The sequence below is a fragment of the Salmo salar genome, chromosome ssa01 (genome assembly GCF_905237065.1).
Source record: "Salmo salar chromosome ssa01, Ssal_v3.1, whole genome shotgun sequence".
Lineage (NCBI taxonomy): Eukaryota > Metazoa > Chordata > Actinopteri > Salmoniformes > Salmonidae > Salmo > Salmo salar.
This window is the reverse complement of record NC_059442.1, coordinates 56,824,666-57,069,515: the sequence shown is the minus strand read 5'-3', so window position 1 is coordinate 57,069,515 and position 244,850 is coordinate 56,824,666. Positions and strand designations below refer to the sequence as shown.

Sequence of the window (244,850 nt, the reverse complement as noted above, 5' to 3'; positions counted from 1 at the left end):
TATCTTGGGATGAGAATGGGGCTGAATGGCGGGAGGAGCAAACCACAAACATTCCACACCAGCAGCAGCCTTGACCTGGGAGCAGCTGGGGCTTGGGAACAATATTGCAGGGCCAGCAGGCCGACATACATTCCGACTTTTTTTTTGAACATGGCATGTTTACGTGCCATGGCTGTAGAAACCCAGAATCTCTTGACTGTATGGATTCAACTCAGATATCCAAAAGCACTAAAGTCCTCTTAAGCTCTGTGTCCCAAGTGCCTCATGCATTATGTCTTTACAGTTTTCACCATTACCAGTTGGAGGGGTTTTGAAGAGCCTGCGTGTCTTTGGTCTGGGTGTCGGGATGCTTTGCGTGCATGCCTCTCTGTGTGGTACGTTGAGGTTAAAGGGATCGTTTGGTATCTACAAGTTCATCTGACTCTTGGGGCGTAGATAAACGGCTTCGTTGCCAACATACCAAACTATCTCTTTATGGGCAAGGTTGTGTTATGAGATCCGAGGCTGTGGGAATGCCATTTGAACAATAGGCTGTACGTGTGCAAAATATATAAGCAAGCTATTTGGATGGTATTTTAAGGCACCGTCTGAGGTAAACACAGTCATGTTGCTGGGCTGTTGAGTAAATCCTGGTATCGAAGATGAGGGTGAAGGTTTGCTTCTGTTCAGTGTGTGTGTACGAACATGCATAGTTGTATATAGTATGTGTGTGAAAATGAAGGAGGATAATTTGGGGCCCTGAGTGACGGGCCAGAGAGCAGTCGGCGTGGTAACTGGAGACACCGCTCCCCAAACAAGGAGACAAACGGTCTGATCATCGTGTGTTTGACCTCTTCACCTTGACATGCGCCATTCTACTCCTAGGACAAACAGTGCCTTGCATGATGGCCTCTTAAAACTGCAACAGTTGAGCCCACAAACCCTCCCTTGAGACAACAAGACTGAACAGCAGTATATCCAGTTAATTAAATTGAATCATTAGAACAAACTAGTCTTATCACTCAATAACCACTCATTCTGATGCTGTGTTTGAAATCAGAATGATCGATCTTGACTTCTCCCGTCTTTTGATTGTCAATGTTCTTTACATGCCGTAAACAGTACTACGCACACTTGGCTAAGAACTGTCTCACAAGTACCTCAAACCACAATAAACTATGGTATGTAAAACACAGATTGCCAGCCTTTTGTTTGGAAAACACTTCACTTTCACTGTTCTCTGATACTGCTGTTTCTCCCCTAGGGCTGTATAACGACTAAAGAGTGAATAACATCAGCCTTCAATGCAGTCTTCGGCCATGATCAAATACAGATCACTTGTGTACGTTGGACAGATAGTCACTAGGGCAGTGCACAGCGGGAGTAATGTATACACACACAGAAGAACAGCCTGCACCCTGTTGGCCTCTACTATAAGGGGTCTCGAGTCGACACCCGATCCACCCCCAACGCCACAATGAGCACCCTCCAAGCTGCATTATTAATACCAGCCCGAGAGGTGATAAGAAAAGTGCTTCATGGAATAAAACCAATAAGCCGGGTTTGTACGGTGCTGAGCGGGTGCGTGGGAGAGAACTCTGCGTTTTATCTGGATTAGAAAACGCCATGCTGGGTTACTGCTGGTGCAAACAGGAGGAGCAACAGGACCTCCTTGCTCCCCAGCGGGGCAGAGGTCTTTCAACATGCAATGTGTGCCTCAGTACCCTATTATGCGTAATTCAAATGAAGTGAGATGGGTGCTGAGACAACAGTGACAGGATTGCATCGTGCCAATATCAACTGTATTTAAATGGAGATCATATATACTGGTTTGCAAATTGAGCAGATTGTTAATGTTATTGTGCGTCCATAACATTATTGTGAGTCCAAAGTTGTATGTAGGCCTTCATTTCTTAGATACATTTCAAAATGATCTTAGCTATTATTATGAGGCATTGTTAAAGGATACACAGAACATGTATTTCAGACCTTTTCTCTAACTTGCTTATTAAGGGTGAAATGTCTGTGATGCTGCCACCAGGCTGATCACTCATGCAGGGCAGCAGTTTTGTCAACTGTGCTCTATGACCACTAGCGATTATTAACATAATTACAATGGTGTGCAATTACTGAGAATTGTTTCACTAAAGATGCACACAGCTCCTTCCAGATCATTCAGGCATCCCAGAGACCGGAGAGACTAAGAGAGAACACTGCAGGTTAGGGACCCATTTCCATTCATTAATAGTCCTACAGAGTGGCTAATTGTTCCTACAAAGGAAATTAATTGATAATAGACTGGCCTTGAGCATGATGCAGTGAGTGCATTGTTGAGCTTCTTGGAAATGCAGCCATTCTCCTGTTTGCTGGTCTAAGCAAATATCCTGGGTTGGCAATCAAAGTCCACATTAGATATTCCAAATGCAGAACATACATGGTCAGTTTGGTTCTTTTTCAAATACTCACTTCGATGTCTCTCAGTGGGATTCGCTCAGCGGATCACTGACTGCTCGAAGAACCAATCACACAACGTCTGTTGAAGACATACAGGTCGAGTGGCGAATGAGGTGAACCCCTTTCCTCTTTAAGGAAAGGGGAAAGGGGCCCACTGTGGAAGAGATTAAGCTCTCCTCAGCACGACTAGATCCCTTTCTTTCTACTGAATGTTCTCCATAGAGCTGTGAGGTTAACGCTGCAGAACATAGGACCTCAGCTTGATAGTGTTGAGTACTGACCGAAACTAAAGTTTTGCTTCAAGTACAATTCATTTTCTACTCCTCAGTCTCCGTTGGTAGCTCAGTGTTGCCAAATAATTTAATGTTTATTTCTCTACATTAAGCTGCCTCCAATGTCCTTTTAGAGAATTTGGCAGTATGTCCAACCAGCCTCACAACCGCCGACCACGTGTATGGCTTCGCGTGGGCGGGCAGTTTGCTGATGTCAACGTTGTGAACAGCGTGCACCATGATGGTGCTGGGGTTATTGTATGGGCAGGCATACACTACGGACAATGAACACAATTGCATTTTATCAATGGCAATTTGAATATACAGAGATACCGTGACGAGATCCTGAGGCCCATTCATCCACCACCATCACCTCATATTTCAGCATGATAATGCACAGGCCCATGTCGCAAGGATCTGTACACAATTCCTGGAAGCTTGAAAATGTCCCAGTTGTTCCATGGCCTGCATACTCACCAGACATGTCACCCACTGAGCATGTTTGTGATGCTCTGGATCGACGTGTGCGACAGCGTGTTCCATTTCCTGCCAATATCCAGCAACTTCGCACATCTATTGAAGAGGAGTGGGACATAATTCCACAGGCCACAATAAACAGCCTGATCAACTCTATGCGAAGGAGAGCTGTGTCGCGCTGCATGAGGCAAATGATGGTCACACCAGATACTGACTGGTTTTCTGATCCACGGCCCTGCCTTTTTCTTAAGGTATCTGTGACCAACAGATGAATACCTGTATTCCCAGTCATGTGAAATACATAGATTAGGGCCTAATGAATTTATTTAAATTGACTGACTTCCTTATATGAACTGTAACTCAGGTAAATCTTTGAAATTGTTCCATGTTTTCTTTATATTTTTGTTCAGTGTATATTGGCTCATAATAGCAAGGGTTTACAGACCCTGGTGGGCCTGAGGGCTCATTCCAACAGATGTATGGCTAAGAGATTTGCGAGGCGGCATGTTGGGTCACCCCTCATACAAATAATAATCAGGTTTTCCTGACTGGATGTCACTGCACCTTTGTTGGCGCATACTGTCCTCAATGTCAGGGCCTCTAAGGGGTGATGCTGTTAGGACCACCCTGGCTTCGGAAAGCATGTCTGCGATACGGGAGTTGGCCATATTCCATCATGAGACATCGGAACTAGTATTTGAAATAGGACTTAGGGTTACTTGCGTAACACCGGTTCTATGATAATATGAGTGCGATGTCTCCCCGCGTTTCCCTGCTCGCAAGAGCGCAAGGAAGAGAGGCATGCTTGAGAATGACCAGTGGGTGGGCAAGTGGCGCCTTATAAGGAGAAGAGGGGCTCACCTCATTCGCCGCTCGACCTGTCTGTCTCCAACAGACGTTGTGTGATTGGTTCTTCGAGCTGTCAGTGATCTGCTGAGCGAATCCCATTATGAGACATCTCACTCATATTATCATAGACCAGGGGTTACGCAAGTAACCCTACATTTCTTGTCATCAAAGGGTTATCCCCTCCTTATGTTCGTTCCATCTGGAAGGAAAACGTCCCATTTTACCTCACTATACGGAGCACTATCTGCAGTGTCATGGGAATTTCAGTTAGTGGCTCGATATCAATAAAGTGAGAAGTCTAATCCCTACATTTGATGGTAGACCCTTTCTCGCTTTAATAATCTCCAGGCCTAATCCGTCTACTCTCTTTTATTAATTCTGAGGGGCATTTAGCAGCGCTGCCTTACTCTTAGCTGGAGCCTGTGGTTTGTACAAAGAATTATGGACCCAGCTTGAATTTGTTAGGTGATATTAGAGTTACTTTACTTGTTGTTAGTTAAATCTCTATAGACTTGCTATATGTACATGTCATTATTTAATTACTGTTATTAACAGAGAAGTAGACTTTCTTTGTAGCTTACAGTTTAATCGCCGTTAGTCAGCACCTCCACACAAAATACATTTTTCTGGGTGTGCGCCAGCTCATGTTTATTTATTTTTATTTAGTATATATATATATTTTTTTTTTTGACTTTTTTAACCGTTTTCTCCCCAATTTCGTGATATCTATTGGTAGTTACAATCTTGTCTCATCGCTGCAACTCCCCTATGGACTCGGGAGAGGCAAAGGTCGAGAGACATGGGTCCCCCTTTTTTTAACAGAGAAGGAGACAACTGTGCAGAGAATAAGAAGATGGAGTAAAACTGCAGTGTCCATGAAATAAAGATTTCAAAACAACCTTGTCACGATCGTCAAAATGAGTAGACCAAGGCGCAGCGTGCGTAGAGTTCCACATGTTTTAATAAATGAAACTCGCCAAAACAAATACAGACGCAAACGAAACGTGAAGTAATGGTGTGCTCACAGGCACAACACAAAAACAAGATCCTACAACTAAAGGTGGAAAAAAGGGCTGCCTAAGTATGATTCCTAATCAGAGACAACGATAGACAGCTGCCTCTGATTAGGAACCATACTCGGCCCAACACAAAGAAATACAAAACATAGAATGCCCACCCCACACCCTGACCTAACAAAATAGAGAAATAAACCGTCTCTCTCAGGTCAGGGCGTGACAAGCGTTTACTTTCAGTCATGTGCAATTGTATATATGGGAGGTCTTCATTATATATAATTTGAGATATTGCACATCAATGTTACATGAGGCACTGTATATAGAGCTGAAAACCAATTACGAAGTGTTGCTTATTGACAGCTTTCCATACAACAATTCAATGCACTGCTTAGAAGTGAAAACAGGTTTCTCCTGAGGCCTAATGACTAATCCTTCATTACTCAGCCCTTGCCCTCCAAATCATATTAATTGATAGCGTAGATCAGGGATTAGCACTGTGTTGGTTAGGTTAGGAAGGTTATGAGGGGAAGGTTGTGACAACAGGTGGTCAATAATCTAATATACAGTACAATCCCATGACTGGGACATGACAATAGTTAGTCGTTACCCCTATCCCTGTCCTTAACTCACTGTTCCCATTATAGCAGGGAACAATAGCCTACTAAACTGATTGGACTGGAGAATGTGTTAGACCTGATATAGGCGAAGGAGCAGGAGAGCGACAGGATATACATCAAGTGTCTGGTTTCATACACTGCCGAGTGCTGGCCACTTCAAACAAGAGAGAGCTGAGGGCTTTAAATGTGACTGGGAAGAGGATCCAGGGACTGTCTGAAAGAGAGTGTGTGACATAGAACACCATAGTTTGACATGATAGTACAAGGCATGTACCTTCTAAAACCATACAAAATACCATTTTAGTAAGGGTCGTAGTGTGTTGTTTCTATATAACGGGTACTGTAACTCACCTCTTAGACATGGGTTTACTTTCATATGCTCCCTGGCCTGGAACAGATAGCATCAGCCTAATATTAATTTACGATCAGCTTATGAATTGATGGTCTACGGTATTGTAGTTACTGAGGTATTGATTTTGCATAGCACCAAAAGAGTATGTTTAAAGTGACATACAATATTGCTTGATTCTTTTACCTTCCTTCAGCCATGTGCAGTATAGGATGAGCCACTATCACCCTCCTGCCCAGCCACCATTACCTCAGACATTAAACCAAGGCCATTTTTCATGGAGATGCACTTGTCAGCCAGTTCACATGTCAGACCTCTGATGTTTCTCTTTATAAATACCCCTCCAGCTATTTAAAAGAGGTGCCAGATTTCAAGGTGGACAGGCTGGTGAGAGGTGCTGCTGTGCTTCTCATGCGTGTTTTCTCCCCATTGACACCGCAGCAAGAAGCCTGCGTCACCATCAGACGATGAGTTCCTTTAATAACTGGACACCTGATACACGACTTCTGAAGGAGGGGGCAAAGATCGCCTGTAAGACGGTATCAGTCATGCAGATGGTAAAGGTTTGGAACAAGGGCAGGGTGACACTGTTGATACACAGAACATCAACCGAGTGAACTCTCCAGCTCCCTCAAAACCATATACAGTAGACAGCTTGATCATCTCTCACACCGATAATACTATGAGTTGAGGATATTGAATCCTAATAAATAAATTCAGCCAAGTTATTCCTCATAGCTGCTTAACCACACAAATACAAAATATCCCTTTTAACATAAACATGTCCAAAACAAAGACAGTTCTTGATTGATCTGATGATATCATAGTTTTGATGTTAGGGTCTGTTGTTGCCTCCAATGAACGATGAAGCAGGTGTGACTCAGTCAGTGTTCATCACACACTGAGCATTAACTGTCACTTCATCCTCTAGTGAGAAAACCAATTTCCGTCTCCACTCCTATAAACACCTGATGTGTGAAAAACAACACAACCCCAAAGCATACATGTACCACCAAATATCTCGGAAGTCATGAGGTTAAAAAAACATTAAACAGAGCTGGATAATGGGGTGTGTATTGAATAATATTCTCTCAGTGAAAAATGTGATTCGATCGTAAACACTTTTGAGACCTTTATATTTGTGCCGTAGACGTGGGACTGGAGTTGTGTTTTCTTGACATAGAGTTCTCTGGCTCTTTTGCTCCTGACGCTGTCTCATGGGTCGGCTGCACTCTACAGCAGGGGAGGCACCCGCTCAGTCAGTGGTAGCAGGAGGTGCTGAAATGTGTCGCTATTTCAAGTCAGATGTGGGACACTGCCTTTGAAGTCTGAACTTCCCTGAGATTACACTTCTACCCGCGCTGTCATCTTCCACCACTACACACGCTGTGACACATGCAGCACCCTGGCCTGTACTACACCAATACTCCGTGTAGTCTACTCCCTAGAGTGCTATTCCATCAATAACATGAGCATTAGACAGAAAACAGCACTGCAGACAATCTAAAATAACGGTGTCGTAGAAACCATAATGACAAGAGCAGCTGCTAAAATCAGGAGTGATTCACTAAACTAATGCACATACTTGCCATTGCTCCCATTGCTCCAGAGAGTGGAGATGGGCTTCACATTGTTTCTAAAGCAGCTGGGGTGAGGCTGGGGCTGGGCATTGTCTTTCTTCCCATACCAGGATAGTGGACATAATCTACAGCCCACCAGGTCAGGGGTGGGGTGGTAGGGTACTGTAAGGTCCTTGTCATCTTCATTTATAAAAATAGAGCATCACACCCAATCCAGGGGTCCTCACAAACCAGCTGCCTCACAGCAGCAGAACCTTAATCAGATGGGACAATATGGGGCAAATTAGGAGCAGATTGCTGATTAGCAGTGGGTTCTGATAACAGGCAAACAGTTGTGTAATGATTACTAATTACTCCCCCCCACCATTGCAGTGTGGGTAATTGAGGCAAGGATAATGAGTTATTAAGGGGGATTGTGTCCTCAGGGCAATCAAAGATGTGATTGCACTGTCTGTAGGGTTTAGGGGTGACCTCTTTTTGGCTTTTTATGGTTTGGTTTGGCGCTCTGAGGGTATGGCACTTTGGCACACTCAAGATAATGGTGTTAAGATGAAGAATCGTCAAGATCACTAAACAGAAACTTCATGCAAATCTAATGATGGTCATCAAGAAATGGTATCAAAGTGAGTATGTGATGTGTCAATGGTGGACATATGCACCCCCACACAAATGTGAACAGTTTCTGAGAGAACTGGGGGATACATTTTCCCTTGATGGTAGAGCTGTCCACACATGTGGAGAATCAGGTACAGGGAGTCAGACATTTATTCGGAAACAGACATAGAACAAGACAGGAACAGCGTCAGCACACGGGTAACACGGACATATGACAAACAATGAAGCAGCGGGGAACAGAGCTGGGGAACTGACAAATATTGGGGATGTAAGAAACAGGTGATTAAGTGAGTCCAGGTGAGTCCAATATCGCTGAAGCGTGTGACGAGGGAAGGCAGTCGTGCGTAAATGATGGTGGCTGGAGTGCGTAATGCAGTGCAGCCTGGCACCCTCGAGCACCAGGGGGAAAAGCGGGAGCAGGTGTGACACACCCTTTGCCTTGATGACATCTTTGCACACTCTTGGCATTCTCTCAACCAGCTTCATGAGGAATGCTTTTACAAGGAGTTCCCACATATGCTGAGCACTTGTTGACTGCTTTTCTATCACTCTGCACTCCAACTCATCCCAAACCATCTCAATTGGGTTGAGGTCGGGTGATTGCGGAGACCAGGTCATCTGATGCAGCACTCCATCACTCTCCTTGGTCAAATAGCCCTTACACAGCCTGGAGGTGTGTTTTGGGTCATTGTCCTGTTGAAAAACAAATTATAGTCCCACTAAGCTCAAACCAAATGGGATGCCGTATAGTTGCAGAATGCTGTGGTAGCCATGCTGGTTAAGTGTACCTTGAATTCTAAATAAATCACTGACAGTGTCACAGAAAAGCATCCCCACACCATCACACCTCCTCCTCCATGCTTCACCGTGAAAACCACACATGTGGAGATCATCCCCTCACTTACTCTGCGTCTCACAAAGACATGGTGGCTGGAACCATAAATCACAAATTTGGACTGGGTTGTTGCCCTCCTAGGGCCTCCTCCACGTCTACCAAAGGACAGATTTCCACCAGTCTAATGTCCGTTGCTCGTGTTTCTTAGCCCAAGCAAGTCTCTTATTCTTATTGGTGTTCTGTAGTGGTTTCTTTGCAGCAATTCGACAATGAAGGCTTGTTTCACACAGTCTCATCTGAACAGTTGATGTTGAGATGTGTCTGTTACTTGAACTCCGTGAAGCATTTATTTGACCTGCAATCTGAGGCTGGTAACTCTAATGAATTTATCCTCTGCAGCAGAGGTCACTCTTGGTCTTCCTTTCCTGTGGCGGTCCTCGTGAGAGCCAGTTTCATCATACCGCTTGATGGTTTTTGCGACTGCACTTGAAGAAACTCTCAAAGTTCTGTATTGACATTTTCTGTATTGACTGACCTTCATGTCTTAAACTAATGATGGACTGTCATTTCTCTTTGCTTATTTGAGCTGTTCTTGCCATAATATGGACTTGGTCTTTTACCAAATAGGGCTATCTTCTGTATACCACCCCTACCTTGTCGAAAAGCAACTGTAACGCTTGGACGTCGTGGGTGTGGAGTCAGGCGCAGGAGGCAGAAAAATGTTTGGTACAATATAGATATACACTGCTCAAAAAAATAAAGGGAACACTAAAATAACACATCCTAGATCTGAATGAATGAAATAATCTTATTAAATACTCTTTTCTTTACATAGTTGAATGTGTTGACAACAAAATCACACAAAAAAATCAATGGAAATCCAATTTATCAACCCATGGAGGTCTGGATTTGGAGTCACACTCAAAAGTAAAGTGGAAAACCACACTACAGGCTGATCCAACTTTGATGTAATGTCCTTAAAACAAGTCAAAATGAGGCTCGGTAGTGTGTGTGGCCTCCACGTGCCTGTATGACCTCTCTACAACGCCTGGGCATGCTCCTGATGAGGTGGCGGGTGGTCTCCTGAGGGATCTCCTCCCAGACTTGGACTAAAGTATCCGCCAACTCCTGGATAGTCTGTGGTGCAACGTGGCGTTGGTGGATGGAGTGAGACATGATATCCCAGATGTGCTCAATTGGATTCAGGTCGGGGGAACGGGCGGGCCAGTCCATAGCATCAATGCCTTCCTCTTGCAGGAACTGCTGACACACTCCAGCCACATGAGGTCTAGCATTGTCTTGCATTAGGAGGAACCCAGGGCCAACCGCACCAGCATATGGTCTCACAAGGGGTCTGAGGATCTCATCTCGGTACCTAATGGCAGTCAGGCTACCTCTGGCGAGCACATGGAGGGCTGTGCGGCCCCCCAAAGAAATGCCACCCCACACCATGACTGACCCACCGCCAAACCGGTCATGCTGGAGGATGTTGCAGGCAGCAGAACGTTCTCCACGGTGTCTCCAGACTCTGTCACGTCTGTCACATGTGCTCAATGTGAACCTGCTTTCATCTGTGAAGACCACAGGGCGCCAGTGGCGAATTTGCCAATCTTGGTGTTCTCTGGCAAATGCCAAACGTCCTGCACGGTGTTGGGCTGTAAGCACAACCCCCACCTGTGGACGTCGGGCCCTCATACCACCCTCATGGAGTCTGTTTCTGACCGTTTGAGCAGACACATGTACATTTGTGGCCTGCTGGAGGTCATTTTGCAGGGCTCTGGCAGTGCTCCTCCTGCTCCTCCTTGCACAAAGGCGGAGGTAGCGGTCCTGCTGCTGGGTTGTTGCCCTCCTAGGGCCTCCTCCACGTCTCCTGATGTACTGGCCTGTCTCCTGGTAGCGCCTCCATGCTCTGGACACTACGCTGACAGACACAGCAAACCTTCTTGCCACAGCTCGCATTGATGTGCCATCCTGGATGAGCTGCACTACCTGAGCCACTTGTGTGGGTTGTAGACTCCGTCTCATGCTACCACTAGAGTGAAAGCACCGCCAGCATTCAAAAGTGACCAAAACATCAGCCAGGAAGCATAGGAACTGAGAAGTGGTCTGTGGTCTCCACCTGCAGAACCACTCCTTTATTGGGGGTGTCTTGCTAATTGCCTATAATTTCCAACCTGTTGTCTATTCCATTTGCACAACAGCATGTGAAATTTATTGTCAATCAGTGTTCCTTCCTAAGTGGACAGTTTGATTTCACAGAAGTGTGATTGACTTGGATTTACATTGTGTTGTTTAAGTGTTCCCTTTATTTTTTTGAGCAGTATATTTAATAAGTACCACAAAAGAGGAAAAAAATGCCCAAACACAACAGGGCGTAACAAATCCAAAGTCCAACACGATACACAACACGAACACAGTGAAAACACGTAACAAGCCCGCACACAGAACAGGTGGAGAGGCGGGCTTAAATAATACCACTAATTACCTAACACAACACAGGTGCAACTAATAAAGACATGACTAACAGAAAAACGAAAAGGGGATCGATGGCAGCTAGTAGGCCGGTGACGACGACCGCCGAGCTCCACCCGAACAGGGAGAGGAACTACCCTCGGCAGTAGTCGTGACAGCAACTGATTGGCTCAAACGCATTAAGAAGGAAAGAAATTCCACTTTTAACAAGGCACACCTCATGAAGCTGGTTGAGTGAATGCCAAGAGTGTGCAAAACTGTCATCAAGGCAAAGGGTGGCAACTTTGAAGAATTCACTGTTATTGTACAATATACTGTAGAAAATAGTAAAAATAAAGAAAAACCCTTAAATGAGTAGGTGTGTCCAAACTTTTGACTGGTACTGTATATATATATATATATAAATTCATTTTTTTTGTTGTTGCCTGTTTTACATGTTATTTTGACATTAATACGTAAGCCACGAACAAACATGGTCTCTTTTTTGTTTTCTTGAGTAAGGCAGCTCCAAAATGCAGGTGTTTCAGCCTAGCTCAGTGCTTTCTGTGGTGTTGGGGGAGCCAGCGGAAAATACAAAGCATACGGGTTGGTAATGTTCTCTAGTTGCGCCCGTGATTGGCTCAGTGTTCTGTCACTCAAGGGGGACACTACGTCACCGCAAAATCTACAGGGAGAGCTCGAAAATTCAAGCTGCTTGGGTGCTGCCATAGAGTTAAATTAGAAGTGCCCATCCAAGAAGGCTCAAGGTTATTGGCCACAGATAAATTGACGTCAAATCACGTTATATCTACAGTAGCTTTGATTGGACTGATCATACTTTCAAAATCTTAGCTAGCAGGCTAGCAGTCATTATCATGCATCAAGTCAACAATCTACTGGCAAATCCTTTTCACTCCTTATCATATGAAGAGAAATTATAGATAGAACGTTTCGATGCTCATCGTCCATTGGACATCAACATTACACAAGAAGTAATCACTAGCCTGCTATTCAGTGGAGTGGATATGTGGTCCCAGTCTGGGTTTAAGGATCTCTTTTCCAAGCTTAAAAGGATAAACATTCAACATTGGCCATGCTGTCAATCCCGCATGACTTTGGCCGCTAACAAAACAACTGGAAACTCGGAACTGGGAAATCTCAGACTTCAGTGAGTTCAAGACACCTGGGAACATGGAAAAAAAACGAGCTCTGACTGGAAAATACGCTTTGAACGGTCATCAAACTCGAAATTCCAAGTTTGGGAACTCAAGCCTTTTTCTAGAGCTCTGACCTGAAGATCACTAACGTCATGATTCCTAGTTGTCTTGAAAGTACCATAAATCCAGAGAATGCCAGACTTTGATGACAAAATTTGCCCATGAGGGATCACCGCGCCACATTCCTGTTCAAGTGAGCACAGCACAACAAGATGAGTCCAAAAAAGTATTGTATGCTGTTGCCTAAATTATGTAATATGCCATGGATACTGTAGTTCAGAAAGTAATACTCAGTGTATGTTGTGTAGTAAACTGTTAGTAGACCATGTGCCTCACCCTAATAATTAGGTCTCTTTTCCCCTCATAATTTAGCCTACTGTTCTGACTTGGTGGTGCATATTTAGCCTATACCCTGTTTTAGAGAAATGTCATCATCGAATATTGTAAGCGCTTTCATTGTCTGCTTATGTGCCCCTTTTATTTATTCTACGGTTCTGACTTGGTGTACAGGGAGAATACTGTAACAACGGCCCATGTTCTGAATTCTATCGCTGTCCATTTCTAAAGTGCTGAACAAATAGTTATATTGACTACGTCCGTCCTAGCTCGCTTATTGTCTTAATCGAAAATTAGACAAACTAACAAGGCTGAGTTCGCTGTATGCAGAGCTGCATCGTTTAGGCCTTTGCGTATGTAATTAAAAATATACTCATACAGTATGTTATCGCTAATGTGTTGATTGATTAATTCCAGTCAATAACTCTGGATTAAAATGGCCATGGTAACCTAGCCACCCAAAGTTCCAATATAAACCAGATTTGATCAGATTCACATTTTCTCAGAACACAAATAAATGGGCCTGTTTTAGGTTATAAATACATAGCTTAGGCTATAAAAACACGATTTTACGTTTCCCCTGGCGAAGCCTAGATGGGATTAGAGCGCATAGGCTTCTCTAGGCTACCTGCAGCTGTGGTTGGCTACAGTAGGCTACAGTTGATCAGACTTAAGCACAGACTAATTGTGCATGTTGACAAATCACAAGGAATTTTATTTTTTTTAAATGGTGGCGGTTATGAGCTTCCATATAAAACAGCTGGTTCAGTCACAATTTGCTTTTACCATATGTAATGATTGGCATGATATTGATACAAATGTAGCCTGGTTTGTTGGAAGGTAGGCCTATTGTACTTTTATATTCGTATGAGAGGGTTAATTGTACATTTTTTATAGGATAACGTGCTTTTAGCAACTGTGCTTTTGTCTTGAAGCTAAAATGTAATGAGTGCATACTATAGACGAGAAAATAAGCCCTTTAATTGTCTGCACATGCTTTGTGAATTGTTGCATTATTGAAGAGTGTAATATGGTTTGGTTGCATTATTCAATAGTGTAATATGGTTTAGAGGAAATGTTTCTGTCATTATTGAATAGTTTGTGCTTACTGGCTAGTGGCTACTATGATATTTACTATCAATTTGAGCTGTGGACCAAGAATAATGTGATGCCAGCCACAACGAAAGGTAAGGCAATTATTTAACGTGAATTAAAACGTAGAACTCTCTTTCGCCCCGCCTCAGACTCTGTCATATCTCATAGTGGGAATAAGGGCCTAGTGTAGGCTTCATATTAGAGCTGGGATGATAAACTGAAAATTAGCAATACCGATCACTTATGGCAGGCATTTTCCTGATATCGTTCATTATGATAAGTAGCCTATACTAGAGAAATGTGACGTTTGAAAGGAAATGGATTTGCTATTTTGGGTGATTGTTAATGGGAGAATTGATGGCTACAACCATCAAACCTGTAGTTTATGTTTTTTCATTTAACTAGGCAAGTCAGTTAAGAACAAATTCTTATTTTACAATGACGGCCTACCACGGCCAAACCCTCCCCTAACCCAGACGACACTGAGCCAGTTGTGCGCTGCCCTATAGGACTCCCGATCATGGCTGGTTGTGATACAGCCTGGGATCGAACCAGGGTCTGTAGTGACGCCTCTAGTACTGAGATACAGTGCCTTAGACCGCTGTGCTATTCGGGAGATAATTTTTTTAACTATGGTGCACATTAATGTTAGAAACGTATCGTTCTCGTTCTATTTCTTGTTATCGCATCAATTCAGGCAATCTCCCAGCTCTGCTTCACATAACAGTTATAGCCATAATGACTAAGGTCTACATTTTTTTAATACAATGCCAAGTCATGCTCTCTTTTAAATGGCCTCCAATGGTGTATTCGGGACTGGTACAGAATCCAATAGTTTATCAGTGTACAAAACACAAGTTGTCTAATATACTATCCCATAAATAATTAGACTTTATTTTTTTCATCTGACATTCCATGTTTCCAGCGCTAAGGTGGAAAGCGGATCTTTTTGAAATCCTTTAAATCAGAAGGGCCAGTGGCGGTTTGCATGTCTGTATGTCTGCATGTCTATGCTTGTTATTTTCACATTGAGATTTACAACCATGTTTTTCAAGGGCTGAGCAATTAAAGCAGAGAAGTGTTATTTAGGAGTTCAGCTGATAACCTCTAGCTGGTGGTTGTGTCTGACAGAAAATCTGACTTGAAAGATAGGCATGAAGGAACATAATGAGACAGGTCTCGTCAATAAACATTTCCTCTTACTGCGTTTTCATTAACTGTTCACATCTGAAGTGCAACATGAAGCCCTTCCATGTCTGCATAATGCTTAAAGACTCCTCAGTTTTTGTCAAGCGAAAATGTCAGCTGTTGTTTTCATATTAATCGCTGTATTTACAGTGGTGGAAAAAATATCCAATTGTCATACCTGATTAAAAGTAAAGATACCTTCATAGAAAATGACACATGTAAAAGTGAGTCACCCAGTAAAATACTACTTGAGTAAAAATGTAAAAGTATTTGGTTTTAAATATACTTAAGTATCATAAGTAAATGTAATTGCTATAATATACTTAAGTGTCAAAAGTAAAAGTATAAATCATTTCACATTCCTTATATTAAGCAAACCATAAGGCACTATTTTATTGTTTTTTAAATTTACAGATAGCCAGGGGTACACTCCAACACTCAGACATAATTTACAAAACAAGCATTTGTGTTTAGTGAGCTAGATCAGGGATGAACAGGGATGTTCTCTTGATAAATGTGTGAATTGGACCATTTTCCTGTCCTGCTAAGCATTCGAAATGTAATAAGTACTTTTGGGTGTCAGGGTAAATGTATGGAGTAAAAACTGCATTATTTTCTTCAGCAATGTAGTGGAGTAGAAGTGAAAGTTGTCAAAAAATATAAATAGTCAAGTAAAGTACAAATACCCCCCAAAACGATTTCAGTAGTACTTTAAAGTATTATTACTTAAGTACTTTACACCACTGAGTATTTAAATGTCACTAGATCCAAATACTGATTTCTCCAATAAAAATGTCCTAGATACTGTAGATTTTTGAATTGGTATCATCTTCTGTAGAACCAAACTCTTCCCACTAAATGTCTACCATCCATCCAATGTGTACATTATTATAAATACTGCCTCAATCAGTAGACTGCCTAGATTGGTGTGTCAGATGAGCATATTGATCTGTTGGAGAGGAATCTCTGTCACCTATCCTCCCCTTGTGGTTCTGTCTGGTAATGCTAGATATAAAGACAAGATAGTGACTTTATTTATTTGAAGGCTGCATACAACTGTTGTCTCATTTAATCCTATTAGAGATGTCCAGGAGTTACTTTCATTTATTCATTCATTTATTCATTTATTTATTTCCGCTCCTCCGCTCTCTCCACTGGCTTCCAGTTGAAGCTCGCATCCGCTACAAGACCATGGTGATTGCCTACGGAGCTGTGAAGGGAACGGCACCTCCATACCTTCAGGCTCTGATCAGGCCCTACACCCAAACAAGGGCACTGCGTTCATCCACCACTGGCCTGCTGGCCCCCCTACCTCTGAGGAAGCACAGTTCCCGCTCAGCCCAGTCAAAACTGTTCGCTGCTCTGGCACCCCAATGGTGGAACAAGCTCCCTCACGACGCCAGGACAGCGGAGTCAATCACCACCTTCCGGAGACACCTGAAACCCCACCTCTTTAAGGAATACCTAGGATAGGATAAAGTAATCCTTCTAACCCCCCCCCTTAAAAGATGTAGATGCACTATTGTAAAGTGGTTGTTCCACTGGATATCATAAGGTGAATGCACCATTTTGTAAGTCGCTCTGGATAAGAGCGTCTGCTAAATGACTTAAATGTAAATGTAAATTTACATTTACATTTTAGTCATTTACAGTAGTTACTGCATACATTTTCATACTTGTCCCCCTTGGGAATCAAACCCACTACCCTGGCATTGCAAGCACCGTGCTCTACAAACAGATACTCGGGACAACTTTCAATCACTCTTCAGTGAAATGTAATGTCTGAGAGCTCTGAAACTGCAACTCAACAATCTCTCTTAGTTTACATTGGTGAATAACACTTCAAATAGTGAGGGTTGTAAGTAGTTGTTTAGTGAGTGGCCTTGCCACCACTTAAGCGAAACAGGCATGTTGGTTTTGTGAGCAATATGACGCTCCATCAGAAGCCAACGGGGGAGAAGATCTGGCAGGCTCTATCACTCTGCCCACATTAGTGACATGAAGCTCTGCCACGCTACACTACGCCCCAGCGGAAGAGGAGCAGATTTTCCCGCTGTGGCACGAATGGGTTTTCCAGCAGCCCAGAACACTCGCCAACCAAGGAAAACAAACATAGCCTGGGGCTGAACCTGCCGGTGTGAACAGGGGAAATGGTAGCTCGCTCTCGAGGTTCAAGCTGCCTCTTCAAAAAAACATTGTACATTTTTCATCATGAGAGTATTGGAATACAAATGTTTGTACTTTTATGTGTGGCACACTAATGGAACCCTTCCTATCCAGTTAACACAAATAACCATCATTGCCTACTGCAGAATGGCTCCTAGTTTAAGATTGGGTATTATAAGTTTGATTAGAATTTGTATTCTCTTTTAAACATAAAGATAAATATATTGAAAGTGGATGTAAGAACTAAACCACCATTTTAGCAGCTTAGTGCAGGGTTTCCTTAACTCGGGCCTGTGGCCCTCCCTGGGTGCACGTTTTGGTTTTAGAAGTATGCACTACACAGCTGATTCAAATCATCAAAGCTTGATGATGAGTTAGTTGGTTATTTGAATCAGCTTGTGTTGTGCTAGGGCAAAAACCAAAACGTGCACGGGGGGACCGAATTTGCGAAACCCTGGCTTAGTATATTAAGACACAATATGCTTTTACCGTTGATGTATTCAAAAAGTTGTTGGAGTAAAAACATAAAGCCTGGATGATGGTTGCATTATACCAACACAATGGTTTCCTCTGATGTTTGTAACTCAAACGATCGAATGACCAAAATTACAGGCTGCACTGTCACCAACAGTGTGCTAAATGTGTGCAGAGCTTTGTTTTCAGTAATACTTTTACAGAGCTTTGTGAAAGGTTTTTGGGCAAGTTCTACCATCAAATTGCATATTGTATTTTGAGAAAGGATTGACCTTTTCATGCAATTCTTTTAAATATTCCTACATAAACAATAGAGCAACTACAGTCAATGAAATGTCTAATCCGCTTCTCTCTGCTGCTCAGGCCTAGGATAGATAGGGCACCCCTCCCCCACCTGTGCAGATTTGAGAGGATTAAGTTCGACAAGGAGACGCACTGGCTACAACGCTCTGGTTTGCTGGTTTTTGCATGTGTAGGGGGGAAATTATTCATGCTGACTGTGCTTTTAATTCATTAGATTTTTTTGTAGCTCCTCCACCTAAAATGCAAATAACTCTCTCCCCAGCCAGCTCCCCGTCATGATGTGAGGCTTGCTGGAGTGCTGTGCCAGTGGACTCTGACCCTTCTGGCGTGAAATGTGTTCTCTACCTTCTGTTCTCAGGTCAGCTGTCTGCTCTTCTGACAGGCAGGTAGAGCATTAGTATGCAACCTCCTGCTGGTGAACAACTTCAACCACAGCTAGCGCATTAGAATATAGAGAGATATGTAACTGCAGGAGCATTGTTTTGTTCTGTTGAGAGATGAATGCAGATTAATACATTTTCTTATTGGATATGAGAAGGATGAGAAGGTGTGGTTGACAACATTGTTTGAAACATTTCTCAACAATTACTTCTGAAAAAAGCATAAGTGGGGGGGCCTTATATAATTTACCTCCTTTAATCCTATATAATCATAATGTGATTCATAACTCAAAAACGATTTGTATTTGCCCAAATATAGCCTACGCCATTTCCAATTCCTGTGTAACAATTGAGTCAGTGTAAAAAGGTGGGGCGCCTGGAGTGAGCAATCATTGATTAAGTTAACTGAACCGTTTTTTTTGGCTCTGAGGAGTGCCCGGCTTTGCTCATGGAACCACAGATGTGTCAACTAGGATCTAAGACTGCCACCTGCTGCTCAGCCTCTCTCTGTAACACAGCCCAGAGGACCCGATGTACTCTTTTCTCCCAACGCTTTGTTCTGGCTTTCTGGCTCACTTTGTCCAAAAAACAAAGATGTCATTCATTCTGTATTACTTTAAATATTTTGGGTTTGCTCTGTGTACCCTATCTTTTTAACAAAGGATGAATTATAGTTTTGTCTTCCACTCTGGATGAATTGTTTTCGATGAATGAACACTAGTAGATCTGAACAGGTTTGTTTTCATTGACTGAGCATCCCTAATGCAAAAATAGCCTATGTTGGGCTTGCCAGAAGATACCGATCCTACCGTTATGCTTGTTTACACTGAGCTGCACTGGGGTCGGAATGCAATCATGGTTACATTAAGACACCGTGGAGCCGGTGCAAGACATGGGTCAGAAAATGTACCTTTATCCACACTGCTCCATCGAAAAGATTCAAATACTGCTAGTTTTTCCCGAAAACTGCCCTTTTCCTCCTCATGCTTGCTAGCAGTAGCCACAGCAGCCATTATAGAATGGCACATTGTGTTGAACAACAAAGAAGCTAATTGGCTGACACTGCCATTCCAAAATGGCCGCGGTGGCTACTGCTAGCTAGCATGAGGACAGGGCAGTGGTCTGGGAAAACTTGCAGTATTTCAATCTTCTCGATACATGTATCAGTGTGTGGCTAAAGGTCAAATTTGGAGTGCAGGTTTGTTATCCCATACCTGCATTGAGGTACGTTTTCCGATCCATTTCTGGCGCCGGCTCCACGGTGTCTTAATGTAACCATGATTGCATTCCGACCCCTGTGCAGCTCAGTGTAAACAACAATGACGGTAGGGTCAGTATCTTCTGGCAGATGTTGGGCAGGCCTCATTTATTTGACATCATGAAGTAGACTATTGGGCACTTTGCTGTAAACATTTAACATTTAAACATTTTAGCCTACTATTAAATGAATGCACTTCAATTGATATCAAAGATAGCACCTTTACTAATATTGTGTCTAGTACCATGACAACACGCCAGGGGAAATATATTGAGGAGCATCGAATGCATCACCAGCTTGATTTTGTTTCATTTGAGGGACCTAGGATGTTTTTGTTTGTTTTGAAGGTAATTTCCTGCAATTTTACATAGTTTAACAAAACTCTTGACATATTTTAGGTAGGCTATTTAATAATAATAATGGATAAGGAAACTGAATTCTATCCCCAAATGTTATTCCGCTACCAAAAATGTTTCATTATAATAATTTATATGAACTCCCAATTTAAATCTACATATTCTCTTTTACAAAAAGTGAATAGATCAAATTCTTTCACTCCTTGACTTTAGAAGGTTGTAGCACAGCTTTTGAATGTCATATATATCATACAGTATATATCCCCATGTGAATCAGAGTCGCTTCTTCCTCTGGCTTGACTAACCTAAAGCACCGCGGATGAATGCGTCGTTTTAGATCGGTAAAATATATGTTTTAGATCGGTAAAATATATATATAGAGTACCAGTCAAAAGTTTGGACACACTTACTTATTCAAGCGTTTTTCTTTATTTTTTGAATTTTCTACATTGTAGAATAATAGTGAAGACATCAACACTAGGAAATAACACATATGGAATCATGTAGTAACCATAGTTATATGTTATTTCATATTTCATGCCAAATGTTATTTCATAGTGTTGATGTCTTCACTATTATTCTACAATGAATAACAGTTTTTTTCCCGGCTATCAATGAGGCATCGGCCCAGAAGCGTCCCTCTTCCAGGGGGCCGGAACTGATTGAATCGGCCCGAAATCGGGTGTCGGACTTGGCCCGGAATCAAAATGAATGACTGCCCAGAATCAGCCCAGGTACATCGGGCTGTTTCCGTCTAGCGAAATTCAGCTTTGCCGGCATCTTACCAGAATCCCCCCAGAAGCAGCCCGATGCAAATTTAAATAAATGTATACAAAATTACCCGATTTAGTAATTTTAAATATTGCTATTATAAATGTTATACATACAAATTATACCAATCCACAAAAATACTACACAGGACTCTTAAAGAATGTCATTTAAATGTTAATTGTATTTTTGATCACAGAAACAATGAGAAAATATGGAAAAATAAATAATTAAATGTTAATTATATAAAGCAGCCAGTGTAATCATCTGCCAGAGTAGCCCCAATCGGCCCGAGCCCCAAGTAATACATTTGGGCCAGATAACTCTCAATGGAATTGGGCTGAGCCTCAACTAATACATTTGGGCCAGATACCTCACACCGGAATCGACCCAAGCTCAATCCCCACATCCTAGCCATAAGTAATACTGCTGAAGGCGGCCCAGACTCGGGCCACATGACGTTGGACGAGTCTGACTCTCAGCCGAGTCCCCCGACTCTCAGTCAGAATCGGCCCAGATCCACTGTGCTAGCTGGGTGGTTACCACATGATTCCATGTGTTATTTCATAGTGTTGTTGTCTTCACTATTATTCGACAACGTAGAAAATAGTACAAATAAAGAAAAACCCTTGAATGAGTAGGTGTCCAAACTTTTGACTGGTACTGTAATCATTTTTATTTGTTATTTTATCAAGGAAGGTCCCCCCCCCCCCACGAAACGTTGGCGCCCCCTAGGTTGGGAACCTCTACACTAGGCTATAAAGTGCTGCAGCTAGTGCAATTAAGTTGTAAAAAATCCACCTGCCAGTCCTTTTCCTTAATAGCCTGTTTTGAACGTCAGGACGCTCAGTACGTGGGGATTCCTAAGGATTACCCAGTGTACCCCGCGGGTAAAGATGGCGATAGAAGAGGGTAGGAGATCAACTTTATCCGGGATCAATCGTTGCTGAATGTCGGGTTGAGAGAGAATAAGCCGTTAGTTATCGATTGTGGTAGTTGCTTAATGGCTAGCCACCTATTTCACTGTCATTCGTGAGTCCAGACGACGCAACGTGAGCGAATAATCGAGTTGTGCCAGTGCACGAGCTTCCTTCCTTGCGACCGAACTGCCGAGTCCGTCCTGAGAAGAGCGGATAAAGTTTATTACGGATCTGACTCAACCCTCTGTTGACGCTGATTTTTTTTTGGTTGTTGTTGTTGATTATTTGGCGTAACAGTCGGACACTAACTAAACAGGTAAGATTGAAGTTTAACTGTCTGTTTCTAATAATGTAGACAAGCTAACGTTTTGTAGATATGATCTGTGAACAGAAGTCGATACAACCGATGAAGTGGGCCACACAGAATCGAACTCGACAATGGTTATTGACATTCGCTATCGCGTGACCGTCAATAAATCGACGATGGTATTTCTTAGCTAGCTAAATTGTTAACATTGATATCAGAGAACATATTTGACATTTTGTTTTAACTGGATATATCATTTGCAGCAGCTGTAAATCATTGAATGGGACATTGCCGCAGGTTATGTCGTGTGTAACCCAATGTCGAGAGGTGCCTGTTTGCATACCTATATAGCCTACTGTTTTTATGATTTGACCGGATCGATAAATGCACCGTTTAATGATATTGACGACTCTGAGCTTGGTGTCATGCCAGTATGTTGTCAATGCATCGCTATCTCATTTGGTAAAGTAATATGGCCTCAGATTTGCTGGCTCTGATTCGGTCAAATCGTTTGATCTAAGCACTTGTCGTTTTTCACTTTGAAGAAAACCTCATGAAATGCGAGGTCTGGAGACGATTAATTATTTTAATGTTGAAATCAGAACTTTCATGTTCATGAACGCATTTAAAAAAACAACAACATTTTATTCCGAAGAAGCAATAGAGGCACATTTGTAATAATTTTAAAGCTTCGGGATATAGGCTAATGGACAATCCTCGAAGGGCTTTAGTTTTTTTGATTCTCCTACCCGAGGTATAACAAAGCACAACCATGTTTTTCCATATAAGGTCTCCCACATATAAAACGGATGGTTGCATAAAAATATTTTGCAGTAAGTGGTTGAATTTATAAATATTAGATGTTTAGGCCCCTTACCTTTTTCAATCTTTACTAAATACATGTTTTGAGTAAAGCCAGTGTCTCTGTATGCAGATGACTCAACACTGTACACATCAGCTACAACTGAAATGACTGCAACACTTAACAAAGAGCTGCAGTTAGTTTTGGAATGGGTAGCAAGGAATACGTTAGTCCTAAATATTTCCAAAACTAAAAGCATTGTATTTGGGACAAATCATTCACTAAACCTCAACTTCATCTCGTAATGAATATTGTGGAAATTGAGCAAGTTGAGGTGACTAAACTGCTTGGAGTAACCCTGGATTGTAAACTGTCATAGTCAAAACATATTGATACAACAGTAGCTAAGATGGGGAAGATGTCCATAATAAAGCGCTGCTCTGCCTTAACATCACTATCAACAAGGCAGGTCCTACATGCCTGAGTTTTGACTACTGTTCAGTAGTGTGGTCAGGTGCCACAGAGGGACTTAAGACAATAGCAGTTGGATCAGAACAGGGTAGCACGGCTTGCCCTTAAAAGTACATGGAGAGCTAACGTTAATGACATGCATGTCAATTAGAGGTCGACCGATTATGATTTTTTCAACGCCGATACCGATTATTGGAGGGCCAAAAAAAGCCGATGCCGATGTTTTTTATGTAGATTTTTTTTTTTTACAATTTATTTATTTGTAATAATGACAATTACAACAATACTGAATGAACACTTATTTTAACTTAATATAATACATCAATAAAATCAATTTAGCCTCAAATAAATAATGAAACATGTTCAATTTGATTTAAATAATGCAAAAACAAAGTGTTGGAGAAGAAAGTAAAAGTGGTTCCTTTTAACATGAGTCTTCAATATTCCCAGGTAAGATGTTTTAGGTTGTAGTTATTATAGGAATTATTGGACTATTTCTCTCTATACGATTTGTATTTCATATACCTTTGACTATTGGATGTTCTTATAGGCACTTTAGTATTGCCAGTGTAACAGTATAGCTTCCGTCCCTCTCCTCGCTCCTACCTGGGCTCGAACCAGGAACACATCGACAACAGCCACCCTCGAAGGAGCGTTACCCATGTAGAGGAAGGGAAAAAACTACTTCAAGTCTCAGAGCGAGTGACGTTTGAAACGCTATTAGCGCGCACCTGGCTAACTAGCTAGCCATTTCACATGGGTTACACCAGCCTCATCTTGGGAGTTGATAGGCTTGAAGTCATAAACAGCGCAATGCATTGCGAAGGGCTGCTGGCAAAACTCACGAAAGTGCTGTTTGAATGAATGCTTACGAGCCTGCTGCTGCCTACCATCGCTCAGTCAGACTGCTCTATCAAACCATAGACTTAATTATAACATAATAACACACAGAAACACGAGCCTTAGGTCATTAATATGGTCGAATCCGGAAACTATCATCTCAAAAACAAAACGTTTTTCCTGTTACATTGCACAACCTTCAGTGTTATGTCATAATTACGTACAATTCTGACAAATTACCCAGAGTGTTGCATATACCCTGACTGCGTGCAATGAATGCAAAATGACACAATTTCACCTAATATTGCCTGCTAACCTGGATTTCATTTAGCTGAATATGCAGGTTTAAAAATATATACTTCTGTGTATTGATTTTAAGAAAGGCATTGATGTTTATGGTTGGAGCAACGTGTACCTAAGCGATTATATGCAACGAAGGACAGGCTAGATAAACTAGTAATATCATCAACCATGTGTAGTTAACTAGTGATTATGATTGATTGCTTTTTATAAGGTAAGTTTAATGCTAGCTAGCAACTTACCTTGGCTTCTTACTGCATTGGCGTAACCTCGTGGAGTGCAATGTAAAGCAGGTGGTTAGAGCGTTGGATTGAATCCCTGAGCTGACAAGGTAAAAATCTGTCGTTCTGCCCCAGAACAAGGCAGTTACCCACCGTTCCTAGGCCGTCATTGAAAATAAGAATGTGTTCTTAACTGACTTGCCAAGTTAAATAATGGTCAAAAAAAATAAATCACAAAAAAAAAAATACAAAAATTAGGCCAAATCGGCGTCCAAAAATACCAATCTCCGATTGTTATGAAAACTTGAAATCGGCCCTAATTAATCGGCATTCCGATTAATCGGTCGACCTCTAATGTCAATCTCTCATGGCTCAAAGTGGAAGAGGGATTGACTTCATCACTAGTTGTTTTTGTAAGTGGTATTGACACCTATGTATACCCCACAAGACATGCCACCAGAGGTCTCTTCAAGTCCAGAACAGACTAGGGGAGGTGCACAGTACTACATAGAACCATGACTACATGGAACTCTATTCCACATCAGGTAACTGATGCAAGCAGTAGAATCAGATTTAAAAAACAGGTAAAAATACACCTTATGGAACAACGGGTACTATGAAGGTACAGGCACACAAAGGTACAGGCACATTTAAATGGATACATTGTGATATTGTTGTATGGTCGTATTAAACATTTTGGAATTTTGCCTTGGCAGCAGCTAATGGGATTCCCTAATAAATACAAACTCAAACCATGAAGAAGAATGCCTGACAGGAGGGTCTCATGTAAACGAGAATCTGATATTTCTCAAATGTGGAATACGTGTACATTTTCTGCCCTACATAAACAAACAAACAACATTGGGGTATCTTAATGCTTTTTGGAAATATAGACCTGTAAACACACAGATACGATAGTCTGAAATATCAATTATTAATATTTATGATGAATGTAAACTTCACTTTTTGGTAGCTGTTCAATAGACAACTTTCCAAGTCAAATATGCTCTCATTCAGTGTTGTATGGTCCTGCCTGACAGAAATGCATAGTTACACATGTTTTTTTGATGTTGTGGCTATTGTAATCAGGTCTATGGCAAGTGGGCTCAGACTGTTATATGTTTAGCCTCTACTTGCATTTACGTTAGGGGGACCCCCTAGATTTGATTCCAAATCCAATATGGTGTCCAAAATCCAATATGGCTGCCATATTGCCATTAAATGGTGGTTTAACCTCTATGGGCTAGGTGGGACGCTAGCGTGCCACCCGTGGTGCACTCCATCAACAGCAGGTGCATTTCAAGAGCGGCAAATTTGAATCCAAATAAATGTCAAAATTCAAATTTTTCAAACATACAACTATTTTACACCCTTTGAAAGATAAACATCTCCTTAATCTAACCACGTTTTACGATTTCAAAAAGGTTTTACGGCGAAAGCATAAATTTAGAGTATGTTAGGACAGTACATTTACAAGAGTTGTGTGTAATGTTTTGTCAATTCAAAGACAGGGTCACCAAAACCATAAAACCAACTAAAATGATGCACTAACCTTTTACAATCTCCATCAGATGACACTCCTAGGACATTATGTTAGACAATGCATGCATTTTTAGTTCTATCAAGTTCATATTTATATCCAAAAACAGCGTTTTACTATGGCATTGATGTTGAGGAAATCGTTTCCCTCCAATAACCGGCAGTCAAGTCAGCACCACTAATTAAATAATTAAAATTAGAAAACATTGGTAAAATATTATATTGTCATTTAAAGAATTATAGATTTACATCTCTTGATCGCAATCAACTTGCCAGATTTAAAAATAACCTTACTGGGAAATCACACTTTGCAATAATCTGAGCACTGCGCCCAGAAAAATACGCGTTGCGATACAGACTAGACGTCATGTTGGGGAGATCTAAAATCGAAAATACTATGTAAATAATCCATTACCTTTGATTCTCTTCATCAGATGTCACTTCCAGGTACGTTGGTGATTAAATTTTTGCATCTGAGCTCTTAGAGTGTGCGGCTTTCCTTTATTTTCTAGTGTTCTACTCCGCTAGCCAGCACCTCGCTTTTAAAGGTGTGCGTTTCTTTTTTCTAGATTGTCACTTCCCGGTATCACAGGTCCATAACGAATGTAGTTTTGTTCAAAAAAGCTCATCATTTATGTCCAAAAATCTCCGTCTTGTTAGCACATGATCTAAGCCAGCCGGACTTCTCGTCATGAACGAGGGGAAAAAATATATTTACGTTTGTTCAAACATGTCAAACGTTGTATAGCATAAATCATTAGGGCCTTTTTTAACCAGAACATGAATAATATTCAAGGTGGACGAATGCATACTCTTTTATAACGTATTGGAACGAGGGTACCCAACATGAACTCGCGCCAGGTGTCTAATGGGCCATCATCGCTTCCATGGCTCTTGTTCGGTCAGATCTCCCTCCAGAAGACTCAAAACACTTTGTAAAGGCTGGTGACATCTAGTGGAAGCAATAGGAAGTGCCAAAATATTCCTCAGCCCCTGTGTTTTTCAATGGGATAGGTTTAAAGGTAATACAACACATCAGGTATCCACTTCCTGTCAGAAAATGTCTCAGGGTTTTGCCTGCCAAATGAGTTCTGTTATACTCACAGACACCATTCAAACAGTTTTAGAAACTTTAGAGTGTTTTCTATCCATATATAATAAGTATATGCATATTCTAGTTACTGGGTAGGATTAGTAACCAGATTAAATCGGGTACATTTTTTTTATCCAGCCGTGTCAATACTGCCCCCTAGCCCTAACAGGTTAATCACCGGTATATGTACACATTGTAAATGGGGTGGGGGGATTTGTGTACTGTACTTATGACCTGTACTCACGGCTATTATTGTGTACTTCAACTATGTCAGAAATCCAATATGTCCACCATATATACTCAAACACCTTTGTCTGGATATATGTATAAAAAGGCAGCAGACTGCTTGGCGTGGCAACACCAAGTATTCTAAGTCACAAGCCTCTTTAAGGATCAACAGTGTAAATGCAAAAATGATTTTATGGAGTTAGTTCATATAAGGAAATCAGTCAACTGAAATTAATTCATTATGCCCTAATCTATGGATTTCACATGATTAGGCATACAGGTACCTTAAAGGTAGAGGCGTGGATCAGAAAACCAGTCAGTATCTGGTGTGACCACCATTTGCTTCATGCAGCGCGACACAGCTCCTTCGCATAGAGTTGATCATGCTGTTGATTGTGGAATGTTGTCCCACTCCTCTTCAATGGCTGTGTGCGAAATTGCTGGAACTGGAACACACTGTCGTACACGTCGATCCAGAGGATCCCAAACATGCTCAATGGGTGACATGTCTGGTGAGTATGCAGGCCATTGAAGAACTGGGACATTTTCAGCTTCCAGGAATTGTGTACAGATCCTTGTGACATGGGGCCGTGCATTATCATGCTGAAACATGGTGATGGTGGCGGTTGACAATGGGCCTCAGGAGCTCAAATCAAATTTTATTGGTCACATACACATGGTTAGCAGATGTTAATTCGAGTGTAGTGAAATGCTTGTGCTTCTAGTTCCGACCATGCAGTAATATCTAACAAGTAATCTAACAATTTCACAACTACCTCATACACACAATTGTAAAGGAATGAATAAGAATATGTACAGTCTAGAGGTCGACCGATTATGATTTTTCAACGCCGATGCCGATTATTGGAGGACCAAAACCCGCCGATGCCGATTAATCGGCTGATTTGTACTACAGTCGTGGCCACAAGTTTTGAGAATTACAAATATTAATTTTCACAAAGTATGCTGCCTCAGTTTGTATGATGGCAATTTGCATATACCCCAGAATGTTATGAAGATTGATCAGATGAATTGCAATTAATTGCAAAGTCCCTCTTTGCCATGCAAATGAACTGAATCCCCCAAAAACATTTCCTCTGCATTTCAGCCCTGCCACAAAAGGACCAGCTGACGTCATGTCAGTGATTTTGTCAAATCAAATTTTATTTGTCACATACACATGGTTAGCAGATGTTAATGCGAGTGTAGCGAAATGCTTGTGCTTCTAGTTCCGACCATGCAGTAATATCGAACAAGTAATCTAACCTAACAATTTCACAACTACCTTATACACACAAATGTAAAGGAATGAATAAGAATATGCACATAAAAATATGAGTGAGCGATGGCCGAACGGCATAGGCAAGATGCAGTAGATGGTATAGAGTACAGTATATACATATGAGATGAGTAATGTTGGGTATCTAAACATTATATAAAGTGCCATTGTTTAAAGTGGCTAGTGATACATTTATTACATCCAATTGTTTCATTATTAAAGTGGCTAGAGATGAGTCAGTATGTTGGCAGCAGCAACTCAATGTTAGTGATGGCTGTTTAACAGTCTGATGGCCTTGAGATGGAAGCTGTTTTTCAGTGTCTCGGTCCCAGGTTTGATGCACCTGTACTGACCTCGCCTTCTGGATGATAGCGAGGTGAACAGGCAGTGGCTCGGGTGGTTGTTGTCCTTGATGATCTTTTTGGCCTTCCTGTGACCGGGTGGTGTAGGTGTCCTGGAGGGCAGGTAGTTTGCCCCTGGTGATGCGTTGTGCAGACCACACTACCCTCTGGAGAGCCTTACGTTTGTGGGCGGAGCAGTTGCAGTACCAGGCGGTGACACAGCCCGACAGGATGCTCTCGATTGTGCATCTGTAAAAGTTTGAGTGTTTTTGGTGACAAGCTGAATTTCTTCAGCCTCCTGAGGTTGAAGAGGCGCTGTTGCACCTTCTTCACCACGCTGTCTGTGTGGGGTGGACCATTTCAGTTTGTCTGTGATGTGTACGCCGAGGAACTTAAAAAAAAAAAATAATAATAAATAATAAATACTTTCCACCTCCACTACTGTCTTGTCGATGTGGATAGGGTGCTCCCTCAGCTGTTTCCTGAAGTCCACGATCATATTTGTTTTGTTGACGTTGAGTGTTGGGTTATTTTCCTGACACCACACTCCGAGGGCCCTCACCTCCTCCCAGTAGGCCGTCTCATCGTTGTTGGTAATCAAGCCTACCACTGTAGTGTCGTCTGCAAACTTGATGATTTGAGTTGGAGGCGTGCATAGCCACGCAGTCATGGGTGAACAGGGAGTACAGGAGAGGGCTGAGAATGCACCCTTGTGGGGCCCCTGTGTTGAGGATCAGCGGTGTGGAGATGTTGTTTCATATCCTCATCACCTGGGGGCGGCCCGTCAAAGTCCAGCACCCAGTTGCACAGAGCGGGGTCGAGACCCAGGGTCTCGAGCTTAATGACGAGTTTGAAGGGTTCTATGGCGTTAAATGCTGAGCTGTAATCGATGAACAGCATTCTTACATAGGTATTCCTCTTGTCCAGATGGGTTAGGGCAGTGTGATTGTGATTGCGTCGTCTGTGGACCTATTGGGGCGGTCAGCAAATTGGAGTGGGTCTAAGGTGTCAGGTAGGGTGGAGGTGATATGATCCTTGACTAGTCTCTCAAAGCACTTCATGATGACGGAAGTGAGTGCTACGGGGCGATAGTCGTTTAGCTCAGTTACCTTAGCTTTCTTGGGAACAGGAACAATGGTGGCCCTTTTGAAGCATGTGGGAACAGCAGACTGGGATAGGGATTGATTATGTCCGTAAACACACCAGCCAGCTGGTCTGCGCATGCTCTGAGGACATGGCTAGGGATGCCGTCTGGGCCGGCAGCCTTGCGAGGGTTAACACGTTTAAATGTTTTACTCACGTTGGCTGCGGTGAAGGAGAGCCTGCAGGTTTTGGTAGCGGGCCGTGTCGGTGGCACTGTATTGTCCTCAAAGCGTGCAAAGAAGTTGTTTAGTTTGTCTGGGAGCAAGACATCGGGGTCCGCAACGGGGCTGGTTTTCTTTTTGTTGTCCGTGATTGACTGTAGACCCTGCCACATACCTCTCGTGTCTGAGCCATTGAATTGCGACTCTACTTTGTCTCTATACTGATGCTTAGCTTGTTTGATTGCCTTGCGGGAATAGGGAGGGAATAGCTACACTGTGTGTATTCGGTCATGTTTCCGGTCGCCTTGCCCTGATTAAAAGCAGTGGTTTGCGCTTTCAGTTTTGTGCGAATGCTGCCATCAATCCACTGTTTCTGGTTGGGGAAGGTTTTAATAGTTGCCGTGGGTACAACATCACCGACGCACTTGCTAATAATCTCGCTCACCGAATCAGCGTATACATCAATGTTGTCCGACACTATCCGGAACATATCCCAGTCCACGTGATCGAAGCAATCTTGAAGCGTGGAATCAGATTGGTCGGACCAGCGTTGAACAGACCTGAGCACGGGTGTTTCATGTTTTAGTTTCTGTCTCGTCACGCTATCTCTGTGCATTCAAATTGCCATCGATAAAATGCAATGTGTTCATTGTCTGTAGCTTAAGCCTGCCCATACCATAAACCCACAGCTACCTTGGGGCTCTCTGTTCACAATGTTGACATCAGCAAACTGCTCGCCCACACAACTCCATACACGTGGTCTGCGGTTGTGAATACGGTTGGACGTACTACAAAATTATCTAAAATGATGTGGGAGGTGGCTAATTGTGTTGAATGTTAATTTCTTTATCTTGCAACAGCTTTGGCATTGTGTTGTGACACAGCTGCACATTTTGGAGTGGCCTTTTGTTGTCCCCAGTACAAGGTGCACCTGTGTAATCATGCTGTTAATACGTTTCTTGATATGCCACATCTGTCAGGTGGATGGATTATCTTGGAAAAGGAGAAATGTTTACAAACAGGGATGTGCACAAAATTTGAGAGAAAATCCTTTTGCTTATCGAACATTTCAGCGATCTTTTATTTCTGCTTATGAAACATGGGACCAACACTTGTTACGTTTTTATATTTTTGTTCAGTGAACATTGTTCGGCGCACTTATCCTGTTTGGGTTGAGCTGGCACATTTTCTTCCTCCAGACAATCATGTCCACCATCCTGGCTGCCTACCCTGGAGTTTCCGTATATGTTGGCTTGGTGACATTGTGGTGTATAGGGAAGATGCAAGCACACAAGGCAGGTGTTCACTACAATGAACCAATACAAGCACTCACTGACAAAAATGCCATCAACTTATTGGGCCTTCACATGGCATAGGAATTGCACATCTCCAATGCCAATTCCACTTTCCACTAGACATTTCTGGTGTGCATTGTACTCATGTACCTTTTTTGCTGCCAACCATGGCTAGGGCTGTGGCGGTCAAGGTATTGATAACATTTAAAATGGGGAGCTGGTCCTTAATCACTTCCTACTCTGAAGACGCTTTGTGAATACGGGCCCGGGAAGAAAGCTGTTGCCCAATACCTTGCACAGCAGTCTTTCACCACAGGACCCTAGAGTTATTACAGTCAATGCTTATAAAATGAGTATTTGTATGTGAATTTCCATATTTCAATGACATTAACAAAAGGGTTGAATTGTTAAAAAAAAATTAATCTCATGACCATAGCTTTATTTCTATTACAGCATATTGGATGACTCTCATTCATATTCCATTCACCCAGTTCAATATAACAGCGTTAGGTTTAGGCTACTACATGGTACTAAAATTTTCCCTATGAGGTTGTTACAACCTAGCCTATGAATGAACGTTTACAACGCAGGTGCACACAGCTCGAGAGACACATTTGAGGTAGCAGTGATACATTAAATATCGCTTTGCACACTCTTACCTGCATCTGATATAGGGTGTATATTGTATTTTTTTCAAGTCAAACATTTTGCGATAGTTTGACTATGATTTGGTGTTAAAACAGTTCAAATTAAATTATTAAATGAAATCATACTCTACCTTAACCATAATGTATTTAAAATGCATTGGTTTGTTATGAAAAAGAATGCTATTAAACATTTGCATTTAAAGTAGAACTTTTGAATGTATATATAAATAAAGTGCATATTTATCTAACCATTCAAAATGAATACAATCTAAACAGCATAATAGAATATTGCACCATATCAAAGAAAAACAAGTAACAATGTGCAAAACTGCAGCATCCCACTTAAAACATTAAACTGGTCCCTCTTTTCTCTCCTTTATTGCCATGTTATAACCAGCAGCACACAGCAATGCTGACCATATTTTGCTTTTGAGAGATTTGCATTCAGAAATGCAAGCTGCCTCACTTTTGAGGGGCTGATGCAATTTCTTCTCTCAGTAATTATTTGTCCTGTTTTCGAGAAGACCCTCTCAGAGGGAACGGATGTGGCCACTATGCAGAGTCTCCCTGTCATGACTTTAGTAAACCATGGTTAGACAGAGGCCTTGTTCTTCCACCAGCTCAGAGGATCTGTAGATCTTTGGAGGGGCTCCTCCAAATAGGATCGGACTTCCATTATGGCATCTCCTGAGGGATTCCTTTGTGCTGCGTCCTCAGTTGCTCTCTCGTCAAATAGCAGACTTTTGTGGCTCTACTGCTGGTGCTTCTGCTCCATCTGATCCCTCTTCTTCCTGTTGCACTGGTGCCTGAGCCAGCTGACTGCTGGGGCTGTACCTCTCTGCTGCTGAGGTTATTCTTTGAAGAGCCTCATCAATCGCTCTGGCATCACTGAAGGCTAAATTCTTAAACCTGGGGTCAAGTGCAGTGGTTTCTGAACACGTGATTATATTCAATTCTGTGGAACTTTCTGTCCATTGATGAACATAGGGTGTCCATCAACTCTGTCACATGTCCTGTGGTTACATTTGCTTCTCTGGCGGCTGGCTGTGATTCGCTGCAGACCCTTACACAGGAGTGTCATTTTTGAGGATGTCACATAGCTGGAAAGAGAGACCAGTAACTTATTAGTTTTTTGTCTACTGATTCTACATTCTCATCTACTGCTCATATACATATTTAATACTGGATTAAATAATGATGTAGTAATAACTGCTTACTGTACCTCTCTCCACTGATCTCCACAGTGACCTGCTCAAAGGGTTCCAGGACTCTGCACAACTCCTCCACCACCTCCCATTCCTCTTGGGTCAGAGCATCAACAGGTGCATTGAGAATGGCCAGGGTAGAGATGATGGCATCCTTTGACTCAAGAAACCGCTTCAACATATAAAATGTTGAATTCCACATTGTACTACAGTCTTGTTTAGGCCTCATCTCAGGCATCCCCATCTGGTGTTGTGTAGACTTGTTTTTCAGCACCTACTGTGCTCCTGTGGAAGTATTCCACAGCTGCTTTCACTTTGTCCACAGTGGGCTTCATCACCATCAGAGCATCTCTTACAATAAGGTTGATTGTGTGGGCAAGACATGGATGATGGGTCCATTGAAAAAAAAAATGGGTGTTATGTTAGCTGCATTGTCAGACCACTTTTCCATCTACTTGCCATTCTCTGGCCACTCTCAACAGTTCCTCTGCCAAGTTCTCTGCGGTGTGTCTGTCGCTGAACTCCAAGCAGTCCAGAAGACAGCTAGACATCGAAAAATCTTCAATGAAGTGACGTGTAAACAAAATGTAAGATGTGGTTACCCTTGATGTCCAGCAGTCAGTGGTAAGGCAAACTGCAGTAGCTTTTTGGACTCTTTCCTGCGCTGAAGCCTGTGTGCTCTCGTACAGTTGTGGAATAAGTGATTTTGAAATGGTTTTCCTGCTTGGAATTGTGTACATTGGATTTAGACTATTGCTATAATTTCTAAAACCTCTGTCCTCCACGATCGAAACTGGCTGGAAATTGGTGGCAATCATTTTAGCCAATGCAATATCCATTTGGCCATGTTTTGCTACAGACATAGACTTTAGCATAAACTAGTCCATAGAAGACTGCGTTGCTGTGCGTCGCGGAGTAGGCCTACTTGACCGAGTGGATACGGCTCTACCACTATCACTAGCAGGCCCGCTAGTTTCTTGAAGCTCTGCTACAGCTAGCTTCACAGTTGGGTGCACATTTTGCATATGCTGGTGTAGGTTGTGCGTTGTCTACATTTTATTAAAATGCATCCAAATGCTACTGTGCTTCCGACTCATTTTCCAGCTGTTGTATTCACAGCTGTCCTTCCTCTCTCTCCTCGGATGCTAAGTGTGTGACTGAGTGATTTGGCTCGGCCCTCCCGCACGCATCTTTGGTTCATTGGTTGACACTGCGTGATTGACAGGAACAACAGGTGAGGCTGTTAGTCTGAGCAGACAGTCAGAACGAATGTGTGCGCTTGAGCATTTTCGTTCTTTGAATTAATTTTATTCATTTAAATCTTTTGATTAGTCATATCTTTTTTTTTTTTAATATCGGCTCTTCTGATATGCGAGCCGGCTCCCAACATTCACCTACAAGAGCCGACTCGTTCGCGAACGACCATCACTAAATGGAACTAACACGTTAGTAAACCCACTACATTCATGCAGTAACGTTGGTGTACAATCAGTAAGCGGTTACACTGGCTGGCCCCGGTGGCAATAAATTAGTAAAACCAAAAGCTTACCTTGACTTGGAAGAGTTCCAGTGTTGTGTTGGATAGCCAGTTAGCTAACACAGCATCCCTCGGTTTGAGCAGGGTGTTTCAGTAGGCTAAAACTACCTAGTTGCATTTAAGTAACTGAAAGTGTAAAAAATGACACACACTCTTGCTTTTCTTTCATTTTGTTTGAAATTAATTTATTAAACTGTTCATCTTTTGTCTTTCTGAGTCAACTACTCACCACATTTGAAACACTGCAGTGGTAGCTAGCTGTAGTTTATACTTTCCGATTAATTCTCTGATCCTTTGATTGGGTGGACAAAAGGTCAGTTCATGCTGCAAGAGCGCTGATAGGTTGGAGGATGTTCTCCAGAAGTTTCATTGACGAACACAGTAATTATGACAAGGGGGTGAGAACCATGAGCCTCCTACAGTGGTTCCTCCTTTAAAAGTTGCGAGCTTACACCACGGGACTTAGAGGTACCCAGCGTCACAGCTTCGTTGCTCCAGACCACCACAAGGGGGAGTTAGACTTCTCATTATGAATTTGGGTCCCATGTTTTTTTTTTGACCAGTCATATCGAGTGGTTCCAATGACGAATTTTGACGCGAGCCACCCTTGCCTTGTGGCGTTCAACAAAGATGGCTGACAAAACATTACGGTGGAACCAGATGTAAGTTGTTTTGTCATAACGAGTTAAGCCTTGTTTTTTTTTTTTATTAGCACTGTCAGTCATCTTAAATCAGGAGGTGAAATGCAAAACTGACCTTGGGTCATTAACTCTGGGACTACTACATCTCTGTCTGTATTTCTATGTGAAGCATCTCTTTAATAATACTTTCTGTTGACCCGACCAAGCGACATCTCACCTATGATCATGCTGTGCCCTCTGTCAGCCAGTACAGATGCGGGAGGGGTTCACCAAAACTGCTGGGATAACCTTGAGAAGGAGGAGAGGGATGAAGTTAAGAAGAGAGACTGTTATTGTCTGTGTGGGGTCTCACCTGGTGTCCACACTAAGTGGCTACAAAGTACTTTATGCTGAAAAACAGACACATGAGGACAAACAATAGAAGATAATGTCAATAGGTGTCTGCGTCACATACAGTATCTTCTATCGGAGTGTACCTGAAACATTTAAATATAGAGGGCTATGTGTCTCACCACTTGGTTATTGCAAGGCTAACCCAAGGGAAATCATGACTTGGCAGCAACAGATAGTCCAGTGAACATGGTTGTGTTTATGTGGTGTAAATCTGAAAATTAGCAGCTGACATCTTAAGGGTTTTTAAATGAATGCATGTGACAGGTTCCATGTACAACAAGACAGGCAGAGATGGAGAAAAAGAAACAGAACAGTTTAATTACCTCTGGTTATGGACACTTTTGCCAGCAATAAAGCTTCCACGGCCTGTTCCTCGGACAGTGAACATCTGTCAATATCTACATTTTCGACCCCTTGGTCAGCTCGCTCTCTGAAAGTGAAGAAAAAAAGGTTTTGTATCGATCGGAAAACAATAACTGAGATATGACTGTTCAATCTAAAGCAGCAATGTCATTTTTAGGATACGTCAATACAGCCCAGTGCTGCTTACCTGAGATGCCATCTTTGTAGTTGTCCGCTTTGACTTCCTTTGTGTCGGAAAAAGTTATTTTTTTTTCAGAACAAGCTTTTAAAATTGAAAATAAAGGTTTTGCTCTCAACAAGAAGACCCAAATCTACCTCCATAGCATATAACAATTTGCCTGTGAATAACCACACCTTCATACAAACATGCTACTGTATGCAGAATTCTTGACGCACAACCGAAGATGCTGCCATATCCTGCCAGCACGCCCACAAGTGAGCCACTCAGGAGCAGAATGATGACGCGTGGAAGAGGGAAAGGAATGAGATGGGAACAGCAAGTTGGGGAGGAGGGCTAATAGCTGAGCAATAGACTATTCAACCTTTACTAAAGAATAGTCTAATACCCGAGCTAGGTGGGGGGGGGGGGAATAACTATCACAGACCAGATTTGCCCTAACAACCAAGAGGTAGCTTGCTACTCAATATAATAAAGTAACGACTTTTCAAATAAGTTACCTTACACTTTGTTGGCTGACAATTTGTCAGCTACGCTATCCTTACGAACCACATGGAATATCATTACAGCAGTATGTACCGGTATGTTAGCTAGCTACCGAACGTTTGTTGTTATACATCAAACATGCCAGTATATTAACTATAGGCTATTTTTAACTACCCAACATTTATAGACATGATTATTCTCCTCATTCTTAGCTTAGCTAAATGGTATAGTCGTTGTGTTTTCTCAATGGACATTCGGGTGCTTTCGTATATTCGCTCTGGCTATCTGTAGGCTGGACAATAGAACGAGCCAAAATTCACCCAAGGCTGAAAAACGGCTTAAGAACGTTGGCTAAACACTAGCACGAGCCCATAGCAAATTAATGAAATTGAACCTTCGCAGAGCCTGTTTTGACTGGAATGATGCTTAGAATTCCATAAAAAAATGTATCCCTTTTTTTTTACCACTACAATCTGTTCGTTGGACTTGCTTATGTCTGCGTAATGAAAAAGTAGGGAAAAAAATAAAAACTTCTGACTATTTCTGCTCTAGCGATCGATGACAAACGTGCTCGCTGCCCAAGCATCGTTACCCATCGCTCCACAAAAGCCGCGGCCCTTGCAGAGCAAGGGGGACAACTACTTCAAGGTCTCGGAGCGAGTGACGTCACCGATTGAAACGCTATTAGCGTGCACCCGCTAACTAGCACGCATTTCACACCGGTTACACCCAACTTGAAAATATACACATTGCGAGATATTTGACGAAATAGACAGACATGCCTATATTTCTCCCATAGGAAACAATGGGAAGACCGCAGAGTTCCAATATTGTTTTATAGTTAAAATGTAAACAACAAAAATAATGTGAGCAGGTCTCATTGCCAGTAATAGCGAAGCAGGCATTGTGACATTGAACAATAAGCTGGAAATCGAACGTTCGGAAGGCGAGTTGGTGCCACGGTGCTCAATAGAACTAATAGGAGCTGGTAGGGTGAAAAATGCACTAAAATAAGGCCTGCTTTTTCGCAATTACTTCAAAATGATGGCAAGCAGGTGGGAAATATGGTCATATTAGGAAACTGTGCTCCACGGCGGATGCAATGAACTAGTTTTTATCAGAAAAGAACATTGTGTCCAGCCTACTATCTACACGGATTTCAGAGCACACACGTCTGAGTGTACCAGAGCACAGAATAATTACTTTACGAGCGCTCAACACCCGTTGAATATGGCCGGTGTCAGTTATCGTCGGGAAAAAAGCGTAATTAAATTGTTTCCAGCAGCACATTTACAGTCACTGAGGTGGATCTCTTCCTCGTGAGGAGCCTCCACTGTTGCAGAAGAAAGGGCCTTACCTGGGAGTACAGGTAAAGTTTCTGTCTCTCAACCATTCTGTCAACATGTATTGTATGTAACCACTCTAATTCATACCAACTGCTACAGACACAAGCACCAACTTATATTCACTTTGTCCCCATTCTTTAATCTTGTCTGTGACATATATTTTAGTTGACACCTGTATGATATACATTAATACAAATGTATTCACTCTGAACATGAGACTTGCATTTATTCTAAGTGTATTTGTCTTGATATTTATCACAGAAGTTAGTAAAAATTAAGACAAATGTATTGTTTTGTAATCTTAAAATATGAAAATTAGTTGTTTTATAAAAAACTTAATTGCATTTGGTCATCCCCAAAATGTGGCCAATGAAAGTCTGCGGATAGCTGACAACAAGGTGGCAGTTTTTTTTTATGTGCTATTCTAGAGTTCCATAGCCCAGCAGACTCCTATAGGAAAGGGGGATAGACACATGTCAGGTTTGATATGTATGGGAGACTTACAGGGAGGAGAGGGCATGAGTTTTGGAGTGAGTACAGTCAATCCAACCATTGGCCTGGATAATATGCTGGCATCACACTAGCAGACTGCCATAGGGAATGAGGTTTACATGAAGTATACTATTATGAGTGGAGTTTGCTTCTCTGTGCTCTGGATACATCCTAGGTTGTTGGTCAGCAGGCTCTGGAGGGCCTTGGACTAGTCCGTCTCTGTAGCACCTGGAGAGAAGACTGATAAGCGGTAGTGAGTGTGCTTGAAAGAGAGCCCTCAACTCTGACCTACCACTGGCCAAGGGCCTCCTGCCTAACCTTTTATCGCAGTCTCTGACAGGGAGTGACTCCAGGAGTACAGTCGTGGCCAAAAGTTTTGAGAATGACACAAATATTAATTTCCACAAAGTTTACTGCTTCAGTGTCTTTAGATATTTTTGTCAGTTGTTACTATGGAATACTGAAGTATAATTACAAGCATTTCATAAGTGTCAAAGGCTTTTATTGACAATTACATGAAGTTGATGCAAAGAGTGAATATTTGCAGTTCTTTTTCAAGACCTCTGCAATCCGCCCTGGCATGCTGTCAATTTCTGAGCGACATCCTGACTGATGGCAGCCCATTCTTGCATAATCAATGCTTGGAGTTTGTCAGAATTTGTGGGGTTTTGTTTGTCCACCCGCCTCTTGAGGATTGACCACAAGTTCTCAATGGGATTAAGGTCTGGGGAGTTTCCTGGCCATGGACCCAAAATATCGATGTTTTGTTCCCCGAGCCACTTAGTTATCACTTTTGCCTTATGGCAAGGTTCTCCATCATGCTGGAAAAGGCATTGTTCATCACCAAACTGTTCCTGGATGGTTGGGAGAAGTTGCTCTCGGAGGATGTGTTGGTACCATTCTTTATTCATGGCTGTGTTCTTAGGCAAAATTGTGAGTGAGCCCACTCCCTTGGCTGAGAAGCAACCCCACACATGAATGGTCTCAGGATGCTTTACTGTTGGCATGACACAGGACTGATGGTTGCGCTCACTTTGTCTTCTCCGGACAAGCTTTTCCCCCCAAACAATCGGTAAGGAGATTCATCAGAGAAAATGACTTTACCCCAGTCCTCAGCAGTCTGAATTACATAATATATGTTTTTGAATAAAACCAACTACATATGCAATGGGCTTGTCTGATGCTTTAAGCAGACTTTGATTAAATAATTAAGACACACAAATGACTCAGAGCCCAGTAGTCACACTGTGTTAACATTTTATTGCGTTTTCCTGTGTGACTGGTGCACGTTGTCTCGCTCTTCTCCCTACTGCAGCGAAAAGGCAGCACAGCAAGTGTTTTTATTTCACTGTCCGTGCTGAAGCTGCAACAGACTTTCATCCCTTTAGTTTGTTTCTTACTGAAAGGTTCTGTTACCGAAATCCCTAATTTGTTTATAAAAAAACATTCCCTCAACCCTTGCTCTCTTTATGTGAAACATGTAAGCATTGTATTCATGTGACCAATAGGGCCTGACCTATAGCCTATCATAATCACATCAATAAATGGGTTATAACAAACTCTGAACACAGTAATGTTGACAGCAAAATAGATGCGGAGGAAGTGAAAACTTGAAACGGGCGATTGTTGACTGGTTGCTCAGGAGGGAAAGGGGAAGTCAGATCTGTGGAAGACATTTGACTTAGTAGTGGAAGCTACTGGAGATCAAGATAAAGGTGGATATAGGAGGAAGTGTTGTGTGAGTATTATGTGTGCCAAACAGTTGCTGTTAGATTACAATATCATTTTTTCGGACCATTTGGAGTATACCAGAGTCTTTTCTAACGTAAAAAAAACAACATGCAGTACCATTCAAAAGTTTGGACACACCTACTCATTCAAGGGTTTTTCTATTTGAATTTTTGTTACTATTTTCTACGTTGTAGAATAATAGTGAAGACATCAAAACTATGAAATAACACACACATGGAATCATTTAGTAACCAAAAAAGTGTTAAACAAATAAAAATGTTATATTTGAGATTCTTCAAATTGCCACTCTTTGCCTTGATGACAGCTTTACACACTCTTGGCATTCTCTCAACCTGCTTCAACTGGAATGCTTTTCCAACAGTCTTGAAGGAATTCCCACATGCTGAGCACTTGTTGGCTACTTTTCCTTCACTCTACGGTCCTACTCATCCAAAACCATCTCAATTAGGGTGTGATTGGGTGATTGTGGAGGACAGGTCATCTGATGCAGCACTCCATCACTCTCCTCCTTTGTCAAATAGCCCTTACACAGCCTGGAGGGGTGTTGGATCATTGTCCTGTTGAAAAACAAATGATAGTCTCATTAAGCGCAAACCAGATGGGATGGCGTATCGCTGCAGAATTCTGTGGTAGCCATGCTGGTTAAGTGCGCCTTGAATTCTAAATAAATCAGTGTCACCAGCAAAGCACCCCCACACCATAACACCTCCTCCTCCATGCTTTACGGTGGGAACCATACATGCGGAGATCATCCGTTCACCTACTCTGCGTCTCACAAAGACACGGCGGTTGGAACCCAAAATCTCAAATTTGGATGCATCAGACCAAAGGACAAGTTTCCTCCGGTCTATTGCTTGTCTTTCTTGGCCCAAGTAAGTCTCTTCTTCTTATTGGTGTCCTTTGGTAGTGGTTTCTTTGCTGCAATTTGACCATGAAGGCCTGATTTCACGCAGTCTCCTCTGAACAGTTGATGTTGAGATGTGTGTGTTACTTGAACTCTGAAGCATTTATTTGAGCTGGTAACTCTAATGACCTTAACCTCTGCAGCAGAGGTAACTAGTCCTTTTCTGTGGCGGTCATTGTGAGAGCCAGTTCCATCATAGCACTTGATGGTTTTTGCAACTGCACTTGAAGAAACTTTCAACGTTTTTGAAATTTTGCGGATTGATTGATTGACCATGTCTTAAAGTAATGATGGTCTGTCGTTTCTCTTTGTTTATTTGAGCTGTTCTTGCCATAATATGGACTTGGTCTTAGCCCTATTTGGTATATCTTCTGTATACCCACCCTACCTTGTCACAACAACTGATTGGCTCAAACGCATTTAAGAAGGAAAGAAATTCGTCAAATTAACTTTTAACTAGGCACACTTTTTAATTCTAATGCATTCCAGGTGACTACCGCATGAAGCTGGTTGAGAGAATGCTAAAAGTGTGCAATGCTGTCAAGGCAAAGGATGGCTACTTTGAACAATCTAAAATTACATCACACTATTTTTCTATCTGTTTTGTACAGTGTAAACACTAAATCAATTATAACTAATACCAGTCTGTTCTAACACATTTTTTTTGTATAACCATTATTACAGCATAGCAAAGATGGATTTAAAAACAGCCAAGTCTGTAATTGCTTCATCCAAGATTTGGCCGGTGCACACGGAATCAGTAGGATATAAAACAAACACTCAAACAAGGCAACAGAAGCAAGATCTGGATGATTTCTAAAGCCAGGCACATTTAAGTTAGGCTACTTATTATAGACCTAATTAAGTTGTTTTGCTCTCAATTTTTTTTTAAGCCATATTTGCACGGGACTAGTATTACTATAGAACGTCGGATTTGTAATTATTACCCCACCATGTCCGTTTTTCCAGTGGATGCTTCGACGGGATTGTTTTACCAAAACTGCTCCTGTAATTTTAGTTTTTTCTTCCCTTTTTCAAAAGTTGACCATTATGACAAGCCTGGAGGCTGTTGTAGGCGTGTAAATATTTCAAATGTCTAGGGATGGCCTAATATTGGCCTAATGGTCTTCAGTTCAGAGAAAGTCTAAATAATAATACATATCAATAAGAACCATGAACTGTAACCTATGGAGACATTTTAATTACCTGAGGTATTTGGCAATTTATCAATTTATTGGCACAATATCATCCACTTCATCTTTCACAAGAGATGTCACTAGGAATATTGATGTTTGATTAAACACTTAATTCATCTGTTTTAGGTATACATTTCTTCCCATGTTCTTACCCACACTGGGTGCAGCACCTGTTAGTCTGTAATATCCCTCAACACAGGGATGACGATTCACACGGGATACGTATTATCAGAGTAATGTTACCTGGGCGTTTGCAGAAAAGCAGTAGGTTTTTAGGGCTGGGATGATAACCTTCCTGCCAAGTAAAAATTACTGACGTGGCATATTTGGTTGGGAGAATAATTACGTATGTGGTGATTTGTGCTCGTGCACATAATTACGTTACTTGAGCTCCCCCAGTAAAACGTATCCCTTCCGAATAGGGCTTTAGACAATTAGGATAAATCGTATTCGCACAGGACTAGTATTACTAGAGGACGCTGGTTATGTCATTTGTACCCTAGAATGTCCATTATTCCAGAGGACGATTCAGGTGGGATTCGTTTTTTTCCAAACTGCCCCCTGTTATAAAAAACATGTCCCTATAAATTGACAGAAATGACGGAAGCCTGGAGTTTCTTTTTCTAGGTGTGAAGATATTTAAACAAGTCCAGGCGATAACAAAACATCTTTGGTATAGCGTCGCCATAATATTTGAATTGAGGAAGTGTGATCATTAGGCTATTTTAGCGATCCGCAGTAGATGTCCTAAATGGACGCGAAAGTGAATTGATCATTTCCAAACGTTTAGGTCAGTTGTATGCTGCTTTGCGATCTATTATTAACAGCAAGAGTTACATATAAATATGCGGCCTTTTTTTTTGTTACTGATGCATTTGGCAATATTAAATTAATACGCACAAAACCTATGAACAAAAGCATTCACTGTGGAAGTTGAGATATGAAGGGCCTAAATGTTTAGGCTACGCGCAGCACTAAGTTAAATTGATCGAATCTGTTTTCATGCTCAAACCGTGAGCAACACCTGTCAAACTCACATTTCTCTCAACACAGGGATGTCGATTCGCACGGGACTAGTGTTATCAGAGGACTTTGGAGTTTGCCAAAAAAACTGTTGGTTATTCTGGCTGGATTTGTTACTCTCCTGCCATGTACAAATTACTGACCTGGCAGATTTGGATGGCACTATAATTACAGATGTGGTGTTTTGTGCTTGTGCACATAATGACATTACCTGACCACCCCCAATAAAACTAAACTGTCTTGCGATTATGCACATAGCAACATATGGAAAGGTGCCAATTCTAAGGCGCACTGAATATTGTTTAAGAACTGCGGTCAGCGACCATATCCATCGCCGGAGAAAGTGCATTTGTTATAAAATTGTATTCGATTTATTAGTGTTGCACCATTATTTGTACATAATATAACCGTATACAGTTTTCTGTATCATATGTATTTGAGTGCTGGACTGTGCCATCCCCATGGCCTCGCAATGGATTAGTGCACTGAGACGGCACGAATCAGACGTGTCCAGTGCACCATGAACATTTTTTTTTTACAATTGCGACTGCCCAACTAAAGATCTTGGTTGACCAACAGCCTATCACCCAGTCGACTAAATGGGGTCTTTAACATGGATCGGATGCACACTTCATGTGGTGTGCTGAAGGATGTATCTGAGTGTGGTTTTGACTGGCTAGGCTAAGGCCATACACATTTTATTAAATGGTTAACGGATACAATTTTGTAAAAAGTGGACCTTGTTAAAATAGTTTAGTGAACTTAGTTCAACAACCTAGTGACATCAAGAGATTCTTGGGAAATTTGTATGGCCTAACTGACGTTAATGTGAATGCGAAGTGGGCAACACTTCTGTTATCCTATGTGTCTGCTCCAGGAAAGAGAGGGGGCTAAAGAGCTGTCAACACCGCTCGGTGTCTCCTGATCTCTCTCCCCTGAGAGGGAGCCTCTGCCACCAGTCCCAGAGAGCTGCAGCCGGGCTGAGTACTCCTCACTCTGGGGCCCACGTGGCAGGCACTCACTCATGATTTGTATGTAGTGGTGGAAGGATGAGCTTGGTAGTTCAGAGGGATAAATCCAGCTTTGAGAGAAAGCAGAATGGTTTTGATTCAGGATGAGTGTGGTATGGTAATATAGAACTCTGTTTGGGTTTTGGAGAGAGGGAGAGACTTTTTATTTAACTAGGCAAGTCAGTTAAGAACAAATTCTTATTTACAATGACGGCCTAGTGCGAGTGAAAAGACGTCGGCCTATAGGCCTAGCCAAACAGGATTGTTCTGCCTGTTCATTGTTAGACCTGAGCGATTCTTCAGATGAACATCAGAGTATAGCCTACACCTGGCAGCTGCTCGCTGACAACGCCACACTCGAGCTCATCTCCCGCCTTCTCATCATTTTATATTCAAAGACTTAATTGGAGCTTGTAAAATAAAATGGTTCAACACTCCGTGGAAATGAAATCTGTTGCACGTGTGTGTGTTAGAGGAGAGCTGTGTCGGGAGCCTGTGTTCATCACCATGCCGCCTCTCCTGTTTTATTGAAGAATATTTGTTGCAGAAAAACAAAAGTCTGTGGGGGCAGGCTTTGTCATAAACCAGATATTCAAAGGCGACGTCGTGAGTTGGAGACTGATTTATATCCGCGATAGTAATCATTTTCTGGAGACAGCGGAACTGGAATGTCTGGGGCAGTGGCTTTCAGCTGAATTGGAGCCACCCTGACTACTGCACGATGGTTCATCAACCCTGCCGCTGGGCGTTCAGAAAGCTGCTACAAGCGCATGGAGGTGACGTGGACACTGGACAATCCCTGCCGTTTACCAGAGAGCTTGGCAGACAATTGTTGATTTGTTGTGTGTGGAGGGGGAAGAGCCAGGGGGCTGGTGAAAGGGAGGCTGCTCTCTGGGAAACTCTTAGCCGTGTGGAGCGAGTTGCCCCTCAGTGCCCTCATTTTGGTAGAATGCACTTCAGAAAGCAGCACCAGGCGATTTTATTGTGCAAATTTACCCTTCAGCCACATGCTCCTATTCTCAGCCTGTCAGGACTCTCATTCTGTGTGTTTGCTTGAATCCAATTATCTGTGACCTGCCACATACTTTCAGGTTGGTCTCAGAGGTGAATATAAACAATCTGCGCTATAGTGTTTGCAGGGCAGTTAGACAAATCGGCTCTAAGTCAGTGGTTCCCAAACATTTATACAGTTGAAGTCGGAAGTTTACATACACTTAGGTTGGTGTCATTAAAACTTGTTTTTCAACCACTCCACTAATTTCTTGTTAACAATCTATAGTTTTAGCAAGTCGGTTAGGACATCTACTTTGTGCGTGACAAGTAATTCTTCCAACTATTGTTTAGACAGACAGAATATTTCACTTATAATTCACTGCATCACAATTCCAATCGATCAGAAGTTTGCTCTACCAAACTGCTGCATGTACCCTGACTCTGTTTGCAAGAGAAGTGACACATTTTCCCTAGTTAAAAGAAATTCATGTTAGCAGGCAATATTAACTAAATATGCAGGTTTAAAAATATACTGCTCAAAAAAATAAAGGGAATACTTAAACAACACAATGTAACTCCAAGTCAATCACACTTCTGTGAAATCAAACTGTCCACTTAGGAAGCAACACTGATTGACAATACATTTCACATGCTGTTGTGCAAATGGAATAGACAACAGGTGGAAATGATAGGCAATACGCAAGACACCCCCAATAAAGGAGTGGTTCTGCAGGTGGAGACCACAGACCACTTCTCAGTTCCTATGCTACCTGGCTGATGTTTTGGTCACTTTTGAATGCTGGCGGTGCTTTCACTCTAGTGGTAGCATGAGACGGAGTCTACAACCCACACAAGTGGCTCAGGTAGTGCAGCTCATCCAGGATGGCACATCAATGCGAGCTGTGGCAAGAAGGTTTGCTGTGTCTGTCAGCGTAGTGTCCAGAGCATGGAGGCGCTACCAGGAGACAGGCCAGAACATCAGGAGACGTGGAGGAGGCCCTAGGAGGGCAACAACCCAGCAGCAGGACCGCTACCTCCGCCTTTGTGCAAGGAGGAGCAGGAGGAGCACTGCCAGAGCCCTGCAAAATGACCTCCAGCAGGCCACAGATGTGCATGTGTCTGCTCAAACGGTCAGAAACAGACTCCATGAGGGTGGTATCAGGGCCCAACGTCCACAGGTGGGGGTTGTGCTTACAGCCCAACACCGTGCAGGACGTTTGGCATTTGCCAGAGAACACCAAGATTGGCAAATTCGCCACTGGCGCCCTGTGCTCTTCACAGATGAAAGCAGGTTCACACTGAGCACATGTGACAGAGTCTGGAGATGCCGTGGAGAACGTTCTGCTGCCTGCAACATCCTCCAGCATGACCGGTTTGGCGGTGGGTCAGTCATGGTGTGGGGTGGCATTTCTTTGGGGGGCCGCACAGCCCTCCATGTGCTCGCCAGAGGTAGCCTGACTGCCATTAGGTACCGAGATGAGATCCTCAGACCCCTTGTGAGACCATATGCTGGTGCGGTGCCCTGGGTTCCTCCTAATGCAAGACAATGCTAGACCTCATGTGGCTGGAGTGTGTCAGCAGTTCCTGCAAGAGGAAGGCATTGATGCTATGGACTGGCCCGCCCGTTCCCCAGACCTGAATCCAATTGAGCACATCTGGGACATCATGTCTCGCTCCATCCACCAACGCCACGTTGCACCACAGACTGTCCAGGAGTTGGCGGATGCTTTAGTCCAGGTCTGGGAGGAGATCCCTCAGGAGACCATCCGCCACCTCATCAGGAGCATGCCCAGGCGTTGTAGGGAGGTCATACAGGCACGTGGAGGCCACACACACTACCGAGCCTCATTTTGACTTGTTTTAAGGACATTACATCAAAGTTGGATCAGCCTGTAGTGTGGTTTTCCACTTTAATTTTGAGTGTGACTTAAAATCCAGACCTCCATGGGTTGATAAATTGGATTTCCATTGATTATTTTTGTGTGATTTTGTTGTCAGCACATTCAACTATGTAAAGAAAAAAGTATTTAATAAGATTATTTCATTCATTCAGATCTAGGATGTGTTTAAGTGTTCCCTTTATTTTTTTGAGCAATACTTGTGTATTGATTTTTAAGGAAGACATTGATGTTTATGGTTAGGTACACGTCGGAGCAAAGACGGTCCTTTTTCGCGAATGCGCACCACATCGATTATATGCAAAGCAGGACAGGCTAGATAAACTAGTAATATCATCAACCATGTGTAGTTAACTAGTGTTTATGATTGATTTTTTTTTTATAAGATAAGTTTAATGCTAGCTAGCAACTTACCTTGGCAACGTAAAGCAGGTGGTTAGTGTTGGGCTAGTTAAGTTGATATGGATAGGGGGCAGTATTTTCACGGCCGGATAAATAACGTACCCGATTTAATCTGGTTACTACTCCTGCCAGTAACTAGAATATGCATATAATTGTTTGATTTGGATAGAAAACACCCTAAAGTTTCTAAAACTGTTTGAATGGTGTCTGTGAGTATAACAGAACTCATTTGGCAGGCCAAACCTGAGAAGATTCCAAACAGGAAGCGCCCTCTCTGACCATTTCTTGGCCTTCTTGATCATCTCTATCCAAAACAGGGGATCTCTGCTGTAACGTGACATTTTCTAACGCTCCCATAGGCTCTCAGAAGGCGCCAGAACATTGAATCATGACTTTGCAGTCTCTGGCTGAAAAACAGTAGCGCATTTGGTAAGTGGTCGATCTGAGAACAATGAGACTTGCGCGTGCGTGCACGTGACAACTCCATGTTTACATTTTCAGTCTTTGAACGAAAACAACGACTCCCGGTCGGAATATTATTGCTTTTTTTATGAGAATGAGCTCATAAAAATTGATTTTAAACAGCGTTTGACATGCTTCAAAGTACGGTAATGGAATATTTTGCTTTTTTTTTTGTCACGAAACGCGCCGGGCGTGTCACCCTTCGTTACCCTTTGGATAATGTCTTGAACGCACAACATATGCCGCTATTTGGATATAACTATGGATTATTTGGAACCAAACCAACATTTTGTTATTGAAGTAGAAGTCCTGGGAGTGCATTCTGACGAAGAACAGCAAAGGTAATCCAATTTTTCTTATAGTAAATCTGAGTTTGGTGAGTACCAAACTTGGTGCGTGTCAAAATAGCTAGCCCGTGATGGCGAGCTATCTACTCAGAATATTGCAAAATGTGCTTTCACCGAAAAGCTATTTTAAAATCAGACACTGCGATTGCATAAAGGAGTTCTGCATCTATAATTTGTAAAATAATAGTTTTTTGTGAACGTTTATCGTGAGTAATTTAGTAAATTCACCGGAAGTGTTCGGTGGGAATGCTAGTTCTGAACGTCACATGCTAATGTAAAAAGCTTTTTTGATATAAATATGAACTTGATTGAACAAAACATGCATGTATTGTATAACATAATGTCCTAGGAGTGTCATCTGATGACGATCATCAAAGGTTAGTGCCGCATTTAGCTGTGGTTTTGTTTTTTGTGACATTATATGCTAGCTTGAAAAATGGGTGTCTGATTATTTCTGTCTGGGTACTCTGCTGACATAATCTAATGTTTTGCTTTCGCTGTAAAGCCTTTTTGAAATCGGACAGTGTGGTTAGATAAAGGAGAGTCTTGTCTTTAAAATGGTGTAAAATAGTCATATGTTTGAAAAATTGAAGTTTTCGGATTTTCGAGGAGTTTGTATTTCGCGCCACGCCCATCATTGGATATTGGAGCAGGTGTTCCGCTAGCGGAACGTCTAGATGTAAGAGGTTAACGTAAGGTTGCATCCCCAAGCTGACAAGTATAAAAAATCTGTCGTTCTGCCCCTGAACAAGGCAGTTAACCCACCGTTCCTAGGCCGTCATTGAAAATAAGAATGTGTTCTTTAACTGACTTGCCTAGTTAAAAAAAGGTTTAAAAAAATATTTTAAAAATCGCCAAATCGTTGGCCAAAAATACCGATTACCGATTGTTATGAAAACTTGAAATCGGCCCTAATTAATCAGCCATTCAGATTAATCGGTCAACCTCTAGCGGCAGCATCATGTGGTGTTTTTGCTTTGCTGCAGGAGGGACCTGTGCACTTCACAAAGTAGATGTCATTATGAGGAAGGAAAATGAGGTGGATATATTGAAGCAACATCTCAAGACATCAGTCAGGAAGTTAAAGCTTGGTCGCAAATGGGTCTTCCAAATGGACAATGACCCCAAACATACTTCCAAAGTTCTGGCAAAATGGCTTAAGGACAACAAAGTCAAGGTATTGGAGTGGCCATCACAAAGCACTGACCTCAATCCTATAGAAAATGTGTGGGCAGAACTGAAAAAGCGTGTGCGAGCAAGGAGGCCCACAAATCTGACTCAGTTACACCAGCTCTGTCAGGAAGAATGGGCCAAAATTTACCCAACTTATTGTGGTAAGCTTGCGGAAGACTACCCGAAACGTTTGACCCAAGTTAAACAATTTTAAAGCAATGCTACCAAATACTAATTGAGTGTATGTAAACTTCTGACCCACTGGGAATTTAACGAAAGAAATAAAAGCTGAAATCACTCTACTATTATTCTGACATTTCACATTCTTAAAATAAAGTGGTGATCCTAACTGACCTAAGACAGGGAATTTTTACGAGGATTAAATGTCAGGAATTGTGAAAAACTGAGTTTAAATGTGTTTGGCTAAGGTGCATGTAAACTTCCCACTTTAACTTTTGTCCCGTACCCCTTCAAACATTCAACCTCCAGCTGCATACCCCCTCTAGCACCAGGGTCAGCGCAATCTCAAATGTTGTTTTTTGCCATCGTTGTAGGCCTGCCACACACACACACACACACACACACACACACACACACACACACGCCACACACACACACAGAGACTATACAATACATTTATTAAACCTAAGAGTGAGTGCGTTTTTGTCACAACCCAGCTTGTGGGAAGTGACAAAGAGCTCTTTTAGAACCAGGGCACAAATAATAATAATAATTTTACTCTTTATTTAACCATCTTTCATATAAAACCTTAATCACAATTTTTGATGAACAAATAACTCACCACAGGTTAATGAGAAGGGTGTGCGTGAAAGGATGCACATAACTGAAATGTTGGGTTGTATTGGAGAGAGTCTGTTTTAAATCATTTTCCACACACAGTCTGTGCCTGTATTTAGTTTTCATGCTAGTGGGGGCCGAGAATCCACTCACGTTGGTACGTGGTTGCAAAGGGCATCAGTGTCTTAACAGCGCAATTTGCCAAAGCAGGATACTCTGAGTGCAGCCCAATCCAGAAATCTGGCAGTGGCTTCTGATTTTAAATGACATTTTCACAGGACCGCTTGTTGCAATTTCGATGAGGCGTTCTTGTTCAGATATCAGTAAGTGGGCTGGAGGCAGGGAATGAAAGGGATAACAAATTCAGTATTTTGTGTCATCCGTTTTGGGAAAGTAATTGCGCAACAACTCACTCAGGTACTTCGCTGACATTGACATTATCTGTAATCTTGTTCATTTGCACACAAAAAAATCATACAAAGATGGAAAGATCTGTGTGTTGTCCTTGTTAATGCAGACCGAGAAGAGCTCCAACTTCTTAGCCTCAATTTTGTCCCACACATTGAATATAGTTGCGGAGAGTCCCTGTAATCCTAGATTCCGGTCATTTAGGCGAGAAAAAATATCACCCAGATAGGCCAGTTGTGAGAAACTCGTCATCATGCAAGCGGTCAGACAAGTGAAAATTATGATCATTAAAGAGAACTTTAAGCTCATCTCTCAATTTAAAAAAAAACGTTTCAATACTTTGCCCCTTGATAACCAGCGCACTTCTGTATGTTGTTAAAGCGTTACATGGTCGCTGCCCATATCATTGCATAGTGCAGAAAATACACGAGAGTTCAGGGGCCTTGCTTTAACAAAGTTAACCGTTTTCACTATAGTGTCCAAAAGGTGTTTCAAGCTGTCAGGAATTCCTTTGGCAGCAAGAGCCTCTCGGTGGATGCTGCAGTGTACCCACGTGGCGTCAGGAGCAACTGCTTGCACGTGCGTTACCACTCTGTCTCCCTGTCATGGCTTTTGCACCATCAGTTCAGATACCAACATGAGCAGCAGCTACGTTTGGCTACATACAGACCGTTAGTGGAATTCCCGCGAGAGAGTAACGGTTAATGTGATTGGATGTTTAATTATTTGACTAGGCTACCTGTATTTGACATTGTGTTATTTCGCTGAACACTAGATGGTTTAATTTTATTTTTGGCAGTGAAACGAGGCCACTCAGGCGGAAAAAAACCTCCCCCAAATGTATAGCCCCGTTGGAAAATATAAATGGAAATGCCTGCTGTAAGTGATTTAAATCTGGAACTTAACATCACCAAAGAATCAGCGACTGCTTTTAGAAGTCTCGAGCCTAGTTGTTTGTCTATCCTCTTACTATCCAGTGATTTTGTTTTCTCCATGCTCATTATTGCTCTGTGATCACCTCTCACTCCCTCATTCACAACTTAAATGCTTCTCAGGCATTATTAAAAGTTGAAGTTACTTGTAACCTGTTAAAATGTCTCATTTCAGTTGGGTCTCCTGATGTGGTTTAAAGCATTGTTTTTCTATTAATGTGTAAACCTGGAATACCTTTTATTTTGGGGAAAAACTAAACAGAATAAGGCAAACACACACACTGTCTCTCTTAATCTGTTGATTACCTGGTAAATCCAGTATTTCAAACTGAATGATTTATCTAGATGTTTTACACATTTTGTGAGTATTTGAAATGGATTGTCGCCCTACTGCAGTATTTTTACAATGACCTACAACCACAGCCATTCAAAATGCTCCACTTCTCCATACCCCCTCCATCAAGCCTTCTCTCTCTTATTCCTGCCTCTCACCTTCCCTTGAGTTGGTCCTGGCTGGCTGTGTCTCAGTGAATCAGAGACTGGGAAGCCTTAATCCTCAGCACACAGTCACCTAAGCAGGCCTTAGCTAGCTAGGCTAACAGTGTACCTCTCTGTGCCTGCCACTGCTACCAGCTGCCGGCATCCTGAGAATCCTCCTTGAATGACTGCCTGTGTGGCCAGGCTGCTACTGCAGTATTGGTAGCTAGGACTGGTACAATTACTGTGTAACCGATTGGTTATGGATGAAGACCATCATGATAACCGACTGTATGAATTTTTATATATATATATATATATATATGTGTGTGTGGAACGAACAGCTGACTAAAGACTGGACTGCTGGGCATTCATGCGATTGAGTCCCTGAAGCCGTAACATGGACTCTTAATAAGGTGATTAAAATAGTTTTGCTCCTTGCTGAAACAAGCAAACGAGTCCTCGGTTGCCTAGGCAACACCCCCCACAATGCAGCAGGAGCACACTTAGAAATGTAATGAAAAGAATGGGCTTGGAACCTCTAACATGCTGACCAGACCGCATGCTATCGGCCGCCAACGTGCGCAAGTTGATTTTGTCCACCCACACCAGACGTGATCAGGACACGCAGGTTGAAATATCAAAACAAACTCTGAACTAATTATATTAATTTGGGGACAGGTCGAAAAGCATTACACATTTATGGCAATCTAGCTAGCTAGCTAAATATAAACATTGGGTTATTTTACCTGAAATGCACAAGGTCCTCTACTCTGACAATTAATCCACAGCTAAAACTGTAAACCAAATTCATTTCTAGTCATCTCTCCTCCTTCAGGCTTCTTATTTTTGACTTTTATATGGCGGTTGGCAACAAACTTTAGGTGCATTACCACAACCGATAGGAGTGTGGACCTTAGTTGATCTTTCAATCACCCACGTGGGTATATGCTCCTAAAAACCAATGAGGAGACGGGAGAGGCCGGACTTGCAGTGCATTGAGCGTCACAAATAGAACCAAGTAATATTTTAGCGCATGGCCACGCAGACAGTCGCGAGCAGTGTGGGTGCAATGATTGAATAACATGTATGTGTACATTTATTTTTTCAATGCTCGCGCACGTGACGTGAGCGGTGTAGTCAGCATGTAACCCTGGCAATTTGACTGGTGAACTCATGGGTACACTCGCAACAGACGTTCCGTTGACCAGATTGGCGCGCATTCAACAAATATGATCTAATAAAGTGGATATTCGTCCGGTCCGTCATGCATTGTAACATGTGCTTACTTAAGTCCGATTTTGATATATTTGGCTGTTTTTCGCTGCAAAGCATGTAGAAGTTGCTAAATGCTAACTCTCGTTTGCAAAAGCTGGTTAGCATAGCTAGCATACAGAAATGGTTGATGTTATTCAGTCGTTTTTAACTGTAATGCAGTGAATTGGTAACGATGACATGAACGTGTTAGGGTTGACATCCATACAAGCATTATAGTGTGAAAATCAGTGGCGGTCAGGGCCGTTTAAGATGAGGACGATTTTGTTTTCAGGAGCATGGCCTTATTTCTATTACAGCATATTGGATGTCTGTCATTCATATTCCATTCACCCAGTTCAATGTAACATCGATTGGTTTAGGCTACTACATGATACAAAAATGTTCACTATACCCATCATGAGGTTGCTACAACCTAGCCTATGAATGAAAGTTTCAAATTTGAGGTGACAGACAGTGATACATGGACAGACTGTGACATTGAATACCGCCTTGCACACTCTTGCCTGCATCTAGCTGATATAGAATGTAATCATTAGTCCAACAGTTGCGAACGAGGCTTTCTATTGGACAAATTCAGCTATGTTTATTCCTGTTTTGTTCCATTTTAAGAAAAGTTTTTCAACAATCGGCGCAATGAATACGCCCCTGATCACGCATAAACACACAGCCATGTTGTATTCCTTCTCGCATCTATGTGCTCTTCTCTCACGTCTTCCCTTTGCTTGTGGACTTCAATGCACAACACATCAGCTGTATGTGACCGGGCGAAAAAACCTTTCCAAGCCAAACCGTTACACACAGCCTACATCGTCACCATATTAGCTAAAGTAACGTCATAGTCAGCATAGCTAATAGAACTAATGCGTTAGTAAACCCACTACAGTGGACTAAGCTAGCTAGCTGCATTTGCTAGCTAAGTAAGTAAAACTTAAAGTAAAAAGACAATCTCTCTATATATACAGTACCAGTCAACAGTTTGGACACCTACTCATTCCAGGAATTTTATTTTATTTTTACTATTTTCTACATTGTAGAATAATAGTGAAGTCATCAAAACTATGACATAACACATAGAATCATGTAGTAACCAAAAAAGTGTTAAACAAATTAACTTTAACAAGGCACACCTGTTAATTGAAATGCATTCCAGGTGACTACAGTACCTCATGAAGCTGGTTGAGAGAATGCCAAGAGTGTGCAAAGCTGTCAAGGCAAAGGGTGGCTACTTTGAAGAATCTAAAATATATTTTGATTTAACACTTTTTGTTTGTTTACTACATTATTCCATATGTGTTATTTCATAGTGTTGATGTCTTCACTATTATTCTACAATGTAGAAAATCCCTTGAATGAGTAGGTGTGTCCAAAATTGACTTACTGTATATTAGGTTTTGAATATTAACGTTCTAAATTTACTTAATGAGTAGTGCATTTTAATGGTTCGTTCTCCGTTGATTGTGTTTCTTACATCTGTTGAAGTTGAACAGTATAAAACAAACTAATGGTGTAGTCTATAGAACGCTTGTGGATTCATGTTAAGAAGCAAAGTGGAAACAACGTTGTTGTCATCAACATTGTTGCATGTGCTGCATTGACCATGCAGACGCGAGTGTCTCGTGGTCAAGCAACAACAAATGCGCTCCTTGAGTGACAGGTGGCGGGGCTTGGTCTGTGTGGAAAGCGGCAGGGAGAGGGAGAGGAGAGCGTGTAAACTATAGAAATGGACGTTACACACGGCATATCACATTTTAATAAACCAAACATTCAAATACGGTTTTAGAAGGTAAAGTAAAAACCCAAACCATTCGTGTGTGGGTGGTCAAATACAGTATCCCGCCCAGCCCTGATCCTGTCTTGGAGCCCTCCTAGATGTCCAGATATTTTCAAGCATGTTTGATTTTATCAGCACACAATCTGTGATGCTTTTGTAGTGTGAGATGTGCAATGACAAGTTTTGAGAACGGTGATCAGCAATGAGAGAGAGCCAATGAGAGAGCGCCATAGAAAAAGCCAGTGAGATGATTTCGTTCACCCACAATGTGTAGACTCTGGTGCAGTTGTAATGCCCAGTGACTCACCAGGGCTGAAACAGCCACCTGACCTCTCATGGATCCAGTGCAGTAAGACTGAGGTCAGTCATTCTAAAATAAATGTAAAGTGATTACCACTCACCCTTACAAGTGTATAGCAATGGGTTTTGTACACTGACACGCACACACAGTATCACTCTCCAGGGAATCTTCGTTTCCATAGTGAATAGTCTATACTTCATTCTCCTCGCCTGCAGCAGTTGTTGGCCTTGCATAGAGAAAATGAAAAATAATTTACAGGCACTCCTCTCTCTCTCTCGTGCAGAGTACAGTCTTTTCTTCAGTCCATCTCTTCCTCTACTATGGTCCTGTGTCCTGCCAGGCACTGTAACCTCCACAAGCTTTATTCAGACATCTTCAACGCTGAACATTGCTGAGTCATTTATAGCTCAATGTTTTATGAATATTATTTGTTCTCCCTGCCACACACGTGGCTTTAACGATTTCCAGCTCCCTAGAGTGTTTGTGGGAGCACTTTGTCTGTGCAACCTGGTCTTTTCACTATGTACACAGCTAATTCTCCAGAGAATATAGAGGAAGAGATGGCCAACATTAACTTTTTAATGAGACTCGGCGTGTTTGTTTTTCTTGAGCCTGCCTTGAAATGAAAAAGAATCCCGCAATCAGAGAATGTTGTTTTTATCAGCCTTTTGTAGGCCAATTGGCAACTGTTTTACCCTTTATGATTTATCGAGAATTTTATACTGTTCTGTATTCACTCGCTTGGTTGGTATCGCCTAGGTGTGTGTGTGTGTGTGTGTGTGTGTGTGAGACTTGTTTTGTCAGTGCCTTGTGACGGGCAGAGGAGTGGGTCTGACTAGGGCTGGCACAATTTCCTCGCAACCGTCCGTTATGGATGAAATCCATTATAACCGTAAAATAATAGAAATAAATTGTGTGTGGAGCGAATCGCTGGGTATTTTTGTGTCTGTTTGTTTCTGTGGTAATATGGACTGTTAACAACGTTAAACTTTGTTGCTCCTTGCTGAAACAAGCAAGGTCTTGTAGCAAACTAGTTTTCGGGTTGCCTAGCCCCCCCTTCCCCCTCCCTGCAGCAGCATGCATAGAAATATAATTAATAGAACGTGCTTGGAACCTCTAACCCTGGCCCTTTTAACAGTCAAACTCATGGGTATGCTGCTCGCAATGTCTGACTGGTATTGTCATTCAGTCATTTTCAGGGTAATATAGAATGTTCATTTGAATGATGTTAACTGATGTGGCTGTTGCAATGGAATGTTTTTAACCGTCATCCAATGTTCCATGATCGTCACAGCCCTAGGTCTGACTCCAGGGTAGGAAAATAAAAGGAACTGCTTTAGCACTCTGCTCTGGATTAGAAGTGTCCATGTCCAATATTCTTGGTGGCCTCTAAGGGATTTTCAGACCCCTAGTTTTTATACGAAGTGGCGGTAAAGACTAGATGCCTCCTGGGGGTTTGCCTGTGATATTGGACTACTGATGAAAGGAGCTCAATCTTGTACTGCACAGGCGGCTTTGTATCAGGAGTGTGGACTGGCATGCCTCAACAGAGCACCATTTCGATGGTACCGTGGGAGAGTTTCAGCTAGAGAGGGAGAGAGTCAGAGAGAGGGAGCCTGTAGCTGTCTTTGTCTGCTCTCCCACCAGTTTGCCCCCTGCAGCGTCTGTGAGTCCAGGACGGAAGATTTAAGTTTCTGTCGGGTTTGTGGAATTCTGTGTTTATTTGGAAGAGCAGAGGCTTCATGTCGTTTGAGGCCTTCACCTAAATTCCTTAAATCCTCTCCTACTAAAATACACCAGGTCCAAGCTCTGTCCTCTTGGAAACCCAAAACAGAGTTAAACCCATTCAACATCAGTGATGAATGGAAGAAAAACATTGTAGCGGCTTTAGGGTGTTTTATTTCATTTTGAGGTGGATGAAAACAATCAAAGCAGAAACACATTTGCATTCCCTGATAATAATATGAATAACCTAATTTTGGAAGTGCTGTTTACAGGCCTACATGCATAACTAAATAACCAAACTAACATTTGTACCAGCAGGGGTTTGGCAGGCACAGCAAGCTGTCTGACAATGTTGTATTTTGCCTTCTATGTGGTCTCCACCCCCAGTATTCAAGCCCCTCCAATCTTCTAGGGCTGGGCGGTAAAATGTATTTTACTATATACTGGTATTGATGCACAGACCGGCTTGGATGTTTACTTGACCTCCTATAACAGTATTTTAATGTTTGCTTTAAGTGTAATAACAGAGATGAAACTCGAAAAATGATGACAATTGTCTGTTTTTTTATCGCCAGTAAGTAACCTCTAACAGCTGAGAATGGCTAACTTGCAAGCAAGAGCTTCAAGAGCACAGAGACAGATCCACAGAGGACGCAATCTCTATTGCACTCCTCACTGCCCTTTCCCACCTGTACAAAAGGAATGCCTACATGAGAATTCTGTTAATTGACTACAGCTCAGCATTGGGACACCATGGTGCCCTCCAAGCTCATCACTAAGCTAAGGACCCTGGAACTTAACACCTCCCTCTGCAACTGGATCCTGGACTTCCTGACGGGCCGCCCCCAGGTGATGAGGGTAGGCAACAACACGTCTGCCATGCCGATCCTCAACACGGCTCCTTAGGGGTGTGTGCTTAGTCCTCTCCTGTACTCCCTGAACACACACGACTGCGTAGGCCATGCACGACTCCAACACCATCATTAAGTTTGCTGAAGACATGACGGTGGTAGGTTTGATCACTGGCGACAATTAGACAGCCTATAGGGAGGAGGTCAGACACCTGGCAGTGTGGTGCCAGGACGACAACAACCTCTCCATCATTGGGAGCAAGACAAAGGAGCTGATCGTGGACTATTGGAAACGGGGGCCGAGCACGCCCACATTCTCATCGACGGGGCTGTAGTGGAGCGGGTCGAGTGCTTCAAGTTCCTTGGTGTCCACATCACTAAGGACCTATCATGGTCCAAACACACCAACGCAGTCATGAAGAGGGCACGACAACGACTTTTCTCTCTCAGGAGTCTGGAAAGATTTGGCATGGGACCTCAGATCCTCAAAATGTTCTACAGCTGCACCATCGAGAGCATCTTGACTGGTTGCATCACTTCTTGGTATGGCAACTGCTCGGCATCCGACCGCAAGGTGCTACAGAGGGTAGTGACTAACCGCAGATTCACACATTCTACACTGACACTCCAAAACACACACACATTCACATTTCTTCACACACTTCACATACACTGCTGTTACTCTCTTTATTATCTATGCATAGTCATTTCCCCCCTACCTATATGTACATATTACCTTGACTAACCCGTACCCATGCACGTTGACTCGGTGCCGGTACCCCTTGTGTATATAGCCTTGTTATTGTAACTTTGTTATTGTCTTTAGTTTATTTAGTAAATGTTTCTATTTTAAAACTCTGCATTGTTGGTTAAGGGCTCGTTAGCATTTACCGGTAATTTCACAAGCCCTGAATTCATTCGATTATTGCTGACTGTTTGAAGTGGATTGTACAACAAAGCTTATTTGGAGAGAAAAAATAATATACATTTTTATTTTTTTATTTTTTTAAGTAAGCTTTTAGCAGATGCTCATATCCAGAGCAACTAGGGTTAAGTGCTTTGCTCAAGGGAAAATCGACAGAGATTTCACCTAGTTGGCTTGGGGATTTGAACCAGCCACCCTTACTGGCCCAACGCCTAGTTGAAGTTTTATTGAGCAGTATAAAATAAACATTAAGATAAGTTAATGTAAAGAAAATGTAACATAAAACGTAGTATTTTTTAATGCGTCATTATCAGGTAAGTTTCACTTACCTACAGATGTGCAGAGCAGCAACACTGCATACAGAAACATCGTCTAGGTAACTGGAAGTTAAAATGATAACACACAGCCCAACTACACGTACCTCTGGAAAATACAGAAATAATGTGAGATCAATAAAAGTAGTGCCAATCCTGTTGGCAGTCAATTAAATAATCAAAACGTGTTTATGGTTTACATACCAAATGTTATCGATTCCATGTAGAGAAGCCACACTGCTGCTTTTATCACATGGAATGGCAGCAGCTTTCCACCAAAGTGTTTGTGTCCTGGGTGGCGTCCTGGTAATACTATTGCATTATCCTCTGCGTAGTTGTTGATGAAGTTCACCACTCGCTGCAAGTCCTCATGCATCAGGTGTAACCTGTGCTTGCTTGGGACAGATCTCTATTTGATGGGAGGCATAAAACCATTCTCCTTGTATGACGGATGGAGGAGAGTCAGTCGTGTTCTACTGATGCTGAAAGACAAATTCCAGATACACATTTTTTGGCATTATTATACAATAGTAATCGTAATCACCTTCAGACACACCTGACTAACTTGATGGGTCATGTAATCATCTGGCGAAGTGGAGTCTTGTTTAGACATGCTAGCTAAACAATTAACTATAATCCTAAACCATAGAGTACTAGTGATACAAACCGATTGGCATAGCTAGCTAAAGTCAACCAAATAGGTTCAATGTTAGCTAGCTAACATTAGGCTATAACTAGCAATACGAAATGGCATTCTGAGAACATTACTACACACCGATCATAAACGTAATGTTAGCTAGCGAGCCAGCCATCTAACGTCAGTTAGCTAGCTAACAGTAAGCTTTAACTTGCAATGAACACAACTTTCTGACAAAATTAGAAATGCATAATATCTGAAACTGTAGCTAGACTTTTACCCATAAACATGGATGAATGCTTCACATCAGACTGCAACCTCTTTCATTAAATAAGACGTCCTGTCGTTTCCGTTTTGTTTGATCCGTTGTTTGAAGTCACTCTGGTTCATACTGACCATGTGCAATTCCATAAGAATTATCTGAAGCTATAGCCCCCACCCAAACTCTGACCATTTTACTCACCCTAGCAGAGCTGGAAAGGCTGTTTTCATGTTATCCAGAGTGTTGGTGACTAACTGTGCTCCTGGCAACAATTTATTTACACTTTTATGCCGACGTTTACTGACACCGGCCATATTCAACCAGTGTTGAGCGTTTGTAAATTCATCAGTTACTCTGCGCTATGGTACACATTTAAAAAACAAAAGCTGTGTTAGACAGGATTACCCTACACATACTGACCAGTTCAAATAGACAGAAGCGTGCTATATGGCAGACCAATCCAAACTCCTCTCTCGGCATGTCTAGCCCACATCTCAGCCAAACATGGCCAGGGAGAAGGTTGCCCACTTTTTCTGTGGCTTAACCAACTAGGCTCGTAATTTAACAATTGTATTCATATTTACAGATGGCATACAAGTTTGTTATTAAGGCACATGAAAGTTCACATGTTCGAGGAGGCATTTCTGCCTGTGAAGTAGTGAATCGTGACATACACCTAGTTTCCTGAAACGGGTCACATATGACAGAGGTGTGGTCTGCTGCATTTTTTTTAATTTTTTTATATTTTTTTTTATGAAATAAGGAGGTGCTTCGTCTGGCTCTCTCTCTTCAAGCACTGAGCTATAGGCTACACTGCCTAATGTTACATTCTATTAATTAAACATTCAAAAAAATGTTTAATACAAAAAAAAACGTTTTTCACCTCTTCTGCTTCTCTTGTCCTGTGTCTTTCTCTCATTCTACTTTGTTCTCTCAATTTATGTTTTGCCCACTTTCCCTCTTAATCTAAATATATAATTTCCAAAATATGAGCATCTCTTTTAGACTGACATCACAAGCTGTTGTAACATCTGTTGAATGTCTTGATCAAAATACCATCCTTACTTAGCGCAGTCACTGAAGTTCCTCCTGTTTCCACTAAAGATTTCAGGAGAGGCACTAGGAAGGACAAGACGGTGGGAGAGGGAAAGAGTGGGAGAGAAGTAGAAAGAAAACATACTGTAAGCCTAATTGGGCTTAAGGCAGATGTGTGTAGTTATAAAATGCTGCTGTGTGCCTATTTTCACACAATTTTCTGATAAACGGCATGAGCCAGTGCAGGTAGGCAGTGTTTATTTGCTCTTTCAGTGTCGGTAATGAAAGAGAAACATGAGTTCACGCCTGGATGGGAGTCACTATCATGTCCTCGGGCTTTGGATGACATTGCTCAGGTAGATCAGCTTCCCTCCACTGCCTTTCTAAAAAGTGATACAGCCTCGTCTTCTCCTTTTCTTCCCTACTGCATTCAAGCAGAAGGGTTCCTCTGGGCTGGTTGCTGCTGCTGTAATTGCCCTGTAAATAAATATGTATTCTTCCATGGTATGACTAGCATGTTCATCAGGCTCTGAAAGCCTTTGTTTATTTTTTGTGTTTATTTCCAATTCATAGGATACTGCTCTTGTATAGTATGTTTAACATCTGGACAGACTGGTAATGTTGATACTGTGTTGAGCGATTGAGTGACAGACATGGTATTAGACTACACTCAAATGCCCATTTATAATGTGGTATTTATGTATTTTTTTAAATTATCCAACCTTTTATATCATGGTCTCACTGTTGGCCCTCACATGCAATGACAAGGAGGGAGGTTTTTTATTAATTATAGAAACCTTTTTACTTTGACATTTATATACTTTATATTATTTCCATCATAATGGCAGGGCACTTCGGGCTGGTGATGGATTGCACACCAGGCTGAAGCTGGTGTCTCGGATAGGGCTGTTGCGATGACCGTATTATCAATCACGTTTATTTATAAAGCCCTTTTTACATCAGCAGATGTCACAAAGTGCTATACAGAAGCCCAGCCTAAAACCCCAAACAGCAAGCAATGCACATGTAGAAGCATGGTGGCTAGGAAAAACTCCCTAGAAAGTCAGGAACCTAGGAAGAAACTTAGAGGAACCAGGCTCTGACGGGTGGCCAGTCCTCTTCTGGCTGTGCCGGGTGAAGATTATAAGAATACATGGCCGTTTAAAGCCAGATTGCTGTTGTTCAAACGTTCATAGATGACCAGCAGGGTCAAATAATAATAATAATAATCACAGTGGTTGTAGAGGGTGCAACATCTCAGTACCTCAGTTGGCTTTTCAGTTGGCTCTCTCCCTCCCCTCCCAGAGGTCGAGACAGCAGGTTCTGTAGAGAGAGTCGAAAACAGCAGATCCAGGACAAGATAACAGGTCAGGGTTTCCGAGCCGCAGGCAGAACAGTTGAAACTGGAGCAGCAGCACGATCAGGTGGCCTGGGGACAGCCAGGAGTCATCAGGCCCAGTGGTCCTGAGGCATGATCCTAGGGCTCAGGTCCTCCGGGAGGGGAGGGAGAGGGGGAATTAGAGGGAGCATACTTAAATTCACACAGGACACCAGATAAGACAGGAGAATTAAACCAGATATAATCGACTGACCCTAGCCCCTCGGCACATTTAGACTATTGCAGCATAGATACTGGAGGCTGAGACAGGAAGGGTCGGGAGACATTGTGGCCCCGTCCAACGAGACCCCCCGACAGGGCCAACCAGGCAGGATATAACCCCACCCACTTTGCCAAAGCACAGCCCCCACACCACTAGAGGGATATCAACAGAACACCAACTTAGCCTCGGCTTAGGGTAGTGAGTATAACCCACAAAGATCTCCTCCACCGCACGATCCTGAGGTGGTGCAAAACCGGACAGGAAAATCACGTCTGTGATGCAACCCACTCAAGTGATGCACCCCACCTAGGGACGGCATGGAAGAGCACTAGTAAGCCAGTGACTCAGCCCCCATAATAGGGTCAGAGGCAGGGAATTCCAGTGGAGAGGGGGGAGCCGGCCAGGCAGAGACAGCAAGGGCGGTTTGTCGCTCCAGTGCCTTGCCATTCATCTTCACAACACTGGGCCAGACGACACTCAATCATAGGACCTACTGAAGAGATAAGTCTTCAGTAAAGACTTAAAGGTTGAGACTGAGTCTGCGTCTCTCACATTGGTAGGCAGACCATTCCATAAAAATGGAGCTCTATAGGAGAAAGCCCTACCTCCAGCCGTTTGCTTAGAAATTCTAGTGACAATGAGGCCTGCATCTTGTGACCGTAGCGTACGTGTAGGTATGTATGGCAGTATGTACAAATCGGAGAGATGGGTAGGATTAAGCCAATGTAATGCTTTGTAGGTTAGCAGTAAAACCTTCATCAGCCCTAGCCTTACCAGGAAGCCAATGTTGAGAGGCTAGCACAGGAGTAATATGATGCATATTTGGGGTTCTAGTCAGGATTATAGCAGCCGTGTTTAGCACGAACTGAAGTTTATTTAGTATTTTATCCTGGTAGCCAGAGAGTAGAGCATTAAAAGTTGTTCTGCTTTTTGCAAAGTTACGATTATGGGGGAAAAAATGCTTTCCTTGAAACAGTCTTGATATGTTCGTCAAAAGAGAGATCAGGGTCCAGAGTAACGCCGAGGTTCTCAAGTTTTATTTGAGACGACTGTACAACCAATCAGATTGTCAGATTCAAAAAGAAAGAATATATAGTGAAAACAATAGTGGTCCTAAAATGGAACCTTGAGGAACGCCAAAACGTACAATTGATTTGTCAGAGGACAAACCATACTCCGAGATGAACTTGTATCTTTCCGAAAGATCATATCTAAACCAGGCAAGAACTTGTCCGTGTAGACCAATTAGGGTTTCTAATCTCTCCAAAAGAATGTGGTGATCGGTGGTGTCAAAAGCAGCACTAAGGTCTAGGCGTACGAGGACAGATGCAGAGCCTTGGTCTGATGTCATTAACCTGTCTGGGCAAGTCCCATCCTAGTCAACAGCCAGTGGAATTGCGTCGCGCGAAATACAAAACCTCGTAGATGCTGTAACTTAAATTTCTCAAACGTATGACTATTTTACACCATTTTATAGATACACCTCTCCTGAATCGAACCACGTTGTCAGATTTTCAAAAAGGTTTTACAGCAAAAGCAAAACATTAGATTATGTTAGAGTACCCTGCCAAAAAAAATCACACTGCCATTTTCAAAGCAACTAGATGCATCACAAATACCCAAAACACAGCTAAATGCAGCACTAACCTTTGACAATCTTCATCAGATGACACTCCTAGGACATCATGTTACACAATACATGCATTTTTTGTTCGATAAAGTTCATATTTATATATAAAAACAGAATTTTACATCGGCGCGTGTCGTTCAGAAAATATTTTCCCTCAAATGCTTCCGGTGAATCAGCGCTACAATTTACAAAATTACTATTCGAAAACATTGTTAAAATGTAATATTGTCATTCAAAGAATTATAGATTAACATCTCGTGAATGCAACCACATTGCCAGATTTAAAAAGAACTTTACTGGGAAATCACACTGCAATAAACGACGTGGTATGCTCAGAAAAATAGGCTAGGCGATACATGTTAGCGCCATCTTGGAACCATCTAAAATCAAAAATACTATTGTAAATATTCCCTTACCTTTGATTATCTTCATCAGAAGGCACTTCCAGGAATCCCAGGTCCACAACAAATGTAGTTTTGTTAGAAAAAGTGAATAATTTATGTCCCAATAGTTCCTTCTTGTTAGCGCGTTCCGAAGGCTACTCATAATGTACTGAAGCGCGCGGGACTTGTCGTCACGAATGTGCAAAAAAAATATACACTGCTCAAAAAAATAAAGGGAACACTAAAATAACACATCCTAGATCTGAATGAATGAAATAATCTTATTAAATACTTTTATCTTTACATAGTTGAATGTGCTGACAACAAAATCACACAAAAATAATCAATGGAAATCCAATTTATCAACCCATGGAGGTCGGGATTTGGAGTCACACTCAAAATTAAAGTGGAAAACCACACTACAGGCTGATCCAACTTTGATGTAATGTCCTTAAAACAAGTCAAAATGAGGCTCAGTAGTGCGTGTGGCCTCCACGTGCCTGTATGACCTCCGTACAATGCCTGGGCATGCTCCTGATGAGGTGGCGGCTGGTCTCCTGAGGGATCTCCTCCCAGACCTGGACTAAAGCATCCGCCAACTCCTGGACAGTCTGTGGTGCAACGTGGCGTTGGTGGATGGAGCGAGACATGATGTCCCAGATGTGCTCAATTGGATTCAGGTCTGGGGAACGGGCGGGCCAGTCCATAGCATCAATGCCTTCCTCTTGCAGGAACTGCTGACACACTCCAGCCACATGAGGTCTAGCATTGTCTTGCATTAGGAGGAACCCAGGGCCAACCTCACCAGCATATGGTCTCACAAGGGGTCTGAGGATCTCATCTCGGTACCTAATGGCAGTCAGGCTACCTCTGGCGAGCACATGGAGGGCTGTCCGGCCCCCCAAAGAAATGCCACCCCACACCATGACTGACCCACCGCCAAACCGGTCATGCTGGAGGATGTTGCAGGCAGCAGAACCTTCTCCACGGCATCTCCAGACTGTCACGTCTGTCACATGTGCTCAGTGTGAACCTGCTTTCATCTGTGAAGAGCACAGGGCGCCAGTGGCAAATTTGCCAATCTTGGTGTTCTCTGGCAAATGCCAAACGTCCTGCACGGGGTTGGGCTGTAAGCCAACCCCCACCTGTGGACGTCGGGCCCTGATACCACCCTCATGGAGTCTGTTTCTGACCGTTTGAGCAGACACATGCACATTTGTGGCCTGCTGGAGGTCATTTTGCAGGGCTCTGGCAGTGCTCCTCCTTGCACAAAGGCGGAGGTAGCGGTCCTGCTGCTGGGTTGTTGCCCTCCTACGGCCTACTCCACGTCTCCTAATGTACTGGCCTGTCTCCTGGTAGCGCCTCCATGGTCTGAACACTACGCTGACAGACACAGCAAACCTTCTTGCCACAGCTCGCATTGATGTGCCATCCTGGATGAGCTGCACTACCTGAGCCACTTGTATGGGTTGTAGACTCCATCTCATGTTACCACTAGAGTGAAAGCACCGCCAGCATTCAAAAGTGACCAAAACATCAGCCAGGAAGCATAGGAACTGAGAAGTGGTCTGTGGTTACCACCTGCAGAACCACTCCTTTATTGGGGGTGTCTTGCTAATTGCCTATAATTTCCACCTGTTGTCTATTCCATTTGCACAACAGCATGTGCAATTTATTGTCAATCAGTGTTGCTTCCTAAGTGGACAGTTTGATTTCACAGAAGTGTGATTGACTTGGAGTTACATTGTGTTGTTTAAGTGTTCCCTTTATTTTTTTGAGCAGTATATTTACGTTCGTTCAAACATGTCAAACGTTGTATAACAAATCTTTAGGGCCTTTTTCAACCAGAGCTTCAATAATATTCAAGGCGGACGATTGCATTGTCTTACTAAACGTTTCGGAACAAAAGGTTTCCCATGGGCGCCCGCGTCATAGTAGTAATAGCCCTCCCCCTGTGACCAACTTCCCAAGCCTCTATTTGGGTCAGTTTCTACCATAGAAGACTCAAACCACTTTGTAAAGTCTGCTGACATCTAGTGGAAGCCTTAGGAAGTGCTAAATGATTAATAAGTCCCTGTGTGTTTCAATGGCAAAGGTTTGAAGTGATTCCACACATCAGATTTCCATTTCCTGTTAGGATTTGTCTCAGGGTTTTGACTGCCATATGAGTTCTGTTATACTCACAGACACCATTCAAACAGTTTTAGAAACTTTAGTGTTTTCTATCCAAGTCTACTAATTATATGCATATTCTAGTTACTGGGCAGGAGGAGTAACCAGATTAAATCGGGTACGTTTTTTTTATCCAGCCGTGCAAATACTGCCCCCTATCCCCAACAGGTTAATCACCTTCAAGAGTGCTGTCTCAGTGCTATGATGAGGACTAAAAACAGACTAAAGCATTTCATATTGTTTGTCTTACTGCCACAACGGAGATCACGAGTCATGAAGGCAGTCAAATTTCACGTGACCGTTTAGTCACGGTAATTAGGCTTCTCCAAGCTATGATGCTTCTGATGGTCATTCATAGCCTACGAAACTTGCTAACTGCCTGGTATTCAGCACTCTATTGTCCCTCTAATCACTCTGACATCAATGTAATTGAAAATCTAATCAAACACTTCCTTAAAAGGAGGCCTACTATATTTATTTCTCTACTTTCCCAATATTAAGCAAATATAAAGCACATTGCTTCTCTGTACAACAGAAGTATAGCATACCTGGCTGACATGAAAATGAACCACAGGAAAAGCGTCCTCCATTCGCTATTTGGCCCTTTTTCGAGACACGTGCAGCATAATGGTCCATTCTAAATCAAAACGAATTTCACACACTACCAGTCAAATTTGGACCCACCTACTTATTCAAGGGTTTTTCTTTATTTTGACTATTTTCTGCATTGTACAATAATAGTGAAGACATCAAAACTATGAAATGACACACATGGAATCATGTAGTAACCAAAAAAGTGTTAAACAAATCAAAATATATTTAAGATTCTTCAAAGTTGCCACCCTTTGCCTTGATGACAGCTTTGCACACTCTTGGCATTCTCTCAACCAGCTTCATGGAGTAGTCACCTGGAATGCATTTCAATTAACAGGTGTGCCTTGTAAAAAGTTAATTTGTGGAATTTCTTTACTTAACCTCTATGGGCTATAACACGTCCCACCTACTCAACAGCCATTTGAATCCTGTGGCGCGTTATTCAAATCCTTAGATATGCTGTTACTTCAATTTTTCAAAAATATGACTATTTTACACCATTTTAAAGATAAGACTCTCGTTAATCTAACCACACTGTCCGATTTCAAAAAGGCTTTACAACGAAAGCAAAACATTAGATTATGTCAGCAGAATACCCAGCCAGAAATAATCAGACACCCATTTTTCAAGCTAGCATATAATGTCACATAAACCCAAACCACAGCTAAATGTAGCACTAACCTTTGATGATCTTCATCAGATGACAACCCTAGGACATTATGTTATACAATACATGCATGTTTTGTTCAATTAAGTTCATATTTATATCAAAAACCAGCTTTTTACATTAGCATGTGACTAGCATTCCCACCGAACACTGCCGGTGAATTTACTAAATTACTCACGATAAACGTTCACAAAAAACATAACAATTATTTTAAGAATTATAGATACAGAACTCCTCTATGCACTCGATATGTCCGATTTTTAAAATAGCTTTTCGGTGAAAGCACATTTTGCAATATTCTCAGTAGATAGCCCAGCCATCACGGCTAGCCATTTAGACACCGACCAAGTTTAGCCCTGACCAAAGTCAGATTTACTATTAGAAAAGTTTGATTACCTTTGGTGTTCTTCGTCAGAATGCACTCCCAGGACTTCTACTTCAATAACAAATGTTGGTTTGGTCCAAAATAATCCATCGTTATATCCAAACCGCGGCGTTTTGTTCGTGCGTTCTAGACACTATCCTAAAGGCTAAATAAGGGTGACGAGCATGGCGCAATTCGTGACAAAAGAATTCTAAATATTCCATTACCGTACTTCGAAGCATGTCAACCGCTGTTTAAAATCTATTTTTATGCCATTTTTCTCATAAAAAAGCGATAATATTCCGACCGGGAATCTGCGTTTAGATAAACAGACAAAGGAAAAGAAAGCATTCGGTCGAAGCGGGCACGCGCCTAAGCCCATAGTACTCTGAGTGGCCACTTACAAAGCGATAAAGTGTTTCAGCCAGAGCCTGCCTCGATATCGTTCAACTTTTTCCCGGGCTCTGAGACCCTATGGAAGACGTAGGAAGTGTCACGTTATTGCACAGATCCTGAGTCTTCAATAAAAAGAGCCAAGATGAAACACTACTTCTCAGACAGGCCACTTCCTGCTTGAAATCTTCTCAGGTTTTGGCCTGCCATAGGAGTTCTGTTATACTCACAGACACCATTCAAACAGTTTTAGAAACTTTAGGGTGTTTTCTATCCAAAGCCAATAATTATATGCATATTCTAGTTACTGGGCAGGAGTAGTAACCAGATTAAATCGGGTACGTTTTTTATCCAGCCGTGTCAATACTGCCCCCTAGCCCTAACAGGTTAATTTGTTTGAGCCAATCAGTTGTTGTGACAAGGTAGGGTGTGGTATACAGAAGATGGCCCTATTTGGTAAAAGACCAAGTCCATATTATGGCAAGAACGGCTCAAATAGGCAAAGAGAAACGACAGTCCGTTATTACTTTAAGATATTAAGGTCCGTCAATCTGTAAAATTTCAAGAACTTTGAAAGTTTCTTCAAGTGCAGTTGCAAAAGTCATCAAGCGCTATGATGAAACTGGCTCTCATGAAGACCACCACAGGAAAGGAAGACCCAGAGTTACCTCTGCTGCAGAGGATGTGTTTATAAGACTGTCCACATTTATAAGAACCTGTCCACATTTACTTTGTCAGCCAACAAGATGAGAAGGCCTAACGAACAGCAAAAGCACAAGCCTATGTCAAGCTACTATCCCCATACTACAAAAGTTGACCTATTCTATGCGAGAAATAAATATACCAAAGATAGTCTGGGACAGTTGTGGGACACGATAGATCCCAAATGAATACAACCACTAGCACCATTCAAACAGTTTTAGAAACTTTAGGGTGTTTTCTATCCAAAGCCAATAATTTATATGCATATTCTAGTTTCTGGGCAGTAGTAATAACCAGATTAAATCGGGTACGTTTTTTTATCCGGCCGTGTAAATACTGCCCCCTAGCCCTAACAGGTTAACTAGGCAAATCAAGCTCGGATATGCATATAATTGGAAACATTGAATAGAAAACACTGAAGTTTCTAAAACTGTTAAAATAATGTCTGAGTATAACAGAACTGATATGGCAGGTGAAAACCCGAGGAAAATCCATCCAGGAAATAGGATTTTTTTGATGTGAGTGGTTTTCCATTGAAAGCCTATTGAATATTTAAGAACAAATTCTTATTTACAATGACAGCCAAACACCAACCCAGACGACGCTGGGCCAATTGTGCGCCGCCCTATGGGACTCCAAATCACGGCTGGTTGTGATACAGCCTGGAATCAAACCAGGGTCTGTAGTGATGCCTCTAGTACTGAGATGCAGTGTCTTAGACCGCTGCGCCAGGGAGCCCTTAAAGTAATTGAAGAATGTGGCCATCTTCAATTTGCACCTCGGAATTGCATAAGAATGCGCTCAGTTGCATCCCCGATGTCTGTCTGTCTGTCTTCACTTGTAGCCTGTGAGAAAGACCCGATCACGTGATGGAGAGCCGTGTGAGTGAGATGAGAGGTGCTTCGGAGCAGGCATGGATTTTTTGGGGGGGTGCACAAAGGGTATGCCGCCGGGAAATTCGAGTCATTATCAAGTGCTTCTCAAATTGTGAATGAGAGACTGAAGAAGTGTGTACAACCTGCGCAAAAAAAACTAAGCAGAGCTCGTGACCTTTTTCAAATCACCATTAAGTTGCATCATGCAGCCTTAAAATGTATTAAAAATCAAAACATATAGCCCAATGTTTGTAGAACATCTAAAGTTGCATTAATAACTCTAAATTAAGCAAATACGAGTACCTATTTCTTTGTTAACCGCTCAACACAGAATAGCCGCACGTGCGCACTTCCTCATTGTTTGGAGAAAATATCCTCTATTTTATTCAGCTTTGTTCAATTATATTCTTCATACTATAGAATAATGCCACAGAATTCTAAGCAAATCTTGTATGCTAAATTAACTAGTGTAGCCTACAGCCATACGGCATAGCCAGATCAGGAATTAACATAAGGATGACACAGTATGCTATTCTTTTCTTCTAAAATAGAAGTCTAAAACTGTCTAAAATAAATAATGGATTTATTGTGAAGGTGTAGGCTATATTACATGTATTTATTAGACTTTTTTAAATGTAGATGTTCCAATGGTCTGCATCAGTGGCTTGTAGGCTGTGTGGCAGCCAGGAGATGTTAATTAACCGTCAATTACTGTGAGACCGACAGTTATTTGCTTGACAATCACCAGTTGATGAAATTTTGTGACTGCCACTGCCCTAGTCGCTGACATTTATTTTTGCAGTCTTTTCCTCTTTCAGCCTATGCAAGACCACTAGCTTATGTTATTTGATTAGCAGTTGGTTGCCAGTCTAAAAGCATTTCATTCAAAGGTCGGTGATGGAGAATAACCCCCTTTGGATGACAATACTGGAGGAAACCCTAACTGCATCAGACTAACAGACGGTTAACTGTAGATAGTAACAGTGTGTGTTTTAACCTCTTTGTCTGCTTGTCTGTGTTGCCCATGACCACCGAGTCAAGTGCCCTCTCGATGCCAAGTCTTGACACAAACGGCGCAAGCTTCCGATTTGAAAACTCATCGTGGAAGAAGAATCGCCTTTTAAGTCGGAGGACTGAAGCGTGCCGGTTTCAGCTCGCTGCTCACTGCTGCAGAAATTGATTTGGTCCATTTCACAGTGGTTGTGTGAGAAGCATGTATTTTTCCCTTTCCATCCTGTGGTTTCTTTCCAGTGTTTGAGCCTGTATAGCTCTGCACTCACTTTCTTTTAAGGCTCTGCTTTGGTACTTGGCTGCAGGTAAAGAGAAGGCAGAGCTGAGGCGCAGTATAGAGCGCACTGAAATGAGAATGGGAATACTCACTAATCCCAGGCTAGAGCCATCTCTTATGCCTGTTAGCCTTTTTTTATTTTCTGCTCACTGTAATCCCTGACTTCTCCTCCAGAGCCCAATATTATAGGTCTGAATCAGAATGAAGTGTATTGCCAAACATCTTATACCACAAACAACCCAGAGCTGCTACAGCAGGTAGAGCTATCTGCCAATTTTGCCAAAGATATTATACCATCCCCAAAGGTCCTAAACTCATCACAATGAAGCTAACGTATTGCTCCAAATGGAAATGTATGCAAACTACTTGTTGCGTCCATGTTTCTTGAAATGCATAGTCAAGTTTCTTTATAACTTAGTCTATCAATTGCGTACAGTAGAATATCCCCATGTCAGCTAATATTACCCTGAGATTCCTATAAACCTAACCTGATAACTGTAACTTTGTGTACTCTTCAGTCCTACTGCCTCTTGCTATAGGCTACTCTCCCACCCTGGCATAGTTCTGCAGACTGGAGGGGTCTGCTTTGTTTGCGTGCTTGTGAAAAATGACTAGATACCACTTGTAAGTAATGTAAACTAAAAGAAGTGCTGTCCATGTCTGCACAAGGTCGTTGGCCGCATGTTGGCAGTTATTTATTATCGTCGTCCGGGTAAGGGGAGGGTTTGGCCGGGGTCTTTACTTGGCTCATCATGCTCTAGCAACTCCTTGTGGCGGGCCTGGCGCCTGCAGGCTGACCTCGGTTGAACGGTGTTTCCGCCGACACGTTGGTGCGTCTAGCTTCCGGGTTAAGCGGGTGGGTGTTAAGAAGTGCGTTTTGGCGGGTCATGTTTCGGAAGGCGCATGACTTGACCTTCGCCTCCCGAGCCCATTGTGGAGTTGCAGCGATGAGACAAGATCAAAATTGGGGCGATAAAGGGGGTAAAAAAATATATATACGATGCCCATAGTGGCTGTCCCTAGAGACGAGGGCTCTGTTAGAATTTTCTGTCTTTGCCCAGAGGAGGGATGAACAGAGGTTGTTACTGATTTAATTAAGACTCTCTTTTATTAGCTGTCAAACTTGAGAGCCGGATTACCATGCATGAACATCACTTCAGCACTGCTTTTGAAAATTGCACTGTGCGACGCCGTGCCACTTGTGAGGCTGCTGTGTAGGCTAATCGGCATCCCTGTGACTACTGTCCCTGCCTTTGTGAACTAAACCTAAACTCTTAACGGTCAGTTAGTGGGGGAGGATGTTTTTTTTCTTGTTCTCCCATGCAGTTTAGTACTCATCTGCTGTGCCATTCTATACTTTTTTTTAGTGTGTCTATTTGGGCTTTTTGAGTTGTGGAGAATTGGAGATTGAGCACTATACTGGGATGGAAATGGAACACTTGCAAATCATATCTCTAGTTCCAGAAAAAAAGTACATTTAATCAGTTACGTCTGCCTTTTCTCGGGTTCTAAGACCCTCATTGACCTTTTTTTAATATAAGGATTGTGAATAATTTAGCTGTCTGATTCAGAAATGATATATATGATTCATGTTAATACCAAAGTCAAGTGTTGCTCATAATTTGTGAGAGCTTCCTGGGCTCTACAAGTGTGAGGAATTCCACATTCTCATTCAAAATAATGAGGTATGGAAGCAGCAGCAGACCAAAGCAGAGGGATCTTTAGGATTCAGAGGCAGCCAGACCTGAGCCAAACCTGGCTTTATGCTTAAACAGTGGTATTCTTTCAGATCATGATCGTTTTGTAGGGATTGAAAATCGGTCATTTTGAAAATATGTCTGAAATTCAATCTTTTAGAAGGAATGAGACGTACTGGGCCTGAGCTTCAGGTTATCCAGGAGGGGATAAATCACCTGGCCTTTCTGGCCAAACCGCATAGAGCCAGTCACCTAACCAGACCTTGGACCCCCGCAAGGAGTCTGTGGAATGGTACAATTGCTGTGGCTACAGCAATTAGGGACTGTCTAACTTTGTATTACGTTTAGAAATGGCCCAGCTTCTAATCATGATTAAAGGATCGTACTTTCACTGGATGAAAGAGCCAGTGCCTGAGCTTCACAGATGCAGCTTTGAGTTGATAGACTTGTTAAAATGTCCATTTTGGAATGGTAGCTTTTAAGATTCTGCTGGCCGTTAAAAACGCAATGGAGTAGAAATGCTAACCTTCTCACTAATTGTGATCAGATGACGATCTGTGGGCTCCTGAGCAGAATATTGAAATGTAAAGTGTTCATATGAACAAAATCTCTCATGTTGTATCATTGCCTAATTTCTATCAAGCCTAAAATAAACTGTACATTGACATATGTTCTGCTGTGCAAGACATGTTATCTTTGTACACTCTTCCTGCATTAGTCTTGAATAATTGAGGAGGAATGATTGTTTAAGATTTTACCATGAACTAATTTGCACAATGGTTTGGCTGTTCAGTTGGTCAAATCAAAGTTATTTGTCACATGGTTCGTAAACAACAGGTGTAGTCTAAACAGTGAAATGCTTACAGGCCCTTCCCAACAATGCAGAGACAAAAAGAAATGGTAGAAAAATACAAAATGACGATAGCTTTGCTATATACACGGGTACCAGTACAGAGTTGATGCGCAGGGGTACAAGGTAATTGAGGTAGAAAATGCATAGGAATACATAGGAAGGGATAAAGTGACTAGGCAACAGGATGGATAATAAACAGTAACAGCAGCATATGTGATGAGTCAAGAGTTAGTGCAAAAAGGGTCAATGCAGATAGTCCTAGTAACTATTGGTTAGCTACACTGAACAAAAATATATATTTATCCCCTGCCATCAACTCATGTTTCAGCATGATCAACTTTATGCAAAGGAGATGTTGTGCTGCATGAGGCAAATGATGGTCACACCAGATACTGACTGGTTTTCTGATCCACGCCCCTACCTTTTTTTAAAGGTATTTGTATTCCCAATCATGTGAAATCCTTCTATTAGGGCCTTATGAATTTATTTAAATTGACTGACTTCCTTTATATGAACGGTAACTCAACATTATTTTTGCATGTTTTACAAAAAACATTTGTGTGTATTTTGCCCTTTTTCTCCCCAATTTCGTGGTATCCAATTGGTAGTTAGTCTTGTCTCAGCGCTGCAGCTCCCGTACGGACTTGGGAGAGGCGAAGGTCGAGAGCCATGCGTCCTCCGACATGGAAGCCAGCCGCAACAATGTGTCGGAGGAAACACGCTGACACGGACGACGCTGGGCTAATTGTGCGCCGCCCCATGGATCTCTCGGTCACGGCCAGGTGCGACAGAGCCTGGACTCAAACCAGGATCTCTAGTGGCACAGCTAGCACTGCGGTAAAAGCTGTTCAGGGTCCTGTTGGTTCCAGACTTGGTGCATCGGTACCACTTGCCATGCGGTAGCTGACGGAACAGTCTATGACTTGGGTGGCTGGAGTGTTAGACAATTTATAGGGCCTTCCTCTGACACTGCCTGGTATAGAGGTCCTGGATGACAGGGAGCTCGTCCCCAGTGATGTACTGGGCAATACGCACTACCCTTTGTAGTGCCTTGCGGCCGGATGCCAAGCAGTTGCCATAACAAGCGGTGATGCAGCCAGTCAAGATGCTCTCAATGGTGCAACTGTAGAATCTTTTGAGGATCTGAGAGCCCATACCAAATCTTTTCAGCCTCAGTGCTGCCCTCTTTCAGCTCCTTTACATTCTACAATGTAGAAAATAGTAAAAATCAAGGAAAAACACTTGAATGTGTAGGCGTTCTAAAACTTTTGACTGGTTGTGGCTGTGTGTTTTTATTCGTTAGCTTCATGCTTGTAGTGTTGCACCATACTTTTTTGATACTAGAACTTGAAAAATGGTTTGGTACTAGAATTTTTGTTACGTTCGGTACTTCTGTCAAATGTCTCAGACACTGAGACACTGCATGTTGAAACTGTTCATTACTGTTTGCAAAATAATGTCCATACAGGCTAGAATAACTTCACAATGCAAGAAGATACCGGTAGTTTCCAGGTTTCCTTGTTAGCTTACAGCTGAAACTAACAGGTTCACCACTCTAGTACTCTAGTTTGTGATATGAAAACCATAATGCAAAAAATTATGATTTCAAAGCTGATTTCCATCGAACTTTTCATTTAATCGTTCACCCTCACGTCTCTCCCTCAACCAAAGATTTATTGCCTGAGCGAACTGAGGGCTCCGACAGGCCGCACCCCTCTTGGATCGTAAATGACATCATTACTGGTTAAAGAGAGAGCTCACACTTTTATAAAATAAGCTATTTCTAAGCAAATGTTGTTGATCAGTCCAATTTAAACGAAGTGCCACATGGAAGGGGAACATATTGTTTGTCATCTGTAGCACCATCTAAATAAACCTCAATAACTCCACCCGGCACAGCCAGAAGAGGACTGGCCACCCCTCATAGCCTGCTTCCTCTCTAGGTTTCTTCCTAGGTTCTGGCCTTTCTAGGGAGTTTTTCCTAGCCACCGTGCTTCTACACCTGAATTGCTTGCTGTTTGGGGTTTTAGGCTGGGTTTCTGTACAGCACTTTGAGGTATCAGCTGATGTAAGAAGGGCTATATAAATAAATTTGATTTGAATAACTCAATGCTCCTATTGAATATGCATTCACCTTTATTGTGAATAGGCTTAGGGTACATCTTGGTTTATCAATAGAGCTTTACCATTCAAATAAAGTATTACTGTTATGTAGTTAGGATTGGTAAAAACAAAAAGTCAAATTGAATGTATTATTGTGTAATTTATTGTATAAAACATTTAAAAATGCACTGATATTGAACTCAAAAGATGCCCAACGATTGAACAGAGCAGTAACTGAGTTTGTCTGGATCAAGTGCCATTCTGTGACTTCGGCTAATATGCTGTTTTTTGCAGTGGTATGGCTTTGATATTGAGTATCGCGATAATATACTTGGTATTGAAGTCAAAATTCTGGTATCGTGACAACACTACGTGCTTCCCCATTAATACAGAGAGAACTGCTCGTTTCTAACCCAAACAGTTCAAAATGGCTACTATTTAGAATGCAAGTATGGGTATTCGGACACAGCCATTGACTTGACTGTGAACATCGTTTTTCAGAACACCGCTCTACTTGTAGGCTACATTGTACAGAGTTCCCTGACACAAAATGTTTCAGAGTTGCATATTTTGTCTTTTGGTTTAACTAACAGGTTGCTTAGCTCTTGGGCATTGTTATCGTGGGCAGTCTTATCGTGAGAAAGTTGAGCTTAAATGTAATAGTCAAAGGAAAATAATAATTACCATAGTCTAGATTGTATAACCGCTTTATGGGAGTAGTTCAAAGCTTAAAACTGTATTAAAGTTTCTTTCAACCAGCCTCAACATGGCAGTAATTAAACACACCCGTCAGCCTCTTGGTAATAGTTTCCCTGGGAACCGTGTTTGATTTATTGTTCTCATTTGTGTTTTAGTATGTCATTTTCAATTTCCTCCAAATGGCACGAATGATAATTATAGATGTTGAAAATCCAATTTTTATGCACAAAAGGTTGATTGCATGGTGGTTGTGACCAGAAGATGAATACCAAGGTGATTGGAGACAATACATTATGGTAAAATACAATAAAAGATTATAGTTAAATTCATCTAGCATGTAAGCCTATGACTAAGGATGATGCTGTGTAGAAATGTACTGTCAGTCAACCAGTGACTCAGTTCTCTGCCGCTGTGTGGTTCATGTCGGAAGCCTGGTGCCATATTTTATTTATTTATTTTATTTTTTATTTCACCTTTATTTAACCAGGTAGGCAAGTTGAGAACAAGTTCTCATTTACAATTGCGACCTGGCCAAGATAAAGCAAAGCAGTTCGACAACATACAAAAACACAGAGTTACACATGGAGTAAAACAACATACAATCAATGATGCAGTAGAATAAAAAAAAAAAAAAATAATAATAATAATAAAAAAAAAAAATAAAAAAAAAAAAAAAATTATGCTCCGCGGGGAGACAGGAAGCCATGGCCTGAGTGAGGAGGCTACCACACATCGCGCTGACAGCTCCCAGACCCAGCCGGATGCTCCCTCGTACCACAGCCCTAAGGCCCCGATGAGTCAAACATGTCCTGGACCCTGGCCGAGGAACTGTTGTCACTATAGTATGGAAGACTACAATGACTGCATATGCATTTTACATTTTTTATTTTATTTTTTCGATGACGATGACGAGACATGCATTCCTATGCGATGACTCAATAGCACATTGAAGCCAAATTTAAGTTGTTTAAGATGGCGTCTCATGGATCAGTTTGAGCTACTCCAGGAAGTGATGTTGCAGGCTCGCGCAGTGCTGCCCTCATTGATTAACTCCAGTTGAAGGCCAACCGGGATACTGCAGGCTGCCATTAACGACTAAATTAACTTATTCTGTTTGCAATAAATATATAAAAATCAGTTCAAGGTCATCTGTTGTATTATAAGCAATTACTGGTACCATGATTGTCTTTGAAAAGCATTTTTTATTTAAATGGATTGACCACTAAGATTGCCATTTTTCCATTCACTAATGGGGGATCTGGTTTTCAGCAAACAATGCCTGCAATACCGTGGTCGCCCTTTAACTTCCGTGGCTTCATTGAGAGGGGGTAGTCATTCTCCCTTTGAAGACTGTCACAGTCACACCTCAGAGGTGTGTCCACTGTCTCTGTCCAGGCCTGTCTGTCCATCTCTGACTCTGTTCTACGAAGCGCAGAATTAGAGATGATGGGATTACACGTCACACGGTTTAGCATAGACAGAGCGGGATTGTGGGAAGGGATCATAGGGCCGGGGTCAGGTGAGACAATATGGTGCATTCAGGAAGAAAAGTCCCATGGCAGCTCTCGCTGATGGGCCCCATTTTTTATTATCTCCTGTCTTCTCTCTGCAGTCTCCCAAAAAGCAGTTAGAAATGGTTCATTACTAAACTGATTTTTGATGCAGATTTATCCATTTCGATGGAGATTGATCCATCACGTATGATATTTACAATTCCCCTCCATGTCTCCAATAAAGCAACATGGATTAACTAAATCCACTTTGCTGTGGAGGTCTGGGCATGCCCTCCAGGAGATTTATTTTGTAGAACGACTGTGACAAGGTCACTTCTGGTGACTTAAAAAGAATCCATGAAAATGTAATATGTTGACACCATCTGAAATATAGAACTGATGCGTGCCCCAGCACTGTAGGGAGATAATTAGGAGCAAGCGGTGGTTGTGCACTCGTGGCTCTCCTTCGTGCCACTGCTCACACTATTTGCTACAAATATACAGTACCAGTCAAAAGTTTGGACACACCTACTCATTCAAGGGTTTTACTTTATTTTTCTATTTTCTACATTGCAGAATAATAGTGAAGACTTCAAAACTATGAAATAACACACATGGAATCATGAAGTAACAGAAAAAGTGTTAAACAAATGAAAATATATTTTTGATTCTTCAAAGTAGCCACCCTTTTCCTTGACAGCTTTGCACACTCTTGGCATTCTCTAAACCAGTGTTATGAGGTAGTCACATGGAATGCATTTTAATTAACAGGTGTGCCTTGTTAAAAGTTAATTTGTGGAATTTATTTCCTCAATTCATTTGAGCCAATCAGTTGTTGTGAAAAGGTAGGGTGGGTATACAGAAGATAGCCCTATTTGGTAAAAGACTCAAGTCCATATTATGTCAAGAACAGCTAAAATAAGCAAAGAAACGACAGTCCATCATTACTTTAAGACATTAAGGTCAGTCAATCTGAAAAATTTCAAGAACGTTGAAAGTTACTTCAGAGTTCATCTGACTCTGCGTAAGTAGAAAAATTCTCATTGCCAAAATCTTACAGATCCCTTTAAAAGCATATCACTGCATATATATATATATATATATATATTTAGTTGAAGTCAGTTTACATTCACCTAGGTTGGAGTCAAATAAAACTTGTTTTTCAACAACTCCACAAATTTCTTGTTAACTTCCTTAGGATAGGTGGGACGTTAGCGTCCCACCTGGCCGACAGCCGGTGCAATTTCAGAGCGCGAAAGTCAAAATTTAAATTAATATAAATATTAAACTTTCATGAAATCACAAGTGCAATACGTCAACATAAAGCTTCACTTGTTGTTAATCCAGCCACCATGTCAGACTTCAAAAAGGCTTTACGGCAAATCCATGCGATTATCTGAGAACAGAGCCCAGCACACAAATGCATAACAAATAATTTTCAATCAGGGAGTTGTGACACGAAAGTCAGAAATAACGATATAATTTATGCCTTTGAAGATCTTCTGTTGGCAATCCAAAATGTCCCAGTTACCTCACAAATGATCCTTTTGTTCGATAATGTCGGTCTTTATATCCATAAAAACTCAGTTTAGCTGGCGTGCTTCAGTCAAAAATCCACAGTTTCCCTCCGACACGCTATCTGAGTCGGTACAGCCACCTGGTTTCTTCACGCATCTCTCTGGTAAGAAGAAGGGTGGGGGTGTATGCCTTATGATTAACGAGACGTGGTGTGATCATAACAACATACAGGAACTCAAGTAATTTTGTTCACCTGACTTAGAATTCCTCACTATCAAATGCCGACCGCATTATCTACCAACAGAATTCTCTTCGATTATAATCACAGCCGTGGATTTTAACAAGGCTAATCTGAAAACAAGGCTCCCCAAATTCTATCAGCATATCGGTTGTGCTACCAGGGCGGGCAAAACCCTAGACCACTGTTATTCTAACTTCCGCGACGCATATAAGGCCCTCCCTCACCCTCCTTTCGGAAAAGCTGACCACGACTCCATTTTGTTGCTCCCAGCCTATAGACGGAAGCTAAAACAGGAAGCTCCCGCCCTCAGGTCTGTTCAACGCTGGTCCGACCAATCGGCTTCCACGCTTCAAGATTGCTTCGATCACGTGGACTGGGATATGTTCCGCATTGCTGCGAACAACAACATTGACGAACAAAAACCATTGACGAATACGCTGACTCGGTGTGCGAGTTCATTAACAAGTGCATCGGTGATGTCGTACCAACAGCGTCTATTAAAACATTCCCCAACCAGAAACCGTAGATTGATGGCAGCATTCGTGCAAAACTGAATGCGCAAACCACTGCTTTTAATCAGAGCAAAGTGACCGGAAACATGACCGAATACCCACAGTGTAGCTATTCCCTCCGTAAGGCAATCAAACAAGCTAAGCGTCAGTACAGAGACAAAGTGGAGTCGCAATTCAACGGCTCAGACACGAGAGGTATGTGGCAGGGTCTACAGTCAATCACGGACTACAAAAGAAAAATCAGCCCCGTCGCGGATCACGATGCCTTGCTCCCAGACAGACTAAACAAGTTTTTTGCTCGCTTTGAGGACAATACAGTGCCACTAACACGGCCCGCTACCAAAACCTGCGGGCTCTCCTTCACTGCAGCCAATGTGAGTAAAACAATTAAACGTATTAACCCTCGCAAGGCTGCAGGCCCAGACGGCATCCCCGGCCGCGTCCTCTGCATGCGCAGACCAGCTGGCTGGTGTGTTTACAGACACATTAAATCAATCCTTATCCCAGTCTGCTGTCCCCACATGCTTCAAGAGGGCCACCGTTGTTCCTGTTCCCAAGAAAGCTAAGGTAACTGAGCTAAATGACTACCGCCCTGCAGCACTCACTTCCATCATCATGAAGTGCTTTGAGAGACTAGTCAAGGACCATATCACCTCCACCCAACCTGACACCCTAGACCCACTCCAATTTGCTTACCGACCCAATAGGTCCACAGACGATGCAATCGCCGTCACACTGCACACTGCCCGAACCCATCTGGACAAGAGGAATACCTATGTAAGAATGCTGTTCATCGATTACAGCTCAGCATTTAACACCATAGTACCCTCCAAACTCATCATTAAGCTCGAGACCCTGAGTCTCGTCCCCGCCCTGTGCAACTGGGTCCTGGACTTCCTGACGGGCCGCCTCCAGGTGGTGAGGGTAGGTAACATCTCCACCCCGCTGATCCTCAACACTGGGTCCCCACAAGGGTGCGTTCTCAGCCCTCTTCTGTTCTCCCTGTTCACCCACGACTGCGTGGCCATGCACGCATCCAACTCAATCATCAAGTTTGCAGACGACACTACAGTGGTAGGCTTGATTACCAACAACGACGAGACGGCCTACAGGGAGGAGGTGAGGGCCCTCGGAGTGTGGTGCCAGGAAAATAACCTTGCGCTCAATGTCAACAAAACAAATGAGCTGATCGTGGACTTCAGGAAACAGCAGAGGGAGCAGCCCCCTATGTACATTGACGGGACAGTAGTGGAGAGGGTGGAGAGTTTTAAGTTCCTCGGCGTACACATCACGGACAAACTGAAATGGTCCACCCACACAGACAGCGTGGTGAAAAAGGCGCAGCAGCGCCTCTTCAACCTCAGGAGGCTGATGTCACCCGATGTCACAGGAAGGCCAAAAAGGATTGGATTCAGTTGGATTCAGGTCTGGGGAATGGGCGGGCCAGTCCATAGCATCAATGCCTTCCTCTTGCAGGAACTGCTGACACACTCCAGCCACATGAGGTTTAGCATTGTCTTGCATTAGGAGGAACCCAGGGCCAACCACACCAGCATATGGTCTCACAAGGGGTCTGAGGATCTCATCTCGGTACCTAATGGCAGTCAGGCTACCTCTGGCGAGCACATGGAGGGCTGTGCGGCCCCCCAAAGAAATGCCACCCCACACCATGACTGACCCACCGCCAAACCGGTCATGCTGGAGGATGTTGCACGCAGCAGAACCTTCTCCACGGCGTCTCCAGACTGTCACGTCTGTCACATGTGCTCAGTGTGAACCTGCTTTCATCTGTGAAGAGCACAGGGCGCCAGTGGCAAATCTTGGTGTTCTCTGGCAAATGCCAAACGTCCTGCACGGTGTTGGGCTGTAAGCACAACCCCCACCTGTGGACGTCGAGCCCTCATACCACCCTCATGGAGTCTGTTTCTGACCGTTTGAGCAGACACATGCACATTTGTGGCCTGCTGGAGGTCATTTTGCAGGGCTCTGGCAGTGCTCCTCCTGCTCCTCCTTGCACAAAGGCGGCGGTAGCGGTCCTGCTGCTGGGTTGTTGCCCTCCTACGGCCTCCTCCACGTCTGCTGATGTACTGGCCTGTCTCCTGGTAGCATCTCCATGCTCTGGACACTACGCTGACAGACACAGCAAACCTTCTTGCCACAGCTCGCATTGATGTGTCATCCTGGATGAGCTGCACTACCTGAGCCACTTGTGTGGGTTGTAGACTCCGTCTCATGTTACCACTAGAGTGAAAGCACCGCCAGCATTCAAAAGTGACCAAAACATCAGCCAGGAAGCATAGGAACTGAGAAGTGGTCTGTGGTTACCACCTGCAGAACCACTCCTTTATTGGGGGTGTCTTGCTAATTGCCTATAATTTCCACCTGTTGTCTATTCCATTTGCACAACAGCATGTGAAATGTATTGTCAATCAGTGTTGCTTCCTAAGTGGACAGTTTGATTTCACAGAAGTGTGATTGACTTGGAGTTACATTGTGTTGTTTAAGTGTTCCCTTTATTTTTTTGAGCAGTATATTTTTCACACAGTGCAGCAAGCCTAAAACCTGCCCTGCCCGAATCAATTCTCAGAATTTGAGGCCCAGACTGTCGGGCCCCGTCGGGTTCGGGCTGAGAATGAGAACTATACTCCTTTTCAGTAATTACATCCAATATGACTGAAATTATTTTTTTTATCTCTTGTGGTGTCTTGATGGTACTGAAAGGAATTTGCAGATTTCCTTGCCACTCCCTCACTTGCATAACGGCGTACGATTTGATTCACACCCCGCTCAGTTTTGTATGATGACCTATGCTTTAACCATTTAGGCCTAATGTGAACAGAGCACTGTGTCTTGCAGTCGGAAGAAAGCTGCTGACATTTAGGGTGACGTTCCACCTGATGCTGTTATTCTTATCCCAGCTTTGGATATTTCAGTAAGTGTTAGGCCTAACTGATGACTGGTGTTTTGCATTGTCTCTCTGAACCATTTAAATTATTCTGAAAGACATAGTTTGAGGATGAGGTGAATTTTATAGCCTCCACAAAGTTGTGCAGCTTGCCCAAACATGCCCATTAATCCCAATGAAAAACATGCTGAAGCCTATTATATCCCAATGCACTGCAGTGCCGAAAATTGATTTTCTAAGACTTCAATCGGTCACGTGTGCTCCAGTATTGATTTTAATCTCCGCTTCAACCAAGGTGTACAAGGTGTACTGTGAACCTTCTCCAACCCGCATTAGCTCACATTTTAACCCTGGAGAGCCTTTTTTTCCCCATAGCTTTGTCTTTACCTCTGACATTTTAATCCTAGTAAAAATTCCCCGTCTTAGGTCAGTTAGGATCACCATTTTATTTTAAGAATGTGAAATGTCAGAATAATAGTAGAGAGAATGATTTATTTCAGCTTTTATTTCTTTAATCACATTCCTAGTGGGTCAGACATTTACATACACTCAATTAGTATTTGGTAGCATTGCCTTTAAATTGTTCAACTTGGATCAAACGTTTTGGGTAGCTTCCCACAATAAGTTGGGTGAATTTTGGCCCATTCCTCCTGACAGAGCTGGTATAACTGAGTCAGGTTTGTAGGCCTCCTTGCTCGCACATGCTTTTCAGTTCTGCCCACAAATTTTCTATGGGATTGAGGTCAGGGCTTTGTGATGGCCACTCCAATACCTTGACTTTGTTGTCCTTGAGCCATTTTGCCACAACTTTGGAAGTATGCTTGGGGTCATTGTCCATTTGGAAGACCCATTTGTGACCAAGCTTTAACTTCCTGACTGATGTCTTGAGATGTTGCTTCAATATATCCACATAATATTCCTTGTTCATGATGCCATCTATTTTGTGAAGTGCACCAGTCCCTCCTGCCCCAAAGCACCCCCACAACATGATGCTGCAACCCCCTTGCATCACAGTTGAGATGGTGTTCTTTGGCTTACAAGCCTCCCCCTTTTCCTCCAAACATAACAATGGTCATCATGTTCTATTTTTGTTTCATCAGACCAGAGAACATTTCTCCAAAAAGTACGATCTTTGTCCCCATGTGCAGTTGCAAACAGTAGTCTGGCTTTTTTTATGGGCTTTTGGAGCAGTGGCTTCTTCCTTGCTGAGCGGCCTTTCAGGTTATGTCGATATAGGCCTCGTTTTACTGTGGATATAGATACTTTTGTACCTGTTTCCTCCAGCATCTGCACAAGGTCCTTTGCGGTTGTTCTGGGATTGATTTGCACTTTTCACACCAAAGTACGTTCATCTCTAGGAGACAGAACATGTCTCCTTCCTGAGCGGTATGACGGCTGCGTGATCCCATGGTGTTTATACTTGCGTACTATTGTTTGTACAGATGAACGTGGTACCTCCAGGCGTTTGGAAATTGCTCCCAAGGATGAACCAGACTTGTGGAGGTCTACAATTATTTTTCTGTGGTCTTGGCTGATTTATTTTGATTTTCCCATGATGTGAAGCAGAGGCACTGTTTGATGGGTAGGCCTTGAAATACATCCACAGGTACACCTTTAATTGACTCAAATGATGTCAATTAGCCTATCAGAAGCTTCTAAAGCCATGACATCATTTTCTGGAATTTTCCAAGCTGTTTAAAGGCACAGTCAACTTAGTGTATGTAAACTTCTGACCTACTGGAATTGTGATAGTGAAATAATCTGTCTGTAAAGAATTGTTGGAAAAATTACTTGTCATGCACACAGTAGATGTCCTAATCGACTTGCCAAAACTATAGTTTAACAAGACATTTGTGGAGTGGTTGAAAAACGAGTTTTAATGACTCCAACCTAAGTGTATGTAAACTTTGGACTTCAACTGTATGTAAACTACTGGCTCTTGTCTCCAGGAAAACATTTATCCGGGGTCATTGGCTACTCTATTTCATAAATGTTATGCAAATTAAGGATTAGAAAGCCAATTATATCCTAGGTAAGCCTTAATTAAATTGGAGGTGAATAATGTAGTCTGGTTTTTACTGTATTTAGTGAGCTCACTCTGGGGTATTAGTCACGTTCTTGACAGGGCAGTTTGGCTCCTGTGACCTTACTTTGAACAAATTAGTTTATGCACTCACTGCGGTGCTCATCCAAGGGAACAATGAAGAAGCCCAAATGTTTAACTTTTTATTTTAACGACCCTATATGCTGACATTATGCAAATGTCACCCATTCATTTGAAGTCAGAGAAAAGAGCAGGAAAAAGTCAAGGATGGATGAAAATACTAATTCTGTACTATTTACTGTAAAAATGTACATGTTTAATTACATTTTTAGAGTTTGTCACCTATTAAAGGAAAATTCCACCCAAAAACTGTTTTGGTATTTGTTTCATAAGTCAATTGTTGGCATATTCCCAAAATGCTTTGCTTGTCAGCAATCAAGATGTCAAGATATAGAACTTTCAAAATACAGAAATCATCCCTGTATGATGCAAAATCCATCATACGGGGATGATTTCTGTATTTTGTAAGTTACTGTGGATCTGTTTTTGAAAAGTACTGCGGTCTCTCTTCTGTTTGGTTGTAATTAGTAAAAACCTCTACGGACGTTATGAAAGCTTAACCAAGTTTAATCCTCCCAAAGGATCAATACAGCTGCATTAGACAAAACATGTTTCCACCAACACAAGTTTATAAACTCAGCAAAAAAAGAAACGTCCCTTTTTCAGGACCCTGTCTTTCAAAGATAATTCATAAAAATCCAAATAACTTCACAGATCTTCATTGTAAAGGGTTTAAACGCTGTTTCCCATGCTTGTTCAATGAACCATAAACAATTAATGAACATCCACCTGTGGAACGGTCGTTAAGACACTAACAGACGGTAGGCAATTAAGGTCACAGTTATGAAAACTTAGGCCTTTCTACAAACTAAAAAACACCAAAAGAAAGATGCCCAGGGTCCCTGCTCATCTGTGTGAAAATGCCTTAGGCATGCTGCAAGGAGGCATGAGGACTGCAGATGTATCCTGGGCAATAAATTGCAATGTCCGTACTGTGAGACGCCTAAGACAGCGCTACAGGGAGACAGGACAGACAGCTGATCGTCCTCGCAGTGGCAGACCACGTGTAACAAAACCTGCACAGGATCGGTACATCCGAACATCACACCTGTGGGACAGGTACAGGATGCCAACAACAACTGCCTGAGTTACACCAGGAACGCACAATCCCTCCATCAGTGCTCAGACTGTCCGCAATAGGCTGAGCGAGGCTGGACTGAGGGCTTGTAGGCCTGTTGTAAGGCAGGTCCTCACCAGACATCACCGGCAACAATGTCACCTATGGGCACAAACCCACCGTCGCTGGACCAGACAGGACTGGCAAAAAGTGCTCTTCTCTGATGAGTCAGGGTTTTGTCTCACCAGGGGTGATGGTCGGATTCGCGTTTATCGTCGAAGGAATGAGCGGTACACCGAGGCCTTTACTCTGGAGCAAGATCGATTTGGAGGTGGAGGGTCCGTCATGGTCTGGGGCGGTGTGTCACAGCATCATCGGACTGAGCTTGTCATTGCAGGAAATCTCAACGCTGTGCGTTACAGGGGCGACATCTTCCTCCCTCATGTGGTACCCTTCCTGCAGGCTCATTCTGACATCCCATAGTTTTGGCTGATTTCTTTTGATTTTCCCATGATGTCAAGCAAACAGGCACTGAGTTTGAAGGTAGGCCTTGAAATACATCCACAGGTACACCTCCAATTGGCTCAAATTATGTAAATTACCCTATCAGAAGCTTCTAGAGCCATGACATAATTTTCTGGAATTTTCAAAGATGTTTCAAGGTAGTCAATTTAGTGTATGTAGACTTCTAACCCACTGGAATTGTGATGCAGTGAATTATAAGTGAGATAATCTGTCTGTAAACAATTGTTGGACAAATGACTTGTTATGCACAAAGTACATGTCCTAACCGACTTGCCAAAACTATAGTTTGTTAACAAGAAATTTGTGTTGAGTGGTTGAAAAACGAGTTTTAACCTCTCTGGGAAATGTGGGACGCTAGCGGGACACACTATTCAACAGCCAGTGAAATAGCAGGGCGCCAAATTCAAAACAACAAAAATCTCATTCAAATTTCTCAAACATACAACTAACTATTTTACACCATTTTAAAGATGAACTTCTCGTTAATCCAACCACATTGTCCGATTTCAAAAAGGCTTTACTGCGAAGCATATTATTAGATTATGTTAGGACAGTGCCGAGACGAGAAAAACCACACAGCCATTTTCCAAGCAAGGTGAGTCGTCACAAAAACCAGAAATACAGCTAAAATGAATCACTAACCTTTGATCTTCATCAGATGGCACTCATAGGACTTCATGTTACACAATACATGTATGTTTTGCTCGATAAAGTATATATTTATATCCAAAAACCCCATTTTACATTGGCGTGTAATGTTAAGAAATGTTTTGCCTCCCAAAACCTCTGGTGAATGAGCACATCAAGATGCACTTCTCCTTAATGCAACCGCTGTGTCAGATTTCAAAACAACTTTACAGCGAAAGCACACTTTGCAATAATCTGAGTACAGCGCTCAGAGACTAAACCAAACCCGCCATTTTGTGGAGTCAACAATACTCAGAAATAATATTATAAATATTCACTTACCTTTTGATGATCTTCGTCGGAATGCACTCCCAGGAATCCCAGTTCCCCAATAAATGTTCGTTTGTTTCGATAAAGTCCATATATATTTCCAAATACCTCCTTTTTGTTCGGTAGAGTACTCCAAATGCACTGTGCTCGCGCAGTTAAGTTCAGATGAAAAGTCAGTTATATTACAGATGATGTATAGAATGTCAAACGATGTATAGAATCAATCTTTAGGATGTTATCATAAATCTTCCATAATATTCCAACCAGATGATTCCTTTGTCTTCAAAAAAGAAAAGGAATACAGCTAACTCTCACGGGAGCGTGCGCCACTGAGCCCATGTCATTTTCTCACTCATCTACTTCCAGGAGCTCGTATTCTCTCCCTATTCACAGTAGAAGCATGAAACAACGTTCTAAAGACTGTTGACATCTAGTGGAAGCCTTAGGAAGTGCAAAATGAACCCTAAGTCACTGTATACTGGATAGGGAATCACTTGAAAGACTACAAACCTCATATTTCCACACTTCCTGGTTGGATTTGTCTCAGGTTTTTGCCTGTTATACTCACAGACATCATTCAAACAGTTTTAGAAACTTCAGTGTTTTCTATCCAAATCTACTAATAATATGCATATCCTACCTTCTGGGCCCGAGTAGCAGGCAGTTTAATTCATCTGAATTTCCGAATACTGCCCCCTGTCACTAAAAAGTTAATGACTCCAACCTAAGTGTATGTAAACTTCCGACTTCAACTGTATGTCAGAGCATAACAACATACTGTTACTGTTAAAACCATTTTCAAAATTAGTTCATACTCCCTTATTTTACTGGCGACCTCTCGGAAGATTTACCAGATCAGGAAGTTAGCACCCTAACCCATTCGGGAATCCCACACTCTATAAGTCCCGATCTGGTGAAATTTGTATTGAAACAAGAACAAAAAATGAAATCGGCAATTAGCATATCACAATCAATTTGGAGTAACTGTCATCCCTATTTAACATATATTTTTCCTTCTATATTCAGACTGAACAAAGTGCATTTGTATATTTACCCAAAGACCAGGACCCCAGGGAACTGGTAACTTTTTCTTCAAACACATGATTCACATTGTGATTCAAAAACATGTTAAATCAAAAATATGCGCATTCGAATAACCAATCAACGTGGATTTACAACTCTTGATAACTCCATAAGGAAATAATGGGATCTCATAAAGCAATGGTAAAATCGAAATGAAACTGGTGTTTCTCATTCATTTTATAATTAAATCCCACCTGTTTCTATCATTTATAGTGAGATTGGTCAGGCCTTACCAGAAAGTCAGGATACAGGGCATTCGACACCATTAAATATTTCTTCTCCCTTTACTTTTCATGTCCTTCAGAAACCATTTCAAAACCTTCCAAACATTTCCATCCTTCTGCATAGCCAATTTAATACTGAATTGAAAATACCCCATCCAAAATAAATCCCTCCGTATCAACACCACTAACACATCCATAACCAGTAAAGTGTGTGTGTGTGTGTGTGTGTGTGTGTGTGTGTGTGTGGCTCAGTTGGTAGAGCATGGTGTTTGCAACGCCAGGGTTGTGGGTTCGATTCCCACGGGGGACCAGTACGGGGGAAAAAATGTATGAAATGTATGCATTCACTACTGTAAGTCGCTCTGGATAAGAGCGTCTGCTAAATGACTAAAATGTTAAAAAAAATGTGTGTGTGAAACCTCAGGTCAAAAACACACATGAACAGGCCTCACTTATCTGGAACTCCGTTTATGGCCCACTCCGTAATTTATGTATCTTTTATTTATGCATGTACTATTCTCCATAACCACCGCACCACAAAGAATTAAGTTAATTTTAGGTTTAGTAACCCCTTTGCTAATTCCTCGTTACCCCTCCACCCTTTTGTACATTCTCAAAATCTATTTCAGAATAAAACTACACAAAATGTCTCATTAGATCTCCCAAAAAAGAGTGTTTGGCTAGATGAATTTAAATTTGTTACCTCTAGAATCCATTCCCCTGGCATTTCGCCTAGATTCTTCGTGCCAATTTTTGCCAATTTCTCATCCTAAGGAATCCGTGATATTTGATCCCTGGCCTCTATTGAACAGTTGGGTAAGATGTGATCTCATACGTGTTCCTTCAACTAGAAACTGTAATCTCTATGAACCACTATCGTTTGAACCGAAACTATACACCGATATGTGACATTTCCTCTCCTGCTACTCTCAAAAGGATTTGTTGTTGCTCTTTTGAAAAAGATGCAAAAGCTTGTATAGTGGAATTTCCTTCGAAAGCAGCAGGTTCCAGTATCACCGTACACTCATTCTTCCGATGCTCCCTGTTTTAGATGTGGGATTATCTCCTTACGCTTTTGTCGCTACGTTTCTTTGTCTTACCTTGGCCATTGAAACCACTGTTAGTGACTTTCACTGTGGCTGTATTAACCCCTCGCACGTCTGTGAAGTGAGCTGATTTATATTCCACTCAAACATCTTGCTCTATTTTATCCACCACCCCCACAATTGTCGTTTTGATCACAAGTTTCAAACCTGCCATGAAAGCCGAAGTTCAAATTCTATCAATGTACTCACGTACCCAGTCTTTTTGTAGCTAAGTACCACTATTAATTCTCCATATTCGAGCCGAATTGGTAGAATGCTTGTGCGCTTCTTTCAGCGACTCCATTGCTTTATTAAAATCCTCTAGCTCCGCTTGGAGAATCGGGGCCGTCTGTCGCCATATGAATAGTTTTTATTCCCAAACTGTGTCTAGGGTGTTTTAGATTTCTTCTCCTGTCTATAATACACACCTTCTATTAACTATTTTCCAAGGTAGCGCTACCCACTTCCACGGATAATAATTAATTGGTCACGGTACTTAATACCTTGTATTAGAACCTATACTATAGCGTCTGCAAATGTATTACTGGAGAATACGGATGACTTAATGTCTTATTCCAGTATTGTGCCTCAAATATCACTGTTGTTGATAACCCACATTACCAAAATTATTCACACTTGTCTTCCTGTTTCCACATAATCTGTCATGGTTCTCCACCCAACAGGGCATCTAACCAACCTCTCTTTATTGCTACTGCTAATACTCGTAACTCAGTGTTTGAATATCTTATTTTTCCTTTTTTTTGTTTTTGTTTTACTCACTAGCTTCTAGAACTCTCGTCGTACAAAAACTCACTGCAGCTGGGACTTTTGTCCTTTTTACAGATCTCGCAGGGGAAGGTCCCTAGTAGGGGTATATCCTAATACGGAACCAGCCCTACACTGTATTGTCACTCCTGGATCTCGCAGTGGAAAACCTCCACTCGGGACCTATCCTTATGGAACCTACGCTACTCCTGATTTTTACCTGGATCTCGCAGTGGAAAACCTCCACTCGAGACCTGTACATATAGAACCTACCCTGCACCAGATATTTACGACCAGTCGTTACACAATGGGCCTACCGAATAAACTCAGGCTCTCTAGGTCCGTATACTATATTTGTTCAGCCTACGATTCTCATCTCCCCAAGATGTCAAAATGAGTGTAAACAGGTGTAGGAACTGTGCCTTCCTTGTTTGTTTCCAGCTCCACTGATCTGGACTCTCTGGTTTGACTACAAATCGTGGTGAACCCTGCTCGCAGCGCCAAGTGTTTGGTTCTAATTCTCAGAGTAAAAAACTCAACGGACATTATGAAAGCTTAAACAATTTTGTTCTTCCCAGAGGATCAATACAGCTGCATCAGACAACATGTTTCCACCACCACAAGTATATATATACTCCTATTAGGCACTCCTCCTTCTCTCCAATCCTTACATCTATTATGGTTCGATAGGAAGACGAAGTAATAGGGTAATAAACCATAATTTCTCCCTTACGGGGATCTGACCTGACCTCAACCCCTCATTTGCCTAATCCAAAGATGTCCACCCATATCCCTATAGCAATCCTGTGACTTCCTCCCGTCCACCCAGCACATTCCAAAGCCATCTGGCTCCTACAAATAACCATTAACTTCTGATGTAAAAACCAGTCTCTAGGATAGCAATGTTCCAAGTTTAACCCAGAATCCAACACTTCTAGACAGAGTTCAATCCAAGGAAAAATGTATTATCAAGGCTAAATGTATTATCAAGGCCTTCTCCTTTTGTGTCGGATTCTGACAAATAGAGCACAGTGAGTCACTTTGAGAAGGCACAGTGGCTGTCTAAAATTATATATTTTTCTCAATAGAATCCCCACGATCATTCTAGAGTAGAAGAGGAAGCTAGCTAGTGTGTGGCAGCAGTCAGTCAGACTGTGTAGGAGTGAATGTAAAGGACAGAGAATGAAACAGACTCCCTTATGAGGCTTGCTTCGCACACACTGTCCCCTGAGCCCCAGTTTCGTCTTGCTTGTTACCGTATCCGAAGAGTCGGGAGATTGACAGTCCAGAGGTACTAACACGGCTGTGTTTTTCCATCCACCTTCTTTTGTTTCAGGTTATCAGTAGCCCAGAGGTTCACATGCCAAGAGAGAGAGGACGAAGAGGAAAAGAAGAGGGGACACACTCAGGGCGATGAGTCTGGAGCACGCAGCATATACTCTTAAAGGTGAGGGGCTATTTATACGCGATTCTCTATAATCCTGCTTTCGTTCTCTCCCCCTTTCTCACTCTCTCTCCCCTTGCTTGCTCTCTCTACCTCCTCACAGACACACCACACACACACACACACACACACACACACACACACACAAAGTATGCTTTCCATCCATTACTCTCTGTCTTTGGTTTTTCTCTCTTCTGTATGGAATATGCACAAAATCACTCCAATTATACTGCTAAAATACACATTCATTTCCCTTCTGCCCATTGTGGTGTTACTGTTTTGTGAATTGCTTTTAAGTTAAGTTTAGCGTAGCACACTGTGAACCTCCTGCTGTTTGGATGTTCTCCTATGGTTTCCGCAGGGAAGAATGCTTTTCCCTCGTAGGTTTGAAATAGAGCCGGTTTAAACAGGTTTATTTATTCATTCAAGAGGATTATGTAATGGTTTTCTGTTTGCTTAATGTAAATGAGACCGAAGAGCCACTTCTTTTGTAAATGTTGGTCTTTCGTTGTTGCGTTAGTACAGTAGCACCGGCCTCATTATAATGGTGGAGAATGAAAGTCAGCCACCCAGGTTCCACCAAGTCAAGAGCCCTCAGTGGCACGTAATGACTTGGGTTATTATTCTCTCTCCCATACGTGACGTCCTAGGAAAATGTTTTTTCTTTCTTTTTTTTCCATGTGCTCAGTTATATGAACCGTAGCCATCTCTTCCTCCGTTAAATTATTCAAGCTTCGCCCAAACAACACTGAACACGGCCATGTAGAGCACACCATCGCCCAGTCCAGGTGCTTGTTAATAATAGAGCACTACCCTCACCTCAGTGGAAACATTTGGGTTTTTGCAAACAACCCTCACTAGGGTCGCTTTTTATATGTAGCTGCTTTTTCATTAGACCAATTCAGGTGACTAGTGCTGAGCGATTAGTGCTTTTTGAGGTCTGTTTGATTATTTTATTTTTAAATGGGGTTTTCGGTGTTGATTTGTTTTTTTTTAAACATTAAATGCATTATGTGGGTTGAATGTTGTAACAGAATAAAACATTGCTACTTTAATAAGATATTTCAGTTGTTGTGTATATTATGTTTGTTTCATTCCAAGTCATCTCATCTCTATAGAGCTGCTGTCTGACAAATCACTATTTTAGTAGTTCTTCAAAGTAAATATGGCATACTGTTATGACTGCTGAATACCAACTATTAATCACTTAGATCACGTATTTTCAGGTAGAGATGCATCTGCTCTCTATCTCCCTCGAACATGTGTTCTCTTCTCTCCGTGTCTGCCCCACACAGACCGGACAGGTAGGCGCACAATGGTTTATGGTGATTATAGTTAATTACCGTAATTTCCGGACTATTAAGCACACCTGAATATAAGCCGCACCCACTGAATTTAAAAAAATTAAAATATTTTGAACATAAATAAGCCGCACATGTCTATAAGCCGCAGGTGCCTACCGTACATTGAAACAAATGAACTTTACACAGGCTTTAACGAAACACGGCTTGTAACAAAAATAAATAGGCTTTAACGAAACACGGCTTGTAACAAAAATAAATAGGCTTTAACGAAACACGAAACGTAACAAAAAATAAAAAATTAGCAGTAAACAGTAGCCTACCAAGAAAGTCATTGGTCACCATCTTCCTCCTCCTGTGCACTGAAACCACTGAAGTCCTCTCCTTCGGTGTCGGAGCTGAATAGCCTCAGAATTGCTTCATCCAATATTGGATCGTTTTCATTGTCGCTCTCGTCACTTTCATCCGGAGGCAAATCCCCCGCTGAGCCCTCTTTAACCTCTATGGGCTAGGCGGGACGAATTCGTCCCACCTACGTAACAGCCACTTGCAGCCTGTGGCGCGATTTTCAAAACCTTAAAAATCCTATTACTTCAATTTCTCAAACATATGACTATTTTACAGCTATTTAAAGACAAGACTCTCGTTAATCTAACCACACTGTCCGATTTCAAAAAGGCTTTACAACGAAAGCAAAACATTAGATTATGTCAGCAGAGTACCAAGCCAGAAATAATCAGACACCCATTTTTCAAGCTAGCATATAATGTCACAAAAACCCAGAAGACAGCTAAATGCAGCACTCACCTTTGATGATCTTCATCAGATGACAACCCTAGGACATTATGTTATACAATACATGCATGTTTTGTTCAATCAAGTTCATATTTATATCAAAAACCAGCTTTTTACATTAGCATGTGACGTTCAGAACTAGCATACCCCCCCCGCAAACTTCCGGGGAATTCGCTAACATTTTACTAAATTACTCACGATAAACGTTCACAAAAAGCATAATTATTTTAAGAATTATAGATACAGAACTCCTCTATGCACTCGATATGTCCGATTTTAAAATAGCTTTTTGGTGAAAGCACATTTTGCAATATTCTAAGTACATAGCCCAGGCATCACGGGCTAGCTATTTAGACACCCGGCAAGTTTAGCACTCACCAATATCAGCTTTACTATTATAAAAGTTTGATTACCTTTTGTTGTCTTCGTCAGAATGCACTCCCAGGACTGCTACTTCAATAACAAATGTTGGTTTGGTCCAAAATAATCCATCGTTATATCCGAATAGCGGCGTTTTGTTCGTGCGTCCCAGACACTATCTGAAATGGTAAATCAGGGTCGCGCGCATGGCGCAATTCGTGACAAAAAAAATCTAAATATTCCTTTACCGTACTTCGAAGCATGTCAACCGCTGTTTAAAATCCATTTTTATGCCATTTTTCTCGTAGAAAAGCGATAATATTCCTACCGGGAATGTCCATTTAGCTAAACTGAGGAAAGTAAACAAAGCTTTCGGTCGACGCGGGCACGCGCCTGAGTCTCACAGTACTGTAACCAGCCACTACCCAAACGCGCTACTTTGTTTCAGCCAGAGCCTGCAAAGCCACGATTCAGCTTTTTGCCGCCTTCTGAGACCCTATGGCAGCCGTAGGAAGTGTCACGGGACAGCTAAGATCCTCACTCTTCAATAAACAGAGACAAGAAGAACGACACCTTGTCAGACAGGCCACTTCCTGCCTGAAACCTTGTCAGGTTTTTGCCTGCCAAATGAGTTCTGTTATACTCACAGACACCATTCAAACCGTTTTAGAAACTTTAGGGTGTTTTCTATCCATGTGTAATAAGTATATGCATATTCTAGTTACTGGGTAGGAGTGGTAACCAGATTAAATCGGGTACGTTTTTTATCCAGCCGTGTCAATACTGCCCCCTATCCTAAACAGGTTAACATGCAGCAGTCCAGCCTTTCGAAACCCGTTGATGATAGTAGATTTTTTGACAATGCTCCACGCTGTCAGGACCCACTGGCAGACTTGACCATAAGTTGCTCTTTGCATGCGGCCCGTTTTAGTGAAGGATTTCTCCCCACTTGTCATCCAAGCCTCCCGCTGAACACGGAGCGCCACCTTAAATGCACGATTTACACTGATGTCGAGTGGCTGCAAATACTTTGTTGTACCCCCAGGAATCAGGGTGACAAAATGACTACCATAATCAGAATGATGGGAAGTTTGAGAGCGCTCGATTTAATCTAAACAGTAAACAAAAAAGATGTTTGACCTTAACCCGTTCGGCAATTTCATTGGTCTAATGAAAGCTTCATGCCGCCAAAAAACTGAGCACATCACAGAATGTTTTTTTGGTTTTTTTTAAATTGAAAGCGGGAAAAATCCATATATTAGCCGCGTCATTGTTTAAGCCGCGACGTTCAAAGCCTGGGAAAAAAGTTGCGGCTTATAGTCCGGAAATTACGGTACCACATTTTCTGCGCTATACTATGTAGCATATTGGCCTGTTGGAAACTACAACTCCCTACTACATCGCGCAGTTCGAGCTTGATCCAATTCGTCTTTAGAGAAACTGCGCATTGAGCTGACCAGAAAAAAACTGAACAAAATGGAATTCAAATAATTGAACCGATGTTGGTCAATTAGCTGTTTAAAAACCGAAAGATTGCTGAAATTTCGGTTAATCGCTTAGCACTACTGAGTACACAAGCTGTGTGCCTTCATCTCGCCCCTAAAACCACCCAATTATTGCCTCGGCACCAACAGCTGCTCTAATTGGTCGCTATATTGGGTAGCTGAGGCCAAATGGCGGTACAATCAATTAATTAAACTTTGTTAGTTGAGCACACTTTTCACAAAGTAATTTGTTACAAAGTTCAACAAAGCCAAGGCTTTAACCTCCCAAGAGCAAGCCTAGGGCCTTAGAAAAACTCTCCCAGAAGAAAGGAAGAAACCTGGCAAGGAACCAAATATAGGGGAGAGTCCATCTTCCTCGATTCAGCTGTTCAGGTAATGTCAGTTAAGGTCAGTCAATTGTCCTCTTAAAAGCAGTCAATAGAAGGCTGCAAATGGAAGGATGTTGGACAAAGCAGGGTGACCACTGGTAACTGGATGCTAGACATGGAGTTAAGAGGCATCTAACGAGACACATTCGCACAAAATGACAGCAGGGGTTTCACCGATAAGGAGGAGCAACATCCCATCAGTTATAAACAGAGTGCTGCCAGGGCAGCGGCATAAGAAACACATCACCGTTAGGGTTCTCCTAAACCAACCCACTGTTCAGGGTGGCCGTAAAGATGGCTCTTAAAATAATAATAATATTTCTATGGCTCATAACATCATAAAGCTCTATGGTAGTGCTCTTCCCATAGCTGTGCCCTTAGGCTGCAAGCCTAATTTAGACTTTAAACATTGAATCTCATTCCCTAATGTTGACTGGCGTGTTCAATTGTAAATGAGCCCTTTCTAAAACACTGTGGGTGACCTTGGAGAGGAATGGCTATGGCTGTGTTTAGACAGTCAACAGAATTCTGATATTTTTGTCACTAATTGGTCAATCGCAACAGATCTTTTCACATTAGCTCTTTTCCAGAGCTGATCTGATTGGTCAAAAGACCAATTAGTGAAAACAAGATCAGAATTGGGCAGCTTGTGTAAAAGCAGCCTGTGTTCCATTTTCTCCTAGTCTGTAATCATCATGATTTTCAATGAAGTAAAATATCACACACTGCTGTGAGCCCCTTTTTAGAAGCAGCCCTCTTTACTGTCTCTGGTCCTGAAAATAAATATTAACCCCTGTCGGTTAGCCATGGCACTGTGAAGATTTTATTAAAACATGGAATACTTTATGATGAGTAATGGCCTTGCTGTGTCTCCTAGCCTGTGGGGTAGATACGGATGATGGTGGTCTGAGGTAGTGCCATTGGAGAGTGTGCGACTGTGTTCGAACTGAAGTGTGTGTGTGCGCGCGCGCGTACGCGTACGTGTTTGCACTTTGCAGACTTGTGTGTGTCTGTATGCGCGTGTGAGGCTGTATTCAACAGCACCACCGGCTGATTGTCACGCATGGCTGGCGGCCATAGCACAGGCCTTCATGTGTTATTCTCTGCCACATCCCCTGCAGGGCTTGCTTATCCACAGCAAAAGGCCCTGAACGGCACAAAAGAAAGAGCACTTTTACACTGAATAAATATTGTATTGGATCAGGTCAAGGCAGATACAGACTGAGAGAACAGAAGAGGCAGTGGAAAATATTTAACTGGAAAGCTGTAGTTGCCAGTAAACCATTTAAAATGTGTTTTAAGCTGGATTTATTTAGAAAAATAAATATATATACTTTTCTATATAGCCTTCAAGAGATCTTACAGCAATATGAAACACTCGCTGTGTTAAACTAGAGTATTCTCCATTTAAACACACGCTACCTGACACCTATATATACATTTTTGCAGCCTTTTAAGCATTCTAGAATAGTTGAAACACACACACACACACACACACACACACACACACACACACACACACACCCACACACACACACACACACACACCACACTGACCAAAAAGTTATTTTGTTGGCATTTACGTATGTCCTCATTACCAGTAAAACATAATCAAAAGCGTTTTCTTTCACTTGCTGTGCTGTTTCATTGTTCATTTTTTCAGTCGTTTCATTCTCAACCAGGATTTCATCCCACATGTCAAACAGTGAAGTTTCACCTCTGTTTATTTGTCACGTGCGCTGAATACAACCGGTGTAGACCTTACAGTGAAATGCTTACTTACAAGCCCTTAACCAACAGTGCAGTTTAAGTAAAAAAAAATAAAAATGATTAGGTAAACAATAGATAAGTAAAGAAAAAAAACACAGTAAAAAATAACAGTAGCGAGGCTATATACAGGTGGTACCGGTAGAGAGTCAATGTGCGGGTGCACCGGTTAGTCGGGCTATTTGAGGTAATATGTACATGTAGGATAACTTAAAGTGACTATGCATAGAGGATAAACAGAGAGTAGCAACAGCTTGTTGTTGGGGTGGGAGTGGCAGGAAACAATGCATAGTCCGGGTAGCCATTTGATTAGCTGTCGTGGGTCCTCTAACTCGGTGCGCACTGTCCGTTTCCATCTCCCATCCAGCTGTGTCTAACATTTCACCTGAACTCTGTATCTAGTCTGCATCGAAGTAGCGATCCAGGTACCTCGCATCGAGCATGGTGGCGACACAGTAAAGACACTGTTGCCGAGAATTGAATGTTCATTGCTCTACCATAAGCAGCCTACAATGTCGTTTTAGAGAATTTGGCAGTACGTCCGACCAGCCTCACAAACGCAGACCACGTGTAACCACGCCAGAAAAGGACTTCCACCTCCGGCTTCTTGACCTGCCGGATCGTCTGATACCAGCCACCCGGACACCTGATGCAACTGAGGAGTATTTCTGTCTTATCTTAAAGCCCCTTTGTTGGGAAAAACTAATAGTGATTGGCTGAGTCTTTCTCCCCAGTGGGTGGACCTGGCTCCCAAGTAGGTCGGCCTATGCCTTCCCAGGCGAACCCATGGCTGCGCCCCTGCCCAGTCATGGGAAATCCATAGATTAGGGCCTGTTGAATTAATTTAAATTGACTGATTTCCTTAAATGACCTGTACACAGTAAAATCGTTGAAATTGTTGCGTGTTGTATTTTATTGTTCAGTATATAATTGTATATTTTTGTTCAGTATATAATTGCCACCAAATCAACAATAATTGAAGATCAGAAAAGTGGAGCACTGAATGTTGTGGGAAGTGTCCTGCTATCAACCATGTGTGAATTTCCACTCGTGTCACTGCTCAGTATTTGATTGAACATTTTTGTGAGGGGGCCTCAGAACAGTTTTGAATGTGTGAAAAGTTATTCGATTTTCAGTGACACATTTTTGAAACCTGTTTATTGTGAGCAATGTCACTCAAATCCCAGTGGACGTCATTCCAGAATGTTTGTAGGGTTGTCTCAGGTGAGTGAGTCCCCTGGTGCTTCACGATTCTAGAGGAGGGAACCCAGCATAGCAGCACATGCACGGAATCCTTTCTATCACATGTGAAATGAAGTCGCTAACTATTGGCTACTTTTCTCTAACCCTTTGATCTAAATTCAGCCTGCTCCTTTGTGTTTCAGAATGCCTGTGACTTAGGAACCTGTGGATGAGGACATCGCTGGAATAACTCAGAATTTGGGTATGGCGCATATTTTCCTAGAATCCTTATCTAGATTTACAGTATGTTTAGGTGTGTGGGTATAACTAAATAAAATCACAGTGCAGTAATCACAACCATATTATGTACCTTGTTATTGCCTAACTAGACGATAGGCTATAAAGGCCTGGGGAAAGTTGTGTAATTTAAATAAAATCGGAGCGTGAGAGGCGAACTTTGGGTTACTTTGGTAAATTTGCGAGGAATGCAAATCAAGACATTGCGAGAGAGAGATTACCACGATTTTTTTTTACCTTTTTATTTAACTAGGCATGTCAGTTAAGAAAAAATTCTTATTTACAATGACGGCCTACCGGGGAACAGTGGGTTAACTGCCTTGCTCAGGGGCAGATTTCTACCTTGTCAGCTCGGGGATTCGATCTAGCAACCTTACTGGCCCAATGCTCTAACCACTAGGCTACCTGCCGCCCCGAAATATACAGTGCATTCGGAAAGTATTCAGACCCCTTGACTTTTTCCACATTTTTTGTTATTCTAAAATGTATTTAAATATTTTTTTCCCTCGTCAATCTACAATCTACACCAATAATTACAAAGCAAAAACAGGTTTTTAGATTTTTTTGCAAATTTATAAATAAAAAAATATCACATTTACATACGTATTCAGACCCTTTACTCAGTACTTTGTTGAAGCACCTTTGGCAGTGATTACAGCCTTCAGTCTTCTTGGGTATGACGCTACAAGCTTGGCACACCTGTATTTGGAGAGTTTCTCCCATTCCTCTCTGCAGATCCTCTCAAGCTCTGTCAGGTTGGATGGGGAGTGTTGCTGCACAGCTATTTTCAGGTCTCTCCAGAGATGTTCGATTCGGTTCAAGTCCGGGCTCTGGCTGGGCCACTCAAGGACATTCTGAGACTTGTCCCGAAGCCACTCCTGCGTTGTCTTGGCTGTGTGCTTAGGATCGTTGTCCTGTATGAAGGTGAACCTTTGCTCCAGTCTCAACCTGCTCCAGAGGGCTCAGGACCTTTCATCAAGAATCTCTTTGTACTTTGCTTCGTTCATCATTCTGACTAGTCTCCCAGTCCCTGCTGCAGAAAAACATCCCCACAGCATGATGCTACCACCACATTTCACCATAGGGGTGGTGCCAGGTTTCCTCCAGACGTGACACTTGCCATTCAGGCCAAAGAGTTCAATCTTGGTTTCATCAGACCAAAGAGTCTTGTTTCTCATGGTCAGAGTCTTTAGGTGCCTTTTGAAAAACTCCAAGCGAGATGTCATGTGCCTTTTTACTGAGGTGTGGCTTCCGTATGGCCACTCCACCATAAAGGCCTGATTGGTGAAGTGCTGCATAGATGGTTGTCCTTCTAGAAGGTTTTCCCATCTCCACAGAGGAACTCTGGAGCTCTGTCAGTGACCATCCATGACCAAGGCCCTTCTCCCCCGATTGGTCAGTTTGGTCGGGCGGCCAGCTCTCTGAAGAATCTTTGTTGTTCCAAACTTCTTCCATTTAAGAATGATGGAGGCCTCTGTGTTCTTGGGGACTCGACACAATCCTGTTCCGGAGCTGTGGGACATTATCTAGACAGGTATCCAATCATGTCCAATCAATTGAATTTCCAGAGCTGGACTTCAAGTTTTTTGAACAGCTCAAGGATGATCAATGGAAACAGGATGCACCTGAGCTCAATTTCGAGTCTCATAGCAAAGGGTCTGAATACTTATATAAATAAGGTATTTCTGTTTTTTATTTTTAATATCAATCATATATTTATGAAGCCCTTTTTACATCAGCCGATGTCACAAAGTACTATACAGAAACCCAGCCTAAAACCCCAAACAGCAAGCAATGCAGATGTAGAAGCACAGTGGCTAGAAAAAACTCCCTAGAAAGGCTAGAACCAAGGAAGAAACATAGAGGAACCAGGCTCTGAGGGATGGCCAGTCCTTTTCTGGCTGTGCCGGGTGGAGATTATAACAGTACATGGCCAAGATGTTCATAGATGACCAGCAGGGTCAAATAATAATCATCATCATCATCAGTGGTTGTAGAGGGTGCAACAGATCAGCACCTCAGGAGTAAATGTCATTTGGCTTTTTATAGCCGAGCATTCAGAGTTAGAGACAGCAGTTGCGGTGGAGTGAACGAGTCGAAAACAGCAGGTCCGGGACAAGATGGCACGTACAGTGAACAGGTCAGGGTTCCATAGCCGCAGGCAGAACAGTTGAAACTGGAGCAGCAGCACGGCCAGGTGGACTAGGGACAGCAAGGAGTCATCAGGCCAGGTAGTCCTGAGGCATAGTCACAGGGCTCAGGTCCTCTGGGAAGAGGGGAGAGAATTAGAGGGTGCATACTTAAATTCACACAGGACACAGGATAAGACTCTGATGGAAAATAACTTCTGGACATCAGTACTGCGATGACTCACCGCGGACTGGCAGAAATCCGGAAGCTTATAAGAAATCCCACTATGCCCTCTGATGAACCATCAAACAGGCAAAGCATCAATACAGGACTAAGATCAAATCGTACTACACCGGCTCTGACGCTCGTCAGATGTGGCAGGGCTTGCAAACCATTACACTACAAAGGGAAGCACAGCCAAGAGCTGCCCAGTGACATGAGCTTACCGGAGGAGCTAAACTACTTCTATGCTCGCTTCTAGGCAAATAACACTGAAACATGCATGAGAGCATCAACTGTTCCGGAAGACTGTGTGATTACACTCTCCACAGCCAATGTGAGTAAGACCTTTAAACAGGCCAATATTCACAAGGCTGCAGGGCCAGACGGATTACCAGGTCGTGTACTACGAGCATGAGCTGACCAACAGTCAAGTGCCTTCACTGACATTTTCAACCTCTCCCTGTCCGAGTCTGTAATACCAACATGTTTCAAGCAGACCACCATAGTCCCTGTCCCCAAGAACACGAAGGTATCCTGCCTAAATTACTACCGACCCGTAGCACTCACGTATGTAGCCATGAAGTGCTTTGAAAGGCTGGTCGTTGCTCACATCAACACCATTATCCCAGAAACCCTAGACCCACTCCAATTTGCATGCCGCCCCAACAGATCCACAGATGTCATCTCTATTGCACTCCACACTGCCCTATCCCACCTGGACAAAAGGAACACCTATGTGAGAATGCTATTCATTGACTAGTGCTCAGCATTCAACACTATAGTGCCCTCAAAGCTAATCAATAAGCGAAGGACCCTGGGACTAAACACCTCCCTCTGCAACTGGATCCTGGATTTCCTGACGGGCCACCCCAGGTGGTAAGGGTAGGTAACAACACAACCGACACACTGATCCTCAACACAGGGGTGCCTCAGGGGTGCGTGCTCAGTCCCCTCTTGTACTCCCTGTTCACTCATGACTGCACAGCCAGGCACGACTCCAACACCAAGTTTGCCGATGACACAACAGTGGTAGGCCTGATCAACGACGAGACTGCTTATAGGGAGGAGGTCAGAGACCTGGCCATGTGGTGCCAGGACAACAACCTCTCCCTCAACATGATCAAGACAAAGGAGATGATTGTGGACTACAGGAAAAAGAGGACTGAGTACGCCCCCATTCTCATTGATGGTGCTGCAGTGGAGCAGGTCGAGAGCTTCAAGTTCCTTGGTGTCCACATCACCTACAAACTAACATGGTCCAAGCACACCAAGACAGTCGTGAAGAGGGCACGACAAAGCCTATTCCCCCTCAGGAGACTGAAAAAATTTGGCATTGGTCTTCAGATCCTTAAAAGGTTCTACAGCTGCACCATCGAGCATCCTGACTGGTTTGTTCACTGCCTGGTATGGCAACTGCTCAGCCTCCAACCGCATGGCACTACAGAGGGTAATGCAAACCAAGCTTCCTGCCATCCAGGACCTCTATACCAGGCGGCGTCAGAGGAAGGCCCAAAATATTGTCAAATACTCCAGCCACCCTAGTCATAGACTGTTCTCTCGGCAAGTGGTACTGGAGCGCCAAGTCTCTGTCCAAGAGGCTTCTAAACAGCTTCTACCCCCAAGCCATAAGACTCCTGAACATCTAATCAAATGGCTACCCAGACTATTTGCATTGCCCCCCCTCCCCCTCATTTACACTGCTGCTACTCTGTTATTATCATCTATGCATAGTCACTTTAATAACTCTACCTACATGTACATATTACCTCAACTAACTGGTGGCCCCGCACATTGACTCTGTACCGGTACCCCCCCTGTATATAGTCTCGCTATTGTTATTTTATTGCAGCTCTTTAATTACTTGTTACTTTTATTTCTTATTCTTAACCGTATTTTTTTTTTTACTTCATTGTTGTTTAGGGGCTCGTAGGTAAGCATTTCACTGCATGTGACTAATAACATTTGATTTGAAGACAGGAGAAATACTCCAGATATAAGACTGACCCTCGCCCCCCGATACACAAACTATTGCAGCATAAATACTGGAAGCTGAGACCGGAGGGGTCGGGAGACACCGTGGCCCCATCCGATGATACCCCCTGACAGGGCCGACCAGGCAGGATACAAATCCACCCACTTTGCCAAAACACAGCCCCCACACCACTAGAGGGATATATTCAAACCACCAACTTACTACCTTCAGACAAGGCTATATCCCACGAAGATCTCCCCCACGGCATGAACCCGAGGGGGGCGCCAACACGGACAGGAAGATCCTTTCAGGGACTCAACCCACTCAAGTGACGCACCCCTCCTAATATGCAAACATTTCTATAAACCTGTTTTCACTTTGTCATTTTGGGGTATTGTGTGTAGTTTGCTGAGGAATTGTTATTTATTTAATCCATTTTGGAATAAGGCTGTAAAGTAACAATGTGGAACAAGTCAAGGGGTCTGAATACTTTACAAAGGCACTGCATGTGCATGGTTCTTTCTGCCTGCACCCTCCCCTCTCTCCCTTGCGATGGCTCACCTGCTCTTTCTCTTTGCTTATGATGCGAGTGTGTATTGAGTCTTCATTCTGTGCTTGTAGAATATCGTATTCATTGATGATAGGCCCTGCTGTACTGAAGTTGAAATTGTGAGATGCAGCGTTTGTTTGCCGATAGGCCTAGTACATGGTTCTGGCGCTGTCTGTCTGGTAGCCGACCTGCCTATACTGTGCCCCTCCCCTCTCTCTCCATCCCTAGCTAGCTTGCTATGAATGATGCAGTTGTTTGTTCTTGGAAGTACGGCAACTAATCAGTCTCCTCTGTACCCAAAATACTGAAACTTAGGAGTCAATTCCTTGTGGGCTCGAATCTTGACACTCAGAAATGGGAGTCGACGTGCAAGAAGTTGGAGTCAATTATTTTGGAGTCGACTCTCCACCACTAAGTCATCGTTGTTAACAGTTGGAAAAATGGCAGAGAAAGTCAAGCGACAGCAGTGAAGTCCTGTATGGCAATTCTTTGAGAAGTTAAATGAGGAAATGTAAACTTTGCAGTAGTGATGCACCGATATGACATTTTTGGCCGATACCGATATCCAATATTTTCCTTACCAAAAAGAACGATACCTATAACTGATATTTAAAATGTTAGAGGCCTTTTAAGCATTCTAGTACAGTTAAATAGTTAACACACACACATGGACGCAGCGGTCTAAGGCACTGCATCTCAGTGCAAGAGGCGTTACTACAGTCCCTGGTTCGAATCCAGGCTGTATGACATCCAGACGCGATTGGGAGTCCCATAGGGCGGCGCACAATTGGCCCAGGATCGTCCGGGTTTGGCCGGGGTAGGCCGTCATTGTAAATAAGAATTTGTTTTTAACTGACTTGTCCAGTTAAATAAAGGTTACACACACACACTCTGACCAAAAAGTTATTTTGTTGGCATTTACGTATGTCCCTGTTACCAGTGAACATAATCAAAACCTATTTCTTTCATTTACTTGCTGTGCTGTTTCATTGTTCAGTCATTTCATTCTCAACCAGGATTTCTATGGAACGCCGTTTGGGTTTTTGCGTGTCAAAAAATATACACTATTTGACGTGTCAAATAACACTATTTGACGTGTCAGGACCTGAATATGACTGCATGTCACATAATTTAACGCGTTCATACATTTTCTACGTAGTTATTGTACATTGATTACACTATCACTCGTATTTCATATGTCACAACGGTTCATTGATAAGTATGCTAGGATGCTGGTTAAGTTGCCTCGCACACCTACAGTGCTGGTCATAAAAAAAGCTCATGGATTCAAACAATGTTCTTCCCCAAAAACAGCAAAACGACACAATTTGTTGTAGTAGCATAGCTAGGTGTCATCTAAAATAACCCTAATTTATAAGACAGTTCTTATTTATTAATGGTGGTCGGACCCATCTATGTGAAGCTAGCCACAATAAGGATTAGACACAATAGCGGACTTTGCGGTTTGCCTTCAAAATAAAAGTATGGCATAATTCTACTATTTGTATTAATTTGCATCACTGTCAATGATATACTTTTATTTTGAAGGCAAACCGCAAATGCCACACTTGTTCCTAATCCTTATTGTGGCTAGCTTCACAACACATAACCCAGTCCGGTCGAGCATCACTAGTCAGATGAAGCTAGCTGGCTGCTTATAATGTTAGCTTTGGGCACAATGGTTAAGTACCTGGCTAGCTATTTATTTTCATGAACTGAAGTTCATTTTCAATAGGCGAACAAGTGGCAACCTAGCTAATACTTACTCACAAGGATTTCTACATCATTGCTCAGAATAATGAAAATGACTGCAGTTTCTACTGGTCATTGTTTTCAGGCTGGTTGTATTGGTGCTAGCTAGGTACCAAGCTTAAGCAAATTATGCTTGATTATCAACGCGGTATTGTAAACACATTGTTTGTGGCCGGTGTTTGCTTGTTTGCAGACTTTTTTGTACAGCTTTGACAGTGCTACTGTATATGTTTTCACACGCAAAGATCCAAACGGCATTCCATAGTATGTATGTTGTGAAGCTAATAGCAGTGACGCTATTACTGTGTAACTCCAGTAGGGCAACGTCTGAAAAATAGCGCACTTGGTAGTGTGTACCGGTGCTCGACCAGTCGGCAAAAGCCAACATCACCCACGACAGAGAATGGTTGCTTGTCAAGGGCAATGAATTCCATTATCTTGGCTTTAATGGATTTCGCCTTTGAGTTGTCTCGCTGGAATTTTCTTACGCTTTAAAATGACTGCTCGACTTGTTGACTGCTCGATCCACACAGCAGACATTGTGTGCTAGGTTAGGAATGCTGTGTTGCACGTGTAGCGCCAAATCTTTACGTGGCGTCATTACGTCATGTACCTATGTTATATAGGTATCCACGTCAGCTTTGACATCGGTTTTGCACATCGGCGTTAAACTAGACATCCGGCCGATTGTTGGCATTTTTAGCTAATTTCGGCAGAATCCAATATGTTCACCGATATATCGTGCATCCCTACTTGGCAGTAATGGTAGTACAGGTGCAAGGCTTAAACTTTTTGAAAGGGACGCAGTGTGAGACCCAAACCGTTGCTGGCAGCAGGATTGGGAATTGAGACATGGAATTTTCTGACCTTTTCGTATGGTTTTGATGAAAAACTGATGATAAAAAAAAAAAATGGCGGTTTAAACGTTAAGATATTTTCCATTTGTCACATCCCTAATATGTATCTGGTCCTGTGTGTCATTATTTTAAGGTGGAAGAGCTGTGTTTTCCCATAATGATGATGCTGTTTAGTTTTTTTTAAGTCGTTTTCGAAACTGGGATCTTGTGGTGTGAAAATCAAAAAAAAAAATGTAAATACATTTTTTTTAACATATTTTACCTTGCTTATTTTATCATGCTTAAATAAAACAATGTTTTATGGTGTGCGAGTGTTGCGCCTTTTCCTTTTCAATGATGTTGGATTGTGCCATTTAGTTAATGTCTTGCAGCATGTCAGCATCATCATGTATCAGCTCAGAATAGCTTGTTAGATTTCATGTCATGTACACAAGTATGTCAGTGACGAGGCTTTGCTATAGTGTGGTATAGTCAATTTGACTCTAAATACCGCTGTACCTGCTAGCAATCTAGTATTGAGATGTCATCCTCCTTTAGCTCAGATTGCTTAATCAGAATCCTTTCATTTGACGTGCTGTAATTTCAGACATACACTCACGGTTCCTCTACCTGACTGGCTCTGTGCTGTAATTGCGTCTGATCATTCATTCCAAGGCTGATTAACTCATGCGCTCATTTACCCAGACCCCCTGTGGCTCATTCAAATACTGTCTTTAGGTAAATGGCATTCCAAAATGTTCATGTTCCAATTGAGGGCTGTCACTTCAGATTCACTGTAAGTGATTTCATCTCCGATGAGCTGAAGTTTGACCTGCTTTTATAAGATATCGTACACTGGGCCTTAGTCAGTTATAATAATGGTGTTTTTCAGGCAAAGCTTTAACTTAGAAAACACATCTGAGTGATTCCGCATGAAAGCAGGACAGAATACTGATTTGGGGGATTTTCACAAAATGTAATAAGTTGAATGGTCATTTGGAGGAAGGATTGTTGACGTTTGAATCTAAAAGCATCATTGAGAAATAATTAATCAAAGTTGGCATATGACATTTTGGCCTTACCCAGGCCTCCTTTAAGACTCCATAATGTTTTATCTCTCTGCAATCTTACTCCATGCCATTGACCTTCTGATTTTGTCTCTATTCTAGCATCGCAACATTATATACATTTGAAAAACAAGACATAGCGATGATTGGCTTTCCTCCATCTTTTTTGTTTTTGCTTGCCTGGAGAAAATTACAGGCAGAACTATGTTTCATGAACGGAAGATAATCAAGCAAACATCTGCTCCTCAGTAGGCAATGGTGGTTGTGTGAAATTTGCATAAAGTAGAGCTCAACTTTTTCTACTGCTCTGCTAGTAGGTTTCTCGCCGCTCACCTTCCCACAATCCCCTGCACATTTCTCAGCGTGCCCTCGCTGAAAACTAATGGGGGCAGTACTGATGCCGTGTCTGGTAAAAACACGCTGTTAGACTGAAGAGGGGGTTGAGACCTTACTATATTCCACAATAACGTTTTCCTAATCATTATTTATTTCAGAATGCTCTCATCAGGGATACAAATGGTTGTCCTTCAATCTACCTTTTTCTATCTGAACCTCTTAAAATGATTTCTATGGCTTACACTGCAATGAGTGCACCAGACTGGCATAAGCAACATATATCATGGATATAGAGAGGACTACAGTATCCTAGTCTGTGCTGGCAGGAAGCATAGGCAGCTCTATGGTGTTTCTCCACTCACTGGCAATTGGATCCACAGGGCTATAGAGTGACTCAGCGGAAGCCAAGTTATCAATCAGAATGGATATAGTGACGCGTCCTTCTCTTGTTCAGCTTAAGCTTTTTAGTCATTTATGGCCACTACTGTGTGTGTGTGTGTGTGTGGGTCGGTGTGCCTGTGTTCCTAAAAGTGCCTTCCGGTGCATCAGTGTGTGTTTGTGGTCCATGGTTTAGATTTTGGTAGGAAATGAAGCCGCACCCCCTAACGAATGTGGCTTGTTTTCACATTCTAAACTTAGCCCACTATAATCAATTCTGCCAGCCCGTGGACTGGAGTTTAAGAGTTCCTCTATTGGAAACACACTTCTGCTTGTAATCAATCGTAGGCTTGAGGGCATGCTCAGATTTTCCTCTCTTTCTATTGCACATACACACATACTCTGCAGGCAGAATTCTGAGAGCAGATATTTTAAAAGCCCTCCACATCACAACACATAAATTGACATGTGTATGATGTTCATTTGAAGTGGCATCCCAAACCCCTCCCTCCACTCTCCACCACTGACAGTCTGCACCAGGCAGCCACTTTCTTTACTGTCCAATGCTGCTGCTCTCAAAGCCCTATTGATTCAAACCACTTTTTCGTTGCTGCCACTTTAGGAGAGAGCGAGAGCGGCAGAGTAGAGAGCCAGGGAGAGAGAGAATGGTTGTGTGAGAGAGGGAGAGAAAGACTGGGGAACTGGACACAGACCTTTACAGCTGTTTTTTTGCACAGAGCAGGACTCAGGGCTGGTGCTACTTCCACCGCATCTAATGCTTGTCTCCTGGCAGGAATAACAGAGAAGACAGACGGACGCTGAGCGCCAAGGATGACGAGCGCTGCCCCGGCCAGGAAGCCGTACCGCAAGGCTCCGCCTCAGCACCGCGAGACACGCAACAGCCTGCCCTTGTTTCGAGAGGACCTTAGTGGGAGCACGCCGCCTGCCCACACCGCTGGCCCCAACCTGCCTGACCCATGCCAGGTAATTCGCATTCCAAACCATACACCAGGTTTTCAGCGATCAAGGTTCACAGACCCCTACCCAAAATGCCCAGTTAGTCCTGAGGGCCGCAATATATTCTCCCCCTCCTGGTCTCTGCTCTCGGACAGCGAACTGGATGTCTCCAGCCTGTCCAGCCTGGAGCTTACCGTTCTGCCCCCACCCCGCATCTTCAGCCATGGAGGCATCACCGTGGGTGTCACTGCCAACCAGACAGCCAGGGATCTACAGGGGATGAGCCACTTCTTGAGCCGCAGTGAGGGCCTACTCGCCCTATCTGGAGACGAGGACCTCAGTTCAGAGGACTCCCAGCAAGGTGGCCACTCCGCCTCCATAGCCCAGTCCAGTCGTAGCATGGAGCGCTCGCTGGCCTTCAAGGACAATGCAGAGATCCTGGTGCCCAGAGGTGGTCAGCACCACCAGCAGACATCCTTCCAGAGACCGGCCCTCCCTCCTAAGGGGATCCTAAAGCAGCCCAACCAGCTGGGCGCCCACTTCTCAGACCTCAGGAAGTCCAAGTCTGTTGAGATGCTGGGCCAGAGCCGTGGCCGGAAACCCGAGAGAAAGTCTCTGGACAGGGAGACTGAGAGGAAGGATCTGGGCAAGACCTCTTCAATCAGACAGGTTTCCCCATCTTCCACCTCATCCAGCTCAGCGCCCTCAGAGAGAAAGATACAGTTTCTGGAAAATAAGCTGAAATTCTCCAACTTCCTGAATGATGTCACCACTAGGGTCATCTGCCCTGCCAGAATGCAGATGCTGGGTGGAAAAAAGCAAGAGGCCCCAAGACCAGCTAAGGGAAACCAGCACCGGGCACAGAATGCCCCCCAGACTCCTGAAGTGAAGAAGCGAGGAGCCGAGAGGAAGTCTGAGAAGAGCCGGCCGTGGGACGAGTGGTCCTCGGCGTTGAACAGGGACAGGCCTTCCAGGAAGGACAAAGAGGGCCGGCCCAAGACCTGGCGCATCCCCCTTAGGAAGGACAGCCCCGACCAGGATGCAAAGAAGCGTAGGGCAGACCCTCTCAGGGCAGACCCCCATCGAGAGGGAGCAAGGCCCAAATCGGAGGGGCCCATCTACAGTCATGTGGGGGGTGGAGGTGACTCCAGCTCCCGACGCAGCAGTGAGACTGATTGGGAGGACAAGAGTCGGCAAGGGGACCATCACCAGCAACAACAGTACCAGCCCTCTCAGCTGGAGACCAGGACACAGCACAAAGACACGAGTAGACCCAGAGCTAAATACGTGCCCCAGCCTCCTCACTCTGAGAGGGAACAAGTGACAACAGTATCACAACACAGCTCTTTTTCAATTTTATCACAGATCAAGGTATGTGAGGAGAATTTCTCCTTCTTTCCCCTGTTCATTGTTTTACGCCTTCCAGAAAAATAATTGGAATCCTTCTCAACCAATTTCTGTGTATTGTGTCGAGATGATTCAACCTGCGAGTTGCTTAGCTACAACTCTCGTTATATTATAAATAGAAATGACATTCGCCATTAACTGAAGGTAAGTCATCTCCCTAGGTGGCTTGAAAGAGCATTCGTGGCATTCACTAGCCAGCATTCTAGTTCAATCCAAACTGAAAAGTTCAGTCTTGTGCAGCTGTGTCATGTGAGTCTATCATTTTACTTTTAGATGTCTTTATTTTATTGCACGGTATTCTGCTGTAGCTACAGTTGCACTTTTCTTTAAAAAAAAATCCCAATTATTTTCTAAAATAATTTGAAATTGAAAAGTGTTTGTTCTCATCTTGTTATTCAATTGTCAACATTGCAGAACCAATTTTATTATTAAGACAAATGGACACATTTTTGGCAACCTGGAGCTAGTACTTGGTTGCACTGCTTTTGGCCAAGATAACTGCCAACAAATGCTTCTTGGAGTCACCAATGAGCTTTCTGGACCTTTCTACTGACAATTATGCCTACTTTTCAGCAGCAAAACTGCTCTAATTCTTCAATGTTGGAGGGGTACCCTCCACAAACTGCTGTTTTCAGCTCTTGCCATAGGTTACGGACTCTCCTCTGGCCACTCCAGAACAGTCCAAAGTTTTTTATTGAACTAGTCCAGTGTGCTTTTGATGTTTCTTTGGAATTGTCCTGCTGGAAGACCCACAACCTTCAACAGAGACAGCTTTTGGACACTAGGTTGAACATTACACTCAAACACCTTCATAATCGGCTGATTTCATGTTGTCTTGCACACATTCAAGGCCCCCAGTACCAGAGGCAGCAAAGCAACCCCACAGCATTGTCGAACCTCCCTCGTGGAAGGAGACACAAGAAAGCCCGATTGCTGCATGAAACCCACCTAAACCAGCCTAAATCCTGGGGGAAATGTTCTATGGACCAATTCAACTAAATTCCAGTTCTTTGGCTATAGAGATCAGCGCAGTGTTTACTGACGACTAAATTAAGCTTTCAATTTAAGAAAACATCCTCCCTACAATCAAACGGCAGCATAGCCTAGTGGGGCGGCAGCATAGCCTAGTGGGGCGGCAGCATAGCCTAGTGGGGCGGCAGCATAGCCTAGTGGGGCGGCAGCATAGCCTAGTGGGGCGGCAGCATAGCCTAGTGGTTAGAGCGTTGGACTAGTAACCGAAATGTTGCAAGATCGAATCCCCGAGCTGACAAGGTACAAATCTGTCGTTCTGCCCCTGAACAAGGCAGTTAAGACACTTCCTAGGCCGTCATTTTAAATAGGAATTTGTTCTTAACTGACTTGCCTAGTTAAATAAAGGTTAAAAAAAATAGAAAAAACATGGGGGAGGTTCGAATAATGCTGTGGCGTTGCTTTGCTGCCTCTGGGTGCCTTTAACGTGTGCAAGACATGAAATCAGCAGATCATGTGTGTTGGGGTCCTGTGTTCAACTCAGTGTCCAAAAACTGAGTCTCCATTGATGGTTTTGGGTCTTGCACCAAGCCAACGACCCCAAACACACATCAAAAAGCACCCAGGAATGTTTCAAAAAGAGATGCTGGACTGTTCTGGAGTGGCCAGCAAAGAGTCCAGATCTGAATCACATCCATAACCTGTGGCAAGAGCTGAAAACAGCAGTTGGTGGAGGGTACCCCTCAAACATAGAAGAATTAGAGCAATTTGCTGCTGAAAATCTGCAAAATTGCCAGTAGAAAGGTGCAGCAAGCTCAAAGATGGCTAGAAGAAGAGTTGGTCTGCTGTTATCTTGGCCAAAGGCTGTGCAACCAAATACTAGCTCCGGTGTGCCAACATTTTGTCCATGCAGTTTGTCTTTATTTTCTAAATTAAAATTGTAAACTTAAGTTTTCAAAAATATAATTGGTTCTGCAATGATGAAAATCGAATAACAAGGTGTGGGGACCAAATGTTCTTTTTTAAATTATGCCTGTAACGATTATTCTTAATTATTAAAGTGCAATTATCCTACAGAGATGAGACTACCATATTCTTAAATCTAATGCTGATAACTAGCCTCTTAAGTGCTGTAGATGTGCAGATGGCCCCTCTGTGTAAACTGATGGCTTTTTTAGTTGGCAGAATGACAGGGGCTGTCAAATTGATTTCATAGCTCCATGAGGCATGTACGTATTGAACTATGCAGCTAAGAGAGACACAATTTAAAATTCTGCCCTGGCTTCTCATCTCTGTAACCCTTTGGCTTCAACAGAAATGTGGCTAACACTGAAAACTACCAAGGAATCTGTGCAGTGCAAAATTCTTTATTATAAACATAGAACCTGTGTACAATTTATGCTTCAAGTTCTACCTTGAAAGCCAGTGATTGTTGACATTGTGGATTGTTGTCAGAGTGTATCTCAGCTTTTTCCAAGGTCTGCTCACTGCCCGTCTCGCTCAATGCCTCAAGGTTGTAGATAGCCTTTTTAAAAGTAATTACCAATGTTTCCCCCATATGGCAGAGTTTGCCAGGGCAGCTGAGATTTTTTTAATTTTTTTCTTGACAATGCTTTATTCTCAGGAAATGACAGCCAGTCCAGCAAAATCTCTGTTTTGTTGCAAACATATCCACAATGGCCAAATTTAATGGGATGTTTCTGTTGTTGCAGGACTCCTTATCAGATGCAGACAGGATCAAGTAAGTGGTTATTTTATCTCCTCATGCTTACCTTGATAAATATATGTTGTATTTTCTGTGAAATGCTTCAGCCACAGGATTGAAAATACCCAAATTTGACTTAGTTTAAACAAACAGAAAAAAGTGAACTTATGCATGTCTTGTTATGGATCTTTGGCGACGGGTTTCTGTGTCTATTTGCATGCCTCACTTTGAGCCCAGTGTTGACACCTCTACAGTGTACTGTATAACTCAGTCTTTACTGTGGGAAGCTGTAGCCCTGGGTGGCATGACCTGATTGGCAGTGGGTAGATAGGCTGCTTATAGTGGACAGCCAGGTTGGCACCGAGCCATGGCCACAGCCAGCCTTTCACTGGAACCCCCCAGCTGCTCCGGTCTAGATGCTTCCTGGGGAGAGGGAGCTGGGCAGGCCACACTGTGTTTTTACATGTAGTCCTCTTCAAAACAACTGATCCCAGTCCTCTTTAAAGTGATCTCTGGGTTGGGCCTCTCGAGTGGCGCAGCGGTCTAAAGCACTGTAGGAATGCCGCAGGGCTAGAGGTGTTACTACAGACCCAGGTTCATTCCCGGGCTGTGTCACAACTGGCCGTGGCCGGGAGTCCCATAGGACGCCGCACAATTGGCCCATCATCAACCGGGTTAGGGGAGGGTTTGGCTGGGGGGGGGGGGGCTATACTTGGCTTATCATGCCCTAGCGACTTCTTGTGGCAGGCCAGGCGCCTATAGGCTGACCCCGGTTGCCAGTTGAACGGTGTTTCCTCTGACACATTGGTGCGGACTGGCTGCCGGGTTAAGCTGGCGGGTGTTAAGGGTAATTTTTTGGAGGACGCATGACTCCCCCCTTCGCCTCTCCTAAGCCCGTTGGGGAGTTGCAGCGATGAGACACGATCGAAATTGGGGAGATAAAGGGGGGTAAAAAATTAGCTAAATAACTAAATTCTTTGTATTCATACTGCCCTTGCCTTTAACTGAGGACTCAACTCTTTTGCCAGTTCACTTCACCTATTTTGTGGTCCGAGTCCTCTTTGCATTCACATTGCTATGTTTAGAGAGGAACCAAGATCTTTTTCCAACATTCACTCAATGCACTGTGGGTTTTTACGAAGTGCAGGACAAGCCATTCCATCAGAATGTTTTATGGGACAGATATGGGACATATAAATATAGCTACTTACAGTGCATTTGAAAAGTGTTCAGACCCCTTGACTTTTTATTTTATGTTACAGCCTTATTCTAAAATTGATTAAATACGCTGTTTTCCTCATAAATCTAAACACAATACCCCATAATAGGTCTTTAGAAATGTTTGCAAATGTATTAAAAATAAAAACAGATAGCTTATTTACTTAAGTATTCAGACCCTTTGGCATACCAAAGACTCGAAATTGAGCTCCGGTGTATCCTGTTTCCATTGATCATCCTTGATGTTTCTACAACTTGGAGTCCACCTGTGGTAAATTCAATTGATTGGACATGATTTGGAAAGGCACACATCTGCCTATATAAGGTCCCGCAGTTGACGGTGCATATCAGAGCAAAAACCAAGCCATAAGGTCGAAGGATTGTCCATAGAGCTCAGAGACAGGATTGTGTCGAAAGCACATATCTGGGGAAAGGTTCCAAAAGATTTCTGCAGCATTGAAGGTCCCCAAGAACACAGTGGCCTCCATCATTCTCAAATAGAAGAAGTTTGGAACCAACAAGACTCTTCTTAGCGCTGGCCGCCTGACCAAACTGAGCAATTGGGAGAGAATGGCCTTGGTCAAGGAGGTGACCAAGAACCCGATCGTCACTCTGACAGAGCTCCAGACTTCCTCTGTGGAGATGGGAGAACCTTCCAGAAAGACAGCCATCTCTGCAGCACTCCAATAATCAGGCCTTTATGGTAGAGTGGCCAGACGGAAGCCACTCCTCAGTAAAAGGCACATGACAGCCCGCTTGGAGTTTGAAAAAAGGCACCTGAATGACTCTGACCATGAGAAACAAGATTCTTTGGTCTGATGGAACCAAGATTGAACTCTTTGGCCTGAATGTCAAGCATCACATCTGGAGGAAACCTGGCACCATCGCTATGGTGAAGCATGATGGTGGCAGCATCATGCTGTGGGGATGTTTTTCAGCGGCAGGGACTGGGAGACATAAGGGAAAGATGAACGGAGCAAAGTACAGAAAGATCCTTGATGAAAACCTGCTCCACAGCGCTCAGGACCTCAGACTGGGGCAAAGGTTCACCTTGTAACAGGACATCGACCCTAAGCACGCAGCCAAGACAACGCAGGAGTGGCTTCGGGACAAGTCTCAATGTCCTTGAGTGGCCCAGCCAGAGCCCAGACTTGAACCCGGTTTGAACATCCCTGGAGAGACCTAAAAATAGCTGTGCAGCAACACTCCCCATCCAACCTGTCAGAGCTTGAGAGGATCTGCATAGAAGAATGAGACTTTTAATTGATCTATTTTCTACATTATAGGATAATAGTGAAGACATCAAAACTATGAAATAACACTTATAGAATCATGTAGTAATCAAAAAAGTGTTTAACAAATCAAAATATATTTTATATTTGAGATTCTTCAAAGTAGCCACCCTTTGCCTTGACAGCTTTGCACATGCTTGGTATTCTCTCAACCATCTTCATGAGGTAGTCACCTGGAATACATTTCAATAATCAGGTGTGCCTTGTTAAAAGTTCATTTTTGGAATTTCTTTCCTTAATTAACTTCTTACAGACACGTGGGACGGTAGCGTCCCACCTGGCCAACATCCGGTGAAATGGCAGAGCGCCAAATTCAAATTAAATTACTATAAATATTAAACTTTCATGAAGTTTCAAGAAGACAGCACCCAGCACACAAATGCAGAACAAATCATTTTCAAACAGGGAGTTGCGACACGAAAATCAGAAATAGCGATATAATATATGCCTTACCTTTGAAGATCTTCTTCTGTTGGCACTCCAAAAGGTCCCAGTTACATTACAAATGGTCCTTTTGTTTGATAAAGTCCTTCTTTATATCCATAAAAACTCTGTTTAGCTGGCGCGCTTCAGTCAATAATCCACTCGGTTTCCCTCCTTCAAAATGCATACAAAATCAATCCCAAACGTTACCAATAAACTTATCCAAACAAGTCAATCAACGTTTATAATCAAACCTTAGGTACCCTAATACGCAAATAAACTTTAAAATTTAAGACAGAGAATCGTTATTGTCTTTACCGGAGAAAAATACCAAAACGCGCTCTCATTCACTTGCTTGGAAACACTACAGCCAAAATGGGAGCCACCTAGAAAAACTACAATTTCTGTCTCATTTTTCCAAAAACCAGCCTGAAACTCTTTCTAAAGACTGTTGACATCTAGTGGAAGCCCTAGGAACTGCAATCGGGCATGATTTCGCCCTATTATAAAAGTGCCAGCCATTGAAATCAGTGGTAGGATGATTTTTTTTTTGGGGGGGGGATGGTTTGTCATCGGGGTTTTGCCTGCCGTTTCAGTTCTGTTATACTCAGACATTATTTTAACAGTTTTAGAAACTTTAGTGTTCTCTATCGAAATCTATATCCTAGCTTCTGGGCCTGAGTAGCAGGCAGTTTACTCTGGGCACGCTTTTCATCTGGACGTCAAAATACCGCCCCCTATCCCAAAGAAGTTTAATGCATTTGAGCCAACCAGTTGTGTTGTGACAAGGTAGTGGTGGTGTACAGAAGATAGCCCTATTTGGTAAAATACCAATTCCAAATTATGTCAGGAACCGCTCAAATAAGAAAAGAGAAATGACAGTCCATTATTTTAAGAAATTAAAATCAGTAAATCCGGAAAATTTCAAGAACTTTGAAAGTGCAATCGCAAAAACCATCAAGCGCTATGATGAAACTAGCTCTCATGAGGATCGCCACAGGAAAGGAAGACCCAGAGTTACCTCTGCTACAGAGGATAAGTTCACTAGAGTTACCAGCCTCAGAAATTGCAGCCCAAATAAATGCTTCACAGAGTTAAAGTAACAGACACATCTCAACATCAACTGTTCAGAGGAGTCTGCGTGAATCAGGCCTTCATGGTCGAATTTCTGAAAAGAAACCACTACCAAAGGACACCAATAAGAAGAGACTTGCTTGGGCCAAGAAACACGAGCAACGGACATTAGACAGGTGGAAATCTGTCCTTTGGTCTGATGAGTCCAAATTTGAGGTTTTTGGTTCCAACCGCCGTATCTTTGAGACGCAGAGTAGGTGAATGGATGGTCTCTGCATGTGTGGGCCCCACCGTGAAGCATGGAGGTGGTGGTGTGGGAGTGCTTTGCTGGTGACACTCTGATTTATTTAGAATTCAAGACACGCTTAACCAACATGGCTACCACAGCATTCTGCAGCGATATCCCATCTGGTTTGCGCTTAGTGGGACTATCATTTGTTTTTCAACAGGACAATGACCCAAAACACACATCCAGGCGGTGTAAGGACTATTTGACCAAGAGGGAGAGTGATGTAGTGCTGCATCAGATGACCTGGCCTCCACAATCACCCGACCTCAACCCAATTGAGATGGTTGGAATTAGTCGGACCGCAGAGTGAAGGAAAAGCAGCCAACAAGTGCTCAACATGCGTGGTAACTTCAAGGCTGTTGGAAAAGCATTCCAGGTTAAGCTGGTTGAGAGAATGCCAAGAGTGTGCAAAGCTGTCATCAAGACAAAGGGTGGCAACTTTGAAGCATCTCAAATAGAACATATATTTTGATGTAACTTTTTTGGGTACTACATGAATCCATGTGTTATTTCATAGTTTTGATGTCTTCACTATTATTCTACAATGTAGAAAATAGTAAAAATAAAGTTTAACCCTTAGGTAGGTGTGTCTAAACTTTTGACTGGTACTGTATGTAAATGTCATATTTCATTTTTTTTTTATTAATCTATAAACCTGTTTTTGCTTTGTCATTATGGGGCATTGTGTCTAGATTGATGAGGAAATAAAAATGTAATCAATTTTAGAATAAGGCTGTAACGTAACAAAGTATGGAAAAAGTCAAGGGGTCTGAATACTTTCCAAATGCACTGTACATTTTAATAGCAAATAGATTGCATTTAGTCTAAAGATGCAACATAATATTTGTAATCAGAAAATACTATTAAAATAGTAAATATTATTAGTAACAGAATAAATAGCATAAGAATAACCACTGATTAAATAATGCTGTAATTGAAAATTGTACACCCATTGTAGGCCCCTTTAAGAGCTAGAATTTATTTTGTACCCAATGTTGTGATTCTCACCAAATATGTTGGTGTCTAATCACGCTATTTAAACCCCACAATCGAATAAACAGTTTATGAATCTCTTAGCCTATAGATCACATATTGCAAACAAATAATCTGAACTAAAAACTCCACATTTTTTACTTTCTGTGCATCCTTGACAATCGCCAATCAATATCCAAAAACAGCACAAGTTTTTTTTTGGCGAACCTGGGATGTAATCATTGGCCAAACAGTGAACTAAAACGAGTTTCTATTGGACAAATTCAGGTAGGTTTCTCCCCGTTCCGTCTGCTTCCGTTTAAGAAACGCTTCGCCAACAGAATTTGCATAATGAATACGACCCTGCATATCATCTTCTCTCTCTTGTGGCACCAATGTGAAGGGTTATGGCAGGGGAAATGGTGTTGCAGTAATCTAGTGTGTATGCGGGAATAATGACAAGTGAACCTGCGGAGCTTTGTGTTCACATTGCCCAAAAAATAAGGAACCGAACCAATGGAATTCAAGCGAAACGAACTCTCGAGGTGGTCTCAGTCCGGTTTGCTTCGCGGGCTCTTTTGAAGGGTCGGAGTTCCTTTGGAGTCTTCACACTGCACAAAAAAACAAGCGAATCGCACTCAGTTCACAAAAATTGGCTGAAAGTGACCAAGTGTGAATACACCCTCAGACACCCAGCCTCTGCGTCAGTAGCACTGAGACAGAGGGGAGGGAGGGTTCATGGAGATATGGGAGATCCCATCTGGTGCGATGATGACTAGGCCCTGCGGTGTGGTCGGATGGGCGCTGCACAGGTGGGCGAATGGAAGAGGAGCAGGTTGCTGTTAGCACCAACATCTGTCAACCACACCTCCCTCCTCCCTCTCCTCCTCCCACCCCAGACTGGGCTCAGAGTGAATCTGTGTGATCAATGCCATCTTCCTGCCGGACCTCCCTGAGAGCCTCGGCAGTCCAGGCTGTGAAAGCACACACCTGCTGCTGCCACACAGCTAACGATGAGTCAAAGCAGAGCCCGACCACTAGTTCTAGTTACAGATGGCACTCTCACCTCCATCAGTCCTCCTGTCCTCCTCCGCTCGACTTCCACTCCCACAGGAATCCCTATACTCAGCTAATGACTACTAAATCTATCAAGTGTGTGTGTGACAGTGCCTGTGTTTTTTTTGAAGTTTCGTCTTATCCTCTCACAGTGAAGTCTAGCGCAGTCTCTGTCTCTTGTGGTACACTACAAGTGAAGTGCCCTTTGGTGTTAGTGAACAAGCTGTGACGTGCGCGCTAAAGTAAATGTTGTCAGGCCACTATCCACACGTATGGGCATCAGACCACAATGCTTCATGAAATTCCGCTGACGTAGTGGCTGTTGGATCCTCCCTCCCTCTCTCTTCCCTGTGGTGGGAAATGCTGGTAAGCTGCTTTGTGGCACACAGGCAACATAATCGATTGGCCTAGATGCCCCTGTGCTCGTGTGGGATGTTGAATAATTCTGTGGGAGATGACCTGTCTGACTGAATACAACCGGACCTGAGCTGAGTGCTGCTGTTAATGAGTACCGCCCAGTTGCCCACTCTTGCCCTGGAATTCCTCAAGGCACCAAGCCTCCACAAAGGCCAGAGCTGGTTCTGTCTCCCCAGTAGTAGAGCGGTTTTGTCATGCTGAATCTTGGCTGTTGGTCTACTGCATATGCTGCAGAGGACTGTGAGGAGTAAATCTCCCAACATGTTGTTTCTCAGATGAATGGGATTACCGACACGTCGATTGACAGACAGATCTTCCTCCTCTCTCTCCCTCCTTCCACCATACCCCTCCGAATGGGGAACAGGTCAGAAAAGTCCAACTCGGCCGGGAATTGTTTCTCATTCTCCGCTAGAACCTTGCATTTGCCTCACTCAGTTATAAACGGCCTCGTCCTTTCAACCAGCCATGTTCAACTACGCTTATTTTATTTAGAGGCTTTTTGTTTACCTCTTCCCATATGCCGGGTCTGATTTTCTGTTTGGTTGACTAGACATAACACACACATGCATCCTTCCAGCCTTTATCTCGAGACGTGTACCTGTTGTATTCTGTCACTCAGTGTCAGGTTGTGACTACCATGGGATAAGGGGCCTATGAAAGACAAGAAGCGACAGTGATGAGATGACTGATGATGTTGTTGCCATGAAGCAGTCAGGGAAATAGACATCAGAGGCCTAGGGATGGCTGTCGTTCTGTTGGCCATCCTAAGCGTTGCTGTTGGGTGTTTCGCTGTAGGCCTGTTGCAAATGTAGTTTTTTTGTTCAATTTTTGATAGCATTTCCCATTTTTTCAGCTCACTATGATGCACACGCCTACCTCTCTGATCACAAGGACAAAGTTTAAAGCTTGTAAAAAAAAAAAAGACCTCTGAGAACGTCTTACAATCCCAGTCTTTCAAATTACTTTCTGAAAGCTTTTGAATCTCTGTTTTCCCTTATCTCAGTTATTTCCCCAATGTGCCTTTGCCACTCTCCTCCACCTCTTTGTTGACTCCCGTGGAGCATCTCAGTGTGCAAGGCTGTTTGTAACACAGCCGAAAAAGTATCCCAACCACTGTGGACTCGGGTGCTAGGTTGTCTGAAATTGCAAGACCCTTTTATGCTGTGACATGCTCATTTTGCTTTGCTGTTGTAAATCATCCAGGTTAGATCCAAAGCTTTTATATACACACTGTGCATTGGTTAGCAGGAGTTCTTGTATTGTACCATATAATGCATCTACATTTTTCCTCAATGCTTACATTTACAGCAGAATAGAGTGGATTACGTTCCCTTTGCTATTCTTTACCCAAGGCATAAGCTTAGCTTCTTATAAAGGTCAAATAGGAGGCGCTTATATTTGTAACCTGTGCGGTGTGAAATTAAAATGTTGCCATCATTGACGCTGACCCTGGAGCAATTGGGGTTACGTGCCTTGTAAATCAACAGATTTTTCACCTTGTCGACTCTGGGATTCAAACTAGCAACCTTTCGGTTACTGGCCTAACGCTCTTACCGCTAGGCTATCTGCCGCCCCACATTGTGTGCTTAGGGTCGTTGTCCTGTTGGAAGGTGAACCTTTGCTCCAGCCTGAGGTCCAGAGCGCTTTGGAGCAGCTTTTCATCAAGGATTTCTCTTACTTTGCTCTGTTCATCTTTCCTTTGATCCTGACTAGTCAGGGAGCTACAAAGGAAGGAGCAGGACCTTGGTCAGCTCCAGTCCCTGCCCGCTGAAAAACATCCCCACAGCATGATGCTGGCACCATCATGTTTCACTGTAGGCATGGCCAGATTTCGTCCAGACATGACGCTTTGCATGCAGGCCAAAGAGTTACATTTTGGTTTCATCAGACCAGAGAATCTTGCTTCTCATGGTCAGAGAGTTCTTTAGGTGTCTTTTGACAAACTCCAAGCGGGCTGTCGTGCATTTTTACTGAGGGGTGGCTTCCGTCTAGCCACTCTACCATAAAGGCCTGATTGGTGAAGTGATGATTGTCCTTTTGGAAGGTTCTCCCATCTCCACAGAGGAACTTTGGAGCTCTGTCAGAGTGACTATTGGATTCTTGGTCACCTCCCTAAACAAGGCCCTTCTCCCCCGATTGCTCAGTTTGGCCGGGGGCCAGCTTTAGGAAGGGTCTTGGTGGTTCCAAACTTCTCCCATTTAAGAATGTTGGAGGCCATTGTGTTCTTGGGGATCTTCAATGCTTCAGAAATATGTTGGTACCCTTCCCCAGATCTGTGCCTCGACGCAATCCTGTCTCGGAGCTCGATGGACAATTCCTTTGACCTCATGGCTTTGTTTTTGCTCTGACATGCACTGTCATCTGTGGGACCTTATATAGACAGGTGTGTGTGTGCCTTTCCAAATCATGTCCAATCAATTGAATTTCCCACAGGTGTTCTCCAATCACTTTGTAGAAACACCTCGGATGATCAATGGAAACAGGATGCATCTGAGCTCAATTTCGAGTCTCATAGCAAAGGGTCTGAATACTTATGTAAATTAGATATTTTTGTTTTACATTTTTAATATCAATCAATGAAATGTATTTATGAAGTCTCAATTCCTAAAACCTATTTTTGCTTTGTCATTATGGGGAATTGTGTGTAGATTGAGGGGCGAAAAATATTTCATCAATATTAGAATATAACATAAATTGTGGGGAAGGGGTCTGAATACTTTTCGTATGTGTTGTGTACATGCGTACAGAGCACACATATTTATCTCAAGTACAGGGTTACAGGGTATTACCTAATCAAAAGAGAACTGTCGCGCTCGCCCAGAAGCTTGGCTGTTGCGTAAAACCTGACAATTCAGACAAATTAAAAGGGTTTGAACTCAAAAAGATGTCGCATAAAGCTTATTCTATGTTTTTCATTATTTTCACTGCAACAGGGATAGCGTACACAGACGTTTCGCCTTTACAGCCTTTAGTGTGTAGGTACAATTTTCTTTTCATTCAAAACAGCATTTGTAAAGAACAACAGATGAGCAGCAGGTCCTTCTAATCACAGTTGCCAATCAGGGATGTGGCTTTTCTGGACTACCTTTATAGAAATTAGACACAAAGAAATAGAGTTATAGGGTATGGGAGTGGTCACGAAGGGCAACTCAGAAATCATTACTGCCCCCGGTGTTTGCTCACCTAATCATATCAAAGAAAAAGCCATATCTCAGACTGGCCTATAAAAAGGAAAAGATTAAGATGGTCAAAAGAACAGACACTGGACAGAGGAACTCTGCCTAGAAGGCCAGCATCCCAGGGTCGCCTCTTCACTGTTGACGTTGAGACTGCTGTTTTGCGGGTACTATTTAATGAAGCTGCCAGTTGAGGACTTGTGAGGCGTCTGTTTCTCAAACTAGACACACTAATGTACTTGTCATCTTGTTCAGTTGTGCATCGGGGCCTCCCACTCCTCTTTCTATTCTGGTTAGGGCCAGTTTGCGCTGTTCTGTGAAGGGAATAGTACACAGCTTTGTACGAGATCTTCAGTTTCTTGGCAATTTCTCGCATGAAATAGCCTTTATTTCTCAGAACAAGAATAGACTGACGAGTTTCAGAAGAAAGTTCTTTGTTTCTAGCCATTTCGAGCCTGTAATCGAACCCACAAAGGCTGATGCTCCAGATACTCAACTAGTCTAAAGAAGGACAGTTTTATTGCTTCTTTAATCAGTGCAACAGTTTTCAGCTGTGCTAACATAATTGCAAAAGGGTTTTCTAATGATCAATTAGCCTTTTAAAATGATAAACTTGGATTAGCTAACACAACGTGCCATTGGAACACAGGAGTGATGGTTGCTGATAATGGGCCTCTGTACGCCTATGTAGATATTCCATTAGAAATCAGACGTTTCCAGCTACAATAGTCATTTACAACATTAACAATGTCTACACTGTATTTCTGATCAATTTTATGTTATTTTAATGGACAAAAAAATGTGCTTTTCTTTCAAGAACGAGGACATTTCTAAGTGACCCCAAACTTTTGAACGGTAATGTATGTTTGATAGATTTCTTGACCATTTATCGGTGAATAAAGGTGGATTCTGGAAGGCAGAATTTAAATAGGAGTCTGTGTCAATGTTTATTGACAATACACTTGATGCCATTATGGCTATCATTGAAAGTAAGTATGTAGTTTACAGAAAACTGGATTCTGTTTTTGTTTTATTAACTGGTTTCTGTTTAAACTTGTGTTTTTTGAGCTTTATCAAGCCAGGCATCAAGGGATCCTCTCAAGCGAAAACGCTCAAGGAGAGGGCGATAACTATCTGTAGGTTTTCTGTAAACTGTAGTACTTGTACTTGTTACAAAAGGGACAATCTATATCTAAGAAATCTATAGTTAATGGTATTTTCCATAGTGAAGGAAATTGTTTGATTGTAGTTAAGAAGTTCATTTAATTTCGGAACCCGTCCAGATCATAAAGCAATCTTCTGTATATCGGGTCCAATATTTAACATGATCTTTGTAAGGATTATTTTCATGAATAAAATCCAATTCGAATTTTCCCAAGAATAGATTTGCGTAGTTGGAAGCTAATGGAGTTCTCGTTGCTTTTCCAAAAGTCTGTAGGTAGTGATATATTTATCAAATAGAAAATAGTTTTTAGTAAGCATTAGTTGTGCAAGCTCAATTATGTAATTTGTAGGCACATTGCTTAAGCGGTTGGGGAGGAAGAATTTGAGGGCCTCATCATTTGCAATATTGGTGTTATGGAAAACCGGGGGCCAGCAGGCCTCTACAAAGGAAGGAGCAGGACCTTTGTCAGCTCCCGAGGGCTAGAGAGGCCAAGGTGAGTCGGCACCATGGACAGCTCTACAGGCACCAACTGGGGCTGGTGATTCATGGAAGACGCTGTAACTCAGCTGGTGCAAGCCCAAAGCCTCCTTGCCCTTCAGGAGGCCTTCACACAGCTTAGTCAAGTCATGGTTCGGCCGAATCGAATGACGGAACCAGGCAAGATCCTTGCCAAGCTAACTGCTGAAGATGACATTGAAGCTTATCCAGAGGTATTTGAGCGCACCACAGAGCGATGTCCCTAGGAGGACTTGGCTGGCAAAGTGGCCCCTTTCTGACTGGATCAGCCCAGAAGGCCTGTAGGGACTTGGCACTGGCGGATGTCGACAACTATGCTGCTCTGAAAACTGCCATCTTGGCCCATTATAGGCACAACCTACCAACCCGGGCACAACTGTTCTACTTCTGGGCCTATGATGTCCACGCCCCGGTAAGACCTCAAATAGCCGAGCTGGTTAGATTAACTAGAAGTGGCTTACCACGGGGGACGGGCCATCAGCTATAGATCGACTGGTAATAGACAAATGTATCCTCCCCACCGATGCAAAGCGCCATGCTGCCCAGAGCAACCCCCGTCAGTTGATGCCCTGCTCGCTTTAATAGAAAATCACCAGGTTACTGTAGAGGTGTTTGCGAAGGCCAGAGCCCAGTAGGCCTGAAGTCAAGGCCGAATCAACACATGGTAGAAAGGGAGACACCTATTTGAACCCCGCTTCAAGACCGCCTCCTATTACTGAACCCAGATCACCCCCGAGGCGGCGGCGGTGGCTGCTAGTTAGCGGGAGCCAGAGAAGGTGTTACAACTGTGGCCAGAAGGGACACCTTGCCTGGAGTTGCCAGGGAAACGAGTCCTTGCCGACAGCCAGTCACCTGCTGGGCCCATGAAGCAACTGCAGCCCCCCAGATCCTAAAGCTTATTTTATTGTGAGTTTCACCTCTGACTACCCTGGGCTGCCACAGTATATAGCTATGAGACATCAAGAGCAACTGTTTGACTAATGGATAAATGTGTAAGTCCACATAACGAGACACTTTTTCTGTTTGGGAGCCAGTACCTGAAACGATAGGTCTTAATGGAGGGTCTGTGGTTGATTTGTGTCTAAACTAGGTTTTGGGACACAGATATTTAAATTCCTGTTCTGTCAACCATTTATTTTGTAGTCCTTTAAGGAGGACTTTATTAATTGAAAATCTATTCCTTGTAACATATTTTTAATCATCCAACATACAATTTTTTCGATATATATGTTGGTATTAGAAATCACAATTCCACCTCCCTTATCTGATCTCGGTATCGTTAAGTCATCAAGAGCGTTCTTTTAACTCCTGGAAAGGTATTGTTTACGTTGTAAAATATGGACTTTCACTTTGTTTCTTTAGTTGGGTGTCAATTACATTTCCTATCAGTCTGCAAAATGTACTAACTGATGGGTTATTTACAAAAGGACTGAAGGAACTGGGTAGTACCCACAGACTGTGCCAAATACCAATTTTCTGCCTGTTACTCAAACCTGTGCCCTGAAAGAGCCCAGAACAGTGTGAAATCCTGTGTATATTTATAGAGTTAGACATTGGTCCCCCCCCCACCAACCAGAACATACCATAAATAATTGATGTTCTCTTTTCTTGAGCCGTTCTGGTTGGCATGCGTGTCTGCATGCGTAGGCTAAATGTGTGTGTATTCCTTCCTTCCCCTCTCTTAAGCAGTAGACTTAGTGAAGAGGACTACCCTCTGGCTCTGGAAGTGTCAGGATGGGACCTCGCTTCGATTTTAAAGATTTAGTGTCTGCAAGCTGTTAGGTGTGGGAAAAGTCCAATTGATCTTTGCAGACGCAGCGCGGGGGAACAGACAGCGGTGTGAGGGCTAATTTGATTCCACACTGTCACACCCGATCACACCCTGTCACTGGGTAACGCACCTGGATGCTGCTGATGTGGTCCCATGTCTGCCTAATCAATTGCCTGGCTCTCACAACCTAATCTGAGCCTATTGGAAATCACAGCCTAAACATACGTCAGTGGACGGTAGTTAGGAGCTTTCTGCTGCTAACTAGCTGCCTGTATCTGCATATCCTCCTCTCTCCTCCTTTCTCCTGGCTTTCTTTTTGCTTTTTATTGAGCTATCTGTTGCTGGTTGAATGTGTCAGTGACGTGTTGAAAAACCCTGTGGTCTTGTTTTAACCGCTGTCATGCACCTGAGCCAGATTGGACAGACTGAGAGAACTGTGGTTTTAATAGATGTGTGCAGCCAGCAGTGAGTGTGTGGCAGGATGCTGCGTGGTGTGGTGACAGGATTGGGGACATTGGGTTGTGGCAGATAGCAGATGTGTCCTGTCCCATGTCAGCTGCTCCGTCCCCCCAGCATCCTGACAGTATCTCCCATTAAATCCACAGACACACGAGGACAAAGGGACCTGGGCAAAGTCAGGCAATCACGCAAGACACAGGCCACTCGCCTGCCCGCTGCAGACACACACAGAGGGCTGTGGCCAACCATGTGCTCTCTCTTGCTCTCGCATACCGGAAAAATGTATATGTCATAAATATGCACTCATATGCATGCAGCAGCAAAATGAATGACTTTTTCTCATACCAGTTTTCCCTTATTATGCTTATCATAGTTGTTAATTATGGCTTTTCTTTATTCCCCATTTTGATATTTTGTCATTCACTCAAATTCAGTTTGTCAGTTAACTGTGTCTCCCTGAATTCTGTGGCTGAAGCAAGTTCTCATGGCTCTCTGTTCGTCTTGTCAGTCTAGTCACTGTGAAATGCGATACTGTCTGTGAATCATTCCACTGCACCTGGGCTGACTGTCCCCCCTCTCCACCCGTCCCTCCCCTCCAGGATCCTGCAGCAGCAGAATGAAGACCTGCGCCGGCGGCTCTCCCACACCACCCACAAGATGGAGGCCATGGAGACGGAGTTTGAGACCAGCCGCCACTACATGCGGGAGGAGATGGGTCGTACCCGCGACGACCTGGAGAAGATGAGAGACAAGTTCCGCAGGTGACGAGTTCGACCTCCCTCATATTCTGAGCCAGTTGTCAGTGTCATGGGAAGCTCTCTCGCTATCTCATAACACAGATAATATTCCCTTACACCGCACACCGCGCTCACTCACTTCCTCTCCCCACCACACCTTTTTCCCCACACAGAAAGATTAAATGAATACCTTCCCCGGCAATCCATTTTTAATGAATTTGATCAAAGCTGTTGAATTAATGAGATCTTATCTGTCTGATTATGCATCTAGTTGTTACTTTAATTCCCTCAACCTCCGGGCATGTTGGATTGCCTATTTCAGAATGTTTTGTTAAGTTTCTGCCACATGGAACATTGCCAGGAAGTCTGTGCTGTTATCTACACACAAGTTGTCTGGATGGTGTTTGGGTGGGGGCCCATTCTCAATACACACGGGAAACTGTTGAGCGTGAAAAACACAGCAGGGGTACAGTTCTTGACACAAACCGGTGCGCTTGGCACCTAGTACCATACCCTGTTCAAAGGCCCCTAAATCTTTTGTCTTGCCCCAATCCATGTCTCAGTTGTCTCAAGGCTTACAAGTCCTTCTCTAACCTGTCTCCTCCCCTTCATCTACACTGATTTGAAGTGGATTTAACAAGTGACATCAATAAGGGATCGTAGCTTCCACCTGGATTCACCTGGTCAGTCTATGTCATGGAAAGAGTTCTTAATGTTTTGTACACTCAGTGCATATCTGTATTTCATAATGTTGTTGTTCAATCGGAGGATATTGCCCCAGGGCTCTTCTGTGCCCCACCACACTTTCTCTGTCAGCCCTAGTTGGTGATAACATCAGGCCTTCCTCTACAATACATGGCCACCAGTCTTTCAGAAGCTGATTAAAAGCAAATGCTTCTCCTACATATTATTATTCTGGTTTGCTGTGTTTCCCTGGCGACGCACCTGCAACCCTCCCTGCTCTTGATTAAGAAATCCATCTTTGCACATCTGCTTGTCAATCAAGTTCATTCTGAAGTAAAAGGCAATCCAAGTACCATCTGTGTACAACTTGTAGCTTGTTAAATAATGATTTACATTATTCACCGTTTACAGTTAACATTTAAAAGCTTATTGACAGATCAAATAGATTCATGAGTTTAACACTAGAACCGCTAAAGCAGTCATTTGGACTTTTCATGATAAAAAAAACAGATAAAGTGACTTATGCCCCCTTCTATCCTTGACTTTTTCTAAGTAACTCTATATAACACACTGTCCTTGTTAGAATCTTCATATCACAAACAGAACTGGAGTTATAACCAGTTTTAAGAGGGCTTATCATTTTTTAAATAGTGCCTGCCCCCCCTCCTCCAGACAGTTACCGTGTCCAGTTGATAATCACCCCCAGTAATTGTTTGGAAACTGAACCTAAACTATGCCTAAACTAATTTCACACATATAACAGCAGATGAAATAAATGAAGTGAAGTATGATGGGGGAGAATGGGTGAGTTGATGAGCGAGGGGAAGCGAACAACGCAGAATTATGTAATCACCAATTGGGAATGAAGAACAGGGCGGGTCATTCTATTATATTGGTCTATTCAGATTTTTATCTCAAAATGGTATGGACCTTTTTATAACAGTCCATCAAATCCATGGCGAGCAGGGCGCCTGCAGGCTAACCTCGGTCGTTAGTTGAACGGTGTTTCCTCCGACACGTTGGTGCGGCTGGCTTCCGGGTTAAGCGGGTGGGTGTTAAGAAGTGCGGGATGACTGGTCATGCTTCGGAGGACGCATGACTCGACCTTCACCTCCCGAGCCCGTTGGGGAGTTGCAGTGATGAGACCAGATCGAAATTGGGGAGATAAAGGGGGTGAAATACAAAAGAAAAGAATGAGATTGTAAAGCTGTCATTATGAAGTGAAATGGTATTGATCACTGAGGTTCCCACCACCACACTGAGAAGGGTTCTAGGCTGACCTTTCTTACAAGGAGCAGGTGTGCGCCTAAGTTGAAAAATGTAGGCGCACACAAAGAAATTTAGGAGCACAATGAAAAATAGTTGAGGTAATAAAGCTAGAATTCTTAATTTTTCAAGGCGCACTGGTGCTCCTAAATTAAAATTCCAGGTCGTACAGCAAAATATTTATGCGCTTTATGCGAGTAGAATTGTAGCGCTGTAGAGCCCTGCTTAGGAAACTAAAACTCTGTCAGAGGCAGGACACAAGTCTGCAGCTTATGCTGGTTAACAGAACTTGGCGGCAACCATTTCCCGATTTGGTGTCGGGTGATAATGTTTGCCATTCTGTTTCTTATGCACAAGATGTCGTTTAAATCGTAAAATATGTTGCCTCCATTTGAAATATTTTCCAATACATTTCCCATATCTTTCTTTATATGTAAATGTGCCATTTAATTTGTATCTTGTATATGGAAAAACAGCTTTGTCATTTACTGTTCACATGCATATAGAAATGGTTTTGCTCTGGGGTGCAGTAATGTAAAAAATGCACATGTTTAAGTCAAGATTCCAGGAAAAAACACATGGCTGCTTATTTCAAATCCCGTGTGTGTGTGTGTGTGTGTGTGTGTGTGTGTGTGTGTGTGTGTGTGTGGAATTCAAAAGCAATCATCCCAGTTTATCTCCAATCAAGAGGCGTCTCTTCCTGTTTTTTGGTCAGAGCAACCAGTCACTTTCAATTATCCCTGCAGCGTTTCCATCATAAATCGGAGCATGAGGCTACATGCCTATGCGGGATGCACTGGTCCATCTGCGTGTCCATACCAGATGATCACACATTTCAATGCAGCCTCAGCAAAGGTAATGGTTAAATTGGATTACCGTTGTTTAATGAGTATGCTCCACTCCTATGTCCTATCTGATTATCACCGAGCAGCACCATTACACAGATGCTTTTAGAGATCACTCTGCATGGAGAAAAGGCTCTGGGAATGAGAAGCCAATTGTTGTATTTACGACTACAATTTTACCCAACCCAGGAGCAGCCTTCACATGTGAATTATTCTCTGAGGACTTGATTTAATTTGTTTACGGCAGCCAGACTATTCAATTCGACTTCTTGGTGGATCTATCAAGTGACTTTAATTGCTCTGCCTATTTTCTGAATTCCATCAGCTCTAAATAAAATGAATCACTATCCTCTGAACAGTGAAATACAGCAGGAGTTTACCACTGTGGTCTCGGTGGGAATCCGTGAGCTTTGCTCAAATGTGTTTATGAATTTTTGATTGGGACGAAGAGAGCGAAAATCATCGGTGGTGATTTGCAGTGAACACTTTTTAATTAGTGAGGAATGAGAAGGATGTGCCAGAGGGTAATAAGAAATGTTGGTGTTATTGAGAGGGAAATATGTCAGTCAAATCCAGGTGTTTTTGTAGAATGAATCCTATTGATACGCAATGGTAGCGCTGATGCATACTGGACACTACAATAGCTTTAGTGTCATTGCATTGGGGTTGTAATCAGGGCAAGGTTACACCAGTGTGTGTGTCCTTATGCAATATTGTTCGATCGATGAATCAATCACTTGGCCAGTTGGCCCGGGAGAGGCAGTTGTTGTAACATGTCCGCATCTGCATGGTCAAATGAGCACACAGTATGGCTCAGGGCAGAGAGAGGAGATGAGACGAACAGGCTAGAGAGGATGCCCCTGGTGCACTGTGCAGACCTCACTTCCGGGGGTTCTGTGAGATGGGGTTTGAAACATACAAAGGTTAACAAAGGCAAAATTACTAATATAACAATGGACATAGAGAGGTGATTAGAAATGACCGGTATTGAAAGATTTGCAGGTTGGTATTTATTGTCGTGAAACTTGCCCTGGTGGCAGATAAAATCTGATTTGAATCCTAACCTTAACCACACTGCTAACCATAATACCTAACCCTTAGCCAATTTGGACTTTGCAGATGGCCCAACTAGCGGAAACCACTCAGTTCTACTTACAGGGAAAGATTCATGAAGAACATTTTTTTGGGAGTGTTTCTTTGTTCAAAAAGTTTCACATGGAGTTGACTTGCAGGTAATTTCACACTCACTGAAAGATTTCACTGAAAGCAGTGTGCTTTGGTGCCCTGAACTTCCTGATTCCCACACCTCTTTACTGTTGCTCACCATTACACATTGTGAGCGTGACTGATGATGATTGTGCACCACCATTATCCTAATCAGGGGTTGTAACCTATTTCTATAGAACAGGAACATCAATACCTGTACAGTACATGACTGCAGGTCCCATCTCATCCATTAAAAGCAAAACTGTGTAAAATTGTTACGTTGCCATTTTTGCGCTTTGAATTTCTTCTGCATCATAATTGCGTTCGCATAAAATCCACCACCACCTCATTTTAGAGTGGAATTTATCTAGCAAATTTAGGAGGCAGTGGATACAGTGGAAAAGTAATTGCCCTTGGCCCTATTGAAATGGGTTTAGTTTAGACTCCTCTCTCCCCTTTCCTCCCATCTCTCGTAATTTGTGCCGAATGTCTAACCTGTTGAAAAACTCTGATGGCTTCATTAAGTGCTCTGAGAAGATTCATACCGCTCTGCTGTTGAATGTGAATGGAAATAAACAAAACTAAATGTACGGATGTGACTGCCAAAAGAACAGTATGCGTACTTCAGGACGTGCCCATTTTCTGGTGCCTTATTGCGGCAATAACTCTGGTCTATATGGCCAGTTTCTTTCATTTATTTGACGACCAGTCTGAGACGAGACGCACATGAGAAGACAACGCATCATCTGAACTATGATGGGAGTTGATTGCATACATTTTAATTTTTTCATTTTTTTTTACTGCAGTGCTACGTTCTGTACCAGTGGGCTCATATCAGTCAGCAGCATACCATCTGTGGATTTCCGATAACCTTTCTATCTGTAGGCACTGCACTATTAACTGAGACACAATTCTGTTTTCTGCTCTTCTCCACAGACTGCAGAACAGCTACACTGCCTCCCAGCGGGCCAACCAGGACCTGGAGGAGAAGCTTCATGCCCTGGTAACCTTTCACCTCTTTCAACTGTCCTCTGAGCTTTTTATATAGGTTTTCATTGGTCAATACACTGTGTACTTCTGGTGACTACTTTTGAAAGGAAACCTTTACGCACAACTTGTACCATAGTTAAAGGGGCAATCTGCAGTTGCTACATACATTTTTAAATTTTTTTAATGAATGATATGTAGTCTCTACATCAATTTATGCACATATGAATTAATGATATGTATCCATTGATTCTTCAAAAATATAACTTATAAATGCCTCATTAGCTTAGTTCAACTGCCATACTACATCAGAACCCCAAATATATGTTTGCATTACTCCAATGTTTGTAAACAAACAGTATAGCCTCAACATGGTTAAACTATATTTTTGATATCATGGATGGTCAGTCCTTCGATCCATAGCTCGGTCTATGAATTTGAGTGGGTACGTTTCTCCAGCCCCATCCCTCAGCTTTTTACAGGGGTGGGGAAATGGCTTTGTAATTGTTTAAACTGTTGATTGCCCTTTTAATTATTTAACCTCAAATTAAACTTCACTCCAATTCTCAAAATATAAATGTTCCTTTTTGACCTTACCCTGGTCAAACGTATTGTAGAATTGCAAACACTGCAACTTCCAATTACAGGTTTCTATGTCACTGAGTTTCCCAGTATACCAGGTCAGTGGATCTATTCTGTATTGGGGAAGAGTCTTTCCCATACAGCTGTGTGTGTGTGTATTTTCTAAAGTGCACTCTCATGCCATTATCCCACACCTGTCAGCCATTTATGTTGCAGGATTTTGTTTTGGATGGTTCTGTGGTACAGAGTGCTGCAAAGGATTAGCACGGAGGGAATTGACTTAATTGCCAAATCATCCTATCACGCATGTCTCTGCCAGACCCCTTGGGAAATGGGAAGGTCCACAACTCTGCTATTCCCTGTGGCAGCACACCAGGGAAAACCTGTGTGCACGCACGCTCCAAACCCACCACAAGTGACAACTATGGAATTTATGTGCAAAGAGAGGGACAGTTGTACATATTCCCACAATGGCAAATCTCATACCGTCCCTTTAAAACATGGTTAACTATGTATGATGCTTGTTATAGGTTTATCAGGAGATTCACAATATGACTCGCCAACCATACATAACAACTATGAATTCACATCGTCATTGTTTCTCCACTATCATCAATCATGTATTAAATATCAGGACATAAAGTATGCGTCGATGTTAGATGTGCGCTGCTGTCCCCACATGTCTGATGGTTGTTTGATTAGCCTCTCAATTCAATTGAAATGTGCTTTATTGCGATGGCCTACTGATACGTATTGCCAAAGCACAATGTTACAATAGAACTAGTCATTAACAATCTAAAAATCTAAAATCAACAGGTCATGGAAATCAACAGAATAATACTAACAATGTTAATTGGGAGGGGTGGTGGGGGGGGGGTATTTGTGTGTGTGTGTGTGTGTCGGTGTTTTGTGTGTGCGTACTTTATGTCCATTCTTTCCAATCACATTGTCAAAGGAAACGTGCCCCCTGGCCCAATGTTGTTTTCCCATAAAATGTCAGAATAGTTTTTTAGATGGATAGACAGACACAGTTGAAGTCGGAAGTTTACATACACTTAGGTTGGAGTCATGCAAACTCGTTTTTCAACCACTACACAAATTTCTTGTTAACAAACTATAGTTTTGGCAAGTCGGTTAGGACATCTACTTTGTGCATGACACAAGTAATTTTTCTAACAATTGTTTACAGACAGATTATTTCACTTATAATTCACTGTATCACATTTCCAGTGGGTCAGAAGTTTACATACACTAAGTTGACTATGCCTTTAAACAGCTTGGAAAATTCCAGAAAATGTAATGGCTTCAGAAGCTTCTGTTAGGCTAATTGACATCATTTGAGTCAATTGGAGGTGTACCTGTGGATGTATTTCAAGGCCTACCTTCAAACTCGGTGCCTCTTTCCTTGACATCATGGGAAAATCAAAAGAAATCAGCCAAGACCTCAGAAGAAAAAAAATTGTAGACCTCCACAAGTCTGGTTCATCCTTGGGAGCAATTTCCAAATGGCTGAAGGTACCACGTTCATCTGTACAAACAATAGTATGCAAGTATAAACACCATGGCAGCATCATGTTGTGGGGCTGCTTTCCTGCAGGAGAGACTGGTGCACTTCACAAATAGATGGCATCATGAAGAAGGGAAATTGTGGATATATTGAAGCAACATCTCAAGACATCAGTCAGGAAGTTAAAGCTTGGTCGCAAATGGGTCTTCCAAATGGACAATGACCCCAAGCATACTTCCAAAGTTGTGGCAAAATGGCTTAAGGACGACAAAGTCAAGGTATTGGAGTGGCCATCACAAAGCCCTGACCTCAATCCCATAGAAAATGTGTGGGCAGAAGTGAAAAAGTGTGTGCGAGCAAAGAGGCCCACAAACCTGACTTAGTTACACCAGCTCTGTAAGGAGGAATGGGCCAAAATTCACCCAACTTATTGTGGAAGGCTACCTGAAACGTTTGACCCAAATTAAACAATTTAAAGGCAATGCTACCAAATACTAATTGAGTGTATGTAAATGTCTGACCCACTGGGAATGTGGTGAAAGAAATAAAAGCTGAAATAAATCATTCTCTCTACTATTATTCTGATATTTCACATTCTTAAAATAAAGTGGTGATCCTAACTGACCGAAGACAGGGAATTTTTACTAGGATTTAATGTCAGGAATTGTGAAAAACGTGAGTTTAAATGTATTTGGCTAAGGTGTATGTAAACTTGCTTCAACTGTGTATATATGTATGTATATATATCACACACACATACACACAGTGCCTTCAGAAAGTATTTGCACCACTTGACTTTTTCAACATTTTGTTGTTTCAGCCTGAATTTAAAATAGATTAAATTTAGATTTTGTGTCGCTGGCCTACACACAATAAATACTCCACAATGTCAGTGGAATTATGTTTTTAGAAATGTTTCAAATGAATAAAAAATTAAAAGCTGAAATCTTTTGTTCAATAAGTATTCAACTCCTTTGTTATGGCAAGCCTTAATGTTGTTCCCTCTAAGCCTCGCTTGTGCGCAGTCGCGCACTTCCTCCAGGACTGCCATACAGAAGAAATGCCATGCTACGCGGAGACGCAGTAGATTGAACTTCACTGACTTCGCCCATTCATTTGCACTATATAGACCAACTTTTTTTCTGTGCCTGAATCAACATTTACAGTGCATTCGGAAAGTAATCAGACACCTTGACTTTTTCCACATTTTGTTACGTTACAACCTTATTCTACAATGGATAAAATACATTTTTTTTACTCCTCAATCTACAGACAATAGTGTGAAAAGTGGAGAGGATTTTAGAAATGTTTGCAAAAGTATTAAAAAAAACGTAAGTATTCAGACCCTTTGCTATGAGACTCGAAATTGAACTCAGGTGCATCCTGTTACCATTGATCATCCTTGAGATGTTTCTACAACTTGGAGTACACTTGTGGTAAATTCAGTTGTTTGGACATGATTTGGAAAGGCACACAACTGTCTATATAAGGTCCCACAGTTGACAGTGCATATCAGAGAAAAACCAAGCCATAAGGTCAAAGGAATTGTCCGTAGAGCTCTGTGTCAAGGCACATATCTGGGGAAGTGTACCAAAACATTTCTGCAGGATGGACGATCCCCAAGAACACAGTGACCTCCATCGTTCTTAAATGAGAGAAGTTTGGAACCACCAAGACTCTTCCTAGAGCTGGCCGCCCAGCCAAACTGAGCAATCGGGGGAGAAGGGTCTTTGTCAGGGAGGTGACCAAGAACCCCATGGTCACTCTGATGAAGCTCCAGAGTTCCTCTGTGAAGATGAGAGAACCTTCCAGGAGGACTATCATCTCTGCAGCACTCCACCAATCAGGCCTTTGTGGTAGAGTGGCCAGACGGAAGGGTCTGAATACTTTTATACATTTTTTTTATACATTTGCAAAAAATTTTGCTTTGGCATTATAGGGTATTGTGTGTAGATTGATGTGGGGAAAACAAGATTTAATCGATTTTAGAATAAGGCTGTAATGTGGAAAAAGTCAAGGGGTCTGAATACTTTCCAACTACACTAGACACTGAAGTAGCTTACACTGAATGTTCCTGAGTGGCCTAGTTACAGTTTTGACTTAAATCGCCTTGAAAATCTATGGCAAGACTTGAAAATTACTATCAAGCAATGACCAACAACCCCACAGAGCTTGAAGAATTTTTAAATGTACAATCCAGGTGTAGAAAGCTCTTGGAGACTTACCCAGAAAGACTCACAGCTGTAATCGCTATCAAAGGTGACTCTAACATGTTTTGACTAAGGGGTGTGAATACTTTTGTAAATTTTATTTCTGTACTTCATTTTCATGAAATGTGTGAAAATTTCTAGAAACATGTTTTCACTTTATGGGTAGATGGGTGAGAAAAATAAATACATTTAATCCATTTTGAATTCAGGCTGTAACAACAATGTGGAATAAGTCAAGGGAATACTTTCTGAAGTCAGTGTGTGTGTGTGTGTGTGTGTGTGTGTGTGTGTGTGTGTGTGTGTGTGTGTGTGTGTGTGTGTGTGTGTGTGTGTGTGTACATGCATGCATACATACATACATACATACACACACTACATACATACACACACTACATACATACATACATACATACACTACCGTTCAAAAGTTTGGTGTCACTTACAAAAGGCCTTGTTCTTGAAAGAAAAGCAAAACAAATTGTCCAGTAAAATAACATCAAATTGATCAGAAATAAAGTGTAGACATTTTGTTAATGTTTAAATTACTAGTGTAGCTGGAAACGGCACATTTTTTTTCTGGAATATCTACATAGGCGTACGGAGGCCCATTATCAGCAACCATCACTCCTGTCTTCCAATAGCACATTGTGTTAGCTAATCCAAGTTTATCATTTTAAAAGGCTAATTGATCATTAGAAAACCCTTTTGCAATTATGTTAGCACAGCTGAAAACTTGTTCTGATTAAAGAAGCAATAAAACTGGCCTTTAGACTAGTTGAGAATCTGGAGCATCAGCGGGTTTGATTAAAGGAGGTGGGATGGTGTGGGGGTGCTTTGCTGGTGAATTCAAGGCATACTTAACCAGCGTGGCTGCCACAACATTCTGCAGCGATACGCCATCCCATCTGGTTTGCGCTTAGTGGGGTTATCATTTGTTTTTCACCAGGTCAATGACCCAGCACACCTCCAGGCTGTGTAAGGGCTATTTGACCAAGGAGAGTGATGGAGTGCTGCATCAGATGACCTGGCCTCCACAATCACCCAACCTCAATCCAATTGAGATGGTTTGGAATGAGTTGGACTGTGGAGTGAAGGAAAAGCGGCCAACAAGTACTCAGCATATGTGGGAAATCATTCCTCATGAAGCTGGTTGAGAAAATGCCAAGAGTGTGCAAAGCTGTCATCAAGGCAAAGAGTGGCTACTTGGAAGAGTCTAAAATATATTTCGATTTTTTAAACACATTTTTGGTTACTACATGATTCCATATGTGTTGTTTCATAGTTTTGATATCTTCTCTATTATTCTACAATGTAGAAAATAGCAAAAATAAAGAAAAACCCTTGAATGACTAGGTGTGTCCTGTATATACACTAAGTAGTAGCCCGTTTATTATGTACACCACCCCGTTCACGAACATGGTTCGCTCCTACAGACAGTGAGTCACGTGGCCGTGGTTTGCTGTATAAAGCAGGCAGACCGGCCTCCTGGGCTTTTCACGAACGACATTCTCTAGTCTTTACTGAGAATGGTATGACAAACATCCAGCCAGCGTCAGTCCTGTGGGCGACAATAGCTTGTTGATGAGAGGTCGAAGGAGAATGGCAAGAATTAAGCTGACAGGCGGGCCACAAAGTCATATAACGGCACAGTACAACAGTTTGCAAAACGGCATCTCAGAACGCACAACTCGTCGGTCCTTGTCACAGATGGGCTATTGCAGCAAGAAGAAGCAGCTCCAGTGGGCACGCGATCACCAACACTGGACAACTGAGGAGTGGAAAAACATTGTCTCGTCTGACAAATCCCGGTTCCTGTTGCGTCATGCTGGTGACAAAATCAGAATTTGGCGAAGTGCCATGAGTTTATGGCCCCATCCAGCCTGATGTCAACGGTACAGGCTGGTAATGCTGTGGGTAATGTTTTCCTAGGTTCTTTCATACCAATTGAGCAACACTTCCATGCCTGAAGAATTCAGGCTGTTCTGGAGGCAAAGGAGGGTTTGACCCGGTACTAGATGGGTGTACCTAATAAACTGGCATCTGAGTGTATATAGCTGTGATCCTTTGCTGGTGACTGTCGTATGGTCCCCCCCCTCTGATAGCTGTGTGACAATCAAAGTCAAGCTGCACTGTGTTACTAGGGAAAGACCAACTATGTTGCTGTGAAACTGCCAACTCTCTGCATGGCATGTGATCTGAGTAGAACTACAAGCAGTTTCCCTTGACTGCCCGTTAACCAGAGGCTAGCCCTCCCAGAATGGATTCACACCACATAGGCCTATTTACTGTCATATTATCTACCAACATTCTACTGTGATTTTAGTCCAGCCCTGCTGTCAGTGTAGAAGAGGTATCTTTAGCAAAATAGATGATAGAGTATGAATGGGCTGGTCGGAGCTTTATGGATGGGACGTGTGTGGGAGGGGACTGTCCCTGATGTGAGGTAATCTCTTTTAACTGACCAGAGGATTACTCTGTCCAAAACATGCTCTGTCCCCACACTCACTCGGTCAAAGGTGGCCTTTAGCCAGGGGATGGGCAATTGAAAGAGTATCTGTGTTTTGTGTTGCTGGCCTAAAATAATTTTGAATACTCGCATCTCAGCGTGAAACGGGGTTGAAGGGGAAAAGTTTGCGGTAATTGTTCCAATTACCAGTTGTTCTGATACTCAATACATTATTTTCAAAGTGATTGACATACTCCAGACAAACACAACTTAGTTAGACATTTTGCCAGTGCTTATAAATTTAACGAGCAGAGTAGTTCGAAATTGAGTACTTCTATTCAATTATAAGTAAACAAATTAAACCTTGAATCGAGTACTCTCGGTCACCCCTAGTACACAGCTTTAAAATCCTCCTTCCTCATCCTTGGGGATTCCATTATTTTTGTGTTGAGCCTAAATTGATGATATTTCCCAGTTCTTTTTAGAGGTCTATTGATAGTGTGATTGGGAATAGGCCTGTGGACCACTGTCGAACAGTTGAGGCCCTAAATTGCATGCCTTATTTCAACTAATTCTGACGTGTTGCGGTAGAGGAGTTTGCAATCAGAAACCTTATTAGCCGATGAAGCACTGGCGATCTCATGTAATAGAAGAGACCAAAATGTTCTGTCTTGTCTTCGTTCTCACCAGCCGTCTGTCTTATTTTTTTTCTTCTGTCTTTCTCTCATTCTCTTCCTCTCTCTCCTCATGCTGCCGATTCGTGACGGGCTGTCTCATCATCAGGCTGCGATCAGTCAAACCTGGGTCTACGCAGTTGCGTTATCATTATTTTTCTCTCCCGACTACCTCCCCTATCACCCCCCCTGATCATTTATTACTGTTGTCATTTTCATTACTGCTCTGCTTGTTGTTTCTGAATAAGAAGTCTCTCCATCCTCCTGTCTTGTCCTGGCAAACTGCTCTAGATGTCCCGCAGTAGATCATCCTGTCTGTAGCGCTGCTATGGGGGTTGAGGTTGGGGGGAAATAATGTGATTCTCTAGGTGTGCCTAGTGGTTCAAACTTTACTTTTCTAGTCTCAAGTCCCCCACCTCTCTATATATCCCCTTTTGAGTTACCATAGGTTTGTTATGCGCTGCTGCACAAGTGCTGTAGTAGAGATCACTAAGGTGTTTTATGGCCGTGTCTTTGCCCAGTTGAGCTGCGTCTCTGCATCACAATGAGGCGCTGACTGGCTTCTTTCTGTGTGCTTTTATTTATTTATTTATTTTTCTCCTCAGACTCTCCAGTTGAGAATATACTATACAGATAATTGGTTCATTTTTGACATGGCAAGCAATGGAGCAGGAGCTACAGTCTGGGTCTCATTCTGTGTAAATGTCTCACAGTAACTCCCTTTCTCACTGATTCTCTATCCTCTCTTCAAGCAGGTGTGATTTAATGTTAGTGACTATACCCTATCCCTTGGTGAGGATTTGGATCTGAAACCACCGGACAGAGCTCCGTGCTGGCTTCAGTTAACATCCAGTAAATTTACAACATGTCAGAGATAAGCTGCAGATAGGGCCCCCCCCCCGAACAGAACAGCAAGCCTGATCAGGGTAGCGCTCGGCTAGTGGGCTTACAGGGTATCGGTGCAGGTTCAAGCCACTCGCAGTGGGCTCGCTGGAGGCTCTAATGAACCTGTGGTGAATATTAATGCACGATATTGATGTATTCCAAATTGTTGTACAATCTGGACCTGCTCTCGCTTACTAACACAAACGCACTACACATACACACGCAGGAGTCACAGAATCTGGATCCGCACTCTTAATTGGTTTGGAAGTTCTCCAGCTTGGGTTTGGGGATCATTTGCTGCGAGAGAATGTTCAGAAGCCCAGAGAAAACCGGCGGTTTGTTTTTCCAATTTGAAATTGGACAGGTGCATTGCACATATAGTGTGAGGTCCCTACTGTACCAAGCACAATTTGTGGGCTTAATCTTACTTAAAGGGTAGTCACCACAGCTACTCAGGACCACAGGCTATTCCTGTGGTATCTCTGAAATCAGAGACATTTTTTGATATTAGAGAATCCCGATTTATAATACATCAGATAATGTTAGCACTGAAGCTCCAGAGTATTTGATCAATTGTTGCCTGTCATGGCCCTTGTGTAATCTACCTGTCACTCACCTAACTGTATGATAACTGAAGCCATTCACTAGCCCTCTAAAAAAATACAATAGCATGTCACCTGCCCAGGTGTTTTCCTAAAGTTAGCGGTCGTTTTTCCCTTAACATATTGCATGGGTGAGTGGGAGAGGGAGTAACTACATATTAGGGGGACTTGGCACAGACTCAGACCCAGTGTCATTTGAGTTCACACTGTGTTACTTCATAATGTGCTATCGATCTGTTTATGTAGGACACGTCCTGCGCCTGTTTTTTTTTTCCCCCCTCTAACCACACTGCTGAGCTGAGTGGAGAACAAAAGCAGCAGCCTCCGTCTCTGTGCTGCTGTGTCAGCCAGCGGGGAGGATGGAGGAGACATGCTTTAACTTTAATCAATGAGGAAATCACTCCTCATGTGTACTTGAGAGGAGGCCGGTGGGAGGAGCCATAAAAGGACGGCGTCACTGTAATGGAATAAAATCGAACCGAGTCAAACGTGTGGTTTCCATGCGTTTGGTCTGTTTTGATACCGTTCCATTTATTCCATTACAATGAGCCCGTCCTCCTATAGCTCCTCCCACCAGCCGCCTCTGGTGTACTTACTTAAACATAGAGTCCAGCAGCTAGTGCACCGCTACATTGGCTATGGTTATCCCTGTGTGAATGATGCGTGAAGCTGCTCTCTGACATTATTCTCCCCTCACCATTCTCTTTCTGCAGCTCCGTAAAGTGGAGAGGGACAAGAAGACCATGGACCAGGAGATAGTGGAGCTCACCAACAAACTCCTGGATGCCAAGAACACCATTGACAAGCTGGAGGAGTTGAACGTGGGTGTTCTCACTGTCCCTCTTTGAGTTATCACATACCAGATTTAAAGTTGTGTATAGTGTAGGACCACAGTGTGTGGTAAAATTAAGACATTGAGCAGATCAACCACACCGTTCTGAGAATAAAGTGTGTCTGAGTGTTGTGTGAGATGGCCTTGTTGATTCTTCTCCCTGACAGGAGCGCTATCGGCAAGATTGCAATTTGGCCGTGCAGCTGTTGAAGTGCAATAAGTCCCATTTCAGAAACCACAAGTTTGCAGATGTAAGTATAGCTCTGATCGTTTAGTGGAAATGATTGAGGCTCGTATATAAAACGTGTTCCACTTGTCACAGTGGCATTGTTGGAGCTTGAATGTGTTTTGCACTCCGTAGTGACACTCTTGGATGTGAGAGAGAGAAATGGGGAGAGAGCGGTCGCCTGGGTGATTTTTAAAAGGCTGCAGAGCTCTTCACATGTTTTGTCTGACCCTGGCGTCAGAGAGGACTAGGCAAAGAGAAAAACAAAGAGAATCGAAAGAGGATTTTTTTTTAAAAGCTGAGGTTTGCCTGCCCACTTTATCACAGCTTGTGTGTGTGTTTGAGTGTTGTACATCATAGCATTGATTGCTCATGTGTGTACAATACAGTGCATTCAGAAAGTATTCAGACACCTTGACCTTTTCCACATTTTGTTACGTTACAGCCTTATTCTAAAATGGATTACATTGTTTTTTTCTCTCATCAGTCTACACACAATACCCCATAATAACAAAGCAACAGGTTTAGACATTTATTCAAAATTATACATTTACATAATTATTCAGACCCTTTACTCAGTACTTTGTTGATGCACCTTTGGCAGCGATTACAGCCTTGAGTCTTGAGTATGACGCTACAAGGTTGGCACACCTGTATTTGCGGAGTTCCTTCCATTTTTCTCTGCAGATCCTCTTAAGCTCTGTCAGGTTGGATGGGGAGTGTCACTGAACAGCTATTTTCAGCTCTCTCCAGAGATGTTCGATCGGGTTCAAGTCCGGGCTCTGGCTGGGCCACTAAAGGACATTCAGAGACTTGTCCTAAAGCCACTCCTGCGTTGTCTTGGCTGTGTGCTTATGGTCGTTGTCCTGTTGGAAGGTGAACCTTCTCCCCAGTCTGAGGTCCTGAGCACTCTGGAGCAGGTTTTCATCAAGGATCTCTCTGTACTTTTCTCCGTTAATCTTGGGCTATCGAATGGCGCAAAGGTCTAAGGCACTGAATCTCAGTGCTAGAGGCATCACTACAGACCCTGGTTTGATTCCAGGCTGTATCACAACCGGCTGTGATTGGGAGTCCCATAGGGCGGCGCACAATTGGCCCAGCATCGTCAGGGTTTGGCTGGGGTAGGCCGTCATTGTAAATAAGAATTTGTTCTTAACTGACTTGCGTAGTTAAATAAAGGTTAAATAAAAAATATAAAAAATAACTTCACTTTCCCTCGATCCTGACTAGTCTCCCAGTCCATGCCGCTGAAAAACATCCCCACAGCATGATGCTGCCACCACCATGCTTCACCGTAGGGATGGTGCCAGGTTTCCTCCAGACGTGACGCTTGGCATTCAGGCCAAAGAGTTCATTCTTGGTTTCATCAGACCAGTGAATCTTGTTTCTCATGGTCTGAGAGACCTTTAGGTGCCTTTTGGCAAACTCCAAGCGGGTTGTCCTGTGCCTTTTACCGAGGAGTGGCTTCCGTCTGGCCACTCTACCATAAAGGCCTGATTTGGTGGAGTGCTGCAGAGATGGTTGTCCTTCTAGAAGGTTCTCTCATCTCCACAGAGGAACTCGAGAGCTCTGTCAGTGACCATTGGGTTCTTGGTCACCACCCGGACCAAGGCCCTTCTCCCCCGATTGTTCAGTTTGGCCGGGCGGCCAGCTCTAGGAAGAGTTGGTTGTTCCAAACTTCTTCCATTTAAGAATGATGGAGGCCACTGTGTTCTTGGACATTTAAGGCTGCAGAAATGTTTGTTACCCAGATCTGTTTCTTGACACAATCCTGTCTCGGAGCTCTATGGACAATTCCTTCGACCTCATGGCTTGGTTTTTGCTCTGACATGCACTGTCAACTGTGGGACCTTTATATAGAAAGGTGTGTGCCTTTCCAAATCATGTCCAATGAATTGAATTTACCACAGGTGGACTCTAAGTTGTAGAAACATCTCAAGGATGATCAATGGAAACAGGATGCACCGGAGCTCAATTTCAAGTCTCATAGCAAAGGGTATGAATACTTATGTTATTTTTCTTAAAAAATTTGGATAAATGTCCAAAAATGTATAAACTGTTTTTGCTGTGGTATTTTGTTTAGATTGAGGTAAACATTTATTGTATCCATTTTAGAATAAGGCTGTAACGAACAAAATGTGGAAAAAGGGAAGGATTCTGAATACTTTCCGAGACTTTCTTAGTCTGGAACTGCTATTGATAGCAATGATGTCAGCAAAACTCGAAGCACCCCTTTCTCTGTTCCCACCTCTGGGTGAGATTTTCTGGGTGAGATCAAGAGCTACTAAGTTCAGAGCCTGCTGGGTAATCAATACATCAGCAAACAAAGGACTTGGAAGTCAGTATTATTAAAGAAATCCATCGAAACCAAAGTGTTGTGCTATGACTGTCTCTTAAATGTAAATGTTTTTCTCAAGTGTAAAATCCATTTTCTTATTTCTCCCCTAATTTCACTCCCTAAGACTCGATTAATGGAAATGTTTTCGCTACATGCCAGTTGTTTTGAACAATGCCATTACGAAGTTCAATACGGATTATGAAGGACGAGGCTCCTCTGGGCATCACTTCCATAACCAACAAATGTTTCAAGTTTTACTGAGTGTGTTTACATGCACACTAATATTTCAATATGAAATAGATTATGGCAGTAGGCAGGTTATGGAATAGTAATGTAAACGCCTTACTCTGCTTATCGGCGTAAGGTCAAAATCAAAGTAAGCATACGCTGATTAAAACACCTGGTTTTCTCAGCAATCTTTCAAATTATTAGGAGAGGTACACACCTTAATCAGTGTTCCAGCTGTGTATTTGATCAGAGCATGTGCTAGCACCAGCCGAGTGAGCCTCCCTCCTTTAGTGCGAGTTCAGTGAATTTGGAAATAACTGAAAAGTATGTGTAGTAGAAGTAGTTCTCACATACAAACTTCATGTGACCGACCGGCTCGATCTTATGTGGCAAAATTTGAAAGTCTTTTTTACATAAAAATAGACAGTATCATACACTGTAGTTGAGAAACAATGGGAAAGTAATTTTGCATCAACTTGTAACCCCACTTTTGAGATAATGGCCCTTGAATGTACACCTACTGGAGAGCTCTTATTTGTCTACATCCATTCAGCATCGTTCACACCCTCTTAAACCGATCTCTTTAAGGATTCACATGTGAAGCCATGTGGTAAATGCTCGCTATATAAAATATTTGTCACATGCATAGGATACAGAAGGTGTAAATGGTACAGTGAAGTGGTTACTTGCATAGTAGCAATATAAAAAAAACAAAGTGTCCAGATAAAATATTTTTATCATTATTAGATGACGCTTACCTGACACACATGTCTAAATTGATGGGTCATGTGAAGGAAATGCTTTAACCACCCCCCAGCTACATCTAGCTAAGTGGATGGGTCACTATTGTCTAGACCTGTAAACATGTTCATGAAATACAAAAGATGGCCATAATCACCCCCAGACATACCTGGCTAATTTGATGGGTCATGTAATCATCTGGCCGATGTGGAGTCTTTTGTTTAGACATGTCGCGAGCTGGTTAAAAAAAATGAACCGGCATAATCCCAACTCATACTATTACCAATACAAACATTGTCATAGCTGTAGTATAAATCTGCAGGTAGCTAAAGCTAACAAACTGGGTTCAATGTTAGCTAGCTAACATTAGGCTATAACTAGCAATGCAAATGGTTTTCTGATTCTAATGATATTACTACATAGCTTGTTGGCTCGCTAGGTGTATGATCTAACATTTGCTAGCTAACTAACAGCATGCTTTAACTTTCTGACAAAATTAGAAACTTATATCTGAAAATGTAGCTAGACTCTTACCCGTATACAGTTGAAGTAGGAAGTTTACATTCACTTAGGTTGGAGTCATGAACTCGTTTTTCAACCACTCCATAAATGTCTTGTTATTAACAAACTATAGTTTTTGCAAGTTGGTTAGGACATCTACTTTGTGCATGACACGTAATTTTTCCAACAATTGTTTAGACAGATTATTTCACTTATAATTCACTGTATCACAATTCCAGTGGGTCAGAAGTTAACACACTAAGTTGACTGCCTTTAAACAGCTTAGAAAATTGCAGAAAATGGTCATGGCTTTAGAAGCTTCTGATAGGCTAACTGACATAATTTGAGTCAATTGGAGGTGTACCTGTGGATGTATTTCAAGGCCTACATTCAAACTCAGTGCCTCTTTGCTTGACATCATGGGACAATCAAAAGAAATCAGCCAAGACCTCAGAGAAAAAATGTAGACCTCCACAAGTCTGGTTCATCCTTGGGAGCAATTTCCAAATGCCTGAAGGTACCACGTTCATCTGTACAAACAATAGTACGCAAGTATAAACACCATAGGACCACGCAGCCGTCATACCGCTCAGGAAGGAGACGCGTTCTGTCTCCTAGAGATGAACGTACTTTGGTGCGAAAAGTGCAAATCAATCCCAGAACAACAGCAAAGGACCTTGTGAAGATGCTGGAGGAAACAGGTACAAAAGTATCTATATCCACAGTAAAAGGAGTCCTATATTGACAACCTGAAAGGCCGCTCAGCAAGGAAGAAGCCACTGCTCCAAAACCGCCATAAGAAAGCCACACTACAGTTTGCAACTGCACATGGGGACAAAGATTGTACTTTTTGGAGAAATGTCCTCTGGTCTGATGAAACAAAAATAGAACTGTTTGGCCATAATGACCATTGTTATGTTTGGAGGAAAAAGTGGGATGCTTGCAAGCTGAAGAACAGCATCCCAACCGTGAAGCATGGGGGTGGCAGCATCATGTTGCGGGGGTGCTTTGCTGCAGGAGGGACTGGTGTACTTCACAAAATAGATGGCATCATGAGGAATGAAAATTATTTGGATATATTGAAGCAACATCTTAAGACATCAGTCAGGAAGTTAAAGCTTGGTCGCAAAAGGGTCTTCCAAATGGACAATGACCCCAAGCGTACTTCCAAAGTTGTGGCAAAATGGCTCAAGGACAACAAAGTCAAGGTATTGGAGTGGCCATCACAAAGCCCTGACCTCAATCCCATAGAAAATGTGTGGGCAGAACTGAGAAAGTGTGTGCGAGCAAGGAGGCCAACAACCTGACTCAGTTACACCAGCTCTGTCAGGAGGAATGGGCTGAAATTCACCCAACTTATTGTGGGAAGCTTGTGGAAGGCTACACGAAATGTTTGACCAAAGTTAAACAATTTAAAGGCAATGCTACCAAATACTAATTGAGTATACAGTGGGAGAAAAAAGTATTTGATTGATTCCCTGCTGATTTTGTATGTTTGCCCACTGATAAAGAAAGGATCAGTCTATAATTTTAATGGGAGGTTTATTTAAATAGTGAGAGACAGAATAACAACAAACATATCCAGAAAAAAAAAGGATGTCAAAAATGTTATAAATTGATTTGCATTTTAATGAGGGAAATAAGTATTTGACCCCCTCTCAATCAGAAAGATTTCTGGCTCCCTGGTGTCTTTTATACAGGTAACGAGCTGAGATTAGGAGCACACTCTTAAAGGGAGTGCTCTTAACCGCAGCTTGTTACCTGTAAAAAAGACATGTCCACAGAAGCAATCAATCAGATTCCAAACTCTCCACCATGGCCAAGACCAAAGAGCTCTCCAAGGATGTCAGGGACAAGATTGTAGACCTACACAAGGCTGGAATGGGCTACAAGACCATCGCCAAGCAGCTTGGTGAGAAGGTGACAACATTTGGTGCGATTATTCGCAAATGGAAGAAACACAAAAGAACTGTCAATATCCCTCAGCCTGTGGCTCCATGCAAGATCTCACCTCGTGGGGTTGCAATGATCATGAGAACGGTGAGGAATCAGCCCAGAACTACACGGGAGGATCTTGTCAATGATCTCAAGGCAGCTGGGACCATTGTCACCAAGAAAACAATTGGTAACACACTACGCCATGAAGGACTGAAATCCTGCAGCGCCCGCAAGGTCCCCCTGCTCAAGAATACATAGACATGCCCGTCTGAAGTTTGCCAATGAACATCTGAATGACTCAGAGGACAACTGGTAAAAGTGTTGTGGTCAGATGAGACCAAAATGGAGCTCTTTGGCATCAACTCAACTCGCCGTGTTTGGAGGAGGAGGAATGCTGCCTATGACCCCAAGAACACCATCTCCACCGTCAAACATGGAGTTGGAAACATTATGCTTTGGAGGTGTTTTTCTGCTAAGGGGACAGGACAACTTCACCGCATAATTTGACGGGACCATGTACTGTCAAATCTTGGGTGAGAACCTCCTTCCCTCAGCCAGGGCATTGAAAATGGGTCGTGGATGGGGTATTCCAGCATGACAATGACCCAAAACACACGGCCAAGGCAACAAAGGAGTAGCTCAAGAAGTAGCACATTAAGGTCCTGGAGTGGCCTAGCCAGTCTCCAGACCTTAATCCCATACAAAATAAAGTGGTGATCCTAACTGACCTAAGACATGGAATTCTTACTAGGATTAAATGTCAGGAATTGTGAAACTGAGTTTAAATATGTTTGGCTAAGGTGTATGTAAACTTCTGACTTCAACTGTACATGGATGAATGCTTCACGGCATACTGGAACCATTTAACTTTGTAGCTACATCTTGTTTGTCACTTCGGTTTACATTGCCCGTGGAATGTGCAGAAAGTAGCCCATGACTTTTTCCACCTGATCTGTCGATAGTGCCGGCTAAATTCAGGGCAACAATGTTGAGAAAAGTAGCAAAACTTTTGTAGTTCTCGTTGGCTAATGTAAGATCTTTCAAAAATGGCGCGATGGAAAGAACTGTCAACACATACTGAACAGCTCACGTTATACACAGAAGCATGCTACATGACAGACCATTGTTCTTCTTGCAAAGCATCTAAACGTTTTTATCGAACTATTATATTAATCTTACTATCCACAAAAATAGCATTAGTGTGCATTTAACCCTACTCAATGTCACATGCACAAGTGAAATACAGTGAAATACTGTAGTGAAAGCAGTAGACATGTATAGGTAAGGTGACTAGGCATCAGGATATATGATAAACAGAGTAACAACGGCGTATATGATGATTGTATGCGAGTGGTTGTGCATAGAGTCAGTGTATATATATATATATATGTGCATGTTATGTGTGTGTGAGCAAATGATGACGTGAGTTTGTGTGTGTTGAAGTGTCAGTGTGTGAGTGTTTAGGGCCCTGTGAGTGTGCATAGAGACAGTGCGAAAATAAAATAGTTTGTGTAGCCATTTAGTTATCTATTTAGCTGTCTTATAGCTTGGGGATACAAGCTGTTCAGGAGCCTGTTGGTGTCAGACTTGATGCACCGGTACTGCTTGCTGTGCGGATGCAGAGAGAACAGTCTGTGGCTTGGGTTGCTGGAGTCTTTAGCTGTTCCGTGCCTTCCTTTCACACTGGCTGATATAGAGGTCCTGGATGGCAGGGAGCTCGGACCCAGTGATGTACTGGGCTGTCCGCACCACCCTCTATAGCGCCATGCTATCGATGGCAGTGCTATTGCCATACCAAGCAGTTATGCAGCCTGTCAAGGTGCTCTGTGGTACAGCTGTATAATGTTTTGGGGCCCATGCAAAACCTTTTCGACCTCCTGAGAGGAAAGAGGCACTGTCGCACCTTCACGACTGTGCATGTGTGTGTGGACCATCTTAAGTCCTTAGTGATTTGGACACGAGGAACTTGAAGAAACTGGGATGATTGACTTTGTGTGCCATAACCAGCCTCTCAAAGCACTTCAGGATTACAAATGTGAGTGCTACAGGGTGGTACTCATTGTGGCATGAAGCCTTAGAGCATTTGTCTGGTAGAGAGGCATCATTGGGCAGCTTGGTCTTCCTTTGTAATCCGTAATGGACTGTAGCCCCTGCCACATGCAGCAGGCATTGGAGCCTGTGTAGTATGATTTTACCTCCTATATTGACCTTTTGTTTGTTTTAATGACTCTGCGGAGGTCATAGCTGGACTTGTTGTTCCTGTCCTCGTCCGTAGCCTCAGGGTTGTCTGCGAAATCCCTGTGTGCAGTAGCCCTGTCCTTTAGCGCCAACCTCCGTGTTAATCCAGGGCTTTTGATTGGGGAAGCAGCGAACCATCACTGTGGGAACAACGCTGCCGATTATTTTCCTAATGAAGCCGGTGACAGGTGGTTAACTCGTCAATGTTATCGGCGGAGTCTCGAAACATATTCCAATCAGCGCTAGGAAAGCAGTCCTGTTGCAAAATCTCTGATTCTGGTGACCATTTCTCACCTGAGCGAGTCACTGGTGCTTCCTGTTTGAGCTTCTGATGTAAACAGGAAGCAGGAGTACAGAGTTATGATCTGATTTGCCGAATGACAGCCGAGAGAGGGCCTTGTATGCTTGCTTGTGGGTAGTATAACAGTGGTCTAGGACTTAATCGCCCTAGTGGCGAAGAAGATTTGTTAATTGGAAGTTGGGCATCACATGTTAAACATTGCTGTCAATACTATCATGTTGGTTGTAAGAAATGAACAACTAGTGCTTATGTCTGGATACACTTGATTTGCAGTTAAGATTTGAATTACATTTCAAATGTAACAGTTTATTTATCATTCAGTTGAACAAAAAGTATAAACTCGTAGACGCCTAATTTTAGTGCCAAAGTCCGACCCTTTTCAGTGAATTTTAGCTACATCTTGGTCTCCACTACCTGTGATATTAACAATCCAATCCCTCTCAGTAAATGAGACAGTGTTTGAATGTGCACCTTAGGGATTTAAGTTATTTTCTCTCGTTCATTGATCCACAGGGCTACCTGCTGCTCGAACACCTTCAGTTAGTTAGTGTATGAATTGACGGTGCCGTCTTAATGTCTGATGCTCTGGTCTCCAGAGGACTATTACTGCCGATGTGACAACCATGTTGTCGCTGCAGGGCAGTGACTGCCAGCCAGGGCTATTTTAAAGGGATGTATAATTCTTGCCTGAATTCATACACTGCTCTGTTCGCTACATACTTCAGTCTGAGACTGCCATCGTTGAAGTTGTTTGTGGTGATATCGACACGAGGGGTGTTGTAGAAAACAAAGTCATCCCTGATTAGATCATGTCTAACTAATCAGAGGATCAAAGACACATTTTCAAAATGCCGCTTTACCTACGTGTGTCTTGGCTGTGGCCCAACCCATTGGTTTCTGGGAGGTTCAGACTAATTGCGGAGAAGAAACTAACGTCTGTGGGCATGGCGTAGCGTTTGGCCGGAGCAAGGAATTTTGGCAGCCAGGCAAGTGTAATTCATCTGAGCAGAAAATCAAATCAAATTTATTTATATAGCCCTTCGTACATCAGCTGATATCTCAAAGTGCTGTACAGAAACCCAGCCTAAAACCCCAAACAGCAAGCAATGCATGTGAAAGAAGCACGGTGGCTAGGAAAAACTCCCTAGGAAAAACTCCCTAGAAAGGCCAAAAACCTAGGAAGAAACCTAGAGAGGAACCAGGCTATGAGGGGTGGCCAGTCCTCTTCTGGCTGTGCCGGGTGGATATTATAATAGAACATGGTCAAGATGTTAAAATGTTCATAAATGACCAGCATTGTCAAATAATAATAATCATAGTAGTTGTCGAGGGTGCAACAAGCACGTCCGGTGAACAGGTCAGGGTTCCATAGCCGCAGGCAGAACAGTTGAAACTGGAGCAGCAGCACGGCCAGGTGGACTGGGGACAGCAAGGAGTCATCATGCCAGGTAGTCCTGAGGCATGGTCCTAGGGCTCAGGTCCTCAGAGAGAAAGAAAGAAAGAGAGAGAGAGAGAATTAGAGAGAGCATATTTAAATTCACACAGGACACCGGATAAGACAAGAGAAATACTCCAGATGTAACAGACTGACCCTAGCCCCCCGACACATAAACTACTGCAGCATAAATACTGGAGGCTGAGACAGGAGGGATCAGGAGACACTGTGGCCCCATCCGATGAAACCCCCAGACAGGGCCAAACAGGCAGGATATAACCCCACCCACTTTGCCAAAGCACAGCCCCCACACCACTAGAGGGATGTCTCCAACCACCAACTTACCGTCCTAAGACAAGGCCGAGTATAGCCCACAAAGATCTCCGCCAAGGCACAACCCAAGGGGGGGGCGCCAACCCAGACAGGAAGACCACGTCAGTGACTCAGCCCACTCAAGTGACGCACCCCTCCCATGGACGGCATGGAAGAACACCAGTACGCCAGTGACTCAGCCCCTGTAATAGGGTTAGAGGCAGAGAATCCCAGTGGAGACAGGGGAACCGGCAAGGCAGAGACAGCAATGGCGGTTCGTTGCTCCAGCCTTTCCATTCACCTTCACACTCCTGGGCCAGACTATACTTAATCATAGGACCTACTGAAGAGATAAGTCTTCAGTAAGGACTTAAAGGTTGAGACTGAGTCTGCGTCTCTCACATGGGTAGGCAGACCATTCCATAAAAATGGAGCTCTATAGGAGAAAGCCCTACCTCCAGCCGTTTGCTTAGAAATTCTAGGGACAATTAGGAGGCCTGCGTCTTGTGACCGTAGCGTACGTGTAGGTATGTACGGCAGGACCAAATCGGAAAGATAGGTAGGAGCAAGCCCATGTAATGCTTTGTAGGTTAGCAGTAAAACCTTGAAATCAGCCCTTGCCTTAACAGGAAGCCAGTGTAGGGAGGCTAGCACTGGAGTAATATGATCAAATTTTTTGGTTCTAGTCAGGATTCTAGCAGCCGTATTTAGCACTAACTGAAGTCTATTTAGTGCTTTATCCGGGTAGCCGGAAAGTAGAGCATTGCAGTAGTCCAGCCTAGAAGTAACAAAAGCATGGATTAATTTTTCTGCGTCATTTTTGGACAGAAAGTTTCAGATTTTTGCAATGTTACGTAGATGGAAAAAAGCTGTCCTTGAAACAGTCTTGATATGTTCTTCAAAAGAGAGATCAGGGTCCAGAGTAACGCCAAGGTCCTTCACAGTTTTATTTTAGACGACTGTACAACCATCCAGATTAATTGTCAGATTCAACAGAAGATCTCTTTGTTTCTTGGGACCTAGAACAAGCATCTCTGTTTTGTCCGAGTTTAAAAGTAGAAAGTTTGCAGCCATCCACTTCTTTATGTCTGAAACACAGGCTTCTAGCGAGGGCAATTTTGGGGCTTCACCATGTTTCATTGAAATGTACAGCTGTGTGTCGTCCGCATAGCAGTGAAATTTAACATTATGTTTTCGAATGACATCCCCAAGAGGTAAAATATATAGTGAAAACAATAGTGATCCTAAAACGGAACCTTGAGGAACACCGAAATGTACAATTGATTTGTCAGAGGACAAACCATTCACAGAGACAAACTGATATCTTTCCGACAGATAAGATCTAAACCAGGCCAGAACTTGTCCATGTAGACCAATTTGGGTTTCCAATCTCTCCAAAAGAATGTGGTGATCGATGGTATCAAAAGCGGCACTAAGATCTAGGAGCACGAGGACAGATACAGAGCCTCGGTCTGACGTCATTAAAAGGTCATTTACCACCTTCACAAGTGCAGTCTCAGTGCTATGATGGGGTCTAAAACCAGACTGAAGCGTTTCGTATACATTGTTTGTCTTCAAGAAGGCAGTGAGTTGCTGTGCAACAGCTTTTTCTAAAATTTTTGAGAGGAATGGAAGATTCGATATAGGCCGATTTAGTTTTTTATAATTTCTGGGTCAAGATTCGGCTTTTTCAAGAGAGGCTTTATTACTGCCACTTTTAGTGAGCTTGGTACACATCCGGTGGATAGAGAGCCGTTTATTATGTTCAACATAGGAGGGCCAAGCACAGGAAGCAGCTCTGTCAGTAGTTTAGTTGGAATAGGGTCCAGTATGCAGCTGGAGGCCATGATTATTTTCATCATTGTGTCAAGAGATATAGTACTAAAACACTTTAGTATCTCCCTTGATCCTAGGTCCTGGCAGAGTTGTGCAGACTCAGGACAATGGAGCTTTGGAGGAATACCCAGATTTAAAGAGGAGTCCGTAATTTGCTTTCTAATGATCATGACCTTTTCCTCAAAGAAGTTCATAAATTTATTACTGCTGAAGTGAAAGCCATCCTCCATTTGCGAATGCTGCTTTTTAGTTAGCTTTGCGACAGTATCAAAAATACATTTCGGATTGTTCTTATTTTCCTCAATTAAGTTAGAAAAATAGGATGATCAAGCAGCAGTGAGGGCTCTTCGATACTGCACGGTACTGTCTTTCCAAGCTAGTCGGAAGACTTCCAGTTTGGTGTGGCGCCATTTCCGTTCCAATTTTCTGGAAGCTTGCTTCAGAGCTCGTGTATTTTCTGTATACCAGGGAGCTAGTTTCTTATGACAGATGTTTTAAATTTTTAGGGGTGCAACTGCATCTAGGGTATTGCGCAAGGTTAAATTGAGTTCCTCGGTTAGGTGGTTAACTGATTTTTGTCCTCTGACGTCCTTGGGTAGGCAGAGGGAGTCTGGAAGGGCATCAAGGAATCTTTGGATTGTCTGAGAATTTATAGCACGACTTTTAATGCTCCTTGGTTGGGGTCTGAGCAGATTATTTGTTGCAATTGCAAACGCAATAAAATGGTGGTCCGATAATCCCGGATTATGAGGAAAAACATTAAGATCCACAACATTTATTCCATGGGACAAAACTAGGTCCAGAGTATGACTGTGGCAGTGAGTAGGTCCAGAGACATGTTGGACAAAACCCACTGAGTCGATGATGGCTCCGAAAGCCTTTTGGAGTGGGTCTGTGGACTTTTCCATGTGAATGTTAGTCACCAAAAATTAGAATATTATCTGCTATGACTAGAAGATCCGATAGGAATTCAGGGAACTCAGTGAGGAACACTGCATATGGCCCAGGAGGCCTGTAAACAGTAGCTATAAAAAGTGAGTGAGTAGGCTGCATAGATTTCATGACTAGAAGCTCAAAAGACAAAAACGTCATTTTTGGGGGGGGTAAATTGAAATTTGCTATCGTAAATGTTAGCAACACCTCCGCCTTTTCCGGATGCACGGGGGGTATGGTCACTAGTGTAACCAGGGGGTGAGGCCTCATTTAACACAGTAAATTCATCAGGCTTAAGCCATGTTTCAGTCAGGCCAATCACATCAAGATTATGATCAGTGATTAGTTAATTGACTGTAACTGCCTTGGAAGTGAGGGATCTAACATTAAGTAACCCAATTTTGAGATGTGAGGTATCACAATCTCTTTCAATAATGGCAGGAATGGAGGAGGTTTTTATACTAGTGAGATTGCTAAAGCGAACACCGCCATTTTTAATTTTGCCCAACCTAGATCGAGGCCCAGACACGGTCTCAATGGGGAAAGCTGAGCTGACTACGCTGACTGTGCTAGTGGCAGACTCCACTAAGCTGGCAGGCTGGCTAACAGCCTGCTGCCTGGCCTGCACCCTATTTCATTGTGGAGCTAGAGGAGTTAGAGCCCTGTCTATGTTCGTAGATAAGATGAGAGCACCCCTCCAGCTAGGATGGAGTCCGTCACTCCTCAACAGGCCAGGCTTGGTCCTGTTTGTGGGTGAGTCCCAGAAAGAGGGCCAATTATCTACAAATTCTATCTTTTGGGAGGGGCAGAACACAGTTTTCAACCAGCGATTGAGTTGTGAGACTCTGCTGTAGAGCTCATCACTCCCCCTAACTGGGAGGGGGCCAGAGACAATTAATCGATGCCGACACATCTTTCTAGCTGATTTACACGCTGAAGCTATGTTGCGCTTGGTGACCTCTGACTGTTTCATCCTAACATCGTTGGTGCCGACGTGGATAACAATATCTCTATACTCTCTACACTCGCCAGTTTTAGCTTTAGCCAGCACCGTCTTTAGATTAGCCTTAACGTCGGTAGCCCTGCCCCCTGGTAAACAGTGTATGATCGCTGGATGATTAGTTTTAAGTCTAATACTGCGGGTAATGGAGTCGCCAATGACTAGGGTTTTCAATTTGTCAGAGCTAATGGTGGGAGCCGTCGGCGTCTCAGACCCCACAACGGGAGGAGTAGAGACCAGAGAAGTCTCGGCCTCCGACTCCGGCTCGCTTAATGGGGAGAACCGGTTGAAAGTTTCTGTCGGCTGAATAAGCGACACCGGTTGAGCATTCCTACAGCGTTTCCCTCCAGAAGCCATGAGAAAGATGAAGAATGATCTCCCAGTCCTGCCATAATTGAATACTGGCTGGGAAACCCAACAATCTGCCACAAGCTGCCGATCTGTTTGCACACCTCATTTTATTCCTTTGTTTTATGATCAGTTTATTTATTTGGGAACTATTTTATTCTCTATTTGTCAAGCATTAGTTGAAAGAGTGAGCGTTTTGCTTACCTGGTGGTTCTACACCAAAGGCAACTTTTGTACTTAAACACACATTTCACATGATCTACTTTAAACTTCTCAAGTATTCAAATGCATCCAGATTCAGCAGCTAGTTCAAACACTTGCTGATTGCATGTACTCATGCTCTTATTCAACAAGTGAGCTAGCAATTTACCACTTCATTTTGTCTGAGCTTGTGAGACTGATTTGGTAATATACAGTATATGCCACTTAAGTTTTTTCCCATGCGACATCCCCCTAGAGTCAAAATCGGGGGGGGGGCTGTTTTAAGATGGTCATACCAATAATCATTTAGCCATTTGATTTAGAATTTTAGGAGCCCTTTAGGTGTGTGTGTATATATATTAAAACATTATTTGATGGAACATTGAATCAGGCTTTACTACTATTACCCCATAGAAATGCATTGAATAACAGATTCATACATGGAAAAATAGATAGTCAAAGGATGTTTGTTTTCAAGTCTCTCTCCTATATCTGAGCGATATAAGAAAGATCATGAAACTACTTTAAAAAAGGTTTTACACATATTTAACCCCTTTTTTATATGCACTAAACTACCTCCATACTTCCATTCATTTTTTAAACTGGTCCCGGGCTATATTCAGTCGAGTCTTGTGAGGCTTGTGGGCGTCCTAGAGCAAAACAACCGTTCGGACGCCACAGATGTTTTCATGGCCAATTTTGGGGACATCTCATGGTCTGACAAACACTGCTGTAGCTCTGCCACCTTTCACCGCAGATGGGGCAGGCCAACATCGGCGGAGGCAGTGAATTGAGACGCAGCCCATGCAAAACTGAGATCTCTACTTTAAACAGGCAGATTTCTATGTGGATTTTTTTATTACGCTAGTTAGATTTTCGCGGGGCCGTGGACATCAACTGTAGGGGGTTTGGTACAATGAGTGCATTCATTTGTAGTATCTTGGCATTTCAAACATCTTAGCACTGCTAGCGCCAACCTCTTACCAACTAAGCCACTCAGGACCTAGATGAAAACATAGTCGCAGAAAGTGGTAGTTCTTGAAATGGGTCTACAGACTAAGATCCAATTGCTGCAGTGAGCTATTTTTGCAAATACTAAACAAGTGAAGTGCCTTGAAGATTACATATTTTTGAAAATCAAAGCATTGGCCATAAGGCAATGTCCCCTTGACAGTCCTTATCCATTATGAGAGAAAAAGTAAGACCGAGAGGAAGCATGATAAAAGTACACCAAAAGGAAACCTGGATAACCATGGTTATAGAGTCCTCCTTGCAAAAGATCTGGCAGTATGGACATGGAGAGGCAAGCGGGCAGAGAGACAAACAGGTTGGCAGGCAGAAAGCATTGAGTCATCCTGTGTCCAAGTGAGCTGCTCCCTAGGAGGGGGTCGGAAAAGTAGCCGTGTATACAAATCATCTTATCAGGCAGGCAGCAGCCATCTGTGGGAGATTTGATGGATTCTGAAGATTGGCTAAGGAAACACAAGTAAATTATACAGCATGGCAGGAGTTGCCCAGCAGCCCAGTCCTGAAGCTTATCACTAGAGTGGGTTGGCTGTCTGTGAGCACCAATTCGCACTGCTGCACATGTGATTGTTCTGAGAAAGCTATGCTTTTGTCTCCCCAGGCATTATGCCATATATAGTATACCCACTTTGCCTCAAACTGTTCCGCTGTTGTTGAGGTTATGCGTATTGGTATAATTTGCAGTGAGTAAGCGGTTAGTACAATAGCATGTAAAATGACCATGTCTGTGGCTATCAATGGACCCATGCAGATTTGCATCACAATGGTTGTCTGCAGTGCTTATAATAATACAGCCAATGTTCTATAGGAAAGAATGGTGCTAAAAAAAGGTCTCTCACTCACTGAAGAATGAAAGACTTCTTGCTACAGCTATTGTGTGCCTTTTTAGTTAAGGCTCTATAACACAGTACTGTTCAGTCGTGGCCAAAAGTTTTGAGAATGACACAAATATTAATTTTCACCAAGTCTGCTGCCTCAGTGTCGTTAGATATTTTTGTCAGATGTTACTATGGAATACTGAAGTATAATTACAAGCATTTCATAAGTGTCAAATGCTTTTATTGACAATTTCATGAAGTTGACGCCATGAGTCAATATTTGCAGTGTTGACCCGTCTTTTTCAAGACCTCTGCAATCCGCCCTGGCATGCTGTCAATTAACTTATGGGCTACATCCTGACTGATGGCAGCCCATTCTTGCATAATCAATGCTTGGAGTTTGTCAGAATTTGTGGGGTTTTGTTTGTCCACCCGCCTCTTGAGGATTGACCACAAGTTCTCAATGGGATTAAGGTCTGGGGAGTTTCCTGGCCATGGACCCAAAATATCAATGTTTTGTTCCCCGAGCCACTTAGTTATCACTTTTGTCTTATGGCAAGGTGCTCCATCATGCTGGAAAAGGCATTGTTCGTCACCAAACTGTTCCTGGATGGTTGGGAGAAGTTGCTCTCGGAGGATGTGTTGGTACCATTCTTTATTCATGGCTGTATTCTTAGGCAAAATTGTGAGTGAGCCCACTCCCTTGGCTGAGAAGCAACCTCACACAAGAATGGTCTCAGGATGCTTTACTGTTGGCATGACACAGGACTGATGGTAGCGCTCACCTTGTCTTCTCCAGACAAGCTTTTTTCCGGATGCCCCAAACAATCGGAAAGGGTGTTCATCAGAGAAAATTACTTTACCTCAGTCCTCAGCAGTCCAATCCCTGTACCTTTTGCAGAATATCAGTCTGTCCCTGATGTTTTTCCTGGAGAGAAGTGGCTTCTTTACTGCCCTTCTTGACACCAGGCCATCCTCCAAAAGTCTTCACCTCACTGTGCGTGCAGATGCACTCACACCTGCCTGCTGCCATTCCTGAGCAAGCTCTGTACTGGTGGTGCCCCGATCCCAGCCCTGGCGCTTGCTGGACTTTCTTGGGCGCCCTGAAGCCTTCTTCACAACAATTGAACCGCTCTCCTTGAAGTTCTTGATGATCCGATAAATGGTTGATTTAGGTGCAATCTTACTGGCAGCAATATCCTTGCCTGTGAAGCCCTTTTTGTGCAAAGCAAAGATGACGGCACGTGTTTCCTTGCAGGTAACCATGGTTGACAGAGGAAGAACAATGATTCCAAGCACCACCCTCCTTTTGAAGCTTCCAGTCTGTTATTCAAACTCAATCAGCATGACAGAGTGATCTCCAGCCTTGTCCTCGTCAACACTCACACCTGTGTTAACGAGAGAATCACTGACATGTCAGCTGGTCCTTTTGTGGCAGGGCTGAAATGCAGTGGAATTTTTTTTGGGGGGGGATTCAGTTCATTTGCATGGCAAAGAGGGACTTTGTAATGAATTGCAATTCATCTGATCACTCTTCATAACATTATAGTATATGCAAATTGCCATAGAAACTGAGGCAGCAGACTTTGTGAAAATTCATGTGTGTCATTCTCAAAACTTTTGGCCACGACTGTATATAACCTTTGTGTGCACATGGATGTGATACAGGAGCTGCTTGTAAGCTCGTCATGAACCATGACTCTTGGCAGCTTGTTTGATTGCTATACGTAATTGGGCAGAGGTCAGGGCTATGTCGTGTAAAATTCTGACCGGTAGAGGAGTCACCTGGCAGCCCTATACAGTTGTATTGATCCTGCCTGGTCCACCCCGCTGACCAGAGGAAGTGAAGGGGAGGCGGGCGTGCCGATCGTTGCTCACCAGGATCGTTAGGGCTTAAGCGAGCGGGGACTGTGGAATCGCTTATTCTCTCTCTGCCCATTTTCCACATATCAATATCACAGCCTTGGCTCGTCACGCCCAGTATCACCGTGATAGAAGGGCCCTAGATGCCGGCCTTTTTTTCCTTTACTTTCAAACCTCACTTTCTTTCTTTCTCATCCCCCTTCAAGTATCTCATTGGAGGTGAGCCTTTATTTTTCTTGTTCTCTCTGCTTTTTGTTCCTGTGAACATGGAGTCAGGGACAAGGAGACATTTGGTGGCCAGGGAAGAAAGGCAGCAGGAGACGGTCTCCTTCACAGCGCTGACTGAAGTTTAGATAGATCCCACTGTTCTCTTCCATTCACATATCAAGCATCAGACACCCCAGTGATGTCTAACCTGGCAGCCGTGTGTTAGTGTCATTCACTGCTCTTACACAGGGAGACTTATCCACAGGATCACAGCAGCTCTTTTAGAAATCATCTGGAACTGTAATTGACGCCACTCGTATCCCACTGAGATGTGCCGCTTTCTAATTTGGATCGGAGCACAAAGTCCTTGCATGGGAGTGATATGAGCGCTAAGTCTTTGCCACTCGGTTATTAGGGAAAGTTAAAGCTTAATGCATTTGACATGAGAATCTAAATACTCCCACTGCGAGCTCTTAGAGTGGAATCACATGCTGTTTAAAAGCACAGCAAGACGGGAAAGATTTGTCAGCCCTTGTGAGATGCATATTTTTAAAGGCCAAGTGCAGTCAAAACGTGATTTTCATGTGTTTTATACACTGCTCAAAAAAATAAAGGGAACACTAAAATAACACATCCTAGATCTGAATGAATGAAATAACCTTATTAAATACTTTTTTCTTTACATAGTTGAATGTGCTGACAACAAAATCACACAAATAATCAATGATAATCCAATTTATCAACCCATGGAGGTCTGGATTTGGAGTCACACTCAAAATTAAAGTAGAAAACCACACTACAGGCTGATCCAACTTTGATGTAATGTCCTTAAAACAAGTCAAAATGAGGCTCAGTAGTGTGTGTGGCCTCCACGTGCCTGTATGACCTCCCTACAATGCCTGGGCATGCTCCTGATGAGGTGGCGGATGGTCTCCTGAGGGATCTCCTCCCAGACCTGGACTAAAGCATCCGCCAACTCCTGGACAGTCTGTGGTGCAACGTGGCGTTGGTGGATGGAGCGAGACATGACGTCCCAGATGTGCTCAATTGGATTCAGGTCTGGGGAATGGGCGGGCCAGTCCATAGCATCAATGCCTTCCTCTTGCAGGAACTGCTGACACACTCCAGCCACATGAGGTCTAGCATTGTCTTGCATTAGGAGGAACCCAGGGCCAACTGCACCAGCATATGGTCTCACAAGGGGTCTGAGGATCTCATCTCGGTACCTAATGGCAGTCAGGCTACCTCTGGCGAGCACATGGAGTGCTGTGCGGCCCCCCAAAGAAATGCCAGCCCACACCATGACTGACCCACCGCCAAACCGGTCATGCTGGAGGATGTTGCAGGCAGCAGAGCGTTCTCCACAGAGTCTCCAGACTCTGTCACGTCTGTCACGTGCTCAGTGTGAACCTGCTTTCATCTGTGAAGAGCACAGGGCGCCAGTGGCGAATTTGCCAATCTTGATGTTCTCTGGCAAATGCCAAACGTCCTGCACGGTGTTGGGCTGTAAGCACAACCCCCACCTGTGGACGTCGGGCCCTCATACCACCCTCATGGAGTCTGTTTCTGACCGTTTGAGCAGACACATGCACATTTGTGGCCTGCTGGAGGTCATTTTGCAGGGCTCTGGCAGTGCTCCTCCTTGCACAAAGGCGGAGGTAGCGGTCCTGCTGCTGGGTTGTTGCCCTCCTACGGCCTCTTCCACGTCTCCTGATGTACTGTTCTGTCTCCTAGTAGCGCCTCCATGCTCTGGACGCTACGCTGACAGACACAGCAAACCTTCATGCCACAGCTCGCATTGATGTGCCATCCTGGATGAGCTGCACTACCTGAGCCACTTGTGTGGGTTGTAGACTCCGTCTCATGCTACCACTAGAGTAAAAGCACCGCCAGCATTCAAAAGTGACCAAAATATCAGCCAGGAAGCATAGGAACTGAGAAGTGGTCTGTGTTCACCACCTGTAGAACCACTCCTTTATTGGAGGTGTCTTGCTAATTGCCTATAATTTCCACCTGTTGTCTATTCCATTTGCACAACAGCATGTGAAATGTATTGTCAATCAGTGTTGCTTCCTAAGTGGAGAAGTTTGATTTCACAGAAGTGTGATTGACTTGGAGTTACATTGTTGTTTAAGTGTTCCCTTTATTTTTTTGAGCAGTATATATATATTTCCACACTGAGGTTGGAATAATACTGTGAAATTGTGAAAATGATAATGCCCTTTTTAGTGTAAGAGCTGTTTGACTGGCAAGAATTTCAGCCTGTTTTGGTGGGTTGGAATTTACATGACCAATAAGAAAGAGTTCCAAAATTCTCTGCCAATAACAGCAAGTTTTCAGTTTTCCCCTCCCCACCTAACTTCCAGACAGTCCTAGCAAAATTCTTGCTTGAGAAATTGCTCTTCGCAAAGAAGCTATTTTTGTTTTCTTTTTGACCATTTTCAATTGAAAACAATCACAGTACGGTACTTAATTGTCACCTAGAAATGATTTGATATTGAGATAAAAACAGCTGCATTGAACCTTTTTAAAGTTGTTCCAGTTAATTGAGGGAATTGTTAGAGACTGCAGGTGGGGGAGTTGTTCTCATTATTAAGTAACATGTTTTCTTTGCAAGTTACATCTAATATTAAGTACTTTAGTGTACCACGGGACTCTAGTTTTAAAGTAGCTTTAAAGTTCAGAAATTCACTCAGTTTGACACGCCTGTGACTTTTGATTTTAACGTGATGTCTTTGCCCGTCTGTGAAACCTGTCACGTTTTGTGTTCGTCTTCTCTTGTCTTCCAGCTGCCCTATGAGCTGCAGGACATGGTGAACAAGCACATGAAGGCCAGTCTGCCGGATAAGAGTTCCCAGGGGGCCCAGGGCCAGGACTCCGACACCATGAGCCTGACTCCCGCCGACGTGGTGCCCACCTCAGTCATTGCCCGCATCCTGGAGAAGCCTGAGCCTCTGGTGCTCAACTCTGCCCAGTCCAGCAGCAGCGCAGGCCGGCCCCAGGCAGAGGACGTGTTTGTGCATGTGGACATGACTGGGCACCAGGCAGGAGGAGGGGGTAGAGAGAACGGGGGTCCCGGTCACAGCAGCAGGGCCCCAGCCCAGAGCAGCCAGGCCCAGGAGCTCCTCCAGCAGAATGGCATGTGTCGGAGCCAGAGCAGCCTGTCAGCAGACGGCCAATCAGGAGAGGAGGGTAGAGAGGGTGGTGCCTTCGAGAAGCTCAACCCCTACCCAGCCCCCCCTCCGCCCCACCCCCTCTATCCCGGCCGCAAGGTGATCGAGTTCTCCTCGGACGACAAGGTGAAGATCCCCAAGAACAGCCCCCTGCCCAACTGCACCTACGCAACGCGCCAGGCCATCTCCCTCAGCTTGGTGCAGAACGACGAGGAGAACGAGCGCCAGCGCACCGTGCCAAACAGCCCCGCCGTGTCGGACGGGGGCTGGCGATCTGGGACGTCGTCCTCCTCAGGGGGAGGGGGGCAGCGTGACCCCTGCCGCACCCCTACTCAGCTAGACACAGCAGACCCCCTCTCCAACCAGTCCAGCCCCTTTAGCAGCCCCCCTCAGCCCCCCAGCGCCTTTGCCAGCTCAGGTAGCTCTGAGGAGGACCTGCTGGCCAACTGGCAGCGCATGTTTGTGGAGAAGATGGCACCACCCTCTGACGGCACCCTGGTCAACCGCACCTCCTTCAGCAGCGAGACGGTCAAGGACCTGGAGAGGACCCGGACCGGCAAGCCAGTGGGCGGGGGTTCCGACAGGGGGGCGCTACGGGGGGCCTACTCGGACGGGGAGGAGGGGTCCTCCACCCGCAGCTGGACAGCAAGCCGAGAGTCCAGCCTGGACACTGACACCAGCAGCATGGCTGACCTCCGCACCAGGAGGGGGCATTACGGAGCAGACTTCTCCACAGAGGAGAGCGAGCAACTGCTGATGGCCCTGGACCCACTGGACAACGACCGAGACAACACCAGTGGCGACACCGTGTCAACGGCCATCACCGTGGAGACCAGCCCGGCGGAGGCAAAGAGGAATGATTTTGTGGACGAGACTGGGTCTGTAGGCAGCTCTGCAGAGGAGAGAGACATCCTGCCACAGGACTTCCCCGTCATAGCCCCCCGGGTCCTGGCAGGGCTAGAGGACTACACAAAGAACACCCCTCCCCTTTCCGCAAACTCCTCCACTTCCACCCCCGGCCGACCCCTGAAGAGCCCAAAGAGGATGGGAGTCCACCACCTGCACCGCAAAGACAGCCTGACCCGGGCACAGGAGCATGGTAACCTGCTGGACTGAGACTAGGGGACTTTTCTCCTCTCACTTCATCTGTCGTCTGACCGACTAACTCTTCTCTGGTCTGTGGACTCTTTATCTTACCAGAAAAGAGAGCGATGATTCGTGTTGGTCCTTCCTTTGTCTGTGCTGCTGTCTCTCATGAGTTTAGTCAGGAAATACACACATGCTCTACTAACCACATTCAAGAGCTGACTGTTCTTTAGAAGATATGTGCGATGCCTGGCTGCCGGTTGAATGGTAAAGTTTGCGGCGTTCTTTCCTTTGTTTTCCACTGTAAACCGCAATCTGCTCCAATAGCAGAACAAAGGGTCCTACAGGGGTATCTGAATGAGGTTAGTTTTCTGTCTCTCAAACACTCCAAAACTGTTGCAGAGAGGAGAATGGTGACTACAGGAGAGCCATGCAGGGCCATTTCCTGTGTGTAAACATCCAGCCAGTGTGTGTTCTAATGGAACAGCCCAGATAGTGCAACGTTTCATCTCGTCACTTGAGAGGATCGGCGATATGCAGGATGGATGGAGTTGTTGCCTTCTCCCTTGTTTGTTCTCTTTTGCCCTGGATCCCCCCCCAGAGAAATTATATGTCATGCAGGAATCTGATAACATGAGAACTTTACCTCCATCTCTGAATGGACGAATGGTGAAGAGGGAAAGCACTTGCAAGCGCATGCTGTTGTCTGGTGTGAGTGGATGGTGGAACGGACCCCCACACACTCTCAGTGCCTATCCCTCTCTGTCTGAGGGGGTTTCTAACCCCCCAATTCCCAGAAAATATCTATTCTGATGCCCCTCTGAAGCACCTGAAGTGTGCAGCAGTCTGTTGAGCACCCACTCTTAAGGGCTCTCTTCTCTGTAATTGGTCAACTACACAAGAACTAGGAAGGTCACCCTCAATGAATTCCTGAAATTGTAGGTCTCACTCAAGTTTATTTTCTCAATAACAGAAATACAGTTTTCATTGATTTTTAATTGTTTGATTTTGTCTTTCTATTATCGTAAGTCTTACTGTTTATTTCTTCAATCACTTCTTCATTGAAATCATTTTGATTTTGACATTTAGATTATGTAACTATTTTATGGCTGAGGTCTGGACATGTTATGATGTTGACGATTGAAAACAGTCAAAGTATTTCTATTCGCTTTCACTTTTGTTCTGTTATTGATTTGTCATTGGATTTAGTCATCTGTATTTTCATTTCAAGAAACAAACAGGCCTATAGTTCTATTGTTAACTCTGGTACTTTACATGCTGTATTACTAAGGAAGACCTAAATGGCATGAAACAGTGTCTCAGAAGAACCACGACAACCTTCAAAGCATTTCTGTGGATGTGTTAGGAAATATTCACTGGGCCCTGGGGGGAGGGAATAATTCTCCTTGAAGATGCCTTCAATTCTCATTGTGTACCACTTCTGTTAGCAATGTATTCTGTAACAAAAGTATGTTTCCAGAATATCAATGTGACAAGGAATTATCGAAGGCTAAAGGCCTGCATGGTATGACTGGGCTGGTTGATGAGATTTTTGGTATTTCTTTAGTATTGACAATTTCCTGATCAGGAAAGTATTTTTGTTGGTGTATTACTCAGTCTCCGTTGTGGGGGTTCACAGAGGATGTTATACTAGTAACTAGTAAACTGTGAAGAGGAGAATGATTTGATGTTTTTCTCTGTGTTCAGCCAACCTTTTAAGTATTTCATCAGTTTGCTTATCAGATGTCCCCAATGCAAAGTTGTTTTAATCTTTGGCCCTGTATAAATACATAATTTACCTAATATAAATACCTAATCTGAAATGTAATCATGGCTTTACAATATGTAGTGTTTATTTTCGCGTTTTTGGTCCATTTTCATCTACATGCTTTCGTATGGATAGGAAATATTGATTCATTCAAGAGATTATAATTTTTGTGATTTTATGGATTGATTTTTGATTGTGTGCATGTGTTCCTTTGGACTTTCATTTGGTCCAGTATATTCAATTGACTTATCGTTCTGTATTTAGCAATGTTGAATTTGTCTTAATTGTATTCCATAAAATGTGTTCAGCATCAGACATTCTCTATGTACAGTTGAAGTCGGAAGTTTACATACATTTAGGTTGGAGTCATTAAATTTCTTTTTCAACCACTCCACAAATTTCTTGTTAACAAACTATAGTTTTGGCAAGTCAGTTAGGACATCTACTTTCTGCATGACACAAGTAATTTTTCCGACAATTGTTTACAGGCAGATTATTTCACTTAAAATTCACTGTATCACAATTCCAGTGGGTCAGAAGTTTACATAGAATAAGATGACTGTGACTTTAAACAGCTTGGAAAATTCCAGAAAATGTCATGGCTTTAGAAGCTTCTGATAGGCTAATTGCATCATTTGAGTCAATTGGAGGTGTAGCTGTGGATGTATTTCAAGGCCTACCTTCAAACTCAGTGCCTCTTTGCTTGACATCATGGGAAAAAGGTACCAAGGTACCACGTTCATCTGTACAAACAATAGTACACAAGTATAAACACCATGGAATCACAAAGCCGTCATACTGCTCAGGAAGGAGACGCGTTCTGTCTCTTAGAGATGAACGTACTTTGGTGCGAAAAGTGCAAATCAATCCAAGAACAACAGCAAAGGACCTTGTGAAGATGCTGGAGGAAACGGGTACAAAAGTATCTATATCCACAGTAAAACGAGTCCTATATCGACATAACCTGAAAGGCCGCTCAGCAAGGAAGAAGCCACTGCTCCGAAACCCCCATAAAAAGACAGACTACGGTTTACAACTGCACATGGGGACAAAGATCGTACTTTTAGGAGAAATGTCCTCTGGTCTGGTGAAACAAAACTAGAACTGTTTGGCCATAATGACCATCGTTATGTTTGGAGGAAAAAGGGGGATGCTTGCAAGCCGAAGAACAGCATCCCAACCGTGAAGCACGGGGGTGGCAGCATCATGATGTGTGGGTGCTTTGCTGCAGGAGGGACTGGTGCACTTCACAAAATAGATGGCATCATGAGGATGGACATTTTTGTGGATATATTGAAGCAACATCTGAAGACATCAGTCAGGAAGTTTAAGCTTAGTCGCAAATGGGTCTTCCAAATGGACAATGACCCCAAGCATAATTCCAAAGTTGTGACAAAATGGCTTTAGGACAACAAAGTCAAGGTATTGGAGTGGCCATCACAAAGCCCTGACCTCAATCCCATAGAAAATGTGTGGGCAGAAGTGAAAAAGCGTTTGCGAGCAAGGAGGCTTAAAAACCAGACTCAGTTACACCAGCTCTGTCAGGAGGAATGGGACAAAATTCACCCAACTTATTGTGGGAAGCTTGTGGAAGGCTACCTCAAACGTTTGATCCAAGTTAAACAATTTAAAGGCAATGCTACCAAATACTAATTGAGTGTATGTAAACTTCTGACCCACTGGGAATGTGATGAAGGAAATAAAAGCTGAAATAAATCATTCTCTCTACTATTATTCTGACATTTCACATTCTTAAAATAAAGTGGTGATCCTAACTGACCTAAGACAGGGAATTTTTATTAGGATTAAATGTCAGGATTTGTGAAAAACTGAGTTTAAGTGTATTTGGCTAAGGTGTATGTAAACTTCCGACTTCAACTGTAGCTATAATACATAATAAGGATGATTGACTGAGGCAAAAGTCTGAATTTTCATTTATGTAATTGTTTGCCTTTCTAATGTCTCTTTGATTGCGTTGTTATGAGGTCGGATACAGTCCTGCTGTTTTATTGATCCCGGATTGACAGCTCACAGTGAAAGCCCTTCAGTATAAGGCAGTAATCCAGTATGAAGTCACACGCCTCATGCAGTGTTCTTAACTCTCCGAGTCAGACTCTAAGCCATCTGCTTGTATTTGTTCATGCCACCCTCTGTGGGCTGAAGACAGTGTAATATATACAGTGCATTCTGAAAATATTCAGACCCCTTCACTTTTTCCACATTTTGTTACGTTACAGCCTTTTTCTAAAATGGATTAAATCGTTTTTTTGCCCCTCATCAATCTACACACAATACCTCATAATGACAAAACAAAAACAGGTTTTTAGATTTTTTTTTTGCAAATGTATTAAAAATAAAAAACGGATATCACTTACATAAGTATTCAGACCCTTTACTCAGTACTTTGTTGATGCACCTTTGGCAGCGATTACAGCCTCGTATGACGCTACAAGCTTGGCAAACCTGTATATGGGGAGTTTCTTCCATTCTTCTCTGCAGATTCTCTCAAGCTCTGTCAGGTTGAATGGGGAGCGTCGCTGTACAGCTTTTTTCAGGTCTCTCCAGAGATGTTCGATCCGGTTCAAGTCCGGGCTCTGGCTGGGCCACTAAAGGGCAGTCAGAGTCTTGTCCCGAAGCTACTCCTGCGTTGTCTTGGCTGTGTGCTTAGGGTCGTTGTCCTGTTGGAAGGTGAACCTTCGCCCCAGTCTGAGGTCTGTGACACTAGGCATTCAGGTCAATGAGTTCAATCTGGGTTTCAACAGACCGCTCTGGAGCAGGTTTTAATCAAGACTCTCTCTGTACTTTGCTCTGTTCATCTTTTCCTTGATCCTGACTAGTCTCCCAGTCTCTGCCGCTGAAAAACATCCCCACAGCCTGGCCACTCTACAATAAAGGCCTGATTGGTGGCGTGCTGCGGAGATGGTTGTTCTTCTGGAAGGTTCTCTCATCTCCACAGATGAACTCTGGTGCACTGTCAGAGTGACCACCTTCCTGACCAAGGCCCTTCTCCCCCAATTGCTCAGTTTGGCCGGGCGGCCTGCTCTAGGAAGAGCTTGGTGGTTCCAAACTTCTTCCATTTAAGAATGATGGAGGCCACTGTGTTCTTAGGGACCTTCCATCCTGCAGAAATGTTTTGGTACCTTTCCCAGATCTGTGCCTCGACACAATCCTGTCTCTGAGCTCTACGGACAATTCCTTCGACCTCATGGCTTTGTTTTTGCTCTGACATGCACTGTCAACTGTGGGACCTTATATAGACAGGGGTGTGCCTTTCCAGATCATGTCCAATCAATTGAATTTACCACAGGTGGACTCCAAGTTGTAGAAACATCTCAATGATGATCAATGGAAACAGGATGCACTGGAGCTCAATTTCAAGTCTCAAAGCAAAGGTTCTGTATAGTTATGTAAATACGGTATTTCTGTTTGTTTTTCATTTGGAACAATTTCTAAAAACCTGTTTTCGCTTTGTCATTATGGGGTATTGTGTGTAGATTGATGAGGAAAAACATTTATTTAATCCATTTTAGAATAAGGCTGTAACATAACAAAATGTGAAAAGTGAAGGGGTCTGAGTACTTTCAGAATGCACTGCACTTACATTTTGAAGACAAATGAAATGATCAAAGATGATAAATGCAACAGCACTTCATGATTACGACTGAGGGCTTTTGCCAAGTACTGTGTTTCCACAAGGTTAGAAAAGATGCGCCAGTAAACTCTGTCCATACAATGCCCTCCCTCCCACCTAATTCTGATCTGGAACAGACGCCACCTAGAAATATTCATCCTTGATGTCTCTTGAGCCTGCCTCCTCACTATATATGTATAGATGTGGGTCTTAGTCCCCCCCCCTGTCTAAACCTCTATTCTTAGACCAACAAGTAAAAGCCACATATCAAGGAACTGGCAACATTGTGCTGTAAAGGACTGTACCGCCGCCAGTCACTGGGGTCATACGAGGTAACTGTGTTCCCTCCAGAGCGAGATGAGTCACCAGATCCCGGTATAAAGTCTCTCCACATACTATATCCAACACGCTGGAGGCTTTCTGCTGCACTCCTGGTCCCTGAATAATTCAACACCATTTTCTTCAGTGTAACAGACCGGGACCCTGGATTGCGGGCCCCCAAATCCACACGGTTCACGTCACTCCACCCTCACACTTTTTAAACCTCTTTTTCTTTTGCTTGCAGTCTTCTTATTGGTCTTTTTCATTAGTATAAATGAAGTGTTAATAGCCCATAATTAAGAGTTGTAACAACCCTTTACTAAATTATTCATGTTTTATTACCCTCAGAAATAGGTCTCTAATACTTCAAAAGGAGGAGAGTCATGGTCTTCAACATGGACATGGGCTCATCAGATGTGCTGTAGACAAGGTTTCGTGCAAAAACGGAAATGGGAAAAAAAAGAGGGAATTAAATGTGCAGGCTCTAATGTACTAAGCGGTATAAATAGGCCTTTATATCTGGTCTCCTGCAACTTTAATGACTTCTCTTTCATGAATATAATTGAACACATCTCTGCTGACGCGTCGCTTCTTTGATCCAAGGTCGCCTTCCCAAGATGCTCCACTCGTGGAGCTTTTTAAATTTAGTCTGAGAAATGTTGAAAAATGTCAGCTTCGTCACTCCTTTTATCTGATACGGTGGAATAAACACACTGGTCATGACGGTAATCCCTCTGTGACGGTGACCTTTAACAGGTAGCTAGCGCAGTTATTTTCACTATATAGGTTTTAGTCTGAGCAGGATTTAAACAGCAAGCCAGTTGGTTCACAGGAGCCTTGTCTCCATTGTGACAGTATTGAGACAGCGTCAGGGGTTTATTGGAAATATTGATGATCTGCAAGAATATTTGAACAACTGGAGTGTAAAGTATTACATTACACAATTAGAAAACCCTGGCTCTACATATGAATACAGAGACGGGGTTTACTGTGTAATATCCCACACAGACGGCGTAATCATACAATCTGAGCTTGATGACAAAGCCAGTCCCTGCACAAGGGCGGTGTCATTGCAATGAGATGGTTCAGGAATACTAATAAAGATGCTGTCACTGTCTTCTCACGTCAATATATGCCTCCATTGTTTGTTATTTACATCTTATGTCTACATGTATGGTGTTGAGTCATTGAATTCTCCCATTGACATGAATGAAATGCATGTTATATGCCAGGGCTGCCCCAACCCTCTTCCTGGGGATCTACTGTCCTGTAGGTTCAGTCAACCCTAATTTAGCATATCTGATTCAGCTAGTTAAGGTCTGGTTGAGCAGCTAATTAGTAGAATCAGGTGTGTTAAATTAGGGTTGGACTGAAAACCCACAGGATGGTAGATCTCCAGGAAGAGGGTTGGGCAGCCCTGTTACATGCCTAATTCAGCACTTAATTTTATTTGGCTGCAGGTGAATTTTTAAGTATATGAAATGATGTATCCAGTGTTTGTGTGATTGTGCTTAATGGGGATAAATACTGGTATACCTATAACTCTTCTGAGTCTAGGAGACACTGCAGTCTGTGGTACCTGATGTATGCCATTGCGAGGAGACTGTTGTAGGGTCCCAAGTCCAGACTCGCCCAACCCTGAATCCAGTTCAGTTGCTGGGTTCATTCACACAAACCATGTCTACCAGTCTTGCATAGAGTTAAGTGGCAATCTGATTATTCTCTCATACTGAGAAAAGTGGGCTCCGTTATGTTTTTCTTTGGTTGCATATTCATCACACTCCCGATGCAGTGTCTGTTCTTTCATGGCTTTGTAGATTTCCTTTCTTTTGTATGTAAGCGGGCTAAAAATGTTCTCCCTGTTAAAAAAATGACTTCAAAGACAATATTATACACAAGACTGTTAAACCTGTACTAATTTTATTTTCTGAATTTGTAAACTGATGTATATTTTAAAACAAATAAAATATTTTAAACTTTACTTTTGTGGTCTGGTTATGTAAGGGGGATGTAGCCAACATTTTTACTTTCAACGATATGACGTGCCACTTTTCCCTTGTAAGAGTAGAATTCTTATTCAAGGGTGCCCCCTACTGATAACTGTCATCATGGACTTGCAATTGAGGAACACTTTCAAAATGTTAGTCAAGTTGGAGGTTGAGGTTTCCCCTCCAATGATTTAACTGATATGAATACAAACATAAAAACCAAAAGACTTGACCCTCTTGTGATATGTGTGAATGATTTAGACGTTATTTGGTAGACACTTACCTTTGGTAAACACTCAAAAGGTTCTCACCGAATGGTAAAACCTAGGTGATTAGAGCTGCATCGAAAGAATACGATCTGGTTTCAGCTCAAATTCAATTTCCATGGCTGAAATGATGCTTTCATTGTCTGAGAAAGGGGACAGCGATGGAACAAGGAACCCTAATCTAATGAAATGCCTGTATTAGACAGGAGATTCTTCACGTCACAGAGGCATCTGATTGCATAGCATTCAATCTTTGCCAGTATTGCGGCTATCATGTTTGGCATGGTCCAGCAGTGAAACAGCCTGCCTCCCTGTGGGCATTCTGTCCTCCTCTCTATAGGAATCTCTTTGTGTGGCGTCCAATGATGTTGACTGCAAGAAGGTCAACAATCTGCTCATGAACAATACGTCTGTACGTAGCCTACTTACAGCTGCTGTCAGTCCATCACATTGATATGATAACATTGAAACTAATGGCTGTGTCCTTGATGACAGGTGTTGGGCCCTCGGAGCACATGTCCAGCGAGGGGTTGCGTATAGTGATACACTGGAAAACAGGCTTCTGTTTGTCCTGATCACTTAGCAACTTGGGAAATTGATCCGAGATGTCCATTAATTATGGATATGTTTCCACTCATTATTTAGCTGTCCTGGCCGCTGTCCTACGGGAACGGAGTACTCTTTATTTATGCTACCAAACATCAGAAACCTGCCTCACTGGATTACTCAGATCAGTGATAGACAAGTGTCCTTGGGAATTGATTACCAACCAAACTGAATGTGAGTTGTGGAGAGTGATTGATTTATGCTTACATGAGAATGCGCTGTTCCGCAATGTGCATCGAAATGAATGGCCTCTAATTCCCGCTCTCTATTTTTCTTTCATGCAGTGATTCTGTGTCTTCCAAGCCTTCATGCCTTAACCTTGACGTGTTGTACCCTCCGTCCAAAACATCACAAAGAAAACAGATGCGTTTAATATATCAATGCTAATACTCTCCTATAGAATGTCATAATAACGTCACCAAACACACTGGAGAGAGACAGTAAGATGTATTGATGTGAAGGTTTTGCAAGAAACCTCGATAGAATATCATAACTAACGTAACGATATGGGCCAGGCTAGAAACACATGTAGGCACAAGGGGCTCAAACAAAGGGATTTAATGGGCATAATGGCTGTCCTAGTAAGCACCCCTTTGGCTGAGGGCTGTGGGGATGATGAGGATGGGGTCAATGTATCACAACACTGCTGCATTGTCATGGTGTGATTTACCATAGGCTCTCATGCTCGTTGCATTCAAGTCCGATGTTCTGTATGTGACATTTAAGTGCTGATCCCAGAAACATCCTGTGGCTATTGAATATCAAAACCGTGTTCATATGAGGCATTAGTATGGCATTCAGTGGAGAGAAATGGCCATTTAGGTCCAAGGAAAAACTGTTTTCAGTGAGCTACTGTTCAGTGCTATACAGGAATTGTCATGCCAATATGTTACTTGCATTCATAAGTAGGCTATTCCAATCAAGAAATAACATGAGAATCCAAATGTCTTTAAGAAGATGTAAACAGATTTATTCTGACATCACATCAGACCATCACAACGATCCTATCTAGTCGATCTATCAAAGCATACAGACTTTCATTGCTTACATAAACCTTTAAATAGGAACTATAGACTGTACATGTTTAAAATAAATAATTCCCTATAAGACACTTGGTGTGTGTGTGTGTGTGTGTTAAGGATTTTGTGACTGCTCCCAAACGTATTCTGTTGCTACAGGTCATGCAAAAAGTGTGATTGATTGCACACTACCAGGTGATACTGCAACTCTATTACGTACAGATTAGCAGGAAAAAAGAAGGTAAAAAAACAAAAAGGTAGGAAGGCTGTGGAATCACATCTCAGTCTCAGCCAGTAGGCTCTCACCTAGACCTGACGTCAGCAGGACCATCTGGGGGTGGGAGTCTGCAAAGGGCAGAGACAACGGAAACAAGTTTAGGACTTCTACAACTCTACAACTAGCCTGGTTGCTAGCTCTGTTAGTGCTTTAGCCAACTCCTTTGTCCTTGTAAGGGATGACAACGAGCAAGTTGGCCAAAGCACACACAGATCTGACCACGCCTCATTCTTAAGCAAATGGGTTAGGTTGTTCCCCCCCCCAATTCTACAGATTGATCGAGTCATAATTTTGAGGTCATCACCTACACCGATGTTTCAGGTTTACAGACGCTTATTATACAAAATTATTTATTTATAAATCTGCAATACTCCAGAACAGAGCGCCCCAGTGGAACTGTCCTGTCTAGAATATGACTAAGATGGGGCAGGGAAGGATAGCATTTTGGTTGGCCAGGTCAGCCCTTACTGCTGTGGGGGATCCAAGCGGTTTTCTCCCTGGTGGGGTTGGCAGCGCTGCCTCGTGCCTCGCCCTCCTTGTCGTCCTCCTCCTCTCCCTCGGAGAGCAGGTCTGAGATCTGCTGCTGCAGCTCGGGGCTGATGGCGTTCTCAGCCAGGACCAGCACGCGCAGACAGGTGGGGTAGTTCTCCACCATTTCGAGGAAGACCTGAAGGTACAGGGGAGGGAGATTCTGTCATGAAGCACAGACGGGCTACAGTAGGGGTTGATAAGAAAACTTGATGGGTTTGTAGGTGTAGGTAGCTCTGCTTGCCAGTGGGGATTGGTATTCCAGGTTATGAACTTACATTTAAGTGGTTTGTTTTTCTTGAATTACTTCAGCATGTAACAAGTCACTTCAATCCAGTGAAGTGCGGTGGCGAGGTAAACACTGGCTATTATCAAATCAAGATTTACTCACAAATAAACCTTGATGAAGCCCATGTTCACTATACAACGGAGCTCCAACAACCAGTGGCATAGGCTATTAACCCGAAATTGACAAACAATTTTCACCAATGTAGCCAAAATAAGAGAGCGATAGCCTCCGATGGCGGCATATTGCATATCATCTGACAAAATGACACACTGCTCAACTCAGCCATACAGTACATCGATGTAGCATCCACAGTTACAACTTGATAGGTGGCCAGTGGCGACACGGCATGCAGGGCAGGTACGTGTTATTTTGGTATTAATACATGTCACATATCAGTTTGCAAACAATGTAAAAATTAAGCCACATACAAACATGGTCTCTTTTTTGCTTTCTTGAGTAATGCAGCTCCAAAATGCAGGTGTTTCAGCCTAGCTCAGTGCTTTCTGTGGTGGTGGAGCAGCCAGCGGAAAATACAGAGCGTAGGGGTTGGTAATGTTCTCTAGTTGCGCCTTGATTGGCTCAGTGTTCTGTCACTCATGGGGAGACTACGTCACCGTAAAATCTACGGGTAGAGGTAAAGAATTCAAGCCCCTTGGGTGCTAGCATTGAGTGACTTTAGAAGTGGCCATCCAAGAAGGCTCAAGGTCATTGGCCACAGATAACGTGATGACGTAATTTTATATCTACATTAGCTTTGATTGGACTGATCATGTCAACATCATACTTGCAAATTCTTAGCTAGCAAGCTAGAAGTAATCATTATGAATCAAGTCGACAATCTACTGGCAAATCCTTTTCAATCCTTGTCATATGAAGAGAAATTATGAATAGAAATTATAGATAAAACGTATCGGTGCTCATCGGCCATTGGACATGAACATTACAAAAGAAGTTGAAAATTCAACAAGGAGTGGTTTGGAAGGAATCAGTGGCTAACTGCAAGCAATCACTAGCCTGCTATTCAGTGGAGTGGGTGTTTTTAAAAGTCTGGGTTTAAGGGTCTCTTAAAAGGATAAACATTCAACACCATGTGACAGAAAAGGTTGAATACATTGGCCATGCTGTCAATCCAGCATGACTTCTGCCGTGTTCAAAACAACTGGAAACTAAGGAAATGTGAAATCTCTGACTTCAGTGAGTTCAAGACAACTGGAAACTCGAGCTCTGACTGGGGAAAATACATTTTGAACAGTCATCTAACTCGGAATTCCAAGTCGGGAACTCGGGCCTCTTTCTAGAGCTCCGACATGAAGATCACTGACGCCATGATTCAACCTTGTTTTTTTCAGTTCCCAGTTGTCTTGAAAGCAACAAAAATCCAGAGAATGCCAGACTTCGATGACAGAATTAGCCCATGAAGGACCGCCGCGCCACAAGTGAGCACAGCATAACAAGTTGAGTCCAAAAATGTATTGTATGCTGCTGCATAATGGTATAATATGCCAGGGAAATATGTATACTGTAGCTAAGAAAGTAATACTAAGTGTATGTTGTGTAGTACGCTGTTAGTAGCCCATGTGCCTCACCCTAATAATAGGGTCCCTTTCCCCCTCATAACTTAGCCTACTGATCTGACTTGGTGGTGCACATGTAACTTATAGCCTGTTTTAAACATTGAATATTGTAATAGCTTTCATTGTCTGCTTATATAACCCCTTTATTTATCCTACAGTTCTGACTTGGTGAAAGGGAGAATACTGTAAGAATGGCCCATGTTATGAATTCTATTGCTGTACATTTCAAAAGGGCTGAACAAATAGTTATATTGACTACGTCCGTCCTAGCTCGCTCATTGTCTTAATTGAAAATGACGGATTGCCTCTTATCTGCTAGTCGTCCCTTTATGCCATATCAAATCGGTCACATCCACATGGTTAGCAGATGTTATTCCGAGTGCAGCGAAATGCTTGTGCCATAGCTTGTACATATCAATTGTCAGAAATCATATTTGTTTAAACAAGATAGCCATATCAGCTATGTTTTAAAAAAGGCAGTAAATGAGGCTGAATGTACTGTTTTGCTGCCAGAAAAGGCTCCGCTGATAGCCAGGTGTAGCAGTGGTAAGGATTCACTCCATGGTGCTGAAAAGAAAGCTCTGCTGTTGGGACAGCTTTATGTAGGCCCTAACAGTTTGTGGGCACCGTTTGTCACCGTTATAGAGCAACTAATGTATTGTTTAGTGTTGTGTAGTGGTTTTGCTGACCTGCATCCCACAAAATACCAGTCTCAACGTCAACAGTGAAGCGGCAACTCCGGGATGCTGGCCTTATAGGCAGAGTTGCAAAGAAAAAGCCATATCTCAGAATGGCCAATAAAAGATGGGCAAAAAAACAGACACTATCCAGAGGAACTCTGCCTAGAAGACCAGCATCCCGGATTCGCCTCGTTAGGACTGGTGCGGTTGCGGGTACTATTTAATGAAGCTGCCAGTTGAGGACTTGTGAGGTGTCTGTTTCTCAAACTAGACACTAATGTAGTTGTCCTCTTGCTCAGTTATGCACCGGGGCCTCCCACTCCTCTTTCTATTCTGGTTAGATCCAGTTTGCTCTGTTCTGTGAAGTACAGTGGCTTGCGAAAGTATTCATCCCCCTTGGCATTTTTCCTATTTTGTTGCCTTACAACCTGGAATTAAAATAGATTTTTGGGGGGTTTGTATCATTTGATTTACACAACATGCCTACCACTTTGAAGATGCAAAATATTTTTAATTGCGAAACAATACTTTATAGAGCCACCTGTTGCAGCAATTACAGCTGCATGTCTCTTGGGGTATGCCTCTATAAGCGTGACACATCTAGCCACTGGGATTTTTGCCCATTCTTCAAGGCAAAACTGCTCCAGTTCCTTCAAGTTGGATGGGTTCTGCTGGTGTACAGCAATCTTTAAGTCATACTACAGATTCTCAATTGGATTGAGGTCTGGGCTTTGACTAGGCCTTTCCAAGACATTTAAATGTTTCCCCTTAAACCACTCAAGTGTTTCTTTAGCAGTATGCTTAGGGTCATTGTCCTGCTGGAAGGTGAACCTCCATCTCAGTCTCAAATCTCTGGAAGACTGAAACAGGTTTCCCTCAAGAATTTCTCTGTATTTAGCGCCATCCATCATTCCTTCAATTCTGACCAGTTTCTCAGTCCCTGACGATTAAAAACATCCCCACATCATGATGCTGCCACCACCTTGCTTCACTGTGGGGATGTTGTTCTCAGGGTGATGAGCGGTGTTGGGTTTGTGCCAGACACATTCCTTGATGGCCAAAAAGCTACATTTTAGTCTCATTTGAGCAGAGTACCTTCTTCCATGTTTGAGGAGTCTCCCACATGCCTTTTGGCGAACACCAAACGTGTTTGCTTATTTTCTTCTTTGAGCAATGGCTTTTTTTCTGGCCACTCTTCCGTAAAGCCCAGCTCTGTGGAGTTTATGGCTTAAAGTGGTCCTATGGACACATACTCCAATCTCCGCTGTGGAGCTTTGCAGCTCCTTCAGGTTTATCTTTGGTCTCTTTGTTGCCTCTCTGATTAATGCCCTCCTTGCCTGGTCTGAGTTTTGATGGGCGGCCCTCTCTTGGAAGGGTTGTTGTGGTCCCATATTCTTTCCATTTTATAATATAGGATTTAATGGTGCTCCGTGGGATGCTCAAAGTTTTGGATATTTTTTATAACCCAACCCTGATCTGTACTTCTCCACAACTTTGTCCCTGACCTGTTTTGAGAGCTCCCTGGTCTTCATAGTGCTGCTTGCTTGGTGGTGCCCCTTGCTTAGTGGTGTTGCAGACTCTGGGGCCTTTCAGTATAGGTATATATATATTGAGATCATGTGAAACTTAGATTGCACAGGGGTGAACTTTATTTAACTAATTATGGGACTTCTGTAGGTAATTGGTTGCACCAGCTCTTATTTAGGGGCTTCATAGCAAATGGGGTGAATACATATGCACACACTTTTCCGTTTTGAATTTTTTGAAACATGTTGTGTATGTCCATTACATGAAATCCTAATAAAAATTACATTTAAATTACAGGTTGTAATGCAACAAAATAGGAAAAACGCCAAGGGGATGAATACTTTTGCAAGGCACTGTACACAGCGTTGTACGAGATCTTCAGTTTCTTGGCAATTTCTCACATGGAATAGCCTTCATTTCTCAGAACAAGAATAGACTGACGAGTTTCAGAAGAAAGTTATTTGTTTCTGGCCATTTTGAGCCTGTAATCGAACACACAAATGCTGATGCTCCAGATACTCAACTAGTGTAAAGAAGGCCAGTTTTATTGCTTCTTTAAATCAGTACAACAGTTTTCAGCTGTGTTAACATAATTGCGAAAGGGTTTTCTAATGATCAATTAGCCTTTTAAAATGATAAACTTGGATTAGCTAACACAACGTACCATTGGAACACAGGAGTGATGGTTGCTGATAATGGGCCTCTGTACACCTATGTAGATATTCCATAAAAAATCTGCCGTTTCCAGCTACAATAGTCATTTACAACATTAACAATGTCTACACTGTATTTCTGATCAATTTCATGTTATTTTAATGGACAAAAAAAAATGTGCTTTTCTTTCAAAAACAAGGCCATTTCTAAGTGACCCCAAACTTTTGAACGGTAGTGTATATATAATAAGGTTCTAACAAAATGTTCTTAACAATCGAAATGGCTGAAAAATGCAGTTCTAAACGTAAACATTTTTTTATAATCAAAACAATTTTAGCTTGATAAATGAAATGCATTGTACATTTTGTAACTTTTTTTTCATTTAGCAGAAGCTCTTATCTGTAGCGACCTATAGAAGGCGCAATTAGGGTTAAGTACTTTGCTCAAGGGCACATTGGCAGATTTTTTTCACCCAGTCGGCTCGGGAATTCTAACCAGCAACCTATTGGTTACTGGCCCAACACTCTTAACCACTAGCCTACCAGACGCAAAGAGATGTCTATTTTAATGATTCAACAGTAACCTAACCCACAAATTGCAAAGGAAAATGCATTTTGGCCTACCTTTACTAATAAAGTATGTCCATTAGTCTGGTGAACCTCTCAGTGACAGCATTGTAGAAGTCACAGCAGACTCATCCCCATTCCATTTTCACACTGACACAAAAAGTAATTCCCATTCCCATTATCCACAATGCAAAAGTAAATGTCTCAGATGTGTAAAAGCCTGGGTAAAAAGTATTAATTGGTAATGACTTTTCAGATAAGTGGACAGTCCAGTACTCACTGGTTGCCTGTCATGTCACGTTTTGTCACTAGAGCTCCTGAATGCTGCCTCTGTCTGGTCTTAACTTTCATTATAGTTGACGTTCCACTCTTCGAATCCTCCAAACCGTGTGTTCAGGTTGTTTTTGATAGCTAGCTAGCTAGCTTGGTTCAGTTCAAGGGATGCAAGCGCCCAACTTTGTAGACACGCACAAATGTGCACAGCATACGCTTTTCACACACCAACAGCGTTCTAGCATTTCGGTACACCAGAACTACATTCATTTCCAATGAAACGCTGCGTTTGCCTTGCAGCATTGCGTTGCGGAGGCAGGGCGTTCGGTGTGGTGCATACGTTGGATTTTTCGAACGTATGCGTCAAACTGTATGCATAGACGGCTTGGCAGAAATGGTAGCAGAAGGTGAATGTTGAACTTTTGTTGCACACATATCCAGATGATGCTGCGTACTATTTTGCGCGATGAAGCTGTCGGTGTGATCAAGGCGTTAGGCGATACCCACACAACATGTTAAGGCAATACGCATGCGCAAAATATGAAATCAGCTCAATGCAACGAATTGTGCTTCAAACACACTGAGTGTCATTGCGCAAAATAGTATGCAGCATCATCTGGACCACACCGAAAACACTGCAACTGCCTCTGCAACGCTGCAAGGCAAACGCAGTGTTTCATTGGAAATGAATGCAATTCTGGTGTACCAAAATGCCATAACGCTGTCGGTGTGTTCCAAGCGTTAAGCTACTTCAAGCTAGGCAAAGCAGTATGCTGACCCTATCCATTAACAGTGACTGGAGTCAGGAACGCCTGTGGCATAAACTATTTGAATGGCTGGAAAGGAAGGCATGAATACCCTGGCGCCTTTCCTCAGATTTTGAGTATAAAAACCACCAGAATCATTGAGAAAATCATTAGATAACAAAAAAAGAATGATCATATTTTTATATAATTGTATTTTTCATTTGGCTTTTCATTGGGTGGCAGGTAGCCTAGTGGTCAAGATCGAATCCCCGAGCTGACAAGGTAAACATATTTCGTTCTGCCCCTGAACAAGGCAGTTAACCCACTGTTCCTAGGCCGTCATTGAAAATAAGAATTTGTTCTTAACTGACTTGCCTAGTTAAATTAAGGAAAGAAAAAAATAAAATAAAAATGTTTTATTAGATTATCACAGAGTAAGCACTGCCTGCCCTGCCTACCCTGCCTGCCCGTCACTGCTTCAATGTCAATACGTATATGTATTTATTTGCTCGGATACACAGATTTACAGTATCTGTCTAAAAAGCTGTGTACAAATGTTTTTTTCTTATTGTGGATTACATGTAAAGCCAGTCTCTTTATAATCAGCTAGCTTTAAACTGGAGAGGGACTAGCTAGAAAATGAATTAAACGTTTTGAAATGGATAAGTTGTCCTTAAGGGTACTTGCTATCCGAGATCCTTGGGATTTCCCTACACCATTGAAGTTGAAACGTAAAATGGTTAAGGATAGGGTTTAGGGTAGGGACGTCCCAAAGATTCCAGATAGCACTAACCGTACGTAAGCCTTGAGCACTTTTCAATAGGCAGTGAACAGGCCACAGCTGGCAAAGTGCTTTGTGGGAGAAGAGTATCTTCCCACAGCTGGTAATAAGCACATCTTCACTGCAAATGAGAGTCAGGGTTATGGGTCAATAACAGTGAGAATGTGAGAGGGAGACATGGGGCAAATCTTGATTGCATACTCCTCACGTCCTCTCTCCTTCTCCAAACCCATTGGAGGAGCAGGTTGGAGGGGAGGGACATCTGGCTTTCTCATCTAATGGGCTTCATCTCCTAAGAAAGTGGACTGACTTCAAAATTAGACCATCATAAGAAGAGGTCTCTGCTATGACGACTGTTCAGTTGGGTGATTTGATATGCAGCGGCCTCAATTAGTGGATGTAACTCACAGTTAAATCTACAAAATAAGTGGGATGGCAAAATGTTTACATTCACATTAAAGGTCATTTTTTAAAGGGATTGTAAGAGGGTAGGTAAAAAGCTAACTGCTTAACATATCTGAAAATAAATGAAAGTCCATCAAAAACGATATCTTTTAACTGATGATTGGCATGAGTATTGCTGGAAATTGGCACCACATTTAAGGGTCATTGAACATTAATTAGGTAGTGAGGAACGTAAACCAGATCATTTATAGTGAAGGGAAAAAAAGAAGAAGAGTGTAACTCCCCCAATAGAATGAGTTTTAAGTCATAATGAAACTACATCAGATTTCTTCTCACTGTCTTTGGAAATGTTCTTCCACACACTCTGTGGTGCTGATGACGTTGCTCTGGTGGTGGTGATGTTGATGATGTTACAGACCTGTGCTGACTGATTTGTGAGTCCTGTTCCCTCCAGATCCAACACCTCCAGAGTTCTGCTGGACGCCACAGCCACTGCTAGCATACCTGCAATCTGGTCCCCTGGAACCCCAACACAACCAAAACATGAGTGAGTTCAGAAGGTGAGTCTGTCAATTGAGCATTACAGAAAGCTGATTGATGTGTTTGTTGTCATTGACCCTGAACGACAGATTTGGACCGGACACAGATTAGTAATTGCATAATCAGTTAATTCATTCCTAAAGCATGAAGCTGATAAAGTATACACAATTTTTCGGCTTTCACCTTCATCAGGCATATGCACATCATTTCAACATGATACCTATTGTAGCAACCATAACTCAACACCTAGCGACCTCATGAAGGGGTTTGGATATCTTGGCGTAATGGCTAAGGTGTTGGGTTGACAGTAGCTAGAGCCGGGTTCGAGTCCCGTATTCCCGTACATTGGTGTCAGAAGTGGGATGGTTTCGATTAGTTTATTAGGATACCCATGCACATGCAGCAGCTACTCTTCCTGGGGTCCACATAAAACACAAAAATACATGATAAAGTACAGAACAGTAATAGACAAGAACAACATAAGATATTACATTAAATTCAAAATAAAAACATTGGCTCAAACGCATTAAGGAAGGAAATTACACAAATTAACAAGGCTCACCTTTTAATTGAAATGCATTCCAGGTGACTACATCATGAAGCTGGTTGAGAGAATGCCAAGAGTGTGCAAAGCTGTCATCAAGGTAAAGGGTTGATACTTTGAAGAATCTCAAATATGAATATATATTTTGATTTGTTTTTACACTTTTTTTTGTTACTACATGATTCCATATGTGTTATTTAATAGTTTTGATGTCTTCAGTATTATTCTACAATGTAGAAAATAGTCAAAATAAAGACAAGCCCTTGACTGAGTAGGTGTATCCAAACTTTTGACTGGTACTGTAAATATTAGGATGAGCAATGTCGGAGTGGCATTGACTAAAATACAGTATATACCAATGAAATTATTCACTTTATATATATATATATATATATATATATATATATATATATATATATATATATATATATATATATATATATATATAGAGAGAGAGAGAGAGAGAGATAGATATAGATATAGATAGAGGAGCGGCGCTACGATAAAATGTGTTTTTAATCGGTTTTATTTAAGCTAAACTTGCTTTTTGCCTGAGTACCCTCTGGTGGCAGACCATTCCAGGATGACATGGCTCTCTATACATAACTGAGTAACGCATTAAATATGTTTTTGGTTTTGGTACCATAAAGAAACCCATAGTGGCATGTCTGGTGAGGTATGCACAGTTGAAGTCAGAAGTTTACATACACTTAGGATGGAGTCATTCAAACTCGTTTTTCAACCACTCCACAAATGTCTTGTTAACAATCTATCTCATTGTAGAGTTAGTTAGGACATCTACTTTCTGCATGACACAAGTAATTTTTCCAACAATTGTTTACAGGCAGATTATTTCACTTATAATTCACTGTATCACAATTCCAGTGGATCAGAAGTTGACCTACACAAAGTTGACTGTGCCTTTAAACAGCTTGGAAAATTCCCAAACATTATGTCATGGCTTTAGAAGCGTCTGATAGGCTAATAGACATAATTTGAGTCAATTGGAGGTGTACCTGTGGATGTATTTCAAGGCCTATCTTCAAACTCAGTGCCTCTTTGCTTGACATCATGGGAAAATCAAAAGAAATCAGCCAAGACCTCAGAAAATAAATTGTAAACCTCCACAAGTCTGGTTCAACCTTGGGAGCAATTTCCAAACGCCTGAAGGTACCACGTTCATCTGTACAAACAATAGTACGCAAGTATAAACACCACGGGACCACGCAGCCATCATACCGCTCAGGAAGGAGATGCGTTCTGTCTCCTAGAGATGAACGTACAGTCGTGGCCAAAAGTTTTGAATGACACAAATATTAATTTTCACAAAGTCTGCTGCCTCAGTTTGTATGATGGCAATTTGCATATACTCCAGAATGTTATGAAGAGTGATCAGATGAATTGCAATTAATTGCAAAGTCCCTCTTTGCCATGCAAATGAACTGAATCCCCCAAAAACTTTTCCACTGCATTTCAGCCCCGCCACAAAAGGACCAGCTGACATCATGTCAGTGATTCTCTCGTTAGCACAGGTGCGAGTGTTGACGAAGACAAGGCTGGAGATCACTCTGTCATGCTGATTGAGTTCGAATAACAGACTGGAAGCTTCAAAAGGAGGGTGGTGCTTGGAATCATTGTTCTTCCTCTGTCAACCATGGTTACCTGCAAGGAAACACGTGCCGTCATCTTTGCTTTGCACAAAAAGGGCTTCACAGGCAAGGATATTGCTGCCAGTAAGATTGCACCTAAATCAACCATTTATCAGATCATCAAGAACTTCAAGGAGAGCGGTACAATTGTTGTGAAGAGGGCTTCAGGGCACCCAAGAAAGTCCAGCAAGCGCCAGGACCGTCTCCTAAAGTTGTTTCAGCTGCGGGATCGGGGCACAACCAGTACAAAGCTTGCTCAGGAATGGCAGCAACTGAGCACGCACAGTGAGGCGAAGACTTTTGGAGGATGGCCTGGTGTCAAGAAGGCCAGCAAAAGAAGCCACTTCTCTCCAGGAAAAACATCAGGGACGGACTGATATTCTGCAAAAGGTACAGGGAGAGGACTGGGGTAAAATCATTTTCTCTGATGAACACCCTTTCCGATTGTTTGGGGCATCCGAAAAAAAGCTTGTCTGGAGAAGACAAGGTGAGCGCTACCATCAGTCCTGTGTCATGCCAACAGTAAAGCATCCTGAGACCATTCATGTGTGGGGTTGCTTCTCAGCCAAGGGAGTGGGCTCACTCACAATTTTGCCTAAGAACACAGCCATGAATAAAGCATGGTACCAACACATCCTCCGAGAGCAACTTCTCCCAACCATCCAGGAACAGTTTGGTGACGAACAATGCCTTTTCCAGCATGATGGAGCACCTTGCCATAAGGCAAAAGTGATAACTAAGTGGCTCGGGGAACAAAACATCAATATTTTGGGTCCATGGCCAGGAAACTCCCCAGACCTTAATCCCATTGAGAACTTGTGGTCAATCCTCAAGAGGCGGGTGGACAAACAAAACCCCACAAATTCTGACAAACTCCATGCATTGATTATGCAAGAATGGGCTGCCATCAGTCAGGATGTGGCCCAGAAGTTAATTGACAGCATGCCAGGGCGGATTGCACAGATCTTTAAAAAGAAGGGTCAACACTGCAAATATTGACTCTTTGCATCAACTTCATGTAATTGTCAATAAAAGCCTTTGACACATGAAATGCTTGTAATTACACTTCAGTATTCCATAGTAACATCTGACGAAAATATTTAAAGACACTGAAGCAGCAAACTTAGTGGAAATTAACATTTGTGTCATTCTCAAAACTTTTGGCCACGACTCTACTTTGGTGCGAAAAGTGCAAATCAATCCCAGAACAACAGCAAAGGACCTTCTGAAGATGCTGGAGGAAACGGGTACAAAAGTATCTATATCCACAGTAAAAACGAGTCCTATATCGACATAACCTGAAAGGCCGCTCAGCAAAGAAGAAGCCACTGCTCCAAAACCGCCATAAAAAAAGCCAGACTTCGGTTTGCAACTGCACATGTGGACAAAGATCGTACTTTTTGGAGAAATGTCCTCTAGTCTGATGAAACAAAAATAGAACTGTTTGGCCATAATGACCATTGTTATGTTTGGAGGAAAAAAGGGGAGGCTTGCAAGCCAAAGAACACCATCGCAAACATGAAGCACTGGGGAGGCAGCATCATGTTGTGGGGGTGCTTTGCTGCAGGAGGGACTGGTGCACTTCATAAAATAGATGGCATCATGAGGATGGAAAATTATGTGGATATATTGAAGCAACATCTCAAGACATCAGTTAGGAAGTTAAAGCTTGGTCTTAAATGGGTCTTCCAAATGGACAATGACCCCAAGCATACTTCCAAAGTTGTGGCAAAATGGCTTAAGGACAACAAAGTCAAGGTATTGGAGTGGCCATCACAAAGCCCTGACCTCAACCCTATAGAAAATGTATAGGCACAACTGAAAAAGCATGTGCGAGCAAGGAGGCCTACCAACCTGACTCAGTTACACCAGCTCTGTCAGGAGGAATGGGCCAAAATTCACCCAACTTATTGTGGGAAGCTTGTGGAAGGCTACCTGAAACGTTTTACCCAAGTTAAACAACGTAAAGGCAATGCTACCAAATACTAATTGAGTGTATGCAAACTTCTGACCCACTGGGAATGTGATGATATAAATAAAAGCTGAAATAAATCATTCTCTCTACTATTATTCTGACATTTCACATTCTTAAAATAAAGTGGTGATCCTAACTGATGTAAGACAGGGAATCTTTACTAGAATGAAATGTCAGGAATTGTGAAAAACTGAGTTTAAATGTATTTGGCTAAGGTGTATGTAAACTTCCAATTTCAAATGTAAATCTGTTTGAAGTGTATGCAAATAGATTATACAAGTGGTTAGGCATTTTCAACACAAAATGTTTCTTAAAAAGACTAATAGAAGTAGTACATTTCTCCTAAACCATGAAAGAATATCATGCATGTTGATGTTAGTTGTGTGTGTGTAGTTAACGGCAAGGCGTGCTGCTTTGTTTTGAGCCAGCTGAAGCTTTGCTAGGTCTTTCTTTGTGGCACTTGACCATATTACCAGCAGAAGCGTTGCGTGGGTAAAATCACTGGGTAAGCCAAGCCAGTAAAAAAAGCTATTTTACAACCTTTGTTGTAATAATTGTGTTGTTCGCTCTATAACCCATTCGTTCATCCACCACCGTGATATACAATAAGGCAGTGACAACAAAAAGAAAACAGTCACACAGTGACAAAACCGGAGAGAAACATCTGTCCGGTGAAGTCCACAAAGCAAATATTTAATTGAACAAACAGTTTATCACCTGCAGCATGGTCAAGCATGTTAATGTTTGACAGTTTACTAATCAACTACTGATTTAGAACCACAGATTTACAGCAAGACAGCACAAAGACAACAGGAGCACTGCCTCCATTATTCCAGCACCATTTAAACGTCATCAAATCAGCAAGGCTATAAATGTTTAGTTTAATACACTGAAAACATAACTTTTTTATTTTATTTTCAAGTTGGATAAACACTCCAAACAGCCTAACCGACCGTTCAGAGGCCTCCACATGGTCCTAAAGCACACCATTGCCTCATTTTGTATCACATTTCAATGATAAAACTGGGGGGGACAAAAATGTAATTTCAGAATTTTGGGGGGACATGTCCCCCCGTCCCCAGTGAAAGTTGCGCCCCTGCCAAAAACGATTTAGTCCAATCAATGTTGCTAAATATCATGTGGCTGTCCATGCTAATGATTTCCGTCTGTGTGTGCACGAGCAAGTATAACAAAAAACGTTGACACCAACTTGTAGTCTAGTTGAACGCTCTCTTTCATGTTGGCATGGTTCTGTCATACAGTACACTTTCAGTTTGTGTTGTCATAGGCTGCCGAGCTACAATGCTTGCTAGCCAAACTTCCTCTCATGGGCAACAAAGTCCAAATCCCCATTTCCATCCATGGCTAAGGAAAGGGACGATTTAGCGAGCTAGCTACTGCAGGACATCAACACATACAGAACCTCTCCCCATCTTCGTCAATATGACTTGACAATGATACTGACCATCCTATGTTACTCCTAGGAGTTCAGCTTCTTCAACGTGTTCAATGGTCACATCCTTTGTGCACAATTCCAGTTGAGGTTTAGCTCCAAGAGAATGTTTTGAACCAAATACTATGCTTTTGGTTTTAGATACATTTAAGATCAGTTTATTACAATATATCAAATGGTGCCCGTGAGGGACTCGGTATAGAAAATAGTAGGGACACGCTCTCCCGAAGAAAGGGGGTAGTGTAACCACCTTAACCCAACACCTAGCGACATCGTAGAGGGATTCGGATCTCATGGCTTAACAGCTAAGGTGTTGGGTTGACTGTAGCCGAACTCGGGTTTGAGTCCGGGTTGGGGCTACCCCCCAGTCATTAGGAATGTCATTGCCAACCCATATTTCAGCTGGATGAAATGGAATCTGAACGTTTAATCCTGCATACGTGCCCCAAAATGACCATAGACGTATAATTCTGTATCAAGTGTACCCTCTAAAATTCAATCTAAACTTAACTGGGGACAACATGACTGCGTTCACACAGGCAGCCCAATTCTGATTTGTTTCCCACTAATTGGTCTTTTGACCAATCAAATCAGAATGGGGCTTCCTTTGTAAACACTATGTTCCTAAAATGACCTCCGTTCTTATTTCTCTGTAGTGCAAGCAGCCAGGGGTTGTCATGGAGACACACCTGAATAAATCAAATTAAAAATGGTAATCAGGAGGCAACTGGCCCAGAAAATGGACGTCTTTGGTATCTCAGGAGTGTTTCACCTCTGAAAAGGTCCCATTACACATAATGACACAAAAGTTATTTTTTTCCAATACTTGAAGTTCACAAAAGTTCATATTGATTATCCAAAGTTAACTGAGATGCAAATCTTTTCATGGCAACACTTGTGGTTGAGTGTAATATTCCTTTAAAAAAATGTAATAAGAATCTGATTCCTTTTAAGCCGATTCCATATTAAGAAACTCACCGATAGGAAGTACAGTAATTGGTTTTGTGTCCTGGTGATTGGTTCTTACCCAGGGGGTTGTAGTCCAGGTTGAGGACTCGGAGCTGGGAGCTGTGGGCCACAGCGATGGCCAGGCGGGCCCATCCCTTGGTTGTGATGCTGGGGTTCGCACTAAGAGTCAGCTCTCTAAGCCCTGTGGGACAGGCTGTCCATCACCATCAAATGACCATCAACTAAGTATAGGCAGAGCCGCATATAACCATATATTATATGTATTATACTCCATTATCGTGTAACTTGAGTCTAATTGTTAACACAACGTTTAACACATAATGCCTTCATAAAATCCTTTATAAGGCCTATATAGATGCTTCAGAAATCACTCATAAGCAAATGTCAGGATACATAAAGGACGGCAAAAGATCATCGTGACGGATCTACATCGTGTTCAATAACAACTTTATGAATGTTCTATGAACCCTTTATGAGTTGTACATTTGTCTGGACTGTATTTTCTATAATCCAAAAATGTGTTTCCCCACACACGCACTTGGAGAGGACTTCTACACTAGCCTATTGTTTCCAACCACTGTACCCCAGCAGGCCAGGTTCAGAGTCTGACAGCCCAGTAACAGTGAGAGCAGTGTGGAGTGGCTGTACCTGATTTGGCCCCATCCGGAGGCAGCATGGCACAGATGAGCCGCAGGGCCTCGTCCCCCAGCATACAGTCGCCCAGGTCCAGAGACACCAGTGAAGGGTGAGTGGACAATGCAGTGTTGAGTGTGACCAATCCTGCATCTAAGAGGGGGCTTCCATGGAGACTGTGGCATATGAGAGATGGGAGGAGAGAGAAATGCAGAATATCAGTCAATACAACAGTTCCAATGAAGACCATCCAATTAATTCACCATTCAATCTGGATAAAGCATCATCAAATTGACATCAACTTGAGTTCCTGCTCATGTGCATAATCATGGTAATTGGGGTCAGGTCCCCCATATAAATGCCTTGGAGAACTTTTACTGGATCACAAATTGAGGGACCCATACTGACTACAGTATGGGTCCCTCAGTTAATAGACTACAGTAGCCATATCAACCACTAACATCAACCAATCAATCAGTCAGACCGACACACCTTATTCATTGTGATCTACTAGGCTACTTACAAAAGGGTCTGGATCGATCTGTTGGTTTTGAGTGCATCTGCGAGATGCTTGGTTCGGTTGATGGTGGAGACCACACCGAGGTTCATGTTGAGTTGCGCCAGTGAGTGGGACTCCGCCACACCGCGACACACCCGTCCAAAGTCTCGGTCCGAAAGCTGACATCCCCTGATGGACAGAAGCCTCACACTGTTCTCTTTCAGGCTGTCACAAATATCCTTGATCTCAGCTCCCGACAGCGTCTCTCCCGTTATTTGAATAGAACCTGGTAGCATTTTGGTAAACGTGTCTACTAGGCTACATCACATTCAAGGTTTGTGCCCAGCTAAGAAATACGTGCATTTTAAGCATTGGCATACAATTATCATTAGTCGGTAGCCTGTTAAATGACATCTCAAAGTTAATATGCTATTGTTTAGGATATACGATATGTACCCCACATCTGCAAGGCTCTCAGTGTTGCAGCTGGTTTAATTGAGCATTTCTTATTAGGCTATGGATAGGGGAAAAGCACGCAAGGTGGGTTTTCTGAAGTTAAATCGATCATAAACCACATGCGCCGTTTCAAGCCCTGACATCATAACCTACTGCTACACAATGTAGCTAAATCCTTAGCGATTCTTCTTCTGTACCCCGCAGGCCAAGGATTGATATAATCGTCGATACATATTAGACACGTTCATATAAAAATGTCATGTGCCGTTTTCCAGGTCCTCACGCATAACAAACGGTTCGCGTTCCTGTCATGTTTAGAGCTTCGGTTTATAACGCTGAAGCGAAGGCGATCGTTTGTTCGCCACGGTTTCAGTTATCGGTTATGGACACGCTTCTCGATGTCATTAGAAACGGCATTGCAATAAGTCCTTTTGACTGTCACATGTTGTTCTCAATTAGCTTACTATACTAATGCAGTCTTCCTCATTCAGGGCGCGTGCGCGCACCCTCCTCCCCGAAGCGTCTTTGTGGCTGCAGTGACCTCGGGAAATATTGCAGGGCTGAGCAAATGTTTCTCCAGAAGGAAAAATGCAAGTCGAGGGCAAAGATGGCCGTGTTTTCAATACAGTATGGCTATTGCTATTGATCACGTGCAGTGCTGGTCTGCCCTGCCCAAATACATCACCTGGCTGTCTATACCATAGCCCTTGGTCTTTACATTGGATTTCCTCAAATTAGTGCATAATGTAACATGATCACCAAATAGATAGGCATGTTATACAACTTTTCCCAATAAAAAAAGTTTTGAAATATTACCAGAATTATTACACTACATTGTGTTTATACTTTAGCAGTAAAAGTATCTCAATAGGCCTATAATAAACTCTCATGAGAACCGTAACCTTGCCCATTGCCCTGTTCTCTGGGTCAAACACACAATGGCCCCTTAAATAATATATATTCAATGGATTACTGAATAAGCAAAGCCTGCTCTACCTCATTGATAATCACCAAGGTTGAGGTTGTGGAAACTGAGTATTGAGACCCTCCCGCTGTGCCCATCTCATGTCTCCTTGCAGAGCCACATCCCACAGCTCCCCTAGTGAGAGGAGAGTGAAAACAGAGAACTACTAATGGAGGGCTATGCTGTGTCCAAGTCTCCATTGTTCAATGTTGGAAATACTTCCACCTTGCCATCACCCATTTATTTATACATTCTACAGTCAAACACAGAATTTAATTTCTCCACTGACAGAGTACAAGGACAGGGCAGTGTTTAAGTCCTTTCATCAAGTTTGCAGACGACACAACAGTAGTAAGCCTGATTAACAACAATGAGGAAAATAACCTCTCCCTCAACGTCAACAAAACAAAGGAGCTGTTCGTGGACTTCAGGAAACAGCAGAAGGAGCACCCCGCTATCCACATCGACGGGACCGCAGTGGAGAAGGTGAAAGCTTCAAGTTCCTCGGCGTACATATCACTGACAATCTCAAATGGTCCACCCACACAGATAGTGTGTTGAAGAAGGTGCAATAGCACCTCTTCAACCTCCGAAGGCTGAAGAAATGTGGCTTGGCCCGTAAGACCCTCAAACTTTTACAAATGCACAATCAAGAGCATCCTGTCTGGCTGTATAACCGCCCGGTATTGCAACTGCACCGCCTGCAACCGCAGGGCTCTCCAGAGGGTGGTGCGGTCTGCCCAACGCATCACCAGTGCCACACTGCCTGCCCTCCAGGACACCTACAGCACCCGATGTCACAGGAAGGACAAAAAGATCATCAAGGACATCAACCATCCAAGCCACGGCCAGTACATGTGCATCAAAGCTGGGACCGAGAGACTGAAAAACAGCTTCTATCTCAAGGCCATCAGACTGTTAAATAGCCATCACTAGCCGGCTACCACCCATTTACTCAACCCTGCACCTTAGAGACTGCTGCCCTTTGTACATAGACATGCGATCATTGGTCACTTTAATAATGTTTACATATTGCTTTACTCATTTCATATACTGTATTTTAGTCAATGCCACGCCGACATTGCTCGTCCTAATATTTACAGTACCAGTCTAAACTATTTTACTATTTTCTACATTGTAGAATAATAATGAAGACATCAAAACTATAAAATAACACATATGGAATCATGTAGTAACCAAAAAAGAGATAATCTGTTCACTTACTCTGCGACTCACAAAGACATGGCGATTGGAACCAAAAATCTCAGATTTGGACTCATCAGACCAAAGGACAGATTTCCACCGGTCTAATGTCCATTGCTCATGTTTCTTAGTCCAAACAAGTCTCTTCTTCTTATTGGTGTCCTTTAGTATTGGTTTCTTTGCAGCAATTTGACCAAGAAGGCCTGATTCACGGAGTCTCCTCTGAACAGTTGATGTTGAGACGTGTCTATTGCTTAAACTCTGTGAAGCATTTATTTGGGCTGCGATTTCTGAGGCTGGTAACTCTAATGAACTTATCCTCTGCAGCAGAGGTCACTCTGGGGCTGCGGTCCAAACACGACACACCCTCTCCCCTCAGCCCTCAAATTAAGTGGACACTTCTGATGACGTATCATGACGTCTAACGAGTATACACTTGCAGGGCAAGTGTATGCCCGGAAATTGGTCATTCGTTCATCCCGCGATGACTGTGTTTTCAGCTAACGGTATCTTGTGGGTGCTTTATATGATTGCATGTCTATTTAAATTAAATATATAATTATTAATATACACCTACTGTATGACAGCGAGCAAATGAATTAGCTAACTAACGTTAGCCTGTCTTGCTGGAACTTCTGAAGATGGAAAATGTTTTATTTTTATACTTTCCAAAAGCTAACCAAACAAAATCATTATTATCCGTATTTTTACGAGACGTGTTTGTGCCGTCATGTGTATAAGTGGCACAATTTCTAACTTATTTACATTTGTTTTTACTTACACTTATATTGTATGTATGTTGACTCCATATTGACGTTGAGGTTTTAAGTTTTGGCAGACTTTTCTTAGCGGATGTACAATCATCGCAAATTGAATTATGGGGCGTTTCAGGCCCCGAAGTGAACATAATTGTACACTCACAAACTCCATTAAAACGAGAGCTGAGGGGCTTACGTTGCAAACTTCCCTTGCTTGGCTAATCATTTTGACTGGCGACAAATATGGCCGTGGGGATTCCCCCAAGGGCATAAGGCGAGAGTATGTGGAGGAGGGTGTTTCTTTTATGAGTTTGAAACGCAGCCTGGGTCTTCATTTCCTGTGGCGGTCCTCGTGAGAGCCAGTTTCATCAAAGCACTTGATGGTTTTTTGCAACTGCACTTGAAGAAACTTCAAGTTCTTGACATTTTCCAGATTGACTGACCTTCATGTCTTAAAGTAATGATGGACTGTCATTTCTCTTTGCTTATTTGAGCTGTTCTTGCCATAATATGGACTTGGTCTTTTACCAAATAGGGCTATCTTCTGTATACGACCTCTACCTTGTCACAACACAACTGATTGGCTCAAACACATTAAGAAGGAAATACATTCCAAAAATGTACTTTTAACAAGGCACACCTGTTCATTGAAATGCATTCCAGGAGACTACCTCACCTGGAATGAGTGTGCAAAGCTGTCATCAAGGTGGCTAGTTTGAAGAATCTCAAATATGTAAAATATATTTTGATTAGTTTAACACTTTTTTGGTTACTACATGATTCCATGTGTTATTTCATAGGTTTGATGTCTTCACTATTATTCTACAATGGATAAAATAGCAAAAATAAAGAAAAACCCTTGAATGAATAGGTGTGTCCAAACTTTTGACTGGTACTGTATATATTTCTTAATTCCATTATTTTACTTTTAGATTTGTGTATTGTTAGATACTACTGCACTGTTGGAGCTAGGAACACAAGCATTTCGCTACACCCGCAATAACATCTGCTAAATATGTGTATGTGACCAATAACATTTGATTTGATTTATTCAAATGAGAGGTGTTGTGGTCTGACATTGACCCCCTTGTGACCAATAGCTAGTTAATCTGAACATTGGGCTCGGAGTGATTTGGCAGGACATTGTCCCCACACTCACACTTCTGCTCTCCTCCTTGCTCCAGGCACTGTGCCAGCACTCCTTGTTAGGCATCTAAAACGTTTGGCCATCAGAAGAACCTGCTCTTCTGATAAGCATCTAAATCATTCTTCATGAAGGCCACGATTTTGCCATCCACCATGCTCTCATGTAGAGCTGTGAGTGAGAACTTCATGACTGAAAGATGCCACGTGTCCCTGAAGAACTGCTTTAGGGTCAGCTGGATAATGGAGAGGGTTGGATATCAGGCTGAACTGTAATCTTCTTGAAGAAGGCTATTTCTCTACTGACTGGAACAAATACTGGCCAGTCCACATTGGTGTTTGATAGCCACTGCAGTTTGCACTCTGTTGCATTCTTCTCTTGCTCATCTCCATGGTGAACCTGAGATTTGACCTGTGCTTGTCTATACAGGTAACAATCTCTCCAAGAAATCAGTTCTTCATACAAAATTCTCCACAGCTGATCAGCCACTATCTACGTGGCTCTCCCAGGAGAGACATATTGCCTACTCTATAGTAACCATTATACTATTAAAACTTGAAACTATCCATCCACCATACCGAAACATACTTTAAGGTAACAGCTCTCACTGTTACCCCTAGTGGCCGGTTTCCTCATCTCCCGACGTCCTCAGACATGGCCGGACATCAAATATCGACTTGCATCACGGGTGACCTGGCTGTTTCTTTTCCCAGGGTCAGTGTTAAAAGACATGTCTTAGGTCGATAAAGTTTATTTCCATTGTATCTTTCTGTACAATAACTCTATAAATACATTTTCACATGTAAAATAAAAAAAGAGGTCACCTTGCATCTCACCCCAAAACAATGTTGTTAGGAAGTACAAATAATGCACAAAACAAATGACTGGATGAAACAAAAGCTGCTTAGAAGGAACAATATTCATAAGATAACACACTATTACATATCTCATATGACATGTCAACTGCATTTCTCTTAATTTTTTTCGGGTTAGGTTATTAAAATTACAGACAATGGATGTGCATTGTGTAAAACAAGAGATTAAACTCTGATTTACCCCATATCATACGCGATAATAATTCCTTCGAAAAACAATAGAAGGCACCGCACACTGCTTTAGAACCTTCCTCCTATTGAACGTCTAGAACGTTAAAACATCGACTGATGTTATCACCATAACCCGTGTAAAAAGCCTACAAGAGGTGAGAAAGTGTCCAGTTGGAGATGAATTAGTCTTAACATGAGTACAAATGCAAACAGCTGGGAATCTTACTGCACTCATGCTGCTTTAACAAATACAAGACCCCTATGAAAAGGTTGAGGCAATTTGCTATCATTTGAAAGGAGTTACAGCACCAACATGACATCTCACTCCATCATTTAGTTCTTTTGATTAGGTACAATATAAAACAACCAGGGTAAGCATGTCATTTCCCATGGAGAAGGAACGTTGTAAGAGTTGCTGTGAACTGATGGTGATGTGTTTACTGAGACAATGTTCATGTTTAATGATGAAGGTCACATGTCAACTATAACCAGCCACCATAAAGGTCTTTGACCTTCACTTCAGTCTGTATTACCTACACAACACCACCACTGTGGAATTCAGGCTCAGGAGCCTGTGGTATCATCTTCGATGTTGGACACACCGTCACTGTGACTGTAGTATAACACCAAGGGTCTTCACTGTGGCATTCACAGCATTCACAGCAGCGGTGGCCACCACAGGCAAATCTCTAGCCACTCTCTGGATAGGGGGCATGTTAGGGCCTTCCAATGTGTCCAGGATACCTTCAGACAACATTTTTTTTTAAACAAAATGTCAGATTCTTATTTCTTTAATCATACAGAAATTCAAGACCCAGTTTAAGAATATACCTTGGAGGGTCTTTGAATAGAAGCAATTAAAATGTGTTTAAAATTGGACCAATGGAGTCAACTCAATTACCTGAGTTCACGTTATTGGCTTTCGTTACTCTGAAGGACGTAAGTCCACTGCAATGAAATACTTTTGTAGATGACCTCATTATATTAGTCTCTCTCTCTCTCTCTCTCTCTCTCTCTCTCTCTCTCTCTCTCTCTCTATATATATATATATATATATATACAGTCAAACGTTTGGAAACACTTACTCATTCAAGGGTTTTTCTTTATTTTTACTATTTTCTACTTTGTCGAATAATAGTGAAGACATCAAAACTATGAAATAACACATATGGAATAATGTAGTAACTGTCATTTCTCTTTGCTTATTTGAGCTGTTCTTGCCATAATATGGACTTGAGTCTTTTAGGGCCATCTTCTGTATACAAACCCTACCTTGTCACAACACAACTGTCTCAAATGCATTAAGAAGAAAATAAATTTCACAAATGAACTTTTAATTTAATTGAAATGTATTCCAGGTGACTACCTCATGAAGATGGCTGAGAGAATGCCAAGTGTGTGCAAAGCTGTCATCAAGGAAAAGGGTGGCTAGTTTGAAGAATCTCAAATATAAAATATATTTGGATTTGTTTAACACTTTTTGGTTACTACATGATTTCATGTGTTATTTCATAGTTGTAATGTCTTCACTATTATTCTACAATGTAGAAAATAGTAAAAATAAAGAAAAACCCTTGAATGAGTAGGTGTGTCCAAACTTTTGACTGGTACTGTATATTACATATATAGCGAGAGATCGCTCGATCCTGGGTCACATACAATATGCAAAACAACAAAACTAAAGTGTCCTAATTGCACACAATTTGGGTAGTACAGTGCCTTCAAAAAGTATTCACACCCCATCACTTACTCAAAAAAATCACACCCATCTGCACACATTACCCCATTCTGACAAAGTGAAAATGTTTTTAGAAATGTTTGCATTTTTTTTTTTTTATCTCATTGACATAAGTATTCACACCCCTGAGTCAATACTTTGCAGCGATTACATCTGTGAGTCTTTCTGGGTAAGTCTCTAAGAGCTTTCCACACCTGGATTGTGCAACATTTGCCCATTATTATAAAAAAGATGATTCAATCTCTGTCAAAACTGTAACTCGGCCACTCAGGAACATTCTCTGTCTTCTTGGTAAGCAACTCCAGTGTAGATTTGGTCATTCCATTTCTTTTTTTATCCTGAAAAACTCCCCAGTCCTTAACAATTACAAGCATACCAATAACATGATGCAGCCACCACTATGCTATGGAGCGTGGTACTCAGTAACGTGTTGTATTGGATTTTCCCCAAACAGACTTTCTTTGCCACATTTTTTGCAGTATTACTTTAGTGCCTTGTTGCAAACCGGATGCATGTTTTGGAATATTTGTATTCTGTACAGGCTTCCTTCTTTTCACTCTGTCAATTAAGTTAGTATTGTAGAGTAACTACAATATTGTTGATCCATCCTCAAATCTCTCTTATAACAGCCATTAAACTGTGCTTTTAAGTCACCATCCAAAGTGTAATTAGTAACTTCACCATGCTCAAAGGGATATTCATTGTATGATTTTTTAAATTTTTACCTACCTACCAATAGGTGCCCTTCTTTGCAAGGCATTGGAAAACCTCCCTGGTCTTTGTGGTTGAATCTGGTTTTGAAATTCACTGCTCGACTGAGGGACATTATCGATAATTGTATGTGTGGGCTACAGAGATGAGGTAGTCATAAAAAAAAAAAATCTTAAACACTATTTATTATTGCACACAGAGTGAGTCCATGCAACTTATTAAGCACATTTTTACTCCTAAACTTATTTTGGCTTGCCTTAACAAAGGGGTTGAATACTTGACTCAAAACATTTCAGCTTTTCATTTTTAATGAATTTGTAAAAGAAACAACAAAAAGAAAAAACATCCACTTTGTCATTATGGGGTATTGTGTGTAGGGAAGTGACACCTCTACGCCTGAATCCATTAAGAGTCTCAAAGTAGGAGCGCTGATCTAGGATCATGTCCACTCTTTATTCATTATGATTTACAAAGTCAAAAAATGATCTCAGATCAGCACCCCTACTCTGAGATGCTTTATGAATACGGGCTCTGGTTTGCTTAGTGAGGAATCTTACCTTCAACAATCTTGTGATAAGCGAAGTGCAGGTAGAGCAGAAAGAGCATATGCAGAGCGCCCAGTGTTCCACAGAGGATGAGGCGTGGGGTCTGGCCCACGGTCCGTGAGATGAGAGCAGCCACCTGAGAGAGAACGAGAGCGAGGGATAATGTGAGCAAGTGGGACAGACTGACTATCACTGACATAGTGGGCACGTTCAAGCGGATACAGTTTTTGCAACGTTTGTTGCATTATGGGGATAAAAATTGTCCCGACTTGCACCTATATGTCGACTGCATGAAATGTACAAAAATCACGTGATCAAAGGTCATGAAGTTGACTGCAGTCTACTGCAAGTTTCTGCAGTTGCTCTTCGCCAACTTCCTCCTGCAGCCATCACCTGCATTGTAGAAGGCTCTATTGTCAACCAGTCATTACGGTGTTTTTGTTTGACCCATGCAAACTTGACCAAAGACATGACTGAAAAAGGAACCAACTTTGCCACGATTCATGTAAGCCTATACAGTGGTTATACAGTGCCTTCAGAAAATATTCACACCTCTTGACTCATTTTGTTGTGTTACAGCCTGAATATAAAATTTAGATTTTTTTTTTCACTGGCCTCCAAATAATACCCCATAATGTCAAAGTGGAATTATCTTTTTCAAAACGTTTCCAAATTAATAAAAATGAAAAGCTGAAATGTCTTCAGTCAATAACGTGCTTAACAAGTCACATAATAAGTTGCATGGACACATCGTGTTTAACACGATTTTTGAAAGTCTACCTCAGCTCTGTACCCTACACATACAATTATCTGTAAGGTCCCTCAGTCGAGCATTGAATTTCAAACACAGATTCAAACACAAAGACCAGGGGGGTTTTCCAATGCCTTGCAAAGAAGGGCACCTATTGGTAGATGGGTAAAAAAAAAAAGCAGACACTGAATATACCTTTAAGCATGGTGAAGTTATTAATTACACTTCGGATGGTGTATCAATACACCCAGTCACTACAAAAATAATGGCGTCCTTCCTAACTCAGTTGCCGAAGAGGAAGGAAACCGCTCAAGGATTTCACCATGTGACCAATGGTGACTTTAAAACCATTACAAAGTTTAATGGCTGTGATAGGAGAAAACTGAGGATGAATCAAAAACATTGTAGGTACTCCACAATACTAACCTAATAGGCAGAGTGAAAAGAAGGAAACATGTACAGAACCTGTTTGCATCAAGGCACTAAAGTAATACTCAAAAGAATGTGGCAAACAATTAACTTTTTGTCCTGAGTAAAAAGTGTTATGTAAGGGGCAAATCCAATACAACACATTACCGAGTACCACTCTCCATATTTTCTAGCATAGTTGTGGCTGCATCATGTTATGGGTATGATTGTAATTGTTAAGGACTGGGGAGTTAAAGATAAAACAAAATAATGGAAAGCCTGGTTCAGTCTAATTTCCACCAGACACTGAGAGATGAATTCACCTTTCAGCAGGACAATAACCTAAAACACAAGGCCAAATATACACTGGAGTTGCTTACCAAGGAGGTGAATGTTCCTGAGTGGCCGAGTCACCGTTTTGCCTTAAATCTACTTAAAAATCTATGGCAAGACCAGAAAATGGTTGTCTAGTCATGATCAACAACAAATTTGACAGAGCTTGAATCATTTTGAAAATAATAATGGACAAATGTTGCACAATCCAGGTGTGGAAAGAACTTAGAGACTTACCCTGAGACTCACAGCTGTAATCGCTGCCAAAGGTGCTTCTAGGTATTGACTCATGGGTGTGAATGCTAGGACCGTCTCCTAAAGTTGATTCAGTTGCGGCATCGGGGCATCACCAGTACAGAGCTTGCTCAGGAATGGCAGCAGGCAGGTGTGAGTGCATCTGTACGCACAGTGAGGTGAAGACTTTTGGTGTCAAGAAGGGCAGCAAAGAAGCCACTTCTCTCCAGAAAAAACATCAGGGACAGACTGATATTCTGCAAAAGGTACAGGGATTGGACTGCTGAGGACTGGGGTAAAGTCATTTTCTCTGATGAATCCCCTTTCCGATTGTTTGGGGCATCCGGAAAAAAGCTTGTCCAGAGAAGACAAAGTGAGCGCTACCATCAGTCCTGTGTCATGCCAACAGTTAAGCATCCTGAGACCATTCATGTGTGGGGTTGCTTCTCAGCCAAGGGAGTGGGCTCACTCACAATTTTGCCTAAGAACACAGCCATGAATAAAGAATGGTACCAACACATCCTCCGAGAGCAACTTCTCCCAACCATCCAGGAACAGTTTGGTGACGAAAAATGCTATTTCCAGCATGATGGAGGACCTTGCCATAAGGCAAAAGTGATAACTAACTGGCTCGGGGAACAAAACATCGATATTTTGGGTCCATAGCCAGGAAACTCCCCAGACCTTAATCCCATTGAGAACTTGTGGTCAATCCTCAAGAGGCGGGTGGACAAACAAAACCCCACAAATTCTGACAAACTCCAAGCATTGATTATGCAAGAATGGGCTGCCATCAGTCAGGATGTGGCCCAGAAGTTAATTGACAGCATGCCAGGGCGGATTGCACAGGTCTTGAAAAAGAAGGGTCAACACTGCAAATATTGACTCTTTGCATCAACTTCATGTAATTGTCATTAAAAGCCTTTGACACTTATGAAATGCTTGTAATTATACTTCAGTATTCCATAGTAACATCTGACAAAAATATCTAAAGACACTGAAGCAGCAAACTTTGTGGAAATGTATATTTGTGTCATTCTCAAAACTTTTGGCAACGACTGTAGTAGATGGGTGAGACAAAAATATATTTAATTCATTTTGAATTCAGGCTGTAACAAAACAAAATTTGGAATAAGTCAAGGGGTATAAATACTTTCTGAATGTGTTATTTGAGGCTCTCTCCCACTAATTGATTGTATAACGTGCACACATGATTTCAGTTTGTAGGTGTAATATGGGGGTTGGAGACATGTTTATTTCAACATTATAAAGAAAAACCTTTCTAACCAATGGCAACACTGCCATGTTGATCTGAGCCTTGCTGTTGGAAAACCACAATAGTGTCCGTCTTTCAGCTGTCGCGGTTGCACCTCCCCCGACATCGCTCCTAGACTTTTGTCTAGTTGGTTGCTTTAGCCTGACCACTCAAACATTCCCAGTGTGAACGTCAGCAAGTGTCTAAGTGTCAAGGGGCTCATGGGACTTTTAGTAATTAACCTGCTTATTTACCATCCGCAGTGTGGAGAGCCCTCCTACGACCAGCCACAGGATGTAGAACAGGGAGTGGAAGTGGACGTTGTAGGTGACGAAGAGAACCACGCAGTGTCCAAAAAGACCATAACCCTGTTGGGGTCACATAGTAGAACAGACAGTGAGATTTCACACTGCATTTCTAACAGACTGATTACACAGGGATGCTGTGAGGGGAGTGATGGTCATTGTTGACTCACCAGCAGAGACAGCGTCTGGAGCATGGTGATCTGGGCGTTGCACAGATATGCCAGGAAGTATATGAAGGAGGAAACTCCCAGCCAGTAACCAAAGCATGTCCCTATGGCTGTGCCCATCAGAGTACCCTCTCTCTGTCCAGGGAGGAAGAACAATGTATTAGACCTAATCAAGGTCAGATAGACATCATACAGTGCCTTCAGAAAGTATTCATACCCCTTGACTTATTCCACATTTTGTTGTTACAGCCTTTATTCAAAATTCATTAAATATGTTTTTTCCTCACCCATCTACACACAATTTGAATTGCTTTGCCACATGTTTTGCTGTATTACTTTAGTGCCTTGTTGCAAACAGGATGCATGTTGTAAATTATTTTTATTCTGTACAGGCTTCCTTCTTTTCACTCTGTCAATTCGGTTGGTATTGTGGAGTAGCTACAATGCTGTTGATCCATCCTCAGTTCTTTTATCAGTCATTAAACTCTGTTTTAAAGTCAACATTGGCCTCATTGTGAAATCCCTGAGAGGTTTCCTTCCTCTCCGGGCAACTGAGTGACTGGGTGTATTGCTACACCATCCAAAGTGTAATTCATAATTTCACCATGCTCAAAGGGATATTCAATGTCATCTTTTTTATTTTTAACCATCTACCAATAGGTGCCCCACTTCTTTGCAAGGCATTGGAAAACCTCCCTGGTCTTTGTGGTTGAATCTGTGTTTGAAATACACTGCTCGACTGAGGGATCATACAGATCAATTTACGTGTAGGGTACAGAGATGAGGTAGTCATTAACAAATCATTTTATTGCCCATAGTGAGTCCATGCAACTTATGTCACTTGTTAAGCACATTTTTACTCCCTAACTTATTTAGGCTTGCCATAACAAAGGGGTTGAATACTTATTCACTCAAAACATTTCAGCTTTTCATTTGTAATAACTTTGTAAAAAAAAATAATATCTAAAAACATTATTCTATTTTTATGACATGGGGTATTGTGTGTAGTCAGTGACACAATCTTAATTGAACCAATTTTAAATTCAGGCTATAACACAACAAAATGTGGATTAAGTCAAGGAGTGTGAATATTCTCAGAAGGCACCATTCGATGGAGATCTACGGACAGTTCCTTCGACTTAGTTTCTTCTCTGACGTGCACTGTCAACTGTGGGACCTTATATAGACAGGTGTGTTTCCTTTCTAAATCCTGTCCAAACATTTGAATTGGCCACAGGTGGCCTCCAATCAAGTTGTATCGCCGGCTCAATGATGATCAAAGGAAATTGGATGCACCTGAGCTCAATTTGGAGTGTCATAGCATATAAGCATTTAACCACATGAGTGCTACATGAGAAGTAATTTATATTTTTGAGCAGCAAAAGCTGAACAGATGGCTTTTCGTTTCATAATGTCAAAAGGGTTTTGCATGCATTTAACATGCATTTACGAAGCCGGTATAAATTGGGCTCTCTTACAATAACTGTTCCTGATGTCTTCATTCCATGCAGGAGGATGGCCACCAGCGTGAACACCAGCATCATGGGCCCATAGAGTTCCCCAGCAATCTTCTAGAGTTGGAAAATAGGAGCAGTGAAAACATTTAATATTTCCTTTTAATTGGCCAGGTAAGCGCTGAAAGCCTCTAGATTTAAATCTCCTCTCGGCCAGTGAAAATAGTATGGGAAAAGAAAATGCCACTCACCTGTGGAAAATGTATCATGCGGATGGGTATCATTGATTCAATCAACCTAGGGTAGAAAAGAGTAAATGTCAGAAATCTTCTAAAATGTGACTCCGCAAGACTATTTTACAAGTACATTTGTGACCGACTCTCACCTGTTCCTAACTTGCATAGGCTCTACATCAAAGTACGGCCGGAGAATATCTATGTTGGCATATAGGTTGAAAGCTTTGGAAGCCTGACGCTTTCCTGCTTGCCACACCTAAGAGGGGGGGAGGGGACTGCAACATTAACCAGACAAGGCTACTGAGATGTAACTTATAATATTGGGTTATGGCAAAGCCCATGTTCATGACAAATGTAATGTGGTGTGTGTGACAGGCTGTTGCCCATCATAAGCATCACAAAGTATTCTCATCTCACCTCATCTGCCACCTGTCTCCCCAGCTGGCCCTTGATACCCTTCATGCCCAGAAACTCGCCATCCTCTCCAGTCTCCTCTTCAGTTGCTTCCGCCTCCTCTGCCACCTCTTCCTCCTCCTTCATGCGCTGGTGCATCTCCCCCATGTCCTCAAAGCTGGAGCCTGATGTGTCATCCATGTTCTCCATGTCAATCACTGCTGACCCAGTGCCCTGTTAAGATAGCTTATTACATATAACTACTGTACATCCATGTATGTGAAATGATGTTTGACAAGCAAATTGTCAATGTTTCCTTTGACACAGTCAGTCACCACGTGAAAGGAATAAGGAAGAAACAAAAAGAAGGCTCCTTCCAGTTTATGGTTAGCTAACTAGCTACCCCCTCATAGACGATAACTGTAGTATCTTCTGACCGGAGGAGGTTTGTTAAGAGCCCGGACGTTTGAGCTAAACATTAACACGCATCGCTTGCGGTACGGTTTTGGAAACATATCAGCAAGAAATCATGAAAAAAATGTTTTAAAAGGTTAAATTACTACACGCCTTTATAGGGTTAGGGTTTCCACACGGCCATATTTCCATGTTTCAGTGCTTGTTTTACGAAAACAGACAGAAGACAGAGTACTACATGTGCCTCTGAACACTGTAACGTTAAATGGAAGACCGATGCTAAAATACTGTCGGCTGAAACTGTTAAAACCGGATAAGTGTAAATTAAGTGTGTTTTTGATTTGTGAAATTATTTTGATGTGAGAGGAATTTGTTTGTTTCTAGAACAGTACCGCAATTACCCCTCCTGTTGTGTTCGTTTCATGTTAATTAATTCTGTGTCCCCTGTCTAAAATAACTGCCCCATTATAGCAGGTTATAAATCCATAATAATACATATTATCAACTTAAGTTCTTGTGAACATTACAAGTTTTGAACTTCTATTTGCTATTTATGGCCTGTAGGCATTGACCTGAGCTCATACAACTCATTTATTTTTTTTAAAAGGATAATGTATGGATTATTTTGACTATAACAAAGACTCAGATGAAACATATTGTGCTATTTATCACAGACTACTTTGTGTCAAAGATTAACAAGGACATTTGTTTTGAAACCATTTCAAATGTTTAAATAGTAGGCACAAAATAACATCTGTTGTGTTCCTGGTCAAAACTGACCGGTAAGATTTTATTAGTAAAGAAAGGACATGAAAACTTTACCATATTACAAAATTAATGTCTGAACACATTAAAGAACAGTAACAATAACAGTATTACTAACAATCAATGGTGGTTACATTGTGTGTGTTCTCATGTACATGTTGGCCAATACGTGGAGGTTGCTGCATGTGCATTGCAAATATATGCACTGCATTTATGGCACATAACGCTCGTTTTGACATCTCTTGGTGCACACAGATTGCACCTTTTCCTTTTGTCTCTTCTGTAACCTGCAAATGCACAACAATCAGTAAATAAAATGAGTACATACAAGTGATACTTCATGTCTTGCATAGTAACATGTGAAAAATTGCATCAAAGCGTCGTTCTAGTCGATCACATCTAAAACATATTTACATATTCAAATGAATAGAATTGACTCCATATTGTTCACAAATTCAATGAGCATTTCACCAAACAACATTTCAGTTTTAATGGTGCAGATAAAACAATCTGGTAATAGAAAAATAAAGTACATAAGATAAAAAGTAACATACCTTATCAAGGTTGTCAACTCCCCCTTTGTTCCTGTTGTAATCCAGGACAGCGTTGTACTTCCTGTCCTCCCTGGTACTCACAGCGGCATCCCAACGCAGAGTTGTCATCAGGAGCACATTCTTATTTTTCTTTGGGCAGTAGGACACAGCAGTGTGTGCATCGGTGAAGGCAAACTTAGAGGGAAAAACGATCCCTGTCCTTGGTAGTGAGTGAGGCAAGAGGCAAATGAGGCTTGTTCCCTCTGACCGTCCCCCACCATGGTCATTTTTATTGGGAGCAGCTCTTGACCAAGAGCATGAGGTGAAGAAATTGTCACGTGTTATGTTGTTCCCCTGGAGACCTGCAGTCATTTCCAGGACCACCCGCTTCCCCTGGTTCCTTTCGGGAACACAGTCAGCAGGTTTCCCGATGTAAAACCTGCATGTTCCAGGCATAACTTGTCCTAGCATCACATGCTGCCCATATCTTTATTCCATATTTAGACGGTTTCCTTAGCATGTACTGTTTGAATGGGCAGCGTCCCCTAAAAGCGACCAGACACTCATCCACTGTGATGTCTGGACTTGGGTTATAGATGAGTGGCAGGCGCTCCACCCACTTGTGCCAAACCTCTGATAGTTGGCAGCTTGTCTTGTTGACAGCGGCCTGGTCTTGTATCACGGTTGTCAAAGCGAATAATAATAATAATAATAATAATAATAATTGCCCGACCAGTCTCTGCATCCCATAAACTGGCAGTAGGTTCGTTTCTGGATCTGTACACAATCAGGAGATCCACGTCTGCAGGACGTCTGTCCGCTCCACCTCCTTCCAGTTGTCTTTATAAACACATCTCCCCTCCTAGTTGGTCATGTTTATCACTATAGTTTTGATTGACTCTGTCAGGAACAGTTCGAAGCAGGATTTTATGTCATCAACCCGGGATATGGCGTATCTCGTTGGCCCTGGGGTCATCATGATAACATTTTCAGCCGACAGCCGACCTCTCCTCTCAGATGGGGATGAAGACCAGGATAAATTCCCATGCTTTGACCGGAATGTAACAACAACCTCAGCAGGGCCCTCTTCCTCATCACTGGATTGTTCCACATCGGTTGTCTCTTGGTCTGGATCCTATTCTGTGTTGTCTTCAACTTCTGACATTTCCTCCTCTAATGCATCTTCACTGTCAGTTTCCTGGCCTCTCTCCTCCTCACCAGCGTCATGATCAAAGATATGATCAAGAGCCTCACATACAGTATATCGTTTGGTCATTGTGCTGCCACAGAATGAATTGTGAGCAAGGCCTCAAAAAAGCTTTATATACCAGAGCTGCAAGAAAAGTTGTATATGTTATTGAAACAATGTTGTGATTGTTTGTGAGAATGCCAACAGGTGTGGTTCCCATGGGGGAAAGATTCTATTGGGGAAAGGTTCCCGTGGGTGTTGCCATGGAAAACAAGAAGGGGAGTGAGTTGTGTGTGCTCAAACACACATGCATGTGGGGGTCTGGGAGAGGAAGTGTGTCCATTGATGAATGGGCAGGTGCCTGAACTCAATTTTACACACTAATTGTAGTCTCAACCATTCATTTCTAATGACCGGTCATTTTTGACTGGGAACACCACAGGTGTACAAAAGTTAAATACGACACACAAAATTTTATGAAAATCATCAAAATGTATTTTGTGTGTTCAGATGCCCTATGTGGACAAAGTCATGGAACCTTATGACAATCAGATTAAATGGGCAGATAGCCTAGTGGTTAGAGCGTTGGGCCAGTAACCTAAAGTTTGCTGGATCGAATCCCCGATCTAGCAGGTAAAAATCTGTCGTTCTGCCACTGAACAAGGTAGTTAACCCACTGTTCCTAGGCCGTCATTGTAAATAGGAATTTGTTCTTAACTGACTTGCCAAGGTAAACACAAATAATAAAACTACATTTTTCAGAGACAATTTAAATCGGTCCAATTCGACCGGAACACAACAGGAGGGTTAAGAATTATTCACGTTTAGATGAGTCAATTCGCCTTAAACAGAAGGACTAAGGAGGTTAATTTAGCTAGGGCATTATTGGGCTAGTTATCTACCACAACAGTTGGGACAAGTGCCCATTTTCAGTAGGATGATATGTACTGCAGAGTAAAATATCGTTTGGCAACACTCCGATGTACAGTGATCTAATGAAATAAGTCGATACATATTAAGCATTTTCTTGGATAGCTATAGCTAGCATAGTAACGTTAAGTTACCTGGATAATGTTGTCATCAAAACCGCCCCATGGTTCCGTGTTTTTGTTTCCATCAGACGAAGCCATCTTTTAGAGCAAGTGAACGTGTTCTTGATTTCTTGTAAAAAAATAAATAAACTGCACTTTCAATCTCACATACAACCAACGAATTGTTAATTATAGCATCAGAGGTGCTTTAAAGATAAACGTTTGTTCCCAAAATGCATTAAGTTGCCTTGTAATATTCCACGCACAACAACACGTCGTGCGTACTACGTGGACACTTCTCCTTTGTGTGAATTTCCGACAGACTAGATGCTTTTTGGCGTATTGCTGCCCTTCACAGCCCGGAGTGTGCATTACACATTGTCACAAAACAAAAAAAGGGGGGGGAATTGCACCACCCATAACCCTGCAACTATAACACCAAAACACGCCCCTTATTCCACTACTTCGCCAAGAAACCGACCTTGGTAAAACACAAACTATTCAGGTCACTCAGTCCTGGCCTACTACTTACTGGTATCCTCTCATTATAGCTTACCATGCTCTACTTCCCTCACCGCCTCAGCAAATGACACTCTGCACTGCTCGAACCTGGGCAACCTCAACCTCTCACTCGCACAGGACATTTCTGATCCCCAGCAACATTGGCTCCCCCACAACTGAAACTGACTACTTTTTCTTCAAACTACACACTCCTTTGTCTCACCTCGGAATCTTCAACCTACACACTGCTGCTACATGACCATAATCTTGGCACCTGAAACATCAAAATGGATTCGGAACAAACGCTATCACAGGATAGCTCATATATCCTAGCATGACCTTATCAGGCAAACACTCAATATCAAAACTCAAAAGGATAGACAGGGTCTCCTCAGTCTCGTGCTCACCACCAGGTCTGCGTTTCACCAAACGGCATGCATCACAGACACCAGGGATCCTCAACTTCAGTTGATCCATCTTCACACTCAAAGCCACCCCCAAAATCACTCCTTTCAGCAGTGCTCTGCTCCAGAGAGAAAAGCAAGACACAGCTCTTGTCCTGTGGCGTATGAAGCTGAGCGCCCACTCCTTCTGGGCGGAAGACGCACAGAAAATCTACTTTGACAGAGTTAACACCCACCTTCTTCCCCACCCAACCCGATACCACAAATTTGGTCGGCCAGAAGACATGGCTCCACTTTCTCCACGAAACAGACTCCCACTGGGCCAGACTCATCTTGGGCATTCCCCTGTTCATTAGGGTGAGGCTCTGAAGCCTTCCCCACACCTGTCAACCCAGGTTGTTCCTTTTCACTTTTCTTTGTGGGATTCGATCTCTGAACTCCCACTATCCGCCTCCATCTCAAGATTCTCAAGCGATGAAGTAGATTTAAGAAATTCCAGTTGGCTTGTATTCCGGGGACGTAGGTTTATACTAAACACCATTGTTATGCCTTCACTTCATCGCACTTCCTCCGGTCTTCTCTTCCTGTCCTCAGACCCACCCGTGATCGTGGACGCTTCTTCTATGGTATTATGGCTGTCCACAAACAATGTTAGAGGTGCATGCCTCCACCTACTGGATGGGTGGAAAATGGATAAACTTTAACGCCATATTTTACCTTTATTTAACTAGGCAAGTCAGTTAAGAACAAATTCTTATTTTCAACGACAGCCTAGGAACAGTGGGTTAACTGCCTTGTTCAGGGGCAGAACAACAGATTTTTACCTTGTCAGCTCGGGGATCCGATCTGACCACTAGGCTACCTGCCATCCAAATAATAGGGAGAAAGGAAGAATGTGGGGGAAAAAACCATATATATACTGAACAAAAACATAAACGCAACAATTTCAAAGATCTTACTGAGTTTGTCACGTCTTGACCAGTGAAGGGGTCATTTGTAATTGTAGTATGGTCAGGGCGTGGCAGGGGGTGTTTGTTTTGTGTGTTTTGTGTTTTTTTGGTTTAGGGGATTTTGGTTCTAGTTTTCTATTTCTATGTTTCTTTTTCCATGTTTGGCCGAGTATGGTTTCCAATCAGAGGCAGGTGTTTCTCGTTGTCTCTGATTGGAAGCCATACTTAGGCAGCCTGTTTTTTCCTTTGGGTTTGTGGGTGGTTTTTTTCCGTTATAGTCTTGTACCTTATGGAACTGTCATTTTGGCGTTTGTTAGTATTTTTGTTTAAGTGTTCACTTTAATCAAAATAAAGAAAGAAGATGAGCACTATACCCGCTGTGCCTTGGTCTTTCCCTTTCGACGCCTATGACAGAGTTACTTACTTACTGACTTTATTGTCCCCATGGGGAAATGTTGTTGCAGTGTCATGTACACATTTAAAGTGGCATTTAAATACAAAACAAAATTGACAATACAACTTTCATAACAGTTACATACAATAAAACATTAAAAAAATTACATTAAAATAATAAAGATTAGCCTGCTGGCCTTACTGAGTCGATAGGAACATTAGTCCGAGCTATTTAGGAGGGATATCACACCTGGCACAAATGATTGTCTGCTTCTGTTTTTCCTGCTGAGGGGGTGCCCTATACCTGCACCCAGAGAGGAGTATTTCAAAGTCCGGTTACAGGGGGTGGCTTGGGTCTAAAATGATTTTGTGAGCCTTGCGGATGGCCCTGACCTTAAAGATCTCATCCAGGCCTGTCTGTTTGACTCCAAGTACCTTGCTTGCTGTGGTGTTAATCCTTCTCAGCATATTTATCTGGCTGACAGTGGTATTTGAAAACCAACAAACAATACAAAAAGTTAAAATACTCTCAATGAAAGATTTGTAAAACAGAGTCAGTATAGTACAGTCTACATTAAAAGCTTTTTGAGAAAGTACAGTCTCTGTTGACTCTTTTTGTAGATCAGGTCTGTACATTTACTCCACTGAAGCTTATTGTCCAAGAGGACACCCAGGTATTTGTATTCCTCTACAATCTCTATATTCTGACCTCTGATAAATGTTACTGTTCATATGAGGAAATTATCAGTCAATTATCAGTCATCCCAAACCATCTCAATTGGATTGAGGTCAGGTGATTGTGGAGGCCAGGTCATCTGATGCAGCACTTCATCACTCTCTTTCTTGGTCAAATAGCCCTTACACAGCCTGGAGGTGTGTTGGGTCATTGTCCTGTTGAAAAACAAAATAATAGTCCCACTAAGCGCAAACCAGATGGGATGGCGTATCACTGCAGAATGTTGTGGTAACCATGCTATTTAAGCGTGCCTTGAATTCTAAATAAATCACAGACAGTGTCACCAGCAAAGCATCATGTGGACTGAGAAAGAGCGGGAAAGACAAAATGGATCACTACACACAGTGGATAATTATATTCATTGAAATTCTAATCCTTTGCACATGAACGCTCGCTCATTCGGGAATAATTGCAATTAATATATTTACGCCAATATGTCGTTATATTCTCTGTTGGAATCGTTGGTCCGTCTGCTGGAGAGTCAGTTCATTAGTCTCTGGCTACTCATGGTGGCGGCTCCTGATAGTGTCTGTTGTAAGGGATACGTCAGGGGTCTGTTGGGGTTCGTTCCTTGGTCCTTGTCAATCATTGGCTCATTGGTGAAATTAGCATTCAGACAATATCTTCAAGTAAATCAATCAAAAACCTTTATTAATGAAATTGCTGACAGAAGTTGACAACAGGAACATAGCAGAAGCTTCTCTGAATTTATTAGCATTGTCTACTGTCACAAGATCAAAATGTCAAAACCAGACAGTGGTTACTTCTCTTTATCTAGTTTCGGTCTGACTCAGACCTAGACCGTTTACACATTCTCCAAAATATGGATATTGTTCAGTTCTCAAATTCTGTGATGTAGTAGAAGTTCCTTTGTTCTACTGTGAAACTCTCTCCATACTGCATGACCAGGGAGAGAGAGTCTCCACCAGGAACTTACGACCTGAGATAACAGAACCTGGGTGTAGGAGAGGGGGAAGCCACGATCTATACCCAGAAAGGGCCACGTCATGACACATTTATTTGGACTGCAATCTGAGGTGCAGCTAATTGTAATGAACTTATCCTCTGCAGCAGAGGTAACTCTGGGTGTTCCTTTCCTGTGGCAGTCCTCACGAGAGCCAGTTTCATTATAGCGCTTGATGGTTTTTGCGACTGCACTTGAAGAAACTTTCAAAGTTCTTAATTTTCCGGATTGACTGACCTTCATGTCTTAAAGTAATGACAGACTGTCGTTTCTCTTTGCTTATTTGAGCTGTTCTTGCCATAATATGGACTTGGTCTTTTACCAAATAGGGCTATCTTCTGTATTCCCACCGTACCTTGTCACAACACAACTGATTGGCTCAAACACAGGAAAGAAATTCCACAAATTAACTTTTAACAAGGCACACCTGTTAATTGAAATGCATTCCAGGTGACTACCTCACCTGCCATGAGTGTGCAAAGCTGTCAAGGCAAACTGTGGCTAGTTTGAAGAATCTCAAATATAAAATATAAATATATTTTGATTTCACACTTTTTTGGTTTCTACATGATTCCATATGTGTTATTTCATAGTTTTGATGTCTTCACTATTATTCTACAATGTATAAAATACTAAAAATAAAGAAAAACCCTGGAATGAGTAGGTATGTCCAAAACTGGTACTGTATGATCAAAAGTATATAGACACCTGCTCGTCAAACATCTCATTCCAAAATAATTTACATTTGACATTTGAGTCATTTAGCAGACGCTCTTATCCAGAGCGACTTACAGTAGTGAATGCATACATTTCATACAAGTTTTTTTTTTTTCTGTGCTGGCCCCCCGCATTAGTATGGAGTTGGTCCCCCTTTGCTGCTATAACAGCTTCCACTTTTCTAGGATGGCTTTCCACTAGATGTTTGAACAATTCTGCAGGGACTTGCTTACATTCAGCTACGAGCATTAGTGAGGTCGGGCACTGATATAGGGAGATTAGGCCTGGCTCGCAATCGGCGCTCCAATTCATCCCAAAGGTTTGATGGGGTTGAGGTCAGGGCTCTGTGCAGTTTGTTCAAGTTCTTCCACACCGATCTCAACAAACCTTATATTTTTTTCTTTTTTACTACCCCCTTTTCTCCACAATTTTGTGATATACAATTAGTAGTTAGTCTTTTCTCATCGCTGCAACTCCCCTATGGACTCGGGAGAGGCAAAGGTCGAGAGACATGCGTCCTCCAAAACACAACCTTGCCAAGCCGCACTGCTCGCTTAACCCAGAAGCCAGCCGCACCAATGTGTCGAGAATTAGAATTATTTAGAAAATAGGAAATCGCTGGAGTTTTTATTTTGGCATGACAAAGCGAGGGACTCTTATTTTGAAATAAGGACTGAGGACTGCCTTGTGGTGGTTGAGGCACATCTACAGCGGGCGTGGGGTCTCTGTTTGCAGATCTTCAGATGGGTCAAGGGACCCAGGCAGTGGGAGAGCAGGGTTTGGGATGCGGCTGTCTGGTGGAGCTTCAGTCTTTGCTGAAACGCTAACACGAGTGTGGGCATTGGGATGGGGGGAAGAAGTGGGGCATAAAAGGGTAATTTTGTGTTCAGACTCTGCTGCTAGCCTGGTTCCGCTGAGAGAAGGGAAGTCAAAGTCATGTCCAAACCTGATAGAGCTGTTGATGGCACTTTAGGTAGGGGGAAATGAGGCACTAGATAATGTAACTCTGAAGAGGGAGGTAGATATGGTGGTCCTGTTGGGGGGTGTAGGAGCATCATAGCAGAGGGGTTGACCCAGGAGTGGCAACATGAGTGGAGGAACGGGGAAGGCACATCATAATTCTTAAGAAGGTCCATAGGTATCTGGGGATGGAAAGGAGGGCTGAGGTTCTGTTGACAAGGCTGAGGACGGGTCATTGTGGGTTATTGTTACCGGGGAAACACCCAGAAAGGAAGAGTGAGGAATGTGGGGAGGTAGACTTAAGCATGTCCTCTTATATTGCAGGTGGTATGCTGAGGGCAATCCTCTGTGAGTTGGCTGTTTTATGTAACCACATTTTCGATTGTAACAATTTTGGGTTCAAATGACAGGCAGCAACGAAATAGCAAGGAAGCTGTTGTTTCTCTTTCCCACCGGCCTGCACCAGGTGTAAAGCTATTAAAATATTTATATGTATAATTCGTACTCCGATTTGAGAAAGGCAGCAATACAGCGTCTAATAGTGTGTGGGAACGCACAACTCATAGATCTACATACAAAAATATTGTGGGTGGAGTAAATCCTCTCGCGTTGCCTCTTTCTGTCTGGTTTTACCAACGATATGTATAAACCCTGGATGACTACGGGGACGCTGTAGTGAATCCACCGCGGAGCCATATTTTTTTTTATTTAACCTTTATTTAACTAGGAAAGCCAGTTAAGAACAAATTCTTATTTACAATGACGGCCTACCTAAAGGCAAAATACCTTCTGCCGGGAAGGGGGCTGGGATAAATAAAAAATAAAAACATAAATATAGGACAAAACTACATAAAGAGAGACCTAAGACAACATTGCAAGGCAGCAACACATGGTACAAACATTATTGGGCACAGACAACAGCACAAAGGGTAAGAAGGTAGAGACAATACATCACGCAAAGCAGCCACAACTGTCAGTAAGAGTGCCCATGATTGAGATAAAACTGCCCAGTTTGAGTGTTTGTTGCAGCTTGTTCCAGTCGCTAGCTGCAGTGAACTGAAAAGACGAGTGACCCGGGGATGTGTGTGCGTTGGGGACCTTTAACAGAATGTGACCGGTAGAACGGGCAGAATCTTGGCACACCTCCATTGTAAAACATTTTAGAAGCTATAGAAAGGCATTTATTAATGTCTACATTCGTTTTTGACACGTTTATTCTTACATTTACATTATATTGTGAGCTAAACATAAAATATTTTCCTTTGTAATGTTACTGTCCCCACTACAACAAAATACTTATTTGTAATTTTGTCCTTAACATTTCATTGAAATACTGTAGAATTCGATTCATTCCTATGGAGGATGCTCCTACTTGGAAGTGCCAATATGGCCGACCGACGGCTTCAAATCCTCACAAAGGCCAATACATATGCAATCCAGGGTTTATATACTTGATTCGGTTTTTCCCCGGTGAAAAGAGAAGCAGTTGACTTTTGCCGGTGTTCATTATATTTGTAAAACCACTGAGCTAGTTACATCGATGTCTAAGTCAAAAGTGCAATACAAGGGGAAAGGGTAGGTGCTGCCGGTGGCATGTAAACATTTAGCTACTAAGTTCTGAAACAACGGCAGCTGTCTAACTCTGTTAGCTGTTTTAGCTAACGACCTCTGCGCACACAAATTAGCTAAGGTGAAGTTAGTTGCTACAGTAATGCTAGCGAGTAACTAAACGTCTTTCGACTTCATTGAGCGGGCAAGCTGTATGAAACAGCCAAGAGACTGCATTTGTTTAATTATACTAGGTAGCTATAGATAACATGCTGGTAATAATCGATAGTGTTATATGGGATCCCCACCCAGACAGTGTTTCGCCTAGTCCTGGGGGTGCACATTTCGCAACACCCGCAATAACATCTGCTACACACGTAACATTATGAGACAAATACAATTTGATTTCATTATTTTTGCCCTAACACCTGATTCCACCAATCAAATATTTAATGAGTTAATTAGTGGAATTAGATATGTAGTGCTAGGGCAAAAATAAAAATGTGTACCCCTTCGAGACCCCAGGATCAGGATTTCGCTACACTCGCAATAACATATGCTAACCATGTGTATGTGACCAATAAGATTTGATTTGTATCACTATGGGAAAGAAGAAGCTGTTATATATGTGAAATTTTTCCAATCATATGAAATAGTGAGTGTGGAACTCTTCGCCTTTCTGGTGATGGCTGGAAGTGTATTTCCCACATGGAAAATCATTCGTGTGTTCATCGCGCCTTGGGCTTGTGCATTTTTTTGGGTTGTGTGTGTGTGTGTGACAAGCTGAAAAGGATTCGCTTGTCTGTCTTGAACCCCCTTTGAAGGGCCCTTCTCTTCCTACTAGTGGTGGTGTACGTGTGGAATGTGAAACTGATGCTGTTTGAGCCATAGAAATAGAAGAAAGGGTTGCTTTGCCCACTATCTGACGGAAACAACCTATGACGTAGCAACCGGCCTTGGTTCGGGGCTTGATAAATAAATGGCACATGAAAGCAAACAGCAAGGGAGCTATATCAAAGGATTCAAACGGAGAGATATCACTGGAGACCCAGCAACACAAGGTAGCTATAACCTTAGGAGTTTGTGGTTGGCGTTGTACGGCTGTTTTTCAAGAATACACCATGTTCTTACATGGCCAGCTGGAATATTTGAGCCTCGTCGAGACAAGCGCCTCCATTTTTTTTTTTACCGGAGTTAAGGTTACATGACATTTAAACCCGCATAAATGTATTGACCAACCGGTTAAAACTCGATTAAATGGTGGGACTATTTTTGGCGAAGAGAATTCATGTTTAGGGGGCCGGAACATAGTTGTGAATTTGTAGTGTACAAATTATTATAATAATGTCCAAAAAGAGATTGCATTTGAAAATAACAATAAATTCATCATAACTTGTTTACATTTAGATACGATCACATACGTCTTTATGTGGGAATACTTGGGAACCGATATCCTAAACTAACTAATCTGTCAAAAACCCGGCACAATGGCTATGACAGGTAGTGATTGAGCAAACATTTTAGGATGCGGTTTTGTGGGCTCAATGATGACAGAGTGAGGGATATTATGTGAGATACCTCAAAGCTGGTGTTGGGCTGAGTCAACAAGAAGCTATGAGACCAATTTAGAACTGATAGCCTAGCCTAAACATTCCTTCCAACTTAATGCCCTTGCTAAAATGAACAATTTTCGGGAGTCTCCACACATGCTAGTGATTAACAGTATACAGCACTCAGTATAGTAGGATCTCCCTGTGGAGCCTGGAACCTGATCATGAGTCTGTTGATGGTCACAATGACAATTAGTCTACTGTAATGGTAGTATGCACCTTGTTTCATTTCTTAAATCTGATACTTACTTTCCCTAAAATTCTCTGTGTTAAGAGATGTAAAGCAGAAGTGAAAACGAGAGAGAGCAGGAAAGCGAGAGTTGATGTGGGGGTTTCACAGCAAAAGGGAACAGAAATCTAACCTCACTGCTGACTGTAACATATTACCATTCTCACGTAATATTTGACTAGGGGAAGCACTCACTTTACTAGTGCATAGCCAATGAATTTTGTCGATTGTTCAAGCGCAACCCCCCATTCGACTCACAGTTGATCCCTGAAAGCAGACAGTGGTTCACTGAACAAAGGGAGGATTTAAGTCTTTGGAAAGAAAACGCAAAGAAATGCTGTTCTGTCAAAGTAACATACTATATCGCAAAGGTTAACCCTGTAATAGCTGTGCCTCTCTGCAGAATGTTTACTGTGGAGGAGCGAGAGAAGGCCACCCTCAGGCAGTGTGTGCAGGCCCGCTGTCAGCTGGAGGACGCCATCGGCGGGGTGACGAGGGCTGAGGTCCAGCTCCAGGATAACTCCAGAGAGGTGAGTCAGAAGACCCTCTTACAACCCTTGGCCCCATCCAGGAATGACACAGTTCTAGTGGCTCAGGAGGAACCCCCACTGGGTCAGTCTTTGTGCTCCGGTTATGTCAGGACATACAATGGGCTCTATGCTCTAAACAAAGTAGTTTTCAAGGATTTAGGACAAGCACCATGGTTAGTCACCCCAGGCCTCAGGAAGGCAGATGGCTATTGGGTGTATGTTTTGATGTGCTGGGAAGCCTAGTACACCTGGCAGGGTAATCATTAGTATTCCACAAAGTGATCCATGGCATTATTGTATGTCATAACTGTGGCAGACAGGCTAAGCCCTGATATGTTAGATGTGTTGTTTAAATGGGTCTTTGTCCTCCTGTCGTGACCCCAGTTAATGATTAGTATGTGGCTCATGTTATGAGGGTGAGAACGGGAACCGGAGAGACCAATAATTGAAGCATGACTACGGGATAGAGTTCCCCAGACCTGCCTTTTTATAAGGCAGCAGCAGGGGGAGAGGCTGGTCATTGCCGTCTGAGAGTACACCGACAGCAGAGCATCCACTACTGCAGCAGCTCACTTCTCACTGCGTCTTAGAGAATCAATCAACCTTTTTCTGACTAACCAGCAGAGGAATAGGTAAAACCTTATGTGAATGCCCTTCTTTGCCCTTATGCTTGGAGCAGATTGCAGATGGGTGTATAGGTCAGTGTGCTGTCTTGTCTGTGCATCTGACCTTGCTTAGTGTCAGCAGCAGGAGATTAAAGAAGCTACTCAGCCCTTGAGTGTTCTGTATCAGTTCTCAGGGCCATGACTTGACGTGCTGTGTGTGTGTGTGTGTGTGTGTGTGTGTGTGTGTGTATTCTCGTATGCAGATTATTATTATATATATTTTTTTACTGTTTTGCTCATTTCTCTGGTGTTTACAGGTGAAGTCCCAGCTTCACACCTGTATCAGCAGACACCTGGAGTCTATGCGTTCCCGTGAGGTGTGGCTCCTGGAGCAGATTGACCTTGTGCAGCAGCTAAAGGGAGAGGCTCTGCAGGCACAGCTACATCAGCTTCACTTGGTGAGTATTAACCCAGGTGTCTGCACACTCACTGCAAGATTCACTGCACTCTGCACAGTGTCTGCTCAGAAACCTCTGAAGATCAAGTTCCATTTTGTTTCTTACTTCAGTGACCACCTCTTCGGGTTAATGGCGCCAGGTCTGACCTTCTCCTTTTCTCTCCCTCTCTCTTTTGCCCACAGCTCCGAGGCCAGTTTGACATTCTCATCCATCAGCTGGAAAACTCCAACAGCAACGACCTGGCCAACCAGCTCACCGGCTGCATGGAAAAGTACGAGACGGCACAATAGCCACTGTCTTGGATCGAATGTGGTTTGGGAGCCCGCTTAAGACATGGCGCTTGAGCTATCATTTCAGCCTTTCTGTATTTGCTTCCATAATACCTCTATCGTTGTCATCCTGAAGCGTGGAATGCGTTTAGTAGGGGATGGCGAGATGTGTGGGGTGAATTTTGGGTGGACTACTAAAATGTCTCTGTGTTCAGGTTATCTTCTCTGAACCTGACTCCTGAGGAAACCCCTGAGATGAGCTTCCAGGCTGACACTCGTTCCCTGCGCCAGGCCATCACCTCCTTTGGCACCATTGCCACCCAGGTACGTGACCCACTGGGAGCTACAAGCAGAAATGCACACACGGCTTAGGTTTACTAAAGGTATATATCCTAGGTTTTTAACATGTACATTTTTATATTTAATATCAGTTGTAGTCAAGGAAAGAGTGTTAGGAAAAACAAATTCTGATGTTCTTTGTGGAGGTATACAATTGCGTCTTATCAACATGCTGGGGAAATGTTGGGGATTGGAGTTTTGAGGTAACATAGTGATTCTACTGGTTATGCTGTCCTAGATGACTGATTACCTTGTGGCCTCGATCCATGTTATGTGTTAGTGCTTCTTACATAATACCCTGACATCTCCCATGGTCACTATTGATATAATGTTCATAACTTCCCTTTCACCTCCCCAGCACGTGGAAGGAGGCCCTGTGCTGAATATCGCCTCTCAAAGCTCAAATGCCAGCGAGCGACAATGGCTTCAGGAGGGTTGTCCAATCGCAGCTAAGAAACAGGTTTGTACCTTGATGTCACAGATGACACTTTTCCATCTAAAGCGGTGGTGACTCTGGATTGCTTTTGCACAGAGTCCCCACCCACACAGAAATGCACTGTACTGACATGCCCACTCGTTTTTTGTTTGTTTGTAGAGGGTGGAGTCTGCACCTCTTGCCGACTGGCTCCTTGGAAACCGTCCAGAGACTACTGCCCCAGTTGGATACCAGTCGAGCAAGAACCCACAGGATTGGTTGATCACCCGCAGGGATGTTCAGGTGAGAGCAGATGGCGGGAAATTAACTTCTTTGTGGTTTTTAGTCTATCGAGAAACAGGGTGAACTTTTAATTTACATTTACCACATCTAATTTCACATGAAAACCCATTTTGAAGTTAATAAGTCAAAATAGTGTTGAAATTTCGAGTTGCGTGGCTGATTACACCGACTATTTTTAGCATCTGGACTGTTTTCTTTTTCCTCTGTCCTTCAGTCATCTTGCCCCATGGCCCCCTTTGACTTCCACAAGGCCTGGGGCCAGCTGAATAATCTGGAGATGTGGCTGCAAAAGAAGACTCCCATCAGAGAGAGAACCAGCTGTAGCAGCAGCTCAACCTTCTCCATCGAGAAAATCGATGAGTCTGAGTTAGACATGGCTCTGGAGGAAGAGGTGGGCCAAGAGGAGGAGGAGCAAGAGTGGGCTAAGACTGATGACCTGAGCGACTGGCTCATCACCCCGGCAACTGTTGCCAAGGAAACCACCAGCAAGAGCTGCCAGGCATCTGAACCTGACAGGTGGAAGCAGATCTTCAAACCTTTCCAGGAGGGCTTCTCCTCCAGCGAGTGGCTGCTCAAATCCGACTGCGGATCGTGCTGTGCGACCCACACCAAGCCTGTGGCGATTGAGAACCTGGGCAAACTCTTGTGTCTGAAGACCCTCCCAGCCTCAGCAGCCATCACCCCTGCCACCACCACACCCCAAACCCCCAACACACCCAGCTCTGTGGAGATCTGGCTGCAGCAGGCTATTCCAGTACAGCAGTCGTGCAAAGCCAACGAGTCCTGCTCCAGCTACTCTCAGTGTGTGTGTGACAAGAACTGCGGCAAAGAAGCCCTCTGCGCCTGGCTCCTCAAGAAGGAGGGTCGGGACAAGAACGGGGTCTCTGTGGACAAGAACAACCCCAGCAAGCAGTCCATCCTCGACTATCAAGAGCAAGAACAGAAGGTTCAGGCCATCCTGGAGGCCTGGCTCTACCCTAGCGAGCCTCGCAAGACCATGGGTTCCACATCCCCAGTCATGTCATCCCTCTCAGCCTGGTTGTCTCCACCAGCCTCCCAGGGTGAAAAGGCCAGCATGGAGGAACACAGCTCCCAGTTCAATGGCCCCAAGTCAGAAAGTCCTTTAAGCAAACCACTGCAGCCAGAGTGCTGGATTTTACCTGAGAAGACACACAGTAGCACCGCTGCCACACCGAGTCAGGAGACAACAAAGGAGCAACCCAGCACAGAACCAGAGGAAGACAAGTGGCTTGTCCGCAAGAGGGCCAATGCTCAGGTAAGGTTATGGATCATGGACTGATGGGACAAACTCGTGTATAGTAGTCTTTGTAATACTTTTTTTTTGTAATCTGTCAACCAGTGAATCTATTTAAGCCTCAAGCAAAAGCTGGGTCACTGACCATACTGTGTTCCTTGGTCTGATTTCAGGAGCGACTTGCCCCTCCCACAGTATGTGATCTATTTTCCTGTATGGAAATCGGTGGAGACAAAGAGAAGTGGCTACACAGGGTCCCTATACAGGTAAGAATCTTAATAGTCTCTAAGGGGTGCACCTTTTTGGTTTTTGCCGTAGCACTACAAAGCCGATTTCAAGTTGAGTTGATTATTTGAGTCAGCTGTGTAGTGCTAGGGCAAAAAGCAAAAGCTGCACCCCTTGGGGTCCCCAGGACCGAGTTTGAGAAATGTTGAAATAGTCGTATTTCTCTGAACACCAACATGGGATTATTTTGGTCCATTTTGTTCATTATTTGTTCCTGGATTAATTAGACTTCCTTTCCCTGTCTTTTCCAGATGTGACAAGTATATGCAGTAGTTTTCTGAAGATATTTTTTGAGGAGCCACTTCAATGCTGATCCTCGCACACAATGTCTTGATTCCCCTTTTCCTCCAATTCTCTCCTGGGACTGGGCTTTTTTAATTTTATTTTCCTTTGTTGTCATGGAGATATGCCTCCTGCCACCAGTCTGAAGTATACTGGGGTTACTGTAGCTACTACCATTATCTGATTGTTCTGAGCATTTAGGTCTGATGGAATTCTGTGAATTTGCATCCTATAATCACAGTGGAGTTGTCAATACCTTGTCAAGCTAGCAAGATTAGCCTTGGGCTCTAAAGCGAATCCGCAATGTGACTGAGAATCACTAGTCCCGAAAGGACCAGCTCACATGAATATGTAACATTATTTTCCTTTAATTTGGGGGTGACGTGAGGCAGGAGGTTTTGGTGCGACAGAAATAAGATATTTGAATCAAACATGTTTTAGGAACACTTGTTTTTATGGAATGTGGTAAAGGGTTCTGAAATGAATGTCACTAATATGAATGGCTGGTTTTTGTAGTGACTATGCCTTGTGGGTATTTGGTTAACCCCTATACTCAAATAAGAGTATCAAGTAATGTAAACAAAGCCATTCTTTTCATTGTTATATGTCTTCTTCTGATCTTACAATCTAAACCTAAAGGCATTCCCAATACATCTACCCTTATCGCACTACCATAATTCTGGTTCTGCTTTATTTGCCTAAAGTTTGCTTCATTGTATTTAGCGGATCCATTGTGAAAACGGGGTCGGCTTGCCTCCTATATATCACCTGTGTGTTGAGATTTCCACTGCTGTGCAAGTGTTTTCATGTTACAAAAGATGCAAGCTGAAAACGTTGTGCCCAATATCGAGTTTCCATTGATATGACTTTCGATTGGCTGAATCCAACGAAGAAAACATCTCCGCGTAAACATTTTAGTACCAATCAAATGAACATGTATTGATGACCTTTTGTGTACGTCTTTCTGCATAATACTTCTTTAGCTGTCTCTCCATAGTGCTTAGAACAAAGATTCTTGAAAATGTGTACATGGCTCTCTGTGAAGGAGAGTTGGAGAGGAGAAACACCACAGACGGGTTGGTTGTTTAGCAACAAAACCGACGGGTGCTCAACTATTGGGCAAAACAGACGGGGTTGATTTAGATTGACAACATGTAAACTTTATTAAGTCGCCATATGTTTATTGAAAACAAATACATCTGCACAATGAGCACTTCTCTCAAATACATACTTACATTTGTTGGTTAGCTAGCGAATTTTAGCCATATTTGCTTTGACATGAAATCAGTCAAAACAATAAATGGTATAAATAATATACGAGCCACTTACGACTCCCCACATGGCAGCTTTGTCATTGTTGCTAGCTATCTGACCATTCAGTCATAATGTGCGGCTTCCGGACATATTGATGCGCGCATCAGTTTCTTGACGTCAGCCAACCCGTCTATGGTGCTCGATGAATGGTTCTAGTGTTTGATACTAGGACTTGGTTTTTCAGTTCATCTGGTGCGCCTGTGCAAATGCTTTGTACCATAAAGTAGAACTATCCATATGATCACTTGTGTTATGCTCTCTGGAGTGATACCTGTACCATACTTAACTCTTAATAAAAACAAGTAAACCTTGAGTGCTGTGGTTGTACTTCCTTCTTCTGGAAACCTAGTGTTGCGTTTGAACATTTATTGCCCAAACCAAGTTGCAAGCATAGGCTGTTAGTCTTGAGAAATGCACAGTGCAGCGTTATACAATGTTGTGCTGATACCAAGAATATTTGCTGCTGTTGCAACCGAGTTGTGGATTAGATAAAACCAGTTGCGGCAGTCTTCCCATGATTACCGATAACCGACATTAGCCAAAGATCAACCCAAATATAGACTTGGCTTGATTACTTGTTACTTAACAATGACTTTCACCTTTTGAGCTAGAAAAGGGAAGACATTGGTTCTCCTTTGAAACAGCAATCAAAGCAATACATCCTATTGCTTCTGACATATGATTACAGTAGTGATAAGCAGAACAGACTTTATAACCTCCTTTTCCTCTTGTTTACATCTTTATCTTTGGCATGTCAGGTGAAATCACAAGATGGCTTGGTAAGACATTACGAGGTAGGTAGTTAAGAGCGGTGGGCGAGTAGAACAGATCTGATGTGCCCTTGAGCAAGGCACTTAACCCTTGTGTTGTCTCAAGGGTGCCACTGTGTTTAACAGCAAAGAAAACCCCCTAAATGATATTTTGTTCAACTTCAAATTTGGTGACTTATTCTAGTGACCCCAACATTAGAAAAAGTTTAACATCACCTTTGTTCATATTTCAATGAAAGCTGTACACCACCAGGGTACAAAGATTGTCTAACAGGCTGACTACACCGTTCGCGTCACATGCGCGAACGTTGCGAAATAAATGTAGACATGCATGTTATTCAATTATTGCACCCACACTGCTCGCGCGCGCCAACAAGCGTCTGCGTTGCCAAGGGCTAAAATAGAAGTCAGTTCAATTTCTGACGCAAATCGCGCTGCAAGTCCTGCCTCTCCCATTTCCTCATTGGTTTATAGAAGCAGGTACCCACGTGCCATCTCCTCATTGGTTATACCCATGTGGGTGACTGGAAGACGAACGAGGTCAGTGGCGGTAATGCACCTAATTTATGAAAGTTGCCAATTGCAATATAAAGTCAAGAGAAGAAAAAGCCTGGAAGGAAGAGAGATGACTAGAAACGATTCGGTTGACCGTTTTATGTGTTAATTGTCAGAGTAGAGGACCTTGGACATTTCAGATAAAATAACAACTCAATGTTTATATCCCAGGACAAATTAGCTAGCAACAGCAAGCTAGCTAAATAGGATAAATTAGCTAGCAAGTGCAAGCTAACTAGCTAAATTGGTCTGGCCCTGGGGCCATCTCTCCCTGGTACCATATAGAACAGAAACATTAACCCATGCTCTGGAATGCTCTTTAGGTTTTATCACCCAAAAGACATAAGTCTCCTGTCAGTGTTATCTCCCAGAGGCCCATCCTAAGTAGAACACACACACGATACTTACTCTATTCTGTTGCATAAAACAACCATTTGATGCAATAAAAGTATTATAACATAATCTTGCAAATTTCCACCATAATAGGTCACTCTTTTTCCACAACACAGCAGGGGGTGTAAAGCCATAACACGTTTTTCCAGCAGCAGACTATGATCGATAATGTCAAAAGCCGCACTGAAGTCTAACAAAACAGCCCCCACAATCTTTTATTATCAGTAATTTGTGTAAGTGCTGTGCTTGTTGAATGTCCTTCCCTATAAGTGTGCTGAAAGTCTAAAAATAAAATAGCATTGTATCAGGCCAAAAACAATTTTTTCCCAAAACTTTACTAAGGGTTGGTAAAAGGCTGATTGGTTGCCTATTTGAGCCAGTAAAGGGGGCTTTACTATTGTTAGGTAGAGGAATGACTTTTGCTTCCTTCCAGGCCTGAGGACACACACTTTCTAGTAGGCTTAAATTGAAGATATTGCAAATAGGAGAGCCAATATCGTCCGCTATTATCCTCAGTAATTTTCCATCCAAGTTGTCAGACTCTGGTGGCTTGTCATTGTTGATAGACAACAAATGGAATTCGAAATTACAATTCTTGTCTTTCATAATTTGGTCAGATATACTTGGATGTGTAGTGTCAGCGTTTGCTGCTGGCATCCCATGCCTAATCTTGCCAATGAGAAAATCATTAAAGTAGTTGCCAATATCAGTCGGCTTTGTAATGAATGAGCCATTTGATTCATTGAATGATGGAGCTGAGTTTGCCTTTTTCCCCAGAATTAACTATCATTCTTTGTCACTTATCTTTGTTTCATAGTGTAGTTTCTAATTATATTCAGTTTAGTCACATGACTTCTCAATTTGCAGTACGTTTGCCAATCAGTTGTGCAGCCAGACTTATTTGCCGTTCCTTTCGCCACATCCCTTTCAACCATACAATAACAAAAAAAAATGAAAAGCTAACTGTGTCGTGAATTCATGCAAAAACAAGTTAGGTATTTATGTTTAACAAAGATTGTTATTTTAACTAAAACTAAACCAAGTGTTTCCAGTATACCGTGTTCAGCTGCACACTCTGATGACGTTAGAAGAATGCATCAAAGCTAGTGGAAGAAAATGTTCCTGAGTGGCATAGTTAGTTTTGACTTAAATCTACTTAAATCTATGGCAAGACCTGAAACTGGTTCTGTAGTAATGATCAAAAACCAATTTGACAGAGCTTGAAGAATGTTGAAAAGAACCATTGAAAAATGTTGCACAATCCAGGTGTGGAAAGCTCTTAGAGACTTACCCTGAGAGACTCACATCTGTAATCGCTGCCAAAGGTGCTTCTACAAAGTATTGAGTCAGGGGTGTGAATACTTACATAAATTTGATATTTCTGTATTTCATTTTCAATAAATTTGCTAAACTTTCAAAAAACATGTTTTCACTTTGTCATTATGTGGTATTGTGTGTAGATATGTGAGAGAAAAAAAAAACACATTTAATACATTTTGAATTCAGGCTGTAACAACAAAATGTGGAAAAAGTCAAGGGGTATGAATACTTTCTGAAGGCAGTGTATGTCTACAAAGGAATAAGGATATATTTTGGGGAAATGTTTTGACTGGTCCATCCTCCAGTTTTCCTTAAGTTGGTCCCAGTTGTTTTACAGACCATAGAGACCTGCCGGGCCAGGCCCCCTCACGCTAACCTACGTACATCACCTATAAAACACACAAACAGTGTGTATATGTCATACAACAATCACACATAAGTCCGATCTAACCGGCCTACACTGATATCAAACCAACAATATCATACACTGACTTATCAACAGTGACCATAAAAAGAGATGTCAGTCAGGGGAATTCTAGTACCACAGAGACATCTGCCACCTGACATATGACCATCCCTCACACCACCAGGGGAAAAACAGACAAACACAATGGGACAAAGACATGAGTTATGTTTCCACAGTCTACATTCAACACGGACTATTGACAAAGGCATAGTAAAAGGCCAGTTTGTTTGTGTGAATTTTCACACACACCTTGGGAAACTGGAAAGTACACACTGCTAACAACAACAGTGGGATGTGTATGGGTTAATTAACGGAACCTTCGCTACCACGATGAGTTGCTCATCAGCACCAAGCATGATTTCACACAGATACATAGGAAAGTACATAGGATCAGATTAGTGCAGGAATCAGGTTTGAATGGCAAAGCATATCAATGAGAAGCCATTGCTATGGGCACACAGTGGCAAACATATCCAACAGTCTTCAGAGCGTGAGAGGGGCGTTGCAGCATGGTTGCCTGTCCCTGGCCCCATTCAGCAGCAGGGGATAAGACTGATAAAGTTCTCTCATACTGCAGACACAGGGCCCACACCCTGTGACTGCAGCCCCAAGATAAGTGTTTATGTGGCAGTATAGGTGCTATGTCACCATGGCAGGGAGAGAGAGAGAGAGAGAGACAGCTTGAAATACAAAACATCCCATTTACCCAACCCTGCAGTGTCCATACAAGCGCAGCCCACGCCCATGGGAGCAGAGCACGGATGTCAATGCAAGGACAATGCGAAACATGCTGTCATTGTCAAAACACACAGCGGATTGAACGACTGCTTCTGGACAATTTCCATAGCACCGGGAAATATATATTTTTCTTCTTGAAGAATTAAAATCCATTTATTACAGGCTATGGAATAGGTTTGGGCATACAATTATTGTTTGAGTGTGCTTAACCCCCTTGGCTGATATTGTACCCCCTCCCAGGAGTGTAGGCCAGTGCCAGATTTTTAAGAACTTCCCCTTATTGAATCTGGAGCAGTGCATGCTCTGAAATGTATGTTTGCAGCAGAGAGGTGCCCTGTGTAGATACTGTCCATTTAACAACAGCTGGTAATTAAGGCCTAGTGTCCCTCCAGACAAACTGAACCAGTCTAACCAGAATGTGGTGTCTGCAGCGACCTCTCTCAATCACATGAGCGGTGGAATTTTAAGTGGAATCTAATCAAGAGAAATGGGAAGCTGGTAAAAACCGACATAAAGCATCAGGTTGTCTTGGTCGACCACACCAGAAAGTCCTAGATGGGTATTTTCCTTTAGCTTCCTCTAAATAGAGCACGCTAGAGTAAAAATATCCTTTAGCTTCCTCTAAATAGAGCACGCTAGAGTAAAAATATAGAAGTGTTTATGTTTAATTACAAGTGCCAGAGATCACTTTTACTGCAGCTGACAATGTATTTCCATACTCAAAACACTAACACGGTTGTCTGACTATTATGTTCAATACCGGCACGTTTTACGAAGGCCTGACCTCTGCACATTTCCAATGTGAGTCACTAGTTCTACTGTATGAGAACAGGGATTTTTTTTTCTTCACAACTGACCTGAAATGCAAAAAGGAAGTGAAATGAGTGCCAGGGCTACTAGATAACACAGCCACAAATTCAGATTCCAAAGCCACAAAGTCAAACATTTGCTCTTTGGTCTATTTAAGGTTAGGGTTAGGCATACGTTTAGCAGTGTGGTTAAGGTTAGGTTTAAAATCCAATTTTAATTAGATACATTTTGGAAATGGGTGGGGTTTAGCCATAACTATGATTTTGTGGCCATGCTAACCCCTTTACACGTGTAAAAATGGGCCTATATGGAAGGGCCACATTGAAATGTTCCTAACAGAAGAACTATAAAAAGCATATGCATGACCATAGTAGCACATTTAGCACTTTTATGACTCAAGGAAAGAACCTTCAACTTGCTTAATCCAAAAACGTTCCATTATAATCTCAATCTGGGTCAGGTGGGCATCATTTGAAAGTGTATTCCATAGTCAACATGGCTAGCGAAGTGATAAAATATGATCTTACATTGTTATGCCTGGATCACACCGACAGTGTCAATGCGTTTTGGTACACCACAAGTACATTCATTTCCAATGGAACGCTGCGTTTGCCTTGCAGCTTTGCTTTGCAGAGGCAATTGCATTGTGTTCTGTGTCTTACATACAAAGGATTTATTGTAGGTATGCGTCAAACTGTATGCGTAGACGGCTTGACAGAAATAGTAGCAGAAGGTGAATGTTGCATACTATTTTGCGCAATGAAGCTGTCAGTGTGATCAAGGCATTAGGCTTTCAAAAGGAACTTCAGATAAACAGATTGTAATTTAGAATGGAATCATGAGTGCATTCAAGTGCGTGTTTCAGTGCAAATGTTTCTTCATAATACGACAAACATAGCCTCATTCTTTTAAGGACATCCCAGTGTATAGTGCATGTCATCCTGGTAACTGTGGATCAAACATAGCGATCCTAAACGTTGATACTGCAAGAAACATAAGAATTTCACTTGGGACTCATCCGATGGCATTGAGGAGTTTACCACATCAGTCGCCGGCTTCATTAATAAGTGCATTGATGAAGTCGTCCCCACAGTGACCGTACATACATATCCCCAATAGAAGCCATGGATTATAGGCAACATCCGCACTGAGCTAAAGGCAAGAGCTGCCGCTTTCAGGAAGTGGGACACTAACCCAGCTTCTTCTATGAAATCCTCCTACACCACATTGAAGGTCCCCAAGAACACAGTGGCCTCCATCATTCTTTAATGGGAGAAGTTTGGAACCACCAAGACTAGAGCTGGCTTGCCCGGACAAACTGAGCAATTGGGGGAAAAGCGCCTTGGTCAGGGAGGTGACCAAGAACCCGATGGTCACTCTGACAGAGCTCTAGAGTTCCTCTGTGGAGATGGGAGAATCTTCCGGAAGGACAACCATCTCTGCAGCACTCTACCAATCAGGCCTTTATGGTAGTGGCCAGACGGAAGCCACTCCTCAGTAAAAAGCACATGACAGTCTGCTTGCAGTTTGCAAAAAGGCACCTAAAGGACTCTCACACCATGAGAAACAAGATTCTCTGGTCTGATGAAACCAAGATTGAACTCATTGGCCTGAATGCCAAGCGTCACGTCTGGAGGAAACCTGGCACCATCCCTACGGTGAAGCATGGTGGTGGCAGCATCATGCTGTGGGGGATGTTTTTCAGCTGCAGGGACTGGGAGACTAGTCAGGATCGAAGGGAATATGAACGGAGCAAAGTACAGAGAGATCCTTGATGAAAACCTGCTCCAGAGCACTCAGGACCTCAGACTGGGCGAAGGTTCACCTTTCAACAGGACAACGACCCTAAGCACACAGCCAAGACAATGCAGGAGTTTCTGAATGTCCTTGAGTGGCCCAGCCAGAGCCCGGACTTGATCGAACATCTCTGGAGAGACCTGAAAATAGCTGTGCAGCAACGCTCCCCATCCAACCTGACAGAGCTTGAGAGGATCTGCAGAGAAGAATGGGAGAAACTCCCCAAATACAGGTGTGCCAAGCTTGTAGCGTCCTACCCAAGAACACTCGAGGCTGTAATCGCTGCCAAAAGGTGCTTCAACAAAGTACTGACTAAAGGGTCTGAATACTTCTGTAAATGTGATAATGTTTTTATACATTCGTAAATATTTATAAAAACCTGTTTTTGCTTTTTCATCATGGGGTATTGTTTGTAGATTGATGAGGGGAAAAAACAATTAAATCCAATTAAATTTAGAACAAGGCTGTAATGTAACAAAATGTGGAAAAAGTCAAGGGGTCTGAATACTTTCCGAATGCACTGTATGTGAGAATGCTGTTCATTGACTATAACTTAGCATTCAACACCATAGCGCCCTCCAAGCTTATCACTAAGCTAGGGAACCTGGGACTGAACACCTCCATCTGCAACTGGATCCTGGACTTCCTGATGGGATTCCCCAGATGTCGAGGGTAGGCAACAACACATCCACCACACTGACCCTCAACACGGGGGCACCTCAGGGGTGCGTGCCTAGTCCGCTCCTGTACTCCCTGTTCACCCACGACTGTGTGGCCGCGCATGACTCCAACAGGATCGAGGTGGTGTCACATTTTAAATACGTAGGAATTTTAAATACTTAGTGATAATTATTTACTCTAACCTTTCCTTAAAAAATATATAAAAAGTATATGGAACAGCAAAACGCAACCTGGTAAATGTTTTATTTATCAGAAACCAAATGTCAACAAAAAACCAAACATTGAAAAATAGTTATCCTGGTCAAACTAATATTCCAACTGTAGCCAGCATTACACAGTGAACACAATGTACCCGTGGCCAAGGCAGACTTTGCCCTTCTCCCTTAGCAGGGACAGCTAGGTTTTTGGGCCTTGACATCCTCAGCTGTGTCACAGCACATAGAAGTCAGGTGTGTCAACACAGGTGTGTTTGAGCACAGGGTCATTCAATGGCAATGTGTGAGCATGACAAAATCTCAGTGAAAGCAACAGCGTAGTAGGGGTTTACAACATAACCCCATCATATTGTCTCTATCTATGTTTCCTTGTGTTGGTGAGGAGACATGAGGTGAGGAAAAGTTTTCCTGTTTTCAAATCAAAGTTTATTTGTCACGTGCGCCGAATACAACAACCTTACAGTGAAATGCTTACTTACAGGCTCTAACCAATAGTGCAAAAAAGGTATTAGGTGAACAATAGGTAGGTAAAGAAATAAAAACAACAGTAAAAAGACAGTGAAAAACAGTAGCGAGGCTATAAAAGTAGCGAGGCTACATACAGACACCGGTTAGTCAGGCTGATTGAGGTAGTATGTACATGTAGATATGGTTAAAGTGACTATGCATATATGATGAACAGAGTAGCAGTAGCGTAAAGAGGGGTTGGCGGGTGGCGGGTGGCGGGACACAATGCAGATAGCCCGGTTAGCCAATATGCAGGAGCACTGGTTGGTCGGGCCAATTGAGGTAGTATGTACATGAATGTATAGTTAAAGTGACTACGCATATATGATAAACAAAGAGTAGCAGCAGCGTAAAAGAGGGGTTGGGTGGGGGGTACACAATGCAGATAGTCCGGGTAGCCATTTGATTACCTGTTCAGGAGTCTTATGGCTTGGGGGTAAAAACTGTTGAGAAGCCTTTTTGTCCTAGACTTGGCACTCCGGTACCGCTTGCCATGCGGTAGTAGAGAGAACAGTCTATGACTGGGGTGGCTGGGGTCTTTGACAATTTTTAGGGCCTTCCTCTGACACCGCCTGGTGTAGAGGTCCTGGATGGCAGGCAGCTTAGCCCGAGTGATGTACTGGGCCGTACGCACTACCCTCTGTAGTGCCTTGTGGTCGGAGGCCTAGCAATTGCCGTACCAGGCAGTGATGCAATCAGTCAGGATGCTCTCGATGTTGCAGCCGTAGAACCTTTTGAGGATCTCAGGGCCCATACCAAATCTTTTTAGTTTCCTGAGGGGGAATAGGCTTTGTCGTGCCCTCTTCACGGCTGTCTTGGTGTGTTTGGACCATTCTAGTTGGTTGGTGATGTGGACACCAAGGAACTTGAAGCTCTCAACCTGCTCCACTACAGCCTCGTCGATGAGAATGGGGGTGTACTCGGTCCTCCTTTTCCTGTAGTCCACAATCATCTCCTTAGTCTTGGTTACGTTGAGGGATAGGTTGTTATTCTGGCATCACCCGGCCAGGTCTCTGACCTCCTTCCTATAGGTTGTCTCATCGTTGTCGGTGATCAGGCCTTCCACTGCTGTATCGTCTGCAAACTTAATCGTCTGCAAACTTAACTTAATGTTGCTCCTTGGCGGGTCACCAGATTCAGGATCCTAAAACAGAGGGCAAGTGAGGACGGATATTATATCCATTAAAACACAGACATCTACAGTCTTAACACAAAGACTCACCGAACTTCAATGGGATACAAGGGTTGATTTACAGTTAGGGGTTCTAGTAAAAGTGCTGCATATTTGAAATGCTGATACATGCCTGCTGCATCGCCAAACAAGACTTGCTTCAGTTTATATGGAAATCCAAAACTGTTATCCTTGAGTGGATGAGATCATCAGGCCAAGTGTAAACAGCCTGCCAGGTCATAAACAGCCTGCCAGGTCATAATGTATCATGATTTATCTGATTCAGCTTTAGACATTCACTAACAGTAAGATAGACAGACAGTGGCATGTTGTGCAGTGCTATTTTATAACAGTGATCAGCTGAAAAATAATTATCCTGGTCAAACTAATATTCCAACTGTAGCCAGCATTAAACAGTGAACACAATGTACCCGTGGCCAAGGCAGACTTTGCCCTTCTCCCTTGGCAGGGACAGCTAGGTTTTTGGGCCTTGACATCCTCAGCTGTGTCACAGCACTGAGAAGTCAGGTGTGTCAACACAGGTGTGTTTGAGCACAGGGTCATTCAATGGCAATGTGTGAGCATGACAAAATCTCAGTGAAAGCAACAGCGTAGTAGGGGTTTACAACATAACCCCATCATATTGGCTTACTGTTTCCAGTTTTCCATGGAACAATGTTGCGTTATTACTGATACCGATTGGGGAAAACGACGGTGCTGTATATCAGCATTATAAATTCAGCCAACAGCTTTTGTGAGAATCAATTTCAGCTAATTTAAAAGTGTATAATTCAGTGCTTCTCCCATTCCTCTAGTACTGGTCTAATCCTATCAGTATTTTTACCTTTGGATCAGTGAGATCCTCATTATGACTTAATCATGGATTCATGTCATACCATGTCAAGTCAGATTCACAGGAGGTTGGTGGAACCTTTAATTGGGGAGGACAGGCTCGTGGTAATGGCTGGAGCGGAATTAGTCTTTTCCATGTGTTTGATGCCATTCCATTCGCGCCATTCCAGACATTATTATGAACTGTCCTCCTATGCTCAGATTAAGTATGCAGATGACTTTGCTCCACACAAAAAGAGAAAAGCTAAGTATACTTTGATTAGATTTAAGTCCCAAATCATGGCCTCATACCTGTAAGGGCAAGACAAGACTAACCTTTCAGGAGGTTATCCTTTAGGAGTATTACTAAATCAATAAAGATTGCAGATTGCTCAAGCAACCCATAAGAAGATTGAGTTGGGCCAAAATCCTACTACTTAAACACTATTACCCATATAGATACATTTTAATATATTTAGAAAGTTAAAATAGAACCCTTGAAATCATTGTACCACCCCAATCACAATGGCGGGCATGACAAATTGGAGATTTATCAACCAGCCATCTGAAATCCTTTGATGCATACTGAACAAATTGGTAGAGACTGCCCTCTGCTGGTTGATACCTGAATGAGTAATTCAATTCTACTGGAAAAGGGATTGAGATGAATATAACTATTAATCTGCTTTGTGTCTCAAAACCAGAAATAATTTATGAAGGAGATCCAATTTAGTCACAGCCTGAGTGGATAAATCGGTGTACATTGAGTGGTTTAGACCAAGCCATGTTTTGGTCTGATAGTCCCATGCGGAGCCCGTTGAGAGCTCCAAACGCTGCACTTTGAGAAGCAAAACAAACAAGAACTTGTTTTACAACATTTTTATTTGACATTTCATACAGGCTCAAGAGCGAGTGTAAGCGACAAAACAAGATTTCCCCTGTAATACAACAGCATCCAAGGGTGAAAACAAGCTAGCTCAAACCGGCCTGATGTTTAGTTGGTACAAATCGGTCAAATGAAATCATCAGGGTCCTGTGGGAATATTAGTCATTGTATTTTATACAACGGGTGGGTCCAATCCTGAATGCTGATTGGTTAAAAGCGCATCCCAGCCGGTGTATATTCCACAAATTACCACCCGCTAAATCTATGACGTTAAAATGCCTATTTACTCTGTTCCATTTGACTGCGCAATCCACTGTCTCATCAACTCAGTCAGGGACATTATTAAATTGATCTCCACTATAAAAAGCATCTAGACATTATCTCACATTTATTTTGGACTAACATTTAGTTTAGCAGCGGAGATTTGTATAAACCTTACTGTCTGTCTCTCCGACATTTGCAGCATTGTTTCAATGTTAAAATCTCCAACTGTCCCATAGTAATGAACGTGTAGGGGTCGGGACGAGAGAGAGAGAGGCAGGCTGTGTTTCTCAGCCAGTCGAAGTCATGAATCAGCTGGCATCATTTTTATGGATATATAAAGAAATGAATTGGAAAAAAAGTCAAACGAAACGAAGTGCAGCTAGTTTGCAGTCTTTCCAACTTCAAGTTTGAAGTTGTTAGATGTGTTGTTGGCTCGTTTCTCTGAACAACAGTGTCCTGACGAGAGAGCACATTCATACAGGCTCGATAGCGAGAGTAGAGACAAAACAAGATTTCCACTGTAATACAACAGCCTCCAAGGGTGAAAAAAATAGATGAATTCATCCTGACTGGAACTCATATGTGGAAGAGAAATTGGATCCACATACCAGTTACTGCCTGAGGAAAGAAAAATAGACAATAGTCAGTTGGTGCTCATGGCCACAACAAACAGCTCAGACTGAGTTGTATAATTTGTCCATATCAGATTGACAAACAATTTACATGGGACACCGGCGAGTTCACTGTTTGAATATGCTAAAACTACCTATACTGGATACACTTGATGACCAGGAACAATCAACAGGTGGATCCAGTAAGGGTGGTTTTAGCTAAAACCTCCCTTAGTCTTCCTTGATCCACCTGATTGCCTAAATATTCAAACACTGAACTCGCAGGGCCCCGGCGTCCCATGTAAATCGTTTGTTAAACTGCTATGGACAAATTTTGCGATTCAAACTGAGCAATGTGTTGTGGCCATAAGCATCAGCTGACTTTTGTCCATGTTTTCTAAACTTACTTGTGCGAGACTGTCTTCCTTCCTTGCTCAGCTAGCTAGCTACTTCAACTGTACTTTTACGGAATTATTAGCGCAACTACTGTAGTTAGGAAAATGTAGCTAGGTGGCTTGCAATGGATGACTAGCCTATAAACCAGCGATTCTGGTGAGCATTTAAAACCCAGGCTTCGTTAACTAGCTATATTGACTAGCTAGCACTACCTCGTCTTGTTTCTGGCTATCTTAACGCTAGCTTCTGAATAACACTGAATAGTTAGCTGCTTTGACATTATTCAGTGTACTACTAGTTTCTCAACTCCGACCCAGTCAGACAACATTTCGTTACAGTGACAGCTAGCTAGTAGCATACTTGTGGTTGACATGCACCACATGACACATCACCACTCAAAACGTCGTAAAGACGAGAACGACGTCCTGTGTTTGGATCGACAATACATCTGATATTAGATGGTTAGAAATGGAAAGGGTGAATGCAATGACTCTTATTTTAACAATCGAACTTTTAAATTGTATCTTTGCACGTAAATGGACAGTAGACGAATAATTCGACAGTTTAAATAAACTGTTCACTACAGTTTTCACGACACCCTGTGCTTGGTAGCCATGTCCTGTCCAATGATTGGTCCTCTCTGGTGCATTGCCCAATGAAATTCGAGATTTGCATGCTGCGCAGGAGCGGTATAGCTCATAGATTTAAAATGCATGTGGCTAGCTAGCTAGCCACACACTGTCCTTCAACGCGTTAAGGCAATCCACAGTATTTAAAATCAGTGATGGTACGCAGCCATTGCCAAGGCTTGACATTCATGAGGACGCTGATTGTGAACTGACAGAGGTGCGGCAGAATCGACTCATTTCGTCGAGGGTCAAGACAACGAATCTAAAAGGATAAAAGCCCGGTAAATACTAATCTCGAGACCATTAAGCTTGCGCCATCGCTTAATTCGGTATAGCTAATTGTTCATACGTCAAATTTGGCTACATAACCTGCCTTATAATCACAACACCGACAATACAATAACGTCTTGGTTATTTATGCCAAATATAGCCAGCTTGCCATATCTATTGAGCATATTATGCCGGGTGATGTACTCAGCCACGGTTGGTGGTAAGTCCTGTAAAAAAAAATGAAAACGTCCATCTCGTAACGAGGGGACTTCTGATGAAAGAATTTGCTGTGGATAATCGTATGAAGCAAGCCCTGGAGCGTTGGCTCTCGTTTTATGCCCTCCTCAAGCTGCATGTGTCATCGATGCTGGATTTGACCCTGTCAACCCGCCAAGATTTACATGATCAGTGACTAGACATGTCCATTGTTTAATGTATTATGTTTTCTATGATCAGTACTATGCAGTTTGGTCGATAGAGAAAGATTTGTCTGAGAAAAATCTATTGAATAATGCACGATTACGAAAAAAGAAAACCATGGTTTATGCTCAGCGCTATTTTTATGGCGGGCAGAATGATTTCGCTTTAGCCAGAGAGCCTTCTGAGATAATCCTAGAGAATGAATAAAACATACATTGTACTAACTAATATCTTTGGTCGATGTAGTTCTGAGATGCCATTTTGGGATTTGTGAGTGTTTTAGACACAATACATACATCTCCTGTCTGTTGGTAGGCGGCCTTTTAGCTACAGCCCATTTAATCCCCTCCCATAATGCATTGTGCTCATCCCAGTCCCTACTGTATTTCCTGTTTATTGTTGCTGCTTTGTCTGGTAATTTACTTTCGTCCTCAAATGTAGTACATTTACTAACATTTTCTAATTACTAATCATTTCTGGTGTTTCGCGCAAGCTCATACAACCGTTTAACGTAGCACCACTCCTACTGAAGCAAAGTCGTTTTTTGTTTAATTTTCTCCAGTCAACGTAATGCAAAGCACTTCCTCGGTTCATTTGCACTCAATTCAACTCCACGTTTCGATAGTGAAAGTACAAGTATGTAAATGTTTTTACCTGTGATTTTCAAAGTAATTTTGTTTATGTGTAATATTATTGGATGTGGTGTTCATTTGTTATGTCAAAAACCAATTTTTGACTTTTTTTTCTCTTTTAGGAGTGGTGGAGTCTTATTGTACCATTGACCCTGTAATTCCAACGAGACCAAAAGTTACACACATTGACGTTTGGGGTCTGCTCCAATGGAGGACTCCGAGACTGACTTGACTTCGTCTGAACCGGATGCACTTGGGGCAGACTTCATCACGGTGGAACTGGATACCCAACCCATAGAATATGTTGTCAAGTGGGCCGAGGTCGGGTCCAAGTTCACAATATCCTGTGTGAAAAAGGAGGCGGACGAGGGGTCTGGCCTAAATCTGGAGCATGTGAAGGAAGAGCCAGACGAACCCTTCTTTGCCCAATATGAAGAGGAGTTCCCTGGCTGTGAGATAGCAGAACAGAGTGTTGTAGTAAAGACGGACGACTCGGATGAGGATGACCACACTGAGCCAGGGAGTAGCCAGCTGGTCCCTGTTGGAGATGGCTCTGATTCGGGCTCAGAGAAATGGGAATATATCTCACCAGGGGGATACTACAGCTGCAACTACTGTGGGAAATGCTACAGTCATTCCTCAAGCCTATCAAGACACCAACAATTGCACACAGGAAAGGCACCCCCACCCCCAAACAAACAAACAGATACAGGGTCAGGTGAGGGGAACAAATACAAATGCACGCAGTGTGCAATGCGATTCAAAAGCAGAAGAGCTCTCGGAACTCACCTAAGAACACATCGGGGCATGAGAGTTTACCCATGCAACATCTGTGGGAAGGATTTTAACCACAGCTCCAGCTTGTCGCGTCATCGGCTCATCCACAAAAAAGGGAAGGGTATTCCCTCTGGTGTCATACCTGCTGAAATCAGTTATGTCCGCCGCCCACCTGGCAGCAGGAAAAAGAAGAAGCAGGCTGATAAGAAGAAGATCCCTGGCGAAAAGAAATTCCCTACTGAGAAGAAGTTCCCTATCAGGAAGAATCTCTCTGGAGAGAAATTCTATGCATGTACACAATGTGATATGACCTTCAAGAACTCCATTGGCCTCTCAAAGCACCAGGTCTCTCATGTCAAGGACCTGCTTAATAACTATGCCCATGGTAAAGACGGTCTCACCAAGTCCTCTGACTTGAAAATACGCCTCAAGTTGTGCTCGAGGGACAAACCCAACTTCTACACCCTCTGCAAGAAGAACAAGCGGTCAAGAGCTGCCAAGCGCCAGCGCCAAGCATCGGTCTCTGAGGAAGAGGAAGGACCATATGCATGCGAGCAGTGTGACAAGCACTTCAGCCAAGTGCAGAGCCTCGCCAGGCACCAGCAAATGCACAAGGGAGACAACAAGTTCAGCTGCTCTTACTGTAAAAAGACCTTCACCAGGTTGTCCAACCTCCACCACCATGAGAGATCTCACTCCACAGGGGGGAAGTATGAATGCACAATCTGCAGCAAGACATTTGTGCACTCGTCCAGCTACTCCAGGCACAAGCGGCAGCACGCAGAGGAGGAGGCCCGCCAGCGGAAGGGCATAGATGAGATGGAGCCACTTGATTCAGACTCTGAGTGAGCGCAGTCGTGGTCTGCTCTGCCCACACACAGCTGTCAAAACTGGGCTTCAGGGGTTGGGAGTTTTTGGGGGATTTTGTTTGGGACTGGAATTGGCTTTACTCTTGAGTATATAAAGTGTGTAATAACGTATGTTTGTATGGTATCAGCAAATTGGATCTTGGGATGGGGTTAGGAATTTGGGTTCATTTTGAGTGAGATTCCCCACCCCCTTCCCCCTCACACACATACACATTTTACCTAAATTGCACTGACAATATTGTCCTCTGCTGCTCATGCAAAACATATTTTGATTTATTTTATTTTGTTGAAATTCCCTTTTGGCCATAGTTAGTTACAGGTTTAGGGCAAAAGTATTGCTAGAGTCTCGCCAGCTGTGTAGTATATCAGCCATGTCAAGATATCACCCTTACCACACACACATCAGAAAACTGCTTTAAAATGCTTCTGATATCGAGTATACCCCCTTTTCTTTTTTTAATCTCTGATGTGACAAAGGGTCAAAATGAAAACCTTGCCATCAAACTAAATCCGGATTTGACCTCCAGTGGATTAATCTGATGTCTGCACTATGCCACATACAGTCCCTGGTTCAATGAAGCTTCTATGGTTTAGCCTCAGATTTGTATCTGTTCATGCAAGTAATCTCTGATGCTGAAAAAAACAATCAAAGCAATGAAGAACTTTATGAGGAAAAAACAAAGGAAGGTTGATTGAATCCAGGCATCGGCAGTAAATGTGCTAATTATTAATCCTTCAATCAGAAAACTGTGTTCTTTTTCCCGTCCCCTACTCAACATCACTTGATTAATGATCTTAATGACGACACACAGTGGTGACATGAAAAGACAATATTTATTTCTACATGTTTGGGATAATAGATTTGTATCTTTTTTTTGAAAACTGCTAGTGTTGAGTGATCAACCAAGTTCTCAATTAGTTTTATTCTACTACACAGTGTTCAGATGAATGTTCAGATTGTTGATTTAAGGATTTGTCAAAATAGTAAGTCCAGTCAGATCCTTAGAACTTGAATATGCTATATTTGATATTTGTCAACATATACTGCAATTACCACAACGTATACAACTGTGACTCCATATATATGTATGCATGATGAATATAACATGAGAATAGTTTACAATATATGTCGTTTTTACTTCTGCTGTTCCTGTGTGTGTAAAGCATTGCTTTTGTGAAAGTGAGAATAATTGAGATATTTAATATGTGCAGTGCATTTTGACAAAAACACTCAAATATTCCTGGGATTAGGGATTTAATATTTTGTTCAAGTATTTGTTTATTGAGGTTGTAGGGGAAACTGCACAACTTATTTATGAATTGGGAACAAAGGTGCAATTTAAATGGTAGTGAATGTGATTCACATCAATGGCCATCTTTGAAAACACCTTTTAGGTGGCAACACCTTCCGCATTTGCCCCCAAAGTTCCTCCTTTTCAGGTGTACCTTAAATCGATTACCATTCACAGAAATATTATCAAGTGCTGTCAACTACTTACTGTGTATCTCCATAATGCTTGTATACATGCATAGCCAGATGGGTTTTCTTTTCCA

At 42.7% G+C, this 244,850-nt stretch overlaps 5 protein-coding genes across 13 annotated transcripts in view; 3 read left to right on the top strand and 2 right to left on the bottom strand.

The window, feature by feature from the left end:
* The first annotated feature begins 21,860 nt into the window (after positions 1–21,860).
* LOC106605561 (tight junction-associated protein 1) lies at positions 21,861–169,855 on the top strand. 2 transcript variants are annotated; one of them, XM_045720112.1, is made up of 10 exons: positions 21,865–22,271; positions 94,024–94,134; positions 101,613–101,671; positions 111,743–111,933; positions 115,995–116,023; positions 130,415–130,576; positions 135,490–135,556; positions 145,160–145,267; positions 145,446–145,529; positions 166,558–169,855. In XM_045720112.1, the coding sequence occupies exons 4-10, from the start codon at positions 111,781–111,783 to the stop codon at positions 168,055–168,057; spliced, it is 2,103 nt and encodes a 700-aa protein (XP_045576068.1). In that variant the 5' UTR covers positions 21,865–22,271; positions 94,024–94,134; positions 101,613–101,671; positions 111,743–111,780; the 3' UTR covers positions 168,058–169,855. The 2 variants fall into 2 exon arrangements, with proteins under 2 accessions (XP_045576075.1, XP_045576068.1); XM_045720119.1 differs by lacking the exon at positions 111,743–111,933 and having other exon boundaries at positions 21,861–22,271.
* Positions 169,856–177,555: 7,700 nt separating this feature from the next.
* LOC106605838 (leucine-rich repeat-containing protein 73) lies at positions 177,556–195,304 on the bottom strand. 2 transcript variants are annotated; one of them, XM_014201815.2, is made up of 6 exons: positions 194,213–195,304; positions 193,705–193,865; positions 193,115–193,249; positions 186,345–186,445; positions 178,372–178,570; positions 177,556–177,971 (listed from the first exon to the last, which is right to left on the bottom strand). In XM_014201815.2, the coding sequence occupies exons 1-6, from the start codon at positions 194,482–194,484 to the stop codon at positions 177,901–177,903; spliced, it is 939 nt and encodes a 312-aa protein (XP_014057290.1). In that variant the 5' UTR covers positions 194,485–195,304; the 3' UTR covers positions 177,556–177,900. The 2 variants fall into 2 exon arrangements, with proteins under 2 accessions (XP_014057290.1, XP_014057297.1); XM_014201822.2 differs by having other exon boundaries at positions 193,115–193,237; positions 194,213–195,296.
* A 4,144-nt stretch (positions 195,305–199,448) lies between these two features.
* LOC106605823 (protein YIPF3) lies at positions 199,449–212,546 on the bottom strand. Its single transcript, XM_014201789.2, has 9 exons — positions 212,255–212,546; positions 208,314–208,523; positions 208,046–208,152; positions 207,912–207,957; positions 207,685–207,777; positions 206,210–206,341; positions 205,989–206,102; positions 202,766–202,889; positions 199,449–200,503 (listed from the first exon to the last, which is right to left on the bottom strand). Exons 1-9 carry the CDS (start codon positions 212,318–212,320, stop codon positions 200,364–200,366), a joined length of 1,032 nt encoding a protein of 343 aa, XP_014057264.1. The 5' UTR covers positions 212,321–212,546; the 3' UTR covers positions 199,449–200,363.
* Positions 212,547–219,294: 6,748 nt separating this feature from the next.
* Positions 219,295–227,601, top strand: LOC100306816 (nuclear receptor coactivator 4). Of its 4 annotated transcripts, none has more exons than XM_014201214.2 (10): positions 219,295–219,421; positions 221,637–221,763; positions 222,686–222,826; positions 223,009–223,097; positions 223,311–223,419; positions 223,793–223,894; positions 224,030–224,152; positions 224,367–225,428; positions 225,581–225,673; positions 225,944–227,601. In XM_014201214.2, exons 1-10 carry the CDS (start codon positions 219,387–219,389, stop codon positions 225,947–225,949), a joined length of 1,887 nt encoding a protein of 628 aa, XP_014056689.1. In that variant the 5' UTR covers positions 219,295–219,386; the 3' UTR covers positions 225,950–227,601.
* Positions 227,602–240,403: 12,802 nt separating this feature from the next.
* LOC106605805 (zinc finger protein 883) overlaps positions 240,404–244,850 on the top strand; it is a 5,095-nt gene continuing 648 nt past the window's right edge. Inside the window, exons 1-3 of one of the 4 annotated variants that reach the window (XM_014201769.2) lie at positions 240,424–240,609; positions 241,581–241,654; positions 241,773–244,850. The exon at positions 241,773–244,850 is cut by the window's right edge and continues 648 nt beyond it. In XM_014201769.2, the coding sequence (XP_014057244.2) occupies positions 241,858–243,276 (1,419 nt within the window). In that variant the 5' untranslated portion in view covers positions 240,424–240,609; positions 241,581–241,654; positions 241,773–241,857 and the 3' untranslated portion in view covers positions 243,277–244,850. The other 3 variants (XM_014201754.2, XM_014201777.2, XM_014201760.2) reach the window with 3 other exon arrangements.

Bases quoted from the DNA above. Each gene is read 5' to 3' on its own strand.
- LOC106605561 (XM_045720112.1), top strand. From the start codon at position 111,781: ATGACGAGCGCTGCCCCGGCCAGGAAGCCGTACCGCAAGGCTCCGCCT. The intron at 135,557-145,159 runs GTAACCTTTCAC...CTCTTTCTGCAG, and splicing joins AGGAGAAGCTTCATGCCCTG to CTCCGTAAAGTGGAGAGGGA. The intron at 145,268-145,445 runs GTGGGTGTTCTC...TCTCCCTGACAG, and splicing joins ACAAGCTGGAGGAGTTGAAC to GAGCGCTATCGGCAAGATTG.
- LOC106605823 (XM_014201789.2), bottom strand. From the start codon at position 212,320: ATGGCTTCGTCTGATGGAAACAAAAACACGGAACCATGGGGCGGTTTT. The intron at 208,524-212,254 runs GTAACTTAACGT...CTATCTTAACAG, and splicing joins TTGATGACAACATTATCCAG to GGCACTGGGTCAGCAGTGAT. The intron at 208,153-208,313 runs GTGAGATGAGAA...CCCCCCTCTTAG, and splicing joins GGAGACAGGTGGCAGATGAG to GTGTGGCAAGCAGGAAAGCG.
- LOC106605838 (XM_014201815.2), bottom strand. From the start codon at position 194,484: ATGCTACCAGGTTCTATTCAAATAACGGGAGAGACGCTGTCGGGAGCT. The intron at 193,250-193,704 runs GTACAGCCACTC...GGTGATGGACAG, and splicing joins TCCGGATGGGGCCAAATCAG to CCTGTCCCACAGGGCTTAGA. The intron at 178,571-186,344 runs GTCTGTAACATC...CTGTACCTTCAG, and splicing joins TCACAAATCAGTCAGCACAG to GTCTTCCTCGAAATGGTGGA.
- LOC100306816 (XM_014201205.2), top strand. From the start codon at position 220,374: ATGGCACATGAAAGCAAACAGCAAGGGAGCTATATCAAAGGATTCAAA. The intron at 222,827-223,008 runs GTGAGTATTAAC...TTTTGCCCACAG, and splicing joins AGCTACATCAGCTTCACTTG to CTCCGAGGCCAGTTTGACAT. The intron at 225,429-225,580 runs GTAAGGTTATGG...GTCTGATTTCAG, and splicing joins GCAAGAGGGCCAATGCTCAG to GAGCGACTTGCCCCTCCCAC.